Source organism: Indicator indicator, chromosome 27 (genome assembly GCF_027791375.1).
Source record: "Indicator indicator isolate 239-I01 chromosome 27, UM_Iind_1.1, whole genome shotgun sequence".
Classification (NCBI taxonomy): domain Eukaryota; kingdom Metazoa; phylum Chordata; class Aves; order Piciformes; family Indicatoridae; genus Indicator; species Indicator indicator.
In genome coordinates this window covers 10,384,292-10,671,103 of record NC_072036.1, presented here as the reverse complement: position 1 = coordinate 10,671,103, position 286,812 = coordinate 10,384,292, and the positions used below count along the sequence as shown (strand labels likewise).

Genomic DNA, 286,812 nt, shown 5'->3' with positions numbered 1-286,812 from the left:
TCTGGACCTGTTGGAAGACTGGCGATTTGATTTGTTCCCGTTGTGTTTGCTTTTTCTCTGAGAGAAGGATTTATTTTTGTTATTTTTTTTTTAACCGACCAGCCTCTGGGGTGGCTTTCTTCCAACCCCTGCTCCGTCGGCTGTGAGATTTTGGGGGGTTGCCTGCGTGTGGCTTGGGGGCACCGCAAAGTGACAGGCTTACGCTAGTATGCAGTTGGATGTACGCTGAGACTTCGGCGCCCTTTAGGGCGTTTTGAAGAAGGAAAAAGTCTTCGGCGCAATCTGAAGGACCCCGCTCCCTATCCTTCTGCTGAGGGAGGGGGCAAAGGACCATCGCCCCGCAAAAGGGAAGATATCTGCGGAAGCGACGAGCAGCGAGCTCGAGGGCGACAGAGGGGGGGTGGGGGGTGTCCTCTCCCGGCTGGATACAGCGCAGTTCCCGCTGGAGCGACTTCTGCATCCGCATGGAGTGAAACATAAACAAACGCACACACGCACCGCGGGAGCGGCAGCCTCTTCGCCGGTGCGGAGGGCAAGAGCCGCGGGCACCTCCGGCACCGCCCGGCCCCACGCTGCCCGCCCTGCGCTGACGGTCCGGCTCCTAATCTGATTTTTTTTTTTTTTTTTTTCCCCTACCCTCCCTCCCCTTCCCTCCCCCTTTCTCCCCCCCCCCTCCCTCCCCCCTGCTCCGGCGTGCGCATTGCCCGCGGGGAGCGGAGCTCGGAGTGCAGCGGAGAGCTTGCCAGTCCTTAGCGGAGAGAGGCATGCCCGCCCGGCGGCCCCCTGCCTGCTAGGCTCCCGTCGGCACCGAGGAGGCGACGGAGGAGGAGCGGGGTCGGCAGCCGCCCGCCCCGTCGCAGCGCCCCGCTGCCGCCGCAGCCGCCCGCGGGGGAGGCCAAGATGGCAGAGGCGTCGCCCCCCGCTCCGCTCTCGCCCCTGGACGTGGAGCTGGACCCCGAGTTCGAGCCGCAGAGCCGCCCCCGCTCCTGCACCTGGCCCCTGCAGAGGCCCGAGCTGCAGGCCAGCCCCGCCAAGCCCGCCGGCGAGCCGCCCGCCGATGCCGCCTCCATGATCCCCGAGGAGGAGGACGACGAGGAGGAGGGGGGGGGCTCGGCCATGGCCGTCGGCAGCGCGGCTCCCGCGAGCGGTGAAGCAACGGCAGCGGCGGCCACCTCCGTCCCGGAGGAGGCGGCGCGGCTGCTGGCCCCGCTGCCCGGAGGCGGCCCGGAGGGGCCGAGCCTCTCGCCCGGGGGAGCGGCGGCGGGCGGCGGGGGGCTGAGTGGGGGCCCGGCGGCGACGCCGAGGAAGTGCTCGTCGCGGCGCAACGCGTGGGGCAACCTCTCCTACGCCGACCTCATCACCCGCGCTATCGAGAGCTCCCCGGAGAAGCGCCTCACCCTGTCCCAAATTTACGACTGGATGGTCCGCTGCGTGCCCTACTTCAAGGACAAGGGCGACAGCAACAGCTCGGCCGGCTGGAAGGTGAGACGGGGTCCCGGGGCCGCGGCAAACCCACCGCGCCGCCCCGGCAGGCGGGCTGCCGGCGGGTGGGGTGCCGCCGCTTTCGCCGACGGCAGGCGGCCGGGCGCTGCTGCTGGTCGCGCTTTCGCCTTTGCTTTCTTTTTATTTTATTGTGTTTTATTGTTTTATTAATTCGGGGTGGGGGGGAGGTTAGGAAAACTTTTGGCGCGTTCCTGTTGCTGAGTGCAGGCGGTGAGGGTTCCTAACTCTGGAAGCAATGGAGGTACTGGAGCGGAGCTGGCTTCTCTGATGCACAAGCACATAAGCAGGGAAACAGAAAAAAAAAAAAAAGACGACAATAGTTTTAAGAGTGCATGTGGGGTTTTTGCTTTGCTTGATTTTTTTAAAGTTACACCTTTGGTGTAACGTGCTGGAAATACACAGTCAGGGTCAGTCCTAAGTCTGGAAGCTCAAGCACACAACGACTGTATTATTTTCATCAAGAAAAACCCAGGTGGTTTCCTACATGTTCCTCAAAGGCAGCAGAGGGAAATTCGGGTCTTGACATTTCTTCATAAAGTTAATCAAAGCGTGGAGTTGTTGGCTGCTCAGCCGGGGGAACGCTTGGTTTGCGTTTCCTGCGGTGACGGTGTGTGAGGGCACTGGCTGCGAATAAATCCCTTGTAGCCGAGCATTTTCAGCCCAGCCTTGTGACAGTTAGCAGCTACTATTACTATGGGCTTAATAAGTGAGGAAAAAAAAAAAAGAAACCTTTTTTTTGGTGGCTTGGTTACTCAGCGCATGCAAAAGCACGATGCAAGCGGGCAGCCTTTTGCTCTTGGGAGTCTAATAAGGCCTACCAGGAGCCGGTGCTGCATGTAAAGCACACTGAAAGTGATTTCCAGAACTGCCTTTTGTTTTTAAATTTTATTTTATTCCCCCCTCGCTTTCCATGCTCCTCGCTTAGTGCCTGCGGACGTTGAAATGTCGCCTACTTAAACGCAGGTGCTTCTTGATGTCGATACTGTTTGCAGAGGGAAATCCCAGTACGGTTCAGTTGCTGCGGAGGACCGATAACTGGCAGCATCCGAGACCGAGTTTTTGAGTGGATGGCTGAAGGCGAATTTGCTGGCAAGTTTTGTTCTGTTAACAGAGACGCTAAATTTCGCCTCAGAGTCGCTGTAGTTTTGGATCAGGGGCTAGCTTACAGTATACAAATGAGACAGAAATACTGTGTGCATGAAACACTGCTGGCAGTTTTTGTATTAGCAGCCCTGTCTCATATTTTGGTGCCTGAGTGGGACTTGCTGCTGGGAATTGAAGTGCAGCTGTGCGATTTTTACCTTCCAAATGGAGCACTGTAGAGGAAGCCTTTCACTGACAGACTTGTCTCAGGCTTGGGAAAAGGCGAAACACAAGTTTATCGGTGGCAGAGCTGCTAATTCAAGACAAGGCTTTTTAAAACCACAGATCTTTTCTACAGCTTTTGCATCTGTACTAGGTGTTGGATTTTGATTTGACTTTAGAAGTGTGACACCGAAGTGATAAAGGGTTACGTCTTCTGATGACAGCCCTGTGCCTTCATAAGTTTGGTTTCACACAGAAGCAGTGGCTTTAGATGTCAAGCTGCTATAACAAACCCAGCCTTTTTATGTGGTACTTTGAATTTTCAGTAAATTCTCACTACCTGACTCACACGGAGGTTTATCAAACAGTGGGGCTGCTGCTGCCTCGGCTGGATTTGGTGGCAAAACTCCCATTTGCTTCATCAGAAGCAGGATCATAACGTGAAGTGCTTAACATTGATTAGCATGCTTAATAGTCACAATTTTTCTGACAATTTATACTGTTAATTTGATATTGATTCCTTTGCTGAGCAGCATTAACTGGTACTTGGAGCTAATTAAAATGTTAAAAACTTGGATCCCTTGAGATTCCTCTGATATAATTTAGCTCAGAAGTTTCTCTGAAGCCTTTAAGATGACCTTTCTCAGGAGATGCAAGCACACTGGTAGCAGAAAAATCTGCCTCTTTTATAGCTGGCCCTGGAAGTGAGGGTCATGTTAACGGTGGGTGCAGTTGCATGTGGGTGCTGGGCCATACTGAAAGGGGCAAAGGAGAGGTCCAGAGCTAATAATTTGCCAGGCATCCAAAACTGCAAAGTGTAATTCCTTAGCAAGGCTTAGAGTTTCTTTTACTGTGTGCATATATGATCTGAAGAGCACTATTCCAGAAGAAAAGTGTTTCAGTTTCTTCACTGGAATGTAAGCTGAGTTTTTGCAGAGGCAACATTCTCAAACAGAGGCTGCGTCTTAGTCTCCCGATGCTAGAACACATTATATGTTATTATCATCTTTGTTTCCCTCACAGGTAATGAATACAACTCTGGAGGAACTAATGTCAGCTTTTCACATCAGACTTTTTTTCAGATTGCTAGTTACACTGAGGTTTTAAATGAACAGAAGATAGTTCTGTACCAGGAGGCTTTTATCTTAATTTAGAATATTTTTACACAGCTGAGTTCATCTTTGAAGGCAGAAAGCCCATTTAACAATATTCTGCTGTGGCACTGAGTGGGAAAATTGTCATTTTAAACAAAAGGAAGAAGAGAACTTGGGTTTTATTATCTTACGTGTTATTATATATGAAATATTAATGCCGTTTCCAGTGAGATGTGCTGAGCACCATAATCCGTAAACATAGCTGGGATTATACTTCTCCAAACAATTATTATAAGAGCTATAAATTAAAGTTACAACTATCACTTTTTTCCCCCCCTGCCTATGGCATTAAAGCAGAAGTGAATATTTCAGATGTGGTTAGCAAGGCATATATTACATTTCCTCTAATTCCGATAAGGTTTGCCCAATACCTACCCCCCCCCAACAATCTTCTCTGCTTCCGCCTCCCCCTGGCCCCGGTGGGATGTTAGCTAACCCAATAGTGCCTGAGAGCTAACTAGGGCAGTAGTGTGCAGTGCATCGCCGTGGAGCTGGCACGCTGCGGGCACTGTCGTGTGCCATGGGCAGCCTGCTTTGGTACGGTCCTGTACACTCCCAAATAACTGGGAGGGGTTTAGGTGCATGCCTCAGTATCCACTTACTGTCTTGAATACTTTGTGAGGGTTTGGTATTTATATTTATCATCACTGCAGGGGGAGAAAAGGTTTGAGGGTGAGCTGGTTTCGTTCACCCTTGTGAAATGCACTGTGCCGGGCAGCTGTTGCAGCTTCTTCCACAGAGCTGCTCCATGACTCCATCTACACATCTTTCCAAATTCAAGTATCTGTTGCCCTGTTGATGTCCTGCAGTCCCAACCCTAAGTTTTTCTCTGCAAGTATTTTATGATGCAGTAACTCCACTCAATAATCTCGAAGCAGAAAACTGAAACCCCTTTGTGTCTGGGTGTGTAGCAGAGGTGTCTGTTTTCACTTTAGCTGAAGTACTTCCATCTCTCTTCTTATAATGCTATTTTGTAATTTCTTGCAGCACTATCTTGTGAAAGAGTCCTTTCTACATGAAGAGCACACTAGGGGGACTAGTTTCCCCTTTGCTGAGCGGTATGGCAAGGCTGAATCTGGTCCTGTTATACACAGGCACCAGGAGCTCCCAAATTTAAATGCAACTGATCTGCTCTGATTTGTTTGGGTTTTTTTTTTTTTATATCAGAAGCCTATTTGTTTTACACCTGTTGTATTCACCTTCATCATGACAGGCAAATACTAGCCGCTGGGATGTTTGCTTTGAAGAGGAGGTTTTTGATGAACTTTGTGCACATAGATTGCATCATTCCTTGCCAGGTTTTGCTGCCCAGGAGGTACCGAAGGGCTGCAGTCCCTCCAGCAGACGCACGAATCTCTTCTCTGGTTATTGACACTTGAAAAGACTTGAGGAATTTGCCAGCACTGTAGACAGATGCCTAAATCTGTTAGCCAGATGCTGATACAGGAGATGTGTTGGACTTTTTTAATCATCTTCTTTTAAATTTTTTTTCTCCCCACAAAGGATGTGGGAGGGAAGCAACATCTCTTTCTGTTCTTCATCTTTCTCCTTCCTCGGAGCGGCACACGGCGTCTTTATCAGGGGCAGCACTGCAAAACTCACATCAGCTTCATTTTGTCTCTGCTGTCTTTTTGTTTTCCTTTTTTTTTTTAAAGACTGTATTAAGACTGCTGTAATGAATTTTTTTCCCAGCCCTTTATTTTTTAGTTTTTCTTTTATTCTTTAATAATTTTGAGCTTCTGGGTTGATCTGTACAGAAAGGTTTGGGTTACAAACTGCTGACTGATTATTTTGAGTTTTGATCCACCGAGGTGAGATCCATACACAGGGGTTTAAGCATGTGTATGGATCCTTGGGACTTGACTGGGATTACTTGTCTGCTTAAACTTACTGCTTAAGCATCTTACCTGATCAAAGCCTACTGTGTCGTGCTTGAACAAAATACTTGGGAACATTTGTAAGTGTGTTTTGTCCTGAGCAACGTAGAGAGATGTGATTCCAGCCCCAGAGCTGAAACTGCTGGATGAAGCTTCTTGCATCAAAGAGCAGTATGCTTCAGGATCAGTGACAAATGACTTTTTAAACTTTACAGTAGGAACCATACGTCGATGTTAGTGCACATAACTATTTTATATCCGTAACATACATCAGAGATCTCACTTCTCAGCAGCTCATGCAGGCAGGTGACAGCTATTGGAGGAGAGAAAGAAAGACTGAGTAGCTTTCCCAGAATCATTGGCATTGTTTGATTGACACGCTGACAGTGAGGAGCACATCCACTGAAGTACTTGTTAAATGCAGATATAGAAACACTGCCTTGGTGAACGTCGTCAGCTGCAGAGAGTCACAGGCTCTGGTAAACTTAACTTTTAAAGTGAATGGGAAGCCTCTGGTGAATGATGCTGGATAGTACCTCTGTAAGGTAGACCTGCATGATGAATACTGGAATTGGTGTTGCTCAGTTTTTTGGAGACAGGAGGTTACCTAAAGCAGTCGTGTAACATTCACATGGTCTGTAATAGGCTATTAGCGTCGACAGTTGAGCATATTTAACACAGGAGGCTTGAGAATCAGAGGTTGGCTCCTACACTTACCTGTGTGTTTAAAAGGACATGGTTAATGCTAATAACATCACCTTGGTGGTTTTCTATCTCCTGTATTGACTTGAACGAACACTGCCTGAGATTTTCAGGCTGGGGAAGAAAGTTGTCGTGGTGCTCCCACCCTGGGATGTCCTGCTTCTGCTTGGTGTTGCCCTGGTGAAGGGAGCGATGTCTTAGGCGTGAGGCCATTTTGTATGCGGGTCATTTTGGTGGTGCTACACCACTTTGCTGTAATCCTGGGAGATTAGGAGAGGCTGGGCACGTGCTGGTGCATTTAGAAAGGCAAGTGATTAGGGTTAGCCCAGTGGTTTTGTGAAAGCTCTTTGTGCTGACGTGGACAAAGTAGAAAGAGGGAGTTGGTGGCGTCCCTTGCAGAAGGCAGGCGGTGCTGGGACAGATCCAGCACCCCCCTCCTCAGCAGCTGGGCTGTTTTTAGCCACCTTGTGTGGGGTGGATGGGGAGAAAACAATAAAATCACCCCAGAAAATTATGGTGGGTGTGCTGGGTTCAAAGGGAGGCTGAAGAGATTGCCCTGGAGATAAGAGAAAACTGAAGTTAAACAGCCAAAGCGTTTCTCTAGGTGGCAGCCTCTGAAAGGTGCCCTGCAAGGTTTTGGCAGGCAGCTATTTTGCATGGAAGTATGGAAAATCTTTTGTGAGGATTGTTGCTTATTTGCAATGCAATTACAGTGGGTCTGAGCCTAGTGGTGACTTGCAAAGGGAGAAACTGAAAGTGTTCCCTAATGCAAGTTGCTACTTAGACTAAAATCTTTGCATGTTCTTGTTTCTCTCCACTTTTTTTTTTTTTAAGCCTTACTGCCATCTCTATCACAGAAAACGTGCCCAAGGGCAGGGTTGTAAAATGGCAGTGTTAGTTTCTTTTAAAGGCATAAGGCCCTCCACGTTTCAAGCAGGCTGTCTCTGGAGGAGGGTGAGCTCTAAGCAATCCTCCCCTCTGCTGGTTTTTTTCCCCCCATCATGAAAAGCTGTGGTTCCTAGGCTGGGGAATCACAGGGGCCCCATCCTCAACCAGATCCTGCAGCAGGAGGTGCACCCAGGTCCCACAGTACATCTCATAAAAGGTCTGCCTGATAACACAGTGCTCAGAGAGCTGCTGAGGTTTTTTTGATGTGGTTTTGCTTTGGGTTGACAATATGTGCAGAGTGCAGTGGTTCAGTAGCAAACTAAAATGTTGAAGTAATGTGCATAGTCACTCAGTTTTCAGTAGTGCTGGCTCAGCACACCGTGAGTTAAGTGAAGATTATGCTTAACCTTTTATTTGCTCTTTTTCTTGTGCTTCTACAAACTTTTCTGCTAGGATTTCCCAAGCATTGCCACACACTAAGCTTGGAAAATGAGGTGCATTTAGCCAATTTATGGCCTGACATATGTTAATTAACACTAATTACCTGCTTGAATAGTCCATTTAGCACTTATTATTAAAAAGTGGCTTGTCTACAGAAGGGAATTTTCCTTCAGAGTGAGATGCATTGTTCTGACTTGCTTCAGACCAAGTCAGGATGGGGTATCCTCTGCTTCTCTGCATGGCTATAGCAGTTCCCTGATGTTCCAGTTGTGTGTGTGGGATAGGGTTGCATCACTGGTGAGCATCAACATAACCATGAGTGTGTGACATTGATTTGACATTGGCTGAGCCTGCCCAATCAAACCAGTGTGTTTCCAAGCGGTTTTTGCTAGCTGTGGGTACAGCTCTTACTCCTCTGATTGAGGTAGCTGGAGAAGGAGCCATGCTTCTCAGCTTGCCAGGAACTGCAGGGAGATCTAAAGCCCTGTGGTGTTCTGACCATAGCACCTGCTTGGACTGGAGGAGAAGCAAAAACTCAGGTGTGTAAGGCTGGAGGAGGTGCCTAGAAGTTGGTGGGGTGCACAGTGGTGCCCTGCAGTAAGTGCCTTCAGCTCTACATGACTGAGGATGATGGATGTTGAGGCTCCCACAACCACTGGAAGCAGGCCAAGGCTGGAGTAGAGCATGGTCACCAAACCCAGCAGGTTTTATCTTGCAGTATTTGTCAGCTATGTTATCTAAATTATCTCCTGGGCAGTGCATTGGGCAAGGGTTGTCACAGACCATTCGTTGGTCTAAAACCTATGAGATGAGGAGAGTAGCAAGCAGAGACCCCTTCTTCAATTTCCAAATACCAATATTAGAAAAAGGAATTAATTCCATTCCTCCATTCCCCATCCTCCAGTTCTTCATTTCTGCCTTGGGATACTCCAGAGATGTTACGTCGTACTTCACCTAATCCATCATTCTTTTCATAACACCAGCCAGGTGTAGTGAGGTGAAGTGAAGGGTGGGTCCCCATGCACCCCATGCATTAGGCTATGAGACCAAGAGCAGCAATTTCAGGGCAATTTCAGGGACTGGTAACAAGCACATGATTGCTTTAGTGCTCTGCCTCATCGCTCTGCTGGAACAGCGTGGGAGCTGCCTTTCCATGGGGCTGAAGGAGGAGGACACTGCTGTGTTGCCATTGCCTTTTGCTAGAATGGTTCTTCCTGGTGCTGTGCCTGGCTGAGAGGTCCAGGAGGAGCCAGTCTTGCCCTGCAAGGCTAGAATGCTTTCTCTGGGCCACCCCCTTGGCATGTTTGCTCAAAGACTGACATGCAGGCAATTTGAGGCAGGTCAGGAGTTAACAGCACTGGTGTCTTGTTAGTAACTCTGTGTGTTCTGCCTGGACTTTGCTTATTGGGGCAATTTCCTTTATCTGTACACTGGTACATACTAAAAATAAAGGCTATTTAAATGCTTGCACTGATAGAAAACACCTTTGTAGGATTTCACTGAGAGAGAAATGCTTTTCTGGGGATTTGTGCTGATAAAGAAATGCCTTGTGAAAATCAGGCCTTGTAACAGGCTTGTGCTAACAAACTGAACAGATTACTTGCTCCATTGCAACATCCTATGTGCTTAAAAGCTGAAATATGCAATGCTGGGTTCTCACTTGAACAGTTGGCAAGGTATTCTTTTGCTTCTCTTTTTTGTCTTGTCCCTGCTGGTGAGTTTGCCACTCACCTACAAGAAAGCTGGAGAGGGACTTTTTAGGGTGTCAGGTAAGGATAGGACTAGGGGGATTGGAACAAAACCAGAAATGGGTAGATTTGGATTGGATATTTGGAAGAAATTCTCCACCATGAGGGTGGTGAGACACTGGAACAGGTTGCCTAGGGAGGTGGTGGAAGCCTCATCCCTGGAGGCTTTTAAGGCCAAGCTGGATGTGGCTGTGAGCAACCTGCTGTAGTGTGAGGTGTCCCTGCCCATGGCAGGGGGGTTGAAATTGGATGATCCTGGGGCCCCCTTCCAACCCTAACAATTCTATGATTCTAGAAGCGCAAGGAGGTGTGCACTGGGACAAGAGGGCAGAAGCAGCCTGTGGATCATTGCCAGAGGGCTGGAGGAAGGTCCAGTTGGAGCAAGGAGGGTAGTGCTGCAGCACCAATGACTCATCATCAGGTCCTTTGCAGCTTATGCCTCCAGGTCTGCCAAAGAGTGCTGTGTGCCACTTTCGGGAGTAGGAGGCTTCTCAGTGGGGGTGGGGTTCTGCCTGTGCAACCTCTGGCTGCTGGGCACCTGTCTGCTGCCAGTGAGCAGGTGCATTTCTGCTTTGGCATCCCTTCACATACTGCCCACACTGAGGTGAAGGGTGGGGCCCTGCGCACCCCGAGTTGCTGATGTCCCCATGCCAAAGTCCTTTTGTGAGCTCCAGAGTGCAGGAGGCAGGAGTGCTGCCCAAGGTGCCCTTTTTCTGACACCTACCTCTCATGTTGGTTTATTGGTCTGCCTGGAGACTGCTGTAACCCAGCCTGCTGGCCTGCAGTGCCTTCAGACCAGCCTCCCTCCTCATCCCTGCCTTTCCAAGACCTTAGTCTCTCCCTAGGGAGCAACAGAGGTTATGAGCACACCTGGGATTTTGAGCAGTGGGTGAGACAGAGTCCTAGGAAAAAGTTCACTAAGTTTGCTTTGTCACATGAGCGGAGAAGGGCAGGCCTGGGCTGCTTGCCAGCACTTGAACAGGGAGGTAACATCTGCTTATCACGACCCCAGAGGAGTGGGAAGCAGCAGATAAGTCCGAAGGCTGCTGAGGCCAGAGGGTGCTGGAGGAGGACAGATAGAGGAGCACCCAAACACGTGGCTTGACTCTGCCTCCCAGCTGCTGCAGCTGCCCAGCTCATCCAGGCAATGCAGAGAGGTTTGCGAGGATGCAGCCTGCTTTGTGATAGATAGATAAAGAGAGCAGAGCCTGGCTCTTGTCCCTGCCAAAGGCCACGTTAAAGCAGCAGCAGGGCTCTCCTGGGGTGCAGCGGCAGCATGCATTATCCTAAATAAGCAAGACTCAAGCCAGCAGTTCTTAAAATCCTGACTGCAGCTGAGCCTGGACTCCCTGTGAGGACTGAGAATGACCAGTGAGTGTCAGTAACAGTGCTGCACTCAGGTGAACAAAGCTGTGTTTAAAAAGTATTAATCACCTAATAATGTTCTAAGGCAAACTACTGTCCTAGGCTAGACAGCCAGCACCTCTGACACTGCAGATGGTTTGCCCTTGCAACTCGCTATGCTCTAAGGCTCTTCCAGTCTGTGACAGCCAACACCTCTGACACTGTAGACGGTTTGCCCTTGCAACTTGGTGGTTTCTCATGCTGTACCCTATTGGTTTCTACATCTTTCTCCAAACAGGATGCAGAATAAATGTGTTATTCTAAAGAAATCATTTTAGGACACGACTTCCAGGGCCTTATTTGTTTTATCTAGAGTGTAGCCTTAGTTATTTCAATATATGCTCCAGTTACCTGTCAGTGCTTTTAAAATCTACTGTACTTGTTTTTTTTTCTCTCCATGCTAGCTCTTCAAGCAGCTGTTTCAGCTCTCTGAAGACACATGGTGACCAGAGTTAGCTCTGCTTTCTCACATACCTAAACATACCTTTAAGTCTGAGACTTAAATCCAGATCAAAAAATTTTGCAGATGTTTGAGAAGTTAGGCTGTGGATCTCTATCTTGTGTAAATATAGTTGCTAGTATTTGATGGAGGATTTATCAGTTTCATATATAAAGTTCTAGATATGCTTAGTACATAAAATTTGGCGTCTGATAAGTGAGCACAGTGCTCAATAAAGAATGCCTTTGTGTGGGGCTCTCACAGGCTCCCAGATTATCACCTTTTTTGCTGATTGGTTTTGTGCTGAGAGCAGTGATGTGGTTTTCTGCAAGTGTATAACCTACTGTTTGTTCTGCAGAACTGCTCTGCACCTTAGCTAATTTTCAGAGAGTGGTTTCCCCCCCCCCAGGAATTCATAGGAGAAGGTTATGCCTGTTCAAGTCGTGTCCTGGGATGCTTGTAAACTGAGACGTATAGAGCTGCTGTCCCTGCTTTTGTGCAACACGATCTGTTGAGTTTAAAAGTTGCACTGCATGGGGGAACTCAAAACCATTTGTCTGAGATGTCAGGTTTCAGAGTGAATGGTGCTTCTTTAAGTATTCATCAGAACGTACAATGGGAGGCTGCTGGTCCTACAATGCCTTTGTAGGAGAACAGCCTTGGCACCAGGAATGATGCTGCCACTGAAGAGCTGTAAAAACCCTGAAGCGTTTTGTTCAAGCAGCTTCTGCTGTTTGCATAGCCTGAGCCATGGTCGTGGCCCAGACAAATGGGCAAATGGATTTCATGTCAGGTTTGCAAATGGAAGTCATGTCAGAGCTCTGCATGAATTGGGCCCAGAGGTTTCCAGCCTAGTTTGTGCAGCAGCCAAAAGCTCTGACCCTAGTAGTATTATTTTTGCTATGATGTTGACTGTGTGAATCTCACTTCCCGTAGCATGTTGAGATTTATTTCTTGCTCCATTGCTCTTACAGCCTGGTTCATGCACGGTGAAAATATGTCTGATTAAAATGTACAAGGAGATTTGCACACTTTGGGCAGGAGAGAAATCTCTGAAGAGGAGCTGGGTTCTATAAAGCTCTAGAGAAGGGAGCCATGTGCTTAAGAAAGTATTTGAAAATCAATAGTGAGGTCATTTTACATACAGAAGAAAAAAGAGGGAAAGTATGTAGGCCATAAAGCAGTGGCATACAGGGCTGGGAGGAGGAAGGATTCCATGATCTAGCAGTAGGGAGTAAATCAACCTGGTGTATGTTCATAGACATCTGATGTCTATGGGGCCTGGTCGGGTAGCTTGGAGCAGGTGGAAGCAGCATACTGTTTACCTAATTAGAAACATAAATAAAATCTTTCCAACATTTCTCTAAATTAACATGCATTTGAAGCATATGTCAGACTTCTCACATCTAGGAAAGATCTCTCAAACCCTGCCTTTCCCTGGGGAGGCTTTTTCTAGCCCACCTACTGCAGGGCTATGCCAGGTAACAAGTCCTCCTGCTTGGAGGGTGGAGTGGGATGTACATTAACAGTTGGAGATGTTGGGATTATAGAGGCAGAGAATCGTTTTGGCTGGAAAAGACCTTTAAGATCATGGAGTTCAAGCATTAAATTGGTGTGCTCAGGAAGATCCTGAAGAACTGTACTGCTTTTTAATCAGTGGGAAAAGGTCTGTCATTTGAGACAATAGACAAACCCAAAATTATCATGGTTGAAATCACTGAAGAAAGGATTTAATCTCGGTGTATTTGTTGAGGGCTCAGTGATGGTGGGGAGCAGGGCTTGGGCTGCGGTGCAGTCAGAGCAGCTTCTTATCTCCAGTGTATTTTAGACACTGAGGAGACAAAGATGCTGCTAATTGCAAGAGGAACTACTTAACTGCTTTGTATTATGTGTGAAATGAAGGGGGAATAATGCTGATTGTATGACCTATTTTGACTTTCTCAGTATAATACGGTTAACGTTTTAGTCTTTTTCTGGGTAGTGGATTGTAATTGTATCAGATCCTGTTGGAAATGAATGTGTTGCTGGGCAAAGTATTTTATCCTTGCAGCTTTAACTGCAGTTACCTCTTCCTGTTTGAGTTGGTGGCCAGAGTTTTCTCTTTTGGCTGGAAAGGGCTTTTGCTATGCACCATAGCCACAGCAGGGTTTTTTTGGTACAAAATAGGGACCTGTCAGGAAAAATATAAAATATGGCACTGAAGGAGTCTAATTTAGAAGGAGAAAGGGCATAAATCTCCACCTCTCTCTGATGACGGAAGGCTAAAGTACAGCAGAAACATTTTCCTGCTTGTAAAACGCTAAGCTGGATACCAGAGAAGTTGTTCTGTTAAAGGCACAGCTGTGTCTAACCTCCTTAAAAGTTGGTTGACTTTATTTTTGCTGTGTAACTGGATGTTACATTGAGGATTCTTAGACAACAAAGCACTTCTCTTAGGGTCTGCTCTCTTTACTGTGCTGTTACAGAAATTGTTTGCTGGTTTGGACCAATGTCAGGCAGAATAATACTGAATAAGTCCCAGATGAATGTGGGTGGTGAAAGGAGAAAAATAAATTCAAATAAAGAGGGTTATTATCAGCTGAGCAGTCAGTGTTGATCCTATGGTGCTGGAAAATGGAAGTAGGAAAAATAGTAAAATTTTTTTTCCTTCCTTTTTTTACTTTCAGGTTGGAAAATCTTCACTGAAAAATCTGTTTTGATCACAGTTTAGTACTCTACTTGATAAAATCTTCACTTAGAAAACCAAACCACTAAAGCCTTAAAATATAGAGGCAAAAAAAAAAAAAAAAGCTGGTGGGACACACTTCATAAAAAGCCTCACAGGGACCATGGATCCCTTCTCTGCTCACAGCAAATTGGCAGTGGTGCAGCAGTGCTGCAAAGTATTGAGAGGGAGAACACAAGTACAAACAAGCCTCCAAAACTTGAGAGGATCCTCAGTGCTTTTGTCCACTTAGGACAACATGACCTGTAGCATCACTTGCAGCTGCTGGATCCAAGTGCACAGTGAAAAGAACACTGATTTGGCCAGGATAAAATGTTCATTTGGGTTTTTTCCAACAGCTGTGTCGGGACTTAACCCTGGCAAAAGCTTCTCACGTGTCATTTTTTGTTCAGGCTCGTACTAAGCATGTGAAATCACAGTGTTCCCTTAACTGACAGAAAGGAAGTAAATTGAGAAGCAGTGTGGATTTGGTGTCCCCTCAGCCTGAAGGAAAAACAGTTTGCTTGAACAGTCTGATAGCAGTTGTTGGACAAATTAAGTATGGATTTCCTTTGATTGTAGTGGAATCATGACATCTTACTAGATTTATCCACTCTTGAGTGCCTGCTTTCAGATTTGATATTTTTGTTGGATGGTTGTTCATTTTGGTTTTGTTTCTTTTAGTTTGTTTGGTTTGGTTTGGTTTTGTGTTTAAAGGGTCTGCATGAGCTGAGAGGTGATAGTTTCCTTGTTTTCTGAAGGGAACTCTATCAGGTATCAAAGCACCAATTCATTCAGGTGGGTACAGGCAGATGGGGGCCAGCAGCTTTCTCCCTAGAATCACAGAATGGTGTAGGTTGGAAGGGACCTCAGGGATCATCTACTCCAACCCCCAAAGGACCATGTTGCAGTGGGTGGCTTTGAGCAATGCTGGTGAGGGGCCTTTCCCATTTTCCAGGAGCAGACAGAGAGTAAGAAAGTTGGATTTTGCATGACCTCACCACTAATGAGAGATTTCTGGAATATTTCTCTGGATTGTTTGCAGTGTTCAGTGCAGTGCTGAGCAGAAGTACCAAATCAGAGTGTACTCCATTTATACAAAAATCTACACCAAAGAAAGGCTTCAGTATAAAAGCCAAGTGCTCAGCAAGGGCAAAATGTCAGCAATAAAGATGCCTTTGACACTTGAGATTACTGCTTCTGCTGGCTATGACACCATGGTTAGTAATGAGCTCACACCCCCCAGTTACTTGTCAGGCTGGATGCTTCAGGGGGTGCTCAGGGTTTCAGCTTGTCCCCCATGATCTCTGCGTGGGCCCTGTGCCATGTTCATGGCATGCAGCCCTGGGCAGAGCTGTACACCCTTCCTGGTCTGCTCTGTGTCATTCACCTCCCCAGTCCCCATGGGCTTCCTTCCCTGACAAGCACTGTCCCAGCCCTGCATTCTCTTCCTTCTCCGAGCTCCTTTTCCCCTGTGGTCTCCTGTCCTAGCCTCCTTCCCAGTGATTCCCAGTCCTGCTCCATGTGATCTGCCACTCCTCTGCCCACCTGCTCTGATTTTCACATCTGCTCTGATTGTCCACCTTGCCTTTTTTTTTTTTCTCCCTCCAGCCCCCTGTTCCACATTTCTCCCCTGCTCCAGGATTCCCTGTTTCCTGTGTCTTGCCTATCCCAAGCCACTTACCCTCTTTCTGATCCCAGTTTCAGTTGAAGTTTGCAAAGCTATTAGCAACAGGGAACAGGATTTTATAGTAGGAAGTGTTGGACAATACAAGATGTAGGTGGGGCTCACAGCACCACTTATAATTTACAACATTGTTTATTTTAACTAATCCACCCTTAGGTAAGCAGTCCTGGTGCTGTCAGTGTGCAAATCCTTACTCATTTGGGTAGTCCTCTTCTCTCTGCTGATACTGTGTGCAGAGGGCTTGCTCATTTGTGTAGGAGATGGAGGATCCAGCATTAGAGAGACTTTAATCTCTATTGTTGTGTGGCCTGAATTAAACAGCAAACAATACCTGAGATGATACAGGTCATAGGGCTGCTGAGCTGTCTCTGAAGTGTTTACCATGACAGTGTAGAAATTCCTCTCATTTCCATGGCAAGGGGCTGTTCCTTTTTCCTTCCCTGTTGGTGAGAAGAGAGGAGATAGACAAGTTCTTCACTGATAATGTGTAAGACATGAAAGTGTACAGTCCATAGTCACACCATATCCTGCATCCTCTACTAGGTGTCCTCTGACTTGGTGTGTTTAGACTAGAAAATACAAAGTACTTTTCCTTGCATAGCTCCATGGTTTTCATGCAGTGTTTGCCTCTGCTGCTAATTCATGCCTGGGCTTCAGTGATTCTGGCAAATTCCTCCACACCCAGGTGGTAAACTGGTCACAGTTTTTGTGTTACCAGAAGCAGACTGAGAAACTCACACTGAATTGTTGCTTAAAACTGCAAGGTGATGCCTTGGAGTGTGGGAGAGTGGATGCCTTTGCTGCTTTCACAGGGCCCAGCTTAGCCTCTGCATAGAGGGTGGGTGGCTTCCAATGGACTTGGTGCTAGATCAAGTCATTTAATGGTGTGAATAACCTTATACTGACCTTTCAAAGAGCTCATGCAGAGAGTGTGCTGTTTGAGTCCCTTGTTCCTTCATGATCTAGTCCAAAACTTCACTCAGGTAGCAGGGTGGTCTGTCTTCCTCCCACCCAGGTCAAGAGTCTGCAGCAGGCAGTGCAAAGGCAAATGGGCAAGCCTTGCTTCCTCTACTGCAAGAGGAATCTCTGATTTATTCCCCATCACTGCTCCCCAAGCCCCTCTGTCAGCTGAGGGGTTCACTGGTGGTGGCTGCTGCCTTTCAGGTACCGTGCTTCAGTTTCCCAGGCTGTTGATAACAGCTGTTCAGCCCCAGCTCTCTGGGTCACCGTGTGTGAGGGCTTTCTGCTGGCTGTGATGACCTTGGGGGGGAATTAGACTGGATGTAATGTTTCCAAGAATTGGAGACGCCTGTGCCATTGAGCTGGTGCACATTGCTGGATCAATGACTGGCACTGGCAGGATTTTGCTTTGGGGGAATCTCAGAGCTGTATCACAGTCTTGCTATTAGTAGATTATTATTAATTGGGTTTAATGCAGAGGCAGATATTTGCAGGGAGGAGCAACCTTAAATAGTTGGTTGCTGAGAAGTATGTTCCCTGTACACAGCACTGTTGCAGGGCGTACCCTGGCACCGTATCTCATTTTGTTTGGGGGAAAATTCTACCAGCTCCTGAGTGGGAATAGACATTTGATGCAGAATTGTCTTCAGGTGCAGAATGCTTGTGTGGTGCCCCAACCTCCTCCAAAGCCAATGAGGATAACTGAAACTCTCCACAAGTGGATCTTGTAATGTTTTGTAATGTGCTGGATCATGGTAAAGGGGCTCAGTGCTTTCCAACTTGGGATGCTGTGGCTCTTAGATCTGCAGTGAGCATTTGCAGAGGGGCTTCCCGGCCAGCCCCTGCTTTAAATCCAGGTCACTGACCTCTCCTGCACCCAAGGTGGCATGGAGCAGCCGTGACTCAACCTGCTCAGGTGCTTTTAATTTATGACCTAAGAGATTGTGAATGTGCCTCTGTGCAGGTGAGGACGGAGCGTGCCGTGACCCCGCTGCACCAGCACAAGTGTTGAGCTGGCAGGACCGGGGTCAGGCACAGGGCTGCCTCCCTATGTCACCTTTCAGTTTTGTGCCAGTGCAGGACTGCTCAGCCAAAGCCTCACTTAGGTTAGCACTTCCTCACCTGGTCTCCAAACTCACCCAGAGCCCTTTGTGGAATTGCACACCCCTCACCCTCCCCCCTACCTCAGCCCCTCCTTTCTTTGCTGTGTTTGTAATCGGCTGTCGAAGCCTTGCATTTAACTCAAGTGCTGGTAGGGCTTTCCTCAAAATGCCTGTGTAGCTTTAAGCCAGTTAGGAGTTACAAGTGTAAATATGTTTACACAAAAATGAGGAATGCATGAAAGCTGGCATTGCTTAGGCAGCCAAAAGCAGCGGGATTGTATGCTAGAGGGACACTGAAAATGTAGGTTGCTGAAGTGTGCCTCCAGAAGTAAATCCCAACCAGAAGCACTCTCAGCGCCTGCCTTCTAAAGCACTGTGTGTCTGCTACAGCTGCTCAGGCAGCACAGGGAGAGGGCTCTGGAGCCCAGGGGCGTCCTCGTGGAGTTTTACAGGAAAGTTTGAAATGCCAAAGAGAAACATCAGCTCTATCTGAAACAAGTCCTGGCTGTAGGTTTTGCAGGCAGCAGCCCTAGAGCTGGCACCCCTGACGCTAGTGTTTCATAACTGAAAGTCAGGCATTTTTCACAGGCTGTCCTATTTCGGGTCGCACACCCCTCGCACACCCCCCGCCACCCCCCCAGCACATTGTTTACTTCCTCTGTAAGTTCTGGGACATTCAGTCCTGAGGAGCATGATACGCTTGCATAAACACCCCAGCCAGATTTATCTCTCAAGCCCATCTTTCCTTTCCCGTCTTGGAAAGTGATTAATCTGCAGCACACATTTTGTTCTTTGATTGCAGGGCATCATTCTGTAATCATTTACAGTTCTGCAGAGCCGTAGCACAGGCTTGGTGGAGTGTTCTCTCCTGGAGCTGGTGGAGTTGGCTGAGGCTTTAGCTGTGTAACGTGGAGGGAGCATTGCTGTTGCAGCTCTGTGTCGTGTTAAAGCTGTTTGCTTTTTGCATTATGTGCTTTCTGCACGTTCAAAACAAAACAAATCAGTTGTACGTATTTGAAGTGTAGGTAAGAGTCTGCAGCATGCTGGGGACTGTATGGAGGTTTTTAGAAACAGTGTCAGTGCCTCAGCATGCTGGCTGCCAGCTGAGGTTTTCCTACGTGTTCGTGAAAGGTGAAGGAGTTATCTTTTGTTTTCTGTGCTGCACATGGTGTATTGAAGCCTACACCAGTTAGAAATTGGCAACCTGTGTATATACAAAAACCTCTATGTACCACCTAGTGTCTGAGGAAGACAGAAAAGTGAAGAAATTGAAGGTGAATCAGAAAAATCTGTCCCATCTACTGCATTGAGGCTTTCCCATGTGCCCTCCGTGGTTCCTCTTTCATTTTCCAATGTGCAAGGAAGGGAGGTAGAAGAGAACAACCCTGAGTTAGCACACCATGGGTTGAGATAATGCTGTCAAGCAGACTTTTGTTTGATGCAGGTGTCCAAGCTATAATCTACTTCTTTTGGTAAAAAGATGTGAAAAGTAGGTAGGAAAAAAAATCAAAGCAAACCGTGGGACATTGGCTCCTGACCTGTTGGTAAGTTCAGTTTTGCAACTTAGGTGCACCTTTCTCTTCTGCCAAGAAAGGGCTTTTAATGGACCTGAAGTTGGTGGGTCTGGACCAGTCACCCACACCAAAGAGCATCTTGCTCCTGATTGTTACAGACCATGTTGGACAAAACACTTTTTTTGTCACCTTATAACAAACTCCATAGTTGAAAGACAGAATCCACAACACTGTGTGCAAAGACCAAGGAAAACTGAGGGCATTGCAGCAGTAGAGTGTCTGTTAAATGAGATGTCCAGAGGGTCCTGTGCCACAAGTCAGGACCAAAAATCTGCCAACAGCCTTCTCTGTCAGCCTCATCTTGAGGGCAGGGCAGGGCAAAGGAGAGAGGGTTTCCTCTGACTACAAATCCAACAGTTCTAAGTGGGCAGGTGTCAGAGAGTAGTACCCTGTTTTGCCTTGGGGACCTGAGAGCCCTGGGCAAGGAGCAGCACCAGCCTCATATCTCCAACAGTGGGCTTTGGAATGGGGAGAACAGGAAGCACTGACAAGTAGTGACCTGGTATTTTACTGATGTATAGGGTTATCAGAGCATCTGATAACAAATTTCACTTCTCCATCCTAGAAGTGTAAACTTCTGTAAAGTCCTCATGCAAATTCCTTAGTTATAAACAAAAGGAAACTTAAGGAGAAGGAAAGTGAAGGCTCTTGTGAAAGAACAGCAGTTCAGGAAAGCTGACAAAGTCTGTAAGGCTGTGACAGGTTGTGTGTTTATGGAGCTATCCAGCTGCCTGGTTGGGTTCAACATCGTGGAGGTGTTGTGCAGCTGCACAATTTTTGACTGTAATAGTTGCAGTTGGGTCAGATCTTTAGAGGGGACTTGTCCTGTGCAAGCCTCAGTAAGGTGTGTAATAAGCCCAGCAGAGACTGGAACCAACACTGGTGGTATCTGAGGCTACACCAACCCCCCCCTAGCCCATGGAATTGGCACTGGTGGTACCTGAGGCTGCACCAACCTCCCCTAGCCCATTGCTGACTCTTTATGCTTTCTTTCCCGAAGCTGTGAGGCTTCAGTGTGATGGAGAGGTTATTAATTATGATTTATGAAATTCATCAATGGAGTCTTGTTTATAGGTCATTCACCAGGGAAACTGGACATCAAATTCTAAACCTGTAACTAGGCTAACGTATTTCCTTTATTCCATGCTGGAGGTTGGTTCTGGGCACAGTCTTGAAAGCACCTCCTGTGCAGCGTAGAACGGGGCCGAGAGAGAGGAAATGAAATCAGGAATGGAGAAAAGTTATTTTAATTATAAATAGCTGTGGTAGGAAGGTAGATGTTTATACGTGCGCTAGTACAGTACCTACTGTGTGTATTTTAGGAGAACCTGAGAATAGCAGCTGCGCTGAAATACTTGACAGCAAAGTCAAATATAGTTTAGGTTAAAAAAAAAAAAAAAAATGGAAGTAGTGGCCAGGGAGGGTGGATTTGCAGCCTGAAGCCTGTCAGTGTTATCTCAGCCCCACGGCACGGAACAGCCTGTGACTCCCAGCGCTTGTTTGCGAACGCACAGTTCCCGTCATGGGATATGTCCAGCTCCTATCAACCTGGTGGTGTGCCCAGGGAGACACTCCCCTGCCTCCCCAATTTCCCCAAGACCTCCAGGAGGCTGGCAGCTTTACTTCTCCAAAGACAACCTTTCCTGAAATGTCAGTGAGTGGGTTTACAGCTAACGGACCTGTTGAGTTCTGAGATCTGTAGAGCCTGAGACGCAGTGAAGCTGCAGGCGCTGAAACCAGAGCTCTTGCTAACGCGCCCAGGTCAAAGGGATCAAAGCCTAAATTAAACTTGTCGCTGAAATTTGGCTCTCAATCACAAGTTCAGGAAGTTTTACTTAAAAAAAAAAAAAATTGGGTCTAGGCACTGTTTCTTCAGAGTTCTTTGGCTAAAAATAATGTCTTGCACTATAGTTATAAATAATACGGGCTGGCTTTTTTTTTTTTTCCTAACTTCTCCCATCTAATTAAATTGTTACTCTTGCCACAACGAAGGGAAAGGGAAAAGATAATAACATGAATCTGGTTGAACAAGTATGTAGCTTGCAGGTTTCAGCTAGAGTGTTTGCAGCTGCAGCCTGTGCTGAACCCCATGCCAATGCATTTGATTTTTCCAATGAAGAGAGATCAGCAGTAGTTTCTGTGTGTCCATCGTTTGGGAAACCCTCTTGAAAGCTCCCCCAAAGTGGGTTTCTTTCCCTGCTGACAAAATACAGAAGAAAGGGATTAAAAAAATGAAAATCATTTTTGCAATAAAACGCCACAGTATTTTTATAAAATTGTTTTTGAGCCAGGCTGGAAGATGTTTTGCTGGGCTCTGGTGTCTTACTAAAATGACAAATAATGGCCACAGATAGCTCTGCTGTTCTAAAGAGCAGCACTCAGCAGGTTTCCTGCAGGTGAACAGTGGATGAAGCTGGGAAAAGGAACTTTTCTGCTTGGTGATCACAGCACCAGGATGCTTTCTGAAAGCTGTGTGGGCAGCCTGGCCACGGCAGCCCATCTGCTGAACAGTATCGAAGGGCAGCAGCCTGGTGAGACAGCACTTAACCACCAGGCTTCTGTCTTAGCACCCAGAATCATAGAATTGTTAGGGTTGGAAGGACCTCAAGGATCATCTAGTTCCAACCCCCCTGCCATGGGCAGGGACACCTCACACCAGATCAGGATGCTCAGAGCCACATCCAGCCTGGCCTTAGAAACCTCCAGGGATGAGGCTTCTGCAACCTCCCTGGGCAACCTGTTCCAGTGTCTCACCACCCTCATGGGGAAGAATTTCTTCCTAATACCCAATCTGAATCTACCCATTTCTATTTTTGTCCCATTCCCCCTAGTCCTATCCTTACCTGACACCCTAAAAAGTCCCTCCCCATTTTCTTGTAGCCCCCTTCAGATGCTGGACGGCCACAAGAAGGTCTTCTTGGAGCCTTCTCTTCTCCAGACTGAACAGCCCAACTCTCTCAATCTGTCTTCACAGGAGAGGAGCTCCAGCCCTCTGCTCATCCTTGTGGCCCTTCTCTGGACACATTCCAGCATGTCCATATCCTTCTTGTAACAGAAAAGTTTGGTGTGTGTAGCTGCTGGGATTTGTCAGCTGTGCTGCAGCCTTTCAGCAATGCTGGGGGTTGCAGTGGCTTGCAGGGGCCATGGCAGAGGCCATTTAGCACGGCGTGGCTGCTGGGAGCCCACTGGTAATGGTCAGTGAAAGCAGTAATCCCCGAGGCCTGAGGGGATAATGACAGGCAATGACATGGCTGCCAATCTCCCAGCTTAATCATGACATCTTTCAGGTGGCAAGAGCTATTCTTCCCAAATGAGACCACGGTGAGGAGGAAAAAAAAAAAAAAGGGTCCTAAAAAGCAGGGGACAAGGGCAAAGCTGGCCTGTGTGTGGGCAGTGGAGCTTGGCACAGGCTCAGAGGCTGAAATTTGCTGTCACTTCCAAAAAAAAAAAAAAGAGAGGAGGCAGCTGCGTTATTCCAGTGGCAGTGATGCAATGCTGGTGACACAGCAGGACGGGAGGGCCCAGCACACTCTGTGACAGCCCAGCCGTGCCCCACCAGCCCGTGGCTCCAGCTACTGCTGCCACTTCTCTAGGGCTTCACTTGCCAGCCAGCATTTGTACACAGCAGCTGGCAGCCTGTGTTTGAAAGGAACACATAGCCAGGGTTGGTGTGCAACTACCCAAACACCCCCTTCACTCCTTTTATTTGCTGTGCTTTAAGGGGTTTAAGACTTTTTCTCTTTTTACTGCATGTTACTACAGTGCAGACAAAGCATTTGCTAATTTCTCATTCGCTTGTCAGCTGCTCTACAGGAGTGAGAATCTTGCAGGAGGGCACTGTGATACGGTTGTAAAAAGCAAGCAGATCACAGGATGCTAGGGGTTGGAAGGGACCTCTGAAGATCATAGAGTCCAACACCCCTGCCCCAGAGCAGGACCATAGAATTTAGCACAGGTCACACAGGAACACATCCAGATGGGTCTTGAAAGCCTCCAGAGAAGGAGATCCTCCAGAGATCCTACTGTTTGTTTTCATGGTTTAGTGTGCCATCCTGAAGTCATCCACTGTCCTCTGAAAGCTGGCGATGGCACAGGCAAAATGAATCCTCTAAGATTGAAATGAAAGACCTGAAAAGGAAAAAACGAAGCATTTTTTTAAAGGAATACATGCAAAAAAGGGGTGAGGGAGAAAGCTGGTGAGTAAGTATATGTGTGTTTGTTTAAAGAATTGAATGGGTAGCAAATACTCTTTCCATGTGTGTGGAAAATACGAGCTGGCTTTTGCAATAGCGTTTTATGGGAAGAAAGATCAAGGGTTCAGGAGCTGAAATACTTATTCATAAAACGTAGGGAGCAAAGACAAGCTCCTTGTTGTGCTTCTGCCTGTTTGCTCCAAGTCCAATCTAGCTGAATCATTTCTAGGAATGGAGTGGGTAACTGGATTTCCAGCCTCCTCTCTCTGTCCTTGGCTACTCTCCTGCATGGCTGCTGCTGCTTAGTACTGGTTGTACTGAGCTTTATGTGGAGGGTGTGTGTCCACTTGATTGCTAAAGCTTTTACCACCTTGGGATCTAAGCACAATCCACTTGAAAATGGATTAAAACAGCCAGCTCGTTTTGTGGAGGCTTTTTAACAGCTGTCAGGGAGCAAGCAGGAGCTCACCCAGGTGGGATTTCGATCTGATGCTGGGGAAATGAAAGCCCTTCCCCATCACCAGTCCCATCACCACTTTCTGTGTATGGTTTCTGACAAAACCAGCCCAAGCATTTCCCCTGATGTCTGAGGCTTGCTTGAAAGGCTGAAGGTGTGTGATCTGCTGCCTGAAGACAAGTTGTGCTGCAGGTGTGACATTCATTAGTTGGGTGAATGTGATCTATTATTTGTACCTCTGAAGAAATGTGGGGTTGGGATGCACAGGCTGCTCACCAGCAGGTTTTTGCCAGCTGCTTCTCCCACCCCACCCTAGTTGGATGATTTGAGCCCCACTTAGCTGCTGGGACATGAATATAGGTCAGTGCAGCAACCTGGGCTTGGCCACCACACCGTCCTGTGCCTGGCTTTGTTTGATCTGGCACCTTCCCAGCCCATCTTAAATAGTGCTGCATGCCTGAGCATACAGCATCAGCAAGGCTGAGCCATGGAGGGGCAGTTGGGTTTTTTTCCCCTTCTTTTCAGTAACTCAGAGTAGGGAGGGGGCAATTGAGTAAGGGAAAGGGAAATCAACTGTTCAGAATATTTCTGAGCCTTCAGAGTGCTTTCCACAGATTTCAGGCGGGATTGATGATATAGGAGAGGACCAAAAGTTTTTCCATCCAGCAGGAACAAGTTTTCTACCATGAGGGTAGTGGAACATTGGAACAGGTCGCCCAGGGAGGTGGTTGTGGCCCCATCCCTGGAGATAGTCAAGGTGAGGCTGGACAGGGCTCTAGGTAGCCTGATCTAGTGGAGGATGTCCCTGCTGACTGCAGAGGGGGGTTGGACCTTTGGGGAGGTCCCTTCCAACCCAGACCATTTTATGACTCTAGAGGGGCTGGTACCACACAGGCTGCATTTGGCTCAGTTTGGTTAAAAAAGTTATGAATCAAAACCCTTTTGTGTGTTAGCTAACAAGCCTTAGTATTTAGTGTTTTTGAAATTTGGTTCCAAAAGAGACACAGTTTGGAGCTTGCATCCTTCTTTTCTCCAAAAAGAGGGAAGTGTTTTTAATGGTGACCTTGTGTCCAAAGTGCAAACAGTTTTTAGACAGCAAGGGAAAGAGCTTTCTAGAGAAGAAAGGGTTTTTGGTGAAGCTGTCACCTCTGCGTTCTGCAGTTACCCTGCATTTAACAAATGGCTTGGGTGGGCTAATGAAGTTAATTTAAAGCAATTTATTTACCTAAACAAAGCCTGTGAGAAAATGTCATCAGTGAATGGACTCAGAACCCTCTCATGATTTTGTGTGGAGGAAATACAGCTTTTTTGTTGTTGCTTTAAATCCTTAAATGTGATGCCCCTTCTCCCCTGGCTTTTCTAGCTCTGTACCCATTTGTGTGTGTGTGCTTGTGTGGTTATCAGCCCGAATGTGGTTCCAGGTCCCTTGGGGCCCCAGCCTTGCCTTGCCTCATGGCTCAGAAAAGGCTCTGCACAGCCAAAAAGATCCTGGTGATTTACAGGTACCACCCTGTTACTGCCTGCCTCTCCAGGCTCCTCTGCTGAGGCGATGCTGCCCCAGATAAGAGACTTCCCTCCTGTTTTGGAGCAGCTGTTGCACCTCAGGGGTATTCCTGCTGCTGGGGGCTGTGGGGGAGGATGCTGGCAGGCTGGGCAGGGCAGCTTTAGCTGGGATGCTGACAGCTTTCCATCCCCTCTGCTGAGGTCTCCCTGCTTCTACAACCAAAGGGAAAGGGTCTGTACTCCCCAGTATGCTGCTGCAAACACAAATAGGGGCATACAGAAGGCCAATAGATGCTCACTCCTCTATGTATGGCTCTGTGGTGGTGGTGCACGAAATACCCACCCCATTAGCTGTTCCATGGGTGCTTCCCTCCTGGCTAGCCCTGCCTGATGAGTACTTTGGCAGCAAGGTTATGGGAGTGCTCACTGTCACTGCAGGGAGTGGCACTGTACAGGGGAGACAGTGACCAGCCTTTGGGGTGTGAGAACAGAGAGATCTTGGGCTGGTGTGTTCCCCATACAGTTGTTTGCAAGGCTGGGCTCCTTCTCCAGATGTTGGCTCTCCATGTTATCAGCTGAAGCCAAGGCAGTATTTCCCTTTGCCCTTACTGGTTACCTCAAGGTGAACTTGAGTCCTTCTCTATTTAAACCAGCATGAATTAATGTCGGAATTGGCCAAATCAATGCCAGAAGTTTTATGGTGGCAACATGATAATTAGTGGCTACTGCCTCTTTCCTTCTGACGGGCAAAGGCCTGTTCCCCAAGAGCTGCCAGGACAACCTGGTCTCGGTGTATAAAACACATCAGTGCTAGTGCACTGGAGTCAGGTTGGATGCTTAGGATGAGTGCTGTGCCCGCCAGAGCTGCTGCAGCCTTTTGGGAGACCTGATGGTGGTGACTTGCTGTCTTCTGCAGGATTCTCTTCATCCTGTGGGGAGGATGCTCAGGTCAAAGACTGGAGAGCTGTAAAGGGATGATTGTAAATGTGTGTGATGCTTCAAGCAGATAGCATGTCTGTGTTTAAATACCTTTTTTTGGCTGCAGGAACTAGTCTCTCTTACCTAATGCTGTCATTTAAAGGGATAAATAGCAGGAGATGGGATTGAATTGTTTTTTAAGTATTTTAAAGCTAGCCAAGATAGAGAGCCTCCCAAGATCTCTGGCAAGCAGAAATAATTTTTTTTTTTAATCTAGTGCATTAAGAGGATCACAGGCAACCTGTCTCCTAGGAATCTTCTGTCTCTTTCTCCCCAACCACCTGGGGAAAGCAAACCTCTTTCTTTTAGGAATAAAGAGTTCTTCATGGTGCTGGGGCACAACCATCCTGTCTTCCCACCTTTGCTGCAGTGAAGTCAGTACTTCACTGAGGGAGTTGTGTTTATTCTTTTCAGCCTGAGAGTTTGTTTCAAATTATTGCTGTGCTTCCACATAGAGTGAGCTGAGATCCTTTGTTTTAATCTCTAACATGTGAAGCAATTAAGATCATGCAGTATTCTGCAAGATGAGCAAAAGCCAAAGATGTTTCTCTTTCTCCTCCCAGTCTCTTCCACGTTGTGCAAGTGGTTTTGCTCAGGGGCCACGTTTCAGGAGCTTTCCTGGCTTCTTTGCATGTTGGGCCAGCAAAATTCAAATCCTAAAGGTTGAGAGGCAACTGCCTACGTGATCTTGCAAGCATTGCCAGGCATGGGGTGATCCTACCAGGCCATCTGAAGAGGCAGGATGTTGACATGGTCTCACAGGGTGTGATTTACAGTTATGCTTCCTCAGGCAAGAGGTGCTGAGGCCAACCAAAGCCAAGTGACCAAAAAGTTCCATTTGTTGCAGAGTCCAGGCAGGTAACTCAGAAACCTGAACCTTCCCTCTGCGAATTCACTGTGTCATTCTGTTGTGGGCAGTTGGGTGTATTCAGAAGCAGACATGAAACAGGCTGTGTATTTTGTGCATCATTTTCTTACAGCAGGTGTTAGCAGGTTGCTGTTATCGTTGGATCACCCTTTTGGTCAGGAACTACTTCTCTATACCAGAATGGAGATGTCTTAATAATTATATCAGTGCATAATGTGCTAGGTTGAAATGGCTCCTCCTCAGCAGAAATGGTTTCAGAATTCAGATTTAATGAGAGCAGCTTTGTAAATCCCTTGCTTATTTTAGATAGTTCTCAGTGGTTAGGTTTATTAGCCTTCCAGTAACCTCTCTCTTTTCTTTGTCTCCAGTGATTATTTTTATGGGGAGTTGTTTTGTTAGCCCTGTGCATGTGATGATTGTAGTTTGCTGCCCAATAGGAGTTACTTGGGTTCTAAGCAGGAAAAAGGGAAAATTGATTTGCAGTTGCATACTTGTTATACTGATTTTATCCAAATACAGATGCAGGATTATGCCAGAGGAGCCTTCCCTGTACCTAATCTTCCATTTATTTTTGGTGTAATGCAGGATGTTCTTCTGTGTCTTCTGACTCAGAAAGGAGGGAGTGAAAACTGAGTTCATGCCATAATGTGACACTAATTTTGGACTACAATTCTGGTTTTCTACAGACTCTTAAGGAATAGTGTGAACAACTTTCCCAGACAATAAAAGAATGGGTTGAGGGTATTATTTCCCACCTCCCACCCCCCCCAGTTCCCACATTTAGGCATCATTTTACAGCCCTGCTTTTTTAGCATGACAGTTGCTCCTTCAGAGTCCGCGTGGCTGGGGATGGGGAGAGGGTTTAGGCTCTGCTCAAGAAAGTTCTGTCCCACAAGTTGGGCACTTTCCCAGAAGCATCCTCTTCTTGAGACTGGAAATGACAAGACAAGAGGACATCACTCTGACTTGGGATGGTTCTGCAGTCAAGCAGGACATCTGTGTGCTTGGACAACAGTTGCATTACAGGCAGCACAAAAGCTGACTCCCGGGGTGTCAAAAGGCTCTGCTGCCTGCCTCTCCGTGGCAGCAGCCCTTGTGCTCCAGAGGAATGTCATTTGGGAGTTGGATTTTTATTATTATTGTTTTCAGTCTGGCTCAGTGGGCTGCTGGAAAGTGGTTCAGACCTTCAGTGTGTTAGGACAAGCTGGCAGAAATTAATACCATGTTGTTCATTGTTTCAGAGAGTGACCTCTCCTCATTTGGGAGGCATAAAGGAGCTCATCGTATTTCCATGGCTCTTCTTTCTAAATCTGTGTTCATTTTCCCTTGGTTGGGCTGAATTTATAACACTGGAAACAAAGCCAGATGCAGAAGATTTAAAAGAGCTGGTTCTTGAACTTTAAAGTTCTCTGGAATTGACTGGGCACTTCTAAATGTCTCCTTATTTACAGCTTTTTTTTTTTCTCTTTTCTTTTCTTCTCCTTTTTTCTTTTCCATTTTGGAATTCCTGAATCAGCTGAAGGGTATTTCCAGTATTGCTGTGGTTGAAATTCATCTGTGTGCTTTCCATAATACTTTAGCCAAAAAGAGCACAACCCCCACACACACCTTGACACCAAAGCTGTATTTCTTTCCTTTTGCATGGTTAATCTAATTATTTAAGTGTTAATTTTAAGGCACCTGACAATCAGGGAGTGCAAACTCTCAGTCATTCAGCACCTGAATGATGGACAAAAGGGCCAACTCCACAGAAGCTGCCTTCCATCTTCCTTCAATTAAAAGATGGGTGGCAGTTGTAACCTTCTCCCCTGATCCTTCTTCTCTAGGCACTTGTTCTGATGAATTTGCAAGGTGGTTGGGGTTTTTTTTGTGTGGGGTTTTTTTTTTTTTGTTTGTTTGTGTGTGTGTGGTTTGTTTTTTTTTTTTTTTAAGGAATTACAAGCAGTGAAGTAGAACTGAGTCTGAGATCTGGTCTGTTTTATCAGAGTGATTACCTGTGGATTTAAGTGTGTTCAGCAACAATGAAGGAGGTTCTTGTGTTCACCCTTCAGTTGCCTCTCTCAGAGCTTTGGTCAGAAGGGAGCAAGTTAGTAGGTTTTGCTTAGCAAAGCACTTTTTTGTTCACTTCTACGATTGAAGGACCTGATGGCTTCTCTCAGCAGCAGCTGTTCTCAGTTAGAACTTCTGATGGAGTCCTTGGATAATTACATTTTTGTCTCTAACAAAGCTGACACAGTTGAAGTTTGAGCTCCTTGGAGATTTTTCCCAGAGCAGTTTGAGGCTTTGGACCCAAATGGTCTTGGTACTCCTGCACTTTGTGGGAGGCAAGGCAGGGTCCTGCAGGACTTTCAGGATCCCTGACAACTACTGGAGACCTCAGCTGTCTTACTGATCTGCATGTCCCTCACAGTGTACTGCACACATATTTATGGGGGTGTAAGCACTGAACCCTGGCTCTGATGGACAGAAAGGTGAACCAATTTATGTGAGCCAGCTTTAGCTCTGGTCTTCAAGCAAAGTGTTCAGTGGAGAGCTGAGATCTTTGTGTAGTTAGTCTAGCAGTTTTCTGAACCTAGTCAGCATTTGTCTTTGTGAGCAGCAGGTGATTTTTGCTTTATGGTAGCTTCCAGATCATACTTTGTGATTTGTTTTCGGTGTGAGGATCTGTTAGGCACAGCCTGAGACTGCTGTTGTCTCACTATGCCATCCCCCAACCTGGACCACATGTTCCAAGACATCCCTTCTAGCTCCAGGGGCTTCCCAGAGTGCTTTGAGTGGCTGGACTTAATACTTACTAACCTTTTTCTGATGTTGTCAAGATTTCCCATCTTCCAGAGCTTTTAATTTCCCCCTTCTTTCACTAATTCACCCTAGAAGCAAGCAAGCAGTGGCTGCTGCAGGCTGTGGAGCCAGGTTGCTGGTCTCAGAAGAAACTTGAGGGGTAATCTCATTTTGCTAAACAAAAGCTGTGCTTCCCTTGCTGGCCAGGGAAATGGCTGAGCTGAGCAAATGGGCTCATTAGGTTTGGGACTTGCTTCATCTCCCTCCCATGCAATTATTCACGGAGAAAAACTCCCGTTGCGTATTTCCATTCCCGTCATCCAAGCTCGAGGAGTTAGTCTAGAAAGATTAAACTTGTGTTCTGTGTTTGCTGCCAAGATGCTGCAGTCCACCGCAGATAAAATTAATTCCTTTTTGCTGAGTGAGAATTTCAAGTGATTTATTAATAAGGAGAAAAAAGTGCCAGATCTTTCTCCTCCCTGACTTGGAGGTGTGGGCATGGGAAGGGTACACAGGTCCTGCTTTTGACTCTCCATCCCTGCTTTCCAAGGGACATTTCCTATAAATCAGCGTTAGAATTAGTAGGTTTCTGAAACCAAGTGTGACAGAAATGGCTTTAATTTAAATGCCTTTTAATTTAAAGTCATTCATGCTTTCCAGTGTTCCCATTTTGAACAGTAATGAGGAGACTTTCAGGTGTGCTTAGAAGAGTTTGTCTCTCAACTCCTTTTGGCTTTTACTGGGCTATGAAGGAAAAGCTATTGCTGCTGTCCTTGAAAAATCTCTCTGTAAATGATGAGTTGGTGTTTCTCTCCAAGAGCCTTTGAAGCCTGGTATTTTCCTGAACTTCTTACCAGAATTACCAAGCAAGGCTTTATATTCAAATATTTCAAAGATTGTAATTGCTTTAATTAAAACAACCCAACATGCACATACCTGTATTTGATTTATATTACAAATACCTGTATTATCAGGTTGTATTTGCCAGAGTAAATACCTGAAAGGTTTTAAGAAACTCATTGCATTGAAGCCCATGGACTGACCTGGCCTGTTTGTCAGGTTTCACAAGGTTTTGTCCTATCTTCCTGTGTGTCTGTATGGGTGTACGTGTGGCCTTGCATTTACCTTACCAAAAAGCCAGCAGACTGAAGAGCTGTAATCATCCTTGATTGGGTTAAATACACATTGTTGTGTTTTCTAGAGCTATGGCAAACACTGGTGAAATTGTCTTGAATTGCAAGAAAAGAGTTGGTTTGCTCCCACGCGGGCAGTCTGAGTCTCTCTCTCATGCAAACTAAAGCAGAGAGAAGAGAAGGCTCTGGAGAAACCTCATAGCGACCTTCTAGTACCTGAAGGGGGCTACAGGAAAGCTGGGGAGGGACTTTTTGCAAGGGCTTGTAGTGATAGGATGAGATTTAATGGGTTGAAGCTGGAAGAGGGGAGATTTACACTGGAGATTAGAAAGAAATTCTTTACCGTGACCATGAGGAGACATTGGAACAGGTTGCCCAAGGAGGTTGTGGATGTCCCCTCCCTGGAAGTGTTGAAGGCCAGGATGGATGAGACCTTGAGCAACCTGGGCTAGTGGGAGGTGTCCCTGCCCATGGCAGGGGGTATTGGAACAAGATGATTTTCAAGGTCCCTTCCAACCCAAACCATTCTATGATTCTGTGATGATGGAAGTGGAAAAGCTTCGCTGCAGGAGAGAGCTGGGCACGGAGTCACCAACCTTTTCTGCCCAGGGGTGTATTCCCCTCAGCAGTGTCACATACAGCCCTGTGAGAGTTGCTGGCATGAACCAGAGTTGCACAAGTGATCTGCTACCTTTGCACTTGAAAATACACATAGGCAGGAGACAGTGTTTCCTGACCTGTTCTGTAAGGGATTTAATGCACGTTATCAAGCAGTATTTTATCACTTAGGTACTTTAGTAGAACTTTGTGTGTATTCCTGCAGCCATATGTGAAGGGGCATCAAACCACCTCATACAGGGAGGAGGTTCAGTTCATGTCTCCAGATAAGTTTGGGACCAGTGTGAGCTAAGCTCCTTGGAGGAGCCAAGGTCAAGGCAGACATTCTTGCACTAGGCTAAACTTCAGAAAATCTCAGGAATTCAGAAGTCAAATTTCACTGAGAAGTAAGTAATGGAAAACAAATAAAGGGCAAATACTCCTTCCCCCAGAACACAGTAGACTGGCTTTATGTGCCTTAAACACAAAAACAGCAGGGCAGGCTCTACCTAACAAGGGTGATAAGTGAGAGTGGGAGGAGAGGGAAGGGAGCAGGAAGGTAGGAGCCTCTTGTTTCTCACCTTTGTCTGGGAAACCGAGCTGTAGTGAAGGGTCTCATTGGGTGGGGGATGGAGGGTGGAAGACACATGGAAAGTCTGGAAGGAGCTTGCAGTTTTGGGCACGAGAAAGCCATCTTTGTTTGACAGTGGTCTTGAGAAGGAGCAGAGCAAACAGCCCTATCATAATGCATCTTCTCTTCCTTGACGTGCAGTTGTCACGAGAGATTTGTAACTCTTTTCTTGGTTCATTGTTCCCTGGCTGGTGTGTACTCTCCATTCAGTAGTGCCAGAATTAAGATGAAGCCTGCCTGTTTCAATAAGGCAGCTTTGTTGTCCAAATGGCAGCACTTGTATAGAAGTTGGATTGACTCCAGCAGAGTTTGCACGATACACTGCAAAACTGTTGTCATATGATCCTTTTTATTGCTAAGAAAAAGCCTGTCCTCAAAAAAACCCCAAAAACCAAAACAGGCTAGTCCTTTTCTTTTCTTTCTTTCTTTTTTTTTTTTTCCTTTCTTAATTCTGTTACGGGAAAGAAAAAAAATTACCAGAAAATTCTTTCTATAACTAATTACCTGCCAATTTGAAAAGTATGCCTAATGATTGAGTATAATAAAGAGATCAGATTAAGTGGAATGACATTAATGTAGAAATATGATGGAGCCCCATCTACTTCATTTTATGTAGCAGCAGCCTTGATTAATCAACTCACAGGTGGAAGGAAGAACAGACTGTTCAACCTTAGCAAGAAGTGATGGGAGGTGATGACACAGAGGGGAAGGGAGAAATGATGGCGTGATGCAAAGTGCCACCGTGGTTTCTGAAAAGTAAGTTTCCCTCACCTACCTGCATCTCTCAAGATGTGGAAAAGAGACAGCTTGGTCTAAATAAGCTGTTGGAGAGGGCAAGCAGCTCTTGGTGCCCTGTCTTCTATAGTACCTAGCACTACAAGACCCTCAACCAGGCCAGGCACAAGGTGGAATGCATCCTTATGAGGAAAACATGAAGTGCTAATGTCTGCTAGTGCTAATAATGGAAATTGCTATTTCAACTCAAACTATTTTAGTCTCTAAGAATTTTTTTTTCCCCTTCAATTCTGGAATAAAGCTTCTATAAAAAGAGTACTTATCAACTGAAGTCCAGGTGTTGGAACTGAAAAGAGAATTCTTTTCCTTTTATTCTTTTTTAGTCAAGTGCAGAAAACAGGTGAACTTATTTTGTTAAAATTATCGATACTAATTTTTAAGCTAGGAATGTCACTAAAATTATGTCTTAACACTGGGGTAGTGTGAGGAAAACTTGGCTTAGGTCTGGAAGAGCTGTATAAAATATCTTTTGTTGTTAATTTATTAGTGCACTTTTGTCTTCAGGTGTGCTAAGAAGCCTCATTTTGCAATGCTTTGTGACTTACAAACTGTTTCTTTAGCTTTCCTTTTGTGGCAGTGTGATAATATTTGTATGGATTTTGGTAGCTACATAATGTAATTGAGTTCCTAGCACATAGAGAGAACAATTAATAGATTTTTAAAGCTGGAGGGACCCATTATGCTCATTGTCTGACATCTGACAGGACATTGAATTTAGTCTAATAATTCCTGCATCAGGCACGTAAATTCTGGCTGAGCTTGAGGGTACTTTAAAGGCATCCAGTCCTGATTTACAGACCTGGGATGATAAAGCTATTGGAATTTTTTCCAGCACTTTATTACCTTTATATATGTATAAAAAGGTAATATATCTATCTATCCAATAAATAAATAAATATCTAAACTTTGGTACTACTTTTCCCCTCTGAATTTGTCAAGCCACTGGGTTTTTGGTTTTTTGTTTTTTTTTTTATTCCATTTTCATGTGCCAACTTCAGTTGGTGTCTGCTATCAGAGATCTTCACTTAGTGAAGGTACTTATGGCTGGGTAACCCCTTGGTCTTCTCTCAGATAATCTGAATCAATTGGACTCCTCCAGTCCTTCCTCAAAGGTGTGGCTTTACTCTGGTAGTCCTTTAATATCATTTATGTAAGTGATACTGATTATGTCATGGGTTAGGGTTTTTTGTCACAGACGCTCAAAGCTTTTTGAAATAGTGGAATTCTCTAAACGTTTATTGTTCCATCAGGTACTGGTTCCACATCCATCTGTAAGGCACTACAAGATCTGATTTGTGTTTGACAGGTGTGGAAGTGACTATTTATGCACTGAATGACTGAGGAACTGTCTATTTTTAGCTGCTCAGAGAGTTGGGAGGGCTATATGCTAGTTAGCTGCCCCAGGTGATGTGGTGAGAGACAAATCTGTCACGTTTTACGGAAGTCTCTCTGAATCCCCTCCTCAGCACTTCCCTGGCTGAGGATGGTAATATGGAAATGGATACTTCAGCATAAATTGCAGGTCTAACAAATAATAGTTATGTACAGTGAAGGCCAGTCAGGCTGTTGTGTGTAGTGTCAAGTGTTGTGTACACCAGACCACGAATAAATTGCTTCTCACAGCCAGGGATTCAAGGTTTTTGAATTTGGTGGGATTGTGGAGCTGAAGGTACAAACATCCTTCCCTTTTGCTCAGTAGCCTGCACTGCTGCTGCTCCTACATGTTAGTGTCTGCTCCAAAGCATTTTTTGATGGGCAAAGAAGTTCTTATCTACAAATCAATTCTTTTTCATAATTGTGACTTTTTGTTTTTCCATTAAAGATTTTTGATAAGGATACTAATGCTGGGTTAGACAGTGGAATTCTATAGGCAAAGTTTAATGGGAGTGGGCTTGGTGGATGGGCTTCTTGCAACATGAAAATCTCACCTCTGCTGGAGAGAGTTGCTTGCATCCACTCATGGATACAGTGCTGTGTCCATGCAGGCAAAGGTGTAAAGGTCTTCTCTCACCAGCAGGTCACTGGAAGCTCCATGACAATTTCGATTTGCTTCTGTCTTAATCCAGATCCACAGCTTTCCAAGTAACGTGGCACAGGGGAGGTTACTGTGGGTCACTCAGTAGTTTCCAAGTTGGGTGAAGCTGCTGGGTAGTGTTTGTTAAGGGGATGGGAGTGTAACAGGTAAGCTGAGTAAATAGATTAGCTGTAAGCAGTCCTATTGTTGGCACTGCCTGGAGATGGGTTGTGGACCAAGCAGGCGTGTCCTGCAAGCCGTATCCTTTCATCCCACAATTACAGAAGAGTGGCAGAAATAGAGTGGCCTACATTGAGGTGATTCCTGGAGGAGAGAGGCATTTAAAGCCAGGGATGTTTGTGGGCACTGGGAGCAAAGTGTTCAACCACAATACCCTTTCCAAGAAGGAGGGGAGGGGAGAGGGGAAGAAGCATTAAGCCAAGTGTCTCTCTGTCCATCTCCGTCTGAATGCTTGAGATATCAGGGACAAATGATTCCTTCAAGGCATGCAGCACTGCTGTCTTCTTTGGGACCTTCATGGAGCAGCTTTTACCTTTAACTATTTTTAATGGCTGGCTACTGTTGGCTTGAGGGGGAGTTACATGAAGGACGCCTTTGTGCTTTATTAACAAGATTGGTTAAGGAGGGGTAGAAGCCTCACATGCATCTAATGGTGCATGGTGGCATGTTTAGAGAAAGCATCAGTCTGCAGCACAGGAATTGCTACTGAAAATCATGGCTTGTGCCTTTAATTCCTGTCCAAGAAGGACACTTATCCTCTGAGCCCTCTCTGCCCCAAACGTGGCTTGCCCACGCCAGCTGGGCAGATTGGACACCCACCAGCTGGGGATGGCAGGCAGGATGTGCATGGGACAGGAATGCTGGCCAGCTGGTGTTTGTGCCCTGGAGAGCCCCAGCTCTGGAGGGCAAGCTCTCCTTTCCCCTCCCCTCTCTGTGGCTTGCTGTTCAGCAGAGCAGCAGGCAGGGATGAGTTTTCACTAAGGTACAGCATGGTATGGTTGGTGGTGTGGTTTTAGTGCCTCCCTCCACCCGCCTGGCAAGGTCTGCAGCTTTGCAGGTGTTTGATGGTGTGGCCTGCTGGGATCAAAGTAGCTCAGGAGGCTTAGGGCTGGACATTTATGTATTTGTTTATTACCTACTGTTGTCACTCATGGTATCTGAGATGGCTGTATCTGAGAGTGCTCAGGTGAAATAATCGTGCTCACAGGTTTCCTCACTGTGTCCTCTGCACTCCAGGCCTCTTTCAGGGGAGGTAACAATACCTGGAGCTGCCTGCCTTCCAGCAGCTCTACTGGGTGCTACTGCATCCCTTGACGTGTGGGTACCCACCAAAGGTTGTATGTGCCCAAGGTGCTCTCTCTAGGTGAGGGAAGAGAGGGTCCTCCACAGCTCATATCTCTGCTGGATTGAATCATGTGCTCAAGGAAACTCCCTTCACTCCCTATCTTTCCCTTTATGGTACTCAGTATCACTTAACTACCTCAGGCATCTAAATCTGACCTCTCCAGGTCCTTCTGGGACTTGTCCTCCCTCCAGTGTAAACCCTGTTCTGCAAGGACTTGGGTGTGGATGTCTGTGAATCAGTTGAGGGAGCTATGGGGAAGTGCACATCCAGACAATGTCATATTTGGGATCAGCTCTTCCTCTCCTCTGCCCAGCTCTCTGTTCCTGTTCATTGTCAGGGACCTCAGAGAGATCCGAGTCTGTGGCATGTTTGTTTCCCCATGTAAATGGAACCCATTTGGCAATTCCTTCAAGTACATATCTATCTTTTGATGTTTCTCCCACGAGTAATAGGATTGCAAGTCACAGCAGCAACTGAAGCCTAGTTAGAAATAGATCTGGCTTCTGACACCTCTCTGTCCAAGACCTGGCACGATGGGCAGCCCATAGCATTGCCCTGACACTAAAAAGTGCCCACTGGTGCTTTGTTGGAGGATGTGTCCTACACAGCCACTGCTGTGGGTGGTAACAAGCTCCTTCAGCAGCTCATGATCATGGAACTTCCTAAGAAAGTGCTCTGGCAGTGCGAGGGAGGTGGGAACAGGCTGGATAGTTTCTACTTCAGCTGTTAGCACAGGCACTGTTTAGGATCAGAAAGAACCACGTGGCTGTGTACAGTATCAATTCATCCCAGACTTCCTGTATCAGATCAGAATTTGATGGAAACAGTGTATTTTTCAGAAGGACACTGACTTCAAACAATTGGTCTAACAGGATTACTCCTTTTCTGATGCTTTTGATTTTCAATCTCTGTAAATCTCCACGCGGCTCATTTCCCTCTCAAAATTATTACTTATTCCATGTGAAGTATTCTATAGTTCTACCAACAAGAACTCCTATTTAACATGGCATGGAAATAATGTAATTTGAGATGTCCAATTTTAATTTGAATTTTTTTTTGGTTTATTTAAAGGATTTCTATTCATGCAGATCTTCAAACACCATCCAGCATTGTCTGCCAGCACAGGCACCGCCATGCTGCTGAGCTCCCTGCAATTCTACAGCCAGGCTGAAGAGCTTGCTCAGTGCCTTGCAGCAGGTCAGAGGAGCTACTTCAAGCTGCATTCTTCTGCTGCCATTGGTGTGATTGTCCATTGCTTCCTGGGTGGGAATGATAAGGTGGTATTTCACATCAGCTTACTCCTTTGCCAGCTCTTCACAGAGAACTTGGCCAAGCTACAGCGATCTATTTGAACTCCACTTGAAGCGTCGAGCGTGTCGAAGAGTGGGTACATGCCACCACTTTTGGCCTCATTTTATGTGGAGAATGATGAGTTTCATTTCAGGAATGTTAATTGAGCCATTTGAGTTCAGGTATGAGCTCTTTGCATAACTACCTTTTGTCGAGGGAGTTCAATTCACGTGACCCTTGACTGCCCCTCCTCCCTTGGGTTGCTTCTCATTTTTTCACTGCAGCCTTGCTCCTGGTTTAGTTTATAATCTAGATTATGGCCGAAGGCAAGACCTACATAAGCATATGGTGCACATTGCATATTGCATTATCTGAACTCATGAGGGTGTGATTAATGGGCTTAGGGTTTTCATTTGGCCTGTCTTACTCTCGTGTCTCTCTCCAGTGAGGTTGCAAAGCCTGGCAAGTGACTGCAGGGTGCACACACCAAGTGGTGGAGGGACACTAATTTCCTTGAAGTGCTGGGCAGCTGCTGGAGGAAAACCTCAGCTGAGAGAGTAGGGAAGGGGAAGGTCCTTGCTTCAAACTTGCCAGCCTGTCTTAGATGGCATTGTTTTGTCAAATCTTGCTGTCTCAAAGCAGCTTGGACTCTGCCTTCTGAGCCACAGTGGCAGAGTGGGTGGTCACATCAAACAATGGTAGTTCCCTTTCAGATGACACTTGTTGGAGCAGGTGCTGCAGGTTTGTAGGAGGGAACTGCTTCCAGTGTACTTGCTGTGGTGAGGTTCAACAGATGTGCAGGTACTGTCAAGAACACATCAGTTGGACCAGGAAATAAAACCCTCCCTGCATTGGCAGCTTCATTAAGCCAGAAGTCCAGTCTGCCTTGCAGATTTGTCATCTGGAATTTGAAGGTTGTAGCTTCTTCATCTGACTTAGTGCCTGAAATGATTTATTAATTGAATAGATGGCTGTCCAGGAAAAAGACAGTAGACGTCTGTCCTGTGCACATAGCTGGTCTGGCAGCTCTCCATGTTGGAGAGGTGTGGGGGCTTTATCATGCTGGTTGGCACAGTGGGAGAAGATGAGTAGATCAAAGCAGCAGGTGCAAAAGGCTCCTGCATCTACACTTACATACAAGTAGCATTTTATTCCAGGCCAGATTTACTCTGCTTCTCTGGACCGAATGTCCCCAGTGCATATTCTGTCCAAGCAGCCACTTGTTTGAGATCCTTCAATTTCTGTTAAAAGACAGGAGGGAATTTGGTACATCCCCAACCTGAGCTTCCCATTTAGTTTTCTCAGGAAGGAATCTAGTTTAGGCCCATGAGAGCCACCTTGTCAATGAAGCCAGCTTGCAATGCCAGGGGTGGCCAGGGGTGTTGCTTCAAAACTGCTCCAGACCACCTGCTCATGTGGACACAGCCTGGAGTGATCTTAGCTGAGGTTTAGGAAGCCTGGGTTTCCTTTTCATCTTTGGCATCAGTGGGTCCAGTGTGGCTGGTGAGAAGCCACTGCACCTCAGACTGCCCCATCTGCTTCAAGTAGGATGGTGTGAGCTCTCTGAGTGAAACCTGTTCCATCACAGCTGAGTATCTCCTAGCTGCTGGAGTTCTCATAAATGCTTTGTGTGTTGTGGTGGGCGATGGGGACCTTGCACCCCATTCATCTTCCACGTTTGTTTTGCTGCTTTTACCACAAACCCCAGACTTCATTCATAAAATAATCTTGAACATGTAGCCCTGAGAATATGACATGCTTCTCAAGGTACTACTTGCTGTCAGCTGTGCTACCTTGATGATATTTCAACAGCAATAGAGAGATTTGTGTTTATTTGCAGTAACTCAGAAGGCAAAACATGAAGCTTCAGTTCTCAGCCAGCTTGCTTAAGGTAGGGAAATTTGCTTTAGAGATGCAGAAATTGTTGTATCTATTTTATCCACCATGCAACGTTCAAACAAACTAAATTAGAAGCTTTGTTTGTGGACTGATAGTCAGGATTGGAAGTTTTTATTTATCTTGGAAAGATCTAATGGTTTGTTTTCAGTAATAACAATTCTGCTAATTTTTGCATTAGGCAGCCAAATGTTGTTGGCTTAGATATCTCTGTCCCTCAGAACTGCTGCTTTTAATGTTTGGATTTGGAACAAACCCAGCAGCCTAAGTTAAAAGCAAAAACTTTTCTCAGCAGGTTGAGACAAAAGAGAAAGCAATTGTTTCCCCAAATGTGTGCACTTACCAGGCCAGGGGTTTTGATTCCATGGTTACAACAACAAACCAGCAAAGCCCCACACACGTGTAGCCAGTTGGTGATTTTACTGTTTGCATCAGATGGCCTTTCTTGAAGGCAGTTCTAATGGATCAAGCAAGCAAGAATGCTTTGCTGTACTTGTGCAACCCAAGTTTATGAAATAGGATTGGAAAAATACGCAGAATAATTGGGCACATCCTGTACTTAGTGAATCACCAAGCTCTAGTGTAATAAACATTGCTGTGTCTGGGAGTTTAGATCCGTACCCTGCTTCTGCCAGGAGGAGTGGGAATTGCATGGGATCGTGGATGATCGGTGACATGGGCTTACCTGTGTCCTACCCCATGCAAAGTTCTTTCTTATTTGTGTATTTCATGTTCTGAGCTAATTTTTGGCTGTGTGACACCTTGCATCTGCTCAGACTCACTTGGTGGATCCTAGGAGGCAAACCCAGGTGCTGCATGTAGCAGGACCTCAGCAGGCACTGCTGTGCTAAGGGAAAAAGATTGCTGGACACTGAAGTGCACATCCTAACCAACATCTCCCTTCAGAGAAACAAGACTTTTGTCTTCAAAAGTTGAGAGCTTGAATATTGTTTGCTAGATGAACTTCTGAAAATGTTTAAGAAATGAGTGACTTTCCAGAAAACAGGCTGTTGTTTAAGGGACATGAGAACCATTAGGAAGCCAGAGACAAACACAACATCCAAATCTGCTCTCAAATACGCACGTGGCTCTTGCAAATTTTGAGAGAGCTGCACATGCACAGGCTTAATGGGATCCTGATGGAAACCATCCAGGGCTGGAGTCTAGCTCCTGGTGAAACTAGGACTGCTGTCTGGCTAGGACTGACGTTCAGGTCTCAGGCAAACTGATGGAGATGTTTTCTTCCCTCAAGGAAATATGTGTTTATTCCTCAGCCAGAAAGACAGGATGGATTGTGTGCAAGGCTTTTGCAGTGTTGATTACTGTTAGCTCTTGGCTTCTTCCATCTTCTTTCCTTCCCCAAATAATGATAGTCCTTTTAAGGAGAAACTGTGCTGGTTTTTTTCCCTGTAGCAGAGGGAGTGAACCAAGTGTAAATTGAAGGCTGTGCTCCTGTTCTTTTCACCCCATGAGGAGACCATCACCCAGGAGATGCAGATGTCTTGCGTTTCTGGTACCACAAAACTGAATGGCAGAATTTAAGTTTTCAGTCAAAGCTACCAGTAGTTTCCTCAAGTGTCTGCAAACATGGATTGATAAATCCCCAGAGGGTCTTTTGGAGTTCTGATGCTTCTAGAGAACAAGAGCCAAGAAAGTAGGAATAGTTTGCAAAAGCCTCCCTAGCCCCAGAGAAGTGCTACTCTTTGGAGTAGCAGGACAGACAGACAGAAATGGTATCACAGAAATTTCTGTGGTAGCAGAATTTCTGAAGGTTAAACTTTTAAAGTGTAGCCTTTTTTTTGTTGCTGAAGATGTAGCCTCTCTTGGGGAAGGAGAAAAATGGATTCAACCAGCAGAAAGTGCCTGCTGGTCTTCTCACCCTCCTGGATAAAAGCCATAAAGGTTCAGGACGTTCCCGGCGAGGGGAAATCAATTTTCTGCGCTCCTCAGTTCAATGCAGATGCAACCGTGGCCATACATTAAGTGGCTCATTCTGTGGCCATCTTTTTAATGATGAAACTATTATGTGCTACATCGCCCATTCAAGCATTTTGTTTTCTAATTCTCTACCCCTGGTTCCCAGAAAGATGAATAATGAGGCTTTTAGCAGAGAGGTGGAAATGTTCCCTCAGACACACCGCCGGGGCTGGATGTGCTGTCGGTTGATGCTGTGGATAATATTAGGGATACAGGAGCATAATTGGCTTGAACTTTTGCTCACCCCTAAAAATGTAATCCAAAGCTTTTTTGTCAAGTTCAGATAAGGTGCCTGCTTCTGTCTGACTCAAATTAAAGCTCTTGTCCTTCTCTGTAACTTCTGGTGGTGTCTCTTTCCTCCTTCTTGGGGCTGCAGGTAGTGATGGCAGTGCATTGCAGATGCAATAGTCGAACCCCAGCCTCCGAAACCCAGCGAGCTCAGGCTGTTTATTACTCCAAGAGCTGCCTTTCCCACATCAAGTAGATTTGCATCAGGCAATTGCATGAATCACATCTTGATCTTCATTACTGCAAAATACAGGAAGGAAAATCCCATTTCTGAGAGTCTTTCTAGTGCACATAGATCCAGATGTAAAGCACCGCACTGTGTGCAACAAACAAGACTCGTATGTATTTTATTAATGTAAGTGTAATGTAATTATTCTCTTGTCCATCTGGCAGGTGGTGTTTTCATTAAGAAGTGAGTAATCTAAGCTATAGGCTCTGTAGAGGGGGATGAGTATGGAGGAGATTCAGGTCATCTGCTGTGGGACCATAAATAGAAGCTAACAAGGGAACCCTTGCTGTCCTTGTCTACTGAAACTGAAAATCTGTTGCTTTTATTTTTCCTTTAGCAGACTGCTCACAAGCTTAGAAGATAGTCTATTAATGAAATCTTTTCACCATCATGCAGTTTAACTCCTCATTTATGGTAGTGGCTGGAGGCACAGTGTGAAAAAAAAATACAAGTGTTATGTAAGAGAACCAAACCCAAGTCCTTATATAAACCACTATGCATGGGAAGATGAGGTTGAAATCATGCTTCCAGAGGTGCCCAGTACATTTTGGGGTGTGAAGAAACATGAATTACTTAAGGGTTTTTATTCCTGTAGAAGGTTCTGATGGAAAAAAGCAAAACAAAGCACAGGGAGAACAACAACAAGCCTGGACTGTCTCCCAAAAGTTTGGAGAAGGGTGGTGTGTGGAGCTTTCTAAAGGAAATGTGGTTGCTCTCCAGCCATCTGTGTGGCATCTTCTGTTTCCAGACAAAGTTTTCTGATGTCCACATGGAAACGGGAGCAATTTCCTCTTTCCATGTCCTAGCAAGACTTTTCTTGGCACAAGTGACAGCGCAAGGCCTAGTCTGAGTTTTGCCCTGGAAAGTTATAAATATCCTGGCCCTGTCCCAGGAACATTCAAGGGAGGATTAGGTTTTATTTTTTATCTAGTAACATTCAGGGAAACCTATCAGGGTGACCGAGCTGGGAGGGTTGTTCATTTAGTAAAGCTTGTAAGTCAAGAAGGAAACTGAGCTTTAAAAAAATTATTTTTATTACTATTACTTTTTATTCTGTCATTCTGAATTGAGGAGGAGATGCTGAAATGATGCTGAACGTCATTTCTTCTTGTGTGATGTAGGCATTGCCAGGCCAAAAGTTAAGAGATTGTTTTTACCCTTTAGTAAAGGCACAATTTGCCTTCACACAGGCTTGTTCTTTCCTAAAGGATCTTGTTTATTTTCCTCCCAGTAAAGCTCAGGTTCAGCTGCTGTTCAGACAGGGTGGAGAGTGCAGGGTGCAGCACCACCACTTCCAAGGAAACACCTCTGAGAGTGCTCATCAGCTTGGCTGCAGATAATAGAAAACTGAAACCCAACCTGAGCAACAGCCCCTTGAAAACAGCTTTAGAGGCTGGGTGCCAAACAGTTTAGTGCTGTCTGGAGCTGCTAGTGTGATCCCTTCTCATTAAGGATGCTGCTGGGCTTCTTTCTTTTGTGGATACTGAGAATACTTGAAAGGAGATATTTAACTACTGCCCAAGTTACTCAGTACAAGGAGCAGTGGGAGTAGGGACAGTAAATAGAGCATCCCAGGCAAATTATGAGCTAGAGCTTTGCCAGACTGTGATAAAGCATGGGTGACCCTTTGCCAGACATGTTCTTTCCTCTCTGTTTAAAGATGTTATTTATGCTCCAGACTTCATGAGATGTTATCTGGGAAGGCTGGCTGTGCAGAGCAGTCTTTACTCTAAGCCTCCTTTGATACACTTTGCTTAGGAAGAGTTCCTATGTTTCTGCAGGAGTCAATGATCTCAATGTTTAACAGTTTTATTGTTTCAAGCAAGAATCCACTTCCCTGAATGCATCAAGCCCCAGTCGTTTGTATGTATGTGTGAAGGTCAGTGGGCTTGTCAGATACCCTATTGTAAATCCTGTCACTAAATCAATTTCTTTTAATTAAAAAAAATGTGCTGCTCTTCAGAAGAAGCACACTCTTTCATCTGGACAAACCCCATTATATCCCAGCACAAATACCATAGCCTTGAGCTCTCTGCTGGTCTCACGTTGGCTGCCTGTCCCAGCTGGTATGTTTGTGGTTTGGAAATCTTGGTGGTCAAAGGGGACTGCATTTTCCCTTCCTCTGAAGGAATGGCTACTCTTGTTACTCTGTCATCATCTAACTTTAGGATGTCAGAAGCAGAAAAAGTTAATAGTGGAGAACCGGTAGCCAGCCCAACAGGTGAGAGATGTTCAGGCCCCCTCCTCCTTGCTCCCCTGCACCAGGAGCACGCAAAAGTCTGACACAGTGGCTAAGAGCAGGACAGGATTTTGCGTTCAGTTAGTAGTTCCCTTGGGGTTATGCTCTTAGATGACTTAATGACTTAGTGTATACCCTGTCTGGAAGATAAGCAGGCATAATTCATTGCAGGCAGGTCATTCATCCCTTGAGATAACCAGCAACAACATGCCATAGGCAGCGGGGAGATAAAGATACCATACATCAGCAGCAGTAGTTCAAGGTTTCAACCTCTCCGCCTCCCTCTATGACCCAGGAGTCATTTGCAGTTGATTATTCAGCTCTTTGCTTTCTTTAGACAGAAAGACACTGGCAGTGGTTGCCTGAAGTGAGTACGTTTTCCGTTCTGCCCATGCCTTTCCATGCAGCCACAGCGTGTCTCTACCTGGAAGTAGGTCTCCTCATGTCACTTAGGGGCATTACAGCTGCATTAAAAGCTGGCTTTGAGAACTTACTGTAAATAGATTCCAGTTTTTCTGGTGTCCTGCAGATCGTGACAGGTGTTCACCTGCTGCTTGGGATGCATGCATGTTGTTAATTTTCAGTTTCAGCCTGAGAGAAGCTTACAGGAGTCCAGTTTGTGTTCTAGCAGTGTATGTAGTCCCCAATGAGGCACTAAGAGAGAATGAGTGCGTGTATAAGAAGCTGGTATATTAGATTTCTTGATTTTCTTGTAAAAATAAAACTGCTTTCCATGTTGGCAGGTATATTTTCAAATAGAATAAATCATACAAATCCATGCTGGTCGTTAGCCAGCAAATACTAGGATTGAGCATACGACTTGACCTCTCTCTAGTGAATATTCCCTCCTCTGAAAATCTGCAGTCATAGAATCGTGGAATGTTAGGGGTTGGAAGGGTCCATCCCCCCCCTGCCAAAGTAGGATCACCTAAGGCAGGTCGCATAGGAACACATCCAGGTGGATTTTGAAACTCTCCAGAGAAAGAGACTCCACAACCTCTTTGGGCAACCTGCCACAGAGCTCCAGCACCCTCACCCTAAAGAAATGTCTCCTCATGTTGAGGTGGAACCTCCTGGGTTCCAGCTTATACCTGTTGTTTATTGTCCTGTTACTGGACAGCACCATCCTGACACCCACCCCTCAGGTATTTATAGACATTGATAAGATCCTCTCTCAGCCTTCTCTTCTCCAGACTAAGCAGCCCCAGCTCTCTCAGTCTTTCTTCATAGCAGAGATGTTCAAGTGCCTTGATATCCTTGTAGCTCTCTGTTGGACTCTTTCCAGTAGATCCCTGTCTCTCTTTTGAACTGAGGAGCCCCAAACTGGATCTAGTCCATAAACAGCAATCTACATCTTGAGATCCCCTGTGTTGCAGAGATAAATGATTGACTCAGCAGCTCCCTCATGATGACTAACTCTCAGTGAAACATTTTCCTCCTGTCTGCACGCACAGCAAAAGAAATGGCAAGTACGAGGTTTTTGCTGGGGACATATGTTGGCCACAGAGTGATTCACAGTCTGTGGTGTTGCTTTATTTGAGGAGGAGGGGAGGGAGAGAAAGAAAAGTCTATTTTTGTTTGTTTGTTTTCTAGTTACTTGAGCTATTCGTTTTCTTTGACTCGGCAGCTCCGAACAGTGTGTACTGTACAACTGTAACCGGCAGTCAGGGCTGGGAAGTCCCAGCGATGGTGATGATAAAAGCAAATATCCTGCATTCTCAGAGGGACTGGGAGGAGGTGGGAGAATTAGTCTCATGTTATGGTTTTGTGTGGTGTCACAACCCCTTGCTGCATCACTGCTATCTGGTGTGTAATCTTGAAACCTGTTTTTTCTCCGGTGAAGCACTAAAACTGAGCAAGAACTCAGAATTTTTATGTTCTTTCGTTTACGAAACTCATTTGCTCAGATGCTGCAAACATTCACCTGGCACAAGAAACCACACTGCAAAGAAAATGGTGGCTGTTGGTGGTGGTGGCTGATGTCCAACTTGGAGAGTGTCTTGTGTCTTGTGAGCAGAGTGGAGAATGATTTTGATTGGCATTCAGTTATTTGATAACTTGAAATAATAGGAAAAGATGCATATAAAATAAATATAAAATAATTATAATATGAATATATTATACGTATAAAATAATATGAAACACCCACCCAGATTTATATGACATACTCTGTACCTCATGGGTGCTTTCCTAGCATGCTCTACAGTCAGAGTTGTGCTCCTCAACTGCACACCTTCCCTTGGTTGTCTCATTCAAATCTGCTGATCCCTTACTACTTCTAAAGGTGTTGAGTTGCATTTGTGTTTTCACATAATGAAATACTCCAGCCTGTAATGGATTGTAAGGGATTTTGTCTGCAAGGGGGAGAACTGCAGACAGTGGTCTGCTTTATGCTCACTGATGCACTTGTCATAGTTTCTGTGCCAGTCTGCTTTGTTGATGCAAGACGTTCACATGTCAGCATATGTTTAATACAAGACTCCTTCCTTGCCTCACTCTAGCCAGAGCTCTTCATTGGAGTTAGTTGGGTGTAAATTTTAAGCAGGATATCCAGGCAAAAGAGTTGATCTCGATGATCACTGGGGAGCAGATTCCAAAGACCTTTTTTCAAAGACACATGGCCCCTCAACAACTGGGAATTGAAAACAGTTTCTTACTGCCTTTCAGACTAAAAGCCCTGCAAAGTGCATTCTTCCCCTTCCTATGTGCTCTTCTGGAAAGTTTCAAGTGATGAGGAGGCTTTGTGGAAAGACAGTGGGGTTCTTGTGAAGGGTGGGCTTCCCACCCAGGTCTTGCATGGGTAGCAGCTTCCATCTGGTTCCTTTCTAGAGGCTACTGTTACAGATTGTTTTAATGCTTTATTCCATGCTTTTGCTTCCAATGTCTATTACAGTGCTGGAAAACCTAAATGTCCTCATTCAGCCTTTAATTATGTGAGAAAAGCCATGTCCATTTTAGAGCCCTTTCTTTTTCCAGACAGGGTGACCTGTGGATATCATTGCCTTGTGAAGGAATAGGACTTCACATTTCCTCTCGCTGACTTTCCCTCTTCTCTGTTCCTTACCATCTTTTTTTTTTCAGTTCAGAATTGTTCTCTGTGATTGTAATTGCACTAAGTACATTCAGTAACGCAGAAGTGACCTATTTTGTGCCCAGTTTAGCTGATTCTGCAGTTGCCTGTAGGGTTTCCTAGCAATGTTCTTCAGCTGCTCCTTGGCTTACAAAAGCCCAGTAAGTTAAGCGTGGCCAGCACAAGATACTGGAGGCAAGGAAAGTTCAAGGTAATAGAGGAGGATGAGCCATGTAGGTGTGAATGGGCTGGACCAAGTGTTTGTAAGGCAAGTTTGGAGGTCTCTGGGAGTAGAACTCATGAAATGTATTTATTTAACTGATGGAGGTCCTTTGTAGAAGTTTGCCAACGTCCAGTGCCGTGACCAGATTTGTGCCCCTGCAGTTCTGATGCCTCTGACATCTGAGGTACGTACTCAACTATAAAGAAATAGATGAGCTGGGACCCATTACCATAAACTCTCTCTGCAGCACTGGCCCTGGTAACAGATTTATCTGTGCCTCATTAAAAAGAAGACAGCCCTGTCAGAGGAGTCAGTGCTCCATTTTGCTGTGTTTGCTACACAACCAGTTAATTTTGCTTAGCTGCAGATGTGCAGAGGGGCAGAGTCGTTTCACTTTCTGCAGAAAGCCTCTGCTCTGGTGCAGCTGCAATTGTAATGTGTTAGCAGGTGAGCTGACCTCAGCCACTGTCCCTGCCTTGCTCCTCTCCTGGATTCTCTGTGCTTGTGAGGATTCAAGGTACAAGTCCTTCAAACTAGAAGTTAGATTCAGGTGTGCATGAGGGTGGTCATTCAATGGCTGCTCCGCTTGTGCTCTTTTATAAAGAAAGCTTTTATAAGGCACTGCCAAGGACTTCCCCACATTTGGCTGCAAGTAGCTGTCTTCCATCTAAGCACTGCTTAGAATATGAAAGTGAGCATGAATGGTTTCTAATGTGATGAATCCAAGTATCATAGAATTGTAGAATGGCTTGAGTTGGAAGGGACCTTGAAGACCATCTAGTTCCAACCCCTTTGCCATGGGCAGGAACATCTCCTACTAGACCAGGTTGCTCAAAGCCTCATCCAGCCTGGTCTTAAACACTTCCCAGAGATGAGACATCCACAACTTCTCTGGGCAGCCTGTTCCATATGTCTACCTTAACGTGGATCTTTACATTTTAGTGCCCTTTGAGTGCAGCTTTTGGAAAGATTATTAACAAGTCGAGTATGGTAAAACAAAATCTGAGGAGAAGGTGAGTTTAGAGCCCTGTTCAGGGACAGATTATTAAAGATTACAGCTCAGGGATTTAGAACATCAGCATATTACACAGTAATATGGCATATCCAACAATTAGTGCTAATCCTATATTGCTGAACTTTATAGTGGAACGGGGTATGTGCAAATGGTTTCCTTCAGATGAAAAGGCATAGAATAAGCATATTCTGTACTCACATATCCTAGTCTGAGAGTGTTACAAGGTTGTGAAAATATCTGAGTTTATAAACTCTGCAGCACGGTGTGAACATCTTGTTTAAAAAAAGGAAAACCCAAACAAAACATGCAGAAAGTTAAGAGCAGATGTGTGGAGGGCCTCTGCTTAGACAAATAGGTAATCATGTAATGAAGTTCATCTTTCTTCAAAGAAGCAGGCAAGCACCTGCTTAAATCCAAATGTGCTTAAGTTGTGTTTACTTCAAGAAATACTTAAGTAAGCTTGAAGTTAATCATGCACACAGAAGACTCTCCTCAACAAAGACTTGTATGCACACAAGGGGAGAAAGATGCTTCAGGACCACAGTATGATTCTAGGTGTAAGCCATGGGTTTGCTTTTAGAAGAACCTGAAGGAGCTAAGTGCACAAATCTAACTGAAATTCAATGAGTTTGGAGCATCTAATTGTTTTGGGTCTCTCTGAAAGCCTCAAACTGCTTTTAAATACTAGCAGCTGAGAGAGATGCTGGCTCTTAGGAACTGATTTCACAGCAAGCACACCAAACCTTGCTGGATGTTTCTCCCCAGATGTTTGGTGTGAGAGCATAACCCTCTGTGTATGGCTTTTCCAGTGCTGCCAAATACTGCAGTCACTTTGAATAGTCAACCAAAAAGCACATCAAAATGCCAATGTGTTTGCAAACTTCAGTATTTAGTAGCTTCTAAAGGTGGAAAATGATACACAAAGAGAAAATGGAAGGTATTTTTATGTTGGACTGATTACCCATTCATGCAGCCAAGAAAATCCCAGAAGCCAGTGTAGGGGAGAGGCCTGGGCAGTAGGAGAAGAGACTCCCTTGAGGTAGTGTTGCTTCTGAAGGACATGTTCCTCAAAGCACAGATTTTGCCCTGCTTGGCTGGTGCGTGCCTCCCAGCTGTAGCAGCAGAGATGTGATGCTGCTGCAAACAGATACAGTGGGACATGGAGATGAATGCCTTTCAAGAGAGAGAGGAAGGTTTGGGGATGACTGATGTTAGCTCTTAGGACATTAGCACAGGAGTTTCGTTGGGGCACTGTGCCTGGAAAGGTCAGCCCTGCTGTTGGAGCTGTGTGGCCTGTGGGGTTCCTGACCATGCTGCTTCTAAATGCTCAAATCAAGAGCTTGTTTTATAATGGGATCTATGGGGTGCCATTTATTTAGTTAGTTATTTAGTTAGTTATTTTAAAATTGAGTGGTGGCACTATGGCCTTCTTAAGCTGGCATGCTTCTCCATTAGCTCTTCCACTTGCACGTAGACATGCACAGTCCAACTTGTGCAGCAGCCTGTCACATGCAACTTGTATTCTTTCTTTGAGGAGCAGCCTATAGACAAAAGCCATTTGCTTCTCCCTTCTGTCGTGTTAGCTGCTACTGAGGGGATTTTCAGAGGTGTGCATGGCTTAGGCACCTGATTTCTGCTGACTTGAGCAGGAATCGAGGCACCTGCTACTGCCTCTGGTGACTGAAATTCTCCCCACAAGTTTTGGCTTGCTGAAAGCTTCATTTTGTTTGGAAAAGGATGAAAAAGTCTTTAAAGAGTGTGTGTGTGTGTGCTCATTGGGGGTGAAGGCCTTGTCTTGTGGAAGCTCTTCATATGCAAGCCAAATAAAATCAAGCCTTAAATGCTAGCAGGGCAAGCAGCAGCTTCCTTACATCTTTCCTTTAGTCTTGAGTACTGGGTTCAGTTTTGGGGCCCTCACTACAAGAACAACATTGAGGTCTTGCAGCAGGTCCAGAGAAGGGCAGCAAAGCTGATGAAGGGTCTGGAGAACAGGGCTGGGGAGGAGCAGCTGAGGGACCTGGGTTTGTTTATTCTGGAGGAGAGGAGGCAGAGGGGAGACCACCTTGTTCTCCACAACTCCCTGAAAGGAGGTTGGAGTGAGGTTGGGGTTGGTCTCCTCAGCCTAGTAACAAGTGATAGGATGAAAGGAAATGGCCTCAAGTTGTGCCAGGGGACGTTTAGGTTGGATATTAGAAGAAACTTCTAAACTGAAAGGATTTTCAAATGCTGGAACAGGCTCCCCAGGGAAGTAAATCCTGTAGAGGTGTAAAAGACAGTGTGGGTGTGGTGCTGAGGGACATGGCTTAGCACCAGACTTGGTAGTTAGATAGTAGTTGGACTTGATGATCTTAAAGTTCTTTACCAGATGGAACAGTTCTGTGACTCTATCTATTTCACTGCAGAGAGTGAGGCAGACAGCCAGCACTTTCTGCTGCCCTGCCTGGTTCCTTCCTTTGTTCAATTCAGTGATGGTGGACCCTGTCTCCAGCAGACTGCCACCCCAGGCTGGCTTCTAGTGTGGGTAGCATTCACTGCAGCCTGGGGAGAAAGAGGCTTGCAGGCAGCAGTTTGCATGTGGGAGCTCTTCCAGCCCAGTAGTGCCAGTGCTCTGTGTGTGATAACTGTTCCTTGGGATCTCTTTATGAGCCTCACACCTTTTCCCAGATTGTCTCCTACGACACCAAAGTGCAATTTCTCAGTGATGTTTTGTTTTGATGATGAGAGTTAACCCTGGTTATTGTATTTCTCGAGAGGGCATGGACTGTTAGTTTGCAGGTGCTGGAGAAATGCCACCACACAGGTAACGGCAGGTTTTGTGTAGTTAGTAGGTTTCAAAAGCTCACACCAAAGTCTGTTTTTAAACTGGGAGCCACTCTGAAGGAAACTGAAAACATCTCACATAGTGCAATCTGCACTTTCTATCTCAGATCTTTTCCTGTCTCTTTCTAGTAGCCAGTCCTTAATATAGAATAAGCACCACAAAAACTTCATTTTCCCTGGGTGCTGCTATGCTTAAATCAGAGCAAGTTAAAACATTTAATAATTAAAAATTGTGCATGCAGGGTAATTGCATTTTTGTTGTGCTGTCTGTGGCTGTGTTTAACACCCAGGCATTTGCCAAAGTCCTCCACATTGTGGGACTTGTTCTGCTCTTGCTCAGCTTGCCCACCTCCTGCTGGCATCAGACAGAGGTCCTGTTAGAGCCAGAGGAGAAACCAGAATTAGAATTAGACCTTTTGGGGTTGGGTTGGGTTTTTTGTTGTTGTTTGTTTTATTTTGTTTTTTAATAGCTGCCTGCTTTCTGAGATGCAAGCTTGGATTTCCCAGTGCTGACAGAGATTGATGGCCATGATCCCAATGGGCACTGTGTGGCTGTTTCTGTGCCCACTGCCTGAGGTGCTGGGATGGGAACAGCAGGTTCTGCCCACTTTGCTCCTGCACAACACCTACAAAGTTAATCTGCTCTTAAGCTTGTTTGCACTCATTTCATGAACAATGTATGCTGTCTGCATTGTTTGGTTTTCAGGCTCTTACTCAAGCAGAAAGGCAACTTTTTGCACTTACCTTATGGCCAAAGTGATGGAAACATTTTTTTCATGTTCCTAGCTGGAGTCAGTAGTGAGCTTAACCATTTAGTACCTGTTGTGAAGTAAGCATGGAGGGAGGGGAAGACTTTAAGATTTATTCTAGGCTAGCCCTGCACTGAAATGGTGCTTCTGCTTTGTTAGGAGGTGCACAAGAACTCCATGCAGCAAGAAATACAGAGGAACTTGCAGGAAATCTTAATCATTTGTGTGGCTGATTTTTGATATGTAGCTAAATATACAACAAATAATACATGTTCTGGCTTTTGAGCCAAGGCTGTAATTCAGCTAAGAGGCTTGGTGTAGTACAAATAAAGGTAAGATAAAAACTGCCTCTCTTCTCCTTTATTCCTGCAAGTTTTCTAACCTTCCTTCCAGGTCTTTGTTGGGCTCTATAACAGCACCAGTGGAAACATATAAGAGGCTAGTGGGCATAACTTCTCATTTTCATGTAATTCTCCCTATTTCTGTGTGTTTTTCCCCAATTCTGTATGCCTTCAGCAGAAAGGAGCTAGCAGCACTACAGCGAGTCCCAGGAAAGGTGCTTCCATTTTCCAGTGGAGGGGGCAGTGCAGTAGCACAGAGTGTGTTACAGGCTTGGAGTAGCCTTTCCTACAGTCAGGAGTATTCAGACTCACATCATGTCATGTGAATTATTATTTTGCAGTGGCAGTCACTGCGAGCATCCCCCTGTTGCACTATGTGTAAGGAGCTGCATATTGGGTTGGGACAGTGGATTATCCGAGGTGGAAGAAACAAAAGCAGCCTGCAGTATTTCCCATAACATGCTGTTTATTTTCACCACTTACCCAGGCTGACTTTTTTTGGCAAGAGCCCAGCACCTACACCTGAGGACTCTTTGCTAAGCTTGGTAGGCCTGACAAAAACAGTAGAGCAACATTGATTTTTTTTTTTTTCCTTCGGTTTTCCACCCCCCCAGAGATTTCTTTCTGTAGGAAAGGGCAACACGAAGGCTCTTCCCCAGGATCACTAATGACAGGGTGCAAAAGCCTCACTGCTGCCTTATTAGTGCAGTGTTAATGAACGTGTTTCATGGAGCCTCCATCAATAGCATTGTCAGCTTTCAGTGTGGAGGAGCAAGGTCACCATCGGGACCTTGACTCATGGAGTGGTGAGGTGAAGCTTGCACCTTCTCCAGGCTGGGCTGGCAGCCATGCTGTGCCAGTGGAGGCTCACCCTGGAAGGAAGGCAGACTGTTTGTCCCACCAGCCCTACCCTAAGGGCTGTGTCAGGGACAGACAGCTTCATCTTGTGGATAAGGCAGGAGACATGGCCTGATCCCGTGGGTGGGGATTAGAGCCTCAGGCTGCCAGAGGAGCACACCAAATGAGTTTGTATCCTGGCTGTGCACCTTGCTGACCAGTGCTACTCTTTTGGGAAGCACTGCCATCCTAGCAGTCCCAGGCTACACTTGTGGGGTGCTGTCTGCCCCTCTCCACTGTCTTCTGCACCCAGCTGATGCTGCTGGACCTGGGGTCTCACCCCAGCCCAACTCCTTAGGCAAACATTGGCATGGCCTTTCCCCAGCGTCTCACAAGAGGGGCAAGTTTTGGCATCCTCCTCCTGCAGCCACAGCAGCCTGAGGGGAGCAGCCCTTTAGGGATTTGGGGTGCCAGCAAGTGCAGAGCCTGAGCCCTGGCTGCTCAGGCAGCCCCTGGCACAGCAGGAGCACTGCTGGGTGCCTGCACTTTGACTCGCCTGCCTGCTTGAGTCCCCTTGGGTCTGGGCTCTAATCCTGGCTTGAAATTTTAAATATTGACAGAGTTAATTCCTGACTGCTTCAGACTGCAGAAACTGGTCTCTGATAAGGCTGTTTAATAAGGATATTTGTGGTAAAGAGCTTTGTTGGCTAGACAGAGCTTTACCTTGCCCAGCTCTGCTCTGACAGGCAAGGAAGAGGAGGTCCCCTTGCAGCGTGCTCCCTTCTTGCAGCGTGCTCCCTTCTTGCAGCGTGCTCCCTTCTTGCAGCCTGGCAGTGTAGAGTAGGAGACACAGGGGACTGATACCTCTTTCTTCCCCCAAAAAAATAGCCATGAAATACCTTCATACAGTTGGCTGCAAGCAACATGAGAAGTCAGAGTAAATGTATGCCAAAAATAAAAGCAGCCTACCTTACTTTTTCCACCTTACATAGCAGTTTCCAACCACATCAAGTGAGAAGTCTAGGTGGGTGTATAGTGTTTATCATCACTGAGTAATGCACATTACATTAGCTGGGATGTTTGTTTTGTTCCTGACTACTGGTTTTAAAATGGTTTTAGTGAGGGCAGGAAAAATGATTCAAGTTTATATTATAGCCTAAGAGATAGGAGGGTGTTCCTGATTTGGGGAGGGTAGCTGGGAATGAAAGTAATACTTTTTTTTTTTTCTTCATTTTTATTCCTTTCACTACAACCACAAGTAGGTTGAAAGGCAGATGGTGGAAGTACAGAATCCATCAATGCAGGCTTGCTTTCTGTAAGAGATGGTGTCAGAGTGGTTTCTGTGCCTGCATTCATCTGCACCAGTTGTGTCCTCCAGTATTTGAAAATTGGTTACACAGGTGGCAGCAAAATTCTATATCCAAAGCAACAAAAACTTGGGAAAAAAGCTCCATACCCAAACCTGTATTTTTCCTCCCTCCTCTAGTATCTTCTGTATGAAATATTGTTAGCCTCTTTGCAGGGAGACTGGGCCCTGGATAAGTTGTGCCCTAAGGCAAGTGCAAAGCAGCGCATGGAGGAGGGCTTGTGGCAGGGCAGAAGGTGGTAGTGCAGCATCTCTGACCTGGGGGTGATAGTGAGGGGGTGGAGATCACTGAGGGAGCAGCAGACCTGGTACATGATGTAGTGATGCTTTCCAAGTGAAGAGGGCAAGGTCTGTCAGCTGTGCTTGGGCAAGGTCTGCACTAAAAGCTCTCAAACCAGCGAGGCAGCCCAAGTCGTGGTGCACTGAAGTGGCCGTGTGTGATCTGCAGATGGTGGTGGTGTAATGCTGGAGCTGAGTGGCCTGCAAGGGGTTGGTGGTGTTAGTTACATGAGGAGGGGTGGACCGAGGAGGTCCATTAAAAAGCAGAGTGAGAGACAAAGTGTGAGTCTACCAGTTTTTTACAGACTGCTAGGCTGAAAAAAGTCTGAAAGTCAGAAATGTACCAAATATAGACCCAGATGATGCATAAGAGCTAGCGGAAGGGGAATGCTGGTGCATCTGGAAGTGCTGGACAAAGAAAACCTTGTGGGGCTCTTAGGCTTTGATGCATTAACTTCAGTCACAGGATGTTCAGGTTTAGCCAGGAGTTGGCAGACAGATGGACCGCAAGGCAGTTCACAGAGTGACTCAGTCTGGGCGAGCGTGAAGAGTCATCCACATGAAGGTAACCTATTACAGCATTTGCACAGAAACTTCTTCTTTTTCCTTTCCTTTTCCTGTGGGCTTTCATGTTTTTGTGGCAATGCTCGGGATTTCGTTCACAGTAGTTTTCCAGTTGATTTGTTGGCACTTGCATCTCCACGCTGTGGAGGTGGATAGCAGTGGTTTGCCTGACCCATTGCCTGGCCACACAGCGTCACCTTTTCGAGGAGCTGTCAGGCAGAAGTCAGGTCAGGGTAAAAAATCATGGTAGTGTCCTTTTATTTCCTGCCAGCCTTTTTTGCTCTCCTTAGCCGGCTGCAGTGGTTGTGCCTTCCTTGTGTTAGCTTCATGAGGGACCAAGAAGCATCTGTGATGTGTGATTTAAGGCACTTGTCTGGCTGCTTGTGGCTTGATGTGACCCTGTTCCTTCAGTCAGGCAAAACTTTGGAGGAACTACTGTTTCACTTGGCCTTCTTTCTAGAGAGCTGTGGCCTTGAGGCTGTGTCACAGGGTAGTGATGATAGAGGGTAGGAAAGCACCATGTTTGTTTATGCTGGATTTTCTCAGGGGGAGCTAATGAGGAGAATTTCTGCTCTAATCAAGGGTAGAGAGATTTTGCCTTTGGATTGAGGTTTGTTGCATTGTTTTCTTGCAATTTGATACCTGTTTGTTGCTGGGGAAGCACCAGAGTGAGGAGCTAGTGATCTTTTCAGAAGTCAAAGAAATTAAAAACTGAAGGATTAATTAGTTTACTCTCTGAAGCTAAAATTACAGATATAAAGTGCTTTGTCTCTTTTATTTTTTGTTTGTTACAAGTTCTTTACTTGAGAAGGGCAAGAAGGTGGTCTTCAGTCCTTTTGCTTTGCATGAATTATCTGCTACCAGTTCTTCTTCCTTTACCTCCCTGCCTGCTTCCTTTCCTCCTCGTTTGGGGCATCAGTGTTGTGCTTCAGGTCACTTTAATGGAAGCATCATGGTCTTGAGACAAATTTCCTCTCTTTTATACACTGTTACTATGATTTGGTTTATTTCTCTGGGCATGCAAAGATGAGAACAGCTTGCACAGACCTTGCAATCTTAGTGATGAAAAGGGAGAAGCAGAAGGAAAAAATAACTTTGGGGAGAGAGGAGAAAATCGTCATAGTCTAACTTCAAGTGCCTCAGTGCCTTACATGAGAAGCAGGATGGTTTTCATCTCTGAAACAAGCCTCAAGTCTCAGGATGCCTCAGGATCCACAATTCCCAGCTTGGACATCTGAAATGCCTAAAGATTTGCGGTGGGACTTGTCCCACTCTTCCTTGCCCTCTGTCCCCGTTGTGGTGCCCATCTCCTGCCAGAACATTGTGATGTTTACTGTAGGGCCATGTGGGGTTGATTTAATATCCAACAACCAGGCAGGCAAGACAGTGGCTGCTGGTAAAGTGACTCTGGGAAGATGCCTCAGGGGGGATTAAGATACAATACCAAAGCTATTAATTGGGAAGCTCCTAGCATCTCAGCTCCAGTTTGTTTTTCCAGTGCTAAGAAGGAACAGATCAAAGAAACTATAAACAGTTAAATAAACCTCTCCAGGCAGAAAGGAGGCAATCATTCAGGAGCTGCTCACTAGGAGCAGATACCTGCTTGTGAGTTTGCAGGAGTCTGGGCTTCTCAGCAGCTCCCAAAGTGTGGTGACATGGGCCTGAGCTACAAGAGACATACATCCTCTTTTGTATCAGTTTTAGAAAACACTGTGCTGCCTGCCTTCTGTTAGCAGTAAACTCTTATTTTGATTTCAGAAAGCTGTTTTGTGGGGCTCCTGGCACCAGAAACCAAAGGGGGCCCAGGTCGCCCTGACTGTTGCCCTGCAGAGCTGTGGTCTCCAAGCCCCAGGGAGGGCTTTGGAAAGAGAGAATGGATGCAGCCCTGCCAAGGAGTGCAACGATCACTGCTCACAGCTCTGTTGTGCACTGAACCCTGCACACTCCAAGGAAAGCAATAAATCCTTGCTGGCTCTTGAGAGTGTGATGGGACTTGGGCAGGTAAGGTCAGGCACCTCCCAGCCCTCCAGCAGCAGTGCTACACGCTGTGTGAGGTAGTGATGGCCACGGGTAACAGCATAGCCTTCAGTGCAAGGTGTGCAGCTCCAGGAAGCCTGAGCTTTTTGATTAGTTTCCTTTTCAGGCTGTCCTGCCTTCTCTGAGGGTTTTAAAAATCTGCTTTTCCAACAAACCAGAGTCTTCAGTCTTTCCTCTTGTGCTTCCTCACCAATGCTACTGCAGGAAAAAATAGTTGCTTGACCTGGCTGGCAGACAGCCTCTCAAAAATGCTGGCTTGTAATTCATTGCCCACCTCCTCCACCAAATATTTTCAAATTCTTCATGTTACTTGCTGGCCTGCCTCTTGCTGTTTATTCCCCTCCCTCTTCCTCTTAGAGAGAAGCATTGTCTGAAGCCTTTTACACAGATAAAAATCTTCAATTTAGATCACAGAATTAACCAGGTTGGAAAAGACCTTCGAGATCATCCAGTCCAACTTTTCACCCAACACCATCTAATCAACTAAACCATGGCACTAAGTACCTCATCCAGTCTTCATTTTAAACACTTCTAAGGACAGTGACTCCACCACCTCCCTGGGCAGCCCATTCCAATGGCCAATCTCTGTGAAGAATTTCTTCCTAACATCCACCCTAAACCTCTCCTGGTGCACCTTGAGACTGTGTCCTCTTGTTCTGTTGCTGGTTGCCTGAGAGAAGAGACCAACCACCACCTGGCTACAACCACCTTTCAGGTAGCTGTAGACAGCAATGAGGTCTCCCCTGAGCCTCCTCTTCTCCAGGCTAAACACCCCCAACTCCCACAGCTGTTCCTCATAGGGCTTGTGCTCCAGACCCCTCCCCAGTTTTGTTGCCCTTCTCTGGACATGTTCAAGCAACTCAGCATCTTAGATGCATCAGTTTTGAAGCAGCCCATCCTCTCTGCTTTGGGTATGGTTTGTCCCTCTTGACTTTGCCTTTCCTTACTAGGAGCCTGTGTCTTGGAGGGATCTGTGGCTATTAGGCTGCCTCCCGCATCTGCTAGAGGCATTACTTCAGCAGCAACCTTTGAATTCAGAAAGCTTGAACCGTGTCCTTTTCCTGGATCTCTCCTGCCACATGTCACTTCTTGTCTGTGAGGCTGTTTATTTGGCTGGAGGATGGCAGTCTCTGGCTTTTGCTATCTCTGCAGACGCATATGGTCCTGCTGATAGAGAGTGCTGTGTGTCTGCCTCAGCCTCGCGGGTGACAGCGGCGTGTGCGACGCCAGCTGGGTGGAGCCGCGCGGCGCGCAGGGCCCTGCGGGGTCGCTCTCTGTGGGAACCGCTCCTCGGCTCTTATCGGGCACGTCCCGGCGCGCTCGGTGGTACAAATCAAATCAGCAGACGAGGCAATTGCTTGCGTCAGGCAGAAGTTTTGCACTGGGGATGCGGTGATAGTCCAGGGCCCCTTCCCTGCGTAGTGTTTCTGGGTTTGATTATGAGGGCTGTAACAAGATGAAAACCTGACGGTGCAGTTTTGTTCCTGTCTTGCTTTCCACCCCCCGCCCCCTTCTTTCTTGCTTAAAACATTTTTTTTTTTCTTGCTGTCATTTGGGGCAGGCAGAGCAGAGAATCTGTCCTTGCTGTAAAAGAGAAGGCTTTGCCTGGAGAAGAGGAGGCTCAGGGCAGACCTCATTGCTGTCTACAACTACCTGAAGGGAGGTTGCAGCCAGGTGGGGGTTGATCTCTTCTCCCAGGCAACCAGCAACAGAACAAGAGGACAGAGTCTCAAGCTGTGCATGGGGAAGTTTAGGCTTGATCTTAGAAAAAAGTTCTTCACAGAAAGAGAGATTGGCCATTGGGATGGGCTGCCCAGGGAAGTGGTGGGGTCAGCATCCCTGGAGGTGTTTAAGGCAAGCCTGGCTGAGGCACTTAGTGCCATGGTCTGGTTGATTAGCTAGGGTTGGGTGAGCGATTGGACTTGATGATCTTGGAGGTCTCCTCCAACCTGGTTGATTCTGTGATTGTTTTATAAAACAAGTTGTTGTGACATAGCACACGGTTCCTCACATCACTCTAGTTCATTAGTCTGTCACTGCACAAGCTTATTAAATGACAAGCTAAAAAAACACAAGGCAGTTCAACAGTCCATTAAAATTCATCAAGGATATCAAATATTCAAAGTAAAGGATGTAAAAAGAAGCCATTTGCTGTAAATACTAATACCTGTACTTGCCTAAACATAATGAAGAAGTGCAGCGGACTGCTGCTGACAAACCTGCAGCTGCTGGGAGTCCCTGCAGTTAGCTGTTCCCAGTGAGCTGCTGCCACCTTAGCAAAAGGTCTCCTTCAGAAGCTCCCCAGCCTGTCATGTGAACCTCTTCTCCTAAACAACCACCATGACTAACTTGAAATCGGAGGCAAGATCAATTGGCTTCAAGCTCTCAGTGGCATGGAGTAACAAGACCTGATGTTGTTAATTTCTCATGTCCAAGGCAAAAGCATTGGGTCTCTGGCTTGATCTTTTGGAGGGGTAATTTAATTTTTTTTTTCCTGTACTGCTTTCCCTAGGCTATTGAACATCATACAACATGATATCCTCTAGTGATTCCTCACTTTTCTTTGTAACTGCAAATGCCTGTGTTGGCAAAGCAAAACTGAACTCCATGTAAAGGCAGCCCAGAAACTTTTAAGGTTTTGAGAGCAGGCCTTCTGAATAAAAGCTTCAGAGCTCACATTAGTTCTTTCAGTGGCAAATCCCAAATTCAGTTTCAGCCTCATCCCACCTTTTGGAATAACATCAAGCCTTAAATTCAAACCCTGAAAGCAATAGAGAATCCACCCCACCTTGAAGTCTGTTTTTCAGAAGGTTATTTACTTCACTGCTAATACATACATGTTAATTTCTGCTGCAGTTTCAGTTTCCAAATATTTGGACCTTGTTAAGGCTTTGTCTGCTAGCAACACAGTCCCCAGCCTCTCCCCTACCCAAATCTGTAATAAATCAGTTATTTTTTTGATGGAGGCCATAGTGTCCGTAAGCAGCATCTACCACAAATAATTCCACCCTTAATTGGTAATCCACCCATTTGACAATTGGGGGGCAGGTGAACGGGCGGTGGAATAAATAATACAACTGACTGTTGTCCACCCCCGACCCCTCACGGTCCCCCCCCCCCTCGCACAGCTGCCAAATCTCCCGCTAGCGTGGCCTGCCCCAAAAACAAACTAGCCAACCAGATGCACGTGACCCCAAAGGGGGGGAAGGTAGGATATACACCCCAGCCCCTAACCACCATGGGGCCAGCTGGAAAGCCACTTTCCACCCCTATCCAGAGGGCCCCTGTCCCCAGCAGCCACCAGAGAGCTTGCATTTGAAGCCCCTTGGCCCTTCAAAGGCAAAGTCGAATACGCCTTCTAAAAACCCCTTTCCCCCCTGCATTTATTGGGAATTTAAGCCCCCCTTGGAAAGGAATGTGGGGGTTTTTGTGTCCCTGGGCAAGGATGCCATTTTTGAATTATACCCCCCCCTTCCCCAGGAAGAGGGAAACCCCGTTTTCAACCTTTCCCTTCGTACATAAACACAACAGCCTCCCAGGCCTGGGAGGAAACATGCTGTAGAAAAATCCATTTAAAAGCCGTGATAATACTGAGTCAATTCCACCATTTTTCCCCCCAACCTCATCACAGATCCTTATACCCCCAACATCCACTCCTGTCAATTCCCCACCCTAAACAATCCAAAACACCCTCCATCCCCAATCCATCATTAGTTCCAAAACCCACTAAAAAATTCATAACCCCCTACCTCCCCAACCTCACACTTTACTAACCCCTAAACACATTACTTTAAATTCCATACCACCCACTATCCCCCCACATAATACCTCTCTTCTTAATCATGCTTCCCAAGGATCCAGAAACCCTCAACCTCGAAATACCCTATCCAGGGCCTATTCGTTGCCATTTTGACCTAGGTCATTCTACGGGGCCTATCGGAACGTCCATCCAATTCCGTGCCCCCCATAATCCCTTTTTTTTTTTATTGTTCCACCCAGCCCGCAGGCAGGGTGAATGCAAAAGCCAAGTTTGGCTTTCCCTCTTTCCCTCTCTCCAGGTAAGAAGTCAAGTGTGGGGAACAGGGGAAACCCCCCCGCCCGCCCGGCCCAGCCCCCCCCCCCCCCCCGCGCGGCCCCCCACCCCCGCCCCCCCCCGGGCACCCAGATTGCCTCCCCCCCCGGGCCCCCCCCCCCCCTATTTGTGGGACTATTCTTTTCCCCATGCTCTCCTAGCAAAACATGCTGTTGAGGTGCCTCAGATCTGCTGCTGAGAGGACTTTATTAGCAATGTGTGCTCCTGAAAGGGTAGATGCCCCTCCTGACAAGCATGAAGTGCCTCTTAATCCTCACAGGAATTAGGCTCTGGTGCTGTTACTTCCTCTACAGGGCATAGCCCTGGGTTTGCAGAGACCTCTCCAGCCCACCCAGCATCAAGCTGACCTCTCGGTCTGTGCCTGGGACTGAGCAGACAGGTCTGGCCTTACTCCCCCTGTGCTGACTTGTCACCAAACGCTGTACCCTCCTGGCTCTGCTTCCTAGCAGGAGGGGAGCTGTAGGTGCAGGGTTCTCCTGTGCATGCCTGTGTCCCCAGATGACTTCCACCCTCCCAGGAATGAGGTTGGAAACCTAAGAGTGAAACAAATCAACTTTTATGAGGCCCCAGTTGGGGCCAGTACGTCTTGTCAGCCACTCCCTGTCCTGTCTGCATTTAGAAGAGATTGCTCACAGCTTTTGTCTTCTTTTTACTGCAGTTGTTATCTAAGTGTGCAAGGTCCAGCTTTGTGGTTTTGGCCAGCATAAAAGTCCTGGATTGCAACCCTGAAATACTGTCCTGGGTTTGTACAGGACTTCATTTCTTTAATTTAAAAGTGCATGGTTACCATCACCATTGTACCTGGTTCCTACAGTGCCCTAATTCTGGTGAGGGAGTGGGGGATGGAGAAGGGGCAGAAGAAAGCATTTTGTGTTCACTGACCAGTGTGCCAGGCTGATGGGGTAGGGTTGAGGCACCGAGGTGTTTTGTGGCATTATAATTCTCGGGGACTTTTTTTCCAAGCCTGTCTGCTGTCCCAGTATGTAACAGCAATCCAGGGCTAATCAACATCTAAGTGCCCATAAATGGGGGAGTAAAGTTATTTAAAGGTTTTTCTTGCCTTTCACCAAGTGACAAAAATGAAGGTACCTAGGTGGGAAAAAAAAGGAGAGGAGGAAAAAACTGGCAGGGCACCAGACTGTGAGTTTTTCAGAGTAGCTTGTGAAAGTATCTTGAAGTTGTCTGTCCTGAAAGTCTTTGAAATTCAAAGACTATGGACTCTTGCCTCTTGGCATACCAACCAATTCTTTCTCCTTGCACATTCTGCCTAACAGTTGCCCTTTTTTTTTTCCTCTTCTAAATACCCCTGGATCACTGAGTTTACTCATTCTGCTTTTTTTCATTCAGGTCTAAAAGCCTTTAGGACTGTGATGAAGTAGCAAAGAGGACAGCATGTACTGACAGCATGTACTGAGTTCTAGGGCCAAGGGACTGGGGGTGGGCAGAGGGAAGGGATGACCCTGGCTCCAGGCTTCAGTCCTAATCCTGCAAAGTTTCTGTCCCACGAAGAGTCCTGCAGAGGTCAGGCAGACTTCTTGCACAAAGGATGATTCCTTGCATTCAGCATCGTGCTCAGATTATACTTAATTATAATAAATGGCCAGAGTTTGTGCTAAAGTGTGGATGGGGTGCTTTAAGCCAGCTGAGTGGAGAGGCTGCTGAAGACATGCATGAGATTAATTAAATAGACATTTTGTTTGTTTGGCAGGCAGGACTGAGTTAGATCAAACTCTGGGACTCAGAGAAAGTAGCCTCCTAAAAAAGAAAATGTAAGTGCAGTGCCACCAGTGTCCAATACCACGTGGCAAGAGCCCCAAGGTGGAATGTTAGTCCAAGTGCATGTGATCTTTCCAGGAATTCCCTGCCCAGGTGGCCCAGTTCTCTGTGTGCTGGTATCTTGTGTACTCCTGTGTTTGGCACTGCTATCAAATCAGGAGGCAGATTCCATGTGCTCCCATTACATTTGTGATTATGTTGTTGGCTCTTGCAGTGCAAACTGCAAACTTGCAAGACCTGGGCAGGCTGGAGAGTGAGGCAGAGGTGAACCTCATGAAGTTCAGTAAGGGCAAGTGTAGAGTCCTGCCTCTGAGGAAGAATAACCCTCTGCAGCAGCACAGGTTAAGTTAGAGGCTCACCTGCTGGAAAGCAGCTTTGTGCAGAAGGACTTGGGAGTGCTGGTGGATAACAAGTTCTCCATCAGCCAGCAATGTGCCCTGGTGGCCAGGACGGCCAAGATCTCTGATGGAGTGCATGAAGAAGAGTGTGGCCAGCAGACCAAAGGAGCAGCAAGAGGGAGGTGAAATGAGCAAAAATGTCACCCTGTCGTGCCATGATACCTTCTGAGGGTAGGGGTTCCTGATACAGAAGGTCTGTCAGGTATCTGCAGCTGGTTTCCTGGAAAAGCAGTTTCAATCCTTACTGTTCTGCTGGACAGGTATTTTTCTGACATGTGCCTATATTAAGCTATTTCACTAAGATGCAACTTAATGAAATTTAACTTCCGAGCAATTTGGAGATCAAAGTGCTCAACGTTTCTGCAGCACTGGAAGAAAGGAGGCACCTGTGTGTATATAGCTTTAAGACTTCTTGCTGTCCTGACTGGAGTTGCTTTTGACACACTCATTTAAGGGCAGTGAGGTGGGGGTACAGCTCTTCAGTGTGAGTTAAGCAAGAGGAACCCAAGTGCTGCCTGTCCTGCCTGTGCAGGCAGAGTGCCATGGGGGCAGCAGCTGATAAAGAGGGCAGCTGCTGCAGATGTAGGAAGAGACAAGGGCCCATCTGCTCCTTCCTGCTGTCTGCCCCCTCTGTTGACAGCAGTGCTGTTTGTCCTGCTGAATCCTCATGTGGCTATCATTACTCAGCTCCCCAAAGGCCTAGAGTATGGTGAAAGTCTGGGCTGCCTCCTCATTTATGTGTCACAGGAGGAGACTGGTCGTCCAGGGTCATCTTCTTGTAGTTATGGTGATAGCAACAATTCAGAGTTGAAGTATTTGATTTGTTAACCTTATAAAAAGCTGCCATTAAATACTGTATTTAGCTCCTCAGGGGAAGCAGCCTAGTTTCTTTTTCATTTTCCTTTTCTCATCCCTGTTTTAACATGAGTGACTCAGCTGTCACTCCGCTTCAGAAGGGCCGCTGGGGTTATAGCTGTGATTGGATGGCACCAAGAACCCATTTCTGCTGAAAATAATTAATATGGTGCATTTTCACCTCAAAAAGAGCCTGATACAAAACTGCTGGAAGGTTTTCATTAACTTTTGCAAGCTTTGAAACTTGCCTGAGAATGAAATTGGAAATTTCTACGTGTCTTCTCCTCTTGTTTGTCCTTGTCAACAAGTCAAAGTCTGGCAAAGGCTGGGGCATGTCTACCCCTTGAGAGCATTCCTCTTGAAGCCCACAAAGCAGCTTGCAAGGGTATGCACTTAGATCCATGCAAAAGCCTTTGTGTGTGAGAATCTCACTTTGCAATAAGACACATGGTCCTCCAGCTCTGAAAAAAGTCTGTCTAGAGACAGGTGTGGGCTCTGCCTTCTCCTTATTTTTTTCATTCTCTGCTTTGCTAATCTTAACCAGGAAGAAGCCTGGTTAATATCTGTTCTTCCAGAGATCCCAGGAAACCATCTTGCTCAGGGTACTTGGTAGTGGATCCCTTCCCTTTCCCAGAAGGAGGGAAAACATCCCCTTATGCATATGCCAGTGCTGAATCTTTCTGCCCTTCTCTGTTCAGCTGTGCTTGTTTCTTGTGTACCTTTGTTATGAAAATGATACCTGGCATACTTAGGAGGCCTTGCATTCTTGAGTTGTGAATATGGTGACCAGCGTGACAGGAAAAAGATACAAAGGTACCAAGAAACCATCATGCTGCTGCCCTCTGACTGGAACATGGAGGTGTTGACAAAGGACTGACTTCAGGCAGTGCAGTTTCCTTAACATAGCTCAACACTTTTCCCCTAAAAGCAGGATGTGATGTGTCCACCCAAGCCATTTGGGGTCTGGGAAGAGCTTCTCTGAGAACCAAGAATTCACCTGTCCATCCAGACCAACTATCTGGAGGGATTGTGGGGTCATCTCAGCATCCACACAGCTACTGCAACCCCAAGACACATAGATTTTTATTCAGCAAGTCAATATTTAGAACTTTTCAGAGCAGGGGATGGTGTCTGTGAAGAAACATCTTCTCAGGGTACTGAGAGCCTCAATGCTAGTTCTTCAGGGCATGTAAGTTTGGATTTTGCAGGGAGATGAAACCAAAGCAAGCCTCTCAGTTTTCTATTCTGTAGCGTCTTTATTGGATTCAGGTTTCCTTGTCTGCCTGTTGAGGCTGTGAATTTTCAGGTGCAAGTCTCTTCTACTTGTGTAGTCCTTTCCACAATGGGAGCTCAACCAGTCTGGAACCTACAGGGTCGGTTAAGTCTTGTCCTAGTACCTGATGATGACCTTGGCTGTTGGCACAGTCAGGGTGCTAAAAGCCATAACCTTGTGGCTCCACAGCTACCTCTGAAAAATGTCCCAATCTATGTACTGAGTGTGCATGGCCCAAGTATTGACTTCAGGAGGGATTAGTCATGTGCACAGGTTCAAAACATGAAAGGGCTTCTCCACTCACCCTCCTGCTATTTGGGCTCCAGTGTCAAGGTGGGGCAGTAACAAAGCATCAGGAAATGCCCAAGCTTATTGACACAGCCTAGCTTTAGGCTCAACATTTAGCACTTGTGATTGTGCTTCTGTCAATGACAATGACCTTAGTTGCCTTGGCTTAGGTAAATAGCTTAAAACCCCCCAGATTTTTAAATAACTTTCATACCTGTGCATGTAGCTGGGTTGTGAGGTTTTTGGGATGGTGTTGCTACCGGTTGCATGTGAAACAGGAATGTCCTGCTTGCTGTGGCAAAGGGCTGATTCACTGGAAGCATAATAGGTGTCATCTTCCCTTTTGTCAGCTCCTCAGGTATATTTTACCCCTGCAGTGAACAGAAAATAAATGTTTAAAAAATCCAGTAAAACCAGTAACATGCAAGTCATTTGAGTGAGGTGAGGTTTGATGAAAACTAAAACACTTCTTCGTGTGTGGGGTTAGGTGAGGCTGGGATGAATCCAGAGGGATAGAGGGAGGGTTTGGTCTGAGTGAGGGCAAGCTCTCTGAAGCCACCATGCCCTGGGAGGTTCCTGGAGCGATGTCCCAAAGCCTCCCTGTGTGAAGGGTGAGTTCCACTCCAACAGTCAGGGTCTTGCAGAGAAAAACAGGCAGGCAGGCTCGTGGGGTCATTTGCTGAAGGCACCACAACTGCCAGGGGTGGCCAGTGTCACTAGTTGGGACATCAAGGTCTGATCTAGAGCTGCCCGGGCTGGGTAAGGAGAGTTAGGTTTTAAGGCTGTAAAAAAGCAGAGGGGAAACACAGGAAACAGTGAGAAACCATGAGGCTGGTGAGGGCCTTGCTGCTGCTGCTCTTGGGACGAAAGCAGAACGTGCATCAGAAGACATCCAGAGGAAAACTGATCGCTTTCCACTTTCAAAAGGCATTAATATTTTAAAGCAGCCATTGCAGGTAGTTATGGGTAGTGCCATAGGTACCCAGTCATGGAGGAGGAGATACCTGTTTTTCAAGTTAGGTTCACTCATCCCTGTCTCCTAAATCACACCCCATCCACACCAGCACTGCACTAACTGGCTGAATAACTGGAGTTGCACTCGTGCCCTCCCACAATGCCTGTCCTTCCCTTGAGGCTCCCAAAGGGCTTTTGTCCTTACAAACCAGCAGGTCAGACCCACTGGGAGTCATGCTGAGCTGTATCCCTGGCTTCCCTCTGGTGCTCAGCTCCCCAGAGCAGGACTGTTCCTGTCGCCACAATCAGCTGCTGCCTGAAGTGCCTCATATTTTAAAATGCAGTCTCAAAAAAAGAATAAAAGCAGATAGTATCTTCTGTTTAATAATAAACTAATGATGTGCTTAAAATAGCCCAGGAGAGGAGTCCTGTTTCGGATCAGTGTAGGTAGCAGAAGTGCCAGGGGCTGTTTCACAGGTGGCTGGAGGGCTTCCTGGTGCGGAGGTCTGGGCTGCCTGTCTGGCTTTTGAAGGGCTTGCTCGGGCCTAATCAAACTCAGTCAGGCGACAGCATATCAGATCTGTTCCTCTCATCAGTCACATGTCAGCTGTAACTGTCACCAGATTTGCAATTTAATGTGTGCAGCTCAACACTTCCAATTAATCCAGCCTGGATGTTTAACAATCTATCATTTCAGAGCCAGCACTTTACAGAGCCACGTGCGAGGTTGCCTTGCACTTCAGCAAGGTGGGAGCCCTGCAAGGCTTTCTTCATGGACACTGGGATTTACTTTTTCCCCCCCCTGCCACTGCCTGGTGGAGTTATTGCTGCTTTGGTTGCATTTCGCAAGGCTTAGGAAGTGTTAAAAAAAAATAAATCAACACAAGACCACAACAAATTATCGAAACATGAAGATTTATGATGGGTGATTCAGCAATGCAAGGCTTTTGTGATCTTCCATGGGAAGCTACTATTTTTAGTGAATTATTATAAGAAGTAGCATCACTCACATTTATTTAGAAAGGCCTTGAGAGGACGCCCATACATGTTTCTAAAGAGTTGTTGTGTAGTAACTGCCATATGCTGAGAATGGGTGAAAATAGAACTCAGGCACTGCTCTCCACGATGCTGCATGAGGGTTGTGCTGGGATCTTTGCATCTAAGAGATGAAAAACAGAGGGATTTTTTGTGTTTGTTTTTTTTTTTTTTTTTCCTTTTTTTCCTTCTTCTTTCTAGCAAAACAAATCCCAAAGCCTTCAGGGTGAAAGTCTGTCTCACAGTAAAATTGCATTGTTTTCATTGAGGTTTAACTGGGTGACCACTGAAGTTTGTGAGGACTCTTCTAGTAGCTTCAGCAGCTGGCAGATGGGGGCTGTGCTGACAGTGGTAGCTATTTTTGTGAGAGCTGCTGTATGTATAATATTTGGGTTGTTGAGTTGTGTGTGCCTGCACTTCTCTTGGGGTTCCATGGCATGGAGGAGGAGAAATGCTGAAGGGGTTCAGCCAATACAGTGTGGTGTCATTTCCAAAGCCCCAACCGTGGAAACACTTTAAATGCTGAGGTTTGCCATGGAGAAAAAAAGTAAAAACATTAAAATGTTAGCTGATGGTGACACCACTCCTGACCAGAAATTAGAACTGGTTTGGTCTGGCTCAGCAATGATTCATCCACATGCATCCAGAGCAGCTCTTTGTATGCAACTCCTTGGCTTTAAATTCAGCGAGGGGCAACATCTTTCTCTTGCTCTGTTCGTGTCCAAAGTGCCTCGGGTTTTCCATGAATTCAACACCTTGAGATAGCAATGCCTTAAAGTAAATTCCTACTCTTGCCTTAAGTAAATTCCTACTCTTAAGTAAGTAAAATCCTTTGAAATTAATTGTGATCTTGAGTCTTGGGCAGCTGTGATACAAACTGTGTGAAAGGGAGTGAAAAAGACAGCTCTTGACAAGGTGCCTTTAGCAGCATCCCAATGATGGTGCCTGCCTTCTGATTCCCAAATCCTGCTTTAACATGGAAAAGCATTGGCACAGCGTGCAGAGGTTAATGCTTTCATTTTCAGGGGCCTTCCCATAGCAGGGGCTGCTGGGGTACATGACTCCTGACAGTGGAAGGAGCTGCTGGACAGCCCAACCTTACTCTTGCTCCACAGCTGCATTAGTTCAAGTACCAGCATTTTCTTGGCTCTCTGTTTCCCGTCCCCCAACACTCAGTGGGGAAAAAAAAAAATCAAGGCCAACCAGCATGCTCTGCTCCAGCAAAACAAACGTTATTTATTAGAGTCACAGGACATCTGACTGTAAAATGACTGGAGGTTTTTTTGCTAACTGGAAGCGTGATGCTCTGAGACAATTTCCAGGCAGTCTGGATTTTTCGGCTGAATTCTATTTGCAGTATCACTGTTTGCAAAGAGTGAGGCAGCAGTTGGTGAAGAGAGAAGTCACTTTGCCATTTATGTTTGTGTGTGTGTGTATATGTATATATATTTTTTTTTTTTTAAAGAAAAATTTTTGGTTAAGTTGCGACTTCATTCCCATAGCTCCATGTGTGGATATGTTTCTTCTCAAAAGGGGGGGCAGAAGGCTCTCTGGTGGCAAGGAGCAGCTGGGGCAGTGGGGAGGGTTTGTTTTCTCCATGCTATCTCCTTCTCCTGTCGGAATTTGGCACGGCGTGGTGCCCTGCGTGCGGGATGGAGGCAGATCCCTGGCTGCTCTCTTCTCTGAGCCAGCACATTTAGGAAGACAAACCTCCGCTGGACTTAATGTTCTCCTCAGGAGTTTTAGTATTCCTGAAGGCTTTCTGCTCTTCCTGGGGGTGGGGGCTGATGGGCAGAGAGGCAGGCAGAGAGCTAATTACAGCGAGGGCCTCTTCTAGCTGTTCTCTTATTACCAAGGTCAGAAATAGTCCTTTGAAGAGAGGATGAGGAGGGGAGTCCACAGTCTTCAGATGCTGAGCTGACTTTCCCCCCCTAAAAAAAAATTGGCTTTTTTTCCCCCCTTTTCTTGTAGGAGAGCATGCTTGGCTAGGGTTGAGCCTGTGCCATCCCACTTACCCTCTCCAGGGCTGTGCCAGCTGGGTGCAAAGGGATATCCACTGTGGGACTCTGCTTCTGCTTCTTGCTTCTGCTGAACGTCTGGTGGAATTTGTGAGAGCTGCCTTAAGAACCTGCAGACCATATCAAACATTGAGCCCTGAAACATTTGGGTGTCAGAAGAGATTTCTTTGTGTAATCTGTTTGATGCCTCTTTTTTTTTCCCTGAAACTTCAATAGTTAGGGGAAAATATAACTGGAATACGTAATATTTGGATATATATGGAAAATTATGTGTACAATGTAGCTGGATAGATATTGTGGAAGGACTTTTTGTGTTTTAGTGCTTGCTTTATTCTGCATCTCTAGATCACCTTCACTACTTTATTAAGTGATACATGTTTTTCTGGTTTGCAAAAACTCACGGAAAGAGGACAAAATTCTGAGATCTCTTTGAGTTGGGGGGGTGGTTTCAAAGTTCTTTGAGAAGAGCAGCACTGTACCCTTACAGAGGTAGGCAGAAAACGTCAGTATGGAACCAACAGATTAGTACTTCCTAAAGATCTCCTCACCTAGCCTCGTAAATCCCCTTTCCCCAGAAATTCCTGCCTGCATGCACACAGTTGGCAACTTTAATTATTCATCATTTTGGAGTCACTGTATCTGTTCTCTTGTTTATTTGTAGTTGAATCTCATTAGGGACTTGAAAGCAAACAAAATGTAAAACTAGTAGTGAAAGCAAATTTTTCACGAGAAGGCACAGACACTGCTCTGGACAGGTGGGCAAAATGTGTTGGATTATTCACAACCTCCTCTTTCAGCAGCAACTGCATGCAAAGAAGGTGATTTGGTTTGGTTTGCATTCCTTAAAGAAGTAATTCTTGGTGGAGGCTTTCTGTAGGGATGTTCATCCTAAAGGAAGTTTGTGCTGCAGCATTTTGAGCAAGGTGACATAGGCTGGAAAGAGAAATTGAAGTCAGCAGGCAGAGCCATGGAGCCCATGGAGGCTGATAAAGTGGAGTTATTTTCATGGCTTCTTTTCAGTGATATTAGATCTGATTCCTTTCTCTACTGCATGGCTAGCAAACAACTTAATATGGTCAAGTTAGAACATTAATTATGTTAATGCAGTATAAAATAAAATGTAATTCTCCCCAGTGAGCATTAGCAGCATTTATGGGTCTGCAGGTAGCATTTGTTTTTCCCCCATCATGTCCTAGTATCCCACTTGTTAAAATAAACAACTGCTCTTGATTTGTTGCCATAACTTTACAGTTCAGGAGTCTGCATCTGAAATAATGAATTAGCCACTCATTGCAAAACACTGGAACAAAAACATACCAGTGTGTAACTTGGACTCTGCAGCCACCAGCTGCACCTCATCTTGCTAGTCTTTAGGCTTTTCTGTTTTGTTTTGTTTTGTTTTAAAAAGAGGGGCTTTTAAAGAGTTAAGTTACACAACTCTCTTTTTATTTTTAAAGTGAGCAGATTCCTTGTTGCGTTGTTGAGGGTGATAAATTGATACCACATGTTGCTTCCAGACAAAAAAGACTCTGTACTGCAGTGGAAGCACTTGCAGCTGGTGTCTGAGTTAATGGACAGGCTCCACAAGGTAAACACAGCTTGGAAGAGGCTGAAACAGGCGCAGGGAGGGGAAATTTTCTCCGTTTTAAAGGCTCAAGCATTTTGCTGCTGTTGCCTGACCAGGGCTGAGTGTTGAAATAATGTGCAGCCCCAGGCTCCCTGGGGGACTCATTCAGTATTTCATATCAAATCAGGTATACAGCACTTTGGAACTGTCTGAGTGTCCTCTCTGGGAGCTCACTCATGTGCAGTCTTACCAAAATATCAAGGGACACGTGTCATTAGGACATGGGAGCCAATTTCCTTTGCTTTTCTCTTTTTTCCTTTACTTTTTTTCTTTATTTGGTGAGAAAATCGTGGCTGGTTCCCTTGAGGAGTAGTAACTGAACAAAATGCTGTTCAGTGCATCTCTATCAATGAAAGCTGAGAGCATGGCTGTGAGTTTGGGGAAGGTGTTGTCACCCCTCATGTTGCTGCCCTGCCTACCACTGGGCAATCCAGCTGCAGCCCTCCTCCTGCTGCCTGTGCCCAGGCAGGGCAGCAGCACTGCTTGCCTGTGGCACTCTACCACCCTCTGCACACACCACATCTGCCCTGCTTCATGTGTTCCTCTGCTCTGGGTCTTCTTGTCTCCAAGGCTGGTCCTTGTTCCCTGCAGGATCATTTGCCTAGGGGACCAGGACCCAGCTAGGCTGGGCTCAATGCAGTATGGAATGCTCTTGATCTATCTGCAGGAATCTCAGTCTTCAGGCTCAGAGTGCACAGCGTTCTTCAAGTCCAGGACAAAACAGTGACACTACTAAAGGGAGGAGCTCATTGTGTTTCTCTTCTCCTCTGCCTTTGTACAGCCCATATGTTCCACCCATCAGTGGTATCTGAGCTCTTTCCAAGGTGTCTGCAGGCTGGCTAGCATCTGTCCCATCTACATCTGGTCTCCAGGGTCAGCTTTATGGAAGTTCCTTTATGGATCTTTTAAAGTTTCTCATTGCATTTTGGCATGGAAAAATGTGTAACGTTTCCATCATCTTGGCCTAATCCATCTCCCACATAAGTCAAAGACAAATCCCCTTTAATCTGGTCAGCAGCAGACTCAGTGATAAACTCTATTTTCTTTGCATCCCCACCTCCTTGGTGGTTTGTCCCTTGGTCATGTATTATTCTTGCACATAGCTGTGAGCAAAGATTGTCCCGTGATCCTTTCCTCAATTTTAAACTGATGGGAACAATTCTTTGATGGTTCAGAACCCAGGTAGAAAACACAAGTTGTTTCCATCCGGACTGCAGCACAGCACCACAGCCTTTACTGGTGTGAGTTGTCCATCCCAGTGACTTCTGTAGCAAAACTTGCATGGGAAAGGATAATAAGATCCAGCCCTAGTTTGAGTTGGCAGAGCATCCAACACGAGGAGAAACCAAGAAACTCAGATACTGCTGCTGGAGAGGTTAGTGGGGGAGGTTACGTGAAAGAAGTGGGTTTGAAGGCAGTGTTTGAACAGAGGGTGGAGATAGGGTACACAAAAATAAATTGGCCCATAATTACACTTGAGAAAACAGTCTTCCTACAGCAGAAAAGTAAAGGAAAACAGAAGCTGGAGTCTAAGTGGCATATTGCTTAATGTAAAGGAAAACAAACTGCTTGGATTTTTTTTTTTTATAACCACCAATTTTCAAAGCTAAAGTGTTATTATGTTCTTCTATTATTTGTGTGATACCCACACCGAGCAAAAAAGATGAAAATCACACATGTGCACACATAGCTACACGTGGAGGAGCCCTTGTCCTGAAAGGTGACTCAGTCAAATTTGACTGTTTGGGATTTTTTCATGGGTTCAGGCCAAACAGTTTCATACTGCAGCTACCACCAGCAGAAATAAGCCACTCTGTGAGAGTACTATAGGTTGAAAACTGTCAGCTGCTGGCACTTTGGCTGAGTGGGTTTGTATCTGAAGCTATGTGGCATGCTGCATATGCCACCCAGGGTGTTTCTTTTCTGTGTTTTCTAAGGTTTTCGATAGCAAGAGTCACACTGCTGTGTGTTCTTACACCTAGCTTTTCCAGATGGGCAACAGCATGGATTTTATGGCTCTTGTAGCCTAGCTTGGTGTGGTGGTCTGGCTCTGGTTGTCTTCATCCTGCTGTCAGCTGTGTGTGAGGAGAGACCCCCATGCCAGTGTTCTCATAAATGGTTGTCTGTGAAAGTCACAGGGGATGGACGTGAGAGCTACCTGCATTGATGCAGTATGAGCTGGAATAGCAACAAAGATTGTTTTCCAAAAAGTCTAGCAGTTTTCCAGACAGCTGGGAGAAACCTGAGGATGTAAGCAGTGGTGCCGAGTTACTAGAAGTTAAAAACAGACCATTGCCAGACTCAAAGTACTGTTAAAATGTCATTAGTTAAGTAATAAAAAGCTCTTCCCTTCCTTAGGCTGAAGAGCTGTTGTGCTGCAACTCCATCCACCATATTTTGATGGCATGATAGTCCCTTAGAAACAGACAAGGGTACAGCAGAGGCACTGACCCAAACTTCTCAGTCACAGAATGGTTTGGGTTGGCAGGGGCCTCCAAAGGTCATCCAGTCCAACGGTGAGCAGGGACATCCTCCATTAGATCAGGTTGCTCAGAGCCCTGCCCAGCCTGACCTTGAATATCTCCAGGGATGGGACCTCAACCATCTCCCTGGACGACCTGTAACCAGTGTTCCACCACCCTTGTGGTGCAGAACTTGTTCCTAACCTCCAATCTAAACCTGCTCTTCTCTCATTTCAAACCATTGTCCCTCATCCTGTCCCTGCAGGCCTTTGCAAACAGTCCCTCTGCAGCCTTCTTACAGCCCCCTTTCTGGAAGGCTGCTATTAGGTTTGCCTGGAGCCTTCTCTTCTCCACCCCCAGCTCCCTCAGCCTCACAGCAGAGGTGCTCCAGCCCAATGATCATTTTCGTGGCTCTCCTCTGGACCCTCTCTCTGAGCTCTATGTCCTTCCTGTGTTGAGGGCTCCAGAGCTGGACACAGCACTGCCAGTGAGGTCTCAGAGCAGAATCACCTCTCTCCATCTGCTGGCTGTGCTGCATTTGGGTCTGGTCTGCTGTTTTGTGCAAATTGTTTCAAACATAACAGTTGCTGTTTTGAACCCTGTTCCATATGATTTCTCTTTTCATTAAGTGATAATCACAACTGCATCTGCTGTCTGCCTGTGACAACTTCAGCCGTGATCTCCATTTCACTATCTGACAAAACCCACAGCACTTAACAAGGGGGGAAAAAGGCTTTTTTTTTTTTTTTGTACTGGGAAATTGTTTTTAAAAAGCTGGGTTGTATTTCTTCCTACATCAGATGTGTCTCCAGTTCACTTATGTCAAACATCCATTTATCCTAAGGATGTGAATGTCGAGATGCTTGTGAATGATTTGTTGATTGATTCAATTTTTTTGCCCATTTAAATCTGGAATTTCCTCCGTGCTTTGTAAATGAAGGACACTTATCCTGGATGGTTTGATTATGCTATGGTCCTGTTGACTTTGTGTTTTTTAAAGCATGCTGGTAGAATAAATATGATTTGATCCTCTTCAGGGATACAAACTGGTAATTGCTAAAATTCAAAACGAAAGAACTCCTGCAGCTTTTTTAACCTGACCGTCTTTAACCTGCAGGAGTAGCACAGCTGTTCTGTCAAAGGATTGTGGGATAGCTCCACAAAAAAAACCCCAAACCCAACCAACCAAAGGTGGAAGCATTCTCATGAGCACATACTACTTCCTTCCTTCTTTTTTTGAGCAGTATTTTAAGCCCAAGGTCAGCAGGATGAGTGGAGTGGGCTTTTCATCTGGTTTAAGTCTGTAGGCATCTCACTAGGGGTGCTGTGGGCTGCTTCTAAGGTGATTCTCATCAATTTGAGACAGTGGGTTTTGGACAGTAGATGTTGCTGACTAGCGCAGGGGGGTAATAAGCAGGAGCAGACAGGGCACAGTGCAAGTGCTGTGTCTTGCAGCATCCTGAGCTGTGAGCAGCAGCTTTACACAACTGCATCCCTAGCAGCTTACAGGGCCAGGGACACGGTCATGTACTTTCTCATACCATGTTTTAAAGACTGTGAGGGTACTACAGTGAGGGGACAGCTGGCCAGTTCCTGCAGTATGGGCATCATTCTGGTGCCTCTAATCAAGAAAGTACAGCTCAGTCATGCACGGTGCCTGTGGGAGAGCAGCCACAGCACTTGCAGTTTTCTCAAGAGCTGCTATAACAAATACACAACACACATGTCCGTGAAGAATTAAAAATACATTTGCAGATGCTGCTCTGAGTGTGACTACCCCTCCAGGCAGATTTTTGCAGTGCCTTTGCAGTTTTTATTCCAAGGAACTGATTGCAAGATTGCAGATAGTGTAGAGGGTTTGTCCTGGGTAAGAGAGAAACATCAAGCTGCTTGCTAGCAGAAATGGAGCTGTCAGGCTCCTTTCCTTAGGGTGCAGCTTTGGGGGATGCAGAGCTGGGTACCAGGAATGCACAACTAGTGCACTGGGGCTTGTTCTACTGCAGCCACACTCCAGCCCTCCCATACCCCCCACCTGAGAAACCTGTGGTGATGTCCAGGAGGGCCCAGGGCTTGCATTCACGCTGCTGTTGTCACGTGCGATGGTTGAGACTTGGGTAGGAGAAGTGAGAGGTGCTGGGCTTGACGTTCTGCTCTGCTTCCTTTCCTGCAGAATTCCATCCGGCACAACTTGTCCCTCCACAGTCGATTCGTCAGGGTGCAGAACGAAGGCACTGGGAAAAGCTCTTGGTGGATGATCAATCCAGACGGTGGGAAAGGCGGCAAGGCGCCGCGGAGGCGCGCGGTGTCCATGGACAACAGCAACAAGTACACCAAGAGCAGAGGGCGGGCGGCTAAGAAAAAGGCAGCCCTGCAGACTGCCCAGGAGGCCAGTGAGGACAGCCCCTCCCAGCTCTCCAAGTGGCCAGGGAGTCCTACCTCCCGCAGCAGCGACGAGCTGGATGCATGGACAGACTTCCGCTCCCGGACGAATTCCAACGCCAGCACCATCAGCGGCCGCCTGTCTCCCATTCTGGCCAGCACTGAGCTAGATGACGTTCAAGATGATGATGCTCCTCTCTCTCCCATGCTCTACAGTAGTCCATCGAGTTTGTCCCCCTCGGTAAACAAACCATGCACTGTGGAGTTGCCCAGGTTGACTGATATGGCCGGGACAATGAATCTGAATGATGGACTGACAGATAACCTCATGGATGATCTCTTGGACAACATAACACTCCCTCCCTCCCAGCAGTCGCCCACAGGAGGGATGATGCAGAGAAGCTCCAGCTTTCCTTACGGCTCCAAAGGGTCAGGGCTGGGCTCCCCGTCGAGTAGCTTCAACAACGCTGTGTTCGGGCCCTCGTCGCTGAATTCCCTCCGGCAGTCACCCATGCAGACCATCCAGGAGAACAAGCAGGCCACCTTCTCTTCCATCTCTCATTACAACAACCAGACGCTGCAGGATCTCCTGGCCTCTGATGCACTCAGCCACAGCGATGTCATGATGACACAGTCTGACCCACTCATGTCACAGGCCAGCACGGCTGTGTCCGCTCAGAATTCCCGCAGGAATATAATGCTCCGCAGTGACCCCATGATGTCCTTCGCCGCCCAGTCCAGCCAGGGGGGTCTGATCAGTCAGAGCCTGCCCCATCACCAGCACCAGTCCCACAACTCCTCTCTTAGTGGCAGCCGTGCCTTGTCCAGTTCCATCAGTAACATAGGCTTGAGTGAGTCCAGCAGCTTGGGATCCAGCAAACATCAGCAGTCAGCTGTCAGTCAGTCTATGCAAACGCTCTCTGACCCGCTCTCAGGCTCCTCTTTGTACTCCTCTAGTGTCTCGGTCATGGGACACGAGAAATTCCCAAGTGACTTGGACCTGGATATTTTCAATGGGAGCCTGGAGTGTGACATGGAGTCCATTATCCGCAGTGAACTCATGGATGCAGATGGGCTGGATTTTAACTTTGATTCCCTCATCTCAGCTCAGAACGTTGTCAGTCTGAATGTGGGGAACTTCACTGGTGCTAAACAGGCTTCATCACAGAGTTGGGTACCAGGCTGAAGGACCTTTGAGAACAGGGGAAAATGGGCAAACAGGTCAGTGCCCCATAGATGTGGTAAAATAATTGGTTCTTTAGGTGTTTGGGGTTATTTTTTTTTTGAAATTGCACCAAACCCTTACAGTCAGTGCACACTGCTAATGTTAATTTGCTTTGTGATGGCTTTGCTGTGTGCTGGTATGCAACAGGCACAACCAAGAAATATTTGGAGATGTGGAGGGAGATGAGGCTGGGCTATAAAAGCTGCTCAGCTGCAACGCTGTCAGCATGCATCTGATGCTTTGCATCCTTCTTAATTTAGGCTTGAGAAATGTTAATGACAGATCAGGCAAGCCAAGGTGGAATATTTGTGGGTTTTAGGAATCACAGAGCTCCAACTCGTCGGCTTTGAAGTTGCAACTGATGGATTCTTCTCTGCAGCCCATGCCTTATGTGGCCAGGCTGTGTTACATGGGGAGGGGGGCAAGGGGCTGTGCAGTCAGAGGAGCAGTGTCACTGCAGGGGAAGAGGATGAGCATCTTTCCAAGATCAGGTTGTATGGAACAGATCAGGGCTGAATCTAGTTGAGGATGCCCTTGCTTGCTGCAGAGGGGGTTGGACTAAATGGCCTTTGGAGGTCCCTTCCAACCCAGACCATTCTATGATTCTGAGTTAGAGTTGTGCTGCTGCTGCTGTGGTGCAGTAACCCCAGCAAAGCTGTTTGGGCTTTTTAACAAATTGTATTTCTTGGCAAAAAGTAGCAAATGGGGGAATTATATATTGGAATGACAAGGGTGATCCTGGTCCCTGGAATGTTCTGGGTTTAGCATTTTAAATATGCAAAAAATATTGGTGTGTTCCTCTCCCAGAGCTGGGGGTGGTATTGTTTCCTTTTGGACTCCAGCAAGAGAATATCTGTAAGGTTTGTGTTCTGACATAGGTGCTTCTCAGATGGTAGCCTCTTCAAATTATTCTTTTTTCTTCTGTATTTATGTGGGGGTTTTTTTCCCATTACTTATTTTACACAGCTAGGGGCATCTGAACTTGTAGACATTGTTTCTGTCATCCTTTTGTGATTGTGCAGGCTCCTGCCCATACCTCTGCCTGCTCACATGTCCATACTCACTGTGGCTCACGGAGCAGTAGCCACAAAAAGTTGCCCTTTCTCCTGTTTATTTATTAGTGTAAGGGAGCAGATTTCAAAATATATTAGGGGAAGAGGTTAGCTATAAATTATTGAAAGTGTTCTATAAACTAAAGAATAGTATGTAGGGTATCCCAGGAGTGAGGTTAAACAAAGAATTCATTCAGTTTGTAGCTTAACTTCCAACTTATTTTCTAGAGGAAGGATGGAAAGGAGGAGTCGGTGTCGTTTGACTTTACGGTGCATAATTTGCCCCTTTCATCTTTAACTGAGTTTTCATTCTCTGTTTCACAGTTAGATGTTCAAGGGGGAAGCCTTGTGGTAGGTGAGCATCAGTGGTGAGCCTCCTGAATGCCTTCCTGTGTGTATGGAGTAGCAGAGGAGATGTGTGCTGTGATCAGCTGCCTGTCCGGGAGAACAGGAGTGCACAGGAGTCCTCCCTCCAGCTCCCTTGCTCTGCTGGAGCAATTGGGTTTTGCACAGTCCTTTTGCTGTTGGTGGGAGGATTTCCTCTGGTTCTTTCATGGCTTCTCCCTCAAAGGGACAGCACTGCAGTGCACAGCCTGGAGACAGGCTGCAGAGGACACCATGTCCTACTGGCTGTGCACAAGACAGCAGCTTAGCAAGGCCAGGGCCATAGCTGGTTTTCTTCAGTTCTAGTGCTGGACAATTTAGGAAAGAGGAAAAAGAGGAATTGATTCACAAACCAGGAAGCAAAAACTTGCAGGAGGTCACACTTTCTGCAGGTGCATGAGCTGTTTGGATTTAGAACCCCTTTTTCCATGAGGTAAAAAAAAATAAAAAGCTGTAGGAACTTCATTGCTGCAAAGTGTCCAACAATACAATGGGGCCTAAAAAATAGATGTTCTTGGCAGCTTGACAAACAGGACAGCTTCCTACTTTTGTAGCTTTGTTTGCTGAGTATAGGTAAGGAGCTGCCCACAGGGTGACTTGCATGGAGGAGGTACACCCCAGCACACCACCTCCTCACCACTGCCTGCCGCTGTCTCTTTCCCCTAGCCTGTGCCATTGACAGCAAGTGCAGCTGCCGTGATCTCTTTCAGGCTGCTCCCTCCAAGTAAAGGAACTGACACATCTGTGTGAGCAGAGCCTCATTGCAGAGCAGAGATTTATTAACAAGACAGCTCTCCTCAGCAGATTACTGTCCAGTCATCTGTGGAAGCCTCTTTCCCTCTCTCTGACAAGTGGACCGGCTGCTGCGGGGTGCCTCCAGTATCAGGTGCAAGTGCAGATGATTTCTGCTGAGCTGCTTCATCATGCACCCTTCCTCAGCTGTTAAGCAGCTCTGCTTGAGAGTTTGCCTCCCTGTGAGCATCTCCTGTTTTGCTGGGATCACCTCATGTGACATCAGATGCAATCATTCTGAATTGCTTTCTCTGTTACTTCTCCGCTTCACAGTAGCAGTAGGGACCCTTGAATGAAGATCTTCCCTCGGCAGTGTTCGTGATCCCAGGAATGGATCTTTACAGGCTTGAGGGCTGGGGAATGCTTTCAGCAGAGCAGCCTGGAGCTCGCTCGTGCTGAATCTGCTTCACAAGGGTGGCCAGATGTGTTTGGTAGGCAGGCAGAAGCAGTTACAATGGATTGTTGGCATACCTGGGAATCGTGAGTGCTGTGTTTGCTTATGAAACAGAAGAGAAACGTTGGAGTCAGTTTTGGGGAAGAAAAGCAAGAAGTCAAATAGAGAGGTATTTATTTTATACATACTCTAGCTATGGAGAGGGGTTTACTTTGGCAGAAAATCAACTACAGTTTCTTCATAGGGGAAGTAAAAAACATGTGCAGGAGATGCCACCACCTCGAGTTTAGTGGCTCCCATTTGCTGTGCATGGTTGCTGCAGTGAGGCTGGTCCCACCATGCTGGCCCTGTGCCTGTGAAGCTGGCCATGCCCAGGCTTTCAAAGGGCCCTAATTGAGGCATATAAATGAAATTTGGGGTTGTTTCTTTCTTTTTTTTTTTTTTTTCTCCTTACAAGAAGGAAAAAAGAAAATCAATACAGTTTTTTCATGCTTTATTCACTCAGCCGTAATTTTCCCCTCTTAAGCTGGTTGGAGTCTCTGTTCCTCTATCTCTGCCTGCTTCCCCATGAGCACTGGATATGCTCTCCACCCACTCAGATAATCATCACCTTGGTTTTTCATCTTATGTATCAATAAATAAAGACATCACCATTCCCTTGCCTGTCTCTAGAATACGTTTCATTTGGAAATTGCTAGGTCTTCTCTCAGCCTGTGCTTGCCACGACTCTGCACTTTGTTCTGTGGTCTTTATCAGCTGGTGAGTCCCAAGGGACCTTGCATTCACCAAAGAGTAGTCCCAGACAGACTGGCAGGGCAGACTGTTTGGGAAGGTGAGGGGAGCTGGTGATCAATTACCAGTTGGGCAGACATTTCTTCTGGCATCAAAAGCTGTCCAAGTTGTTTCAGCGATTTGGTTCACAGCGGTGCTGCACAGGCAGGGGTGCTGGCAGGGCTTGGACAGGGATGGAGGATAGCTCAGCAGAAGCAAGGCAGAAACTTCTTGAGCTGGTTTCACATCTGAGAAATTCACCTACTCACATCTTCTAAGAGAGGTTTCAGTGTGATGTTTAGCAGGGTGCCACTGGGCTCTGTAGAGGAGTTGTGCTGGAGTCATGTAGACTTGTTCAAAAATGACAAATGAAGTGCTTCATAGATCAGTTGAAGTCACTCATTTTGCCTTAGCACCATACAGGTCCCACATCATCTTACTATAGCAGTGGAATGCACAACCTACTAGTAGCAATGTCACTTTTGTGTTCACCCAATGTGGTGATTAGTATCTCTGATAAAGCAACAGCCTAGGAAACATCACGACAGCCTGGTGGTATTTCCTTAGTCCATGTCACTTTGGACAAGTCACCTATTTGTTAAGTGGTGTTCAGCCTGTTTCTGGGGGAAATTCATACCAAAGACTCATCCATCGTTCTCAGGATGACTCATTCTTCACTACAACACCATCTTAAAAGCTGAAGTAGTTAGTGAAAAGATCTCCCTTTGGATGGAATTTCGAATCAGGGACCTCTGAACGATATGCCACAAGGAAGATGATTTTTATTCTTTACCAGAAACCTTGTTTTCTGATCATTAAAGCTGAAATGTGGAAAGTGAAATCAGTGGACCTGAGGACACTTGGGGTGCCTCAGGACCATAGCCATGCTTCCTCCTCTCTTCTTTTCAAGAGTGAGATCTTTGGGGTAGGGCTGGCAGGTTTCTTACAGGGAGCCAAGGTGGGGCTGACTGGCTTGAAAAATTCTAAAGGAAATTGAGGAGCAGCAAATTCTTCTGCTCCATTCTAACAGGTTTGTGGTTAAGGTGGTGGTGAGCTAACATTTGAGTGTTGTTTCAGCCAGCCCAAGTTTTGAAAGGTGGTTTTGTGACTAGCTAAACATCACACATGCCAGGTTTAGTCTTTGAACAAAAATACCTACGTAGAAAATGTATTTTACCAGGAACAGGCAGCCCATTAACTGCAAGGAGGACCTGCCCTGACCAGGCTCTTTGTTACCCAGGCACACATCAGGGGCACAGGAGCAAATTCAGTGCTTGTAGCTACTGGGGAGGATGGGATGGGAAAGCTGGGCAAACCCAGCTGGGGCTGCTGCTGCTGAGATCCCACTGGTCTCAGTGCCCCTCCAAGCCCCTTGCACACAGGAGGCAGTCCTGTGCTTGCAGAGCTGCTGTGGCTTTTGCTGCGTGGAGGCAGCAGGAGCTAACGCACAGACACAATGAATCACTCCTCCTGGGAGTAGGGCCTTTGGATTTTGGTGTTTTGGTTTGGTTTGTTGTTTTTGTTTTTTTTTAATCTGAGTTTACGTTTTGGGGTTTATTAACCCAGGAAAAAGATCTGTAAAGCCCAGGATTGCCTTGGCAGGCTGGTGCTGGGAACGTGGAGCAAGCTGAAGGCAGGCCAGTGGTGTGATCCTGCGGCTTGGGTGTTCTCCTGGCGGTGTTTTATATAGATCTGTTTTTTAGTACCTCATGCTTTGTCATGTGATTCAGCAGCAATAATTAGGCAGAAACTTGCTGTCCCTGCAGATGCCAAGATTACAGGATGACATACTCTCACCAGATGACAGCACAAACTGATATTTTTAGAACAGCCTGCATCAACTGGTCTCCCCAGTGCTTTCCTCCCTGGATCAGCAGCACAAAAGATTTTATTACAGAATGAGTCTTCACAAATCGTCTTTTTCATGTGAATGAGCTGTAATGATTGTTTAGAGCTGCAGATCAGTGCTGGTCCCCAGACGTGCTGTTGACTGATTGCTGGGATGGTTACAGGTGGTTTTCCTTTTGCCTTTTTCTTTCCCCCCACTTCTTTGAAGCCACACATTTAAATACCTTCACTACAAACATACTTGCTTGAAGGAGCATGTAGTAGGAGATCCTTTCTAGAAACAGAGCATCATGCAGCTGAGAAAAGGCTGAGATAAGGCTGAGATCTTTTCTCAGAGCAATCCAGCACTCAGCTGAGGTGAGGATCTGGCAGCCAGAGAGGTTTAAGCCCTGTGCTGCTGGCAGCCAAGCAGCAGCAGCAGCGCACGAGTCTGAGCAGCACCACATGGAAACAGCTGGCCTGAGCAGGGAGGATGATGAAGGACACTTGTGCAGTGCCACCTCACCAGAGTGTCTTCAGCAGGGTGCTCCCATCTAGTGTCGTGACCTAGCCCCACAGAGTGCATGGGGACACTGACCCCATTAAATGGGGCTGGGTGGTGGGAAGGCCCTGCTCTGGTGCTGCCTGTGGGGGCTGTTTAATCAGCTTTTCCACTCAGATTACTACAGAGGGTGGCAGTTGCTGCAGCCTGGTGGAGCAGGCATCTGCTGAGCAGCAGTGGGACAGGCATGCAGCTTGGCTAAGGGAGGCTGCTGCATAGCCACAGTCACCTGCAATGACTCCAGGCAAAAAGGCACTTTCCCAGGGGATGCCATGGGGCATGGCTTGCATTTATCCACTTCACAGCTCAGCTGAATACCTTGCCCACTGTACTCCTACTGCCTGCTTCTCCTGGCTTTCACAGGTAGTTCATTTCATACAAATGCAGGCAAAACCTGGGTGTGAGGAAGGATCTTCCCTCTTTTGCCTTCTCTGCCTCTTATGAGTCATGGCAGAGGATGTTCTGCCTTATATCAACATGGTGCAAATCCTTTTGTGTGCCCAGTTACTTTCAACTTGCTGCAGAGGAAAATGAGAAGGTTCCTTAGCAAGGAGGATGTTTTTAAAATAGGCTTGGTACCTGGCAGACAAAAAGAAACTCTCTATGAAGACGTTCAGACTAAAGAGTACATAGCATGTTTCCATAGCACTGTAAAGCCATAACTCAGGATCTTTCCAGCCATGCAGATACCTTTAACAACTGGCTCTTATTTTTCAGATTCAGAAGTGCCAGCAAATGCCTTCTCTGGTCATGCAGAGGTGCAGTAGTTATGCTTCTTTGTCTGATCTGCAGCAGAGGTCTCCTTCCCAGTGCTCCCTAGTGCCTAAAGAGAGCACCATTATTCCAGGCAATGTACTTTACCCCTAGCTGAAGATGTGTTTTGCAAGTGTTTGGGGCTTTCTTCCTCTAGTCCAGCAACCTCCTGCCTAAAAGGTGCTGTGTTGAACACCAGGCTGACACCTCTCAGCCAATGGCAGTGTCACCTGCACATGGCAGGATTTCCACCCTGCTCCTCATGCCACTGAACAAAAAAAAAAAAAAACAAGTATAAAATTTGCCAGCAGCTGTGCTGCTGATGGTGATGACAAAGCACGGGGCAGGGGCACCAGAAAGGGCACACATCTGTCACCAAGGGATGCAAGTTTTCCTTGAAAACATTTCCATCCCAAGTCTCTGGGCAGTACAAGTTACTTACTGGGATTTCTTCTCCCTGGGGAGCAGTGGTACCCTGGGAAAACACTTATTTTACAGACCTCTGCCTGGTGAGACTCTGCAAGATGTAATCCACTCCACAAGCCTTCCAGCCAAATCAAAGAGGTCCTTGGTAGGAAAAATGCATGTGGTGATTGTTATGTTTGCTTACTGGTAAACTCACTACCAGTGCATGTTACTGTGCCTCAGGGGAGCATCCCTGCATCACCTTTCTCTTCTTTCCCATGCTCCATAACTGGCACCATTGGGAATCAAAAGGCGAAAGCAACAGGCAGCACTTGATCCTTCAGAGCTGCTTGGACAGCTGGCGTGGGGCTGGGGAGACAGCCTTCCAGTTAGGTGGTGGAATGATGTGAGACAGAGGTGAGGAAATGTTGCTGGAGGGAAATCACAACCAGCAGCTTGGCCACAGAGTGAAGCAAGTGCAGCATTTGTAACTGGTCAGTAGCAAGGTAGAGGATGGGAGAGCAGAGAAAAAAGGGCACCTTGTCTCCAGGATGCAGCTGGAGATATTTGGGGGCAGGGAGAAAGGAACACTGGGGAGTTGTGGTTGAGGACCACTGATAATAAAACTGGAGTTCTTGCTTCCCGGCCTGAAGTAGTTTGCATTGCTGTGAAGCAGCAGGCTGCTAACTCAGGGATAACTCTGAGGCTTTTTGTGGCAAGGCAGAAAGGGAGAAATGTAGGTCTTAGGGGCTTCAGTGGGGTCATTTGAAGGTTAAGGCTTTTGTCTACTTTGTTTCAGTTTTAATCTATATGCAAAATCCATGTAAACAGAGCTGTGAAAGTGGAGCAGGGTTTGGGTCTGCTGTGAGCAAGCTCCACCTCAGCTGTGTGTCTGTCTCCTAAATATTGGCACTGTCTGAAGGATGGGTATCCTCAGGAGGAAAATACCAGGCAGTGCCACTTCCACAGGTGATGCTCATTGTCACTCACCCTCCACTCTCTTCTCTTGTCCCTTTGTTTCACACTGTAGTATTTTGCATGCACTTTTAATGTAAATGTTACATTCATGGGGAGTTTCTGTACTCATTTACTCTTTAGTATCTCCAAAGTGAGCAAGACTTCCCACATGTGCCAAAGTTAAGCCCCTGCTCAGTGCAAGTGGCAGCTGCACAAGAGCCCAGGCTGCCTTGATGGTGCTTTGGGGAGTGACCCCTTTCCAGCCCTCCCTCATGTCAAGGCTTTAAGGAGAAGCAGAGGAAAGTTTGAGCTGCATGCAAGCCACTAACCAGGTTTTACTGGGGGCTGTCAGCCTTGTCTCTGGGTATCTTCTGCTGACCTTGTTAGGGCCATCAGGCCCCAGCAAATGGAGTCATTGCCAGGCAGTCACAGTAACGAACTGCTAGTGGTAATTTGCCCTTTGAAAATGGAGAAATCAATATGTTGATCCAGTAGGAAATCCCTTTATGCACCAAACAGTCTACTCCCCCAAACCCCTCCACATAATTAAGGCTAAAGCCAAATTTTGTTTGGGTGAAACGTGCAATCTGTCTGCTCCCTAAGCCGTGCTGAATGAAGTTCTTCCCTAATGGCACGGGGAGCAGCTGTCATGCCATTGCTCTAATAACCAGGAGACAAAATGATTAAATTCCCATCAATCATTGAGCATTATCAGAATAGGGCATTTTAATAAAATGTTATCATAGGATCACTGCCTGGCACCTTAGAAAGGAGGCAGGGATAGTGATGGAGAGTTATCTTCGTGACAGCCTTTGAGTGATCTCCTTTGGTTCACATTAATCCAGCAGTCCCCCTAACCCACCAGTTTTCAAGCCTTGATAGCAAGGGTCTTTTGAGAGAAAGGACATTACTACAGTCAACTCATATGGCTTTTTGGGTTCAGCAAGTGTTCCTTTCTTCTTGCACTACATAAAAAAAAAGTAAAAAATCAGCAATCATGGAACCATAGAATAGTCCTGGGTTGGAAGGGACCTCCAAAGGTCATCATTCAGCTCAGAGAAAATCCTCAGCAAGTTGTTAGTGTGGTGTGGGGGACGAAGCCCTGGTTTCAGAAGCCATTTCAGAGCCAGAAGTTGAATGCCCAGCACCCCAGGTGGCTACCAACTGGGCTTTCTGAAGGTGTGAAAGATTTCATGGGAATGTTCAAATGTGCTTGCTTTCCAGACCCCTGTATCTTTAAACCACTGAGGATCTTAAAACGTGACCCCTGGCTGAACTGTTCATCTGGTTTAAGTGGTTTACCTACTTACTGTGTCCCTTAATAGTCACCTCCATGCTCCATCCAGTGTCTTTCCCTCTGCAGATAAGTTTCATGGCTACAGAACAAGCTGGACCCAAATTCCATTTTCAGAGCTGGGTGGACCCTGTCTGTGGACAGTGTGTGGTATGGGCAGGAAAATAGAATAGCTCTGAAGGCCAAACCAAAATTCTTGGCTCCTTGCTGCTTTTCTTGAGCAGCCTCCTTCAGCTGTCCTTCTAGGGCAGTGGTGGATGTCAAACACTGACAGAAGGTTTGTCCAGGCCTTTGGCGATGCTGAGAAAGGCTGATGATGAAAAATGGAGAAGGACACTTTTGTGCTTCACCTGGAAATACGAGCAACAAACAGACCATGTCCTGGGGTTCTGTAAATCACACCTGGCCTTTGCTTTGCTTTGGAGAGAAGGTTCTTTATTTCCTGCTTGGGAGCAGCTAAGCCAGCAAAGAAACACACTCAGTCCTTGGAAGGGAGAAGCATCTTCAGGCAGGGCCATGGTGCAACTTAATTACTCGCTCTAAGTTGGAAGTTTCTGAGGGCAAACCAAATTTCTTGTCAGCCGGGTTTGGAGGTTTGCTTGGTTGCCTTTTTTGTCCTGGTGAGGTGTTTTGTTTGTTTGTTTGTTTGTTTGTTTTTTACTACATGCAGCAGTTTCACTGTTTTTTCTTCTTCCTCCTCTGCAGGCCCTCAAACTGACACAAGATGTAGAGAGGAGAGAACCCTTTGCCAAATCTGCTGTCAGCAAGTGGACAGTGATACTGTTTACAGCTTACGACCTTCGTGAACCCTGCATTATTTTCCTAACGAAGCAGACTGTTAATAGGCCTCTTACTGGAGTGAAGATTCTCTTTTTTGCTTTCTTCTTATTCTTTTTTTTTTTTTCTGTTTTTTGTTGTTGTTGGGAATTGAACTGATTCTGAAGTATGCAAAATCTTTTCTGGGATGGTCAAGCACCTGCTGTGGAGACAATGTTCAGCACCATCCTGTTGAGAATGCACTGTGTAGCCTTTGCAGCAGTTACTTGTCAATGAGTATGTGGTGTTTCAATATATTCATGGTTTGTAGGATGTTTTAAGTTGGCTTTTCTTTTTGGAGGTTTTTTTCCCTGTCTGCCCACCTTCCTCTCTTAATAACCTCCAGTTTGATTTCATTAGATTATTTTTTTTTTTTTTGCTTTCTCTCCCTGGGAAATCTGAAGTACTGTGCATGTGTAAGGAAATGATCATAACCCAACACTGCTCAGACATCAGGGTTTTCTGAAAGGATCATAACAACACTGCTCAGACATCAGGGTTTTCTGAAACCATCATAACCCAACACTGCTCAGACATCAGGGTTTTCTGAAACCATCATAACCCAACACTGCTCAGACGTTAAGGATTTTCTGAAAGGATCATGACCCAACACTGCTCAGACATCAGGGTTTTCTGAACCCATCATAACACTGCTCAGACATCAGGGTTTTCTGAACCCTTCATAACACAACACTGCTCAGACATCAGGGTCTTCTGACTCCATGGCCGACTGACCGGCTGAATTCCAGAGAGAGGTGATGTGTGTGGTCTCTTTGTTTGTTGGGTTGGTTTGTTTCTTTCTTTAGAAGTCCTTTCCTTAAATTGAAAGGTACACCCCTGCTTTCCATGAGTGTCAAACCAGGGTTGGTTGCAAGAGAAGCCAAGGCCTCTTGGGCTGGTGAGGACAGCCTGACCGCAGGCGCTGCTGCCTGCACGTGCACCTAGGCTGAGGAGTTAGAAGCTGAGCTGCCAGACAAGGTGAACATAGCCACCTGTAAAGATGTGTTTGAAAAAGTGCAAAATAAGGGAAATATGCCAGTTGGCAGAAAAGCTACGTGTAGAGGCTGGCCATTGGCAGGTGACTCACAGTGGCAATGCTGTCTGCTGAGGCACAGGTCGTTGCAGGGTGTGATACTGCATCAGTGATCCTTTTTTTTTTGCTGTTGTTGTTGGTTTGGACATATCCTTGATTTTTTTTTTTCCCTTCTCATTATGTATAATCTGTTGTGGCAGAAGAAGCAGGAGAGGGAATGGCAAGGTATCATCCAAATGGCTTTTTCCTAGGAGCATAGGTTGTAAGAGGACAAATGACACTGAGCGACAAGGCAGTTTTATATATTTTGCTTCTAAGATTTATTTTTTTTCTTTTGTAAAATGAATAATAATAATAATAATAATGATGATAATAATAATGAATAAAAGGTATGGTGCTGTATAGATCCTCTCTATAATCTGGAAAGTTTGATTACTTTTTCTTAGTATCTGGGGAGAGGGTGGGATAACAAAAAAAGAAAAAAAGAGGGGAAAACACCAATGGTACGTAAGGAACTGGTGGTGAAGAGGACAAAGGTGTACAGAATTCTCCAAAGTGATAGATGAAGTTTGGTTTGGGTTCTTCTTTTTGTTCTCTGCATAAAAGCATTATGCATTATAAATATATAAATATATTTTATTATGTACAGAAATGGATCATTATGCATGGATGTTAGGGGGGGGGTGGGTAACCAACAACAAAACTAGCATTTTAACCCCAAGGTCTCAGTGCATGAGTTCCCACTGCCCTGTGTCCCATGCAACGTGGAGTAACTCCCTCTCGCCACTGCCTCTGCACAGGCACAGTCATGCACAGGCACAGTCATGCACACACACACACAGAGACAGACAGACAAACAAGAATTCATGGGCCCTTCCTTGCTCCTCACTTTCCAGGTGCCTGAGGTGATCCTGGTGAAACTGCAGCTCCTAGTGTGATGGCAGTTTTGTTCTGTCGCCGAGCCCCCATGCTGCTCTCTCGTAACAAAGTCCCTCTTGGTTTCTCCCTGCAGTTAGGACTCTGTGCAGTTGTGGTTAGTGTAGCCCTAGAGCACCTCGGCTCTTCCAAGCAGCCAAGGGTTTATCATTTGCCTTCCAAAACACCTCTTCTCCCTTCCCTTCCCTTCCCTTCCCTTCCCTTCCCTTCCCTTCCCTTCCCTTCCCTTCCCTTCCCTTCCCTTCCCTTCCCTTCCCTTCCCTTCCCTTCCCTTCCCTTCCCTTCCCTTCCCTTCCCTTCCCTTCCCTTCCCTTCCCTTCCCTTCCCTTCCCTTCCCTTCCCTTCCCTTCCCTTCCCTTCCCTTCCCTTCCCTTCCCTCTCCCTTCCCTCTCCCTCTCCCTCTCCCTCTCCCTCTCCCTCTCCCTCTCCCTCTCCCTCTCCCTCTCCCTCTCCCTCTCCCTCTCCCTCTCCCTCTCCCTCTCCCTCTCCCTCTCCCTCTCCCTCTCCCTCTCCCTCTCCCTCTCCCTCTCCCTCTCCCTCTCCCTCTCCCTCTCCCTCTCCCTCTCCCTCTCCCTCCCCTTCTCTTCTCACAGCCAGGTGCTGTGTTTGTCAGCATGGGGGCTCATTGATGATGATCTTGGAGTTAGCTGATGCTCGTTGCCGGTCTCTGTCAGTAGCCAGCTACCCAGGGTGCTGGTGTGTGGCACTGTGGTCACCTGGGCTAGAGGTCACTTTGCTGAGTCCAGCTGCAGGCACCTTTACCAAAACTGGTCGAGAGCTTTATCACCAACCTCCTCTGAGTGTATAACAGTAGCTCTCAGCTCCCTGGGACACCCTGAAATCTGAGTGCATGCCGAAGGCCTTCCCTCCGGTGCTCTTTTCCCTGAGGCTCCTTCAAGGCTGCTGCCCTGCAGCTGGGCTTGTCTCCCATCCCTGCAGGGCTGGCCAGCAGCAGAGCTCACTTGGTGGTCACCATGCTAGAATGTAGCATTTGGCTCCTGCACAGGTGAAGCACTGGTGATACCTGGAGTGCCTGCCCAAAGACCACCAAACAGGTCGCTGACAGCACCAGTGAGGCCTGACTCGATGCTACGGCCAAAATCCACCATTTTTTCTCTCAGTATGGTTGTAGTTCTTGACTAAAGGCATTAGCTTCAGGCAGATGGGGCCAGCTTCTGCTCTGCTACAGCAGCCTAGCCCCCTTGACAGAGAAAAGAGAGAAAACCATGGCTCATTTTGTTAAGAAAATGGAAAAAAACCCACTTGATTTAGGGACAGCCAACAGCAGAGGTTTAACAAAAATCAAAGCATTAGCTGCTGGAAGCAAGGCCCAGGAATGCATTCCCGTTGGCATGGCTGGGACACCTCGGGCCCCTGCTTTGGAGAGCAACCAAGCACTTGGTCAAGACAGGTGGACATGGCCAACCTCTTGGTTTGGTTTGGTTTCTCTTGCTCATTTTTGGGGCCAAAATTTTCAAACAGAAGTGCCTGGTGTCAGGCACCAGCAGTGTGGTTGTAGGGGGTGAGCTGCTCTGCCCTCATTGCTTCTTGAAGGAAGGAGAGATGGCAGGTCCCCCCAGGCCCAGGGGAAGGTCACCACCTTCTACACCTGCTGAGGTGCCCAGCAAATGCCCTTCTCTCCAGAGGTGCTAAATAAATCTTGTTGACTTCAAGGGCCACTTATTTAGGTATCAAAAATACAGACTTGAATGGCTAATTTTGGCAGCCTACCTTTTGGCAATTGGGCACTTTGAATATGTTTATGCCTGGAAGTTTTCCTTCTGAAACCTTGGACACCAGAGGAGGGTCCAGAACAATGATTTAAAACACTTGGTCTAAGCAAAAGGTCTAAAAAGGTGACATCTACACAGTTCGTAGTCAGGTTTGGGGCAAATTGATTAAATCATTTGATTGAACAATTTTGTACCAGAATTTTCTCTTGAGGATAATCAGAGAGTTGACCACTGCTTAACTCCAGAGATTTTCTGTGCCACCTCTTCAAAGAGCTACCTTTTGGGTGATGTATTTCTCTGAGCTGATGTCATTGCTTGGCAATCAGTGTCCTATCAGTGTTTCTAGCACACCATACACCTTCAGAATTGCCAAGAGATGCCAAGGGGGACCAGGTACATTTTGTTACTATGGGTTGGAAAAACAAACCCACAACACACCACCACCATGGATTGTACATTTGGCTTCACATGTTGAACTTATTTTTTTTTAAGGGGGTGGGGGAAAAAAAAAGTTGCATGATTGGGGGGAAAAAAATAATGTATACAGTATCTGTAAAACTGTTTTATCTGTTTTATTTTTGTTTCAAGCCATGTCAATTGGAAGAATATTAAATCCACAGCCTTATCGTGCATGGCCGAAGAGCTGAACAGTTTCTACTTTTCATTTTGGGCTATCTTGTACTTTCATTTGAAAGCAGACACTCTCATGTTGCAGTCTTAACTGAGGATTTTATATTTAAAAGAAAAAAAAAAAAGAGAGAGAGATAACTGCCCTGGAGGATTATACTACACAGAGGTTAGAAGGAAAGTTTGTTTTTGGAGCAAAACCTGCCCCTTTCCAAACGAAGTAGAGACGCAGTGCTTACTCCACTTGGTGTTAGTAGATATTGCCTTGTGTATTCCATTTTAAATTGTAATCTAGTTTGTAAAAGAGATGGTGACGCATGTAAATAAAGCATAATAGATCTCTACACTGCACATTTGCCTTTGCTCTGCTTTGGTTGTCTCCTAGACAAACATCTACACGCAGGGCCTGGAAGAGGGGTGGCTCCCAAGCAGCAGCAGCAGGTGAGACTGGCTGGGCTGGGGTTTGGGGCTGGGCAGGGGGAGTCTCATCTTGCATCCAGTAGAGTCTGCAAATGGGTATTTATGTGGCCCTCTGCACTGCAGCCCTTCAGCCAAGCCAGTGTGGGTTTGGTGGTCAGATAACCCCCAAGGGGATCATCTGAGGGAAGGAGCTGAGAGCTGGGTTTGTTCAGCCTTGAGAAAGTTTAGGGGAGACCTTACTACCACAGACCAGGATGTTAAAGAGTGGCTACCAGGATGGTGGAGACTCCCTTTTTACAAGGAGTCCCACAGAAAAGGGGTAATGGGTGCAAGTTACTGCTGGGGAGATTCCTATTGGACTCCAGAAGAAAATGTTCCCCCATGAGAACAGTTGGACATTGGAATCCTCTGCCAAGGGAAGTAGTGGATTCCCCTGTGACTGAGCTTGACAAGGTGGTGAGCCATTGTCTCATTTAAACTCTACTGTCACCTAGAAAGGTTGGATCAGATGTTCTTTGAGGTCCTTTCCAGCCTGGCATTCTGTGATTTACTGCTGCTAAAAATCAGAACATTCCAATGGTGGCTGCATCCTGCAGCTGTAGCCCAGCTTGTCCATCCAGGGAGACAACCAGCCCAAATTGGTCAGGAGAAGTTACATGCACACACACACACACCCCCCACCATCACCACGGGCTTGGCTGGGTTTCAAACTGTCTTTGAAAAATGCCTGGAGTGCTTGAAACCTTCCATTTGGGATTTGGGATAAGAAACCCAGTAGCCTGACTCAGCAGGAAGTTAAACCAAAGGCTCTGGCCAAGGCACAGGAGAGCGTGCTCAGAAACATGAGGCACTGACAAAAACCTCTTCTCCCACCCTGGTGGGAAGCCACAGATGTAGCTGTTGGGTTTTTTTGAGCAATTTTTCAAGAGTAAATTATGTTTTCAAGACCTTTTTGCACAGCAGGGAGGGGTTTCCCATGGCTCCCTGGGGATGACCACTGAGTCCTCAGTGCAAAGCCCAGGAGAGTGTTGTGCTGAAGTGCTGCAGTACCAAGAGCAGCTTGGGGCTATCCCTTGTTTAACACAGCAAGAGCTATTCAGGCTTTGTCCTGGCTAGAGACAGCCCTGAAATATGACAAGATCCAGCTGGAAAATCGCCTTTGGCCAGGATGAAGGTTGGGTTAGCCTTCCCTGGGTGAGAGCATGCTCATCCTGCAGCTTCTCCTTGGAAATGAAGTTTTTTGCTTGATTTCTCTGAAGGCTCCTCCAGCAGTGCTCTGGCAGGGAACGTGTCCTCTGCCAGGCTGGCATCGCCCCACTGGTATTTAGGACAAGTGATGAGAGCCTTTGGCCTGGTGAGGTGCCAGCTGGAAGGGCCTCAGCTCTGACCTGAATTTAGGCAGGAGCAGCAGCAGCAATGATCAGTTGGTCAACTCCTGTGCGAGTGTTGCGCTGCACTTAACTTGGTTGTGTTGTGCAATGCCTTAGCTGTGACCTTCAGCTCACCCAGCCTTGGAACAGATCTTTCTTATCTTTTCAGAGGACTTTCAAAATACATCCAAACGTTTTCAACTTCTCCCAACTTGTCCCAGAAGACAAAAGCAGCTTTTGGAGCTGCTGCTGAGACTGGTGAGGCAACCAAGAGTTATTCTGGGAGCTCCCCACCGCATCTGCTGAGTTGCAAGTTTGACCAGACCATGGAAAACAGCATTTTACAGCCCTCTTTTGGCTACTGCTGCCAAGGCAGTTAGGGGTGCTTTGAGATAAGCAAATCTGGGAGGCTACTTCTTTTTGTTCTGGTCTGGTGGAGTCATCGTGACTGGTATCTCCCTGTTCAAAAGGAGGACTTCTTGGGTGAAGCAAAGCCCAAGCCAGATGGAATAGATACCACTGGCATTGCAGGACAGATTCATCTCACTGCCAGGGACTTCTGCAGTGTCTCATCGCTTCTCTGCTTGCCCAACCCAGCCCACAGAGCTTTTTATTTCTTTTTCTTCCCACTGGCTCAGCTTGTGGAATTTTTATCATGTAAACACAAAACATAGAAGATTCCATTAGAACAAACCAAACCCAAACCAAACCCAAACCAAACAAAAAAGGTAAGTTTTGTTTTGTTTTTGGGTTTGGGTTTTTTTTGTTGGAGTTTTAGTTGGTTGGGTTTTGTTTGATTGTGGGTTGGGGGGGGGGTTGTTTGGTTTTTTTTTTTAACTACTGTTTAAATCTTTATAAAACTTTGGAATTGTCTGACAGAGTTCTGAAAGTCTGGCTTGGATTTTTCTTTACTTTTGCACTTGGCTTTTCTTTTCCTACCCATGACACCACTGGGTTTGCATGTGCCACAACATTTACTGCTCAGAACAGAGTGTCTCCTGCTTGCATTGTTGGATGCTTTGATGACACACACCAAGGAACTGATTTCATCTAGAGAATGAGATAAAATGTTTCGATTCAAGGAGGAACTATCGGCCTAAATGAGGGTAACTGCTGGAACTTTCTTTTAATGTTAGGTGATGCCATGCAGGTTTAAAGATCTATATCCCCTTTTCTTTTTTTTTTCCTTTTTTCCTTTTTCTTTTCTTTTTTCTTTTCTTTTTATTTTTTTTCTTTTCTTTTCTTTTCTTTTCTTTTCTTTTCTTTTCTTTTCTTTTCTTTTCTTTTCTTTTCTTTTCTTTTCTTTTCTCTTTTCTTTTCTTTTCTTTTCTTTTCTTTTCTTTTCTTTTCTTTTCTTTTCTTTTCTTTTTTCTCTTTTCTTTTCTTTTTTCTCTTTTCTTTTCTTTTCTTTTTTCTTTTCTTTTCTTTTTCTTTTCTTTTCTTTTCTTTTCTTTTCTTTTCTTTTCTTTTCTTTTCTTTTCTTTTCTTTTCTTTTCTTTTCTTTTCTTTTCTTTTCTTTTCTTTTCTTTTTCTCTTTTCTTTTCTTTTCTTTTCTTTTCTTTTCTTTTCTTTTCTTTTCTTTTCTTTTCTTTTCTTTTCTTTTCTTTTCTTTTCTTTTCCTTTCCTTTCCTTTCCTTTCCTTTCCTTTCCTTTCCTTTCCTTTCCTTTCCTTTCCTTTCCTTTCCTTTCCTTTCCTTTCCTTTTCCTTTCCTTTTCTTTTTTCTTCCCTTCCCTTCCCTTCCCTTCCCTTCCCTTCCCTTCCCTTCCCTTCCCTTCCCTTCCCTTCCCTTCCCTTCCCTTCCCTTCCCTTCCCTTCCCTTCCCTTCCCTTCCCTTCTCTTCCCTTCCCTTCCCTTTTCTTCTCCTCTGATTTTTTTTTACACTGTGTTTCCAGGGCCAGGTGTTAAAGCACTTGTGGGGTCAGTAATGTCAGTTATGGACATGATTGCCTTTAATGATATATTTATGCCAAGCAGCAGCCCAGGTACCACAGTTACATGGCCAGAGCTGGTTGCCAGCATGACTCACTCCATTCCAGCTGCACTGACAAGAAGCATTCTTTGGTTTTGCTGCTTCAAGCTCTGTCTGAGTCTGAGGGCTCAGTTTGCTGGCCTGGCTGTGTCAGCCACCCACCTTTTCCTAACATAGGCTAAACCTTAAACATTGCTTCACATGCAATAGCAGCTCTGCAGCCCATGTGAACTGCTGACTGTATTCCAAGGTCTGCTAAGGTCAGGAGACGTGGAGCTGGGAGTGAGTACCAATGGGCTGTGGACCATACCAGCTGTGACTGCTCAGAGGGACCTGAGCACACTGCTTCAGAGCAAACCACTGCAGCCAAAGGAGTGGGGAAAGAGATGAATGCTTTGCCCTTTTTCAAGGTGTCTTTGTTCATGCTGAGTCTGTGAGGAAGGGATATTGTGAAGAAGCTTCATGCAGCCTAGATGCAGCCTAGAACAACCATCTACAGAGCTGGTGGTGGTTCCCATCAGGGCTCTAACACTTGTGACCTCTAACACTTCCCTGGGCTGTAATCTGCAAAATAAAATTGAAAAACTCTGATCCTTTCTACTTCAGTGAGTCAAGAATCTGCTAACTTCTCCTCTTGAAGGTTAACAGAAGTTGAAGATTTTATGCTGATAACCTCATCCATAAGCTAACAAAAGGCTTATCTGTTTCTTTTCCACTGTAATTGACAGTCCTCTGTAGACACATGTTCAGCATTTCAAGACTAACTTAAAGGTCAAATTTATCATACAGGCAGACTGGATGAGCTCATGGTTGAGGAAAGACCTTCTAAAGGTGACTTGTCTAACATCTGTACACACACACAGGGCCTACACATTTCATTTTGGTCTAGTCTTGTCTCAGACATCATCCATGTGCCAAGAGACTCAGGATGAAGCTGTTCTAGAAATGTTACAAGTGGGTTGAATTTGGCACCTGGAATGTAAGGCAGTAAGGGGCTGAACAAAGGAGATGTGTTCAGAAATGGGCAGAGCAGAATTTCATTCTTCTGACCTCTCTAATCTGAATCTTCCTTGCAGCAAACTGTGTTTAAGCAGTTTACTCCCAAACTCTGTGTATCCAAGCATGGGTCTGTGCCCCACCAGAGAAAGTGCACAGAGTCCTGCATCTCCCTGCACGTCTCCATGTCCAGCACAGGGGCTGCAAGAGTCAACAGCAGTACCTGAAACAAACCCTGGGCAGCCTGGGAGTGTCATCCTCCAACCATGGTCTGTGACACCATGAACCCTGGCCATGTGCTAAGCCCTGCCCAGAGCACAGCTCCCAGTGAAGAACTGCATGTCCTTGGCTTCCTCACACAACTTTAATGTAAGAAACTCAAAGTATGATAAAACTGTAGGCACAGGAGGAAGTGGTACCCAGGTGTGGGAGGTGGATAACTTGCCCCAGTTAAAATCAGCATCTTCAGCAGCATCTCCCTCTAGCCTGTTGGCAGGGCACCACAGGATGCAGACTCTCCTGCTGGGCAGTGGTGGTCAGCTGAGAGTCCCTTTCCTCTGGGGGGTTTCTCTGGTGTGTCCCACAGACTTTCTGGCTGAGTGACAGTTTCAAGCCACTCTACCCTCCTCCTGGCAGAACTACAGGTGGTGATCACAGAAGAATCTGGAGATAGACACTGCTTTTTCACCAAGACACTTCAGCAACTATCAGCTCTCACACCTGCACGTCCAAAGCAGGACCTGCACTCTATCTCCCCTCCCACCTGTACCATCCTGCTTCTGTGAGCCTAATCTTGCACCACACTTGTCCCTCTGGTCCTTGTGCTGACCACCCCACCTAGTCTTGGCTGGATGCCCATGGCCATGGGGCTCTGGAAGCCCAAAAGCTGGCAGCAGCCCGTGAGTGCTGGTGTGCCAGCCAGCCCAGCAGCTGCAGGAGAGGTGCCCCACACCCTGAGCAAGGCCCTGGTGCAGAATGAGGAGTGCCACCATGTGTCACCACGGGGAACTGGGGGGAAGAAATCAATCAGATGAAATTCAGGAGACAAAGTGCACTAAGGAAGGAGAGATCAGCTGCATGGATCTCAAGTGGGGCACAAGCAGCAGCACTGGAAGGAAAGATTCTGTGGCAGTAATGAGGCAGAAACTGCCTGAGCTCCTGCTGTGGTGTTGTGGCACTGGGACAGTCCTGCATGCTGGAATCATCCTGAAGGAGAACAGTAAGAATGAGTGGGGGAGGAGACTGATTCTAGTTGTTAGAAGTGGTGGAAGGAGGACACAAGCTGCCCCTCACACATCAGATCACCAAACCCACCCCTCCTGCCCACTGAGGAGAGCACACAGCTGTGCTTCATCTGCAGCAGGTGTAGGCTGTGTTCTCTTAGCTAGGGGAGTAATTCAAACAATTTCCTGGAGGTGTGGATCTTCCTTCATTAAGGGTGTTTTTGGAGAACAAAATGTTCACCTGGATTTTCCTTGACCCTACCTCAGAGCATGAGGATAATTTCCTGAGGTCCCTTCTAACCTCATGCTCCTATGACTTGCCTTAAAGAGTTAAAACAGCTTTAAAACCAACCCAAAACAAAGGCTCCCAGGCTTCTACCCTGCCCTACTTGAGGCTCAGGTCTCTGTGTACAGTAGCAAATTGTTATCATTTCTCCCAGTTTGAGTGCAAGAGGCATTGGGCAATGTTGTCCCCGGGTGGTGACACATGGGCCAGGGTGTGCCCCAGACCCCACAGGAGCACTGATGCTGCTCAACTGCCTGCTCAGCGTCTGGTGTTTGCCTGCCTTCTGCTCTCCTGTGTCTCCCTTTGCCCTCAGAGAAACTGCACCTTGTCCTGGTCTGTCCTCCAGGCACGTCTCTCTGCAAGCAGAAGCTGCTCTGCCCTGTTCCTGGTGTGACTCCAAGCCCTGAGAAGATGCCCTGCCCTGTATGTTTCCTCTTCCTGACAAAAATCAGTGCAAAAAATGCTCAGGCATCTGTGGATCCTTCTTGTGCTTGGGTGCCTGCAAATCTGAAGGAGCAGAAGTATAAATACAAGTGCAAAGGCACCTGTCTGTTTCAGAGGACAGGATGTGCTGGCCCTCCCAGCAGGCAGGATGGGCTGGACCAGGAGAAGATGCAAGCAGCAAATCCTCACCAACCACGAGCAGCAGGGCTGGCATGGACAAGGTCTCACAGGAAGCATGGCATTGAGAGCCAGCTTTGGGTGAGTACTTGCTTACTAGAAAACCCAGGCCCTGGAGAAAGACACAGCCTGAAGCTCTTTGAGGTGTCTCCATCACTGCTGCCAGGCCACCAAGGCTGGTATCTGGGAGGGGCTCCCTCCTGGTCAGCAAGGAACCAGCCAGCCCATGCCAGCTCCTGTGGGCTGTGCCAGGTAGCAGCAGGGATGCTCCTGGTGGGATCAGCCTTCTCTCCTGCTGGCAAAGAAAAGTGGCTGCTGCCTCTCTGCCCAGCAGTGGGGTCACCTCCTCTGTCAGCAGGGTCCCAGCACAGCCAGCCAGGAACTTGTACCAGACTTGGGCTCCCGGACAGGAAAAACAAACCACTGCCTGCCTGCTGTTTACATTAGCTGTTTATTTTACAGTTCATTTCACAATCTCTTTCTCTTCTGCCTTTGCTCTGAGCTGATTTATGGTGCTGCAGATCCTATCTGCCTGCCCTGCCCAAAGCATGGACTTGGGGAAGAACCTGCCAGGGGTCTCCTTTTGTCCTTGCAATCTAGGAGTTAAACCAGAGCAGCTTCTTCCAAACAGCCACCAGTTCCTCTCCTGCTCCCTTGTGCTTGTCTTGGTGTTTTGAGAGGTGGGTGGCTCATGGTCTCTAAACAAAACAAGAGCAGGGTGCCAAGGGCTGCTCCAAGCTTCCCTCTGGCTGGACTGGTGTCAAAGACTCCTGGTATGCTGTGAGATCACAGATCCTGTGCCCCATCCACTGTGTTCCCTTGATGATGAGGTGTCCTAGCTGGCCATGGGTTGTTGGGTCAGTGACTGCAGGATGTGGCTGGTTCCTGCCCACCCTGCCAGGGGCTTCTGGGGTTAACCAGGATTAGTTGTTCCATGGCACCTTTAAATTTTGATTTTTATGTCTTAGTGGCACTTGGGGAGATGTTTTGGCTTCACTGGTTTCATCAAGGCCTGTCCTCCACAGCTGAACTTGCAGCTCATCCACAGCTGAAGATGTGATGCATTTCACTGAGGAAAGATCTGCTCTGAAGGTCTGGTGGGAAATCCTGGATCAAAACCTTATCCTTCCTTAGCTGGCTGTGTGCTTTGGAGGATTCACCACTTCCTTGTACAGAGCCAGGTGCTCCCCATGAATAATGACCCAACCTAAGAGCAGAAGGAAGTGTGTTTAAAAAAAACAGAGGTGGGGTAATGACAGCATGGTGCTGGAGGTGCTTGTGTAACCCCTGGGGTGTGCATGGCTCCCGAAGAGCCTCAGCCACAGCTCCATCACTCCTTGAAAACAACCACAGGCTCCTCGCAAGTGGAGTGGCTGGAAGGGTGATTTCCTCTTCCCCAGGAAAATGCTGCTCACCACAGGCAAATATGTCTCTGTGGACAGAAGGCTCCTGTGGCAGAGGCAGTGGCTTCTCCACATCCAAGCCAACAGTTCTGAAGGAAGTTTTCTTGCCCAGTTTTCTTTATCACCATTAATTGCCCTGATGATGATGATGATGATGATGTGAAGGGCTGGTGAGGGACAGAACAGTTTCACACAGAGGGCACTGAGAACCTATGATTACCTAAATTAACAGCTGAATAAGTGTCTCCCCACAGACTTGTTTAGCAATTTACACCTTTCAAACTGCAATTGTAGCATGGGGGTGGGGAGGGGTGAGATTGAGAAACTGCTGACCTGTTCAACTGGATGCAAAGATTCCAGAAGGGAATCCATTTGGCCATGCATGGCTCAAGCTCTCTGCTCCAAATTTAGCCCATTCCTGGACTGGTAAAAGTTCTTAAAGACAGTATGAAAATACCTGCTTTTTCCTCCTTTCCCACAGGAAAAAAGAAAAAAACAAAGCAGAGATACTTTTATTTAACCATGGAATGTTTCTTTCTTATCTGTAATAATTCTGCAGGCATTGGAGAAGGGTGTTGGAAACAGAGAAATGGTCAGGGAAGAATGAGCTTCACTGCTTTTGTGCCCATGAGGATTAAATATTCAAGGTCCAGCTTGAGAAGCTGCTGGGCCACCTCATTTAAACTATGTTCCCACCCTGAAAGGCTGGACTAAATAATCCTTGAGGTCTCTTCCAACCTGGTATGGTATTCTAAAAGGAAGGTCTACTACATTTCACCATTTTATATGTCAGCAACACTCCCAAACAATACAAATAGGAAAAAATAACCCAACAATAAAAAAAGAAAACCAACAACCCAACACTCCAAATACAAAAATTCACCCCAGATTAGCCACAATTATAGCTGATAAGCTCCAAATCAATCCTAAATCATTGGCATCAAGGCAGTGAAGCTAGGGTAGGGTTTGGGGATTTCTTTTCCTCTAACTGAAGCTGTGCATTTTAGGAAAGGCAGGAAGGCTAACACTGCTTGGCAGCCTGCTTTGGAGACATTCCTAAAAGCTTGTGAGAAAGTCAAAGGTAGAACTGAAAAGCTGGGGGGTGGCAGCAGCACCGAGGGCAGGGATGATCTCTGCAGGAGGTGCGTGTGGTAAGACAGCAACCTTCTCCCTGGATGATTTGTCACACCTACCAACCATGTCTTCCAGTTTCTGTCTTGTAACAGAAGTCCTGTGCGAAGATTTTGCCTCCCAGCCTGAGCTGTCCTCCCTGCATGAAGCTACAGGGAAAGCCCCAGCCCCTAGGGACTCCTGCTGACACCTCTTTGCCTGCCTCTTGTCCCCCACTGGCTGTGATTGATGGGGTTGCAGAAGGGAGGTGGCTCCAAGACAAGGTAACCAGAGGAATGGCAATAGGTCTCACCTGGGCTGGAGTCCCCCAGGTGTGGACTGGAGTCTCCAAGGCCTTGCTTCTGAGCTCAGCTGGTCACCCTGACATGGCAGAGATGCTGTGAGCACCCCAGCATTGCAGTATCACCAGAGCCAGCCCAGTGGTGCAGAGGTGCCCTGAGTACCTTCACATTGCAGAGGTGCTGTGAATGCCCCCAAACCTGCCTGCAGCCTCTCACACCTGATGTAAACCCTGCCCAAGAGGCATTTGCAGAACACAGGCTTCCTCACAAGCCTGCCTTCATCTGGAGCAAAAGTGGAGAGGTCATTCCCCTTACCTCTGGCCAGCCTTGCCTGCCTGACCCAACTCAAAATCCCAAGAGAAAAGATTTCACTGCTGTTGTGCAATATCCTTCCTCTCCCTGTTTTTGCAGACCCCATTTCTCAGCCTGCTGGCTGAAATCAAGTCTAATATCTCAATGACACCCTGATCCCATCTTCCTCTGTTGCTCAGGAGGGAGCAAGGGGAGAGCTGCAAATGGTTTGGAAAACATTTTGTTTACATTATTTTGAAATTTCTTGGGAATCTTAAATGAAGTACAGCAAGCCATGAACTGGAACTAACCCTGGGAAAGCAGTGAGTAAGGGATTGTCAATAGATGCAGGGAGGATGCAACATGGCAGTCATTGTTCTGCTAAAAAAGAAAGGAGATGTAGCTGCTGTGAGCTGGGTTCCTCTTGTTTGTAAGCCAAATTCAGCACCCTGTGAGGATGTCCAGCTGCCAGTTCCTGAGCAGTTGGACTCCTGAAGCCCTGACCCTTGCAGTAGGCTCTGTAGGTGTTGGTGTCTGTAGTTCTATCCTACCAAAACTTTGGCAGCTCATGAGGGATGGTTTGCCAACACTTCAATTCCACCCCATCTCCTGAGCATGCGGCTCAGGACTAAGGCAGTTGGAGGATGTCCCTTCAGAGCAGTCTGTACTCAGCAGAGCGATGTGTGTCAGGTTCACACAGGCAAACCTTCTCCTAGGTGTATCTGCTAAACACAGGGCAGAGCACAGAGCAGAGAGCACACCAACCTGGTGTGACTGTGACAGGACAGAGCCACGTCCCAGGGCAGGGCAGGACAGCTTCCTGCTGCATCAGCAGCCCAGGGCGCAAGCGGTGAGAGGCAAGGACCACAGGCATGCAGAGCAGAGGTGGTGACAGAGAGAACTGCTGGCATAAAAAGAGCTCCTGTCCTTTATTTGGCATCCAGAAATGGTCCATGGTGTCAGGAAGGGATGGATCAGAAATGTGAGTGCTACCTTCTCCTGGTGATTGCAAGGGGCTGCACTAATAGGGCTGCTGGATGTTGATAAGGGCTGCTATAGTGAGAGAAGCCAGCTGATATGAGAAGGCATGGATTTTCGTGTCACATTTCAAGCACATTTGATAGCATGGGGTGGGGTGAGCAGGAGCAAAAGTTGGGTTAAAAGATGTCCTTTATGGTGCAGGAACCTGGCTGAATTCACCCTCCTGTAGGAGGGAAAGTAGGTTAAATTAGTTCAGTAAAGCACTGACTGAGTGAACGATGCTCACAGGCAGGAAGAGTGCAAATTCCTATCCCAGTTCTGCCCATGCAGCCTGTTTGGTGTGGGGTGGGATTTTTATCACCCCTCACAGGAATGTTGCCAGGGCCTTTGGGAAAATAATGGCACCAGCTGTGAGAAGCTGTGTGAGGATTCTGCCCTCTGCAAACCTAGGGACAGGGATGCCAAAGGTGCTTTCATTGCCCACGATTTGATTAACCTCTTACTGAGGCCATGAAAGGCTCTTGAACCATCTTGGGCACCTTTTGTGTGTTTCAAAGACCTGAGGTGTTTTTTTTCATAGGATGACTCTCCTTTCCCTCAGAGCACAGAAAGCCTGCAATTAGGGGTGGCTTTCAGAGCTTCAGATCCCACTAACAGCCAGGGCTCCTTGGGATGCAGAGTGGAGGGGCTGAATCCCACCTGGACCAGAATGAAAGCCATTTCAAATGGTACCACTGGACCCCCTGGGGATGGGACCTCCCCTCATTTCTGCTCAGAAGCCAGGACTTGGCCTGGGAGCAGGTGTTGCCCACCATTCTGTTTGTAAGTAATCAGTTGCTCCTCCTCTGCCAGTGGGCAACAAATCCCCCTGCAGGTCCATGTCCTCTGCTGGCACTTCTGGTCCCTCTGGTCATGCCTCCCCGTGCAGAGCAGAAGTGCATGAGAGTTCACAGGGGCTGTTTCCAAAGCTCTGTAGTGACAGGACAAGGGGCAATGGTTTGAAATTAGAGAAGAGGAGGTTTAGGTTAGAGTTAGGAGCTCTTCACTGTGAGGGTGGTAGAACATTGGAACAGATTCCCCAGCAATGTAGTTGAAGCCCCATCCCTGGAGATATTCCAGGTCAGGCTTGATGGGGCTCTGGGCAGCCTGATTTAATGGAAGATGTCCCTGCTGACTGGGGGGGTGAGATGGGTTGGTCTAGGTGACCTTTGGAGTCCCTTCCAACCCAAACCATTCTATGATTATGGTGATCATGATGTCTTGCAATGCTTGACTAAAACTAGCTAAGGGTTTCAAGAGCTTCTGTACAGGGATTGTCTGACCTTATACAACTTGTTTCTGCAGAAAATCACTCCTGAGCTGACCTGAGTGCCTTTGCAGAAGATGAAATTTCTTCACTTGTCTCCTGTTCCCTCAAGGAGAGTCTGGATCTTTCCATGGTCTTTTCCAAGGCACCCCAGAAGCCTTACCTGAAGCACTTCAATATGCTTGCAAGCTGTGTTTTTCATCAAGAAGCTATGGTAGCATTAGCATGTGGCAACATCTAGGTGAAGAGCATACAAAGGACATTGCTGGAGGAAAGAGGAGAGGCATTATGAGCTCTGGTCTTCTTTGGGAGCCTCAGGGCCTTTCATCAGAAGATGGTGAGTTGTCCCTAAAATGTTACTGTGATGCAGTGGGTCCCTTTTGTAGGAGTCACCCCCCTGCTCTGATGTACCTGGGTCTGTGTTTAAAGCCGGGGGTCCTGCTGGGTGCCTCACGGTGTCGGCTTTGTCCCTGGAGGGAGCTGCCCCTGGCACGGCAGAGCACTGCCCCTGGCCCCTCCACCTGCAGTTCAGCTGAGTTTTACAAGACTGAAGCTTGTTTGTGGAGGGAGGGAGGAAGGGAGATCTTTCCATCTTGCCGAGGTGATTCTGGGGCTTTCTGCAGCAGGAGGGCTGGCAGCTTTTGGTCTTGGTTCACAAGGTCGTTAATGTCGTTAAGGGTCATAAAACCATTGCAGCCTTTCCTAATATCAGTTGACTTTGAACCTTTTACACTTCAGCCTTTCACTAAGACTGGAAATGCTGGCAGAGAGAGCTGGGTATGAGCTAATCTGGGCAGCAAGTTACAGCATTGCTTCACTTAAGCTTTTCCACGTGTTGACTTCAGGAGCAGAGCTCCTGCATGAAGCTCTGGAGGCTGTATTTAAATGTGAGTGCAGGATGTATGCAAATGTGAGAAGTAATTTTTTTTTTCTTCCCCTGTCCCTGCACTTGTTCTGTCTGAGCTTGAAAAATTAGTTCCTCTGGAAGGCATCCTATTGTAGGGGTTGCTGAAATGTACTTTTCTCTCCAGACAAGTTGGAGTACTGGGCTGAGATTAAACTTTGGTCCTTCAGCTTGCAGCCACTTCTCTCCCTTGGCTCAAAGCTGAAGTGACACGAGGTAAAGACCATTTGCCTTCAAAGAAAAGGCAAAAGGCTCTTCTACAAAGACCTGAAGTACTCATAGCCTGAAAGCTCCTTCAGGAATGCAGCTTTACGGTACATGTTTTGGGAGGAGAATACCAGGAAGATGGATCCCATGCAGTTTTATCTGCACAACAAATGTCTGTGATCCTTCAACCAGCATCATATTTTAATATTACAACTGGAGGCATCTATTTAATTGTGCTGGTGCTTATAAGAAACTGAAACTGTGAATATTTCACAATGTATGAAGAAGTAATTTGCATTGAGAATCAATATGTTAATTATTGTGTCAACACTTCTTGTTTTGGCATCTCTCTTGGCTTCTTGTCCCAGGGGATGCATGCAGCCACGTATGGTCCCAGTTTGCCTGCAAGATGTGAGATGTGTTTTGGGTCTGCAGCAGTCACAAGGCTTGTTGAAAGAGATGCAAAGCAAAGATGAAGAAGGCAGGCACAGTTGGTGCTCTCTTATCTAGCCTAGCTTCGTTCTGTCAGGAAACATTAATTAAATCAGGTGAAGAAATGAGGGTTGTGCTTTTTTGTTTGGTTGGTTTGGTTTGGTTTTTTTGTTTGTTTTTTTTTGTTTTGTTTTGTTGTTGTTTTGTTTTGTTTTGGTCTAGCTGGTGAAGTTAAATAAATATTGATTAAAATAAAATGATTGCTAAAACAGATGAGTCAAAATAACCACCACACCAGTCCCTATGGTTTATATAATGTCAAGTGGTGTTGGAATACAAGTGTCAAATACGGGCCCAAAGATGCTCTCCTTCCTCATTTTATTTATCTGGAAGATGGCTGTGCTCTGAGTCAGGGACCAGGAATAGCCATGCCAGGCACTGTGCTGCCTCAGAACAAAGAGAGGAGCTTTGCCTCTTGGCTTCTCCTGCAGTCTGAAGGCTCTTTGGGACACCAGGGTGATGCAGATGGGGAGGATCATGAGTACAGCTTTTACCATCATGGCTCCCAGCATGAACCAGTATAAACACAGAGCACATGCAAAGTCTGGCTGCAGAATAGTTGGCTGCAGAGTTTCTGCTGTCTCATACTCTGTGATGGGGCTGAGCCATCCAGGAGAGCAGCTGCAATGGGCCTGGGAGCTCCAAGAAAGCAACCAGGAAACACCAGGCTGGCTCTGCTAGACCTGTTAGTTCTTAATTGCTCCGTGTTAACTAATGCCCAAAGAGCACAGGAAGGATTATAATGCAAAGCCAGGTGGTGCTCCCAGGCTTTCAGTGCCTGCTTTAGGGGCTATGTATACGTGTGAGGCATGGGGAAGGCCAGGGCAGTGGAAAGGTGCTGTGGGTCAAGGTAAGTAGTTGCATGAGGAGAATGTCTCTCTTTACCCAGAGCAGGCAAAAAGGATGAGCACACGAGTGAGAGCTCCTCCCTTTCCAGAGGCTGACAGCACAGATGAGAGTGCCTGGAGCTCCTGCAGCTGCCCGGAGAGTCGCTGAAAACTTCCTGGCAGATCACTTGGTGTGTCCCCCTGGGAGAAAGGATGCTGGATCAGCACTTTTCCAGCCACTGCTCACCCAGTAGCTCACAACCAAGCCTGACACCCCACTGGGCTTACCAGTTCCTGTTACTTGTCTCCACAGCAACAAAATTAAACCCACCCTGAGAGCCCTGGATCTGCTGGGGATCCCAGTCATGGGTGGCCAGGGGCTGGTGGTGGGAGATGTTGGTCCCTCTCCAGGTTTACTCCCCACCTGCAGCAGGAGTCAAACAGCTGCTTGCTCTCTCTGATGCAAAGATAAAATACAACAGCTAGGAAGGGACTATGATCTGTTTATATTTGCAAATAATTTTCAGCTGTAGTTTTTGTAAGCCTCAGTGATCAGGAGCTAGGACAAACAATCTCTGCCACTGGTGCTGTTCCTCACCTCAACCAACCATCAAAGCCTTGATTATTTTTTTTTTCCCCACAGTACCTCTAGTTTTACTTTATCAAGTATGCCAAGGACCTTCAGAGCCTGATGACAAGCCTCTTCATTGGAGCAAGCACGTTCTTGGGTGGATTTTCTTCCCAAAGGTGAGAGACAATACACATGCAGGGGGAAGCTAACCTTAGAGATGATCTGCCCTGCAGCTGGCTCATTGCTTCTCTTTTTCTTCTGCTTTGTTTTGGATTTGTTTAACTGGTAAATTTCTGGGCTTCATTGGTTGTGTTTACCTTCTAACATCTGACCTAATATTTTTGTTTTGCCTGCTTGTTGTTTTCAAGTTGCTAACTACTCTCAGTTAACTGAAGGTTTGGGGGTTATGTTTGTTTGGGGTTTGTTTGTTTTGGTTGGGTGGGTGGGTGGAGATTTTGTGTTTGGTTGGTTGGTTGGGGTTTTTTTTGGAGGGTGTTTTGTTGTTGTTGTTGCTGTTATTTCCTGGTTGGTAGGGTTTTTTTGAGGGGGGTTGGTTGGGGTTTTTGTTTGTTTGATGTTTTTTGTTGGGTTTTTCAGCTTATTTTTTAAATCAGAGAATCACTAAGCAAAAGACCTCTGAGGTCATCAACCCAACACAGATTCCCAGATTGCACTGGGTTGGAAGAGACCCTCAAAGGTCATCTTGCCCAACCTCCCTGCAGTGAGCAGGGACACCTCCAGCTAGATCAGGCTGCCCAGGGCCACATCAAGTCTAATCTTCAGTGTCTCCAGGGGTGGGGCCACCAACTTGTTCCAGTATTTTACCACTCTTGTTGTGAGGAACTTCCTCCTTATGTCCAACCTAAATCTACCCTGCTCCAGTTTCAAACACCACCATGTCCACCAAACCATGCCCTGTAGTTCCATGTCTACATGTCTTTTGGACACCTCCAGGAGTGGTGACAAAAGCTTCTTTCGTTATCTGTAACTTGGCAGAGAAAGAGCACTTTACTGAACTCCAGGCACTCGTGACAAGTCCCACTCATCATTTCCCTGGGTCCTTTCACTCATTCCCTGCAGTAATTAACCTTTCCTCCCCCAGCCCTTGGTGAGCAGCTCTGCCAGGGGGTCACCCCCAGCAGCCACTCTCCCAGGTGAGCTGGGAGGCTCACAAAGCAGAAATGCCTGCAGGCCCCTGGGGTGTCAGAGGTCTGCTCAGCTATGCTGGGTTTAGTCATGCATTTTAAGCTTCTTCCTGCACCGGGGTCTTAATTTTTGTGCCACTTTCCTGGAACAAAGAGGTCAGAGTATTTATAGGTCAGGCTCCTTTGTGTGCGTGCAGCCAGCAATGCCTTCAGTGCCCCAGTTCCTAGCACTCTTTTCCCCTCTGGCTCTTAAGTCTCAGCTCTTCTCTCCTAATGCAATAACAGTAATTACCCTATCGCTGCCCACCGCTGCACCCTCCCTCAGCGCCTGCCTCACCTCGCGCCCGGCGCAGGCTGGCAGCCAGCCACAGCCCCTGGCATTCAGAGCTCAGCAGAGAAGCCAACCAGCCCACGGGCTTCCTGTTTTGTAGAGGTGGACTTCCCACCTTGCCACTGCTGCCATGGGTGCCATGGGCGTGCTGGAAAGGCAGGAAGATAAAAGTAGTGCAGAAGCAAAGCTCCGGCCCCGTCTCTGTTTGTCTCCTCTGCTGTTTCATCCAGGCATGCATTCAGGCAGAAGCTTCATGGCTCCATGCAACCAGGAGACAATATTGATGTGTTTTAAGCTCCCCAGCAGACCCACAGTATTTCACAATGTAATTGTTGTTTTGCATCCTGGCTGCTGAGCACAGAATGAGAGACAGGGAGCTGGCTCTGCTAAGGTTTCTCTGCCAGGGCCAGGATTCAGCACCACGGCAACCTCTTACTTGGCTTTGCTGTCCTACCACATCCTATAGGGCATGCTGCAGGGGGCACAGCCTGACTTCACTGCTTCTTCAGTCCTTGTGCATTTGCAAGGTGCATCTGTGGCTTCTTTAGGCTGAAATCCACAATCCATCAGTCCTCTGACGTGTGGCTTGATCTCAGAATTGCAGAAAAGGGGCTGAGTGAGAAGGAAAAACACCTTTGAAGGGACAGGGATGCTTGGCTCCTGCCTGTCCTCCTACCACCAAACCACTTGGCCTGAGGCACCTTGGGGCTACCCAAGTAGTCTGAAGTAGTTTTCAGTCTGTCTGAAAACAACACTCTGCTTCTGTTGTTGCCTCAAAACCTGCTCTTTCTATAGCCAAACTCTTTCTCTCACTCTCCTCACCCCACAAAGTGCTGCACTGGGTAGAGAGCTGCCTGTAGCAGGGTTTTGTGCATCTCCCCAAACTGCACAGGAAAGATCTGTCAAGTTGTTGGTGACCCAAACCATCAATAGCCAACCTAATGGCCCAGCTTCCCATCTCAGGCACCAATAACTGCTGTCACTGTCAAAACTATTTTCAAAAGTGTAACCAACTAGAAAGCAAACTATAAATTCTCCTTCGTGACAGCACTTGTGGTGCCTCTGCTCTTGGGAGGAGAAATTCTTTTTCTTTAAGTGCTAAGCTGACACGTCCAGGAGGATTTGTAGGGCAGAGGTAATTGATGAGGTTAGGCAAAATGAAAAGCAGATCTTGAAAGAATCACTCCTGACACTGATGCCAGCCTCATCCAGGCAAGGCCAGACAGTCCTTTGTGCAAAGGGTGCACCATGCACTCATCCGCCCTGGAGAGATCGCTCAAGCAAAATCTGCTGACACCGCATGGACTTGGCCTGCTTCTGTCCTCCAGGCAGTGAGGAGCATTTCCCCCTGTGCCTTAGGACACCTCACTGATAACTACATGCTTCCCAGCATAAAACTTTCTGGCCATGTTTTGCTGAGAAGCTTTTGCACTTCTGATGGCCACACGTCCTCTGAAACTCAGCAGGAGCAAAGCTGCGGGGTCAGAAACCTGCTTTGGTCTTTGTTCCTTTAGCTGCTGCTCGTGGTTTGGGCTGTGATAAAAGCTCTTTTTGGAAATGGTTCTTATCTTCACGCAGTGCTTTGGCAATCTGAGGAGACTGCATTACTCAATGATGCTTCCAGTAGGGCCCAGATATTCTTGGATTTGACAACCAGCAGACATCTTCATCAGCAAACTCCTACAAGGTGATGTTGCTTTGATGTACAATTAAGTTACTAGGGATCTAGTCACAGAGCAGGGCTTTGAACTGAGTAACTTTCACTGTGTGAAGCAAATGGGGGAGTAAACACAGATGCTTACACATCTGAGACTTGGTTTGCCAAGAGGCAAGCTGCTGATGTGGGGTGATGTTCCTCAGCACAGCTGGCTTGAGTGGAGAAGGTGGAGGCTTGAGTGCAAGTGAGGCACAGAGGTGAGGGATCCCACACCCTCCCTGCTCATTCCACACCTCCATGGCACTCAGTTCTTTGTCTAGTCCTGCCTGAGGAGCCCCTGAATGCTGTTGGGAACACAGAAGGGTTTACAGGCTGCAGGAAAAGGACCAGTTCAAGAAAGATGTTGAGTTGCTCCAACATGTCCAGAGAAGGGCAGCGAGGCTGGTGAGGGGTCTGGAGCACAGCCCTGTCAGGAGTGCCTGAGGGAGCTGGGAGTGTTTAGCCTGGAGAAGAGGAGGCTCAGGGCAGACCTCATTGCTCTCTACAGCTACCTGAAGGGAGGTTGCAGCCAGGTGGGGGTTGGTCTCTTCTCCCAGGCAACCAGCACCAGAACAAGAGGACAGAGTCTTAAGCTGTGCAGGGGGAAGTTTAGGCTTGATCTTAGAAAGAAGTTCTTCCCTGAAAGAGAGATTGGCCATTGGGATGTGTTGCCCAGGGAGGTGGTGGGGTCAGCATTCCTGGAGGTGTTTAAGACAAGCCTGGCTGAGGCACTTAGTGCCATGGTCTGGTTGATTGGATAAGGTTGGGTGATTGGTTGGACTTGATGATCTTGGAGGTCTCTTCCAGCCTGGTTGATTCTGTGATTCTGTGACCTGATCATTTAGAGATCAAGAAATCCCAGGATAACTGTCAAAAACAAACCTGAGCTGAAACTTGTATTCCAGGAAAAAAAAATAGGAAAATTTCTTCAAATCTCAATGTAATAGAGGAAGAAAAGCAGAGCTGGGCTGCTGTGAAGTAAATGAGATTAAAGATAATCTAGGCATGGCCTAAAATCAAAGGAGTGTTTTACCTCCGTTCTTGTTCAAGGAAGACAAATCCTAGACGCAAAAGCAGGAGAGTTAATGGGAACTGGGATATGGAGATGGAATCACTGCTGTGGGGAAGCAAAGCTCAAAGAGCAGGCTGTGTTCCTGCTGGGGGGTGAAGGGGGGCAGGTCACGTTTCTCCAGGAGTTCTAGAAAGACCAGCATGTGAGGTGGCACATCTAAGAGCAAGTGGTTTCATACATGTCTCAAGCCAGTGAGGGACTCTGTGACTGCAGAATATCCATTGCAATGCCTTTGGTTGTGCAAGGTTAAACAATAATCCAGCCAGCCATTGTCCCTGTGCCTCTGACCTCACTGGTATGTGGTGGGGCTTTGGAACATGCCTGGAAGGTTAATTAAAAATGCAAAGGCACATCAAAAAACGGGATGAAATGCAGCTAGAGGTACATCCTCCCAGACTAACCTGATGGCTCACTTTGATAAAACAATTATTTTTTCAGACAGGTGATATCTGCCAGATTTCCTTTATCTAGACAGTTGAATGTATTTGCTATGATGTCAGGTATGAAACAACTGAGGGTGCTCGAGACAAAGCAGATTAGCAGAGGAGCTGCATCGTTGGTAAGAGGAGACAGTGAGTGCTGAGGATGGAGGTCTCAGGCCAGGAGGAGTTATCTGGGAGAATCCTTCAAACAGGAGCTCACAGAATGTCAGGTTGGAAGGGACCCCAAGGGTCATCTGGTCCAACCTTTCTAGGTGATGGTGTTGGTGAAATGAGCTGGCCCAGCACCCTGTCAAGCTGAGGCTTAAAACTGACAGATACAAGGGAATCCACTGCTCCTCTTGGGAATTTTGGGACTGATTTTGCTTTGATGTTTGCATTAATGGCACACTCCTGGCCCATGCAAGCATTGTGCTGATAATGTGTGCTGCATAAAGCTGTGATGCATTGCTGGCAAGGAGATGGTTTGGAGGCCAGGCAGGATGAGCAGGGCAGCTCAAGAACAGCTGTAATAAAAGGAAGATGACATTCAAGTAAAAGACAAAGAGTCAGGCAGGTGAAAAACAGTGTCAGAGGTGGCTTTTGCTATTAACAGGGAGTGAATCATTTGGGAAAATAACTAAAGAAAAAGAAAATTCAGCACTAGATAGCCACAGAATTACAGAACCACAGAATGGTAGTGGTTGGAAGGGACCTCTGGAGATCACTGAGTCATAGAAGAGTTGTGTGCTGCCAGCTTGGTCCTTATGTTGCCTCTATTTCCAGTTGAGATGAGGAAGTATTAGTGTCAGATACACAGCCCAAATTGAGTCTCTTCCCTTCCCACCCCTCCTTTAGGGAAAGATGCATCAACAGCAGAGCAGCTGCAGAGAAGAGCTGAAAAGGAGTCTTAGGGGACTGGACACCCTCTCTCCCCAGAAGCCATGGGAAAGTCTTGGATCATATCCAAGTGTTGTGGAGAAGGAAATTTGCAGGAGGGCTTCAGAAGAAACCTAAACAAGAAGGTAAGAGCAGAGCCTGACCCTTTGGCCGTGCCTCAAGCCAGTCACACGTGTAGCAACCTGAGTTTGGAAGCTGCTTTGCTGCCCCTTTGGAGAGGGGCTGTTCCTGGGAGCTGTCAGATAAGGCCCAGCAAGCTGCTGAGAAGTGGCTTCCAGTCCAGATTTGTGCCCAAATACTGACTTTGGGAAGGGAAGCAGAGGTGTTTGAGGCTGTCAAGACTTCACTCCAGGGCTGTGCCCTTACAGAGAGACAGCATGGGTACATTGGGGCTCAGAGCAACCTGATCCACTGTGAGGTGTTCCTGCCCATGGCATGGGGTTTGGAACTAGATGATCCTTGAGGTCCCTTCCAACCCTGACAATTCTGTGATTCTACATTTCTGAATTCCTTTAGCTTCCCTAAGAGCCAGCACTGTCTCCAGTGTTGATGCCTTTCTAAAGGGAGGGGAGAGAGGGAAAGGCAGAGTGTGAGAGAAGAGTAAATACGAAAGAGGAAAGCTGGATGCCCATGAAAAACCACCAGAATTAAAATTGGGGGCTCTAAAAGCTTGTGTGTAAGCATTTGCAGGTCTGGCAAAGCAGCCACGAGGGCTCCTGCTCCTCTGGTGAGAGCAGCCGGGAGCAGAGCAGGACTCTGCCAGGGGAGAACCCTGGCTGCCCGTTGGTAAAGACGTTGGCGTTGAGTCAAACACAACCATTCCACTGATTATTCATATTTCACTCCGTTCACTGTGGGGAAGATACTCCTTTTGGGGTTAGGTTTATGGGCAATACAGATTGTCAGAGTGAATCTAATTAGCAAGAGAAATCCGAATGGAACAATGCCTGGTAATTGCTGTTAACGATGTGAGCTTATTAACGCGGCGCTAATGAAAGCCGGAGTCGGGAGCGGCGCCCAGAGGCAAACCAACCTTAACAGTTGTACCTTCAAATGCTACAGCTCCCTCCCTTACCTCACTGCTCTCAGGGCTGCCTAAGGTGAGCTCCCACCTCTCAAACAGCCAGGGCTTGCCCAACGCTTCCCAACGGCCACTGGAGCAAAATGCTGCAAGAAATGAAGGAGCTGCAGAGCTCTGGTAGGAGAGGTGGCTCTGGAACTGGTGTACAAGCTGGAAGCTCTCCCCTGCTTTGCTGTCACTGAGGCAAACCTCACAGAATCACAGAATTGCCTAGGAAAAGACATTTAAGATTTACAGATTCAAAGAATGGTTTGGGTTGGAAGGAACCTTAAAGATTGTTTAGTTCCAAGCCTCCTGCCATGGGCAGGGACACCTTCCACTAGCGCAGGTTGCTCAAGCCCTCACCCAACCTGGCCTTGAACACCTCCAGGCAGAGCATCCAGAACCTCCCTGGGCAACCTGTTCCAGTGTCTCCCCCACCTGTAAAGAACTTCTTTCTAATATCCAGCCTAAAGATCACTCAGTCAACTCAAACCTCAGCTGCTTCCAAAGCTGGTTTAAAAACCAGAACCCTTTTTACTTGCAGTCTCTGGACTGTGCCTCTGTGTAGGTGCAGGGCCTCCAGCCTGGGAATTGGACCATCCCAGGCTCCCCAGCTGTGGCTGCTGCTCTTGGCACACCTCTCCAGCTCCACCAAGCAAGCGTAGGATGGGCCACCTCCCAAATATTTGGGATTAAATTTGGGTTGTGAATGATGCAAGAGACAAACAAACTTTATTCTGTTGCTTCTGCCACTGGAGGTGGGCACACAGACCTTGTTTGACCATACAGCAAAGCTGTGCATCTGAATGAGTTGGAAAGATCTGCTCCAGAGCCTGCATTATGGTTAGCAGTCCCCAAACCAGAGTGCTCAACACTGGTGCTCCCAGTCTGTGGAAACTGTCATCAGTGGAGCTGGGACAACTCAGAGCAGTCGTGGATTTGATCCAGAACTGAGCTTCAGCTCTTACATGGGACAGCCCTGAACCCATGCCTTGTTTCTTTTCTTTCTAGTCTTCAAAACATTTCAGGCTGGTCTTCAATTCAAGACCTACCTGTACCTCTGCAGGTCAGTTGGGTAGAAAAGTTGCTGGGAAAGGTGCTTCAAGCTGCATGATATAATTTCGTTTTTCAGAGGTTAAATGCAAGTTAGATGTTGGTGGTGGGGTTTTTTTGGTTTGGTGTTTTGTTGTTTTGTTTTGTTTTGTTTGGCTAGACTATAAATGTAAATGTGATGGGAAGCTTGGACAGGTGAAACATTTTTCACTTCTTCAATCTTCCAAACGTGTGTGGGCAAGACAATGTGGTACAGTCAACAATGCAGACTCTCCCTTACCTTACTTTTACTTTACATTTTTAGTGGCATAAAAGATGAGAGTTATAATGGCCAAGGGTGGGAAGGAAAGCAGAAAGGATGAATATTAGAGTGAGAGTTTTGAGACCATGGCATCACATAAGACCTCCATGCCTGCAGGCCACTGTGTCCTTGATCGGAACATGCAAAGCTGGTTGTTAAATATCACTTCATTGATGTGATGTTGGAGTGTTGGTGATGGAGCTAAAACAAACAAAAAATATTTTTAATTGAAAAAGAAACAGAGATTTATAAAATAACTGTAGAAATTGAATGAGAGCAAACACAAGGGCTGACAAATACTAACACAGACACTGCTGTTTGCAATAGCGTTTGAGAGAGGTCTCAGATAGTGAGCTTCTTGTAAAAACCCTTCAAACATCAACAAAGATTTTCAGTGTGGGTGTTTTGTTAATAAGTTTGTCCATTAAAAAAAAAACAAACAACAAAACAACAGAGAGAAAAGAAATGGTTCTTCTGTGTTTAATCTTCCTCTTACTGATACAGGTTTCTTCTGTGTTTCCTCTACATCCTCTTACTGATGCAGGGCTGTGTTTCTTCTTCTTCTTCTTACTGATGCAGTTTTCTTCTGTGTTTCTTCTTCCTCCTCTTCCTGATGCAGGGTTCTGTGTTTCTTCTTCCTCCTCTTCCTGATGCAGGGTTCTGTGTTTCTTCTTCCTCCTCTTCCTGATGCAGGGTTCTGTGTTTCTTCTTCCTCCTCTTCCTGATGCAGGGCTCTGTGTTTCTTCTTCCTCCTCTTCCTGATGCAGGGCTCTGTGTTTCTTCTTCCTCCTCTTCCTGATGCAGGGTTCTGTGTTTCTTCTTCCTCCTCTTCCTGATGCAGGGTTCTGTGTTTCTTCTTCCTCCTCTTCCTGATGCAGGGCTCTGTGTTTCTTCTTCCTCCTCTTCCTGATGCAGGGCTCTGTGTTTCTTCTTCCTCTTCTTATTGATGCAGTTTTCTTCTGTGTTTCTTCTTCCTCCTCTTCCTGATGCAGTTTTGATTCCTTACCCTGAGACTATTGATAGGCACTGAGTTTTGCCAAGGATGTGTAAGGTTAAGAATTAAGAAGCTGTGAAGGCACTCAGTATGTTTAATATATTTTAAGGATTGTTGAGTTTTTCCAATGACTGTCATAGAAGTTTTTTTCCCCCAGATCCAAATTCATACCTTGAAAGGTGTTTTTCTCAGCTGAGTCTCATCATCACTTCATTTTTGTCTGTTAAAAATGATGATGACATTTGATTATTTTTTTCTCTGCTTCTATTTCCACACAAGTATAAATGGTGATTTTTAAAATTATTATTATTTTTATTTCTCTTTTCTATCCAGATGTGTCAAGGAATTTCAAAGGAAGATAAAAATGTGGCATTGAAAACAAAGTTCCTATGCTGTCAGGCAAGCCTTGTTTTAAACACCAGGAGTGAATTGTTTCTCTGCAAATTGTTTGAATAAGAGAATGCATGGAAACAAAAGCTCCATTTTTGGAGATATTCCAAACTCAGTTAAACAAGGTGCTGAGGAGCCTGAAACTAGTGTGGAAGCAGATCCACCTCTGCTTCTTACAATTGTTCTGTATGAGCTCCACAGGTCCCTTCCAATCCAAACTGTTCCATGATACTAAAATCAAATTTTCTTACTTTACAATTTTTAGTATATTTCTTCTATTCTTACTGAAATCCGGAGTTCTTCCAGATATTTTTTTTAATCAAAGCCTTGGTCAAAGTGAGACTCCACCTTGAGGTCTGTGTCCAGTTCTGGAGCCTCTATTACAGGAAAGATCTGGATGTGCTGGAAGATGTCCAGAGAAGGGCCACAAGGACGATCAGAGGGCTGGAACTCTGCTATAAGGACAGACTGAGAGAGTTGGGGCTGTTCAGTCTGGAGAACAGAAGGCTCTGAGAAGATCTTCTTGTGGCCTGCCAGTATCTGAAGGAGACTACAAGAAAGCTGGGGAGGGACTTTTTAGGATGTCAGGTAGTGATAGGACTGGAGGCAGTGGAGCAAAACTAGAAGTGGGTAGATTCAGATTGGATGTGAGGAAGAAGTTTTTCCCCATGAGGGTGGTGAGACACTGGCACAGGTTGCCCAGGGAGGTGGTAGAAGCTCCATCCCTGGAGGTTTTTGCAGCCAAGCTGGATGTGGCTCTGAGCAACCTGACCTAGTGTGAGGTGTCCCTGCCCATGGCAGAGGGTTGGAACTGGATGATCCTTGGGGTCCCTTCCAACCCTGACCATTCTATGATTCTCTGATTCATTATTAGCAGTTACAATAAAAAAAAACATTACCTTCAACTGGAAGGCTAGGAAATTATTAAAAATTACAGAGAGACCTCTTGGTATTTCTTCAACAAGAATGAACAAATGCACAAGAGGAATCTTCACAAAGCATTTTGCTAATTCATTTGCAAATGTTGTGTGAGAAGGCATAACAGAACCAGCAAGATACCTCTGATGGTTTCATAACCAAGCTTCATTCCCTTACAGCCTCAATAGTCTAACAAAACCCTTCTGTCTTTATTACCAAAACTCACCACACTGTAGCTAACTTAAATTGCCTGGTGGTTTAAAGGTGCTTTTACAGACAAATCTCTCTAGTGCAAGTTTCCCACATACTTGCCTTGAAATTAACAATCAATGGAGCATTTAAGAATGCAAAAATGAGTGAAGTCTGGCAGTATGGGTCACGATGGGCTTCCCAGTATGGAGCTGCACTCCCTTTGTTGCAGTAACTTAGGAAATATGAAACACCTCACATGAAGCCCCCCCAAAGGATGTTACTGTTATTTATTGCAGAGGTGGAAACAGTTTAGTTTGTTAAGCCACAGATTAATTTTCCAAGCCTCTTAGCGTGGCTGCTGTGGGTTTGCAGGAACTGGAACTATTCCACCCATGAGATGGTGACTTCACAGAGAGAGTGGTTGGCCATTGGAATGTGCTGCCCAGGGAGGTGGTGGAGTCACCATCCCTGGAGGTGTTCAAGAGGGGATTGGACGTGGCACTTGGTGCCATGGTTTAGATAGTCATGAGGTTTAGGGTGACAGGTTGGACTCGATGATCTTTGAGGTGTCTTCCAGCCTGCTTGATTCTATGATTCTATGATTCTAGTGACTGAGAGTGGCTGTCAGCAGCACAAAGCCCTGTTCTCAGAGCCTGAAAGGACAAAAACTGCAATCACAGTTACTGATTTAAATGCCACCATCACTTTTTTCCTCTCAATGCTATCCCAAGTTGTTGTTCAATGTCAGTGTCCACTGCTTTTTGTGCACATGACTTCTCCATCCATTTCCTTTCCCAGGGTTGCTCTGAACTGAGTGTTTGGCAAACCTGCAGAGTAAAGAAACACCTTCCAAGCCACCTGCAGCCTGCCTCAGAATGCCTTCCCCCACAAATGGCTGTGGGATACTCCCATGGAGGATGATGGTGAGCAAGACAGTGCTGGGCAGTGGAAAATGGTCTGCTGCTGGTTATAGAATCAGAGAAACATATGGCTGGAAAAGACCTTAAGATCATCAAATTTAATCTTAGTATCTTCCTGTACACAACTGTTAGACCATGTCTCTAAGTACCTCATCCAAACATCTTTTAAGCACCTCCAGGGATGATGATGACTCCATCACTTCCCTGGGCAGCCTGTTCCAGTGTCTGATGACCCTTGGAACAGGCTGCCCAGGGAAGTGGTGAGTGGTGAAAGAAGCCTTCAGATGCTTTGCTTCTTATTCCCACCTCCTGGAGATGAAGCTGCAGCTGACAAACTTCTGCCTGGAGCAGAAGTCTCCCCACCCTTTTTGTTAAGCAGAACATAACTTTACTCTAGTCTGGGGATAAGTCACAAGCTGTAATTTGAGGACAGCTAAACTGGCTGTGCAGTTCCCTTCTGCTCAGCCCAGTCTTTGTGTTTCCTATCATGAATTAGGTAGGGCAAATGCAGCCAGACAAAACAAGGGCTGAAACCTGCCACCAGAGCTCGGCCCCATCACACAACCAGTGCCCGAGGCTGGAATTCGATCATGGGGGAGCTAATAATAACAACACACAGCAGAGAGCGGAGTACTTTGCTGCTGCTGCTGCTGCTGCTGCTGCTGAAAGCAGGAAAAATACCATCTTAATTTAGAGACTTATTATGGCAGGACATGCCAACAAACACTGTGTTCTGCTCTGGTATGCACTCTTATTGCAATCATTTAAAAAAAAAAAAAAAAAACCAAACCCAAAAAAATCACCTTCTTGAAAATAGTTTCCAAAACCCAAAAGCTGCTCTGCTCCTTATTCAACAACAACACCAAAAAAAAAGAAAAAAAAAGAAAAAAAAACAAAAAAAAAAAAAAGCTTTGACATCCACAAAATACTCTAAGTGGGCAAAAATAAGCTAAAATGAACCAAGTAACTTTTCTGCCCCTGGAAACCTGTTACTTGCCTCTGAGGGCTGCAGAATATTCCATGAAAATGCTTTGTATTATTATTATTTTTTTTTTTGTATTAGATTTGTTTTTCATCATCCTTAATATGCTCATTTTATCAAAGTTTATTCTTAAAGATGCCCAAACTTGCAGCCAAAGATGCACAGGCACTTCGGAGGCCTCATCCCTGGAGATATTCAAGGTCAAACTTGATGGAGCTCTGAGCAACCTGATTTAGTTAAAGATCTCTCTGCTGCCTGTGTGTATGTGGGGGAGTTGGACAAGATGACCCTCAAGGGCCCATTCCAACCCATTGCATTCTGTGATTCTATGAAAAGCCTGCTGGCACTCCATGGCTTTCATTTTCCCTGGATGTGAGAAAAAAGCTCCAAGCCTTTCAGAGACTGCAGTGAGATGGATTGGGATGCTGCTTGCCTGTGGGTGCCAGGGGCCACCAGTCAGCTCTTTGCCTCTGGTATTACTCCAGCAGGGAAAGCAGAGGTGGGCTTCAGACCTGCTGGTTGAATGAGCATCTCACCTTCAGGACTGAAATCCTTTGCTCCATCCTGCCCTCCTGGCAGACCAGGAATGGGAGAGGTGGAGAAACTTAGATGTACCATGAGGTTGTGGAAGACTGACATAGCTCAGAGTCAGCATTGGTCCTCTGTGGTGCCAAGGCTCCCCAGGGCCAACCTGGATTCAGGCTACCTGACACCTTATCAGAGACCTTTTCACTTTCTACAACTACCTGAAAGAAGGTTGTAGAGGGCTGGGGGTTGGTCTGTTCAACCAAGTAACAAGGGATAGGACAAGAGGAAATGGCCTCAAGTTGCACCAAGGGAAGGTTAAATTGAATATTAAGAAAAAGGTCTTTACTGAAAGAGTGGTCAGGCATTGGAACAGGCTGCCCAGGGAGGTGGTGGAGTCCCCATCCCTGGAGGCATTTAAGAGTCCTGTAGATGTAGTGCTTAGGTTTATGGTTTAGTTGAGGACTTGTCAGTCCTTCAGGCTAATGATTGGATGATCTTAAAGGTCTTTTCCAATCTAGGCAATTCAGAGCTTCTGTGACATTCTTTACTCTTTCAGTGTCTCCTGTAGCACAGTGGACAAAGCCACCATGGTAGAGGAGCACAGCCAGAGCTTTCCACATGCACCCTGGGAAGTGATCTGCATTTCATTTAACAGCAGTTCATCATTATTATCCAGTAATTGTAAGAAGGCTTCTTAGTAAAAAAAAAAAAAACCTAGAGGAATCCTAAATATGGTTGGAAAATGTGGTTGGAAAATGTGGTTGGAAAACAATCAACCTTCTCTGTTTGCTGGAGAGATTATTCTCAGGAGTTGCAAACCATTCTCCAGCAAGGAAGGAGTGCTTGGGATTTCCCAGTTTTAGTGCTGGTAAGAAATCATTTGGCTGTCACTAACGTTATGTAAATACAGGGTTGGTGTTTATACCCTACAAAATGCACTTACAAGAAAAAGGTTGACTAATTCAGAGGTCAGCTTCTAATTCAAGGTTAGTGCTCAACAGTTGTGTTGGCTTTTTTTCTTCTCCCTGCCAAATAAAACCACCAAAGGCTAAATTAAAAGCAGGTGCTCTAACCTACTCTTATCTAGAATCTGATCTGAAGAAGGTGGGAGTAGTTTTGCTATTAAATTTAATGCCACTGTCAAATGAGTGAAGTAAAACAATCTGCAGAAGCTTTTACACAAGGATGTGCACCAAGACTGCCAGACTTAGAAGGTGTGAAGAGCTTGAGTCCCTGAAATCCACCTTTTGGTGGCCTGTCACTGTTATGATCCTAGAGGCTTGATTTCCCAGGAATAGGATTAAATAAATAGCAATCAAATCAACAAATCATCCCCCTCATTAGGAAGAGCAATTGACTACAGGAAAAAAAAGCCCAGGTGATCAGCATGATGACATTTGGTCACCTGTTAGGTGTTTGGCTAGCCCAGTCCTGGTGAAAGAGGTTAGGTCCATTAACTCCTTTAAAACCACCCTAGATGGGAGCAGTGCAGATGGCTGCCAAACCTGTGAACTATCAGCTGTCCAAATCTCCACCAGCATTGCATTCTCCCTTCTGGCTACTTGTTTATCACTGCTTGAAAACCATCAGGCCTTTAAAGTGTCACTTAAAACTGAATTGACAACTAAAGTCCACTGGCATGTATTAGCTTCTCAGGTGTAAGAGTTGGAATTCCCCCACCAGCTTCTGAAGATGTTTTGCCTGGAGACAGCAGAAGCATTCACCTGAAGACTCCAGCAGAAGGTCGGTAATGCTACTCAACTTCTGCCAGGCTAGAAGTAGGTTGCAATGTTTCTGTTCCATCTCAGGAGCAGGCTCCCAAGCGTCTGAGGACTGTCTGGCCCCATCTCTCAATTCCCTTCTGTCTCTGTCCCCTCCCCAGAGGTGTCGAGGCCAGGCTGGATGATGCCTCGAGCAACCTGGTCTAGTAGAAGGTGTCCCTGCCCAGGGTGTTGGGGGTGGAACTAGGTGATCTTTAAGATCCCTTCCAACCTGTTCCATGATTCTATGAAGTGTTTGGCCCAGGTCTGTGAATATGTGTCAGGGTAATAAGTGCCCAAGAAGATGCAGTGATTGGCATAGTGGTGGGATTGTGGTGTGCTGGCAACCAGCTCCCATGGGGAGTCAGCCTGGTCAGGAGCTTCCCAACTCCCTGGCCACTGAGCTATGGACTTTTCTGGGGTCAGGTAGGCTCTCCATAGATGCAAAGCACCATTTGTAGTACTTAGGGTGGCAGAAGAAGAGAAGTTTATGAATAGAGAATTCAGTTGTGCAGCACTGATTTGTAGAGCCAGCTAGCTCACAGAGGAGATTTCTTTCTGGCAAAATCGTCGTGGTTCTCTAAAGTAATCTGCTAATTCTGGAGCACAAAATAGAAGCTGAATTATGAAACATCAGGTCAGTACTGCCTGTAGGTCTAGCACAGTGTATCCAGGGGTGCACTGACCCAGCAGAGAGAGTAATCAGAGTGATTAAAGCCTAAAACTGAGTCTGTGTAACTTCAGTCAGTCACGCTGCATCTGTACCTGCGTCCTGATCGTGACTGCAGAGCCTTCCACGAGACAAAATATGCAGCCTGAAGAGAAAGAGCTTTAGGGTTTTTGGATTAAGTGGAGAAATGGTTTTGAATGGATCAGCCAAGATAGCAATAATTGCCATGAGGCTTAATGCAGCTTGTGCAGAAAATGTTTCTCAATTGCTTATGGTGGATTGTCAGATGTAAGAGCAGACAAATAGAGCAGATTGTGAAAACAATCCTAGCACAGCTTCCAACAACAGAAGTTCAACTTTTTTCTTTCTGTGTTTTTTGTTGTTGTTGTTGTTGCTAAGAAATGAGAAATTACCAAAAAAAAAAAAGGGGGGGGGGGGGGGGGAAGAGTAATACCAGTTGCTGCAGAACCAACTAAAAGCATCAAATACTGTTAGCTGCAATCATTCATTACATGTCACCTGATGAAAAGAACTTGCTAAGTGGCACTTTCCAAGAGTTGCCCTTAGCTAAAATGATACAATTTGGCAGGAAAGGTCTTCTGTATTGACATCCACATAATGAAGCTCTTTGCAAATTGAGAGAAGAGTTTTTAAAACCTGAGGAAAAAAAAAATATATATTTTTCTTGCTGTTCACTGAAGACTCAAACCATATTAAAACACTTCCAAAGACTTTCATTTTTTTTCATTAGCTAAAAGAGAACTAATCAGTTGTTTGAGTGTTTTCAAGGCAGCAATACAGCAATGTCAGGAATTTTTTGGGAAACAAACAAACAAAAAATACCCCTCCCAACACTCAAAAACTAGCTTGTAACCAAATTATGTGAATTCCAATACTCTCTTTATTTGGAGATGCCAGAATTAACTTTGGGAAATGCTACTTTCTAAAAATTTAATGAAAATAATAAGAGTTGAGTGAGTGATTGCTGCCAAGCAGCTTCTGAAATCATATATATTGCATACATCTATAATAGATGATCATTTAATCTTAAGGCTTCTGCATAGTTTTCAATCATTTAGAAGCTTTAATCATCTCTCCAGATGTCAGAATTACCAACCTTTGTTCAAACTTCAGCTCATGGGAACGATAAGGCATGCCCTTAACATCAGAGTTTATCTCTAAACCCTAAAGTGAAAAGATCTTAGAATAGCATCATAGAATCAGTCAGGGTTGGAAGGGACCACAAGGATCATCCAGTTCCAACCCTCCTGCCATGGGCAGGGACACCTCACACTACATCAGGCTGGCCAGAGCCTCATCCAGCCTGGCCTTAAACACCTCCAGGGATGGGGCCCCAACCACCTCCCTGGACAACCCATTCCAGGCTCTCACCACTCTCATGGGGAAGAACTTCTTCCTCACATCCAGTCTGAATCTCCCCACTTCCAGCTTTGTTCCATTCCCCCCAGTCCTGTCACTACCTGATAGCCTAAAAAGTCCCTCCCCAATGCTTTTCCTGCTAACAGAAGTGATTTTTGTCCACTGCTTTAAGAATAGCAATTTTAAAATTCCTTAAGAATGAGAAAGAGGATGATGAAGGAGATGGCCTCAGGTTGTGCCAGCAAAGGTTTGAGTTGGACACGAGGAGCAATTTCTTCTCTGGGGGGTTGTCAGGCTCTGGACCAGGCAGTGGCAGTGTCCCAGTCCCTGGAGGGACTTAAGAGCTGTGTAGATGTGGTGCTGAGGCACCTGGTTTGGCAGCAGATTTGGTAGTGTTGGGTTGGTGGTTGGACTTGGCAATCTTGAAGGTCTCTTCCAAGCAAAGTGATTCTATGAGTCTATGTTTTCAGTGGCTCAGTAGTCCTTATCTTCACCTTATGCTACGCAGGAAGTTTGACTGCTCTAATTTTCAATCTGCCTGATCTTTTCTGTGGCAAAGCATATGAAACCATGCACTATCAGAAGTACAAACTACAAGAAGGGTTCATTTGTTTGGTGTTATACATATAACCTTTCTCTAAAATGCATTATGTGGTTAAAAAAGAAAAAAAAAATCATTTAGTAATATTCATGAAGCCTCCAACTTCCCCTTCAGAGAACACAATTGCTTCAGCTCAATTGAGATATTCTATCTGGAGGGGGGAAAAACAAAGAGTCAAGTTTTTACAAGTTTATAAGCACCAGTGGAAGTTTTGATGCTTGATAGTGAATTGGATGTGAAACCTGTGCAGCAAGGATGCTTTTTACTGGGGGAGATGCATACAAGTGGGTGTACAGATGTTGGGAGTCTCACACTGGGAAGCAGTCACATATCCTCTCTGGAGAAATGTGAGTTCACTTCCATTTCTTAGAGCATGTGGAATGTGTTACATTCATTTCACTGTTGCATTTGAGGCATGTATGAATATTTTCTTTGTATGCACATGGCTGGAAAGACTGCAGAAACCTACCAAAGGCAAACTGCTTAAGGCTTGAGCTTGTACTGTAAAGTGATTTTAATTATAGAAGGAGGGATTTTTTTCAACTGACTTTTTTTTTTTTTTTTTAAGATGTGCTTAAATGTACTCCTGAAGTGATGCTTATCAGTTTACCAATAAACTGAAGCTTATCAGAGAGGAATGCCACACTTGAGAGCAGTGGAAATTTCCATCCTGGAGAAAATCAGGTGATACTTGAACAGCATTTCCTGAAATGTCACTTAAAATAATGTTCCTAATGCCTACCCCAAAATGTGCCCAACCTGCCCAGGAATGCTGCTTTCAGGACAGATGATTTCTTCTACTCAGAGCAAGTCTGCAGCTATGCTTTCAGTTCAGCCCTGGGACTTGGGGGGGTTGGTTTTGGGGTTTTTTTTGTTTTGTTTTCAAGTGTCACTAAATCTTTCTCCCTGCCCCTCTGCTGCTAGATTAATTCTTTTCTGTGTGAGAGCCCTTCTTTTAAAGTCCTCCATTATTCCTTTTTGACCATACTGGGGAACTTATCCAAGCCAACAAAAAGGCAGCCTTTATCCCAGAGAGGCTGCTCATGAAGTGGATGGTTTCATGCATTACTGGGGGAGAATTGCCTTAACATAGCCTATTCAGGCTGATGTGCCAGGTGCATCCACTTACATGGCTCAAAAACACTGCTACCACCACAGCCTCTGCTGCCAAGACCATTATGTACTCTGAGTGATGGAGCAAGAGGCAGGACTTAGATCTTCTCTGCTGGGAAGTGGAGGGAGAGAGAGAGACTGATCTTTGTGTCTCAAATTAAAAAAAAAAAAAATCTGCTGTAGGGAACCTTTTAACTCTCTGCAGCTCTGTGACTGTGAGAGCTTCGGAAGAAGATGAGGAGGAAAGCAGCATGAGTTGAGAGCAAGGCTCTGCTCTGCATCACTGCCCTGAGATACTGTAAAGAGGACAAAGGCAAACTGGGATATAAATAGAGAATGACATTTTCCTTGCATTGTCCACAATGAATACATTTGTACAGGCACAAAATCGTTGGAACGAGACAACATGCATGCCTGATGCCGAAGAAAAGCCTGTTTGTGCTGAGCACATTGGAGACATTGTTGGAAAATAGTTCATCCTTTTGTAAATATTGCCTGGGCATTGGTGCCAGGGTCACTGCTGCCTTGCACTAGCAGCTGAGTAAGTATCAGTCATGCATGTGCTGCTGGGAGAAATTTTAATATGGGCTCCAGATTTGAGAGGAGAAAAATTATCCTCCTAAGGACTGTCCTGTTCATCAGGAGTTAATACTCCCTGGTTTCCTCTTCTGTCTTCCATACTTACTCTGGGTTTTTGTACTTAAAGGGTCTTTCATGTGTCCCCAGGACATAAAACCTACCTCAGCCCTCAGGTGCTACTACTATGTGGAAAAAAAGGAGGACATCCTCTGTGGACAAAAGCTTGGGTGGTGGAAGACTTGCTTTTGTTTTTCATCTGTGGTGATAGAGCAGGTCCAGGCTATGCTCCCTCCTGGAGCAAAGTGGCTGCTGTCAGCTGGATGGTGCCAGGTTAGAGATGTTGGCTTTGTCAGGTGGACAGTGCCAAGCTGCAGATTTTTGGCTTTGTCAGGTGGGCAGTGCCAGGCTGGAGATTTTTGGCTTTATCTGCTGGGCAGTGCCAGGCTGGAGATTTTTTGCTTTTCAATTTGTTTGCTTGTTTTCTGGAAAGGCATCTATGTGAACACATTTCTTTTTTTCTTTTTTTTTTTTTTCTCCAGAAGTTTAGAAAACTCAGCAAAACAAACATTTGTATCACATGCAACCCAAAAATCTATGAAATGAATAAAATCTGTTCTGCACCCAGTGAAAGCCTCCTTGGATCCCCAAGCAGAAGGCAAATCTGATGAACAAGATACTTTTGTATTTGTCCCCATACCCAGCTCTTTTTTGGTGTGAAATACAGACTGTGGTTAGTCTGGGAGGTAATTCTTACTGCTAGGAGATCCATCTAAAAAAGCATTGAAACCATTGTGTTTGGTCTGGCAATCAGGATATCAGGTAGTGACAGGACTGGGGGGAATGGAACAAAGCTGGAAGTGGGGAGATTCAGGCTGGAAGTGAGGAAGAAGTTCTTCCCCATGAGAGTGGTGAGAGCCTGGAATGGGTTGTCCAGGGAGGTGGTTGAGGCCCCATCCCTGGAGGTGTTTAAGGCCAGGCTGGATGAGGCTCTGGCCAGCCTGATGTAGTGTGAGGTGTCCCTGCCCATGGCAGGGGGGTTGGAACTGGCTGATCCTTGTGGTCCCTTCCAACCCTGACTGATTCTATGATCCAGGAATCGTGCAGGTGTGGTGGAGCACAAAGGATGGCAGAGTTAGTCTGGTCCCTGGCTGTGCTGGCTGAGACCTGGTTTCAGTAAAGGTCATTAAAAATGGAGAGGTTTTAACTAAATTGTCTCAGAGTGACCCCCACCAGAGGAATCCTGGCCTTGGCATCTTCTTCAATCCCAGCTATCCATGCTCAGTGGGGCTGGTTTAGCTCTAACACTAAATAAAATGTTATCTAAGTTGAGTCAAACAACATTTGCTTTTTTTGGATGACAAGGGAATATGACAAAGGATGAGTCCCCATCATTACATCTGCATCTCATATTAAAAATTGCATATTCTTGGTCTCATTTTGGATATACCACCCTGCCCTCATTTCCTTGTCTGATTAGGAATGGGCTTTTATTTCCTGAAAACCTCCTGCTCCAGGAAGGGAATTAATGTATTTGTAATCTGAGGATACTGCTCCCCATCAAGATAAACTGCAACCTGAAACTACAGAAATTGCAGGACCCTCCAGTATTTCATGCCAGCAGGCAAATGCAGTTATCCCTATGACACTGACAAATAAATCAGGGGGAAAGTGAACTCCTGGCTTGCCCTAAAAGTAGTGGATGGAAGAGCTGCAAATTACACCTTTAAAAAATGCTGTGATGTTCAGGCAATTTTGAAAATGTTTGTGCCCTAAAGAAGGTGTAGTTAAAGTTCAAACAAGATGCAGTAGGAACTATTGTACCAGGCTCATACAGCAGCTGAGGATAATGAGGCCACACATCCTGAAGATTACTGTACTCTGCCACCCTCTGCTTTTATCTCTATGGCCACAGAATCATAGATTCTATGTTTTGGTTGGAAGAGACTGTTAGGATCACTAAGTGTGAACTGTTAACCCAGGGCTACCAAGTCTCCACTTACCCATGCCCCTCAGCACCACATCTATCTCTATTTTAAATCTCTCCAGGGATGGTGACTCTACCTCTGCCCTGGGCAGCCTGTTCCAGTGCTTGACAGCCCTTTCAGGCAAGAATTTTTTTCTAATGTAGAACCCAAACTTCCCCTGGTGCAACTTGAGGACCTCTTGTCCTGTCACTTATTACTTGGGAGGAAAGACCAACATCCACCTTGCTTACAGCCTCCAGAGAAGAGCAGTGATGCTGGTGAAGGGTTGGAGAGCAGGGCTTGTGAGGAGGGGTTGGGGGAACTGGGGTTGTTCAGTCTGGAGCAAGGGAGGCTGAGGAGAGACCTTCTTGCTCTCTACAGCTCCCTGAAAGGAGGTTGTAGCAAGGGGTTGCTGGTCTCTTCTCCCAAGTAACAAGTGCTAGGACAAGAGCAAATGGCCTCAGGTTGTGCCAGGGGAAGTTTGGGTTGGCTATTAGGAAAAATACCTTCACTGAAAGGATTGTCAAGCAGTTAACTTACACCAAAGTTCATCTGCTGTTTTGCTGCTCTGTTATTCAGCTTCACAGTATCTTCTCTCATCCTGTCTTTGTGCTGGCAGTAATCTCTGCAATGTTTATTCATGCCCCTTCCCAAAAGATTTCTGAGCACGCTGTATAATGCTGGTGGAGGGCTCTCTATTTGTCTCCCATCACCATGAGAAGTGAGCATTCACTTCTGTGCTTTGCTTCCCCTCTTTTCAGGTGTTTGGCCATGTGAGAAGCTGCCCACACAGCTGATTGACTTTGAGAGCCTTTGGTAAAAGCTGTCAAACAAAATCCTTTATCAATGTGTTGTAGGTGTGCTGGCCAGCTTTCCTCTCCCCATACAGAGGAACTTGCAAGGCATGGCTACTCCTCACAGAAGCTGCCTGTTTCTCTCCTGAAGTCACATTTACTTACTCATTTGGTCACCAATTCTTTTCTTTAACTAGCTCACCTGGCTTGCTCATCAGGCCTAATTCTCTGTTAGTTACCTGGATCTTTCTCTGGAGCCACTAAGAGTTAAGATTCTTCTCTGGAGCTAGGAATTAGTGCCATGTGAGCCAGTGAATTTTACCTTGAACTCATTTTTGGATACAGTTCATAGTGGTTTTGGAGACATAACCTGACAGAGAGATAAAACTCCAGTTTTTTTACAGGATGCCTTTTAACTTGCAGCAACCTTAACCAAGTGGTTTAGCTATGCTCACTTTTTAAGACTTTATAAAACCTCCAAGATAGGGCCAGCCCTTGGCTGGACTAGAAGTGAAGTGTGAAAGCACAACTTTTGTGCAACCTGCTCTCTGCTCAATCTCCCAGGCTGGAAGTTAACCTATGGGATCAATAGAAACAACATAACCTGACCCTAACTCCACCTCCTCTGCTGAGCCTGGAAAAAATAGTTCAGAATTTGGTCTCTTGCTCCCAGAGCTGTCAAATGAAGGCAGAGCAGGACAGCAAGTCAGGAGTAGTGTGTGATATTCTAAAGGCTTACCTGAAATAACACACCATGGTGTGCCCCAGGTAATGTAATACCAGAGACAACTCAGTTTCATAAGCCAGGCTGCCTCACCTGTACAGCCCTGTGCCCTATCAGGTGCATGTCCCAGCTCACGTCCATAGCTGTGCAAAGTGTGGAGATTCCTGAGCAAATCTGGACATGCCAGAAAATCCAGGGGAAGCCCATGGCTTGGATTAAATTGATCACACCCTTCTTATAAAAAGAAAAAGCCTTTTGACACCCTTGTCATGCAACACCAGTGTCAGAGTGCAAAAGGCAAGGCCATAAACCAGGAATTAACAGCAAGAGCTTTTGCTATCAGCATCCATTAAAAAAAGAAAAGGTTAAGTTGAGTGCTTCAGTCAGTCCTCAAAACTTGTGAGATGGTGATAGCAGGGAGCTCTGAATATAAAAATTTAAAAAAAAAAATCAAAATATTAGTTGCTGTTTATCTTGCAGGGATAGGAAGGTATTCATGTCACCATGAGAGGCCCTGGTGATATATTATCTAGAGTACAGCATCTACTCCCAGCCCTGCAAGTTAAAAGAGATTTCCTGAAAGTGGAAAAGGTGCAAAGGAAGGTTAGAAGTAACGGTCAGGAAAAAGCATCCTTGTCTACCACAGGTATGGCACAGCTGTTTTGGCTGAGCAGATTTTTGGCAGTAGCCTATGAAAGCTGAAGTGGTGACAGATGAGAAGGGACACTGCACAGGGAGGGAGAAGGAAATGCTCTTTAAAATGAAGTCAGAGACCACACAGAACACAAGAGGCTGAGCTGGACACGAGGCACATCATGCAGAGAACGAGGAGCAACCTCATGACAAGGGTAGCTTCAAGATGGAGCCTGGCATTGCTGCAAGGAAACTGAACAGTGCAATATGGCTGCCTGCCATAGCTGGGCTCAGGCCTGATGGCTGAGGAGGTCTTCTCCAGTCTTGCCTATGCCAAGGTCAGAGCTGACTAGCGAAGCTGATTTTTCAAAACTCCTATCAAATGTCCACATTTGTCACCAGCCAGTGTATCACCACCTGCTATCTTGTACTCAGAACAGTGTTGCACAAGAGTGTGAATTAAGGTGGAGTGCAACAACCCTCCTAATTATTACAGCTGGGGAACAACTGGGGCCGTGCACATGCAAGTATCTAATTAGTCACACCGTGGTTGCACGTATGTGGAAATGCCATGCCTGCCTGTGAAATCACACTGCCTGCTCTGGCTTATACAATGATGTGTGTTGCTGTGACTCTTGCATAAGGAGAATTAGGCCTTCTGTTTTAATAATACTGCACCATTCTGCTCAATTCTGAGCCCTTAATCTTGCATCACAGTAAAACACTGTAGCAGCAACACGTAATTGTATATTTTGCCAATTTCCCACGTTGTTAAATGCTAGTTTCTGACCTCTGCTGAAAGTGTATAGTGACCTACCTCGACACAGTATTAACTGAGAATTCTGAGACCCAGTGTAGCTGTGATAGTAAAAAGAAGATGACTTTACCTACTCATGAATTTCTGCTTGCAGCCCTTCTCAGAAGAGCTACGATCGTCTTAGTACATCTCGGGTGCAGCTTCACAAGCTCTGTTTGTTTTAGGCTGAGATGACTTGGCCTTCTTAGCTCCTTCTATCTCCTCCAGTTTTGGTGGGGTCCCAAGTGCCTCCTTAGTGGTATTGCAAAAGGAAATTCCCCACAAAGTGCAGAAAGCCTTCAAAAAGCTGAGGGCAAATCAAAGCTGCTCTCTGCTCTCCCAGGCAGCGTCCTCCCCTTGCACAGCGCTGCCACCGTGTCAACGGCAACTGCAAAGAGACAGAGGACTGCAGCCCACAGGTTCTGCTGGCTCTTCGTGTCTGAGAGGACAGCCTCATCAGGAGCACCTTTCCTGTGTGTTGCTCGATGTCTGCAGGAGCCTATTGCTGGGATTTCCAGGGCAGAGCATCGTTGTCGTCGTAGCACTTCTGAAGTGTGCAGATAATGAGCAATGAAACAGAAAATGAGCAATGAAACAGAAATGTGGTCTGGAGGATTTGGCACAGTGCAGGGTTGTGGTCTCTAAGGCTGTTGAGATTCTTGCCTTTCTCCTCAATCCGGAGGGGCACCTGCTCATTTCTCCATTATCACTGCTTCATTTAGACAAGCATCAGCAAAGGATGGATTAAAAGAATGGTGTGTGTGGTTTTAACAATACCTGGATCTTTCCCGCAGAATATGATCACTCCTTTTGCTTCTGTGTAGCAATTTTAGGGTTAGCTTTACCTCCTTCCCCTTTTCCCAACATCAAGACGTGTATGTACTGAGGTACATGCACCCAGGCATACTCCATCAAAATTATTTCAGCATCAGTATCAACAGCATTGAAGCAAAAGTTTGGCATCCCTACTAGAGTGAAAGCTGACTGCCACCTATGGGTAAGAGTTCATCTTAACATATTTAGATAAAATTTTAATAGTATTTTTTGTAATTAATTCGATTTCTAATTATCTAGCAGGGCAGACTTTCCATTCACTTGCTATGTATTTTTGTCCACAACAATCACTGCTCATCCTCTGAAAGCTGGGTATTAAAACTAACTCCCTCACAAAGCTTTGGGATGAGTTTAAAAAAAAAAGAGGTTCTTATTTTTCGTATTCTGAATATAAAATGCAGAAAACTTCCTTAATTCCCCTTGCAAAGAAAAAAGACTCAATGCTACACAGCTAGGTACATATTAGAGAGCATTGTATTTAATGATTATTACCATTTTCAGGTTTAGCCATCTGAAGGTTCTAACATTTTTGCTTACTGCTTCCTTTTCCTAAATACATACTAAATGGCTTAGCTATGCAGTCTCATGAAAATGTGGATGCAATCAGCATGTCACAGGAATTGTATACCCAACATTTTCCCTTTTTTTCAGAGTAAAATGAAAGCTAAATGGGGGAAGGGAGGCAACAGAAAAATGTATGGCTTGATTATGTAAGCCTCAGTTTTTCTGATAATCAGTCTATGAACCCTTTACTTCCAAAACTCCAAAGGAAGTAAAGACTAAAAAGCCAAGCATTAAAATCTAATTTTTAATTTTTTTTTTTTAATTTTCCCAATTCACCTTTCAGGTACTTAAAAGCAAACAGGCTGACAACTCTGCCTTTCTGACAATGAAAAACACTGGATTACAGCTGCTGTACTGCAGTAAGCTGTGTTAAAATGGACACCACTACCTATTTTCTCAGAAATTCCCTAAGTTAAACTCGCTGGAAGTCTAGGAAATGAAAGCATGGATTTCTGTTTGGGGAAAAAAATAATTTTGCTCCAGTAAACAGAAGCTAATTGTAGCCATTTATTTCTCCCTTTTTGGAGCAGTGGCATAGTATTTCTGAAAGAAGTGAGACAGAAAGGAGCTTACAAAAAGGAGAAATGTATCAAAAGAAATATCAACCAACACAAACTAAGGACAAGTCTGGTATTTATTTATTTTTAAATCTCCTTTTAAAAAAATCATCTTAGTCCTGGGCCTTCTCCTTCACATTCTACTTTATTAAATATGATAATCAGTCTACCTAAAAAAAAAAGGTGAAATAAATATTACACTAAGGCTTACCTCATGCATTTTCACTAAGCTTTATTACTAAACTTAAGTTACAAACTCACAAAGTAAGTGTCCAAGCAGTCAGTAAATGCCAGGTAAGTACCAGAGGTTGCCACATCCACACTTCATGCTTGCTCTCCGACGGCATCGGTACCCTTTATAATAAACATAATCCAGACCTTTATGGTCAAAATTCTGTGCTCCATAGGGAGAAAAAAAAAAGGCATTTTGTAGCTGAAGTAACTCTGCTCCACAGTAATATATTTATGATGTATTTTCCTTTTTACTTATGAACTGACAAGATTTTTTGAACGCTGCAGAAGCAGCATTCTCCGATTTACTTCCTTGAGCCGACTTTGGGTACCGAATCAAAGCTGTCGACTGCCCGGTAACGTTTCCCCTGTATTTTCAAACCACAGTTTAAACTTAACCCACTTAGACTCCATAGTAACTTCATAGCAGACAGAAACTATACCTTATCACGTTTGATGAATCCAGCTTCAAACAAAACAACAGAACTGCACGAACATCTGTGACAAATGACTTGTCTCAGTCATTCTGCTCTTGCTTATTTAATCTCCCGCTGGAGTACAATTTTGTAGGTACACTATTTTACACTGCAGACCTCCTCCTACCAACCTACTGCTTTGCAAAAGGAATTTAAAAAAAAGAAAGTATTTTCCATGTGTCATACCAAAAAACAAAAAGAGCTGAATACAGATGAACTTTTAAAAATAATTAGGAGTAGGAAAAGGAAAAGAAACAAGCTAGGGCTCCAGATTTACAGAGGCTACAAAAACGTCAAAAAGCAATAGTCCAACTATCTGAGCTATTAACAGAATATGAAACAAACTCTTCCTTTCCTGGTGACACATGACTGAGTTACTAATTGTATGCTTCTACAAGTATGAACTAAATTTTTTCCTTATATAGTCACTATTATTGATTTTGAGGTATTCCCATTTCAGTACCTCTCAACCCGAGGCCTTGTTAAAGCACAGGATACCCAGAATGATCTCCGTGATACTGCAAAATCCAGACAGGTTTCTCCTGATTTATTTTTTTTTCCCCACCAATGATCTCTACGTTTGATAAAGGTAAAAAAAAAACCAAACAAACACCAAACCACAAACCAGGCAGTGCAGCTAATTGTCTGAAGTGCTGCTTGTTAATTTCATGCCTTTGTGAGAGGACAAGAAAAATTCCACTCCCTGAGTCAAGCAATACAGCACTTCGTCGTAGTTTTCAAACAGGATTCCTTCTGTTTTATATAGATGTCTCACCAATTTCACCTGAATGCTGCTCATGCTTGTATAACACAGATTTTACTTTAAATAATAGTCCTTAATGCTTATATGGATTTTTTTTTCTTGTTGTTACCTAATAGCTTTGCTGCACTGGTCATGGATTTTTAACTACGCTACAGATTTCTTTTTCTCAGTGCTTCATTATGTGCCTGTGTTTTCCAACAGACATTTAAAATGTTACTGCATTCTGGGCTGTCCCACTGTGTTCTGCCACTGCAGAAGTGCATCCAGACACTCATAATATGCTCATAGACACAACTAAATGAAAAAAAAAAAAAACACCAAACAGTGTACTTTGTGATATACTGGAATGAATGGGACTTCCTTCTAATGGGGGAAAAACTGTTCACAATAATTTGTTTATAGTTGAGAAAGGGAGGGATGCACCTGGAACTGACTCACTGTACATGCCAGAAATGCAAGGAGCTTCACAAAGAAAGTCTGCAGTTACCTTGTTTTTTAAGTAACCACGCAGAGCTGACAGCTATTAACAGTAGCAAGGACTTGCATAACGAGGACTTGAAGGAAGGCTTAGCACTATCCGTGCCAGAGTGATTTAAAGAGAACGAAAGCACGTATTTCTTTATGATGCATTATGTAACAACACAGAGGGCAATCTGAGGCATTCACAAAAATAGGGGACCCACATCTGATCTTCTACTTGCTATTTATCAGGCAAATATTGGAGTGGTTATAGCTTAAGGCTGATGAAACACCTAAGTTAGGGATGTTACCTGGTACAAGTGAGTTTGAAATGTTTTAAGTGACGTATTTCATATTTTGTATATATTTAGGAAAATGTAATAGGTCCTGTAATTCATTTTCCTCAAACTTCTGCAACGCATGCAATCTCAGATAAAATTGTCAAAATCACTGATAGCTGGACCTTCTGGTTCACATTAGTGTGAAGAGAAAACTGCTGTTGAGCTGACACATTGATAGATTACAAGTTCTGCTGAAGAATAGCTAAAAATGGTGATTCAATCTTGTCACTACTATATAAGAAAAATAACAAAAGTGGAGATGTTACTCATGATATCATGTCTTACGTCAAAACCCTAAAAGGTTCTGGTGCACCAAACATTCTTTTTCTGAGAGCTTCTGGAACTAAAAATTACCAGAGTAAGGAAATGAAACCAAATTGGCCTATAAAAAAAAAAAAATCAGAGGAGCTTGTGCCCTAAATTTATTTAAAGATGAAAATATAGATCAGATTTTTTTTAAAGACTATCTTTTAAGGGGAGGTTTTCTTCTTCTTTTCTTTTTTTTTTTTTAATTTTCTCCCTCCCCCCCCTGTAGAAATGCTGGTCTTGTAATGGTGAAATGGAGAGCTAGGAGGATTATGAAACACAAGTAACATGAAGGGCAAACCTGACTGAGAGGGTGAGTATTATTCCTATGATTTAAAACTTAGCTGGGTTAGTTCCTTAACTAACTTAAATCAATACAGCTCCCCTGAAACCAAAAGGTGATGCAGATTCAGCTGAGAGGTACTAGCATGTAAGGTAACACGGATCATCACTTTCTGTTAGGACAGTAAACATCCCCATGCTTTCTAAATTGCTCCTTCATCTTTAGATGCTCAAACCAGAACTTTTAAAGGAAGCATCTTAAGTACTTCTGCTATTCTATCCCTGCTCCTCTGCTGATCTGAATCTTGCATGGTCATTTAGGGCGAAGCGAAGTCAGATTTAAACACTGACTTCATTCCCTCAGTGCTTCATACTTCCCTGTGCTGCTGCAAATCACCATGGAAGGCTCAAGATGGAGGGAACGGGGCCTTGGTGGCTTGTGCCTTCCTCCCACGGACATCATCAAATGCTCCCAGCGCTTACTTCTGATTCATCCAAGGAATTCTGCAACAACAAGGGGAAACAAGGCTTCATCGTCCTCATCCTTCATCGAGACATAACAGGTAAGGAAAAGGAGGAAACAGAAACCTAAAGGGGGTAGGGGGGGGAAGGATTTCTTGTTCCAGGCTGCCCTCTCCCAAAAAGGGAAACACACCTTGACACAAACTTCATCACATCACACATATACACAGACAGGCACCTCATATTTCTGGTAACTTGGCTGCTTGTTCCAGGGAAAGATATAGTAATCCTTGGATTTTTATTTTCACTTTCACCAAGGCCTCTACAGTAAGTATTTGCAGCTTCTCCTACAATAATTTATGTTTCATTTTGCATAGGAATCTTTTAATCTTAAAAATCTGCCCAGCAAAACGGTGATTTAAGTTTTGTTCTTAATTTGAGGATGAATGAGGAAGAGGGGAAGAAAAGCAGCAAGGCAGAAAGTTCATCACCTTGCTCTAAAATGCAGGCAGAGGTAGACACTGAGACCAAATCCAAGGAATGTCTCAGCCCTTTTCTGTGTTTTGCCTCCAGTTCTTGCACACACGTTTGCCTTTTGGAGGGTGCACACCGACATCTTTATTTTCATGCAACATATTAACACATTGTGGGTCAGGGAAAGAAACAAATCAGAAATGTTTGGAGGATGTGAAGCAGTAAACAGCAACCACGTAGAAACGTTTTGAAAGCAACGTTATTAGGGCTTGGCAGCAAAGTAAGATTTACACCTTCTCCTTTCAAGCTTTTAAACTTGGTAACCAGTGAAACAAGTTCAATTTTGAGTTTGGACTGTAACTGATTTTTTGTTTGCTCCACAACGCTATGCAGCTCTTGCATAGGAGAGCTCCGACAGATGAAAAGTCTGCTTTTAGGACAGGCCCCGCAGTGCCAGGCTGCGGCATGGCAGGGCAAGAGCCAGAGCCAGGTAATTCTGGCGGGGCAGAGCCTGGCGATGCACGGCCCAGCAGGTGCCCAGCCTGCCTTACGTAAGGATTTCATCTGCGCCAGGCTACATCTCGCCACCGCACAAGGCACAGGAGAAGAGGCTCTTACATCTCCCCGTGCAGCGCCAGTCCCTGTGCCAAGCCCAACATCCGCATCCTCTTTTTTTTTTTAATTTTATTTTTTTTCTCCTCTCCAAACAGCACATCTACACAGTGGTGTTTACCTATTTGCTCGAGCAGTGGCTGCCACGCAACCTATCTGGGCGGCCGGCTGCAGAGCCTACGTTGACCGGAGCGTTGCAAGAGGAAACCCCCCGGACCCTCTTCGGCGCCGGGCAAAGGGCGCGCTGCGGGCCGGCTCCTGGCGAGCAGCTCTCCCTCGGCGGCGGCGGCGCGGCGGCGGTGGCGGGGCGGCTCCGCTCTGCGGCCAGCGGCGGGCAGCGTCCATTGCAGCTCGGCGGGGAGCCCGAACATCCAGCGGCTCCGGCAACCCGCGGGGGCAGCCGGCCCCTCTCCATCTCCTTCCCCCCACCTCTCCTCTAACACCGCTGCCAGGTGCGTTTATTTCTCATCCCGTCCTCTTCCCACCAATCCGCTGTCTGTGGCCGCCGAGCCCCAACAGCCTGGCAACCCCCCAGGTCGCCACCGACATATCCCTCTCTCTGTCTCTTGTGTCTCAGCTCTCCCCGAGCAAGCAGCTCGGCGGAGCTGCTCTCTGCCCGATGCTCGTCCAGCATTTCACCGCCCCAAGGACGCTGCAGCCCTTAAAACAAAGGCGAAAACTGCCACTTTGCACATTCCCTTCCTCCCCGCTCCGGCACCGCGGCCGGCCACAGCGACTTGCCTAAGCTGGGATAAAAGCCGAGGGGGCGTTAAGGAAAGCAAACCCAGCCCGCCAGCCCCACAGCCGAGCCCCTTCCCCGGCCGGTGGGGCGCAGCGCAGCCCGGCGCACCTGACAGCCCGCCTCACCGCGCTGTATTTCCCTCCCTTAGCGACAGGGGAGGCGCACGGCGGCGGCAGCCCCGCCATTGGCGAAGGAGAGCGGCGCAGCGCGGCGATAGGCTGGCGCCGCCGCCAATGGGGCGCGCTGTATCCGGGAGGCAGGGGGCTGTGGAGCTATTTAAATCCAGCTCGGTGATGTCAGCGGGGGTGGCGGTTGGCGCTGAGGCGGGCGGGGGGGCAGAGGGGAGGTTGGTACTGAGGCGAGCGCTGTGGCCGCGCCTGTCAGGCCGCATTAGTCACAGGGCGGTCGTTGCTACCGAGGGAAAGGGGAGCAGGAGTGGCCCGGCGCACCTGCGTGTCCTGCCGACACATCCCTGGGGTCCGGCAGCCCCGCTAACTCGGAGCAGGACGCTTGTCCTGGCGGTGGTGCAGGAATCCGTGAGTTCATTCGAGGCGTTGGCATGGCGTACGCTGAGGCGGAGCGTTATCAGAGAGGCTCGCTACTTGTGCCGAGTTTTCTGCTAAGCCGTCTCTCACAGAGAAGGCAAAAGGGTTACTGTGCGCATTAAGAATACTTCTGCAACTGTTGAGGGGGAGGAGTTACCTCGCAGTTCTTCTGTGCGCTGCTCTGATTCTCTTCCAGTGCCTCCTCCTGGCCTCACAGATGCTGCAGAGGCAGCGAGTGCGTTGAATGTCATCAGCAGCGCCCCTCGTACCCCTTGGTGGGCCAGGCTCGCCTGGGTGGGATTCTGTGGGGCCGCTACAGCGGGAAATCTCCGCCTGCTGATGCAAAGGTGCATGCCTGGGCCGTGGAGCATGCCAACAGCAGGTGCAGCTGCCTGGCCAGCCCTCCTTTTGCGTTTTGGATTCTGGTTATGGCAGGTCCTGTTCTGTACACCACAGGGAGGACTTAGAGATGCTGAAACTCGATAATACGCTCCTGGCCACAAGTGGTGCGTTTGCTATTGTCTTCCCAGCACAGCAGTCGCAGATGGAGTTGAAATAGTGTAAGTGTTGCAACAAAATAAGCAAAGCCAAGCTCCAAGTGCGGCGGTCTGTCTCGGCAGATTATGTCTTGTAATTTGTGCTGTGCTTCAAGGTGCTGGAGACCTGTCTCCAGAGAGCTCATCTTGTTTAGTGTAATAAAAGCTGGAAAGTGGGATTCAAGTAGATGTGTTTGACGTGAGACGTCCTGCCTGCAGCATGATGCCCAATACCCTGATGCTTGCACAGCTCCTTCCCTGTTACGTGACCCAAACTGACCCACAGGGCAACCAAAACACAGGCATCTGTCATCATGCAGTGGTGTGTCACTTCTGATGGGAGCACACATCAACACCAGGTAACAGACTGCAAGCTGTTCTCAGTTTGCTGATGGATGTGTGCTGTGACACAGCTTTTGGCCTGTAACTACAGGCATTTGGGTTGCCTAAAGATGTGCTTAGCTGTGTGGCTGCAGAAAGATGTGGTGTGGTCATCTGTGGAAGGGGTTCCCTAAAAGCAGTGCTAAGGGGTGGTAGACTGAACGTTGTTGGTACCAGAGAAGATTGATCATGAGGAAATTGAGGCTGCAAACCAGGAGGGAGGAGGTTGCTGATAACCAGGGAACTGGGGGTCTGAACTGGCCTCCCAAACAGGACAGTGGGAGCAAACAGCCTGCAGTGTTTCATGGTACAGCTTCATAAAGTCATGGTCACAATTACCATGTTTGACCCAGGACTTAGCAACTAAAGCCATAATGGGGAATTGACACCCCCAAGGAAGGATGAAAAGCCCTTACTGTAAAGTGTGAAGGAGCTGTTGTTGATGTTTCTTCAGTGTGGTGGGATATGGCGACAGAGACAAAGACAGCAGGGGAAGGCTGACCATGGGGGTGGCTTGTGTGACAGGAGGTCTGTCATAATGTGAGCTTCTCAAAGTGAGTCTGATTTTCTTTTAAACACATTCTTTCACTGACAGATGGAAGGACGTGAGAATCCCTGTCAGGAACTGACTCTATATGCCCTTTCAGTCCCCTTGTCATTTGCTGGCTTTTCCCTATTTGGAAAACTGCTTGGAGTAAAGATTAACTCACTACAGTGAGTATTTGTCCATCCTCCACTCCAGATTCTCTGTGAGTTGCCTGCAAGGCTCAGGACGTAACATTTTTTGTTGCTGTGATTTGATGGAAGTTTCTTCCCATGGTCTCTGGCTGTGTTACATTTAGGGTGACTTGGGGGAGTGTCACCTCTCTGAAATATCAGAGAAGCACCAGTAAGGAATGAAAAGCTGGGCAGAGGTGTTTGTGGTGGTCCTGCTCCTGACGCATGCATCTTGCTCATATGCTTGGAACTAATCTTATGATCAGAGCTGAGTGGAGAATAAATTATTCTCTAAATTGGGAGATGGCATTTTGGGCAAACAAGGAAAGAGGGAGGCATTAACCCTTCTCTGGCACATGGTTTGCTTTGTTAAACGAACTTGGGTATTTTGGGGGCAGTGACAGCTGGAATGAACAGAACCCTTGGCCTGGAGTAGTATAAACCTTAAATTTGGATTGTATCAACACCATCCAACGAGAAGGGAAGATGATTGGATCTTTCTGGACTTCATAGCTATGGCGTAAACTTACTGGGACAGAAAGGAACGGGAAGAGTTCACCTGCTCCTTCATGTGGTTTTACTGCTATAAAGCCTTAAATCCAGTCTCCCCTCTTTCCTGAGAAATATCCAAATTATGTAAAGGTCTTCAAGGATGGAACTTTATAACCTCCCCAGGCATCTCTTGCAGTGCTCCACTTTCCTTTAGCTTAGGGATAGTTTTCTGTTGCCTCCAATCAGAAACTCTTTAGGTTCAGTTTAACCCTATTACTCCTTGCCTTGTCCATGTAGAGAACAAGTTGTTCCTTTCCCTTTTACCATAGAATTTATATGTTTTGAAGACTGTCATCATGTGTACCTTCAGGTTTTTGGTTTTGTTTTGATTTGGCTAACCAGAATCTCAGTCTGTTCCATTTTTGATCATCACTAAGTTCTTCTAGTTCTCTTCCTGTGACCCTGGAAGACTGCAATCCCTGACCCTTCCTATATAACTGTTTAAGAAAAGTCTGGTGAAAGAAGGTAAATAGGAATAGCAACATTTCCTCTTTCCTTTTTCTTTTTTCTTTTTTTTCCTAAACAGCCGTGCTGAATGAACAAAATTAATGGCAGACGAAATTTGCAGCCCCTAGGAAAGGAGCACACACTGCAGGGGAAGATGGATGGATGGTGAAATGGTGACATCAGCTCAAAAGAGGAACACAGCTGGTTGATAAACTGATGTCTGCAGCTCCACTGAAGAAGAAAAAACCCAAACCCAACAAACCTCAAATTTTAGGACACTTAAGGAAAGGGGATGCTGAATGGTGAGCAATAAAATGTTACAATAGATTACACTCACTGGAAATTACTGTGTTGCAGCACCTCAGCTACAAAGATTGCTGCTAAGGCTGAGAAGGCATGAAAGTAACTGACTTTTGGACAAAGCAGAACTGGAAGTCACCTCCCAGTCTTGATACTGCTTCTTCCTGGCCAGTCTTTAGAAACCATTCCTACTTCAGTCCAGCAATATGTGGTACTGTATTTTTTTTTCCTGTTAACACATTTGCAAAAGGGTCAATAATACTGTGTAGAATTATGCTAAATTCAGGCTGCAAGATGGGGTAAGTTGCAGTCTTCTGCTTTCATATATCATTGATAAAAATCTGTTTGAAATGTTTTGGTCAGAACTAGTGAAGCTCTTAAATTTTTTAGTGTGTTTTGTGTGGAAAATCCCTCTGTTAAATAATTAGCAAGTGCTCTAAGCATTGCTGCATATTTTATATTTCATCTGCTTGGAAGAAATGGACAGTTCTGTTGCTACAGATTAACCACAGTTTACTTTGTGATGCTCTGACTACTGGAAGAAAGACTTCATAGTTTATTTCTTTTGCATCTGATTAGTCAAGGAATGGGGCTGGAGAGAAGAAGGGTTTAACCACAACTTTTCTTCTACTCCCAGTCCCAGCAGACATTTGAGTTTACAAAGAAAAAAATCTGCACAGGCTGAAAATATAAAAACCAGACAGAGAGTGATTCAACAGTACAAAGGATTGCAGTGCTGGATCTTATTTTCTTGGCCAGCATTGGCTATGATAGTTTGTTTATTTTACCTTTGACACAGCCTTATTCCACATTTCAGTGTAGATTTTTCTCAGGCAGCAAAAAAAAAAAATTGTTGCTGCAGCTGTTGTTGCATGAATTAGTCTTGGGTACCAATGGATACTAATTGTGTTTACAATGAAGCATTTGACACAAAAAGCTGGTTAGATTTAACCTTTTTCTCACAGCCATGGAGTTACTAATGATTTTTTTTTTTTTTTTTAGTGGAATGAAGCATAACATCACCTTTTAATTCATTTTGATGGTCAGGTCTTTGTTACTGAGACTTTTTGAACAGTAGGTTGTGTCAGAAGCATGGCCCTGACTGCTGTGGGCAGTTCCAGGAGGCCTTGGAAATCCACATGGAATGATCACTGTCACATCTGTTTTCCTGGAAAGCTGTTTTGTCCTGTCTTTGAGACAACCTTTGGATTGCGAAATGGTTTTGAGTTCCTATCATTGCAATTGGCAGCACCATTCCTGAAGGAATGAAATGCTTCAATCTTCCTGTGCATTGGACCTAATAGCCCTCCTGGCAATCAGCAGGAGGCTTCAATATGCCAAAAAATGCAGACGTGGGTTCCTCAGCCTGGAGAAATTGGCCTAGATTAGAGAGTACAGACAAATGTTGATTAACCAAATGTGCTTACAACACACAAAAGTTCTCTTAGATTAGAAGCTAACTTCCAAGTTTTCTTCTGTGGTGCAGCACCTGTAGCTTGGAGCTTTAAGCAGTCCTCTCCTTAATTTCACAGGCACTGCTCATGTAGCAGATCCAGTTTGTTTTCTAAGCTATTGGACAGAAGACCATAACCTGTGCACACTATCTCTGTGCATTGGGACTCAGTTGCTTACATCAGCTGCTTCCACGATGGTGCCTGGTTAGCACTTGCAATAAGCATCTTGTGAAGCCTATAGAAAAGTCTCTTCCAGTTTGCTAGAGACAAATGGAGGGTGCTGGGGTTATAAAGAAGATGGTTGCAGCTGTACTCAGTGGTCTGTTAAGGGGCAGAACCCTAGCCAAGCCAAGAAGGATTGCAGGGAAAAGGTCAAGGACTTGAGTGAAGCTAATTCTCCATGCTGGCAATCAGATGGGGAAATGTGTGTTTCCTTGCAGCCCCACTGAGGCTTGCAAAAACTCTTCCATGTCCAAAACGTTGCTGAGCCTGATGCCAATGAAAATAACACACAGAAACATTTTAATGTTTTTGCTTCTCATTTGCAATTTGAGGATGGTGAACTCTTGTGTGCTAAGTGCAGGGAGCAGAAGAGAACAGACCAATCTGTCTACAAAGACTTGAGGGACTATTTAGTATCACTGGGATTTATAAGATTTTTTTTTTTTTTTATGTTACTGATCAGAATTTCTAAAATGATGTTGAATTGTAGCTTCATTGCTGTGATAAAGCTGCATGGCTAAGATTTGGATGTTTTGTTTCTTAGTAGCTCAGGACCACAAGGGACACCAAAAAGGCTAGTAGCCTTCTGAAAGGACACCAAAAGAAGGCAAATAGGAGGGATTTTCTGTAGTATTTCCTGGCTGCAATGTTCCTAAGGCTATGTAAAGTTTTACTGTTTTTTTTTTTTCCCCCCCATTAAACTTACCTATACATATGTAACAAAGTCTGGTTTAAAAGTATAAGCCTGTTTGGGCAATTAATCCTAGATTTGGTGAAGTACAGTGTGATGTGTTGTCATGTCAGTAGGCAGTGTTAATCTCTGCATAATTTTCCATAAAGGGCAGGGAGCTTGAGAGGAATGTCCTTTTAAAACCCATATAATAAGAGGGAAGCTCACCAGCTGAATTTCCCAGTAGGTGGATTTTTTTGTTGTTGTTCTTAGAAGTTAGCTCTCACATTTCAGTGTCTTCCTTCTCCCCACAGTCCTGAAGAACAGCCTATTCAATAGCTAGCATAAAATTTAAGTCTGGAGATGAATGTTACAGTAAATACCAGCATGACATTTAATATAAATTCTTGCCCAAAATATCTGTGGTAAAAGACTAGATCCTATTGGTGTGCATATGTATGCATTGGTATTAAAGTATGAGCTAGGTGGGGTTTAAGCACCATGGCCCAAAAAAGCAAATCCTTGTAAACCACTCATCACCTCTTCATCATCTGAGCATATGCAGACTCCTACCATCTTTGTGACACTGTTTTAATCCTGTGTCTAATGGCTTCATGAAGACAGCTCCATCTTTAGCATGCATGGAGCTTTCTGAGTTCAGCATAGAGCTGCAAACCAGCAGAGGTGGGGATTGTCCACCTCTTGCCTGATGGCCAGCCATTAGAAGAATTGCTGAGGAAATCAGAGTTTCATTGCCCTCACTTACTAGATGAGAGATGTCACCGTAGTGTCATAAGAGGACTCATGACACAGCCTCTTTCATAGTGCTCAGAGCTGATTTTTATATTCTCTGCCATGCTTGCAGGGGACTGTTTTTCTTTCTGTAACCACTTTAAATGCTATATTCCTCTGGTTTCAGTGGAACTCCTGGTTTGGAGTAAGGAAAGTGATTTTAACACAAGAACAGAATTGATATCTGACTCCTGAGTAGATAGGAAAATGTCTCTAGTGCTTTTTCCTTAGGTCTTTAATTTCTGACATAAAAAAGGTGCATCTTTGCTCTGGTACACACGTTCTGTACCTCAACTTCTCTTCCATCCTCTGAATAATTATTCTGTTAGGAGTCGTAAGTCATGCAGTGCTCTTCAATTTATACAGTTCAACATGCAGGAGAAGTGCATATCAAATTTATGGGCTGAAATGGAATCATCAGCCATTCAGGAGGCAACACCTGCAAGAAGGAGCACTCACAGCATCTTGTCCTGAGCAGTACAGAACACTGTTAACACAGTACAGGGTTAACTTGTCCTAACGGAGAGCAAAAGCCCCTGGAGTGAATCTAGCATTGCTTCTCTGTTTAAGAGCTGTGTCCAGGTGTTTGACTGGTGTCTTGGCTTGGTTTTGTTTTTCCAAGGGAATCATACATAACTCATTTGCACACACAAAAAAATCCCTAGCCCATAATGAATGCACACACTAGGATTTATAACAGATAAGCTAAAGAAGATGTGCTCATGAGACAGCAAAGCAGGCAGTAGTAGAAAGGATAAGTACCCTTCTCATGCTGTCTGATAAGAATGATCACTTAGAGAATATAGTTTTAATTTCTAAGTTATCCAAACACCAGCATCAAAAAAGGAAAACAGAGGAAAGAGGTCTTTATGGGCACACTGGTGTCACGAGAGCTTTGGTAGCCTGCTTTTGTGCATTCAGTACCTGATAGGTAACATGGCACCACAGCACACAGCACTTATAAAGATGTCTTTAGAGAATGTGACAGCCTAGGCTGCAGGAGACAATAAGAAAAAATGTGGTCCCACTTCATCATTTGTCTGAATCTTGTGTGACCTTTTTCAGGGTAAGAAACACAAGGAGTGTTAAGCAGAAACTTTGTCTGGTGGCAAGTCAGCTGCTGCTCAGAAAACGGGGTGAAATTCTTTATGGCATCCTCAAAAAAAAAAAAAAAACCAAGAAGAAGTTGTGTTGTGCTGCAGGGGACTGAGAGTGCATGTTACTCTTTATTAATTTAGGTGAATTCAATTTACCAGTAAATCAGCTATAATAAGATGCTGGAGAGAGATAACCATGTTGTAGGTGTGTGTGGAAATAACATGCACAGCAGAACAAGCTGGTTGGGTGTGTGGAGATGCATGCTGCTGGAGAATCTTGTGAGACACTTCCTACTAGCTGCAGTATTGCATATTAACTTGTGTCACATGCTGTTGATCAGGCAGAATTCAAATGCTGAAGAGACTGAGCTGTGGCAGAGTCTCTGACTTTGTCTGATTACCAAAGAGGGCAGCGTGGAACACTCAGCATCACCTTCATTTCTGCTTCCTGCTTGTTATGACTGTGTAATGCTGGTTTATAGCAATTTTGAGTTATTTGGAGGACTCTGGGGAAAGGAGTCTGAATGGCACGCAGAATGGTCACAGCAACAGCTGGAAGATGGAGGAGGATTCATGGGGAAGGGGAAGTGCAGAGGGCAGTGGAGATAAGCAGAAGTGGACAAGCATGGAGTGCAAAGATGGAACAGAGGTGTGCCATTATGATATAGTTTAAGTTTCTAGGGATGCTAGAACCTGTGGGAAGCTGAAGAGCGTATCAGTGCTGTTTGTTTAGCCTGGCAGACTTATTTTATAATTATTTTATCTGTAGTATTTCTAGAATACAAGAAGTGTGCAAGGTTGGTACTGCAGCGTGGAGACAAGCACTAATGGCAGTTCAGCTGCTGGGATCTGCAGGTGCTGGTGCCTGTGGTCCCTCATCACCTAGTATGTGGCTGGCAGAAGGGAAGGAAGCTTAGTAAAGAAGAGGAGAGCCACAGTACAGTTGGTTCTGTGGTTCAAACAGTTCTAGCTGTCAAACTATAGTGTTTCTTGTTTGGGAGCACGCTTGGGTTAGAGCTCTTCAGACCTACTTGCCTGGGGCAAGCCTCCAGGCTGGAATGCTGTTAGGCATTTGCAGTTTAAAGCTTCTTGGCAACAGTTGCCATTTTTCAGCTTTTGTGGCATCTGAGCAGGTTCTTGGGAGTGGAAAGGGAGATCTCAGAGGGTATTTGTGAGACACATGTAGAGATGGGGAGGGAATCTGGGAAAAGCCAGCAGGGTGTCGTGGGTCTGTGCCAAACCTGGTGAAGAGAGGGAGTCTGTACTTGGTCTCTTTCCCTTCTCTCAACCTGCTCCCATCTCTTCTTCTCCAGGGGTGGCTCATTGTGTTTTTGGAGTTTCCAGCTTATTTCCAAAGCTCCCAGCTGTCTCCTTCTCAACTTATAGTTGTCTTCCTCTGTCACCTCAATTCTGCCTAGAAAAAAAAAAAAAAAGCTTCCTCATGGCTTTGTTGTAGCCTCTCATTATTCTGTGATGAAAAGAAAAGGATACTGATGTGACTCCTGCTACAAAGCAATAAAGGGTGCAGATGTGGGTGCAGAAGGATTATTTAGGCTGGAACAGCAGGTCCTGTTTCCCAAAGACACAAGCAAAGTCCTTTGCAGTGTTCAGCTGCCCCTACCTTGTCTTGGCCTGCTGAGCTGATGTCACTCTGGCTGATGTCAGAGGCTCACAGTTGCTGTGTCGTTGTCTGGGATGAACATTTTCTTAGGTCAACCACCATCAAGCAAGTGTTAGAAAGAACCCATAACTGGTAGAAGTAGCAGAACTAACCTAATACAGGACTACTTGCCCAGTGATTTGCTGCACCCACCAGCGAGCAGCACTTGAGAGCAGACTGCCAACCAGGATGGTGCTGTCCATCTCATAAAATTCATCTACCTCCACCTGAAGGGCAGTGACACAGCCCTACATTCAGGGACACCTGTCCATGGAGGACCTTCAGAAACATCTGGAACCAAGCTTACACAGCTGGAACTGGTGCACTTTAATACTACTCCTCTGGATGACTGGCAACCACCAGTCTTGTCAGCAAGGAAAGGGGAAGTAGAGCTAACCACTCTTCAGAAACTTTGTGGTGTTCTTTGCATTATTAATCACTCCTTCACAGAAGTAATAAATATCCATGGTCCTTCACACATACCCAAATATTGCACAATAATTAAAGTGTGCATTTAGTCCTTCCTGGCCTGAACCACAAGATGTTGAAGTCTCTTGAGTCAGCTCAAGCCTGCCTTGTAGGCTTCTGAACCAAGATCAATTAATGGTAGGTATTTCCTGCACACTCTTTCTCTGCCTTTTCTCTTTGAACTCTGGTTCCTAGGGTAGTGGCAGTCAGAAAGGGGTGACTGTTGGACACATTGAGACTGTAGCTCAGTGGCAGGAGACTTGATGGGCACAAGTCTCTTCTGCCTCTACACCTTTGGGTCCATCTAGAGGTTATATGTACAGAGCTTTGTGTCGAGCTTAAATGAGCAACTGGGTTAATGCTAACATGGATGGAGTCAAACATTTTCCTCTTCATTCCAGATCTGGTTCCCATGCAAACTAAAATCTTGGTCAGTTGACCTGTCCACATCATTGATAACATCCTCTATCTCCTGGCATCAATAAACCCCAGCTCTGTTTCTTGCAAGGTATCAGCTCTTCATTCAGCCTCATTGTCTTGATATCCATGAAATGTGTAGAGCTGGCTGAATCTTCCTCTAAGTTATCTCTAAATTAGTTCAGTCTTCTTGAAATATTGAAACTTACCTGGACTTTCTTCATCTTGTAGCTTTATTAATGAAAGATTCAGTGGTTTGAGAAGCCCTTTGTTGTTTCTTCTGGTTTTCAAGGAAGCTGTTGCCTGTCTTTGCTCAGCTAGTGATTCCATAATACTTTGCTGAGTTCCAGCTCTTCAAAATGCTTTCTTCCTCACTATCATGAAGTTTGAGTAGTCCTTTACAAACATGTATGATACACCATTTAAAATGGTATCCTTCTTCCAGTCACTCTCCAAAACTGCCTTACCACCACAGGCACCAAAACACAGCCAGAAATTAGTTGCAGACATGCTGGGATTTACACTCACCATCGTAGCTGTGCCTTCATAAATCCTATCCCTCTCTACATCCACCTCTCTCTTTCCTAATAATTGGCTTGCAAAGTCTTTGTGACCAAGAATGTCATCGTTTTGCTCTGTAGTTAGAGAAACACCATGATGATTAGCTTACCATTCATGACTGGAGTTCCTAGGTATTACACAAATACAGATAGTCTTAATATTTTTAGTCACGTATTCTTTTAAAAATAGCATGTGATTGTAGGGAGTATTTTTAGGAGATTTTGGTGGAATATTTCTGAGAGCAATACTAACTGTCAGTGACTCACTCCAATTGCCATGGAGTCCTCCTTCTAACGTTGTAAAACCAGCATTCAACACTTGTTTGTCTGGACTCTCACCACAAGACCATAAACTGGATCAACTTCACTGCACAAATGTTGTGATATTAGGACAGAGCAGTTTCAAAACCTCAGCAACTGTGTATTCTTTTAGATACTTAAAGCAATAGCTTTTCTAAGCTGTATAATCTCACCAGCTCTTAGGACACCATCTGGCTGTGCCATCACAGAAGTTCATGCCCTCCCCCTCCCAAAAAATGCAAGATCTTTTGAAGCATGATTGCTGAATTTATTCTTACAATTAAAGAAATTTAGCAGTGTGTTTGAAGATAAAAGAGCATCAACAAAACTAAGAAAGCAGATTGAGGGACTTTCGTCCCTAGAAATAGTTGAAAATACCAGACTTGATGGGAATATGGATTTTGAGCAATGTTTTGTCTTTGTTGCCCCAGCTCAGAACACTGTTCTTCCTGCACTGCTGATAAAAATCATAATACATCTCTGGATGTACCATGGGAATAACAGGATAGGATACAGAAACCAAGTATTTACTTCTGACCAAGTCCCCCTCTGTTTAGTACTTTCCCAAACTAAGACTTATTAGCAGTAGATCTGATGATAAAGATGAACTTTCTCATCAAGCCTCAGACTACTAACTATGGCTTTCAGTATCCTGCAAGGCCACAAGCCACAGGCCAAGTTCTAGCTGTGCTGCACCAGGGGCCTGACTTGGGTTAACAGCTGTAACAGATGAGTTGGTAGTTGGCTGGGGCAGAGTTCTCACTGTTCCCAGTTGCTGGATGATTCTTTTGTGCCTGTAAGAGCAAAGGGAAGTGTCTTTTGCATGTGGTGATGCTGCTCAGAGAGGCTTCCTGCCCTCTCAAAAGACCATCACTCTATTTCCTTTCTCAACAGCATCTTTAAATCTTCTGCTGGCATGGGTTTCTGTGGAAATCCCTCGTGCACATAGATGAGTAAAACCATAATGACAGTAAAGTGCCTCAAGCTGAAGTATCAAGATGCAGTTCCACAATTAGCCTAGGCTGCTCCCAGGCCGTTTTGCTGTATCCTTCCTTTGTGTCCCACACCTGCCAGCAGCACAAGTGGTCCTATGGTTACATAATCATGGATCAGCTGCCAGATTTGGCAAAACCAGCTGCTTTTGGAGAGGGAGTAGGGATTCCTTTCCACTTAGGTCCCTTCCCTAACTGTGCAACCCCATGAGAGCCAGTACCAACCCCCAGCAAAGGGGCAGGGGCAGGATAAAAGAACGTGTTGTGTGGGGAGGGATGTAAGGTTGTCCCTATCTTTAGCAGCAATGCAGGTGACTTAAGATGTAAAATCTATCACTGAAAAAGATCTTGATTAAAAAAAGATTGTGATTGATACAAATGAGTTGTGCAAATTGCCAGGACTTGACAGTATCTATTCCTGAATTCCAGCTTAGCTAAAATGTGGAATTCCTGTGTGGTTTCCTGTGGTGTGCCACTTGAATTGACCTGAGAAACAGAAGAATCACAGGTGGAGAGTTTGGAATTTCCTTTAAGGCTCTGCCTTGTGTTTGGTAAGCATAAGCCAGAATGTCTGATTTCTGTAGCAAGAAAATGAAGTAAAACTGTAACCAAAGCTAGAATTAGTGTATACAGTAAGTGGATAGAGAAAGAGGAGTCAGTCTGGCTTTGCCTGAGAAGAGCACTACTCCAAAAATCTCTTAGAGTTGGTTACGATGAGTGCATGAACATGCACACAGAAGGAGCTGGGAGGGATCCAGTTACACCCCTGAAAGGCTTTGGACAAGGTCCCTCAGTAAAGGCTTGTTAAAAACTGTGTTTCTGATGAGGTAAGAGACAAAATACTCTATGGGCCAGTAACTGTTTAAAAGCTGGGTGGGAAGGGATAAAAAACACAAGGGTTTTCACAAGAGATTTGTTACAATTTCACTGGTGCTAGTCTTTTATTACTAAATAATATTGAAAAGGTGAAGAACACAGTGATGAGGTTTCCTGAGGATGCTAAGTTCTTTAGGATACTCAAAAGCCAGTCATAATGTGTTGTAGGACCCCACAAATAGCTGAATTTTCTGAAGAGCTGAAAAAAATCAGGTTAATTGAAGAAAATCCTAACTTTCTAACACAGATTAATAATTTCTAAACTAACATTGCTACCATTCAAGAAAGAGGCAATGGAATCATTTTGAGCAGTTTGATAAAAATGATAAAAAGGCAAACCCTAAGGAAAGAAACTGAGAATAAATGGAAAACATTGGTGTAGCACTCCCCTCTTTTTTCTTTCTTTCTCCAGGTTATAAGGAAGATAAAGAGGAATGATCAAAGGTGTGAGACCTTTCCATATGCGAAGGTAGGAAATGAAAAGTAATCAGGCTAAGATGTTTCTGCTTGGAGAAAGAGTGATTGAGGGGGATACTATAAAAGAAATCTGTGAAAATGGTGACTGGGCTTAGGGATTGTTAGCAGCAATCTTGTATGGCTTCTCACAGTAAGAGAGCTGAATGGGAGTCTATAAAATTCCCATTTGGCAAACTCAGAACACAGGAAGCAGTTTTCCCTGAACATAGAACACACAAACTGTTGTGGTAACACAAATTGGTTAGAAAGGAGTCGGAGCAATCTGAGAGACAGACCTATTGAAGACCATTACACAGAAATCTAGAGAGAAATCTCCAGCTTGGAGTTACTGGGAGCTACAGGATATGCCCTAGAAAGGATCAATTTCTGTGGCTAATGAGCTTTTCTTAAGGACCCACAATTGGCTGCAGTGCAGAAAAGGGAACAGAACTACTAAGACCTTTGGTCTGCCCAAGTACAGACATTTTAACTTCTACTTTCCAAACAGAATAAATAACTTTAATGAGGCTTCTGCTATCAACCACACAGTGTGAGGTTAGCACAGGTAAAGGATATTTCAGCTATTACATTCAGCTCTGTATTGCCTTGATAACAGCAACCAAACAGGGCATCATTCAAGTGGCATTGATCACATGCCATGAATGCACCAAGCCTATATACAAGACCAGAGCTCTTTCTCCTGGCAAACACCAAGCCATATGTTTTGATCAGGCACTAATTTAGGGGAAAATTAATCTTTATAAAGTTACTACACTGGAGTGTCCTAGTTATGTCAAAGTATAGAGCTGGGGGCTTCTTCATTTATACAAATATTCCTGAGCATTTAATTGCAGATTCTCAGTCTGGTGGATAATAAAAAATGACTCCTCACCAAACTTGTAGCATTAACTGGAGACTGGATTTTTGGCAGTTGGAGAGGGATCCATATTACTAGAATTGCTTTATTTCTCAGCAGTGCCTCCTTAAAACCAGCTTCCTCTGGACATATATTTCTATTTTACTGAGAAAAGGAAATATGGTATTAGAAATCAATGTTTTTAAAGGGTAATTTAAAGAAATCTAATCTTGGCAGATGCTGAAATATTTTCAATTTAGAACAAATAGTATTTCTGTCATCCAGTCAGCTTTTTAAAATTAGACCATTACTCCTTGATAAGTTAATTACAAAACAGAAGGAGACTCAACCAGTTCAAAAAAGCATCTTAATGAAAGTATAGAGCACACATTTAAAGGCTGCTTTTACTGATTTATTGGTGAAATTTTACTTTTTATATGAAAAACCTTGTCTCCAATGTCTTCAATCATAGGAAAAAATGCTCCATTTTTCACCCAATCACAACTCATTTCTTCCATTGGTACACTGATGGACTATTGTTTTTCTGTGCTACCATTCATTACAAAAAGTGATGGCATCATAATTGAAATTATTTAGAATATGTTGCATTCATATAATTCTTCACTGTGGTATAAACAGGACTAAATAAGAAATGCTGTTACTGGAGATTACTAGGATGAGCTACTGAAATGGAATTAGTGCTCAGCAGGCCCTATTCCTCTGGGGATAGGAAATGAAAAATATCAGCTATTCCTTTGAAATGCAAAAGAAAAACCAGAAATGGGTAGAACATTGTCATTGTATCTGAGGTCTGGTCACCTTTAGTCAGAGGTTGATGCTTGCAGGGCAGATAACCCAGAGTCTGTGCTGCAGCAGTTTCACATCACACAGGCTCCTTGCAGACCTGGGAAGCATGGCATGTTGCAGCCATGGAATGAAGTGTCTCCAAATCCATCAGCTGAATCCTGGTCTCACTGAAATCCCAAGCAAGTCTTTCTGCTCAGTGAAGTCACAATTTCACCCTAAGGATCTGAGGTAAAAGCAAGCAAAACTCACACACACACACAAAAAGTTCATTAGATGATTATCTTTGTCATATCTGCCTATGGATGTCTCTGTGCTGCATGGCTGTGTTTCGTGCTTCTTACAGCAAGAACCTGCTGAAGTGCCCAGTGGGAATCCTTTCTGCTTAATGGAATCATGGAATGGTTTGGGTTGGAAGGGACCTTTCAAGGTCACCTAGTCCAACCCCCTACAGCAGGGACATCTGCAACTAGAGCAGGTTGCTCAGAGCCCCAAACAACCTGACCTGGTTCTAGGGATGGGGCATCTCCCACCTCTCTGGGCAACCTGGGCCAGGGTCTCACCACCCTCAGCATCAAAAATCTCTTTATTTTCTCTAGTAGGAATCTCCCTCTTTTAGTTTAAACCATCACCCCTTGTCCTGTCAGAACAGGCCCTGCTCAAAAGCTTTCTGATGGGCTCCTGTGCCTGAGCCCAAGTCTAACAGTTTAACAGTATGAATAGTGCAAGCCAGAATCCAGACTAAATGCCTTGCCCTTGATTACTTTACCAGTATGTAAATTCTCCCAAGTGTGAAGTGCTGTGCTAGAAGGAGCTAAAAGAAATACTGGGGGGGGGGGGGGGGGGGTGTTAACCCCTCCCACCTAGCAGTGTTGGTTTCATCTGCTTCCTACCAAATATGCCTACTTTTCAGAACTACCCCAGCTTTGGAATGAAGGTGTCAGCAGCTGCAAGACTCCGTGGGGTGTGATCATTTTACTTCCTGCCTGAGGACGATGTTTAAACATCTGCCAAATGAGAAAGGTTAATTCTTCTAGCATTACTCTGGAGTACACTTAATGGTAGTCTTGTTACTGACTGACCTCCTGTACCTACAGAGATTAAACATCTTGGACACATTTTCATTGCTTGAATCTGTGCCAAATCCTTTTAATGTGTGAAGGACTTGATCACTTTTAAACCAGTGATGTAGAGCAAACAAATCTTGGTCATTTGATGCCAAAGGGACTGCTTGATTTTTTGCAGTAAAGAAACAGAAATTCCTAACTACCACAGGGAGAGCTAAAGAAAATATATCTGCACAGATCTTTGTCAATAGTCTAATCTGATTGCTAGGTACATCCTGCCTGGACCAGGCTGAATGATTCTGCAGCAGCCAGCAGCACTGCAGCCATGCTGCCTTACAGGATGGAAACACAATTAGCTGTGTCCAGGGCTTCCCATCAGAAGCATAACCTCAGCTCTCAGAATAAGAGATATACTTTTAAAGTATTTATATTGTGGAAATTAAAATAAATTAGATGTTGTAGCATTGGTTTTAGCAACTTGCACTTACTCCCATCATATTTAGATTTAAGGGTTGCTGAAAAATCTTATTAAATCTATAATGGGGCTATTTTTAGAGCTTTTTAAATGCAACATTGACTATTAACATTTCACAGCATCTGGCAGTCCTGGCTTTGCCGATAATATTGAACCTTGCTGAATGGGAATCTTTGCATCATTTAAGAGCAATTCTTTGCACTGCCTGTATCCTCTGTCTTCTCCTCACAAGTAGTGATGATGACGGGTGATGTCTCAAAAGATAAGTAAATCTTCCACTACATACCCTCTGTCTACAGTAAGGTCTCTAGATGTTGTACATGAGGTTCACCAGGAAAATTCATCATGGCATGTTACCTACTTCATTTACTCATTGCACTTGATACAGCTACTAAAAATAGCTGTTCTTAGATGAGTGAGTCTTCTCTCACTTGTGTCAGTTGGCTGTTTCTAATCCTGTAACTCATTTTGCAAACCTAAAGACTCCTAAAATGAATGGACTGCACTAACCTACTAACCAAATGTGAAATTGTGTCCTCTAGGAATATTTTGATGATTGAAAAAAAAAAAAATCCTTAGGGTGGTTGTCAGCTAAAAGGAAAAAGAAAAGGGGGGGGGGGGGGGTCCATCTATCTTCAGATAAGCTTTCTGTCACCAAATCAATTTTGCCATTTTGTATGTCTGTTTCCTCTTCTTTTTGCATGTTCTAGGTTACACTACCACTGTGTGAGAGAATATTTCTACTTATTTCAAAGCATTTTTTGTATTTTTATCATTAATGCAAATGAGATTGGAACCAAGTTAAGCATCTGCTGATGGCTGATTAGTGGCCTTAGTATTTGTGATACAAATGAGCAGGTAACAGTTGGATTTTGAAGGAGAGGGTGACTCTGACAACATTTTGTTAATAATCTAGGTTTTTATTGATACTTTCAGTAGGAAAAAATCCCCAGATGACTAAATGTAACTTAGCTTCTCACCACAAGAATGGTTTTCCTTAAATCATGACTGAAGACTGCACTGACAAGAGACCTGTTTGGTCCATATGTGGGACTACTAACTCTAGGAGGAGCTCTATCACCCCATGATCCCTCCCCAGCAGGGAAGGGGGATCAGGAAGAGAAGAAAAGACCCACAGGTTGAAATGAAAATGGATTTAATGAAATAGCAGAATTAATACCAATGTCAATACAAAGCATATAAAGTTATACTTAGCCCAGCAAAGCTGGAGCAGTCACACTAAACAGGAAGACTCTCCTTGAGAGCAGGAGAAGAAAGAGCAGGAGAAGAAAAAGGAACAGGAGAAGTTCTAGCAGAAGGTCCCCCTCTCCTCAGCAAACTTCTGCCTTCATCTTGAGTGTGATGTTCATGGTCTGGGGCACACCTGTAGCCAACTCCAGTCAGGTGCCCTGGATGACTCAGAGCTGCTGATGGCCTGCAGCCTATGACTGGCCTGGGATTCTGGCCCAGCAAAACCAGGGCAGGACCACAGAAAAGCTTGCAAAACCTGAGCTTGTTGTTTAACACTAACAATGACTCTCCTGTGCACTAGACAGAAACAATAGTCCAGGTGGTAGTTGTGCTGGGCAAATATGCACATGGACAAGGACAGAAGGAAAATGTTTCTTTCATCCAACCCTTTCTTTCTGTGCTCAGGGGCAGAATACAAGAAGTGATGAAAAACAGCAACCTCAGAAATAGAGAGTAGCCCAACCTTTCTTCAGAGCAGGCCAGCAGGGCTGCTAAAGGAGTCGGGCTGGGCACAGGTAGGAAGACAGCTGCAAGGTCATGCAAGTGGCACTCAGATGTCTATGAGTACAAACATCTATAGAAACAAATATAAACAAAAAGCTGCTGTCAGAAATTGTTGGTTTTTTTTCCCCAAAGGTAGAATTGTATTTTTATACATGGGATAGTATCACTCCCCACATGGAAGTTCTTGTTCCAAAATAAGAAGGAATGCCTTTTTCCTTAGCTTATTTATCATGATAGCTAAATCACAGAATCATAGAATTGTTAGGGTTGGAAGGGACCTCAAAGATCATCTAGTTCCAAGCCCCCTGCCAGAGGCAGGAACACTTCCCACTAGATCAGGTTGCCCACAGAGCTTTACATTCATAAACATATTGCTACATTTTACTTGATTAAAAACAAACAAATCGAAACCAAAAACAAAGCCAACAACAACAAACTTGAGGAAGAACAGGAATAATACTGATGCTGAGATGTCCTGAGGATGTTACCCTGGTATGCAGAATCCATTCCTGACTCAGGACAAATCCAGACCACGACACCAACCACTACTGGCTCTGAAGGCATCGTGTTTAGAAGTTTAGGAAAGATATGGGAGGCACTAGAAAGGAATCTAACAAAGCAAAAAAGATGGCAGACACATGGTTGTATGTTTCACAAGCACTGAGCTCTCTTAAAATAACATGGAAGGAAGAAAGAAAAGCCAGAAAATTACACATCAGCAGCACTATTTCTAAAAATAATGGTTTTCAAACTTTTCCATGAGGCATTAACAGCTCTTTAAGGGATAATCTTTATTGCTTTGTAATGTACAAAGCAATAAACAGCTGCTGAGATTGATTAATAGCCAAAGCAAAGTTGAGGCATGTAATCAATCTAAAAAGCCATTTATTGTGAGTATACTACAAAGCAATAGAGATTATTGCTGTTGCACAACAACCCATAACAGGGAAAACACAACAGACACACACACACAGAGTGAAAACAGTTGCTTGCTCTTCAAGGCTTGCAGTGCAGTGCTCTTTTTTCCTGAGCTTTCAAATGGCAATTTGACTAAGGCAGGTGATTGGCCTTACAGCAAGTGATCTGCTGAAAAAAAGTAGTGCTTTAAGAACTCCAGTGTTCCCTGAGGGAGACATAAAATTTTTGGTTTTTTTTTAGTTCTGTAACTAGAAATACAAAATTCCACATGTATTCATCTTCTCCTCAGAGTTGGTACTGCTGTTCATGTTACCAAGAAAAACAAAGAATTGGCTCACCAATTGAAAAACTACCTCAGTTAGAAATGAAGGCTGTTTATTTTTGCTTCTCCACCCTCCCCCCCCCCCCCTTTTTTTTTTTAATGGCTACTAAATTACTTTAAAGTTTTCCACAGGAATACTGAATAGGACAACTGAGTCTCAGCTCCCATGGCTTTGGATAACTACCTCACCCCATTCTTTTTATGCAACTTTAATATGCTTTGGGTTTTGAGAGACTGGTTCAGAATCTTACCTCTTCAGTGGTTTTCAACGCTTTTAACCATTTGCTTTCTGAATTCCCCAGGTCCTATAACACCCATTTGTTCCTGAATTGACATAAGCTTTTAGCATAAATTGCTCTTTATCTTCTTTCAAAGAGATGATATGGAGAGAGTCTCTTACTCTTCACTTTGGCTAAATAAACAAGCCATGCTGCTGCAGCCTCATGCCATGACAGGCTTGTCCTTTGATCAATCTCACCACACTTCTCTGCACCCCTCCCTATCTCAGTCCCTTTCTTCTCTGCACCCCTCCCTATCTCAGTCCCTTTCTTCTCTTCACCCCTCCCTATCTCAGTCCCTTTCTTCTCTTTACCCCTCCCTATCTCAATCCCTTTCTTCTCTGCACCTCTCCCTATCTCAGTCCCTTTCTTCTCTTCACCTCTCCCTATCTCAATCCCTTTCTTCTCTGCACCTCTCCCTATCTCAGTCCCTTTCTTCTCCTTACCTCTCCCTATCTCAATCCCTTTCTTCTCTGCACCTCTCCCTATCTCAGTCCCTTTCTTCTCTTCACCTCTCCCCTTCTCAGTCCCTTTCTCCTGAACACAGATGCTCTGGAAGGCACCAAGCTCCAGAGGGGCACTCAGCACCACCTCATCCAGCCACACTTGCTCACACTGTCTGCTGGAAATGTCTCACCCACTAACCCAAGGATCAAATTCACCTTTTTCACATCCCCTTAACATTTGAAGCCAGCAGCTAACTTGCACTTCCAGGCACAATGTGCATATTTCTGTTTCTGAACTGGTGACCTTGTAACTTAGGAAATTTGTATGAGTTCACATGGGCACAAGCTTGCAATCTGCACGATTAAATTTCATTCCATTTCTATTACTCTACTTCTCAAGGTTATTCAGGTCTTCCTGTATCATATTGCCATCCCCTTCCATATTAATGATGTCTCCCACTTTCATGTCATCAGCAAATTTCATTAACAAACTCCATCTTCCTATTTTAAGGTAATGAATAAAAATATGACTCAAGATGTATCCTTGAGGAACTCTGTTAGTAAAATACCACTCAAAGCCAAGCCTCACAATTTCACATTTGCAGGAAATGCAGTTTCAGCTCAGGGAAAATGAAATTTCAGATTCTAGTGGATGTGAAACTTCCAAGCTCTTGTCCTTGCACATCTGAACTATTTCATACCTGAAGTTACCTAAAATTTTTTAAAACTTACTTAAAATATAATAAGGATTTTCCTAATTCCATGTCCATTCCTCTTTACAGCTATAAAGATTTGAAGTGTAAGAGATGTACTCATGGTATAGTGGTCACTTTTGTTTCCAAGCATTTGACTCTGGTGGTTAAAATTTTGTTTTTTAAGTTATTTTTTATCCTAGCAGTCATTTTTACCCTGTAGCCAGTCTTACATTTAATTTCTTTTCACTTTCATACTATTCCAGCAAATCACAGCTTCCCTGGAGAATATGTTCCCCACACTTGAGATCCCATTCTCTGTGATTTCCTGTTCTCTGTGGGTCTGAAAGTTCAAGCTGCCTCACTTTCTCGCTTGGGGCAGCCATCACATTCTTCTTGCAGGAAACACAGGAATTAGATTCACAACCTTCATACCTTTCCCTACTTTTTATCTTTTCTTCCAGTGTTATCAAAATAAATTAAAATATTTAATAATTATCAGTGATCTTTCTTTCTTTCTTTCTTTCCCATTAGTGTTTTATTTGCAAACTGATTGTCACTGCAGGACATGATCTTTTGTCCAGAATTTAAAAGAGAAGTTCTGCTATCAGCAGCCAGACTGAAGCTCATGCCTGTCTCAGCTGCCTCTAAAGCTACATTTGTGTTGCAGATCAGTCCAAGAGTGAAAGAGGTTACTGGTGAACAGAGGATGGGCTGCTGGAAGCTGGGTGTGCTGCAGAGAGGGGACTGAGAGTGGTAAGGTGAAGATAAGTAGAGCAAGATGGACAGATGCACTGCAGCCTAGTCAGAAGTGCTGCATGACACCAACGTAACTGGACCTGTGAAGAAGCCCTCTGCAGATCAATCACTGCATGTCAAGAGTTCCTGCCAGCAGAACTGCTGCCAGTAACACTGCCTTGTTCAGGCAAGGCCAGCAGCAAAGGTGTACAATAGGTACAGGGTGCAGTAGTGCTTCTGGCCTGGTAAGGATGAGCAATCTGACCTGACATTGGTGCCTGATTGGTGTGATCCTGGGCACTGACACACCATGCCCTAATCCCCTGCTTTTGTTTTACTGTGGAAAACTTGAAATGTCTCTGTTACCAATCTGTAAAGCTGACCTCAGAGAGAATGTATTGTAAAAGGTCACATGCAGCATTTCCAAACAGAATAAATTGTATCAACCCTAACCTGGGCTTTTGTCACCTGCTATTATGCCCTAAAAAGAGGGTCCAGACAGGCCAGAGGAAGTGTGCTCCACTAGAATCACAGAATGGTAAGGGTTGGAATGGATCTCTGAAGATCATCTAGTCCAACCGCCCTGCCTAGAGCAGGAGCATCCAGAGTAAATCACACAGAACACATCCACGTGGGTTTGGAATCTGGGAGACAGAGACTCCACAGCGTCTCTGGGAAGCCTGGTCCAGTGCTCTGCCACCCTTAAAATGAGGAAGTTCTTTCCTTATGTTTATGTGGAACTTCCTGTGTTACACTTTGTGTCCACTGCCCCATGCCCTGTCACTGGACAGCACTGAGAAGAGTCTGGCTCCATCCTCCTGACACTCAGCCTTTAGGTATTTGCAAGTGTTAGTGAGATCCCCCCCGAATCTTCTCCAAGCTGAACACCCCGGGTCTCTCAGTCACTCCTCATAAGGTAGATGTTCAGTCCTCTCAGCACCTTAGTGGCTATTCCACTGGATTACTCTCAGTCGTTTCTTGTCCCTCTTGAACTGGGGAGCCCAGAACTGGACAGAGTATTTCAGGTAAGACCTTGCTAGGGCAGAGTACAGCTAGAGGAGAACCTCCCATCGACCTTCTTGGCCATGGGGGCACATTGCTGTCTTATGATCAGTCTTGTCCACCAGCACCCCCGGGTCCTTTTCCCCAGAGTTACTCTCCAGCAGGTCAGCCCCCAGCCTGTACCGATACGGAGGGTTGCTCTTCCCCAGAAAACCACCATCCAAGGGACCAGCGCTGCAGCAGGAGCTCTGCCTCTGGGGTGCGGGGTCGCCAACCTGCTCAGGGAGTGGCTGTGACCCCCACAGCACTACTCCAGTACCCCCAAACCCCCGGCAGCTCCTCGCCGTGGCCACTTCGGTCAGGCTGCGCATGCGTTGCCGGTGCTGCAGGGCGCTGTGGCATCCTCCGGGCTCCTGGACCCCCAGCGCCACAGCTACGGCCGGGACGAGCGCTCCAGGCGTTAAAGGTTCTGCTGCGGCGGCGGCACCGCGCTCTGCCTCGCGGAGGTGAGTGAGGGTCCCGCCCGACCCCCAGGCGCTGCAAGGGCGGCAGCACATCGCGCGCGGCCCGGCGGCCATGCTGTGTAGGGTTGCCATAGCAACAGAGGGCGCCGGTTCCGTCGGGTACGGGGCTCTCCTGCAGCAGAAAAAGAGGAGGGAATCGGGACCAGAGACCGGTGGAGGTGGTGGCAGGCCCTCAGCCTTCATCCCTGTGGAGAAAGGCTCCACGGTGCTTTTGGGTAGGCAGAGCACCGCGGCCAGTGGCCGGTGCCCCGCCGGTCGTAACGCTCGCCGTCGGGGACTGGGCTGTGCGGTGAGTCGGGCGGGAGGCTTTGCAGACGTGGCCGGAGAGAGAGCCCTCTCTCCGTTTCCTGACAGCTTGCTGCCCGCTGTGCTCTCCGGGGAGCGGCCGGGTTTGGGCGGGTCAGGACTTTGCTCCACAGGTACTGCTTGTCTGGAGAGTACCTCAGGGCCACGGTGCCTGATGGCTGCAGTGAGAGCCGTGCTCGGTTTGCGTGGGTCAGGCTTTTGCTCCACAGGTGCTGCTCGTCTGGAAAGTACCTTGAGGCCACGGTGCCTGATGGCTGCAGTGAGAGCCGTGCTCGGTTTGCGTGGGTCAGGCTTTTGCTCCACAGGTGTTGCTTGTTTGAAAGTACTTTTGGGGCCATGGTGCCTGATGGCTGCAGTGAGAGCCGTGCTCGATTTGGGTGGGTCAGGCTTTTGCTCCACAGGTGCTGCTCGTCTGGAAAGTACCTTGAGGCCACGGTGCCTGATGGCTGCAGTGAGAGCCGTGCTCGGTTTGCGTGGGTCAGGCTTTTGCTCCACAGGTGTTGCTTGTTTGAAAGTACTTTTGGAGCCATGGTGTCTGATGGCTGCAGTGAGGGTCGTGCTCGATTTGGGCGGGTCAGGCTTTTGCTCCACAGGTGTTGCTTGTTTGAAAGTACTTTTGGGGCCATGGTGCCTGATGGCTGCAGTGAGAGCCGTGCTCGATTTGGGTGGGTCAGGCTTTTGCTCCACAGGTGTTGCTTGTTTGAAAGTACTTTTGGAGCCATGGTGTCTGATGGCTGCAGTGAGGGCCGTGCTCGATTTGGGTGGGTCAGGCTTTTGCTCCACAGGTGTTGCTTGTTTGAAAGTACTTTTGGGGCCATGGTGCCTGATGGCTGCAGTGAGAGCCGTGCTCGATTTGGGTGGGTCAGGCTTTTGCTCCACAGGTGTTGCTTGTTTGAAAGTACTTTTGGAGCCATGGTGTCTGATGGCTGCAGTGAGGGTCGTGCTCGATTTGGGTGGGTCAGGCTTTTGCTCCACAGGTGTTGCTTGTTTGAAAGTACTTTTGGAGCCATGGTGTCTGATGGCTGCAGTGAGGGCCGTGCTCGATTTGGGCGGGTCAGGCTTTTGCTCCACAGGTGTTGCTTGTTTGAAAGTACTTTTGGAGCCATGGTGTCTGATGGCTGCAGTGAGGGCCGTGCTCGGCTGCGGGCTCCGTTTCTCCGAACTTTGTTCTCCTTTCTTTTTCACTGCGATTATTTCTCTTTCAGAATTTCACCAAGTTGAAGGCGTATCGGCTGTGACTGGTAAGTTGCTGGTGTTTAAAGCTGTGTCCAATAATGCAAAATATTAGTTGACTCCTGCCAAACCTGTTTGGAAGTTTGGGTTGGTAATTTATAGTCTCATGTATTAGTGTTAGCTTTGTTTGCATGTGCTGGGAGATGGGTTGGAGAGGCATTTCTCTCAGATGAAGAAAGGGATGGTTTGTTCTTTCTTATTTCTACTGATAACTGTGCTTAGGTTCCTGATAATAATACCACTTGGGCTTATCAAGAAGCTGCCCTTGGTAAAACTGATAGGTGTTTCCCAAGTTCATGGGAAAGAAAGCATTTATTGGCAACACATTATTGAATTCCTGTTTGGGCTGTGATGTTTTATAACTAACGGGGTGTTAAGAAACAGATTTTCTGTAGTGTTGGAGGGCATCACGTTTGGGCCAGAAAGCATTGTGATGATGAGTGTGGTGTATTTTAGCTCCCTCTAAGAGATTAAAGGGCTTTCAGATCAGATGCTTTTTGCTTGTCAGTGTTTTCATATAGAACTGAGAAATTAGTGAGGGAAATGCAGCATCAATGAGCCTTGTTTGCCACTACCTCACCACTGTCTGGGATTTTGTTATCCCTTTTAACTACATTGTGGTAGCATAACCATTGATGATTTAATAGTTAGCAGTTTAAAACTAGACATAGCAGTTTAAAACTAGTCTATGCCTTCTGTATCTATTCCACAGTGTTCTTCTGTGGAGTACCCTGCAGCACAATGCGAGCTTCAAAGCATAAAAACACAGAAAAGGCAGAACCATTCTACTGGCTTTCAGAGCTAAGGCAGAAGACCAGTTCTGAGATTGTAAATGAAGCCAGAAATGCTCTACAAACAGTAAGAACTCAGAGACCACTTACACCTGCAGAGGATCAAAGGAAACTTTTTGGATCCGGGTCCTCACGAACTCCTCAAAACAGACCCCCTTCAGTTTTCAGGTACTGTGGCTTTAAGTTGGTGGTGGGGTTTTTTTTGTTTGCTTTGTGGTTTGTTTGGGGTTTTTTTTTTGTGTGTGGTTTTTTGTTTTTTGGGGTTTTTTTTGTGGTTTTTTGTTTGTTTGTTGTTGTTTTTAGATATCCTTTAGCAACAAATGATTTGATTCTATAATTATAGTTCTGGTGATTTCTCCAACCCCAGTGTTAATCTTTATTCCTAATCACATCAGCTGCCTTCTTCTAATGATCCTTGTTGGTGTTAATCTACATGTCCAGGAAGTTCCCATGGATTAGAGCTACCAGAAGCAATCATTACAGTAGTGGAGAATAGCATAGGAAAATGATGTGTAACTCACCTTTTCCTTAAGACAATGGTATGCTTTTAATTCAGTTAGTCTTTAGCTTCTCCCTAGAAACTCTGAAAGCTTCCTTGTTTCCACATGAACTCTGTGATAGATCTTTCTTTTTTTTTTTTTTTCCCCAGAGTTTTCTGAGGTATTTTTTAATATTATAGGTCTTAAAGTTTGAAATTCTCATTTTTAAATGAAACAGTGTTTCTGTGTGGAATTTTGTTACAAATCATAACTCACTGAGCTCAAGAGAGCTGTCTATTGGGACAAAATGGAGGGGGAGAGGATGATGTATATTGGGCTTTTTTAATCCATTTTCCCAGTTTTTTTTTTTTTTTTTTTTTTTTAGCTCTCCTTGCATTCCATGTCTGTAATGACTGTAGGGAGGAGATATGAGCTGTATTTATCATATTAGGTGTCAAGCACGCCAGAGGGGATGCTAAAGCATGGTTGAATGGCCCTGTAAGTTGGTGTCCTTGCTGGCTTCATGGCAGCATGACCTGAGGCAGTCAATGTATCCAGTATTCCTGTTGTGCCCTTACAGAGGGTGAGAGCTTGAGAGTGCCTTTGCTGTTTGTTGGTGACCAGGTGGCTGATGTCCACACTTGTCCTGTCTGTGTGGGAAGGAGCATGCTCATGCCTGCACAGACTTCTGCCCTGCAGTGTTCTGCATCTTGTGCTTGAGCACTAACCACAGCTGGATGCATGAATTTAAGTTTACATTTGAGAATTTTTATAGATGTGTATGAAAAATAAACGGTGTCATGGCAGGTGATGTTGTCATTCATCTCCCTGGATGCTGCTGGAGTCCCAGATACCACAGTCAAATAGCATTTATGTAAGAAGAGGAGTGGTGTAAAAGTGCTGTCACTCTTCTTTCTCCTTTTCCCCATCTTCGTTGGCAGAGGGGAAAAAGCATGCAATCAAAACACCACAACCACTGTGTCTGCTTTATTCATGTTGTGTTTGATTTCTTTGTGCAAGTCTTCATGCATCCAGTTTTGATTTGGCTGAATCAAGACCAGTGTCTGGTGTTCGTCTTAGCCCATTGGACCATGTGAGTACTCTGGAAACCTGTGCATCACTGAGATAAAAATGAATGTGTTAGTAGTGTTAGGAAAGGATATGGTTTGCATTGCCTGGGGAGAAGTGGAAGCCTGTTGTCGTTTTACTCTGAAATTCACAAAGTCAGTTTTGTCTTTTTTTTTTTTTTTTTTACAACCACCCCCCCAAAAAAAACCCAACCAACTGAAAATAATTTAAACTCTTTTCAATATTGCTCTATTGCATGGCACTTCTAAGTGACATTAACAAGAACCAGAAGATGGATGCCTGGGGTCAAGGTTCCTGTGTAAGGCTACTAAAATAGGAAAAGCTCATGAGCATCATGAGCCAGCAGCATGCCCTTGCTGCTCAGAAGGTGGCCAATGGTATATCCTGGGCTGCTTTGGGAGTGTTTCAGCAGGTTGAGGGAAGTGATCCTTCTCCACCTGCTCAGTATTGCTGAGGTCACAGCTTGAGGTACTGTGTCCAGTTCTGAGCTCCCCAGTGCAAGAGAGACACGAGCAACTGGAGAGAACCCAGTGAAGTGCCACAAAGGTGGTGATGGGACTGGAGCAAGGCTGAGAGAGCTGGGACCATTCAGGCTGGAGAAGAGAAGGCTCAGGGGGGATCTTACCAGTGTCTAAGGGGGGTATATTGACTGTACCCCCACCTGAAGGGGAGGTGCGAAGAGCATGGGGCCAGGCTCTTTGTGCAGTGACAGAATCAGAGGCAATGGACACCAACTGAAACACAGGAGGTTCCCTCTGAGCATCAGGAAGCACTCCTGTGAGGGTGATGAAGTCCTGGCACAGGCTGCCCAGAGATTTTCAGAAGCTTCTTTCAGTGCTGACAGTGGTATAGATGTCTGGCTTGTTGAGTGGAATGCTGTGATGAGATTCTAGAAATGAAAATGAAAATTCCTTAATGAGCAAACCTATGTAACCCTTACCAGTTCTCTTCTGGACTTAACCCTTTGCAGAAATCATTTGAGTTTCTAGTTGCATTTTTGCTTATATGAAAATGAAATTAACTGTGCTTTTATTAAAACATCTTCTTTATCTTTGTCACAGAAACCAATGCTGCCTGCTTTTGCTCAAGATGGAGATTCTTCCAGTCCCATTCCCAAACCTCCTGCTGGTGCTGCAGAGGTTAGGAAAGTCAGCAGAGCTCGAGCACACTTTTTTAGAAGACCTCACCAAAGTTTCCTTTCTGCTGGAATGGTTCCTCCTGCTCAGAGTAAGAATGAGACCTATTTCCTACAAAAACAACTGCATGGTGGGTTTTAATATCATTATATGAATTATTTTATTAAAAGGACCTGCATGTGCTTTCAGAGTGAATTTAAAACAAATATTTAAATGGCTTTAGGGCAATTTTGAAGATGTGATTTCCAAAAATTATGCAGGCTTTCAGTCCTGAAAGTGAGTTGAAAGCTACTTAAATGCCTTTTCCCCGCCCTCTAGGTTTCCTTTTTTTTTTGTTTGTTTGTTGGTTTCCCCCTCTAGGTTTCCTTTTTTTGTTTGTTTGTTTGTTGGTTTCCCCCTCTAGGTTTCCTTTTTTTTTTGTTTGTTTGTTGGTTTCCCCTTCTAGGTTTCCTTTTTTTTTTTTTTTTTTGTTTGTTGGTTTCCCCCTCTAGGTTTCCTTTTTTTTTTTTTGTTTGTTGGTTTCCCCCTCTAGGTTTCCTTTTTTTTTGTGTTTCTAACTAATGCAATTTTTACAGGAAGTTTTCTTCAATGGCTAAAATTCACACAAAATGCTGAAATGCTTAAAGAGATAATGAGATGACATCATCTAGGGAGATTCCCTGGTGGATTGTTGAGCACAAAAGGAGGAGTGCAAAGGAGTGATGTGTCTTGACAGCCCTCCAACTACATTGTATTTATTGTAAAGAGTTTCATTAGTGGTGACTTAATAGAGGTCGCTAAATGTGGGATTTAAAAGCAATTTTCTTGCAGATGGGAAATGAGTTGACACTTTGTTTTCCTGCACATTGGCTTAGAGTTCCAGCACGTTTTCTTGTGTCTTTAATGGAGATTCACTTGCAGTAATGACAACTCTTAACCATTGTCTGGGATTGTTACTTCACAAATTATCCATTATTAAACAGAATTATCCCACTTTTTACCTTACTGCAAAAGAAATTGCACACACAAAAAGTACTAAACTTCATTATTAGGTACAGATTCTAGAAATATTTCTGTCATGTACCCCTATATGTGGTTTAATCCATTAGCTTTAATAAGTTGGGTTTACTAATTGGAGAAGGTGAGAACCTAAGTTAGTTATAGCCTGGGTTTGCCTCTTCTCCCCTTTGGGGATCCTGCAGATGTTTATGTAAGGCTTTTTTGTGCAGGTTCTTACCATGTTTACATAGCAAGGTACAAGACTAGCAGCTACCTTTTGCTTGAATTCCTTCATAATATTCAGATCCTGAAATACAATCACTTCTTTCACAAGGTACAATCCACCTGTCTGTTTAAAAAAAAAAAAAAGTAGTAAAAATAAAATACTTTTTAATGAAGGATTTAAAATGTGAAAACACAGAACTGAAAGACTTTAAGAAATGATCTTGGTAAGAACTTTACTTTGCTCTAAATAGTCATAAGCTTTCTCACCTCCTAAATTGATGCAAGCAAATTTTTGATGATAGAAGCAAATGCTGACAATGTAAGATGACAGACTAATTAATTTTGAGCTTTGTTGGGTGCGCTGTGTCAGAACACTTGTACAAAATGTCTTATTTTTGGCTATTTCAGATAAAGAGAAGCTAGATTCTGAAGAGCCAACTGTGATGAGTAATCCTTGCAGAAGTCATAATAATTGCTTAGCAGAGCAAAGGTCACCCACAGCATTTAATGATAGAAGTAGACAATTAATTTGTAATGAGCATATCAGCAGATCAGAGAAGGAAGACTTTCTGCAAGTGGCAGCAGGAAAATGTTTATTTCAGCTGAGAGGAGAAAGGTTGGTATTGCTTGAGTGTGATCATGTGTGCCTTCCACACAACCTTCTTCCTAGTTAGTAAATGGTGTAAGGATCCAATTGGTTCAAATGGAAGAGATTTGAAGAGAATGCTTTAAAACAAGGAAGATTATGCATTAAAACAAAACTATTAGGGGGGAAAAAAAAAATTACACTTATGTTCTTAGGAAGTTTCTACTCTCAGAAGAGTAACCTGTCCAAAAATTGTTGGTAAGAAATTGTTTAATATTGAAGACCTTAATTTTTTTTTTTTTTGATCATTAACATTTCAAACCTTCCAGTACTTGCCCTGTAGCATACTCAAGTTGAAATTCCCTCTACTTGTTTTTACAGTTCCAAGCCTGTTTTAAGGTTGCTGCACATTCTTCTCTTAGCTCCACAGATAAGCAGAGCTGTGTTTTCAGTTCTGGTGCTGGGGAAATAGTGGAAGTGCTTCAGTGCACAATGACTTCCATCCTGTTTGCAGAAAAGTGCAGCAAAATGCAGAAGCAGCAGCAGAAGCCAGTGGCCTCCCCTTACCCCCTGACCTACAGCCAGCCCAGCAGAAGAGAGACCAACACCCCAAAAGACAGAATCTGGAAGCAGCACCAAGAACAGGAAGCTTCTCATGTTCCAATCTGAACTTCAAGCCCCATGATGCTCTTTTTGTTTTCAAGCTGGCATGACACAGCCTGGTACTGAATATCAGCAGCAGATTCAACTCCACCCATAACAGAAATATAAATGTTTGCCAGTTGATATCTTCTCTCTAGTATAAAAGTTTCATGAACATAGAGGGAAGGAAAAACAAGAAAATAAGCCCAGTGCTAAAAAAATGTGTGCAAAGGAAAATAAAGCACCAAGGAGAATGCTTCAGTGCAAAATAATTTTCTCCCATTAAATCAGTGATCCAAAAGACTTTTTCAAGTATGGATTATCGCCCTACAGAAGTGCTGCTTGCACCAAGGATCACCAACAACATTTAGGTGCTCGTATGGCTTAAGAGTCCCAGACATAGCTGCAATGCTGCAGTATGCACAAAAATAATACAAAATGCTTTGTATATACAAAGATTCCCTCACCTATTATCAGCCCAAGCAATTTGTGCTGTGGTCTGATGGAATGGCTTTAGGTAATCTCAGCTGGTCTGAGGCATTCTAACTCATTGCTAATACTTGTGCCAATGAGCAGGTTGGTTCAGAATTCACAGATGATGATACTACGTGAGTCAGGCAGACCTTGATCTATGTCCTTCTCTGAGTTCAGAGATGTCATTCTTCATGTGACAAGGCAGTTGAAAGTTAGCACAAACCTGTCCTTCAGTATAGTTTGTTGAATTTGGTCTTGATAGGAGCTGTACATAAAAGATTCCAGTGCCATGGAGGGGTCACTGCACTGACAGAGTTTTGCCATTCTTTCTCAACAGAACATGTTTGCAGGCACTAGGTGATTGCTTTGATTAGGTTGTGTCATAAATACTTACATGAGGTAAAAAGATCCTTTCTATTTAAAGTACATTGTGTTCAGGAATAATAGGATAAAGGCATACAGGAATGTGAAAACATTTACTAGCTGGACTCCTGTCATTCACTATGTGAAGCAGTTGTGCCAGCCTCTGTTCTTTATCCAAGTGGTTGAAGATCCTTGCAATAATTAAGCAGAAAGATGACAGAAACAGTAAAGGAGAAGGTGTCTGAGACTCCTTACTCCCCTTTCCCCACAGTTCCTGTACAGGTACCAAAATAACTTTTCCAATTAATCTGTTTCTGTGTTAATGGTGACATGCCAAAGGAGCATGGCAAACTCCTGCCATTAATGCTATTACACTGCCTTCAAAGAGAGCAGAAGGGAAGTATTTTATTCCAGTACAAGGCTTGCTTATTTTCCATCTTAGGTTCGTTTGTTATCCCAAGGACTGCTGAAAAGAGTGAATGAAATCACTGCTGCTTTATAAGGATACTGGGAGCAAAAAGAGAAGATGACCTTTTGGGGGGAGAAAAAAAAAAAAAAAAAGAGAAGACTTATTTGCCATTTTGTTTGCAATTGTGTTTCTCAAATCACCATCTAGTTAGAATAAAACAGGTGTATTAATTGAGCAGACTTGAACTGACTGATGTGCTGCCTGAGGAAAGCAAGGAGCAGTGCCTGACAGTTACCAGGAAGCTGAGTTTTGTTTACATCTTCTGCCAGCCATTCTGCCTTGCCATCTATTGTGACTGCTATAGAAATGAAACTTCTGAAATGTTTTCTGCATTCATATATTTCAACAGGAGTGTCAACAGGGATGGCAGATTTGCTGATGAGGAGCCACAGTTTCCCTGGTGAGAAAAAGATGAATTATTTTTATTCTCCTCTTCCAATGTCTCAATATTCTGAAAGCTTTGATGTCATTCTAGGACTCCTTAGGAACTTAGGTGCCCTCAGTGAGGAAAAGCTTGGTGGCAAACAGTTGATCCCCATGTAGCCTGCTCTAGACTTTTAACAAGTGATTTCTATAAATAGCTACAAAGGGAGTAGAAGATGCTGTAAAGAAGGTATCCTGTGCCCTGGTTTCTCTCACCATTGCTGCCTTTGTTAAATGCCTTTTTGAGAGTACCTTGAGAGGTATTCCTCAGCTGCTTCCATAAGCCTGACTTCTCAGAGTTTTGGAATGCTTCAATAGAAAATGATAAAAAGGACAAGTGAATATTTGGAATCACTTCTGTCTGCTTAAACTCTTTGGTGCCCATAATATTAATTCCATTTCTCCTCAGAGAAAAAGGGTTCCTACAGAGGACATAGTTTTCTTGTTTTTCCCACAGGGAACAACCATTCTAGTTTGCTCTGGATGAATTTCTGACATGAATGCCATGGTGTAGGTATCAATTTGTTGTATGGTTTAGCTGATACTGCTGCAGGTTCTCCAGACTTCTTTCAGGATTTGTCTTTTTTTATATGTATATAGTTTTTCACAACTTCTGGAGCTCTCCTATAGACATGGACAGAGGAAATTAATCCACTCCTAACTAATCTTTCTCTGGGTTTCCAGTAGGTATTGATCCCATTAATTTAAGAAAGAAGCAATCCAGTGGTGGGGAAGCTTTTGATTCCATTAATTTAAGAAGGAAGCAATCCAGTGGTGGGGAAGCTTTTGATTCCATTAATTTAAGAAGGAAGCAATCCAGTGGTGGGGAAGCTTTCTCAGGCAGAGCTTTCTACAGTGCTTCCCAAAGAAAGGAGGACAGCTGCCCTTCCAGGAAGGTGCCTCTCTTTCCTGTAAGGTTAGGGAATACTGAGAGTAAATTGGAAATTTCCACTGAAGTGGAAATCTGGGAGATCTGGGCCCTGAGAGTCCTTATTACCATTTTCATGGTAGTTGTAGGATGGAGATAGTGCCATGAAAGGGGTAAAGAAGAAAGGCAAATTCAGTTGAGCTAGGACCAGAGTAATGATGGATTTAGACTGAGTTTTTGTTTAGAATGAGAATGCTTATGAAAGAGTCAAGATAGGAAGATGATGATGTGGCTTGCAAACTCAAATATATTTAGATTGGTATTTCAGGTGTTTATGGTTAGAATTAGGCTGTCAGTTGTCTGCTTGCTTAAAGATAACCTGCCACAAATAGATATCACTAATATTTTCAGGGTGAGGCAGAAAATGCAAGGGCTGTGAAGGATAAAAAAAGGATATAGAAGTTTTTCATCAACCTCTACCACTCTTTTAAGCCATGCTATTTAACATGTGCATGAAGCTCTTTATCAACAGCCTGCATAAATACAGGGCTACATTCTTTTTGTCACTGGAGCTGTCATAAGTAATGGACTATGCCCATGATTGTGCTTAGAGAGGGATTGTTATTTGCTCATCTTTAGGATGAGTCAGAGAGTAGTTGGCCTATTTGTCAATGTATTTTTGCAAATGATGTGCCATTCCACTACTGCTCCTTTCTCATCTCATTGGTATCAATTATAGTTATAGTCTCACTTACAGTTTTCACTCCCTTGTTGCTATGCACTGTCTGAGTAGCCTTTGTGAGAGTCCACAGATTCAGTTTATTTGGGTGCAAAAGAATAGGCTCACAATCTCTGGAGGAGCAAAGACAAGTGAGATCTTGGCACTGGCAGATAGTATGCCCACTGCCCTTTTTTTTGTTTGTTTGGTTTTTTTTTTTATCCCCTGTTATTCCTGCACCTTAAACTCATATTCTTCATGCTTGATTGGACTACCTCAGTTACTGTGCTCCTCTGGTTTTCTCTTACTTTCATATTTTCTAGGTTTGCCTTCCAAAGTTGTAAGAATATGGAGGTGTTACATGAGCTTTAATATGAGGGGAGAAGAGGGGCAGCATCTAGAGGGAATACCTTTGAGTCTGGCAATTCAGAAGAGATGATCATGCTCCTTTTTTTTTTTTTTTCCTTCTAGTTAAGCTTTACTGCCTCACTGATCAAAGGTGCTGGTTGGAGGCAATTCTGTAGGGAAGCATTAACTTGCCAGTATTGGGCTCTGTCTCCCTCTTAACTGGTAACTAAATAACTGATGGGGCACCAGGGCTGTGTCTGTACTAATAATTAATAAAAATTAAATGAAGGAGTTAGTCTCTGGCTTGGTGACCAGCTGCTGGTCATGGATTATATTGATGCAATGAAAGTATCTTCAACCTCCTCCCTGCCACACACAAAGTGCTGGTTGGGAATGACCTTACCTTTGCTTGTCTGTGCTCTGTGCCCAAGCATTTGTTCAGGAAGGTACTACCTTCCTTGGACCAAAACCATAGCAGGGACCATGCTGAAGGTCTAGCTGTATGGAAGGGTGTGACCCAAAATTCAGGCCCATTACTAGACTCTTTTACAAGTCAGGTTCTAAGTTTAAGGTTCTGCAGCTGGAGGAAGGAGCGTGAGGAAGGTTCTGCAGCGGGGGGAAAGGAGCGCGCGGAAGGTTCTGCAGCGGGGGGGGAAGGAGCGCGCGGAAGGTTCTGCAGCGGGGGGGGAAGGAGCGCGCGGAAGGTTCTGCAGCGGGGGGGAAGGAGCGCGCGGAAGGTTCTGCGGCGGGGGGGGAAGGAGCGCGCGGAAGGTTCTGCGGCGGGGGGGGAAGGAGCGCGCGGAAGGTTCAGCAGCGGGGGGGAAGGAGCGCGCGGAAGGTTCAGCAGCGGGGGGGGAAGGAGCGCGCGGAAGGTTCAGCAGCGGGGGGGAAGGAGCGCGCGGAAGGTTCAGCAGCGGGGGGGAAGGAGCGCGCGGAAGGTTCAGCAGCGGGGGGGAAGGAGCGCGCGGAAGGTTCTGCAGCGGGGGGGGAAGGAGCGCGCGGAAGGTTCTGCAGCGGGGGGGAAGGAGCGCGCGGAAGGTTCTGCAGCGGGGGGGAAGGAGCGCGCGGAAGGTTCTGCAGCGGGGGGGGAAGGAGCGCGCGGAAGGTTCTGCAGCGGGGGGGGAAGGAGCGCGCGGAAGGTTCTGCAGCGGGGGGGAGGAGCGCGCGGAAGGTTCTGCAGCGGGGGGGAGGAGCGCGCGGAAGGTTCTGCAGCGGGGGGGGAAGGAGCGCGCGGAAGGTTCTGCAGCGGGGGGGAAGGAGCGCGCGGAAGGTTCTGCAGCGGGGGGGAGGAGCGCGCGGAAGGTTCTGCAGCGGGGGGGAAGGAGCGCGCGGAAGGTTCTGCAGCGGGGGGGGAAGGAGCGCGCGGAAGGTTCTGCAGCGGGGGGGGAAGGAGCGCGCGGAAGGTTCTGCAGCGGGGGGGGAAGGAGCGCGCGGAAGGTTCTGCAGCGGGGGGGGAAGGAGCGCGCGGAAGGTTCTGCAGCGGGGGGGGAAGGAGCGCGCGGAAGGTTCTGCAGCGGGGGGGGAAGGAGCGCGCGGAAGGTTCTGCAGCGGGGGGGGAAGGAGCGCGCGGAAGGTTCTGCAGCGGGGGGGAAGGAGCGCGCGGAAGGTTCTGCAGCGGGGGGGGAAGGAGCGCGCGGAAGGTTCTGCAGCGGGGGGGGAAGGAGCGCGCGGAAGGTTCTGCAGCGGGGGGGGAAGGAGCGCGCGGAAGGTTCTGCAGCGGGGGGGAAGGAGCGCGCGGAAGGTTCTGCAGCGGGGGGGGAAGGAGCGCGCGGAAGGTTCTGCAGCGGGGGGGAAGGAGCGCGCGGAAGGTTCTGCAGCGGGGGGAAGGAGCGCGCGGAAGGTTCTGCAGCGGGGGGGAAGGAGCGCGCGGAAGGTTCTGCAGCGGGGGGGAAGGAGCGCGCGGAAGGTTCTGCAGCGGGGGGGAAGGAGCGCGCGGAAGGTTCTGCAGCGGGGGGGGAAGGAGCGCGCGGAAGGTTCTGCAGCGGGGGGGAAGGAGCGCGCGGAAGGTTCTGCAGCGGGGGGGGGAAGGAGCGCGCGGAAGGTTCTGCAGCGGGGGGGAAGGAGCGCGCGGAAGGTTCTGCAGCGGGGGGGAAGGAGCGCGCGGAAGGTTCTGCAGCGGGGGGGAAGGAGCGCGCGGAAGGTTCTGCAGCGGGGGGGAAGGAGCGCGCGGAAGGTTCTGCAGCGGGGGGGAAGGAGCGCGCGGAAGGTTCTGCAGCGGGGGGGAAGGAGCGCGCGGAAGGTTCTGCAGCGGGAGGGGAAGGAGCGCGCGGAAGGTTCTGCAGCGGGGGGGAAGGAGCGCGCGGAAGGTTCTGCAGCGGGGGGGAAGGAGCGCGCGGAAGGTTCTGCAGCGGGGGGGAAGGAGCGCGCGGAAGGTTCTGCAGCGGGAGGGGAGGGAGCGCGCGGAAGGTTCTGCTGGGGGAAGGAGCGCGCGGAAGGTTCTGCAGCGGGAGGGGAAGGAGCGCGCGGAAGGTTCTGCAGCGGGAGGGGAAGGAGCGCGCGGAAGGTTCTGCAGCGGGAGGGGAGGGAGCGCGCGGAAGGTTCTGCAGCGGGAGGGGAAGGAGCGCGCGGAAGGTTCTGCAGCGGGAGGGGAAGGAGCGCTGTTCCTGTACTGAGATTTTACACATTTGTGGATCAGACCTTGCTGTTGTGTGCACCTTCTTTGGAGAGAACTAGCCTAACTCTCTATCTCTGGGATGCAGTTCTTAGAAATGTAGTTTTGCCCTGGAATGCCCCTGAAGGGGGAGAGTTAGCATGTTTGCCATCTTCATGGCAAGGACAAGCAAGCAAACAGCTAAACATGCAAGAGTTTCTGAATAAATGAAGCTTTCGCTTGGTTATGCGTTCTTTCTCCAAGGAAAAATACTGAACGCAGTACTGCAGTGCTGACTCACCTTACTTTTGGAAGTCTTCACAGTCTGTGTACAGTCAAGAAAGCATAGAGGCTACTATGATCTCCCTTATGTGAGAAAGATAGAGGTGATCCAGTTCCCAGATTTTTTTCCTCTCTAAATCATCAGAGCCTCTATCAGTTGATTTCTTGATGAGTCCCTTATCAGATGATCAGTTTTCTGCCAATTGACTTTGTTTCCAAGGCAACCACTCTCTTGACAAGCCAGTTCCCTTCAATAGTAGGTAACTCTCTTTTTTTTAGAGTAGGTTGATTACATTTTAACTGTGTAGTTCTTAACAAGATATTGCTGCTTAAGTTTCAGCCCTAGATGAAAATGAAAAGATAACCAAAAAAAAAAAGGCATAAGTTTCTGTAACTGGAATGGAGTTGGCAGCATGGTAAAGATGGGTAAAGAGATTTTATAATCTCTCACAAAATTCATCAGTTGTACATATTCTTTGAAGAGAAGTCATTTATGTGCCTGGTCAGTGCTTTCTTTTTCTGAGAAGCAGGAGAGTTCTAGTGAAGCTGTTTAACTTAAGAGGATGTTTCCCCAAAGTGCAGATAGTTCTGTGAACACCAGCAGTACAACAATCTGCTTCCCTGCCCACCAGTCTCTCAACTGGTGGTACTGGTGGTGTAGAAATCATCTTCCAACCAAGCTTTTTTTTTTTTTTTTTTAATGCAGTTCAGACTTTGATGTGGCTTTACCCTTTATGTCCCGTGTGGTGTTTCTATCTGATTCGTGTTCAGTTCCATATCCTTTGCTTCAGTGTCTTTTCTATTCTGTTGCTTTTGTTTCTTACAAAGCTTGTGGGCTGCAAGAGGTTGGGGCTGTTCAGCCTGGAGAAAGGAAGGCTCTGAGGAGACCTTACAGCAGTTTTCCAGTACCTGAAGGACCCTACAGGAAATCTGGGGAAGGACTTTTTATGAGGGTTTGTAGTGATAGGACATGAGGGTACAACTTTAAGCTTGAGGAGGGCAAATTTTGACTGGATATTAGGAGGAAATTCTGTACAGTGAGGGTAGGGAGACACTGGAACAGGTTGCCTTTCCAACTCCTGGCATCTGTGATCCTATCTAATAGCCAAAAGAGTCTCTATCTTGTGCCCTTGTTCTAGATCAGTGCTGCTGGAGTGTGTAGCTAGCCAAACAGAACAGATTTCTCACAGGTGTGTCCAGCAGTCCCCCTTGCCAGAGAAAGATTCATGTCACAGTCAGCAGGAGTAATGGCATTACTCACTGGTACCTCACAAAGCCATTACAGCAGAGGTGTTTTTTGCACTGACAGAAGTGGTGACCACTGCACAGCTCACAATAGTTCCCAGGCAGCCCTGGAAATTCTAACACTCACTTTAAAGGTTACCACTCAGTGCTTGGTTCTTTGGAAATTCTTCTCGTCACATCTTTTAATTCTTTGAGGGAGAAAAAAGGAAAAATCCCAGTCCTTGTGAACAGATATTTTAAGCTGAGTTTAAAATTCAGGGAATGAAACTGACGACGAAGTAAGAATCGGCTCTTGCCGAGCGCTGCTTGGTTCAGCTTTCGGTTTTAGCCTGCGAGTGGAAATGCTTTTGCGTTCCATAACGGTGACCTCTTGTGGTGCCTTGGCAGTATTTCTGCAGCAGCTTTCTCTAACCCAAGCAGTCCTTTCCAACGACCAGGTGACCTACTGACTTAGTAAAATAACTTCCAGTCTCTTCCAGGCAGCTGTTAACGTGCAGCTCTCATCCTGAGTGCGTGTGAAGGAAGAAGCTTGGAAGGCTGAGTCCTGATCTGTGTTTGTCTGTGCTGTGTCTTGCAGTGACCCAGTGACAAAGCCTGCCACAAATCCATCATGGCCAAGCAGGACAGGCTGGAAGGGACTAGAAACAGGTACCTTGGAAGGTATTTATTTCACCCAGGAAACGCAGTCAAAGAGAAACAATCAAACTGTTGTGATCCAAGTTCTTTATTCGCTTTTTCTTTATTCTAGATGTTTGGATTTTTTATTTTACTGTTGTGGGTAAAGAGAGATAATATTCCAGACATCCACATTCTAAAAAGCCTGTTGCTGTTCTCTCTTGTTTTTCCCCTGTGTAGGCTTAGGAATTTACCAATCCATTAACACCTTGTTTGCCCACCCCTTTCTGTAAGCAGGCAGAGTTGCACAGAAACTAAAGAATTTATACCAAGTATGCTTTATGCTGAAGGTAACAGATTCTGGATTGCCCTGTAGGGATGCATCTTCTTCATTTTACCTAACAGGTCTTAATTAATATTTCCTCATAGCTGGCATGTGTCATACATGGCAAGTGCATGCTGAAGAGTCTGGTATAGAAACCTAAAGTTTCTACTCTGCCATTATTATGCTTTATCTCTTTTTTTCTGGAACTGAGAAGCTGCATTGTTCTGGATCCTTCTGTAATGGGGTCTGCTTGTATTTTCCTTCAGAGGAGGAAGGAAATATTTACCATGTCACGGGAGTTAGAATCCTGTGGGGCTGTGTTTTCTCTGCTCTAATTTGTACGTGCTATTAAAAAAAAAGTTACTAGGATTGTTCCTTTTTGTATCTACTTCTTTAAACATTATGTAGCTTCCTCACTTTGAGCATACTTCATCTTTAATCCAAGACCAAACAATGGGATAGCAGTAGGAATTCCCAATCATTTCTTCTCTGTAGTGCAGTCCTTAGGGGGGGGGAGTGTTCATTTACAGATGATATCTATTTTCTGATATGATTTGTGTTTATGCTTTCACATTTTCCTAGAGAGGAGGTAGTGTTTTAATATTGATCTATTCCTAGCCACTCAGTATTCTGTGAAAAGGCTCCACGTGGTAAGTCAGGCAATACCCAGCTTTTGAAAGCTCAGTGTTGCTAAGGCTCTTGTATTTACATGCTAAAAACAGCAACCAATAAATGGAGACTGATTAGTGATTTTTTTTTTTTTTTGACCAGAATGCAAAGCTGTGGTTAAGACCTATGAAACACTGAGAACTTCAACTTGCTGAATTCTTTTGCTTTGAGTGTGTTTGAATTGTGATTCACTCAATCAGAATGTTGAGGACAGTTTCTGTAATATTTTAAACACAGTTAGTGCCATAACTTTTCATCATTGGTGGGGGGGGAATTTCAGCTCACACTGACACAACACCTTAGAAATCTATCAGGAGTGAAACACAACTTTAATATTTAATGTTGCTTTTTCTTTAAAATCATCTATTTCCTCTTCATTCTTATTGCTAGGACTAATGCTGATTATATTTTTTTTCCCCTAGTTTCAGGAGAATGATATTTTTTCTCTTTTAAATTATACCATAATGACTTCTAGGTTGCTCTGTTTTTTTCTGATGAATATGATACCAGTGCAGGAGAGTGGTATCAAAAAAAAAAAAAATCAGTTCTTTTTGTTCTGAATGGCTTTGCTAATTTTTCTTCTACTTGGAAGTTTGTTCATGCTTGCAAATGTATCCATGAACTAATCTATTTCTTGCTTAATGTTTCTTGCTTCCAGTACCTGAAAGGGGCCTGCGAAAAAGCCAAGAAGGAACTTTTGGCAAGGGCTTATAGTGATAGGATGAGAGGGAAAGGTTTGAAGCTTGAGGAGAACAGATTTAGACTTGAGATGAGGAAGAAATTCTTTACAGTGAGGGTGGTGAGACACTGGAACAGGTTGGCCATGTTGGTCATGGATTCCCCCTTCTTGAGGTGTTCAAGGCCAGGCTGAATGAGGGCTTGAGCAACCTGGGCTGGTGAAAGGTGTCCCTGCCCATGGCAGGTGGTTGGGACTGGATGATCTTTAAGGTCCCTTTCAACCTAAAGCATTCTATAAGTCTGTGAATAATAAAGTTAAGCACATGCATAGTTAGAAATCTCTCAGTTTAAGTAGCTACAAATTAGAAAGAAAATAATTGAGTCAATATGTGGCTTTTGTGGTGGGAAGGAACAGTGCAAACTATTTTAGTGTTCATTTCAGCTGTGCTCTTACATTGTCTGGAGCAGAACTTCAACTCAATTGCAAGTGCTATATAGTGGTGTAGTAATTAAGCTATTTGATCTATAAAGGTTATTAGTTGATCTAGGAAACAAAAAAGAGCTGTGCAAAGTAAGTAATAACAATTGTATTACCTGTTAAGATGTACTTACACTAATATGTAGACATGAACACACCAAGTGTAGTAACAGCACAGTGGAAGAGCAGCATTTGTGTGTGATCTGTTGAAGTAGAGAGAATTGAGTAATTCTGTATGAAATGTAGGTAAGGAGTTAAAGTTAACACAAATTAGAGTCTGCATTTTTTAAGAGTAAGCTTTTGAAATAGTCAGGAAGTGTGGTGGTTTTTTTTTTTTTTTATTGTTTCACTGTTCCAAGTAATGCTCAGGAGACCTTCTTTAAGGTCTAAGATGCTGTTCTCATGGTGCAAGCCTCTCAGTGTGTTCATGTTGTGCATTTCTGTGTTTGATAATGAGGCTGTGAAGAATTTGCTTTGCAGTTTAAATTCACAAGCTAGTGATGAACAGTAGGAGACACTTTCTGACTGATGAGTAAAGGATTTGTAGCTGTTTATTTGAGCAGAAGGTGAAACCTTCACTGAATGTGTGCTTTTGTTTTCAATGTACCTTGAAGGTTTGGAGGATGAAACAGGAGTAAATGAACTGGAAGAGGAAGCAATCTTTTGGCATATGAAGATTCTACCAATTCTGCATGAACTGGACAATGGTGGGTAACACTGTTCTTGGAAGGGTGCATTTTGTGTACTGTTCCCTGCTGGAAAAAATGAGACTCTCATATGTTTTACTGTAAAAGAATCACAGTAGTTGGACTAAGAAGCCTTCAATGCTTTCAGTGAGTCTGCAGTGTAAAGGTGGCCCTGGCAGTTCTCTCTAGGTGGCCCCACTTGAGCAGGGGACCAAATGACCTCCTGAAGTCCCTTCTAACCTTCTGCAATTGTATAAAAAAAAGTAAATACTGGTTTAGAGAAGATCTTGTCTGATTAAATCACCTTATTTTAGGCAACATAGCTTTGCCAGCTTAGAGTCATAGAATTATCAGGGCTGGAAGGGATCTCAAGGATCATCCAGTTCCAACTCCTCTGCCATGGGCAGGGACACCTCACACTAGATCAGGTTGCTCAGAGCCACATCCAGGTTGGCCTGCAAAAACCTCCAGGGGTGAGGCCTCCACCACCTGCCTGGGCAACCTGTTCCAGTGTCTCACCACCCTCATGGGGAAGAATTTCTTCCTAACATCCAATCTGAATCTACCCATTTCTGGTTTTGCTCCATTCCCCCTAGTCTTATCACTACCTGACACCCTAAAAAGTCCCTCCTCAGATTTCCTGTAGGCCCCCTTAAGATACTGGAAGGTTAATCAGTGATGAGGGGATGATCTTGGAGGTCTTTTCCAAGCTGGTTGATGCTGTGCTAACTTTAAGGTGCTTCACTATTTTAAGCATTTTGAAGGACTCAATTAATTTTAGAAAACTGCGGGAACCTTAATGAAAAGTTCAATTTGGGTTTGAAGTGTTAGATGTCTCTGAAAAGTAAGTAATGAGTGAAGCACAGTTGAGTAAATTATGCCTTGAAAGACTGAGCTCTGAAATCCATTGGAACGTTTTGTTCAACAGGTTATTTAATTGCTTTCTATAGACTTTGTATATTTGCTGGAGTGGTGGGAGTATAGAGAGTAGATTGGGTCTTACAAGTGGTGAATAGTGAGTGTCAAATGAGGGGATTGATTCTGTTTTACAGGATCTGTGGCAGTGTTCATTGCAGCATGGTGCAGATTAGATCAGTCTGTTGAGGTGCTCTGGAGATGGTGACACCAGTAGTTGTTTTTTCTTTTTTTTCTCCCCTCCCTTTCCACCTCCTTCAAGTAGAAGACAACATAGAAAATCTTTGTCTGGCTTGCACCAAGCTGTATCAAGCCTTGAATGAAGGAAATCTGCTTGGAAAAAGGTTTGAAGGGAGAAGTATTCTTCTGAAGACATTATATCAACTGGTAGACGTTGACTCGGATCCACTTCGCCTGAAGCTGGCAAAGATTATCCTGGCTGTAAGTGGTGTAAAATTCTGGGTTGTAGGATGTGAGGCTCAAGATCATGAATTACAACCTGCACTTCAATTTTTCATTTCATACTTTCAAACTGTGTCTAAACTAATCCTTTCCTAAGCACAGTTTCTTGCCATACAGATACCATTTATCCAGACCGGTCCTTGTTAGAGCCTTTTTTTCTTTTTTTAGGGAAGTTATGCCTGAGGGAGGAAGGAAGGACACAAAATAGGAGAGTTGGTGGCAGGAATATTGCTTAGGCATGGAAAAGAGACAGTGTCTTAGGATGGGATTTAATCAAAGTAGCAATTAAAAGTTCCACATGCAAATGAAGTTGATTTTTTTTGGACTAGTATCTTGCTATTATTATCTGAAATATTTTTTTATTTCTGAATATTTTCTTTATTTTTTTATTACCTGAAATAATTTTTACTATCCTGACATATTTGTCAGGTAATAGTATCTGCAGTTTGCATTTGAACCAAACAATAGTTAAAGTAATAATTAAAAGTTCCACATGGAAATCAAGCTTAGTTTTTGGAATAATATCTTGAAATTATTATCTGAAATATATATTTTTTAAATTTCTGAATATTTTTCTGATTTTTTTTAAATTATCTGAAATTTTATTATCTGACGTATTTGTCAGGTAATACTAACTATCTGTAGTTTTGATTTAAACACATCAATAATGAAAATAATAACTAAAAATTCCACATGGAAATGAAGCTTAGGTTTTGATTGACATCTTGATATTTTTAGCTGAAATAACTTTTTATTTCTGAGTATTTTTTCTGATTTTTTTTTTATTACCTGAAATATTAATCCGACATATTTATTTTCAGGTAATATTACTAAATTATTATTAGTTTTGAGTCGGATCTTGATATTTTTTATCTTAAAACTCCAAACCTTTTTATTTTTTTGAAAGCAAGTTGAATTATCTTTTTCTGCAGTACTTCTGACTAAAACTCTTAAGTTAGTGCTTTTAAACCTATTAGTTCAGCTTCTAGGTAGTATGTATGGACAGTCACTGGTGAAAGGGTAGCACAGTTTGCTAAGCAGAGCTTAAGCAAACTTGGGTTTTTGAGAGTCCTTTAATTCTGCAAACAGTTTGGCTCAGTGGACTGTGAGGGTTTCGGCTGGAATTTATTAGGACAGCAAGCCCTGCTGGTGGACAGCAAGTTCTCCATGGAACCCCAATGTCCTCTTGTGACCAAGAGAGCCAGTGGGATCCTGGGATGGATCAAGAAAGGTGTCCAGCAGGGCTGGGGAAGTTCTACTACCTCTCTTCTCTGCCCTGCTGAGACCACAGCTGCAATCCTGTGTCCAGTTTGGGGCTCCCCAGTTCAAGAGAGACAGAGACCTACTGGAGAGAGTCCAAGGGAGAGCCATGAGGAGGAGTTGGAGACTTGAGCATCTCCCTGTGAAGAGACACTGAGAGCCCTGGGGCTGTTTAGTCTGGAGAAGAGAAGACTGAGAGAGGATCTGATCAATATCTATAAATACGAGGGGTGGGTGTCAGGAGGAGGGGGCCAGGCTCTTTTGGGTGGTTCACAGTGATAAGACAAGGAACAATGGATTCAAACTAGAACATAGAAGATTTCAGCTCAACATGAGGAGAAACATCTTTACAGTGAGGGTGACAGAGCCCTGGAACAGGCTGCCCAGGGGGGTTGTGGAGTCTCCTTCTCTGGAGACTTTCCAAACCCACCTGGATGCATTCCTGTGCAAACTACCCTAAGTGATGCTGCTCTGGCAGGGGGGTTGGACCTGATGATCTCTTGAGGTCCCTTCCAGCCTCTGATATACTGTGAGACTGTGAGAAGACAAAGTTGCCATGCTGTCTGCACTTCGTAAAATGTTAAGGTGCATTTTGATATCTAGGTTTCAGTTGTGATTTTTGTCTTTTTCCCCTCCCCCGCTTTCTTTCTTTGCAGATGAAAGTGGCTGGGAAAAATCTTCTCAGTGTTTGCAAGCTTGCATTCAACGTTTGCAGGAACGACAGAAACGATTCCATCCTTCAGAGAGAGAGATTCTTGGGTGTGTAGCCTGTTCCTGTGCACAAGTTAGGTGTGGGAATTCACTGGGGAGATGGAGCACCTTTCAAGAAACATTCTCCGAGTTAGTTTAGTTGTGCACTAAAAATTGCCTCCCAGGTCAACCTAACAGTTCATCTAGTCCAGTGTCTGATGGCAGTAGGGGATGCTGTTCAGGGACGTTTTCTGTGATCTATTTCCCCTCTACTTACCCCAGCATCCAGAATTTAAGTACTTTTTTTGTGCTCTGTTTCAGATGCTTTAAGACATTTGATTTTTAATTTTTTTTTTTTTTGTTTAAGGAAGTAGTGAGAATGAACCTCTTTAGAATATCTCAGGTTCAGTACACAAAATTCCAGGCACACACAGGTCAGGTCCATTTTCTTATTCAGCAATAATTGTTTCTTGGTTTCAATCCAGATATAATTTTTTTTTTTTTTCCCAGCCCACTTTTCAGAAATCATAGAATCACAGAATGGCTTAGGTTGGAAAGGACCTCAGAGCTCATCTACTCCAACCTCTGTGCCATGGGCAGGGACACCTCTCAACTAGACTCAGCTGCGCAAGGTCTCATCCAGCCTGACCTTGAACACCCCCAGGGAGGAGGCATCCACAACCTCCCTGGGCAGCCTATTCCAGAGTCTCACCACCCTTGTCCTGAAGAACTTCTTCCTAAGATCCAGTCCAACCCTACTCTCCCTCAGTTTCAGACCATTCCCCTTGTCCTATTGCCAGACACCCTTATGGAAAGTCCCTCTGCAGCCTTCCTGTAGGATCCCTTCAGGCATTGGAAGGCAGCTCTAAGGTCCTCCCAGAGTTCATTCTGAGTATTTTTTCCTTGTTGATGTCTTTAATGACAGGATTATATCAAATCTAAACATTAATATTAAACTTTCTGAGTAATGATTTGTTTTTTTTTTCCTTCTAGACTGTTTGTTGGAGGTCCTGAGAACTGAAGATCTACAGAAAAACAATGAAGCCCTCCTGTATTGCATGGGAGCTATAAAATTCATGTCTGGAAATGCAACACTCCTTAATGAAATGGTCAACAAAGGAGCTGTTGAAATGTTGCTGCAATTAATGAAGCAGATTAACAATATAAAAGACAATGACACACACTTCTCTTCCTTGGGCCACCTTTTAGTCCAGGTTAGCATTTACTTTGATTTCTAAAGTGCAGATTTCAAGAGTAAATTAAAAGTCTGTTAGAAGAGGTAAGCTAAACCTGTGTGCCACTGACAGATCTGTGCCTGTGTTTGAAGAGACTTTAAAAAAAAAGTTTACATGAGGTGGGTCAGGACCTGCTTTTAGTTGTTATAGATATTTCTGAGTAGACAATTTTTAACAGATTTAGAAATTCTGAAATTAACAAATATTTTAGTTACCTAATAAACCCAGTTCCTTCTTACTGATTTATGGTGCTGATAATGTTCTGGCTGTTGTTATTATCTAAGAAGCAGACAAAAACCATGTTACCTAAATTCTTGACACTGAAATAATGACTACAAAGCACTTCTGCAATACTTTAGGAGAGCACAAAAAAAGCTTTTTATTGCAATAATGCATTTTTAAAGATGCATAGGAAAGTATAGCTAAGTTAGTTTTCACAAAGTGGGTTTTTTCTTTTTTAAGAACTGTAAGGTAAAGGTAGTTCTAAAAGCTAAGGCTGAATCTTTCTGAAGGTTTATCTTTTCACATAGGAGGTACCTTGATGAGTGGTGGTTATGGAAAATAATCCTTTGAGATAAAACTCTTTAGAACTTAGTGGTTTAGGGGGGAAAAAAGGTTCTGTAGCTGAAGCTTAAGTTATGCATAGGTTGTGATATTTTTTTTTCTCAAGGATTTGCCAGGTAGATCCCTGGTGTTTGTCTTGGGATTTATTGATGTAAAGAATAGTGTGACTGTAAGCTTTTGGGGATGTTGCAGGAAAATATATAGGATAATTTTCTGAGGTAAAGTTAATGCTAAAATTTCTCTCCTATACCAGATTTCTTTAATTCTCTCCTAACTTTCAAGCAAGGGAGGTTATGCCACTTGAAATTACCTGAGAAAACAGAGAGCTTGCATCATCTTTAGGGCTTTCCAACCCAATCCATTCTGCCATCATGTTACTATTACTGATGTTGTCTATTTTAGTGGAGCTCTGAGGTATATATCTCTCTGGAATAATCTCTATGTTCTTACTAAAAACACAAACAGACTGAGAGGTGCTACCAAGCACTTAATGAAGTGAGGTGGCTTAATAATATTTGGCTAAGGAAGTCCCCAAGTGGCAAATTGGTCAAGACTGGGAGACTATAGAGTGAAACTGGTTGCTGTTTCACTTCTTTGTATTCTCTTCTATAGTAGTACAGATACTTCATTTTTCTTCTTCTTGTGAGAAAGGTTATGCTGCCTGCTGCTATCAAATTCCTGTGCAGTTTCTTCACCAAACCTTCATTCATGTGCACCATTTCTTCCATGGGAGTTAACTGTTCAGTCATCACAGGGAGATACAGAAATCATTCTTTTTTTTTTTTTTTTTCAGGGATATCATATTGAGAATAGTTTCTCCCTATGATTCATGTCTGCAGAATAAAGAAAGGCTTTGTGCCATACTTTAACTTGCAGTGAAAAACAAAGAAAAATCAATGTCCAGTGACATAAAGAAATAATGGATAAACACAGGTTTTCAGGAATAGAGAGCAAATTCTGCTGGAGGACAAAAACACCTTAAGTAGTCACAGTGGGCTCTGAGGGAGGCTCTGCCATCTCTCCACCCTGATAGCTGAAGTGTCTCAGGTGGCTGGGCCCAGCTCTTCATTCTTTAGCTGTGTAATTGCAGGATCAGCAGATGGCAGTGCTAGACATCCTCTTGCCAGGACCTTTCTGTGGGAATAAAGTTCCTCTCTGATTTCTTCCCTGTTACACAATGGATTTTATGCTAAATTCCCACAAGACTAAAAATGCTTGTAATAATAATAATAATTTTCCCTTAACAGGAGACATGAAACCAAGGTCATATTTGACTCATGTTGCTTCACCTTGCAGTCTGATTATTTTTATATGAAATATGGCAATGCTTTTTCAAAAGCCAAGGCTTTTGAAGTGTTACTAACAAGACTTTACAAGTACTCCATGTTCTTTAATTGAAAAGCTCTTAAATGTCTTCTCCTTCAAAAATAGCATTTGTCTGCTGTTGCATTTGTTTTGTTTGGGTGAATTTGATCTTTCACATGGCAACATAAGGATTAGGGCTGGTGAGGACTGCTAAAGCCCAGTTGTGATGCATAAGGGAGGTGGTGGAAGCTCCATCCTTGGAGGTTTTTAAGGCTAGGCTGTCAATGGTGGCTCCGAGCAACCTGATCTGGTGTGAGGTGTCCCTGCCCATGGAGCAGGGTTGGAACTAGATGATCCTTGAGGTCCCTTCCAACCCTAACAATTCTATGATTCTATGTACCAGGGGAGGTTCTGTGCTGGAAGGGTTCTCAAACACTGGAACAGGCTCCTGAACGAGGTGGTTGAATCCCTCTCCCTGGAGGAGTTTAAAAGAGGCAGAGATATGATGCTGAGGAACATGGTTTAGCACCAGCCTTGGCATGCTTCAACTGGATGATCTTTAAGATCTTTCCAACTGAAAAGATTCTATGATCCTATGAATTTTGTTGCCTGCACCTTTCCTGTTACAATTTATTGGTAGGCAGATACCTGCAGAACATTAACAGAGCATTCAGACTGCCTTGGACGTTATAAACGAGACCTGAGCTTTATTAAATTTCCAAGGCAGTGTGGATCCTGCCGCAAGTGGCTGTGATTACTAAACCTTTACGTGTCCTATGCGCAGCTGACGGCGACTCTGCGCAACTTGGCCGACTGCCCTGCGGGCAGGCAGCGGCTGCTGGGCGGTGCTGCAGCCTCTGAGCTCAGCGTGGCGCTGGAGCTGCGTGTGGAGGACAGGGATGTCTGTGCCTACGTCCTCAGGACCTTCAGGTAGGTACAGGACACGACGCTACTGCTGCCTGCAGCCAGGTCGGTCTCACTGCTTCAAGTGACCTCAGAGAGGGCAGCTTCAAGCACTGAAACTGGAAGCTTTTGTGAGTTAATAAACTGCAAGTGAACTGGGTGCTGCTTCCACCAAAGGTAGCTGCACAACCTGGTAACTCAGCCATGAGTTCTGTTTGGAGCTGGGGATGTTTAGCCTGGAGAAGAGGAGGCTCAGGGGAGACCTTATTGCTGTCTACAACTACCTGCAGGGAGGTTGTAGCCAGGAGGGGGTTGGTCTCTTCTCCCAGGCAACCAGGAAGAGAAGGAGGGTACACAGACTCAGGCTGTGCAGGGGGAAGTTTAGACTGATGGTAGGAAGAAATTCTTCCCAGAAAGAGATTGGCCATTGGAATAGGCTGCTTAGGGAGGTGGTGGAGTCACCATGCCTGAAGCGTTTAAAATAAGCCTGGATGAGGCACTTAGTGCCGTGGTTTAGTTGATTAGATGGTGTTGGGTGATAGGTTGGACTTGATGATCTTGAAGGTCTTTTCCCACCTGGTTAATTCTGTGATAGCAATGGGAAGGAGCTTTAAAACTGCTAAAAATGTTTGAGAGGTTTCCTTGTCTTGACTTTGCTGCTGGTTACAGTATCTTGAAGATTTGGAGGGCTTCTCTTTCTTAAAGACGGGTAAACTGTCTCTTTAGTCCCAAGACCACTTGTTCTACAAAATGTTAGAACTGTTTGATTTTTCAAAACTAGAGAAGGTAAACCTTGGTTTAGGAGTGAACTTTGTAGAGTAAGGGTTATCAGTTGGACCTGGTGATCTCCAGGGTCTTTTCCAACCTAAATGTTTCTGTGATTTACATTGAATTATTTTGGTCTGTTTGGTGGGTTGGTTTGTTTGTTTTTAAAGCTCCATGTAGTTTTGAATGAAGACAATGATCATACAAAAATCATTAATACTAATAGGGTTGTTTAATTTTTGCCATACAAACCCAGAGTTCTTGTCCCTGTGAAAAATGTTTTGTTTCCTTGTCGTTCCTTGAGCACACAGGTCCTGACTGGGATTTTTTGAAGTACCATTGCTTAAATTTCCCCAAATGACAGAATGGTAGGGGCTGGAAGGGACCTCTGGAGATATCTAGTCAAACCCCACTGCTAGAGCAGGATCACCCAGAGCAGTGTACATAGGAACATGTCCAGGAAGGTTTTGAATGCCTCCAGAGATAGGCTCCACAACCTCTCTGGGCAGTCTGCTCCAGTGCTCTGCCACACTCAAAGTGAAGAAGTTTTTCTTTATGTTTATGTGGATTCTTCTGCTGTTAAGATGATTGTTACTAGTTCCAAATGGTTGCTGTAGTTTTATGTTGTTGATAGTTCCCTATGGTTGTGTTAGTTGTTCTGGTTATGTTAGAGAGACACAGGTGGTAGTTTAAAATGATTGTTATGGTTGTCCAGTTAATGCATCTCTCTGAGAATCCTTCACACTTTCATTACATGCTATTAGTTCCTTTTCTTTCTTCAACTGGGGAGCCCAGAACTGGATGCAGTACTCCAGATGAGGCCTCAACAGGGCAGAGTAAAAGGAGAGGACAACCTCCTTGGACCTGCTGACCACACTCTTCTCAATGCACCCCAGGGTGCCATCGACCTTCTTGGCTTCATTGCTGGTTCCTGGGTGACCTGTTGTCCACCAGCACTCCCAGGTCCTTTTCCCCAGAGCTGCCCTCCAGCAGGTCAGCCCCCAACCTGTACTAATACATGGGGTTGTTCTTCCCCAGATGCAGTGCTGCTGCATTTCAGAGCTGCAGAAATTAAGTATATATTAATCCATGCTTTAGAAAGATAGAGACATTGCACAAGCTTCAATTGTATCAGGGACCATATATTGTAAAATAAAGTAGAGGAAAGAAAATGTGATCAGTGTGCATTGTTTGGAGCTGTCAGAGAGTGTTTGAGGAGATCCATCTGTGGGATCAGGGCTGGAGCGTGCAGATGGAAGCACTGAAAGGATGTCAGTTTTATGAGCAGCTCAGTGGTGGCTTCCCAAGATAGACTTTCTAGAGGGAGATCAGTAGGAGTGAATCACCCAAAAAGATCCTTTTGTAGTCTGAATAGTTTCTCAGACAAAAATCTTCCACTTACCAAGCACCATCTTGCAACATCCAGTGCTAAATGGACTTGCAGGCAATTTAAGGATTTTGAAGAAGCTGTGGAATTAGTTGTTGATAATTCCAGGAGGAGTTGGGTAATAAGCACCATCTATGAATGTCATTCTGAATGAAGTGTTTCCATTGCTGCTTTGTTACTGGATTGAGTCATGTTGAGTCTGTGGCTCCATGTTCATTGAGATTCTAACATGGACTTCTGTTGGATGAGATCTCCTTGCTGGATGAGATCAGGTTGTGCTTTGAAGAGCAGCTGCTGTTGTTCCTTCCTCTCCACAGCTCAGAACAGACAGATCTGGTCCTTTGCTGCTTGTGCTACCTGTAAAGCTTATGAACTTGCTTCCCCAGTTCCATGCTGCCTTGCCCACATCTGTTTCTCTACTTTTGTTTTTGAAAATGAGTTGAATTTTTGCCATAATTGCAGCACTTATGAGTGTATTTTCTTCTCCTAAGGGGAGAGCATTTCTTTTGCTTGGGAGATGCCATGAAAAGTGGGGTAACGGGTTTGTAATTAAATGTAATTGATACTCAGACTGTAGTTCTGACAAGGACATTTACTTGGTCTAGAATTCAATATGGAGCAGAAGTAATTTGTTGTATCTCAAGTTTCCTACTGCTTCAATATTTATTTATTTAAGTTTGGGGAACTGCATGGTCTGAGGATATAAATTAGCCATAAAATCAATTTAATTAGCTTCCTGGAAATTGCAGTCATGGGGGAAAATATATATATATATATATATATATACACACTGTGCAGTGGAGAGCACAGAGCTTTATTTTAGCTTCTATTGATAGAGAAGGATTATTAGTTTCTCTCAATCAGTAACTTTAGGCAGTTTCTTTGTGAAGAATGTGCTCAAACTATTGGGATTTATTAATTTCTCTCTCTAGGTCTTGCTGTAAATGATTGTAATTGAACATCAGCACAGATGTTTGCTGGGTGACTACATGAGATGAGGCTGTCCTGCTTTGTTCTGTGATTGCAGCATTTCTGCTATGACCAAAGCAAGCCCATTTCTCTTTTTGTGATGGTCAAGGTGAGCAGTGTAGGACCAAAGCAGCTGTTAGGGAGCACTCCACTCAGAGATAAAATCCTGACCACCAGAAGGTGTGCTCTGTATTTGCTGGGGAGAGATGTGCTCTGCCAGTGCTGTTGCTAGGCTCCACTGGCTGTGCATTAGGAAGGAACTCTTTATTTCCTCTCCTCTCTGGCTTCCCATGTCATCTTGAAATTGCAGTTCTCCCATTTAGCACTGACAAGTGCTAGTGTTGGCATACTGTGCCCATATGGCAGGCAGGTTGGGAAGCTCCTTATGCTCACTTCTTCCTGTAATTCACTGTGGCAAGGGTAGGCAAACTTCTGCTGGGCTCTTGTGTAACTCTACCAGAAGTCCAGCTCTTGGCATCCATTTTGTTCCTTGGAAAACATGGCACAGAGCCACAAGCAGGGGCTTTAAAGGAAAAGAAAAACATCTTCTGTGCAAAAAAAAAAAAAAGTACTTTTGTTCAGTGATGTTTTATTTTTGTACTTTTGTAGCAAACTTTCCTCCTACGATGACTTCTGTGCAGCTTTAGCAGACTGCTCCAGATGTTACAACTTATTTTTAGCCCTACTAAACAAACACCAGAAGCAGCAGGTCAGTTATTTCATCTCTTGATTTATTTTTTTTAATATATTAATCCTCTGATGTGTCCATGTATTATTGTGTGTTAAGCTTGTTTCCAGTGACCTACATTTATGTGTTTTCCAAAGAAAAATGTTAAATAGTTGACAGCATTTCTAAGTAGTAAGCAAATGAAATAATTTGGATGAAAAACTCAACAGTAATACAGAGGACTGATAGTTGATTAACTTGGTTGTCATTTGCATGTGTAGAAACAGCCCTTTACTTGATAATTTTTTTTCTTAGTTTAAAAAAAATGCTTTTTAAAGCAAAGAGTTAATTTGAATCTTTCATAGAAAATACTTTTTCAAGCAAAGAGTTTGTCTCTTTCATAGACAATACTTTTTTAAAGCAGTTTATTGGAATATTCAATAGAAAATACTTTTTAAAGCAAAGAGTTTATTTGAATCTTTTATAGAAAATACTTTCTAAATCAAAGACCTTATTTGAATCTTTCATAGAAAATACTTTTAAAGCAGTTTATTTGAATATTCAATAGAAAATATTTTTTAGAGCAAAGAGTTTATCTGAATATTTCATAGAAAATAATTTTTAAACCAAAGAGTTTATCTGAATATTTCATAGTTGGAAGATGTTGGGATTTCTCTTAGCCTCCTCCCCTACAAAGAAAAAAAAACACAATAAAAAGTGTGAATTTTCTGGAGTGAAGCCTTTTGAAGGGAAACTTTGCTCCTTGATAACTGCATCAGGTATCAGAATGCAGCTCTCCTGTACCAGAGAGAACCAAATGCCTAGGACAGCATGTTTGGGACATTCACCTAGAGGTAAATTAAGGGTGTAGGGTTTGTCAAAATGCCTACAAAATAAAATGCTAAGAGTGTGCTTGCTACCAACTTCATCAGAACTTCAAGGGTCACACATTGCTGTTTTGTCATGCCACCTCAGAGTCATCTTTCCCCATGCTTGCTGGAGCACCAGGCTCTGGGAGCTTGGTGTGCAGGATCACAATTTTTAAAGATTGCCAAGCTGGTAAGAGTGGAGTGCCCCATGTATGGCAAATTCCTTGGCTTTATTGCCAGGCATGATTTAAGAAGAGAATAATTATGTAAAGCATAAAATCATAGAATGTTAGAGGTTGGAAGGGACTTCCAGAGATCGTAGAGTCCAACCCCCCTGCCAAAGCAGGATCACCCAGGGTAGGCTGCACAGGGATGCATCCAGCTGGGTCCTGAAGCCTCCAGAGAAGGAGACTTTCAGCATAGAAGAGAAGACTGAGAGGGGATTTAATCAATGTTTATAAGTATCTGAGGGCAGGGGACCGGGGGGGTGGAACAGGCTCTGCTCAGTTGTACCCCAGGCAAGGACAAGGGGCGATGGATATAAACTCCAGCACAGGAGGTTCCACCTCAACATGAGGAGGAACTTCTTCACTGGGAGGGTCACAGAGTACTGGAACAGGCTGCCCAGAGGGGTTGTGGAGTCTCCTTCTCTGGAGACTTTCCAGACCCATCTGGATGTGCTCCTGTGTGACCTGTGCTGGATTCTATGGTCCTGCTCTGGCAGGGGGGTTGGACTCCATGGTCTTCTAAGGTCCCTTCCAACCCTAACATCCTGTGAGCCTGTGATAGATGTTCAAAGGTGGAACAGGATTTCAAAAGAGAGACTGTTAAACCACACTGAGATTGTTTTTCCAAGTAAGGCATTTCTTGGCTGCTCCAGCATCTAAACTGGTTTAAGGATACCTACTTAGCCTATGCAGTTTACCTTGGGGTTAGTAATTCCTGGAGAACAGCTGGGAGGAGATCCTTTGTGCTAATGTTGTTAAAAGCAATCAATGAAGATAAACCAAATCAACTGCACCGAACAATTTATACTTTCTCTTTACAAAAAAAAAAAAAAAGAAAAAAATATAATTTCTCCCTTTCCTGTTTACCTGCAGCCCTGTTCTCTGTGACAACACACAGAGAAGAGGAACAAAGATTAAGTTGTTTCTCTTCTTCTAAATGTTCTTCTGTTGCTTAACATTTCTGCAGCATATCTGAGGTTTCTCTAGATTCAGGTTGCTCTTGCACTGTGTAGTCTTCAAAAACACAAGTAAAACTCAGTGTAAAAGCTATGTAAATAGTATAAGAAACAGCATTGTAGTTGATTAGCTTTAAAGTGATTTTTTTTTTTTTTCTTCTACTGAGAACTCAGCAAATGACGGGATTGGGAATAAGGAGTTGGAATTGAGTTAACATTTTGCTCTCAATCTTCATCTGGAGTTTTAAGAGGAGCTATTCTAAGCTTTGTGTCATAATGAACTGCAGGCTCATCTATGAATTGCAAGTGTTTGTTGTCAGGTAGTGTGGAGACTTTAAGCTTCTAGTTAGTGGTCCTAAAAAAAAAAAAAACCCTCTTTCCTCCCCATATTAGCATTGCTTTTTGTGTTGAGCTGGCAGCTGTTTTATCAAAACACAAATTAGGCAAGAAACAGCTAGTGTATTAAAAAAAAACCACCACCAAACCCCAACCTTTATTCCAGAGAAGGGCAATGAGGCTGGTGGGAGGTCTGGAGCACAGCCCTATGAGGAGAGAGGCTGAGGGAGCTGGGACTGTTTAGCCTGGAGAAGAGGAGGCTCAGGGGTGACCTCATTGCTGTCTACAACTACCTGAAGGGAGGTTGTAGCCAGGAGGGGGTTGGTCTCTTCTCCCAGGCAAGCAGCACCAGAACAAGAGGACACAGTCTCAAGCTGTGCCAGGGGAAGTTTAGGCTGTAGGTGAGGAGCAAGTTCCTCACAGAGTGATCTGCCATTGGAATGTGCTGCCCAGGGAGGTGGTGGAGTCAGCATCCCTGGAGGTGTTCAGAAAGGATTGGATGTGGCACTTGGAGCCATGGTTTAGTTAGTCATGAGGTGCTGGGTGATAGGTTGGACTTGATGATCTCTGAGGTCTTTTCCAGCCTTGTTGATTCTATGATTATGTTGTGATGATTAGATCTGCAGTGTCTTTAGAGTCATTAATTCTTAGTGCAGCTTTTAAGCAAGCACCCAGCTGTCACTTGTCAGCTTAGTGAAGCCCTGCAGAAGGGAGAAGAGGGACACAGATAATGGCATGCAACTGTGGTGTTGGGGTTTTTTTGTGGGTGCTGTAGTATATATAATAAACACTTGAGCTGTGAGGAGTGCAAATGTTTTTCCTGAGGTGTAGTTGGCACTGCTAATCTTTTTCTTTTCAAGTGCTGACAGCTAGTGCGTTCCAGCCCGAGCTGGTATGTGTTGAAAGGAAAACAAGGAACCAGCAGCGTTGAGTGAAGTTGTCTGCTGTGGGAAGTAGCAAAGAGGGAGGATAAATCAGTATGATTAACTCAAAGCAGTCAAAAAGCCTCAGGATTAAAAACTGAGATGTTAAGAAAGGACAAGTGTGTATGTGTGTTTGTCTCTTCTGAGTTTTCAGGTTGCGAGTTTGTGGGGTCAGGGCTTTTATATTGGAAATTGTGGTAACTACAAACATACTGGGGAAGAAACTAAAACTAGCAGTCAGACTTTCCCAAGTGCTTTCTTAATTGTGAATTTTAAAATAAGCATTAAATAGGATGAAAATGAAGCCTGGAAATGGGATTGATGACCACCTGCTAATGGCCTCTTCTCCTGCAGGACATTCATATGTGTGGGGGAAGGATGTTCTCTCTTTCCTGACAAATGCTCTCTGCTGTTAGTCTGGCAAAGCTTCTTTCTGTTCTTTATTTCAAGTCCCTCAGTCAAGAACTTCTTCATTTGCTTTTGATGCTTCCAGGGCATTCTACACACAGATGTCCTTTTTTTTTTTTTTTCTTCTTTAAATCGAGTTTCATTTAGGGTCAGTTGTTATTTCTGGGTTTGACCAGGAATTTTCACAGCCAGAATGTCACTTCAAGATGAATCACACAGTCTCACAGTATATCAGAGGCTGGAAGGGACCTCAAGAGAACACCAGGTCCAACCCGCCCTGCCAGAGCAGCATCACTTAGGGTTGTCTGCACAGGAATGCATCCAGCTGGGTTTGGAAAGTCTCCAGAGCAGGAGACTCCACAACCCCCCTGGGCAGCCTGTTCCAGGGCTCTGTCACCCTCACTGTAAAGAAGTTTCTCTTCATGTTGAGCTGAAATCTTCTCTGTTCAAGCTTGTACCTGTTGTCCTTGTCTTATTGCACACCACCCAAAAAAGAGCCTGGCCCCCTCCTCCTGACACCCACCCCTCACCTATTGATAGACATTGATCAGATCCCCTCTCAGTCTTCTCCTCTCCAGACTAAACAGCCCCAGGGCTCTCAGTCTCTCTTCACAGGGGAGATGCTCAAGTCCCCTAAGCATCCTCATGGCTCTCCCTTGGATTCTCTCCAGCAGGTCTCTGTCTCTCTTGAACTGGGGAGCCCCAAACTGGACACCTTCCTGTGTTTGAAAGAGATTAGCTCCAGGATGGCAAAACTGCTGTTCTTTTGCCTGTGAGTAGAAGATCAGACCCTGCAAAGAAAACTCTCAATTGTCTGCCAAAGGAACATAATAAAGCAGAAATACAAATTTAGAAATGAAGTGTAAATCAGATTTGAATGCACAGCTGTTCAGACTGCTGGGCAGGGGGTTGAATTTTGACTCCCTGCACTGAAGTTTGAGCCATGGAAAGCACATTTCATTTACAGCTGTAGATTCAGTCAGAAGTCAGCTGCTGGGATCTGAATTTTTGTTTCATACTACCCTTCCCCTTTGAGATCTAGAGACCAAGCAGACTCACAACAGGTACTTGGCCAATGTGTACAAACTCTAGAATGGACTCTCCTCCCTTTTTTAGATCTAGTTTTGGTTAGCAATTACTGACCTGACTGTCTTTCCTCTCCTCCTGATAAGTAAACCTGTACAATTTGTACATCATGTAGGTAGTGTAGGTACATTTAATCACCAAGATAAAATTCTGTCATGTCCTGTGACTCAGCAAGTACCCTGCTCTGAGTACCTTTGCTACTCAGGCAGTGCAATGGAATGGGTTTTTAGAAGGAGATATGCAAAGAATCTTCCATGTCAGCAATCAAATGTCTATGTTCCAGTTGTCAGACAAATAGAGTTAGATGCTTGTGGAGTATGTGATGCCATTGCCACCTTAAAAATCAGAAATCTCACAGTTTCTTCACAGATGGAAGCAAAGGGGGAAAAAATTCATTTCTCCTTCTCAAGCTTTTTGTTGATGTTTCATCAAATTTGTGTAAGTGAAGCTGTGTGGTCTCATATATAACCTTCCAGGCAGGTTTGGGTGCACTCTCTGGACAGCAAGCTTCACATGAATGGTTTCTTGGGGGGGGAATATTAAGTGACTGAATGTGATTCTTAAAAGCTCTATATTATGTAAATTAAGCTGATAAATGTTAATTCTTCTGTAAGCCTGTAAGAAATTCTATATGCAGTTAATACTCCAAACATTTGGACATGCATCATCATCTCATTTATTAGACTTTTTTTTTCTTTCATGGGCCTTGTGCAGGTTTGTTCTTGCAAGCAGTTTCAGAATGCCATTGATGTGTTTCTTTGCACAGCAATGCTAAGCTGCTCCTGCTTACTTGGGCAGCACTTACTCTGTAAGTGTTCCAGTTTAAAGGGGGAACTTTAGCCTAGTCCCTGACTGCAAAGACTGAAAGTAAAAATAAATTACCATTGGGTGCAAAAGGAAAATAATGCTAAGGTCTATAGAATTCATTGGATTGTTAATGGAAATACAGAGCAGAGGCATAAACAATTTTTTTTCTCTCTCTCCTGTTGCTTCTGCTAGCAGCTTTCCCCTCTCTCTTCTGTGGCCTTGCCAGGGGTATCTCTGTTTTAACTACTGTGTGAGGTAATAGGAAGGAGGAAGGGAGGGAGTAGGGGGAGGAGGTGAACAGGTCCCCTGGATCCATCCAGGGAGGGCCTGAGGAGTTTGTGTTGTTTATAAATTGTAAACATATATCTATATTGCACATCTATTGTATGTTTTGTACATATTCATTGCATTTCATATTTCTAGATTTCACTGTGCCCGTGAATAGAGCTACATTTGCTTCCATCCCAACCTGAGCTAAGTCTGGCAGTTTACTTTTTGGGGGTAGGGTCTCCAAATTAGTTGAGGGGTAATTTCAACCCACCACAGTAAGCATTAAATGTATATGTATAGCCCAAAATAATACAAACCCTTGAGTATTGCACTACCCACCAGAAGCTGTACCAGCTCTCCTCTTTGCCCCTGCTAGTTCCATTTTCCCTGGCAGATAAAGAGACTTCAGTGATGTGCTATTAAAACCGGATGTGCTCGGCTTAAGAAGTAGTTTGGGGTTGGTGGTTTTTTTTTTTCTAAGTTTGTTTTTGCCAGGCTGTAGGTGGAAAGCACAGCTGAGATCACACTTCTCAAAATATCAGTTGATTGCTGTATGGTACCTGTTTGTCTGTGTGCTGATTGGGCAGAGCTGTTGCTGGGCTGATAGTGTTTTGACCAAAATTAGAAAGTCGATATAAAGGAGTCAAACTAGCCTGCCTGCTTTTTCTTTCCCCCCCTTCTCCCCAGTTCTCTCTTCTGATTCATCAGTTGTTTGTTACAAATTCTGACAGCCTTTGTGAATTGAGGGTTGTGCCAGCAAAAGGTGAAAGCACTTAGTGGTTAGTCTAGTAAGAACGCTCATAAAAGTTTGTCTCGATGACCTTTTAGATGCTAGCAGAAACACAATGCCTGGATAAAAACCAAAAGAGATGGAAGTGTGTCCTCCAGAATGGTTGTGTTAAATGCATGGATGCAGGAACCTGCTCCTTGCTTTGGAGAATGCCTGCTTCTCATATTGAGGGATAGCATTCATCCCCCTCACCCTAGGAGGATGTTACTGCCAATGTCTTGTGACCCTTAGTCTCCTCTTCTCCATCCCTGCCTTTCTTACTGAGCAGGCATCTTGTTCAGGCTTGTGAGGATGTGCAGGGCAGTGCTGGGAGGACAAAGCCAGGCTCTGCTCAGTGATGTCCAATGAATAGGACAAGGGGCAATGGGGGTGAGCTGGAGCAGAGGAGGTTCCATGTGAACATAAGGAAAAAACTTTTTTACTGTGAGGGTGCCAGAGTCCTGGAACAGGCTGCCCAGAGAGGTTGTGGAGTCTCCCTCTCTGGAGACATTCAAAACCTACCTGGATGCATTCCTGTGTGATGTGCTCTAAGTGATCCTACTCTGGCAGGGGGATTGGACTGGATGATTTTCTGAGGTCCCTTCCAACCCCTAATATTCTGTGATTACTTCTTACATATCTGTTTCCCTTTAATATGTGTAGTTGATGAAGCTGGACTGTGCCTGGGTAACTGCCTTGTTGATTTATTTTATTGCAGGGTTTGGTTGTCCGTATCCTCTTCGTCCTTGGTAATTTAACAGCAAAGAATAACCAGGCCCGTGAGCAGCTGTTTAAAGAAAAAGGAAGCCTTAACACCTTGGTATCATTATTCCAAACCTACCATGAACTTGATCTGAATGCACAGAAATGGGGCCATAAAAGAGAAGGGGAAAGAAAAAGCCACCCAAAGCATCCTTCGGAAGCAGAAGATGTGCTGATAAAACTGATAAGAGTTGTGGCCAACCTCTCTGTTCATCCCAGCGTAGGAGCAGCTCTGGCAGCTGCCCAGAGTGTGGTAGAGTTACTTGTAACAGTGCTAGGTAATAAAATTTGTTGTCTGTGTTCAGTCTGTAAGGAGAGTTTAGGATTTTTCTCCTTGACCACTTCCCCTAGGCTGAGCCATAACTAAATCGGTTCCATTGCTGGTGGTCATAAACTGGTTTAGGTAGAAAGCCTGTTGGAGGCAGGTGAAGCATTGCTGCTTTGGTGCTGACTGGGGAAAGGTGTTGCAGAGCTGTTTAATTCAGGGGTCAGATTTGCAGGAGTGCAGACAGATTTCATTTCAAATACATTTGCCTGAGAGTCCCCCCATAAGGGAAGTCTGTTCTCACCAGGTGCTACCTGGATGTGTTTCCTGTAAGGTTTGCAGGTTTTGTGGCTGTCCTGGATCAAGTATTCCTTTTGTTCCCAGCACCCATAACTTTCAGATTCCTTGAAAAATAACCTTTTTGTTTTTCTTCCCTCCTTCTTTTCAGATTTCCAACCTTTCTCTCTTGCAGGTGGAAGAGAGTGCCCCAGTCCCTCCAAAGGGAGGCTTTAGGATTGCAGTTCCTTGACCACTTACTGATCCTTTTGTAAATCTAATCATGGGCTACAACTGGGCAGTCTGTTCTCCTGTAAGAAAGTTTAGCAGTGCCAAGACACCTCTCAAAGCACTCAGTCTGTGATGAGAACATCAAATATTTATGTGAGGGCTATCAAGAAGATTATCTGCAACAGTCTGAGCCACCAGCCACAGGGCATCAGACAAGGCAAACTCAGGACTTTGTCCCATCTCACTTCAGCCCTGGAGGAGCTTCCTGGGTTGGAACTGCCTCAATAATTGGATGAGCACTTCGAGCCTCAGAGCTTCTCTCTGCCACCCTCCCATCTTCTTGAGCACTGTGTCAGTTATTTACTACATGTTCTCTCTGCCTGTGAACTTACCCCTCTGTTGTTTCCTTCACTCTTCTGAGGCCAGAAATCTCAGATGGTAGTGGGACACACAACTTCCAAGGTGTGCTGGTGTAATTTTACACTGCTCAACATTCTGTCAGGAGCCCTAAAAGGGAAAACCTTTCAAGTACTTTAAAGAGGTTTGGGGTTTTCAATTTTTCATGGCATCTGACATATCCAGTCCTTAGTATTTCCCTGTCCGTCACTCTGGCATGTGAATTCTACTCAATTCCCTCTTAAAACAGCAAATATCTGTAAAATGTCTTTGCTGACCAGGTTTTAAACCCTGTTGCCTGGGTCACAATGGTGGAGAGCTGGAAAAGGTAACTTTGTGTTGCCACGTTTGGATCAGTCAGCTTCAGCCACGGGATTGAGAACCAGAATGGTTGTCTGTGGCCATGCAATCTGTGATTCAGTCTGGTCCTGAGACAGAACGCAGTGCTGAGTGACTTACCTGCATCTCCACATGGGTTTTGTTGTTTGTTTGTTTATTTTTTTGCTATCAGAATACAAGTCAATAGATGACTGTGAGGAATTGGTCATCAGCGCTGCAACAGCCATCAACAATTTGTCCTACTACAAAGTGAAGAGTTCTACTGTCCAAGAGAAGCAGCTACACATTGCTCAAAGTAAGGGCTTCTAAACTCTTTTTTTTTTTTTTGTACATCTTTTTGAAAGTGGAAGCTGTCCTTGCTGTGTTCTGATACTACAGAAAAGACACTGCTGGTGTTTTATGGTATCATATTGCAGGAATATAAAGTTCGGGGGGGGGGGGGCTAAATTGTTCCCACAATGGTTTCTCATTTTTCCAGAGTATAGTTCAATGCTTTGTGTGAAAATAGTCAGGTCAAAACTCCTTCTTTTCCTCCCCAAAGGCATTTGCCATATTTTCTGTTTAGCAGTTTTCCGTAGACCTGTTCAAAATCCATAAGCCTGAGCCTAAAGAAATTGTTGCCTTTTGCTTCTAAGCAGAGTCTGGTCAGAAAGCAGTGGAGTTTTCTTTTTCTTAATATCTTCTACTTTCTATAGAAAGTACTTTCTACTGCAAAATCTGATTTATGTCTGTTTCTAGCAGTGGAAAAGTTTCTGTGGTTGTCTCCCCTCTGACAGTATGGGCAGTAGTCCTGTTTTAGTGATGTGTAGGAACTGCATCTGAGTTGTGGGACTCATTGTGTTAATGCTCTACAAAATCTGGGAGAGAGTCTCTGCCTTGCAAACCTTTCTAAAGGGAAAACACATGGGGGGAGAGGTGGTGCCTGAAGTTGCACAAGGAGAGTGAGGAGTAAGAAAAAATATTCTGGCAGCCATCAGATTCCTCTCTAGGCAACATTTCTGCTCTCTGTCACGAGTCTTTTTGTCACCCATAAGCCATAATCCCTAATTGCTAGTTGGATAAATGTGGAAACAAATTACTTCTGCCTGCCCCCTTTGCTCTCCCTCTCCTGTTTTTATTGTTGGTGTGTGAAACCAATTCCAGCACCTTTCCTCTGCCTGCACTGAGGAGAGGGAAAACTTGCTGATGGAAGACCAGCAGGGTTCCTCCTCCAGGAGACACTTGCAGAATGCTTGCTGTTTGGTACAAGACAAAAACTAATCACTTTAGATGCCTCTTTAAGACAAGTTCAGGGCATGTTCAGTATTGAAAGATGGAAGTAATAGGAATGAAGCCAACCTTTTTCTAGATATATTTTTTTCCCTGTTACTTTTTTTTTATGTGGTAGAAAGGTTAAGGATGGGCTGGTTTGAGTCCCTGCCCCTGGTGGGGGGGTGGTGCTGGTTTGAGTCCCTGCCCCTGGTGGGGGGGTGCTGGTTTGAGTCCCTGCCCCTGGGAGGGGGGGGGAGGGGCTGGTTTGAGTGGTTCAGTAAGACTGAAAACACAATTTCTGTAAGGTGTCTCCTTTGCCATGCACTGACAACCTACCTGATGGCAGCACTTCCCAGGAGCTGCAGGAGGTTTTGTTCTGTCTGCTGAAGTCTTGTGCTAATCATATGTCCAACTGCTAAGGAGGGGAGCAGCAAGCAAGCAAATGCTTCAGCCCAGGGCCAATATTAAGTAGCTGTTCAGGGAAAATGTGTTTGCTTGTTGTAGCAGCACTGAGAGAAAATAGAGCTAATGTCAAAATAGTTTGAGTTTCAGGAGACATCCCACCTTAAGACCATCTGCTCAGGATCTAAATCAATTCTCCCCTATATTACAACATATTTTTTTTCTTTGTCTTCCTGGATTTTCACATCAGCCCACTCAAAACTGTATAGCAAAACTCACTTGGTCCCTTGCATTTAGCCCCATTTTGGAGCTCTGTGTCTCGTCTTCAAAGCCCTTACACAATTTAGCTGTTGTCCTACCCATCAGCTCACCCCTTCACTACAACCAGACAGACAGAGAGCTGTTCCCAATTATTCAATGGCTTGCTGTTGCTGCTTGCATTCTGACTGACACTGAGTGATTGACTGATTAAAAAGCCAAGCACATGTTTGGGATACACAAGCAATTGCTTTTCATTTCATTTCTCTGCAAACAAGCAGTGCTCTTAAAGCTGTTGATGAGCAACAATCTGGATGGAGCTGTGGAGGCTGTCAGAGTCTTTGGCAATCTGTCCCAGCATCACGAGATCTGTGACTTCATCCTGCAGAAAAAGGGTGAGTTACTTTTGTAGGAGTTCTGGGCTTGAATGTCCATGGTTCTGAAAAAGCAAGGTGGGTAACAAGCTGCCTCAGTTAAAGGGCAGAAGGAATTGTCTCCCATGTTCTGCCAATCAGCAAATGCTGGACTCCAGCAGCAGTCATAAACACAGCAAGGACACAGAGCTGCTGGAGGAGTCCAGAGTGGGGCCACAAAGATGATCCAAGGGCTGGAGCACCTCTGCTACGAGGACAGGCTGAGGGAGCTGGGGTTGTTCAGCCTGGAGAAGACTCCAGGGGGACCTTAGAGCTGCCTTCCAATACCTGAAGGGATCCTGCAGGAAGGCTGCAGAGGGACTTTTCATAAGGCTGTCTAGAAACAGGACAAAGGGGAATGGTTTGAAGCTGAGGGAAAGTAGGGATAGACTGGATCTGAGGAAGGAGTTCTTCAGTATGAGGGTGGTGAGATTCTGGAATAGGTTGCCCAGGGAGGTTGTGGATGCCTCCTCCTGGGGGTGTTCGAGGCCAGGTTGGGTGAGGCTTTGAGCAACCAAGTCTAGCTGAGAGGTGTCTCTGCCTATGGCAGTGAGGTTGGAGTAGATCATCTCTAAGGTCCCCTCCAAATGAAGCCATTCTGTAATTTCAGTTTCATTAAAACAGAAATACCAGAGTAGAAAAAATATGCCATGGTGCCTTCACCAAGGCACATACTACAAAAACTTTGGTTTTCCTAAAGATTATAGTTTTGCAAGTCCTCTTCACTCCTTCAGCTTTTCAAATCCTGCAGGTTAGCAGTGCTGTGATACCAAAAGAAAACCCATCTGGATTCTTACTCAGGATCATGGTCAAAGATTTTTGCTTCCCATCTTTGACAGCAAGTTAGTACTTTTGTAACAGGGCTTAAAGATGTTTGACTGCCTCAACAAAGAGAACTCCTCTTTGCCTCTGGGTGAAGCAGGATGCAAGTCTTCTCAAGTCCTTTTGTTCTGGGTGTCTAAGGAGCTTTGAGAAACTGCAACTCCTTGCTATCCACAGAAGGTGTGTCCTTAGTTTAATTAAACACCAGTTCACTCTGATTTTTTTTTTTTTTTTTTTTTTTTTGTATCTACCTGTCAGTGCTGAAAGTGGGTGATAGACAATGTACAGCCTCCTCTTCCAAGGGTCAACACGCCACTGCTTTTGGAGGAGAAGCTATCTGCAAAGGGCAGCTGATGAGCTGTCTCAAAGGACTGAAATTTCCACCTAGAGAGATTCTGTGGGGTTGTTGTGCCAAGCTCAGAAAGAGCTGGGAAGGTGCAGGACTGGCTCCCTCCCTGGGGTTGCTTTCCACTGCCTCCTGAGCTCAGCATCAGCTAGTGCTGGGAGATGCTGCACCTTCAGCATCTGCTTCTTGCCTGTCTCCTGCAGGAGCTCCAGGCTGCAGCAGTTCCAGCTGGACTTGGTGCAGTCTAGGGTAACCCTGCCACTCATGGAGGTAGGAACTTCCCTCTCTGAGTGCCAAATGCCAAGTCCTGGCAGTTTCTGCTGACTGTGAGATGCAAAGGAGGGCTGTAGTCAGGAGAGAGGCTGTAATTCTGGTTGGATTTTCACCTTGCTCTTGGGTATTTTTATAACTAGAATTTGGTGTCTGTTGTTTTGAAGAACACTGGTGTCCAGCATGGTCTAAGAATGGTTCTGACCCTGGGCCATGCACTTACTCTGCAGATGCCACAGTAATATGCTACCAGCTCTGGGGGTGGGTGTCCTACATTTGCCTGCTTTCTAAGTGCATATGTTTATGAAGTCTGTGTAATGCCACTCTGTGTTCAGTCCATCTTGCCAGTCACACTCCTTCCCTTTTCACAATCCAGCACACAAGTTCCTGATTGCTTTGCTTGATTCCAAGAACCAAGATGTCTGCTTTTCTGCCTGTGGAGTTCTGCTCAATCTCACAGCAAATAAGAACCAAGGAGCTCTTCTGAGGGAAGAAGGAGGAATTGGGAAGTAAGTTCCTGATTATGCTTACCAGAAATAAAAGAAAAGAAAGAAAAGGGGGAAAAAAGGGCAGTTTTGAGTGGTTTGGCCAAAAAGTTTCCATCAGGCTGTTTTGCACTGGGGTGAATAACTTGTAATAAGGACACATTCTTCATAGGTATGTTTTTATTCTTCATAGGTGTGTTTTTATTCGTCATAGGTGTGTTTTTATTCGTCATAGGCTGGACTTGATTGTCTCAGAGGTCTATTCCAGCCTCAATAATTCTGTGATTCAGCTTCTCCTGTTCTTCAAGAGCCTCCCATATGCTTCAGTGGTTGGGTTTGGCTTTTCCTTCTGCAAAAGCATTAGGGTGGTTTACTACTGCAGTGCCAAAACCCACAGAGTGATCTTCCAAAGGTCCTCCTGGTGGAGGACCAGCAGAGGAAAGTGCCATACAGCAAAGCAACTAAGAGCTGGCTTTGCAGTAGCTGCTTGTGCTTGCCTTGATTGGATCCTGACTGGACTGCACTTAGTGGGCACCATTGATGTCTCTGTGTGAACTTCATGAGTTAGGATTGCAATTTTTTGACCTGATGTATCCATGCTCAGCAGAGTCTTCTCTCCCCATAGCTCAGGTTTAAGGCAGTTAGATGTGTAAGTGGTGATAGATGTTGACAAACCACTGTGGGTGCAACCCCTGTGACTTTGATGTTCAGATAAGAGCAGATCCAGCTTTAATGGGAGCAACATGAGTGATCATGTTCCTGGGCTTGTAAAGCTGTTGGTACAACCCACATGTATCAAACAATATGCTTTCCTGTTCCTAACATCATGTAATTACTTCTGTATGGCATAAACAATGCATTGTCTGCTCATCCTTCCTTCCTTCCCTCCTTCGACTTGACTCCCAAAACGTACAGCTGGGAAAGAAGAATAAAAATAAGTTTCCAGGCAACTTGAATGGGAGAAATGTCTGTGATATCAGTCAGTCTGTGGATTGTGACTCATCTAGAGTGTAGAATTTTCTATACAGTGGCTAAAAAATTGAGAAAAGCAGGAAAACCAGTAAGAGTATGGCATCAATCTAGAGAATTTGGAAGCGATGGAGGAGATCATCCTGGCTGTGCCAAACTGTCACAGGTTGTCGTGACATTTGTCTTCAGTTCACAGAATCACAGAATGCTTCAGGCTGGAGGGAACCCTCAAAGGTCATCTTGTCCAACCGCCTGCAGTGAGCAGGGACACCTCCAGCTAGAGCAGGCTGGGGATTTGGTGGGATTTCAGTGTCTTGGAGATGGTTCCATCTGTGATGTGTGATTGAAATTGGGTCAGTTGGGTTGCAAACTTGCAGGGGATAGATAGAGGCAGACACAGGCACATCTGAGTAGGCAAAAGGCAAGTTCATGGCCTTGGGGAACTGGGCTGAATGAAAAGGGGGAGGTTACTGAGGAACAAGACAGCATCTTTATTACCATAAAATTCTCCGGCAGGCGTTTCTAGACTGCCAGATTTTGAAGGGCTCAGGAGAAAACTCCATGGAGCAAACCACTGTTTCTGTTTGATACTGACAGGTTAGTTGAGTGTCTACAAGACTTCGGGCCTGCAGACTGGCAGCTGGCTTGTTTGATATGCAAAACCCTGTGGAACTACAGTGAAAACAGCACACGTGCAGCCTCATGCTTTGGAGAAGAGACCAACACGTTGGTGGTGCTGCTGACATCACTCCTAGGTGAGATTCATCATCTTGCTCTCTTTTCCTTAGTCAAAGTAATAGAAGGAGCAAAGTCAAAGCAATATTAGTTTGGGTGGGAAGTCTGTCATGTGGCTTTAGGACTATCCAGCAGCACAGTAGTCTGCTGCCACACAGCACATTCCTTCAGGTCTCAGAGTCTGCCACAGTGGAGCTGGCTGCTGTCACCCCCCACTCTGGTTTGTCTACTTAGGTGTTGCTTTTCTCAGCTGCCTTTTTGCCTGCTTGAGCCAAACTACCCTGCAAAACATCCTTTCCACTGGACCAGGGCACTTCTGGCCTCAGAGGTCACTGCAGGAGTTGACAGCAGCAGGGCTCCAGCTGTGGTTCACCTGGTCCCTGCCCAGCACACTCCTGCAGGCAGGGGACTGTGGCTCTTCTGCTCTGCTGGAGGCTTGTGTGGTGCAGGGGGCTGAGTGTGCTGCTTGTCACAAGAGTCTCCTGGCTGCCCCTCTTTTCTCATCATGATCTCCTTGTGGGCAAGGACAACATCCTGACAATTTCTCATCTGCTCCCTAAAGCTAGGCGGGGAGTGCAGCTCCACAAATGCAGCCTGGAAGGTGCCTACAAGTGAATCTTAGAGTGGTCTGGGTTGGAAGAGACCTCCAAAGGTCATCCAGTCCAACCCCCTCTGCAGTCAGCAGGGACATCCTCAATAGATCAGGGTGCCCAAAGCCCTGAGCATCCTCAGCAAGCTCAGGCTGAGCACCACTTTGAGTATCTCCAGGGATGGGCCCCAACCCCCTCCCTGGCAACCTGTTCCAGTGTACCCCTCCCATGGTGCAGAACTTGTTCCTAACATCCAATCTAAGTCTGCTCTTCTCTAGTTTGAAGCCATTGCCCCTCATCTATCACTGCAGGCCTTTGTAAACAGTCTCCATCCTCATCTCCAAGTCGAGACCCTGATCTGGTTACCCAGTTGGATCTCCTCATCTGCACGTCTGTGTTAGCTGCAAACCACCCAGAGCTTCATTGCTGTGTAATAGTCCTGCAGTCACTCTGTGTAATTTTCCTCCTGTGTTTTATGAGCACTGCTCTGGTTGTGATTTTATTTTGGATAGGTCGTTTCCAGTTGTCTTAAACAAACCTTTCCAGTGTGCATGAAATCGAAGCAAACGTTAACCCATGTCGATTTCGGTTTGAGTGGAAATTTACTGAAGGTGAATGCTTGCTGCGAGTTAGATCCCGGCAGAAAGTGAAGTCCCCGTGGCCTCTTTTGTTTTCAGACAATCAGAAGAGTGGGTGATTAGCGAGGAATTCTCTCCAGTTAGGGCAGAATGACTGTTGCTGATGGCTGGAATCATTCCTTTTGTTGCAGTCCTTGATGTGACAGAGCAAATCTTCAAGTGAGCCCTGACTCCAGCTAGCTCTGTCAGACTGCTCAGGCTTGCAGGATCCTTGGTGCTCGCTCTTTAAACATTTTGCAACAGAACTGCAAACTTCCCAGCCACAGTCAGGCCTGAGTTGTCTGCCATGCTGCAAGGGTTGGAGAATTCTGAACTTATTTTTTTCCCTCTGCATTTAGCACTGCTTAGCCCAGCAATTAATTAATTTGACTGCAGGTTCCAGGCTGGGCAGTAATTGGAACTCTCATTAGCTGATACAGCTCTTGTGAGCTGGAAGTTCGTGTACAATTGCAGCTACAATTGGGATTGCAACACAGCTGTAATGGCAGTTAATTAAAATTGGGTCAGAATTAAATCAGGAGGTTAGACTTTCTTCACACTAGGCAGAGGAGGAGCTGTAGCAAAGGCACATTTGATCTGGTTCCTCTGTGTGTTCAGAGCCAACAAATTTTAGTCATAGCAGCTGGTTAATATTGTCCCACATCTTCCTCCTCCCATTGTATGCAGTAACAGCCTTGAACCGTCTGTTGCTCTGATCCTATCATGCAGGAAGCAGGAGGCAATTGCTGACAGCCACTGGGCTGTGCTTAAGCATCAGCACACCCTGGGGGAGCAGGAACAGGGGAGCATGGCACAGCAGATACCTCACTTCACCTGCTGTGCTTGGCCTCCTCCCCTCAATTTTTCTTTCCCCTACCTGGCACAAGATGGTGAAAGGTATGAGGGAGCCAGGAGGGAGTGGAAATAGCCTGACAAGACACTGTGCCCCAGAGAGGCTGGGCAAAGGCACCATTTGACTTTCTTTCTCTCTGCCTGGTGCCAGCAGCCTGAGCAGCAGTGCCCTGCCTTCCAGTGGCACTGTCAGTGACCTTCCTGGAGCTGCTCTTGAGTTTCAGGTCACTTTATTGGCTCACAGCTTCTGGGGGTTGGTGTTTCCAGGCCCTTGGTCACGGCTTTGCCTTCTCCTGGTCCCTCAGGAGAGGCAATGGAGATGAGACTCTGCCTTGAGAGCATTTTCCTGTTTGGGCATGCAGTGAAATCTCCTTTCTCCTTCTCTTTCCAGACTTTTTTTCTTTCCCTGCACTATGAATTTGAGGAAGCTGTTTTGGCATCTCAGTACAGGTGACCTCTTCCATGGCATGCCACTGGCTTCCAGGGCTGCTGGCCCCTCTCTTACAGGGGTGAGCAGCCCTTGCAGACTCGAGTCTGTGCTCTAGTTTCCAGCTTCCCCCCAGCATGCAGACCAGGCAGTGTGCTCCTGGGCTTGCAGCCAGTTCATGTGCTGCTTGGCCACGACCCAACTGTGCTAGTTTTGAGGAGGGCTGTGGGAAAATTGAATTATCTGAGGATGCACAGCTTGGATGTGGGACAATGATCCTTGCTGATCCCCAGTGGTGCTCACAATCTGCTTTGGGAAATTTCCTGGTTTGGTTCAACACTTCTGCTTTTGGACTGGTTCTGAGCCTCTTTCTTGAAGGCTGGAGTTCTCCACCTCAGTTTCATGAACATTCAACCAACTTCTGGGGGGCACAGCTGTCTAATAGAAGGGAGAAATGTCTCTTGCTCTGTTAGAAGATAGTTAATTTGGGTAGAAGAATCATTTCAAGAGCAGGCAAAGCAATTCTCACTGAAAACAAACCCCAGAGTCTGTTACTTTCCCCAGGCTGGTGTCTCACTTACCTGCTGCTGAGATCCACTCTGGCTGTGTTGGGCTCCTGTGCCACTGACAGGACAAGGTCTAATGGGCACAAGTTGCAATCAGAAAAACTCCAATTAAATATTTGGAAGAAAAGTTTCCACCATGGCAGGGGTCAAGCACCTTTTCATTTTATTACAGAAATGCTTTAAATAGTATCTCCACCATCCCTGGAGGTGTTCAAGAGGGGACTGGACGTGGCACTTGGTGACATGGTTTAGTGGTCATGAGGTCTTGGGTGACAGGTTGGACTTTGATGATGCTTGAGGTCTTTTCCAACCTTGTTGATTCTGTGATTCCTCCTTATGCAGGGCCCCTTGTGGAACCTACCTCCCAGTCACCATGTTCAACTGGGGGTACTTCAGCACCACTGCAGTACCAGCAGTCCAGTGTGGTCTGCATTGCTGGTACCTTCCTGTGGCATTGAGCCCACCTCCATGTGACAGTGATGTCCCTTCAGAGCTGTCACAGCTCAGGCCACCTGCTCTGCAGAGGTGCCTTGGCCTCCTTTTCAGCTGTGAAGAATTGCTTTTTGGGTGTCTTTTACTTTTCTGCACAAAGTTTGACTCAAAGTGTGGGTAACTGAGGTTTGTCCTCAGCTCCAAGTTGCCATTTACCTGCTGTGAATGTGCAGCAAAGGCATTGTGCAGCTGCTGCTCTTCCATGGTCTGTGTTGATGGCTTGAAAGATGCCACACTGCCCCTTGGGTGCAGGACTGTGTCTGCATTTGAGGTCTGTTTGTGGCCTAAAGGCTGTCAAACATCTGTTAATCTGCATGCAAACATGAATTCAGCATTATCAGTTGTGTTTGTAGGTTCCTGATGCTCCTGGCTGCAGACCCTTCCTCCTGGAAGGGTTTGCTGCTTTGCCACATCCCTGGCTGGGGGAATGTGGAGTGATGACTTCCTTTCACTCCTGCCATTGCCTGTCTCTGTAAGAGGGTCTTCTTATTTTATTTAGGAAGTTTGTGAGGAAGGGAGGGCACCAGTGACACAGCAACTAGTGTGGCTGAAGCTCTCAGTGTGAGAGTAGACATTTTGACACAGTCTCCATGAACCAGCTCAGCAGGGCAGTTGGTGACAGAAGAAGCAGAGCTGTAGTTAATTGATCACTCAGCATTGCCCACAGCAGTTTTGCTAGTGTCAGCCCCAAGTAGGTTCCATGCTGGCAGCCACAGTGAGTGCTTGATTTGGAGGCAGTTTAGCTACACCCATGAGGTGTGAGAAGCAAAAAAAACCCCAACCCTGCAGTGCCCTTTTTACTGTGTAACCAACCTTACCATCCTTTATTTTCCATTGCATCTAAGCCCCTCAGACAGTGATGCTTAGTTTGTCTTACACAGAGTTGTTTGTAAGGCACCAACATACACAGCTGCCAAGTTGTGTGTGCTGTGGTCAGAGAATACAGAGCTGGGGTCATTCTATTCAGGACTGATTATGATGATTTCATTTTATTTAGGACTGATAATGATGAGGATTATTTCATTTTATTCAGGACTGATGATGATTTCATTTTACGTAGGACTGATGATGATGATTTCATTTTATTTAGGACTGATGATGATGATTTCATTTTATTTAGGACTGATGATGATTTCATTTTATTTAGGACTGATGATGATGATTTCATTTTACGTAGGACTGATGATGATGATTTCATTTTATTTAGGACTGATGATGATTTCATTTTACATAGGACTGATGATGATTTCATTTTATTTAGGACTGATAATGATGAGGATTATTTCATTTTATTTAGGACTGATAATGATGAGGATTATTTCATTTTACTTAGGACTGATGATGATGATTTCATTTTATTTAGGACTGATGATGATGATTTCATTTTACATAGGACTGATGATGATGATTTCATTTTACGTAGGACTGATGATGATGATTTCATTTTATTTAGGACTGATGATGATTTCATTTTACATAGGACTGGTGATGATGATTTCATTTTACATAGGACTGGTGATGATGATTTCATTTTACATAGGACTGGTGATGATGATTTCATTTTACGTAGGACTGGTGATGATGATTTCATTTTACGTAGGACTGGTGATGATGATTTCATTTTACGTAGGACTGGTGATGATGATTTCATTTTACGTAGGACTGGTGATGATGATTTCATGTTATTCAGGACTGATGCTGCTGTTCTCCTTGATTACAGATGCAGAGCTAGTGTGGGATTGCAGCCTCGGCAGAGATTTAAGGGACTACCCCAGACTGTATTGGGAAAGAGAGTTCAAACCTGTGGCAGAAAAGCTTCTTCACAGAATTCAAAGCCATCACTCCTGACTGTGACTATGACTCCATTTTAATCTTTTTCTGGGGGGCTGTTGGTGTAGGTGGTACAGATTTACATTTCCAATGTACCTGTACATTGCCATTGGGGAGCATGGCAGTTTAGTTGTCAGTCATTTGTGTGCTGGATCTGGTCTTTTGAGAAGCTGGCATGATGTGGGATGCATTAAGAGTGTGTCCAGCAGAGCAAGGGAGGTTCTGCTCCCCTCTGCTCTGCCCTAGTTAGACCTCACCTGGGATATTGCATCCAGTGCTGGGCTCCCCAGTTCAAGAGGGACAGGGATCTGCTGGGGAGAGTCCAAGGGAGGGCTACAAGGATGCTGAAGAGAGCACTGCCTGGTGAGGAGAGGCTGAGAGCCCTGGGGGTGGTTAGTCTGGAGAGGAGAAAGCCTGGGAGGGGATTTAATCAATGTTTATAAATATCTGAGGGCTGGGGGTCAAGAGGGAGGGCACAGGCTCTGCTCAGTTGCACCCTGGGATAGGACAAGGGGCAATGGATAGAAACTCCAGCACAAGAGGTTCCACCTCAACATGAGGAAGAACTTCTGCACTGTGAGGGTCACAGAGCACTGGCACAGGCTGCCCAGAGGGGCTGTGGAGTCTCTTCCTCTGGAGACTTTCCAGACCCATCTGGATGTGTTCCTGTGTGACCTGTGCTGGATTCTATGGCCCTGCTCTGGCAGGGGGGTTGGATTCCATCTCCAGAGGTCCCTTCCAACCCCTAACATCTGTGATCCTGTGATTTTTGCATCTGTTAATTCCTTTCTTGAAAGATGTTTGAGCTGATCAAGCAGCTCCTCAGTGACATTTGTCCATTAATTATGTGGTTTCTTGCCTGGGAAAATGAAACCAAAGCTATTTGCTGAACTATTGATTTTTAAAGGATAAATTACCACCTGGACCCCTGTGGTAGCAAAAGAGGTTGTGGCACTAGAAAAGGATGTGGTACAACTGGAGCCACATCTTACCTACAGACTTTGATACACTTGTACTTCCTAGGTCTGTGGCAGAATGCTGCAGGGGCATTCTGCTGTCTTACATCATAACCCTGACTCCTCAGGTTGAATGCTGTCAGTGGCTGGGGGGAGTCACTCCTCTTTGCTTTGGAGATTCCCTTTCCTTTACAGGATGCTCTGCAGGTAGGGTATCCCAACTCCTGCCTTGGTGCTTGTGGGTATAGGTCCAGCTGTGCTAGAAAGAGGATTTTCTGAACTGGGACTTCACATCTGAAGGCAAAAACACTCAAATCCTTGCTGTCAGAGAAGATTTTAGCTGGTCTGGTGTGTTCTGCTATCAAATGCTCCCAGGAGCTGCCTGTGTGCTGGTACTTCTCAGTCTCCCTATGGCTCATCTCCATTCATGGGGAAAAAAAACCCCAAAACCTCTACATCCTTCACCTTCCTTCTGCCTGCTGCTTGTTTATTGCTGTGTTCATCCCCTCAGTGTGCAGAAGTCCCTGCTTGTCACCCCTGGATTAGCTCAGCAGCTGCATCACTGGCCTCAAGCACTAACAACCCAATTGGCTGCAGAAAGCTTTCCAGCCTTGACCCATTTGTCTCTTTTCTGACCTCAGATTACTAAGAATAAACCTCTGCACAGGGGCTGCTGAGCTGCTGGCTCTGATCCTGAGGGTCAGCAGCCTCACCCTGTGCTGTGTGTGCCAGAGACAAATCTGCATCCTGGCAAGCCCTGCAGAGAGAGGCTGGAGCAATGTGTTTTTGGGAGGCAGCAAGTCAGGGCTCCCTCAGTGGTGCTGCTCTGCGTTTGGCAGGACCTGGACCTCTGCTTCCCAGTGAGGAGCCTGGGAAGCAAAGCAGTAGCAGAAGGGCAGGGAAAGGTTTGTCCTAGCCCATGTCACTGCTTCTGCATTCTTGGGGACATCTTTGTTGTTGATGGGGCAGGGAAGGGGAGACTTCAGGTTTTGGGTGGGGTGAGGAGGAAACTTAAATGACAATAATGAAGTGTGCAAGGTTCCTTTTGTCCCTTGGGTTTTGTTGTGACCAGCTGGACAGCAGCCCTGCTGGAAGAGTTCATGTGGCAGCCCACACCACTGCACTCCAAGGAGAGAAACTCAGTATGGTTTGGCTCCAACAACAGCTCTGCTGTGCTCAAAAAAGCTCAATTATCATTCCTCCTTTTGCCATTTTACTGTTAGCTGAAACGGAGGGGGAAGATAAATGGCTTCAATGCCCCATTTATTTCTTGGAGTTAAAGAATGCATTTGCTTTCTGGGGTCATTAAAGAGAGGCTGCTGGGTGAGTGCTCCCTGCTGGGGAAGGGAGCTGGAGGCCTTGTTCTTGCTATTTGCATCCAGGCAAAAGGCAGCAGTGGCCATGGCTGTGCAGTGCAGGGTGGGGATGGAGTGGAAAAGGTCCTGTGGCCAAGGCCGTTCAGCAGGTCTGGTCAGAATTGCCAAGTGCTGGGTCTCTGCCAGGCAGCAGCCTGAGGCTGGTGTTTTGTTCAGGTCAAGGTGGGTGTGCAGGCAGTTAAGATTTGTTCATGTCAGTCATTACTGATCAAATGAATGAGCTATGGCATTGCTGTGTTGGCACAGGGCAGAGTTGGGGGTCCCAGAGCAGAGCACAGCTGGGGCTGATGCTGTGTGTGAGCTCTGGCATTGCTGTGTTGGCACAGGGCAGAGTTGGGGGTCCCAGAGCAGAGCACAGCTGGGGCTGATGCTGTGTGTGAGCTCTGGCATTGCTTTGTGTTGGCACAGGGCAGAGTTGGGGGTCCCAGAGCAGAGCACAGCTGGGGCTGATGCTGTGTGTGAGCTCTGGCATTGCTGTGTTGGCACAGGGCAGAGTTGGGGGTCCCAGAGCAGAGCACAGCTGGGGCTGATGCTGTGTGTGAGCTCTGGCATTGCTGTGTTGGCACAGGGCAGAGTTGGGGGTCCCACAGCAGAGCACAGCTGAGGCTGATGCTGTGTGTGAGCTCTGGCCTCATGTTCACAGTCTGGCTATGCCTGCTTCAGGAAGATGTGCACTCAGTGCTGGGAGGAGCAGCAAAAGCCTCAGAGCATCTAGAAGCAGAACCCAGTGGTGGCTCCAGTGGTGCTGCATGGCCCCTTCTCTGCAAAAACCCCACCTTGTAGGTAAGAAGCTCCAAAATGCTGAATTTCTGATGTGTTTTTATGGCATCTTCTACCACTCGGGTGTCTTTGTTCTCTTGTGACTTCAGGTGTCCTGTTTAGCAACTGAGTATTTGACCCCTGTAACACTGCCCCTTTTTTACCTGAGGTGGAGTGTGTGTCTTTTCAGCTGAACCTGGAAGATGGAGAGGAAAGGGCTGCGGGGGAGGGCTGTAAACTGCAGGTGGCTCTGCCATGTGCCTCCTGAGCACAGACTCCAAACAAAATCCTGAGTAGTTCATTTGTTTGTTGTTTCTTTTGCAGTAGCATCCTCTTGGCCCCACGCAGCTGCCACCCCTTTAGTTCCCTTCAGTGGTGCTGCTGCATGCTGTCTCCTCCCACACCCTGCCTGGCCTTTTAGAGGCTCCCCCACTGCCATCTTTTGGGGTGAGTTGCCAGTTCTAGCAGTGGCTGCAACATCTGCGGTGTGTGAGAGGCTGCTGCTGTGCAGAAGTTGCTGCACTTTGCAGCCACAGCTCTGCAGGAGCTACCTGAGAGCTGTCAGGAACTTGCAGCCTGCAGCAAAGGAGGGCAGCTCACACCTACCAGTGTTTGTTCCTTCAGCCCTGGCATCAGACAGCTGCTGCTCTCTGCAGCAGTCACCACCCTGCTGGAGCAGCTGGCAGCTTAACCCTTTGCTTGTTGTTAAAGACTCTCTTCCTAGGACCACAAACACCTCAGCATTTGAATGGGAAATCCCCAGATGGTTTTGGGCCCTTTCTCCAAGGTGAGAGCTTTGTGTGGAGTTAGGATTATCTGCATGGTGTGGTCAAGTGCTCTGCTTGAAGATGTGGCTGGATGAAGACACTAAAGCCCACCCTGAGCTGTTTACTGGATGAAAAGGTCTCTCCATGCAAGGTACCTGCCTGTGTCTGTAGAGAGTGGGAGGGGAAGGGCCAGCTTAGGCTTCTCAGAAATGTCACCTCTACCTTTGACCCCCCAAAAAGCAGCAGGAGACTCAGGGGCTGCAGAAACTCCACTTGCAGATGGGGAAGTCTTGTGTGTCCTTAGGCACAGCTTAGCTTTATAATGTGCCCTTAGACAGGAAAGTTTTGCTCTGGTTTTGGAACATTAAAAATCCTGTATTTTTAGTTAAAAGGAAACAGCAGATGCATCCTGTTAGTCACATTTTTGACAGTTTATTAATCATTTTACCCTAGATCTTTTTAAAATATTTTAGCCTGTGGGACTGTGTACTTCAAAATGTTCTCAGAATGTGCTGCAGTAAGAAAGAGAAACCAGGCGGAGCTGAGAACCAGGTGTGGGGGCAAGAATCTTTATTCAATTCTACCTTTAGGCTGGAGAAAAGCTGTTTGGTGGTGGTTGTTTTTTTTTCTCTGCTTTGCAAGCAAGGCTCCTACTTTCCTGTAAGCAGGCAGGAGTCTCTAGCCTGGAGTGCTCCATAACCCCCTGCCAGCCAGATGTAGGAGTGTGGAGGTAAGAGTTGAGTTTGTCACTTCCTTGTAGAGCAAATCCTCCTCCTGCTGCCTGTTACTTCTTGCCCTGAAACCATTGAGCATCCCTCTGATGCCAGGTATCCTTTTGGCACTGGCCTGTGACTTTTAGCAGCTGAAGCTCAACTAGTTCACTGCTGGGGAAATTTAAAAATCAGTTTAAAACAATAGAGTTAGTTATTGAAACTGATCCTGGATAATGAATATTGAAACTGCTGGCACCTGTGAGGGAAGAGGAAAGAACACAGCAGAAGGGGGAGGAGAACATAAGGAACAGGAGAGGTGTTCCTACTATAGTTATAGTATAGATCTTCAGCTTTTTTTTTTTTTAACTTTGGGGGGGTTTCCCCATCATTTTATGCTCATGGTTGTAATTTAAAGTCTATGTTCTCAATTGCTGTCTCAATGTTTTAAAGTTGTCTTTGAACAAGTCAGCCAGGAAGAATAGGAGCACATTCTCTGGACTGTGTCCAGAGAAGGGCCACAAGGATGAACACAAGGCTGGAGCTCCTCTGAGGCTGAAGGAGTTGAGGTCGATCAGGTTGGAGAAGAGAAGGTCTCTGAGGAGACCTTCTTGTGGCCTTCCAGTATCTGAAGGGGGTTACAAGAAAGCTGGGAGGGAGATTTTAGGGTGTCATGTAGTGGTAGGACTGAGGGGAATGGATCCAAGCTAGAGGAGGGGAGCTTTAGATTAGAGATTAGGAAGAAGTTCTTCCCCATGAGGGTGGTGAGAGACTGGAATAGCAGGTTGCACAGGGAGGTGATGGAAGCCTCATCCCTGGATGTTTTCAGGGCCAGGCTGGATGTGAGGTGTCCCTGCCCATGGCAGGGGGGTTGGAACTGGATGATCCCTTCCAACCCTACCACTTCTGATTCTAGAAAGGTAAACCACACAAAAAACAACCAAGAGAAAAAGTTGTTACCTTTATTTTAAAAATACCAGTAATACTGACAAATTTAAAAAGCAATTCACACTCATACAAAAGTATTCATGTGTTCTCCAACCCCACTGGATATTAAACATCAGCATTTGTAATCACGGTTTGATTTACTAAAAATAGGTTTTTTTGGTTTTTTTTTTTTTTAGCCTAGTTACTTAAGCAACTGCAAAAAAACCAAAGAAAAAAATTAAAAAAAAAAATCAGTAAGACCAGCATTGGGCATGTAATACAGTAGGACTGTTTGGCAGTCTAGAACAACATTCCCACACCTTGTCCCAGCTCCTCCTTGCTTCAGCCTTTAAAAAAAAAAAACAAAAAACAACAACAACCAAAAAACAGGACAAGAAGCAATGGGAGACTTGGCCAAGTTAGATTTCTAAAAGCTCTGAGGCCTTGAGGCCCCTTCCTTTCCAGAGGAAGACCCCCATTGCACTTTGGAGCTCACCAAATAGTGCTGAACACAAAGAGAGCATTTTAAGGCTAAACTATCTGAGAAAATTGACTGCTGTCTTGTCAAGTGATCAGTGTGGACAGAAGAGGTTTAGTTCTGATGACAAAAGAAATCTAAAGAACAAGGCTTTTTTTTTTTTTAAAATTTGATTTTTGAACCCCACACACAATATAGGCTCAGACAACAGCAGTGCTCACTTCCACGTGTAGCTTAACTGGAACAGGCTCTGTCTGTTTGCTCCACCAGCACGAAATAGCAGCATCAAGATTTTCTACAATTATTCTGGGAGGGAAAGCAAATGTCATCAAGTCCCACTTCTTCTCATGCTCCAGCTCCCCTTGGTATTTGCCTTAACACAAGAGCTATGTATCTATCATTTGCTATTATTGCCACAAGGTCACAGAGGGTCCTGGGTGCTGTCTAAAGCCAAACCCCCAGGAGCAGGGCAGCACTTCTGCACGGCCCCTGCCTGCTCAACTGCCAAGCGCTGTTCCCAACACGGAAAGAGCTGAAACTAAAGGAGTTATGGCACAATGGGCATCTTAACGTAGAGCTACCGTTGGTCCTGAGGCTTCCTCTCTTCCTCTGCCATGCTGCAGCTGCAGCACCTTGCAAGGTCTCCAGGCAGCTGCAGCCATCAGGTCATGTAGCGAGTAATAGCTCTCAGAGCATAAAGTAGTTCGGCTTGCATCCGAGCTTCTACCAGAAGCAAATTTACATGGACCTGGGGAGGAGAGAAGTGACACCTTCACAGCCTGCTCCCAGGAACCTGCTCCAGGGCATGGAAGGCTGTGGGGCTGGGGGTCTCTATCACTGCTTGCAGTAGCAGTGGGAGTGCTCTTCTCCTGCCAGCCACCCAGCTAATGAGGTCTCTCTAAAGCTTGCTGAGGAAGGAGAGGTTGACCCAGTGCACAGCTACAGGGCCAGGTTCAGAGGAAGAGGCAATCAACCCTTCAGCAGACCAGCTGGTTGAGCTGGACAAAAACAAGCTTTCAAGCAGGTAAGGCCTTCTTCAGCAGCAGATTAGGTACAGCTCTCAAAGAATTGTTCAAATTTAGCTTAAGTGGATCAAGTAAAGGCCAAAGGGTGGTTGGCACCCACAGAGCAGAGGAAGTTAGAGGCAGAGGAAGAGGTGATGAGGTCGCTGTTAACACAGCCAAGCCTTTAACATGAAGTAACTGCTTGGAGGTTATTTGCCCTGAAATGACCATAGGACTGCCATGACCTTGGGGCCAGCAATCAGCCTGCTTGGGGCTGAGGCCATGGGATGGATTTCCCCATCAGTGCCCTGCCCCTCTGGGACACAGGTAATGCTGACAGTGGAGGAGATGCTGCAGCAGAGTTGAAGCTGTACCACATGCATGTCCAACCTCCCTAAGACAGTCCAGAGCTTGCCCAGTCCACATCAGCTGTTAGCTACCGAACATGCAGTAGGAAATGAAAAATTACTTCAGCCTGGCAAGTCCCAATGAATTCACTGCCTGGGAGCAGAATCCTGGTAACATCAGCTAAAGCTTAAATGGCAGCTGGGTAATAACTGTGGCTTACAGCATGGCAAACAGATCTACAGCCCCTGTCCCTCAGCTCACATGCAAACCATACCTTCTCAGAGTGTTCAAACTGCCTCCAGAAGCTATCATACATTCTTTTTGTGGTCTTTTCAGGAGTGCAAACCACTGTCTTGATATAAACTTTAAAGCTGCGGTCCAACAACTGATTAATTTCACCATAGTCATAATCATCGTATCTGTTGGGGGAGGAAAAGAGAAACACTTTCATTTTCAAGCAGCACTTCTCTCACTTCCATTGCTTCTGAGTTCCTGTGGCAAAATAAATTCTTGTGTGATTTGTACCACAGCTGGTCCCTCACCACCTAAACAAAACTGTGCTTTAAAATATGCAGATTTGCTTAATAAATAGAATCCTAGAAGTGTTAGGGGTTGGAAGGGACCTCCAGGATCACCCACTCCCACCCCACCTGCCATGGGCAGGGACACTATCCACTAGATCAGGCTGCCCAGAGTCACATCCAGCCTGGCCTTAAAAACCTCCAGGGATGGGGCTTCCAGCACCTCTTTGGGCAACCTGTTCCAGTGTCTCACCACCCTTACGGTGAAGAACAACTTCCTAAGATCTCATCTAAATCTCCCCTCCTCTAGCTTTGCTTCAATCTGAGAAAAGAAAAGAAACTAAATCCAGAGCTAGCAGCTCTGCTGTGTTCAGAACAGAAGTGGCACAAACTGACCTTATCCCAAACATACAGTGAATGTAGTTCCAAATAGCTCGTCGCAGCATTGAGGTATCCACATCTTTGTGCATGGCCATGGTGTTGTAAGTCAGGTTATAAGCAATATGAAACTTCTCATCCAGGAGCTGGCCCACGTCCGGGTAAAGGCGATTAACCAAGGAATAGCCATGGTCTTCCCAGGAATAATCCTTAGAAGAAGGGAAAAAGCAGAGTGAAGCATTTCAGATATGAATTTGTGAGGACTCAGTGCTTCATTCTAACTTATCTCAGGGGGAGGAGGACTGTTTCACAGAATCACAGGATGTTAGGGGTTGGAAGGGACCTTGGAAGATCATCCAGTCCAACCCCCCTGCCAGAGCAGGATCACCTAGGGCAGATCACACAGGAACACGTCCAGACAGGTTTTGTGTATTTCCAGAGAGGGAGACTCCACAACCCCCCTGGGGAGCCTGTTCCAGTGTTCTGTCACCCCCCCAGTGAAAAAAAAATGTCCTCATGTTTCCACAGAACTTCCTATGCCTCAACTTCCACCCATTGCCCCTTGTCCTGTCATAGGGCATCACTGAGCAGAGCCTGGCTCTATCCTCATGGCACATAAACATCAGTGAAATCATCTCTCAGTCTCCTCCAAGCTAAAGAGCCCCAGCTCCCTCAAGTCTCTCCTCGTCAGGAAGCTGTTCCACCCCCTTAATCATTTTTGTGGCTCTGCACTGGATTCTTTCAAGCAGTTCCCTGCACCTCAGGGGGCAGAAAGTTACACAGCAGTTTCCAGTTTGCCATTTGGCACAAGAAAGAGATTGTGAGAGCAGCCCCCAGCCTCATTACCTGGACACGAAAAGTGGGCACATGCATTCCATGCCTGGAGAAGTCCTTGTACCCATAGCTGGTATCCTCAAAGTGACGAGACACGTCTCTTGCTGGAGCTGATTCTTCATCTTCTGGGAATTCCAAACAGAATTGCACACCATTTCAGTAAGAACAAACTGGAGGTGTTCTAGCAGAAAGCTTGCAGGAGGGTGGGAGTCTCTGTGCTTTTGACATCAACACAGTTGCACTGGACTACCTGTTCTAAAATGCTTTGATAGAGCTCACTGTGGCTAAAGCTATGGTTTTTAGAAGCAACTTGATAAAAAACACTCAAGAGTCTTACAGATAAATGTCTTTTTCTTACTTCTTTTGTCTATGAGTTTTCACCCTGTTCCCTAAGGCTAAGGGATACTCTGCTCCCAACTCAGGGGGTCTACCAAGATGTCAAAGGAGATTTTAGAACAGAGAACTTAATAAAATAGAGACCTTTATGATTTCCATGCCAAGTTTATTTCATAGGGGCCCACAAACTCCAATCTCTTATGACACTTCAGCCTCTCAAGAGAGATTCCATTCCTGTGGGAAATTTCTATTAAACATAATGGTGGTAAGGCAGTATTAAGGTGGGCTTGAGAGAAGCCACAATCTGCACTACTCTGCTTTTAACTGGTTCTGGAAGACTACCAGGCACCCGTGATCTTCATCCCTTCTAAGAAATGGTGAGGATTTAACACATCTAATAAAACTGTTGTTTTTTTTTTTCCCTTTTGCAGTAATATTTCAAGTGATTAGGAAAAATGTACATAAATGTATATAAACTATATCTGTCCTACCTGAGGAACACACAAACATGCTTTCTCTCTTCTCTCTTTCAAAACGGGTAGCCATCTCTTCTTGGCTGGCTTCTTCTTCATCCCTACACTCCTGCAGCTGCTTCATTTTCTCCATAAGAGCTTCAACTTCACAGACAGACTCTGTGGACTTGAAAAGGAGAGAAAGGAAAAAACACATTTCATGTCCACCTAACAAGAACTGACAGCAATGGTAGAAACTGTCAAGCCAACAAATTTAAATGCAATTCCCTGTCCTTCATTTACATCTTTAAACAGCAATGCTTTGAGGAAAAGAGTTCATGAAAGATCTGTATCTACCCAACAGCTCCCATTTAATCATCATTTTTCCTTAGTTAAATGCCTGGTATCTGTAGCATATTTTAAGAATCAAAGCTTTCTGGAACAAGTGGTTCTCACACTACAAGTAATTTCTCTTACTTAATCTAAATGTTTAACAACTGAAAAAACCAAGGAGGTGTAACAGAAATTCTGCCAGAGGAAGTAACCACAATTTACTACCCAACTGTATTTTTCCCCTTCTCTGCTTGCGGAGAAGAAACATATTGAAGGAAAAAAAGGAAGAGTGAGTATAAATGCAGATTTAATGCAGCCTCAAAGGAAAGCCAGTGCTTGTTTCACAAGAGCTGTTTTAACACCACAGCACATTATTCATGCAGGATCTGGTCTAGTAAAAATCCATCAGTGCAAGGCAAAATAAAAGTTACCTTCAACTGATACAGTTCTTGCCCCTTTCCTCTCTGCCTTTTGCAGTTTGCTCCTTCAGAGAGCCAGCAAGCTCCACCAAACAGAATTTAAATGCCAGCCACACTATTGCAGTAAAGTCTCATATGCAAGGGACTTGCACTGGAAATACCCTGTGAGCACTGTTGTTAAACCAACACCTGGCTCACAGTGTACTCTTCACTAAGTGGAAGCAAGTACAGATCAGTGAGCAGAAGTGCTGCAGGCAGGAAGTACTGGGTTAGCAACAAAGTCAGAAAATGGTCCATGATCTCTTCTGTGAAGGATCACAAACACCTCAAGGCAACCAAGTCAAATACTGGCATCAAAGGAAGAGCCAAGTTTCCTCTGCACCCATGCAAAAAAGCTTTCCTGGCCACTGCTGCTCAGGACATGTATCAAACTAGCTGAGGCCAGGAGTCATCTCAGTTTGCCTCTATGAATGACAAGAGACCCCAAGAAATAGACAACTGAGAGACTGTATCTTTGTTTTCCTTCAGTAACCTCCCCCAGTCAACCAGTGTCATTTCAGCTTCTCCTACACCCATCTGCTCCACTGGTTAGCCCCCATCTGGATTAGGCTGCTCAATCCCATAGAGGGGGCACACTCCACATAAGAACTTCTACTGCTATTGGAAGAGATTGTCCAGGCAGGTACTTACTGGAATAGTTGCAACTGGGCTGGCCTGAATTTCCTCCACCCCGTGGTAACCATTTGTGATGTCACATATGCAGTAGTTACTGACAGAGGGGGGCCTGAAGGTGTGACCCCCTTCACAGTCGATCTCCGGGCTGATGCCACAGCCAAAGGTGAAGGAAGCAAGGGAGTGGTAGTGAGTCAGGAGAACAACTGCGTGGATCAGCTCTGCCAGGGACCAGCTGTTCTCTTCAGTCTTTAGAAGTTGCTTTCAAAAGAACAGAGAAGTGTTAGCTGTGTTCAGATGGTCCCACCTTATTTCAGTTTATCAGCACATTTCTTCACCAGATGAAATTATTCTTCCAACATCCTAACTCTCTGCTGCCACCAACGTGCTCAGTGTGCTGTTTCCAGGTGACCTGCCAGCCACAGACTCGTGTGGCTAAGGCACACAGGAGATGACTTTTCTCCCCTCTCTGGCCCTCAGCTGGGGTTTCTATTTTGCTCCACATGGTTTGTGTGGAGGCCAGACCGACTGGCACTGAAATTTCACACCTCTGATGAAGATGCAACCACAACAGTCACATGCTTCTCCAGCTGCTCTTTGCAGTCTCAGGAAACCCTGGCAACCCCTTGCTGATCAGCTCAGTAAAAACCTGGCATCAAGGCCAGGCTCCCTCCATCTTGTCCCTGTGGGTGGAATGCTCTACATTCAACAAGAAGCTTCAACCCCCAACTTCCCCTTTGGGCAGGAAAGTGTGGGAGGTTTGGGGCCTTCTGGCAGAGCTTGTGCCCTCCCCCATAGCCCAGCACCCTGTGCCCCAGCAGGACCTGCTGCTGCCTCTCCACCTAGCAGACAGCCCAGAGAAAGTTCCAGCATTCACTTCCTCCTGACAAAGGGTAAAGAGCAGAGGAGTTGCTCCAATAAGCATGGCCAGGCCCAGGGTGAGCATGCCCCTGCTGTGAGAGCTGCCACTGCTGCACACACTCTTGGAGCTGGCTGATCAGGGTAGGCCTCAGAGGAGGGGGCAGCAGCAGCTGCTTGGTGGCTTGTTGGTGCTGCAGTCCTGGCTAGCTTGGGCCAGCTCACCCTGGGCTGTTCTGCCAGCCTGCTCCTTCCAACCCCGCCTGAAAACTAAGCATCTGCAGCAGCTGAGACAACCCTCTGGCAGCATCTCAGAGATGCTCAGGGGATGCTGGTCCTCAAAGCACGAGGCTTAAGGAAAAGCCTATCTGAACACACGGTCACAGCACCAACAGAATTCTGAGATGACAGCTGGGAGGTGTCACTGTGCTGGGGATGGAATCTGTTCATCATTTGTGAGCAGTTAATACCATGTCAGCTTTACAAGGGCACAAGCAATATGATATCATCAGTGTCAGAGTGACAGAACACTGACAGGGAGGTCAGCAAGGCAGAACATCCTTCACCCTAAGAATCTGTGAGAGCATTACTGAAAAATCAGGGCACATTCCTATCACTCCATGAAGGATTTACCTCAATATGTTCCTTGGTGATGAGCCAGGGTCGGTGAGCCAGCATTTTATTCAGTTCTCCTAAATTTTGCAGTTTTTGAGGTGCATTTTCCAGACCATTCAACCATTTAGGGTCTCCACCGACATGAAGGAAGTCATTCACGTGGAGGTTAACAAGATAAGAGCACTGATGGCGTGCTGCAGCCTGGAAAACACAATTGTGATACAGAAAACAATGACAGTAAGTCAGAGCTTCAGGAAAAATATCCTAAGTCATCATTTCCTCAAAATATTCAAGAGTAAGGCTTGCAGTAATCAAAGGCTGAAGCTGAAAAAATGAAGAGGGGAACACATGAGCCTGTTTTGATTCTTGTTCTCACAAGAAAAATGCTCCTCAGTCATGCACGCTGTAACTATGCTGGCTACAGGTGCAACATGCTTGTGTCCAAGGAGAAGAGCAGGCATGGACTCATTGTTTGTCCTGAAGCAAATAATCCATGCTGTGCTGTCCCCTGGGGAAGAAGCAAGGCTACAGTGAGGTCAACCTCCACCAGCAAAAACAAAAGGAGGTTTCAGAACACACACAGCAGGAGAGACTAAGGGCAGCTTTTCAGCAAAGCACAGACCCAGTGTCATTTATTCAGTGACACCTTCCCCATCAAATTACAACACAGCCCCAAACTTGAATTAAACTCCAGCAAGCAAAGATCATTGACCTGGCAGACCAGAAATGATGAAATCAGCCACTCCTGGCAGAAAACCTGCTTGGAATTCAGACATTCAGAAAGGGATGATGGGACAGACTGAGTAGGAGGGAGGTGTGTTTGAGAGGACACACACAAACCCAAAGTTTCTGAGATGCTAAGGAAACTGAGCATAAACAATTGTCTTGTTTTACAACAGACCTTTCCCCACCACTTTTTCACCAAAACTATGAAGCAGCAGCCTCAGGAAACAATTTGTAAAGCAGACAAGCAAGCCCACTCTGCTTTCCCCCTGATGAAATGCCCTTCCAACTAGAAACTGCAACCCAGAGCATTAACTGCTACTAAAGAAGCCCAGAGACTGCTGCCCAAGTGCCTGCTGCTGCTGGCAGCTCCTCACTCCAGCATTACCATGATCCCGATGTAGTGCCGGTAGTGGAGCGGGAGTGGACCGTCCATCTGCAGCAGATAGTGCTGAGTCTTGAGAAAGCTTTCAAGATACTGTGGGTGGAAAACCATCACCAAGGTGACGTTGTCCAGTCGGCCCAGCGCAGCAAAGGAGTCAGCAAACAGAGTGTGCATCACGGCGTCCTCGTTTCCCACCTGAATGGTCTGGTTGAACAGAGGGAGCAGTGAGCAGTGTGGTCTGAGAAGTGCCAGGGAAAGAGTAAATAAATCTATCAGCACAGCACTGATAAATCTATTCATGGCATTGCACATAAAATCCCTTCAGCAGCCCTCATTTAGAAGATCACAAATGGTTACCATCAGCAAAAGGAGATTTTTTTTTTTTTTGTTTATGCTATCTCATTGACTTCTCATTTTTACCTGTCTTACCTTCACTTTCTTGAATGCCCCAAACTGATCTTAGCTTATTGTAAGAACACAAAGCTAACTGAATCATCATCTTTACTGAGGGAAAAAGAGAGAATTAAGTAAAAAGCCATCTATGATGATGAGAGAAAACTAGAAGGAAATTGAAATTTAAGGCTCTAAAATTCCTAGAAAACCACAGGCATATTACTAACCTCTCCTCTGCTCCAAATCCTCTTACTAGACAGTCAGGAGAGAAATGTTCATCAGGAGAGAACCAGAAATGTTCATCCACAGCACTCTGAGGCTTCTCAGATTGTTCAGAGCAGTAGAAGCAGCTCAAGAAAAAGCAACCCCAGAGCAGGGGGCAGGTGCCTTGTGGACCAGTAGGAAATTACATCCGGATGTTCACAAGGAAACAGACACTCTTAGAGCAAACAGGATTGGGTTTCTCTTATGCTAGACAGCAGTACAGGAGGAGTCAGAATTCTTCCAAAGCTTCCCAGAGCCCTCCCTGCTTTGGTACACTAGAACAGTAGCCAAAGCCTCCCCAAGACTGAATGTGATCATGACTGAAAATGTTTTGCAGCTCAGCAGCTGTCCTGAAACCAAAGAGTGTTCCTTAAAAGCATAAAGTTCACTGTGTACTGGAAAAACATTACCACACCTCCTTCTCGGGGATGAATCTGCTTGGTCCGTGTCCCAGTGGTCTAGGAATTCTTATTCCGAGTTCCTAGAAAAGAAAATTACACCCCGCTCAGCATTTAGTTAGGAGCAGCTTTTTAGCTGTGGTTGCAGGAAACAGTTCTCCCTTCAGAGAGAGCTGGGCTTATTTGGGTACTCATTGTACTCTCACCCCAGCTACTTCTACTCGGACCATTTGTACAAATGCAAATCGTTTTTCGTAGAATGCTTTATAATTAGCCACACTTGTTTACAGCCTCACACCCGGCTCCAGCCACCAGAAGTTCAACAACAAAGGCCCTGCCAGCCACCCAGAGCACACACAAACATATGTGCACACAGACACACACACACACTCTGCAACCTGCTTCACAGAAACTCCTGCATAAAGCATATTTTGGCAGGGTGTCCAGGACAAGGAGTTCAGTACAGGGCTGGCTGCTGTGTGGTTGTGCCACTGATACAAACCGAGACTGCTCTGCCTGTGCACATCCGCAGCGCTCTGTGCATCTGTCAGGAAGTGAAACAGCTGTAACCCTAATCAGATTGCTTTTCCCCAGCCTCAAAGAGCTCTTAAACTGCTGAAAGTACCTGATCTACACTGGCATTTGCTTGCTTTTTGAGATAGGATAAAAAGCTACTCAGGTTGGGAGGGAGGGGAACACTGCTCAGTCATTGCCTTGCAGGTGAGAAGGAGGCTGGATCCCCCTCCAGCAGCTGCCTGCTTGCCCTCTGCCCCTTGCACCTTTCTGCCAGGCCTATGGCACCCTTCGTGCAGACAAGGAGCAAAAGGCTCTCGTGCACTTGTGTCCTGCCTGTTAAACCATTCCCTTTGGAAGGGCAGGAGCCATGGCTCAGCATGTGGTGTGGAGCAGCCCTCCGAGAAGGCACAGCAAGGTCCACAGGGCATGTACCAAAGACAGACATCTCTTCACACAGTCACGTCTGCCCACCCCCAATTGCTACAGAGCCCCACTCCATCTGCACAGCACTCTAAATACTACAAAGAAATTCTTTACACTAAGAGTGGTGAGACACTGGGAACAGGTTGCCCAGGGAGGTCATGGGTGCCCCCTCCCTGGAGGTGTTCAAGGCCAGGTTGGATGAGGCCTTGAGCAGCCTGAGCTAGTGGAAGGTGTCCCTGCTTACAGCAGAGTGCTTGGAACTTGATCTTCAAGGTCTCTTCCAACCCAAACCATTCTATGAGTCTATGATTGCTCCCAGGCCAGTGGCATGGCTTCCCCAGGAAAGACAGGAGCCTTAGCACCTGAAGCAGTTCCAAAGGGGCAGCTGATGGCATGGTGCTCCTACTGATGAAGGGAGACCTGGGACTGATGCTGTGGCTGGAGCCAAGTGCTGAACACTAGGTTACAACCAGTGGGCCTTTACCTGTTCCCTCTCATCTTCTAAAGCACATCCATTGCCTCTCTTCCATGGCCCAAACCACTCATTTTCTGATGATACCAACCCCATCCAGGTTCTCAGCTGAGTTCAGAGGAACACAAACCTTTCAGGCCACACAGAGCAGAGGGGTGCCTTCAGCTGTTTCAGGCCTCACAAGCAAACAAAGCCCCTAAAAGCTACCTGCCAAGTGCAGTTTTTAACTTTGCTCCATTCCCCCCACCTAGATAAAGGCTGTAACAAACAAGCAGGACTGGCTACCCTCACTACTGCACTGTTTCTGCCTTCAGCTGAGGTTTCTATTTGCAGGAGTTCATCGGACGAGAAGCAGTTTTATTAATCAGTTACCCTTCCCTGAACTTTCCCCGAAGACTGAAAACCAGCTTCAGAGAGCCAGGAACAATCAGCACAGGTCTAAGTCAGAACTACCAAGCCAGACTCTGACAGTCTCCTGAAACCCCAAGTCATTTCTCAAGTGTTACTTGGATAAATTGAGATCAAAGGGCAACTCTTCCCACCCTCTGCTCACATTTTCCCTAGGACAGTGAAGTTTGTGATCTACCTTTTTCCTGCTGAGGATCCAAACATTCACCAACAGATTTTGCCTGTCAGCCAAGTCTCTGGCAATGCCACTTTAAGAATTAAATTTGTATCTTAAAAACTTCCTCTCTCCTCCAAGCTCCAGCACAGCTTCTTATCTCAGCTACAACTACACCAGCAAATTAGAAAAGCATCTTACATCCAAGTGACAGCAAGGAAAAGCAGCCTGCATGCATCATTTAACTGAGCAGATGTCTGCAGTTGTCAGCCAGCTCAGGCACTCCAAGAGAAATACCTTCAAGTTTAATTCTTGAACAACTATGTTTCAGAACAGTTACAGAAAGGAAAAAAAAAAACCAACCAAGATTTAAGAAACTGAGATCAGCAGGCTGCCAACAAATTTTGCCTCACAATCTGGAATACATCACTATAATACACCACAGTTTTTAGAGCATGCAGAGATCAACCTGCTCTCATTACAGTGCATGTACCAGGCTACATTAGCTAAGTAACCAAGCCCTCTACAAAGTGACTTAGAGGGTTTTTGGGGGGATTGAGTAAATCAGGAGAGAAAGCATTCCCCTGAAATCATAGCACCAGCCCATGCTCTGAGCAGCCTGGGTTCAAGTCCCTTAACAGAGATGTTGTAAAGGATTTGTCAAGATGAGTCTCAGTTTCCCACCTGTAAAATGGGGGCAAATGTGTTTCTTCCAGAGGGTGCTGAAAACAGAAATATGCTCAAGGTGCATGATTACCACAGTTATGAGAGCTGTATAAATTCTGACACATCAAATTTTCTGAGAATTGTGATTCTTTAGTCACAAGCTATGGGAGACCTTCTAAAAAACTGTTTTCCCTTCCTTTTCAGCAGCAGCATTTAATCAAGTTCTTGAGTACTTGAGAACTTGCAGACAGCTCTGGGTGCTCCTAGTATCCCAACATTCCAAATCCTATATAGACAACACACTGATTCTCAGAACAGTCCCAGAATATCTTCCCTTCCTTTTGAACATATTTCTGTGCTCCATGATACCCTTCACTAAGCCTCCACCTTCCAAATACACTCAAGCAGCACTGCTCTCCAGCTTTCCCTCTCAAAGGCAAGACCTCCATCCTGACCAGCCACATAGCTCTTCTCCTGCACCTTCCTCTCCAAGCACCTCACCTGAAGCACTGACAAGCACTTGGCAAAGCAGCCAGGGCTAGGATGAGCAGCAGTTGCAAGCAACCAATATTTATTTTGGTTATTACAAAAGTATAAGCAACTTTCATGTGATTCCAGACCATTAAGTTGCACACCAAAGCGACCTACCTAGCACCTTATTTTCTGCATCCAACTTCTCCTGTCTTCTCTCCTCCTCTTCATTAACCTTGCCACACCACTTCCATTCAGTCTAGAAACTCTGCAGCCAAATACAGCTCCAAGCTCAGCAGAAAGCCAACCACAACTGAGACTTTAGGTGCAAATAATACATAACAACAACAATAATAATGATACATCTGAGGCACCCTGTCTTCAAAGCCAGAGCATAAAACACAGATGGACTGCAAAGCTAAACACTGAGGATGGAATAGATTTCACTGTCAGCACTCAGGAGCTCACAGCTGATGGAGGGAGGTGAGCCTCACCAGAAAGCAATCCACTCCAGTGCTCACCTTCCAGTTGCACCTTGATACAGAGGCAAGACTTTAGCCACATAAATGCTGCATTGCTATGCTGTGCTTCAGAAAGCACAGAAAACCCTCCTGTTGCTCCTGTACAGCCACAATTGTTATTTCCATGGAAATATGGTCACCAGATACCTACCATTTCTGAATCTGCATGTCCCTCATCACTGCTATACTGTGAGCACCTCACCCCATGTATTTCATTCATGCACTACTCTTGTGAGGCAGGGCAAGGGTATTCTCTCCCACTCAGGAAAGTAACTGAGGAAGAGAAGCACTGCATAGCTAAGAGAGGCTGCTATAGAAGACTGGCAGCCTGACCTGAGATCTCTCCTGTCACAGCTGAATGCCTTAGCCATCAGACTATGTGCCTTTTAAGAGGCTTTTCAGCCAGGAGATACATTTTATGCAAATTTACACCAAGAAACAGCTGAGACAGAAGAGTTAATGAGACCAGTTTGCAGACTTAATTATATCCTTCCCAGTTAGCATTCTCTCACACCAGTCTGGCCCACTTAGGACATCCAACTGCACAACAAAAATCTGTACTGCATGCACGTAGGTGTTCAGAGAAGACCACTCTAAAATCTCAGACACAAACTCACTCTGCTTAAGGCTTTTTCTGTATTTTGGGACTGCCAATCAAGCTCATCTTTAAAGTATCTCGACAAGAACAGCATTCCTATTATGTAAAAGCTTAAGTTGGAAAATTGAGCTGCAAATAAAGTACAACACTCATCATCTCTGCTAGTAGCAGAGCATCATCTGCTTTGGTTCTGAACCTCTTTAAAATAAGTGAAAAAATAAAGTAATTTCTAAACAGACACCCAGTATCAGAAATGCTACCTAGAAACACTAACACAGAGTTAAGTTACAAGCCAAGATACAGGGTCTCTAGAACAGGAGTAGCTACCTAACCTTAGCTACAACTCTTGCTCCATAGCATGCTTAAAATGCATTTTCAGATCCCTGTTCCTCCCCACTACTGACTCCTGGCAGCTACAGCTCCTGCCTCTTATCACAAAACCTCTCCCAAAACTCAATTATAGTTTTGCCAGATGACTATAGGGACTGTTGCTAAACTGTTCCTCTTCAGTCATTGGAGATTCATGAGTTGAGCACTAGGTCTGAACCACAATCTTCAGACTGCTTTCCCTGGTGTTAGCACTGAGTCATTTTGCTCCCCTCAAGTACAGTCAGTCCCAATATCAAGTGTTGTATCTCCCAGAGAGATTTATTTACACACTACTCAAGCCTTCTCTAAATGACTAAAAGAACACTGTATCATAGACAGGCAACATGAAAATGTCATTACCTGTTTGTTTCACTAAGCCACATTTGGACTCATGTCTTCACCTGAATCACCTGTGTGCTGGTTAAGCACTAAACACTGCTAGATTCAAATAGAACTATATGAAAATGACACCTGACAATGCAATATAAAACAATCTAAAGGAAGGAACCAGAGAAGGGAAATGAGTTTGAGGTGACCTTTTTGGGCAATGACATTTTCCTAGCTAACCAGTGATCATCTGAAGTGAATTCCTATCCACGCTTAGGGTGAAGAAAGACACAATGAGCTGTGGCTTAAAAACTCTTCAACACAATCTCCTAGCAAAGTGAACCCCCACACAGCGTGCCAGGCTGAAAATCCAGCTTCGTATAGCATGGTATGCATTTGAAGTTGACATTAAAAATACTTTATATATTCGTAGGACGCCACAACGCAGCCAAACGTCCAAGAAACTTGCCCTGCACTTCCAAAAGAGACTTGGCAGTATAAGAGCCTTGTGCTGCTGCAGCTTCAGTCACTATCTGTGATTCCTACTTCCCCTTCAAGGCCAGGAACAGCACAATCTCACTGGTGGTGACACTGCCAGGCTAGAAATTTGGACTTTCCTTGTTTAGGATCTTAATGACAATGACTGTCACAACTGGCCTCACAGAACAAGTTATTTATCACCAAGCTGATACAGACGCAGCTTAAAACCAGTATCTTCAGTTCTGCTAAATGCAGTGGCTACTGGAAGATTTCTTATCAGATAAGTAGCTGTTGGGAAAATGGTTTAAGGAACAAAGAATGGTGATTAAACATGACTCTTTTCCTACAAACATTTAAAGAAGAAAGCCCACGAATCCTACACCTTTTCTAAATGCGGGGCTAAGCAGAACTGGCAGGTGTTCCCAATTTATTAATTTACCTAACTTAGAAGCAGCTGCAGTTGTTGTGGCTTTCTCAAACAAACTATGATTCCCATTAAAATGGCAGAGAAATTCTCTCAAAGCCCCTCATGTACTCTACATTTTTTGCACCGGTTCCATTTTCTGGGCACCTCAGACTGCCACTCAGCTGAAGCACCAGACATGTCTGCACTTGCCTGGATTTAAAGAACTGAGAACATGTCCTTCCCCTCTGCTACAAAGCACTTTGTTCACAGGCCTGCTGCTCTTCAGTGGGATTAGAGCACAGCAAACATTGAGCTGTCCCTACTTCACAGAGCACTCCATTATTCTCATGTGCATTTAAATCCTGTCATTATTTTTCATCATCAGTTAAGTGCACTGTCTCTGAATGTCTCAAAGTCCTTTGAAATATCAGATTCCTAAAACATCTCCAACTAATTTATGTGATTTGATTCAAGACAAAAATCGAGGCAAGGGTTTGCTCAGGGTCACACACCCTGTTCACAAAGCTCAGACAACTCAGACTCAAGCACTAACACTTCTTCACTGGACCAAACAGTAAGAGCAGATCCAACTGGAGTAGTCTCAAGGCACCTAAGTGCTACTCATTCTTCCTCGGCAGTAATAGCTCTTCCTGAAGTGGTTTTGTGACACAACTGCCTAGCGACCACAACCCAATTTACTTTTGATATGAGCTCACTGAAACCCAGAGGCTGAATTTCAATGATCAGCACCTGGCTTCTCAATATGCCACTTCTCTCACCTGTGCAAAGACACAAAAACTATCGGAGGGCAGAGGATCTGGAAGGAACATCTGCTATTTCCATGCTGTAAACACTGTTTAAGGACCAATAAATCAGAAGGAAGCAAGTTTAAATGTGACAGTTACCGTTTGCATTATGGAGACTGCACTGCTGGGTTATGTCAAAGCAAAGCCATTTGTATCCAAGAGGTATTAGATCTGTGCAAACCAAGAAAGAAAAAAAAAAATACAAAATAGTTTCTGTGGCAACTTGTAGCAGTCCGAGGATTTAAAATTCCCTTTAAAAGAAAAATCTTAATGCACTGACACTAAAAAACTTACAGAAGAGATCCAAAGCAGCGTTTTAATTCCTCTCCAATGGAATGCCTTTGGCTTGTTTACCTCCAGGCTCTTTCTCTATCAGACACACAAGACCAGCCTCCCTCTTTCAAAAGGACTGTTCAAGTCTGTGCAAACCCCGAAGAAATACTGGGCAACCGGGAGGTAGGAACTACTTGGATGAGCATAACGTCCAGCAGAGACACCCCACGGCACACACACCAACGCGACCAGGGAGTGACCAGGTGGCAAGAGGGAGGCTGAAGACAGCATCTGCAGTGCCGCTGTCGGCAGGGACTGGATATCCCCTAGAAGGGAGCCAAGAGGGACCTGCAAAATCCGCCAAAGTTCCCCTCCAGCAGCTCTGAACGACGTCTTTAAGGGTCGAGCGAGCAACCCGCAAGCCCCGGCCTCCCAGGCCCCCTCCCCACCTTCCCGCAGGTTTGTACTGCTCGCCGGGGAGGCTCCCACCCGCCCGTCGCGGTACCTGCTGCTGGGGGCCCGGCCTCGCCACCCTCACGCCAGCGCTGCGGGGCTGGGGCCGCTGCCGCCGCTCTCCCTGTGCAGCCCCGGCGCGGCTCTGCGCACCGCCCCCGCCGCCGGGCGGGGCCCCTCCGCGGCCCGCCCTCCCTACGGCCCTCCCCGAGGGCGGAGCGATGAGCAGGGCCGCAGAACAGCCGCTCGCCGCCGCTCCTCTCCCTCTGCCCCGCGCCTGCCGCCGTCCGGGAACGCCGAGAGATGCCCCCAACAGGGGGAGAGGCGGCAGCAGCCTCTGCCGCGGGCAAGCCTCGGGGCAAGCGTTCCCCCAGGCCCCCCAGATCCACCCCGCTCCTCCCGACCCGGCTGAGGGGCAAGAACCCCTCTGCCCCCGATCGCGGGGGGCTGTGCTGCTCCGCTTCTCCCCAGCACAGAGCATCTCTTCGCACATCACTTGTTGCTTTCTTATTACACTCTCCCCCCGCCTTTCCCCGTTCCTTCTGCAAGAGTGTCTACCTTTTCTTTAAGCAACAAACTAATTATGGCTTTTAAAGTAAGAAATCGCAAGAGGTTAACATTTTGTAGGTATTTGTGTGACTAAGTATGCTGCTGCAGAAATCTGGCCTCCTGCCTATTCCCAAGATCGTAACAGTCCTGGGCAAACATATGTTTTGCAATCACATCAGCAAAACACTCAGCCTTTGTTTGCAGCAGGCTGTACTGCTCTCCTCGACCCCCCAGGGCTAGAAACGCTGCCAGATGCCTTCCTTACATCTCCCACCTCTTTTGGTCTGGGATTTTATGGCATCAATTATTTCAAAAGAAACAAGTCTCTGGGCTGGCCAACCATAATTTTATGATTAGTTTTCTTTTGTCTTCCACAGCAACCTAGGATTTGTAAAGTTAAACGCTGTCGAGATTGTTTTCCTTTAAATATTTTGGGATTAAAATAAAATATGACAGACCCCAAGAAGTAAACTTCTACTGCAATTTTGATGGGAGGAGGCCAGGCCAGGCCAGCTCTGAATCCCCCAACATACTCATTTTGGGAAGGAAGGTTTCTGTTTACAATCCAGACTGCTTGTTTTGAGTCCTACCAAGCTATCTACCAACCAAGCAGGGGAATTCCACAACACTGAACTTTACACTTCTGTTAAATGTAAAACTGAATACTGAAAGCTGTGCCCAGGCTGCTCTTGCTGTGGGTGTGCAAATCTTGCAGTAAAGTGCAGGAGACAAACGTAGGAGACACTGAGGACAGTGCTGTCTGGGGAACACAGCAACACAGCTCAGGGCAGCAGTTCTGCACATTTATAATGCTAAAGCTTTAAGGCTTCCTTTCCTCTCCACTTCCCAAATACCACCACCACCTCTGAGCAATGCAGATGACTATGGAAAGCCAAGGGATACTCCTTTTCTGAAGGTTTAATAGCAGTTGTAAGGTTAAATTATCGAGAGATACCCAGGTAGGAGACCTGGGGCCATGGCTTTAAGCTGGCTAAGTTTCTCCCAAAGTGTGCTTCCCACCTACTTGCACTTCATAAAATGCTCAACAGAAGCATGGAAAAAGAATGCAATACTGGCAAGACAGGTTGCATTTTGTGAGCTAATAAAATAAACTAATGAACAACACTATTTAGTTCACTGGCTATTTCCTTACTTCAGGCCAAAACATAATAAAAAGAGAAGGAATGGGCCTCTCTTGCAACATAGGCAAAGAACTGGCTTGTGCTGAGAAAAAACTCTTGCAAGAGAGTAATTAGCTGAAAAGCTGAAATGCAGGAAAGTGCCTCACTATCAAAAGTCTTCGTGGATGTCAGATGAAAGGTCATCCCCCCCATCAGTGAAACTGGTAACACCCCTTGAAGAAAAGGGGGAAGGGGAGAAAAGAAAAAAAAAACAACAAGGAGAACAAAAAAATAAAGAAAAAAAAAAGGAGGTGGGGGGCAGCAGTCCCACAGTTCCCTGAAGAGTTTTCACCCCCTGTAGTTGATTGCCCTGCTGGGATACTTGTGGGGAAGCCTGCTGATGGTGACTTTTGTTCCTATACAAAGAAACTTGGCAGACAGATTTTATCTTTTTTTTTCCTGATACTGTCCAAGAGAAATTCTCTCTCACTAAAGAACCAACTCAACAACAGAAGGTAGGAAATTATACCATGTTCTTTGCTTTCTGCATCAGGATAGATGAAGGCAGTGACAGCATGTCAGAAAAAAGCATGTACAAAGGGGAAGAGGAAGTAGCAGAGCCATAGCAAACAAATAATAATGGTCTTAAAAGCTCTCCCATATGGCCTGAGTACACAAGCTCTGCTCAGGCGCCAGGTATGGCTTTGCCTTAGCAGCATCTCATCACCTCAGTCTGCTGCAAGCGCTTTCTCCAGCCCAGCCCTCACACAAGTATTTCCAAAGCACAGCTCTTCCAAGTGAAAGAACACACAAAAACTGAGCCACGTGCTCATCTAGAGATCAGGGCACAACAGGAGACCAAAGTGATTTCCATTTGGAGGCCAGTAAGGCAAGCTACAAGAGCAGCTTTACCAGGGAATGTGGAGCACAGCACGAAGCTGATTTGGGTACTAAGGAGCACAGAAGCCAGTGGAGCCTGGGGACAGAGGGACAGATCTATGGTCCAGTTTGCATAACTTGAGCATTCCCCTTGGGGCAACACAACAGCATGTTTGACAACATGTAAGCAAACAGAGATCAAGTGAAATGCTCCTAAGAGAAAACAACAACAACAACAACAACAACTGCGTAACACGAAAATATCAAGAGATAGCAGGTTTCCTTTCACCTAGAAAGAGTGTATGACAGACACACATGAAGTCACCTAAAGCATGAAGACAGCACTCTTGCACAGCAAGCACTTCCCTAAAAGCTGCTTGCAAAGGAGGGCAGCATTCAGCATCTGTGCACCCGGGGTTAAGTCATCAGAAACGCAACAGTTCCTTATTGCTACAGTTAAGTCAGTGTCCTGATGAAGCTGAAAGGAGACCAATCAGTGTCATTGCGAAAAGCCTGATCCTGCAAATCCATGTGTCAGCACTTTGCTGCTGTAACTTGGAACAGCTCCACTGCAGTCCAATGGGGCAACTTTTTTTTTTTTTTAGTCAAGTTCAGCACAAACAGATGACTCTGAAGAACTGGCAAACCAAGATCTTAAATTCTTTCCACAGAAAAGCTATCCAAGCAGCAGCACTCCAAGGGCCTGTTACTGCAATGCCCTCACATCAAATTAATATCTCAGAGGATGACCAAACAATTCTTTCCCAGGAACACTTACAAGGAAAACCAGATAATTCTCCAAGGCCCTGAGACACTTGGTGTTGTATTAGTTTTTAGGAGTGGATTTCTCTTTCTTGCAGTTTCACAAGGTAGCACCAGCTGTGACAAGACCTAGCAAACTTAGCAGAATGGCTGTGAATACCAGCATTCACCTTCCAGTGTCTTTAACCCAGCTGAGAGAGCTCACAGCTGCATGGTGTCTCCCACCTGCAGCTACACCAGCTGAGGAGGTCCCTGCACTACCCTGGGTGTCACTGCTCTCTGAGGGGGACAGGTCTCTCTCCTAAAACCTGCCCACTCAGCTGCTGCAAACAGAACTCAGTACTGCCTACAGCCAAAGCCACTGGAGGACTCTTTTGGGGTGAGGGTTGACTGTTTTGTTTGTTCCTGTTTTAGCTCATTTTGACAAAGGCATGACACACAATGGCCAGATCTCAGGTGGGGCAACTCCTAGTGAAGCAGCAGCAGCAGCAATAAAAGCACAGGGGCAAGAATCTCTTCAACCAGAACAGCTCAAGCAGCTCCACCTAATCTGGAGCCGTAACGAAGTCACCAGGTACTTCGGCAATGACTAAGCAGCCCCACACTGGCCACTTCCCTATGGATTCCCCTCATTCCTTGTTGTCCACAACCATTACCTTTTTCGTAACAAATTTCAAATCTCTTCCATTCCTTTACCACAGGTTTGTTGTTTCTAAAATAAGCAACAATCTTTGTCATGAGTACACAATGGGAGGCACAGCAATGGAACCATTCATTAGCGATGAAAGAATTTATATTAAACAGAGGAATGTATCACCCTAGCATGCAAGTCAAGAAAAAGGGTCAGTATTTCAGAGCATTCTTCCTGATCTAACCTTACCAATCTGATCTGTCAGTCTCCACAAAGCTCACTCTGGTACTACAATGAGTACAGCATTCTAGGGAGGGGGGTAAACTCCATTCTTTGTACAACCAAATTCTTGCTATATGCGTCAGAGGACTGGCCCTTCAGAATGGCATTGCACCTGATACCTTTATAATAAATAAAAACAAATAAAATGTTTAGAAGAATGGAGGGCTGACAACTGGCCACATCAGGAAACAAGTTTAGAACAACATACAGAAGCTTTCCTTTTGTACTCTTTAGGATTGCAAGGCTGGGTATGACTACACGTTTAAAAAATATTCTGAGATATTTATTGTCTGTTCTTCAAATCTTATCCATTCTTGAAATGTTACTTTTCTAGTTCTTTCTTACACATTGCTGTCTTAGTGGCTACATATTCAGCTTTTATAGGACTTGCAAGTAATCAAGGGCTTTTGCTAACCCACTGTAGCCCCAAAAATCTCCTTTCTTAAAGCTACAGGGGCTGTGAGATTCAGTTGTTATACCTGAGCTGTTCTCACAGCTGACTGACTTAAATTCACCTTATCTGGCTCTATCTTCCCACAAACTATCTGCTTTGTCATTCAGAACTCTTACTCCCCCCAAACAGTCATTCTTCTGGTTAACTTCTGCTTTCCCCCCACCTCTAAACCACAAGTTGGTTTGGTTTATTCATTCCCCAAAGCTTGTTCCAGTTTGACATTCCCTTCTGCACTTAGAAGCAGCAGTACAAAGTTTCATTCAGGGAGCTAAAAGAAGTTGAGATCTTGAGATTATTCATGCCTTGGCAGGGACACAACAGATTTATGGTTTCTAGGACTACTACAAATAGGTAGATTAAAGATGCATATCTAGAGCTTAGTAGATTGAAAGAATGTCTTAACAGATCATTCTTTCCCCTTTTTATGAGGGCACACAGCTCCTCCTGGGTTAATAAGCAGCAGCTGAACCATAGAGGCTGTTTGGCTGGCTTGCTGTCAATACCCAGCATTAGAGAAGTGCTTTCTTCTGATACTGTTCTGAGGTGGCTCCAAGCTCATGCTCTATGCAAGAATACTCTGGTCAACAATTCCCCCAGACCCAGCTCTCCCAGGATGAAAGTTTATGTTACCCAGTTTCTAAACTGACCTTGTTAACATCTGAACTTTTGGTGGCTAGAGAGTGTATGGAGAGGAGATCAGTTGTCCAGCTTCAGATTGACACTCTCTAGGGAATGGGAAATCTACAAGCTGCCAGTCACTCTGATGTCTGCCTCAGTACTAAATATTAAGGTTAAAAACCCACATAATTTAACCTTAATAAGAGAGGGCATTTGGAGTACAATCAAAAATAAAACTGAACACAGCTCATAGCTGTCTAGAAACGGTTTGGCCTAAAGAAGTCTCCCCCTCTTGCCTTCAGTTAGCAAACCCTGCAATGGTGACATCCAAACAGCTGATTCCTTGTCCCATTTACTTTCTCAAATGCCTATCTGCTAGGGTACCTAAGTCAAAACAGACTTGAAACCAATTCTAGCACTTTCCGTTCAAATACTGCTAAGTGTCTTCATTTCTTTGTTGTGTGGTTTTTGTTTTACTTTGGTTTTGGGTTTTTTTGAAGTTAACTGCAATACTGGAACTTAGCTTTAAATCCACTGGTTTGTAGAAAGGCCACCCTTGTCAGATCATCCTGACTACTTCCAAAGTCCTGGGAAAAGCCAGCCCTGCATTTGTATCCCCTCAGAGGAGTCAAGTGTGGTGAAACCACAGAGGAAATGCACAGCAGAGGTGCTGCAGGAGACACAATGCTTTCACATTTCCACAGCAGGAGCAATCAAGCTAACACTTGAGCCTGATTGGTAGTAGTTTTCAAATGTAAATGAAGAAGAAGCAAATAAACCATACTAAACACACAAATTTTACTAAGTGTTAAAATAGAGGTAATGTCCTTCAATAAGGGCTTTGCTGTGTACAGTTCACATTTATAAATCTGTTTTACTGGATACAAAGCTACAGCATTCAAAAACCTTCCCATTTTGTCAGTAAAGACACAAATCTATACCTGTCCCAGTGTGCCAACTGCTCTCTACCTGCTCACAGCAGGGATTCCAAATCAGCAAATAAAAATGTGGGCAGAACTGGATCATATTTTCACTCCTGATGAAGATGTGACAACAATCACTGAAGCCTATACACTAAAGTAGCAACAAACTGTGGTTCTTTTTTTTGCTGACTGCTTGTGTTACTGACAACAACAGAGAGGATAATCTCTCTTTAGCAGGATGTGTTTGTCATCTTCCTGAGAAGTCCCCCCCCTTGAGAGAGACTACCACAAAAATCATTTATTCTGTTGTTTTTGTAAATGTAAAAATAAATTTCCTAGGAGTAATGAATGATTTATAACTTCATGTGAAATGTGACTTGAAAGAAATTCATACCTACCATCACAGCTCTTCTGGGCTGGTAAAGTTGAGGCTAAACCAACTTCAACTTTGGCTTGTAGCCAACAAGGACCAGAGACCAAACTCTAGAACTGTAGCAAATGAGGAATTAAGGATCACTGCACAAGGGCTCAACCAAACAAGACTGGGATGAGTCCAGGAGAAATCATTTTGGTGAGCTTAGACCCAGGGCTCACTGACAAACCAGGATCTGCATTTGGATTTGAACTAGGGAAGGCTGGCAGGGCAGAATTTGGGCATTGGTCTAAGGAAAGAGAGAGGACCCCTGAGGATCACCTATCTGGATCCAAGCCTTGTGGGAGTAACTTCATTAAGGCAAGGTGTTTGCATGTCCACAGCTAGCAGGTGAAGTTTAGAGCTTGCACTGAGATCAGGACCCAGAAAGGGAAGTTCAGCTGTGGCAAACGAGAGGGTTCCATGGGCCCCGCTGCTTGTTTCCAAGAATAAATTAAACCCCTCTATCCCTGAATTCATATTGCAAGGGTCACATTTTGTACAGTGAATTCATTCTCAGGGCTATAGATGAATGCAGCACTACACACACAGGCAGGCACCTTCTTCACAGCTGTCCTGTACTCGTTCTTTTGTTGAAGTACAATCGAGACATTGCTAGGAGGGAATCTTTTAGACTGGGACCACTTGAGCCTTAAGGTTGTCTCTGGCAGGACATTGCAATCAGAATTCATTGTCTGACCACGGCTAAGCTGACCCAAACAGGAAAAAAAGACAGCCTCCATAGAAACTTCTACAGCAAATGTCAGGAGTGCAGGACTTTGCCCTGCTTTACAGGAGAGAAACAACTGCACAAACCCTCCCAACGGCTCCAAACCCTTCCCAAAGCTAACTGCTCTGAACCCAACAGCAGCTAGAGGCGAGCTGGGGAGCAAGGGAGAGACTTGATAAATCCCATTTGTGGATGGGAATGTGGACACACAGCCCAGGTGCCCAGCACACATGGTGTTAAATTAACAAATCTGGGAAAAAAAAACATGAAAAGTAACCACAGAGCATCCAGATCACATCGAGCTTGCTGAGCACTGCCTGTGACCTCCCAAGCACTGACTGCCCCAAACATCAGGCACCTGGGTGTATGCACACAGCAGCTGTTTTACAGGGACTATAACCAGTTACCAGAAGCCCCAAATGACCAAATTCCCTTTTCCCCGCCCCCCGTCTATGCAGTCTTGCAGGAGGGCAGGGCAGGGGTGGAATGGACAAGAATGTGTGTGGGTAATGACAGGACTATTTATAGGGTCCTAAAAACAAACCAAGCCTCTGCTTGGGTGCTCACTGATGGAAAAAAACCACCATCAAACAGCACAACTGCCTGCTCTGTCTCATAACAAGACACATTCACATAAACCAAACCATACCTCAATATTCTTGCCTCTCAATTGTTGCTCTACATAACAACAAATGATCCTTTGTTTTAAGAAAGTCTTACTGGCCACAAGTTTCCCCAGAGAGGGACGCTCCATCCTCAAGCACTGACAAGCCCGCCTGGTAATAAGCAGCCAGCATATATGGGATAGATGGCACAAATCCAGGGCTGAGCACAGAGGAATTGCAAGAATACTCTCTAAGGGAGAGAGTAAATTAAGAGGGCATCTGGATACAAGAATGACAGAAAGGTACTGCCCATAGTTACCCTACAACTCTGCTAAGCTGCCTTGTGTGCCAGCTCGTTGACATTTACATGGCTATTAAAAAAAAAAAAAAAAAAAAAAAGAGAACAACCACAAAAGTCACTGTGCAAAACTTTTTTCTCAAAGTACAATGCTAAGGAACATTGGCCACAGAGGTGTCCAAACCACACTTGAAGCACAATCAGCTTCACACTGAGACTTACTGGCTAACAATTCCCAATCCCAAGCACCTAGGACCATGGGAAGGATTGCAGCCTATTTAAAAGTCAGGACTATCAGCAAGAGCTGCATTAGAAACAGAAGCCTGGACTTGGCAAATAAATGCCTTTTCCACTCCTTTTTAGACAGTTTCCATCAAGAGACTTTCTTCTATTTTAAAGTAATTGAATTGTGCATTTGCTTATCCTACTAAATTCTTCACTGAGCCATGCATGGCTAAAACATTTTCTTTAACAAAATACAAGAATATCATAGTAACTGGGTGGGTTTTTATGAACAGTTTGTTGACAGAATAGAGCAACAACACTTTGTAGTTTTCAAGTAGTAAATAAACCCTCTGATAACAAATTCAGTTCATGTTTTCTCTGTCAGCTAGCAAAGGATCAAGTAAGCGTTAATGGCATTCATCCTGCTATTTTGGTTCCCATCAGATTTGAAGGAATACAGCTGCATCCATTTTTCCTAAATGCTTTGTACAAGCCTCTTTCTAAATAATGTTTTGCTCCTCTCCTCACACAAAAACTTCCATCAGCCGTGGAGAAGCTATGCAACTGCACTTGACACTCATGTGAACTTCCTGATCAGACCATCCACAACCTTTAGCCCCTGCTCTCAGTTGTCTCAGGGGGCAAAGGGAGTAGCTGCTCAGAAAGTTTGTAACTGAACAACACGTTGTGAAAGTTGGGAACTAGAGTCAACAAAATGAGATTTGAAGTTTCAAGCTAACTGCAGAGAGCAACAGCAACAACCTGGACCATTACATAAGTGTTTTGTGTACATTACCCTGGGAGGCACACAGGTCCTGGGGTGGAAGGGTGCTTTATCTCCACAGCTTGTCTGATTTACATAAAGCAGAGGATCTCATCTTGGCTGCCCTTAAAGCAATTTGAAAACTTTTTAAAGAAGTGCTGAAATTATGTGCATAATGGGTGGGGAAAGACCCAGCAAGAAAGCCTCCAAGGTTTTCAATTAACTTCCAAGTGACTCTTCTAAGAACCACCAAGTCCTGTTCCAGACTGTGGTATTATTTTCCCACTATATCCTTTGCCCAGTACTTTTGCAAACAGACTAGGTCAGCCCAATGCAGATAGGAGACTCAGAACTCTGCACACTGAAAGACATTTCAGCAGGTCCCTGGTTTCATGACCTATTTCATGTAATGGAACTCTGCTAAAATACGAATCAAATGCAGACACTGAAACTCTTTGCATTTAGATGCTGTCACCTACATGTGCATCCCTTAACACAAATGCACCAGCAAGGTTTGTACACCAAGCCCCTTCAACAAATACAGTCATGAAGTTTACAACACAAAAGTCAGTGAATGACAACACCACCTAGAAGAGATGAATATGTACAGAGAACAGCTGGGCTTTTAGATTCAGATCAGTGCACACTAATCACTATTCAGTCACAAGCTGACTTCCCTCTGTACAGCCTGGGTTCCCCTCCTCCCTACATCATCCCTCCCTCCTTCATTCCCCTCACTGTGGCACCTTCCCCACATTACTTCTTACTTCAAAGAATCAGAAATTACAGTTCTTAGAACTGAATTTGCAAGTTTCATTGTTAAGCAAAGCTGCCAGCAAACAGAAACCTACACATTGGATGTGAAAATTAAAATGGTAGCCTCTCTGCCCCTTCCACTGCAGCTACTGTATTTGTTTTTTCTCTTTGGACAAACACTCACCCAAGCTTGGGAACAAGCAGTTCCTACAGCAGCTGTTACCAAAACCTAGTCTTCAGTGTAACTACCAACTTCATTGCATTTTCCTTCTAAAAATCAGCAGCATTACTTAAGAGATGACCTTTGATATGATTAAATCTATAGCATCTGAGGAAGAAAATCCAGATGCTTTCTGTCTCCTCTTCAGAACAAACACAATAAATCACTGTTCCAAAGAGCATCTAAACATCACAGAGATTTTCAGAGACATCAAATTATCATCACCACTGCAGTTAACACTACAGGCCAGTGACAGAAGATGTAGGAGTACTTGATAACACAATTTAACAAAAACAGTGAAGTCCCAAAGTGAAGAGGGACTCAAACTCTTTCAAGCAGACAAGAAATCGTGGCCAGCTGGCAATGCTGAGAGGCTTAATGAATACAGCAGCGTTCAGAAGAAACCTGAAAACTGTCTGCTTGGGTAAGGATGAGTTATTAAACAACAACAACAATAAATATTAAAAAAAAAAAAATCTCAATTTCTAAAGAGTGGTGATGGGATTTAAGCAGCCTGTGTAAGAAGGATTAAAAGTCAATTGAAAAGTCTGTAGAGATAAGAAAGCCAGAAGACACTGTGCCCTTGAATTCTGTACACACTGTTTAGCCTTATCTCTGTTCCAGCCTCCTGGCACACAGCAGGGGTCAAGCAGGCTGCCTTATGCATAGCTACTGAGGTAGGCACTGAGTTAGGGCTATTTAATGCTTGTACAGTGCTCTGAGCTATCCCTTCTCCTTCTCTGTCAAAGCTGTGTACTACAAGACACCATTTACCAACCCTTTACTACAGCTAGCAGGTGCCAAAGAGACATAAGCTGTAAGAGTCTGCCCAGGCATGCAGTAAGGCTTAGGTGTTTTCCCTCCTTTATGTAAGTGATGATCCTGCTACTCTCTGTTAGACTTTTATAGCTGTATGCCTTCACTATAACCAGTGTAAATATTGACAACAGGGAGGCAAGTGGGGATTTCTGGGAGGAAGAAGAGTGGGCAGGAGATGAAAAGCAGGCTTTAAGGGGGTTTTCCCTCATGCCTCCAAAGTATTCTGTAACATTCGGCTTCACCAAAAAAAGAAGTTATTATGGCTTTTAATTTATGTATCACTCCTTAGACTAAGAAGAAGGAGGACAGGAACACAGAATTAGCTCTTTTCATTCATTAATCCCTCCCCTATCCTTTCTCATCTTCTCAACCCATCCAAAATCCAGCCTACTCTGGTAACCTAAGTTGCCTATTTCTGATGTGCCTTTTGTAAGACAGCCAAAGCTAAAGAGCATCCAAGGTGAAAATGCACAATACCATGGCTTGTCTTGGTTTTCTGAGCCTGTAACATAGCCTAACATTTGATTGGCTTCCTTTGGTCTCATCCAGGATACAATAAGAGCTTTATGAGAAAGCTCTGCAAGATCTGGGGCATTGATTTGAACAAGGCCTATTTAACCATGACACACAGCACCAAAGAGAAACGCTCAGCAAGCCAGCTCTGGAAGCAGGATTGCCATTGCAGTGCAGGCAGCAGAGCTGGGTAGCTTCTGGGACCTGAGGTTATCTCTTGGCACAGCCCTTGGCTGCACCGTACCACCCTGTCACAGCCACTGCAGGTCTGTCCAGCCCCACAAAACAGGTTGGCAACAAATTCTGACTGCTTATCCATGACATTTATCAGTCTGTATTTGGGATTTTTCCCAAGGAATTGTACAAACCATTACAGCAACAAACGCAGACTACCACTGGCAGCAGGGCACAGCTATTCCACTGGGAAGTGGAGTTGCATTTAAGAAACAAACAAGCAAGCAAGCCACAGATATTGAGGAGCACATTGCCTCAGTGCAAATTCAGGGTGGAAACAACAAACTTCCGTAGCCCTAGGGAGATTCAGGCAGCTGATCTATTTACTTGCTGCATTTGGATAAACCACACAAATTCTGTCGGAGATAAACTCAACTGCACTAACTCTATGGCCGCAAAGTTAATCTTTTAAATGCCCTTTTACTGTAAGCCAACATAACCTCATCTCCACCTGCCTGCTAGAGCATGAAACTACCATGACAGCAGCAATCTTCTCACTCTCCCTTACCTTCAGGTAGGCGAGGAAGATAAAGCCCTAGTACAAATATTGTTTGATGACTGCCTCCTTAAACAGATTGCATCACCCAGTTCTTATCAGGTCACTGTGCACTCTGTGTATCCATGAATATTGCTCCCTGCATTTTGTAGGTATGGTTTTATGTCCTGCAGAGTAAGGAGGGAGGACATTGGCATTCCAAATGCATTTGTGACTGTTTTGCAACAGAGTGTTCATGGTCCAGTCCTCGCTCTGGATGATACACACAGGGAATCCACATCAGGAGGATGGAAACAAACATTTCAAACCCAATCCCTCCTTAAAGCCCACTACTCTTTGATGCACTTCCTACTGCAGAACAGGAGGGTTTCTTGGTACTGTTTTCTGTTTGAGCAGCAAAGTCAGCTTTGATAACACAGCTAGGTCTATTTAGTAGACTCCATACCTCTTCATATGACAAGAAGGACTGCACTACTGTTCTGTAAGGGCTATGAGAAATGAGGTGGACATTGAAAATTGAAAAACCACCTTGCACCAGCCAGCTACCTCACTCGAACTCCTTCAGAGCACTCATCACAGGTCCCCTGCTTCAGTGCACGTAGTTAGAGACCTGTGAGCTAAAAAAAGTGCAGTTTGACTCCCTCACTGTAACCTCACAGTGCTATTTGGGATTTATGAATAGCCAGATCTCCATGCAGCAGGGCTGCTAATAGCATGGCATGTACCAATCACACTGCAAAGCAAGTGATCTCACCTAGGCAGCTTGGGTAAACAGCACAGCCACACAAGCACCACAAGCTTCAGAGCATACTTAAGGTTATTCTATGAAGAACAGTTACTGTGTTGCCTGAAAACACAGAAATAGGGCTTTGGACTTGGGTTTTCCCTCCTCTCCCCCTCAATTTTCCATAAACAAGATTTATGGAAAGAATAAAGACTCCTTCAAATGCAGGTGGCACTTGTGATAATTTAGTTTATCATGTGATACTCTGAAGAGTAACTTTTCTAAACAGCAGTTCCAAACCCACCAGCCTTCTCTTCTGAGCACCTCTTTCCATTAGGAAGGATTCTGATGCCATAGGCAAGAAGTGGAGGCACTTCAGAGTGCCCTACTTAACAAACATACACTGCTGGAACAGGACAGATTCTCCCCAGGAATGCATCTTGGAGATGCATTCAGATAACAAGTGGCACTGTTTAATTAAATAACCTGAAATAAGCATTCAGATGATAAGCACTATTTAAAGCTCCCTGGATAGGCCAGGGAAACAATTTAAATTCTGAAAGAAAAAGATGGTCAAACCCTTTGAAGTCATTATTAAGACTTGTGTACTTTCTTCCCTAACCCCATACTTGTTACTTACTTGTTGGCTGACTGACAGGAAAATTGTCTTTGGTTATTCACAAGGTCTAGCAGAAAGTCACTGAAAACCAAGAATGGGTAGATCCATCTGTCCAGTGGTCTCACAGAGAAACAGCTAGACCCCAGTTCTGCCCAAATTAGAAGAGAGCAAATCCTATTTACCTACATTTAGTCTCCCCTATACTAGATCTTCCATTAATAGTACTCAGAGCAGAAATCTGTTGAGCAGGGTTGCAGAACAGAAATCCCAGAGGAGACATGGAAAATATGAAGATTGCTGAATATTACTTTTCTGGTTTGCAAAGTGTTTACCAAAGAATCCTGCAAGACAAGAAGGTTTATTTTTAAATAATGTATTTCATGAGATAACTAACACAGCTGGAAAACTACAGGGGGCAAGCTCTACTGCAGATCAGGCTTAAAAGCTTATCTACTTTTATCAATTGTATGAGCTCATCTAAGAAAAGCCACTACCCTCTCCCCTCAAGTCTGATTTCCTGTTATCAGAGCCACACCACTACTTTTATTCAAAAAAGGAAGAACAAGCCTCAAACATTTGCTAAAAGCTTTTAGTCATTTGGTGTTTCCCTCCCCTCCATCAAAACAGCAATTCTTTTCTTAAAGGTTCCACTGCCACAAACAGCAGAACTGAAAAGAAATACTGATCAGACAACTTATTTTAGAGATACATGCTCTGGATTAAGTGGGATTTCAGAGAAAAACTCTGTGCTAGCCAAGTGATAAAGAGGTTTAGCCAACAGCTTTGCTATTTTTGAGGTAACTTTGTAAAGTGAGCAGCTGTTTACTTTCAATATATAGTTCCTGAACTCTGCCTGCCTTACCTGATACAGAAAGGTTTAATGTAAAGGGACAGAAAATTACTACATATTCTTCAATCAATTCAATCTCTGTGACCACTAAGAAATACCTCTGCAGAATTTTCCTATCATACCATGCAGAATACTTGGAAAGCAGTCACAAGGAAATGACAACATCATCCCAGCTGCAGAAAAAAAGGACAGATGGGAGCCTTGAAAGCCTATTCAAGACTAACCTCCTGCTTCAGTAGAATCAACTAGAGCTTTATCATCCTGACAGATGTTTGCCTAACCTTTTTGAAGGCCTCTAATGACAAACACGTCATGACTCCCTAGGTAAAGAGTGCTCCAGTATCCTTGCTATTTAAGACCTACATTTTACCTGGTACCATTATTAATCTGTGAATAAAGAATAACTCTTCAGTGTTAGCCCCAAAAACCCCCAAAGAAAGAAACAAAAAAACACCAAACAAACAAAATTCCCTCAAACACCCCCCCAAATGAGCAAACAAACAAAACCCCAAACAAAATCAAACCAAAAAACCCAACCCCCAAAATCCTTTTTTTCTAACTGCTGATGAATTTAACACACCACTAGTTCTCACAGAAAAAAAAAATACACACGCACGTGTTGTCATGTTGTTGCTGTGTGTCTACAAATATCTTTTCCTCTAGATATAAAGTGAAACAAATGCAAGTCTAGGAGCAAACAGCACCAAATTTAATGCACCACAGAGTACCACTGACAGAAGGTATTTCAGCTGAAGCATGGCTCAAAGCATTGCTGTTCTCAGTTCCTTTACAGCCATGGTGGATTTGTGACTGAGAAGCAGGGGACAAAGACTAAAAAAAGGGGAAAAAAGAAAAAGAAAAAAGAAGGGGTAGTTAAAGATTTCTAAAGAACAAGCTGCTCTTCAGAGCAGGGTAATGAAGCCGTTAGATGCCATCTCTATTCACTCCCACTTTAGAACCACCTCTTGCTAATTTTTAAGCATTTCTTGTTCTTCTCCAGCACTCCACTATTAGATACTCTAGCAGGGAGAGAGGTTAATTCTTTAGAGACAGGCAGGTAATGGCCTTGGACAGGAAGTTACTCCCTTCACCTTTGTTTCAGAAGATGGAGACAGAATGTTCTACAAAACCCTCTGCTACCAAGAGAGGAACAAGTAGAGCTAATGTACAGCTACAAACAACTGCTGCAGTGAACACTCTTGAAGAGGGAGGAATTACATGTGACCCTCACCCTGGAGGCAGAAAGTCTTCAATTATTTTTTTTCTGGCTGTCCAGTTCTAGCTGCTCCAACAAATCCACAGATTTTCCTACTGGAGACTCAGCTCCTAACCTTTCATGTTTTATTCTTCATTCTCAAACCAGAGACTAGACCTTTCTATACCGAAGAGCAGCAGTAAGAAAAGTCTAGTGAGAGGTCCATCACTGTGCTTCCTTAAGAGCAGCTGACGTTCAGCAAGAGCTTTTCTCACCTATGCTCTCTGCCATTGTTTCTTTAGCTGGCAGTTCACTCCCATTGTATCTCTACTCCCTGCTCACACCAACTCTGCAAACAGAGAGCAATCCTGTCCTACATCCTGGCAGAGCCTTTTCTTCTTCTCTTGCACAGCAGTAGTAGCCCTGTCATGGCATCAAAGAACAGAGATGATTATCAACAAGCCCCTCAAAAGGAACAAAGGGCAACAAAAATACACAGCTGTCTTGTTGGGGACCCTCAATACACTTAGGCAAACAGCAGGACCAATGAATCTCCAAGCAAGACTCCACCAAAGCACATGATGTTCACCTCTCAAAAGACTTGTCACATTTGATTAAGGGAAGAAATGCCTGGAAACTCTTTTCAAGTTTTCATGAGCAGAGGTGAATCAGAAGTGTGGAAGTACAGATCCCTGGTAGGGGGATCTGTAGGTGATGGAAGAGTAACAGCAGGTTTTTGCAGGAGTCTTACAGAGCCAATGGGGAAGGGTATTTCTAGCTAATTTTATTACAGAGCAAATGCAGGGTAGAAGGGAAACAGCTTTCATTGAACCTGTATGGATAGGAAAAGAAAAAGGATCAGCTTCTAGATGAAAAGACAGAGGAGGATGTGAAGAAGGAGGAAAACCAAAATAAATTTGATAGTTCAAGTCAGATGGTTAGAGGTAAGCCCCTATAAAAAATTCCAAGGACTTGATTTTATAAAAGCCAAGATAGGCACAAAGGGAGAGAGACAAGACAGCCAGCTAAGGGAAGGAAACTGAAGGGGATTCAACCTGACAGAAGGAACACTTCTTGTCAACCAAGACAGCCAATGCTGCCTTAAAAAGAGCCAACTTTGGCACAGTCTGATCCAAAGGAAAACAGGAGATGCACACCTAGTTCCCAGAAAGGCCATGAGCTCGCTCTCTCCTGCAGTCTGTTTCAACATGTGGCCCTACAGAATGTTCTGCTGGGACATTAAGGAAAGAGCTTTTTAAAAATCCCATGAAAAATTCAATTTCTTTTTGCTGTGCATAGATTCCATTTCTTTTTGTTGTTACCTCCAGCCTATTCCCAAGGAAGGAACACTGATTGGCAGAAACTTGATAGACACCATAGTGAGTATGATCATTTAATTGGATCTTCCAAAAAGCCACAGATTGCATTGGGTTGGAAGGGATCCTCAAAGGTCATCTTTTCCAAGCTTGCTGCTGTCAGCAGGGACACCTCCAACAAGCAGGATACCATTCAGCACATCCAGCCATATACCTTGTAGGCTCTCCACCTGCCTCCAGTGGCTCAAGGACATGGATGGAGAAAGAAGATTGTCAGAAAGCTGGAGATCTCTTAACACCTTGTGTGTCTCCAGCCCTTCCTGCTCATCCTACAAGTAACTTCGGACTCCTTGACTCCTTTCAGGAATTCCAAATAGGAGCATCATGCCTGTGCTGCTGTAGTCACACACATAAGCCCTGTTCCTACCTTTATGGATCAATCAGTGCAAGGTTTTCCCCTCTGTTAAAATGGCTGCTTGTTCATCATTATGGCTCATTTTGAGGCAATGATCAGGTACTTCAGCCTACATGGAATAATTTCCCATGCAGACAAAGTCTTAGACACTTCTTGTCCTACTTGCAAGTTTACAATCTCACAGGAGAGCAGCAGAAACAAACTATCACACTAGAGCAGTTACCACAGTGGGAATCCAGTCAATGACTATGACTTCTAAGAGCTGCCATACCATAATAACAAATAAATTAGCATCTAGGGGAAAAGACTGAAATCTGTTGTTTGCCAAATTGTAATCTGAATTAGGATACTAATCCATGAAAAAAAAAAAAAAGCCTAAATATGTAACCAAGTCCAACCTGAAATCCCAGGCTAAAAACATGTGATAGAGATTTCTTATTATTGTCCTCTTTAAATATGTTGATCTTATTTATCCAAGCACTGCACTTACCTAAAATTGAAAGCTTACTTTATCAGCAAGAGAGGCAATTCTTTGTCTGGAAGAGTTTTTACACCTGCTTCAAAGCATAGCTGTGTTCAAGCAGCACTATTTGCTTGCCCTTGCACTACATGGGATTCCACAGGAAATGTACTTAGCCCATAAACAAAAGCTGTTCCAAAGGTTTCATTCAGTGGTACAGCTGGGCTTGCAAATTCAGCTGCTTCCAGAAGTCTGAAGTGCACACCTACAGAATGCAGTCCTGCACTTAGAGTGCCAAGGAGGTTTCACAGATTCATAGAACGGTGTCTGAACGGAAGGCAGCATCAGTGCAGGAACTGTACAACCCTCGCACTGTTTTCACCATTTGAGAGCTAATAAACTTTGCCTCTTAATGTGAGAAACAGAGCTACAGCTCCTGGAAAACACTCAACCATAATGAAGGTCAAGTTACATCCCAGATAACAGGCTTGCAATCTCACTTCCCTCTGATCTGTGACAACCCTCCCCGTATCGGATTTCAAAGTAGCTGAAAGGGCTTTGCTGATGCTGCTCAAAGCTGACGACCACGGCCGTTCTTCCTCTGCTGGAGAGTTCACCAAACTAACAGGAGTCAAAAGCAGTGAGCATTCATGCAAGTTGCTATGCTCAGCAGATCCCTGCATTGTGAGAGGAGACAAGATGTGTTGAGAAAGCAGTCTTTTTATAGCCCTGGCTACATGCAGGATTTGTAGTTAAACTGCTACCAATTATTAAAATGGCTTCAGTTAAACTGTCACAGACTCCCTGGGTGCCTTTTAAACAGTGTTTACAAATGGCTTAAACAAGGAAAAAAAAAAGATAAAACCAAATCAATAAGAAGCTTTTATAAGGCAGTGGAGGTTTATGTACACCAGGGCTCAACCAGCTTACACTTCCCTGATGAGCTGGGAGCTGGATGGAACAACATTTGCAAAACTAACTACTGACAGAGCTATGCAAACCCATGCTTGTCCCTCTCAGTAATGTCAAATCAGCTTGGGAACTGCTACTGTTGTGGTTTCCTTCTGAAAGTGTAAGCACTTTAACATCTGATAAGAGGCACTGTAGGAGTGTATTATAATAAAGGCAGAAATTTAGTTTCAATTCTTTATCCTCATAAATTGACTAGGACCACAAAGGCTCTGTGACATACCTGCAAGTACTTCTGGGCTTTGAACACAAATTGCAAGTCTGAAGCATAGGTATTTGAACTTGACACTGCCTAGCAGTACTGCCAGGGCCAAAGGAGAGTCCAAATTTTGTCCTTTTTCAGCTTCAGCCAAGATATTTATGAAAAGCTTTACCTTCCAAATTAGCAAATTTAAATATTCAGAATCCAAACATCTGCATGTTTGTTTACTCCTCGTTCAGAATTAGCATATAGTTCTCTGCCCCTGCACTCAAAAAAAAAAAAAAAATCAGCTGGATTACTGGTGTCAATCTATTGTTGAAATGCTAACTTCATACAGTGAATATAAATGGGGGAGGACAGAAAAGAAACTCAGCCATTACCTGGGCACTCACAAAGTCAGCATGCTGAAGGAATAGCCTCCTTCATTTCTCAAACATGGTAATGCACCCTCCCAGAACAAACCCCACATTACCTGAGCTATAATTATATGGGCTCAGAGATGCACGAGCAAAGCATGCAGAGAAAATAGCTGTGTGATATACTCCTCTTCCTCCAAAAAAAAAAAAATTGGGAGAAGTAAAGGAAGTTTTATTTGGTAAACTGGGAAATTCAGGTCTTGTTTACTTGAGACACTAGAGAACTAGAACAGCTACACTGCAATTTGCAGCAAGCAAAGCTCTGGTCATAAATTACAGCGTATAGGCAAGCTGGGTGTGACTCATTCATTTTGCAAATCTGCATTAATATCTAAAAGGCTCTGCCAAGCAGCCTGTTTTCAGGAATACTCTTTTTTTTTTTTGCACATGATTTCCAAGTAGAGTTTCAGGATTTTTTTTTTTTTTTCCAATGAGGGAAGCCCAAGCTCTAGCACAGGTCCTGTCTCCTGAGCCCAGCTCTGACCGGCTGGGACAGGCAGACAAATGTGAACATCCCTGAGGTTAAGTGGCAGCCTTCTAACAAGGAACTTCCCTCCAGACTCTTTGGTCCTCTGCTCCAGTCTTAGGCCACATGACTTGACTGCTAGAGAATAATATTCATCTGGGTAAGCAGGAGGAGAAAACTGCAAAAATGTGTGGCCATGAAAGGATTTCATTTGGAATGAAAAGGGGATTTACAGAAAATGAAGGAGGAAAGGCTCAGTGAGAGGCTGGGCTCATTTTCTGTTAAGTAAAGATACTTTTAAGATATCACAGAAATTAAAGAAAAAAATACAGTGATACCTCAAAAATTAAATGTATTTACAGCTTTGTTGAGAGTTTAAATGAGCCTGATGCAACCATGTTTTATAAAGGAGTTTTTACAGGCAGTTTTCACAGGACGTTTGTCTCCTCATTATCAATTTAAACCAGACAAAAATTGTCCAAGTTTATTACCAAGAAAGCCTTTTTTTTTTTTTCCAGATTCTGAAATTCACTTCTACAAATATGCCTATGTAAACAAAGATCTAGATATTTCAATAGCTTGAAAGAGTCCTATAATTAATCTGGCTGTAAATTACTGGGACTTTGGTAAACAATTCACAGCTATTTGACAAACACAGGGATTACTGCACCTACAGATTGAGAGAACCTTCTTCCATGAAGGTGGCTAAAAAACCTTTAAATTTTTAAAAGGCTCTAAACCTTCTTGTGTTAGCCATAACGTGTCAGCATGTGTGTATACAGAATGCATTTTTTTTAAGTAAAAGCATTTTCCAGACAAGGAAATTGGTCTCAGCTACAAAAGCCATAGCTGACTTCCTGCTCTTTCATTAGACCTAAATAATAACTCAAAGCAAATAAAAGAAAAAAAAAAAGGAAAAAAGTGCTATAAGTCATCTAACATTCAAAGAGTTCAAGTATCAAGGCTAAGCTAAGTGATGTTATCAAAATAAAAATCCTTGTCTGGATTTTCTGTCTGTATTCCAATCAGAAATGTCGTTATCCTTGCTTGCTTACTGCGTCTTGGTCTAGCTTGTTAATGGTCAAAAATAACCTAAATTAGTTGGCAGAGCTGCTGTTCTCACTAATGTATGTAACTGGGACCTAAGAAGATGTTGTGACATAGGTAGCACATGGCTGTATCATGGAACACTACAGCCCTGAAAGGTGAAAAGACTGCCAAAACCTCAGAAATTCAGAAGGCCAAATATGTCTGCACCTATTTTCCTCCTAACCTGTAAGGGTAAAAAAAAAAAAAAAGGAATTTTAAGAGGAGATACTATGTGGAACAGAAAACAAAAAGTAACATTACTCATACAAACCCATCTGAATTTCCTTTTTTTAACCCTTAGAGCCCAACACAAATTGTCAGCCTAGAAAACAGAAAACCAGGCTAAAAAGAATTGACTGAAGTTTTCAAATTAGCTGGGCTTCTTTAATTTCACTTTAAATGCATAAAGAATTGACTGAAATGGCTAATGTCAGGTTTAAGAATTTATGGAAGATGGGTAAAGTAGCAAACAGAGAAACAAGAAACAGTGCTTTTATTTAAAGAAGGGAATGAAAGAAGGAACAAGTTCAGCCAGCTGAATTTCAATTCCTGGGGGGGGGGGGGGGGAAGGAACAGAAGAAAAAGAAAACAACCCAAAACCCCAAAAAAGCCAACCAAACACACTTGGCAACACAGGCTGCAAGTGCCTGTGCAAGATGATAATATGGGACTGAGTGAAAGCCCAAAATCAGTTTGATACAAACATCTTTTTAACTTGCCTTCCACAACAGCATAGCAAGTTTGAAAAAGGGAGGATGTTATACATGTTATAATTATGACTTGAAGCTAAGGAAACCCTTTCTTCAGTAAGACTACAGCAATATGGACACAAAAACCATCTCATAGAATCATTAAAGTTAGAAGTGTGATGGTTTGAAACTGTCTTTTGAATTTCCATCCCAGAAAGGACAATGGCTCACTGTCAGCATGAAAAAAGAACAGTGTGTGAGATTCCATAGCAAGTGTCCCCTAAACCTGACCTGAATTATTGGCACTGAAAGAATGCTTAAAGTAATGACTTGATAAGACAAAGCTTGTAAGGACTGAGGGAAACTGGGAGGACAAACTTGAACTTCTAAATGTTCTGGACAAACTGGAGAAATGTTCTGGAATCACCTAGAGAGGGAATACAGTTCTTAGGGAAGGGATTTAAATTAATGCTCTCCAACAGAAATTATCAACTGTACAAAGACAGGAAAGGGAAACAAGATGCTAGAGACACTCTGTGTGAAAAGAGTTAAGGTTACCATAAAGGATTATGGCATCATGAGGTCAACACGAGAAAAGGCAACAAAACCCTAATGTGATTCATGGGCAGTAATTCAGCTTAAAACAGAGGAAGCAAACCTCTCTGTTCTCCTCGGCAGGAATATCCCGTTGTTTTGGTCAGCACATATCAAAGATGGGAACTGAATGCTGTCCTCTGTGTTCTCACCAACACAAGTGATCAAATGTCTAGAAGAGATGACTGGGAACAGGGAGTAAAGCCAAAGCACCACAAAGATGTTTGACCTGAGGAGGAGGAGACTGAAAAGAAAAAGGATATTCTGTAGAGTCTTGGCTGCTAGAAGTCTTTAAAGCAGGCAGATAAACTTCTCATGCACATCCTAGCTGTATTAATTGGTTCTTCCCTAGGGCATCTTGATAGATCTAACAGATCTCTTCAGGTCCTTCCCCACCTTCCCTATTCTGTGGTTCTCTGAAAACACATTTTAATACAGCTAGCTATCCCACACATGAAGACAAAGAAAATAATCACCACGTACACATGGGAAAGTAATTTGGAAAGCAGCGTCTCCGAAAAGAACATTGGGTACTGCAGATCAGGCTCTACTGTGCCTTCATAGTGTGGTTCAGCTGCCTAGCAGCAAGAAAAACTGAACTCTGAGAGCTTTTACTATAGGAAATGGACACCACTGCTTCAATTTTTAAGCATGACTAGAGATCTTTCAGAAGGACATACTTATTATATTCAGCTTCTGGGAGAAAGGCAGAACTCCATGACCTACAAGTACAAGAGAATGGATCAGATTATCACAATTCTCTAACCTGACCTAGCAGCCTAAAGATTTCTTTCTTTCAGCTTTTCCATCATGTGCTTCTTAGACCATGCCTTTTGCAGCAGAAGCTGAAGGGAACTGAAAACAAAACCAAACTGAGTCAGAATTAGGCAGAAAGAGTACTGCTCCAGGTACTCCAAAGACAACAGCCATACAAAAGTAATTCCTTAAATTACACAAAGTAAGAAAGGAGCTTTATCATTTGTCAAGTAGAAAATTCAAAAAGTCATAGGGAGAGAAAAATGCAGGGAGAAAAATGAACATAGCAGGAGGAAGATGCTTGCTATCCATCAGGGAAGAAATGGTGAGTTGCCTGTTGAAAAGGCTGTGGGCATGGAATATCTGCAGGGAGAAATGAAACTCATCTGCTCTGAAGACTGAGAAGGAAAGGAAAAAAAAAAAGAAAACATTCCACTTTCCCTAAAAGTTGCCTGGCATGGTTCACATTAATTGGATCTGAGGCTTTCTGTTGTCCCTCCATAGGCTCAGACTTGCCTGACAAAGCACTTCAAAGTCACTTTGCTTTCAGGGACATCACAAAATGCAAGCAAACACTTCATGGTTATTGCTGCACTGATTAATCCATGCCTAAACCAACCCTCCACATTACATACAGTCAGAGCTTACATTTTAATCACCATATGACCTGTTCCAAAGGAATCTTTCCCTTCCCTATAGCAACAACAAGGAAGAAAAAAATTCCAGTCATGGATTACATTTCCAAGTGTGGTTATTGTCATAACAATTTAACCTTCAGCCCATCCTGACAACTACTGCTAGGACAAATTCTCCCTTTGGCCAGCAATGCATCAAATCGCATTCCAAAACACTGTCAGGGCTGCTACTGGATGCTCAGCAGAAGACTCAGCAATGTAACTGATTTATGCTACCTGCCTGCTGCAGCAAATGCAAGATTGCTGATACACCTGGGTCTTGGCTGTCATCATTCCTAATTGTCAGTGTGTGGAGAAAGAAACACTATTGACAAGCCTCTATTTTAATTGCTGGTCCCAAGCTGCTCAGCCTACTACTTATTGATTCATAATGCTCTGACAGTCTTAGGAAAGCTTGTAACATCTTTATATTTATGATTTGCATATGTAAACCATATAGTAAAATAGGGCTTAATTACAGCTTCGATTTTCCCCTCCTCCCCTCATGATGAAGAGATACAGTGCAGAGCTTTCACTTTAGGATGAAGCTGATGAAAGTGATTAAAATAGAACTTGCTGTACAGTTGCTCAGAACCACACTCCTGTTTTCTGCAGTTTCAGCATTTCCAGAACTTGCAGGAAGGCATAAATAGACTCCGACAATGAAAGAGAGCTCCACCAGAGAGCTGAGACAATGTATGCAAACACAGGAACTTCCCTTTTTCAGCTCTTGTCAGGCCCCTGGCTCCCTAGACTATCCTACATCAAAAAGCTCAGAAGATAGAAGCTGGACATAGGCAAACGCTCAGCTTGCCCTTGACTATAATTTTAATTGATATTCTCAGAATTTAATTGGACAGTGACTGTGGTGAGGATCACATCTCTCTGTATTTGATGAGACTGTCAGCACTCAAGGGGATAGAATTTAGATTGCATGAATGATTTCAAACACAAGCAGCATCTTGCATCAGCTCCCACTAAGCTTCAATCCTGGAAACTTGGGCACTGTGGCACAACACTGCTGCTGGTGCCCTGAGGTACAGGGATAACTTTATTCACAAGCAGAAATTTTGTTCTACAAGCCAACCAACCCACCCACGTTATTGAATCATGCACTTCTTCCTCCCTAATCAGTGTTTTCTTCAGCTCTGCTTTAGTGACCTCAAAGATTAGTCACCTGTAATCTATTTCTTTGTTGCAAGACTTTCTTCACTCATAAGTACATTTCCTTTGGGGGATTTAATTGTTTTCCTTCTGTTTTTCAATATGGAGAGATTATAGAGACTAGTCTGCATAGCCAGAGGGGAGTTAAACTCCAGTCTCTGGAGCTTTTACAGTGACTGAAGAACCTGTTTACACATTTTTTGCCTTAGTTTCCACTTGGAGCAGAACAGTGTAACTCAGACCAATCCCTCTGCGTAGGAGGCAATTATTTATCAGTTTCCTCTTGGCAAAGATTTCTTTCACCTCTTCTTTTAAGGCACTGAGGGTACCAAGGTGTTTCCTGCTCAGCCATTTATCACAGGAGGCTTAGGATTTATTTTAACAAGAAAGAAGATAAAAAGGTTATCACAGAAAGCAGAATGCCCCCCAGTATGGGGAATATAATTCTAATAACCTATGAGACTATTGGAGAGTGTACTTGAAGCCAAACATTTCCCACAGTCAAGGTTCAGATTTTGCCCTCTGTCTTCTAAGAAGAAATCCAAACTTTTAAAAAAATTTTTTTCACCTTTTCCTTGAAGATTTAAAAGTTTAACACTGTGAACTTCACACTTCTCTTAAATTTATCTTTATTATTTGTAAGCCATTGCATCCTCCCAGCATAAGGAATTAATCAGTTGTTCTGAGCTACCCAACCAACTCAGTTTCCACTTTCCCAGCCAAACATCTGTACTTGCCCTCCCCCATCTGCTGTTCTGTTCTTCAGTTTACCATCTCAATCACAGCAACTTCCTTCTCAGTTTCACTAGACAATACATTGGTGCTTTCCTGAATGAGGATGCCTTCCGCCTTTTCTATCACTCCATCTTTTCCCCTTCATCTTGTCACCTCAGTTTAGTGAAACAACAGGCAGAGTATGTCTCCTTCCCTTAAAAAAAAAAAAAGTAATCTCTTTTATTTAATTCTGGGTAGCTCACACATGCTAGTTTTTTGAAGATTAAAGTCAGCATAGTTAAAGAGAAATGCAAGAACAAGCCAAAAGTAAGGACTCTCTCCCTATAGATATTTTACACATACACACATATATAAATAATTTATTTAAAATTAAGATTTTCTCTAAAGCAGCCTGGTGAGGAGAGCATTTAGAAGCAACAAATGTATCCTATCATAAGAAGGACACAGAGCTGTTGGAGCAAGCCCAGAGGAGGACCACAAAGATGATCCAAGGGCTCAAACAACTCTGCTATGAGGATAGGCTGAGGGAGCTGGGGGTGTTCAGCTTAGAGAAGGCTCCAGGGGAACCTCAGAGCTGCTTTCCAATACCTGGAGCCTACAGGAAGGACTTTTCATAAGGGTGTCTAGCAACAGGACAAAGGGGAATGGTTTTATGCTGAGGGAGAGCAGGGTTAGACTGGATCTTAGGAAGAAGTTCTTCAGTATGAGGGTGGTGAGACTCTGGAATGGGTTGCCCAGGGAGGCTGTGGATGACCCCTCCCTGGAGGCATTTAAGGCAAGACTGAAGGACTGAATGAGGCTGTGGGCAACCAAGCCTAGTTGAGAGGCATCCCTGCCCATGGCTCAGGAGTTGGAGTAGATGATGTCTGAGGTGCCTTCCAACCTAAGCCATTCTGTGATTCCTACAGAGCACTGTAACCATTGCTGAACATTTACTTGTTTTCTTTTGGATTTTTCATTATTATTTGAATGGTGTGGATGCAAACAGAGCTACAAAATTCATACCCACGGTTAATTCCAGACTGACCTGACTCAGACAAGGGTGTTAAACCATTTCTACACAGACTTTCAGTTCTCCTCAAGTACAAGATCCTCTTTTGCCATTAGTAGGATGAGTGCCTTACAGCAGTATACAAAGTGTCATGAAATTTAGCAGCTAGTAGTCCACATTCCCCCTAATTGTTCTCTCAGGAAGAGGACTGTATGTGTAATATTTTCTCCTCCTATAACTTGTGATTTGTTTCTTAAATTAGAAGCAACAAGCTTAATGTGCTCTTTTTTTTTTTTTTTTAACACATACCAGGGAAAAAGAACAAGTGGAAATGTCCTTGAACATATTTTTTCCCCCATGGGCATTTAATTCATAATCTAGAAACACTCACCTGCACAATGAATAACCCTGTGCTTCCAAAGTCCTCCCAGGCCTCAAGAACACAGTTTTCAACCAGCCTTGGGGTTGGAGCCTTTTGCAGCCTAAGGACTCCTTTTACAACGCTAAACCTCCTGCGTCTTTTAAGCACTGGAAACAACTGGAGAGGAAACAACTACAGGGCTGCTCCACAAACCAAGAAGGAAAGAATTATGAAGTTTAGATGTTACAAAGAAGACAGATGTTACACTGTTTAGGCCAAATGTAAGGTGACAGCCTCCTTGAGTGGGGGAAAAAAAAAAAAAAAAAAAAAAAAGAACAACAAAGAGCCAAGCAAATCAACACTAAGCTCTTTCCTATCAGCAGCTCTAGGTACCCAGCACCCACAATTACTAAAGCCAACCTTTTCTTTTACAATTTTTGGAAGAATTGGAATTTCTGCTTGTTACACTGCTTATAACTAACAAAACAAACTAGGAATCTATCATACCATTCCCATTCTACTCCTACATTTTTTAATTCCAGGGAAGGCTTTTCTCAGTCACTTTCCTGGGTTAAGAATTTAAACAAAAAGAGTTGTGCATCAAAGTTTTCAAATCTCTTTTGCCTGTAGTTCTCCCATAAATGTGGCTGTTATTTCCTCATCACTTCACTCCAAAGAGCAAGGAATTTTAATGGGATAATGTGAAAGCTTATAAAACCATCACTGAGGGTGCAAAGATCTAAGAAAGGAATGTTTAATATTGCTTAAGCAACACCCATAATGGAGCAAGGATAATTTTTTGTAATGTTAATTCTTGCAATGTTAACCTATATAGGTAAGGAAAATACAGGTGCCTATGCAAAAGCTGATTGACAACTTCAATATTACCAAGCACTACCTTTACCCATATTTAAATGTAACAGAAGCAAAACCAATTATGGGGAGGGGAAACTGAATGGGGGTTTAAAGAGCTTTTGGGCAGTCAGCTTCTCTTGCCTTTAATCTTCCCTCTGATCCATTTCCATTCTCCTTCTCCTCTGTATTTTTGCCTCTACAGTCAATATTCCTGCATTTAGTGCTTGTTCAAACCCTTGTTACTTGATAAAACCCAAATTTCTCCTTTACCAACTCGTTTTTCACAGCCTTCTGGCTCTCTATGCATCTCACTACAGCCAATCACATCTCTCATTCAGTTATGATCTGAAGTTATTTTAGGTAGGACATTACAATGCTTTAAATCCTTAACTTAAAATAAAAATCTATTAAAATGTTTAAATTCTATTGAAAAACCCTAAAGAATCCATATCTTTATTAAAATGCAATCAGGAATAGTCACTTGACAGTGACAGACATTATTTCAAATGGAAATGAAATTTGCAGAGCAGACATAAAAACAGTTTTCAAAGAACAACTGCTTTCAGTAGAAGCTGAAGCCAGGACATAATAAAAATCTGAAAAACAGCTTTCAGCTCTGGTGAAGATACGGCAAAGTCTTCAATATCATAGACACCCACCCACAAAAATATGAACAACAGCTCTAGACAACTCACACAGGACTCATTGTACTCAGCAGGGGAAAAAAAAAAGCCAACACAACACCACCACCATCACCACACCAACCCTGAACTCATTCTGCGCATTTAGCTGAGGCTCAGCTCTTCCAAAGAGGTTAACTGTGCTTGCTGGGGTTTATCTGGATATTCAATGCGAGATAAAAGAGCTCTAGATGAAATGTAAAAGATGGTATCTTGTTTTTAGGGAATGAACAGCTTCCAGTGGTGTGCTCCTGCCCAGCCAATCCCAAGGCTGTCGTGCAGCTCTGCCACCTCTGCGAGCCCAATCGCAGCTCCCAAGGGAAACTCTTTGCCATTTGTCTGCGCGGCGCTGCTGGTGAATGGCTGCTGCAGGGGATGAGCTCAAGCTGGGTGGTAAATCTTTATTTGTTCCATCTGCTTTTCTGTTGCAGACAGCTGCAGTGATCAGCCTGGCACCCTACATTAAGTACATGTGAATTTCATAGGAGCATACATTTATATAAGTGAAAACACGGCTTAGATTTGGCCTCCCATTCTCCAGCTGAACCCTGGAACAGCTCAGCAAGCAGCTGAGGAAGTTTACAATTATTTTGTATCTACCTTCCAGAACAGGTATAGAATAACATAGTTTGATTTTACAGCTTTTAGAAGGCCAGCTTTGCAGTCATAGCTGATTTCAAGTTGATGGCATTTCTTCCTTCCTTCCTGTTCCTAGTCCCACTTTGCAGTAGCACTTTTAGAGACAGCAGAATCACAGAATGCACTGGGTTGGAAGAGAACCTCTAAGGTCATCTTGTCCAACACCCCTGCAGTCAGAAGGGACACCTCCAACTAGAGAAGATTGCTGAAGGCTGCAAAGTAATATGCAAGAAGCAATATACAGGTGGAGTATGTTTATTAGAACATGTCCTTAAATATACCAAAGCCTAATGCACAAAGCTCACCTAACTCACTTGTGCTGAGGTTGTGCCAGGGTAAGGCATGCCCAGTGGTTCCAACAGTCATGATCTTAAAACATTCCTTGTAACAAAGCCCATTATCAATTTCTAAGCTGAAAAGATTACCAAATATACTGAGACAAGCAATGGAGACTATTTGTTTTGTTTTCAAACACTACTCTTGACTTTAAGATAAGCCCAAGCTTTCTGGCTACATCCCAGTTGGGCCAAATCCTGCTTTCCTTCACACATTCAATATGACTTTGGGTATGTTGTTCCTTGTATCCTGAGACACTGTGCAGCATCACTGTGCTCTGCTGAACAGCTTCCTCACTTCTCAAAGCTAGCTACATTTCAATGGCCAGCAAAAAAAGCTCAGTGTCTTGATGAGACTATCTACCCTCCTCCCAGATTCAAATATTTCAAGACTCTAAGGAAGGAAAACCTGTGCACATGTGGGTGCAAAGGCTTTAAAATGTTTATTTTCACCTCCTCCTATTACTCATGCTCTATTTCTCTCCCTCAATTTAAATTCAGTTGCTTTGGAAGTTTGAACATGTTTAGCCACTTCTAAATTAAAGCAAATTAAAAGTGAAATGGCAAGAAAATTAAATGTAAAGGCAACTAACAGCACTGTAGGTTGCCTGTCCACAGTATCAGAAATTATTGCATCTCTTTGAGAATTTCCCCCATATTCCATCTACATATAATTTTCTTCATATTAATATGTTATGCTATAGGAGTTTTCTGAAGCACAGAACATATAAAAGTTAACTGGAAGTATTGCAGCTTCAACTAACTACATCTCTAGGACTTCATCCTAGCAGCTTTTCACAGAACTTAGAATTACTGTAAAGTTCCATGAGCGTTATTTCCATTTTACAGCTAAGCAAACTGAAACGGGGCTACAACTCATCCAAGATCACACAGCAAACCTGAGAGTTGCAGGGTCAGGAACAGACCTCATTCATACTCCCAGGCCAGCCCCAGAACTGTCATGCTCATTTCACCACTGCAAAGGAAGCAGAAGGTACATTTGAGGGAAAAATGCCAGAGGAAGATTTCTTAGTAAGGAGTCTTAAGAAGTCAGAACACTCATGTGCAGAACACTCACGTGCCAAGTCCTTGAGAGATCAAAGCCTCGGTTATACTTCCATCATCTCCTTACAACAATCCAACACAAAGTACCTCTCAACAGAAGGACACACGACTGTGGATCTAGCACCAAGTTGGCAAAGGCTTCAGAAGTTAAGATATGATCTTAAAGGCTAAGTACAATAGATCTGATCAGCAGAATTTGAAGCTGTCAAATTCACAGATGCACTGCAAAACCTTGCAAATACTATCACTGAACAACAAAATAACTACAGTCCCAATGTTAACCTCGTAAGAAGAAATCAGAATTACCTTAGTAGAGAATTATCTATTTGTACAGTTTATATTACCTCTTACATTTCATTTTAGATAAGATGTTAATCTTTAAATCAATTTCAAGATTGTTAGAGAAACTCAGCACCTTTAAGAAGTCTACAACAGAGATTGTCATCTTCTGTGTCTGGATAGACCCAAGCTGGAAGTTCTGCGTAACATTCTAATGGTAACATAATACACAGTTAAGTTGTGCTACCAAGGGTTTTCCTTTGGTTCTCCAGCAAGCACTGGAAAAATATTGCTTAAGTGCAAAAGTCTCTGCACAAGGATCTCAAAAGAGACATGTCAAAGTAACCCAGAAGGAAAAAAAAAAAAAAAACCCAACAAAATCCATAGACATAGTACTACACTTACCTGCTTTTAGCTCTTAGAGCTGGAGCTTTGGTTCATGCAGGTGCTACTGAGTTGTCATGCTCTGTGAAGCAGCTGCAACACTACATCGTGACTTCCCACGGGCTGACAGTTTTTCTTTCATTTGGGATTTCAGACAGTTGAACATTGTTTGCTTTATCTCCTCACACCACCCACCCCTCCACGTCCTGCCCCAGCAGTACTTCTGTTCTGCTCCTGTGCGTCAGAGGGCTGCGTTACTGCAGCCCCACATTGATGCAAAGGTGTGCAAACTGGGAGAGCTGCTCTTGAGACAGGCCTACTAAGGTATGTGCTTTATAGGTACACATATAGGTACACAGTCCTCTCTGTGAGGTCAATACAGAAATCAATAGCTTCATGTAGTAAAGATCAGTGGAACTGAACAGGTGTTTAAATAAACAGTTTGTTGACTTTCATGACGCATGGGCAGGCAGTGCGAGATACTGCAGGGAAACTAAATGACAAAGCAAGAACAGTGAGAGGACTTGGTGAGAAATGCAGGAAGGGAAAGGCTGAGAGGAGTTCAGCTTGGGATATGCTAACTATGGCAGTCAAGTGCAGACATCAGTTTGATCTATGTGTGGACAGCTGAGATGGAAAATGGAATCTGCCAATCAGACACCAGAGGTGGTCTACCTCGAGGAAAATTAATAGGGAAGCCATCAAAAAATTGGATAGCATAAAAACACTACAATATTCTGCAAGTTTAATTATCTGGCCAAAGAATTTGCAGGAAAAACAAAATAGGGTTAAAAATCTGTAGTTAGCCCTGGCATAAAGATATTTATTGAATGGCTTTTGCCATTCATGTTGCTTTCATTTCCAGATTCTGCCAGTCTAACTTCCGCAGGTTTCACTCTTCCCTTTTGATCACCGGTTGTAGAATCTAGTGAATTGATTGAATGACCTAAGAGTAGTGATCTTGATGAGTGACCAAGTATTCTTGTGCCTCAGCAGGATATATGCTGCTTCATTCCAATGATATGATCTTTTTTTGGCAGTTGGTACAAAACAGGTATTAAGGTTATGACTCATTACTTGGTAGTCTCAGGAATCTAACACTGAATGAACTTCTCTCCCTGCCATTTGGTAATCAGACTATTAAAAGACTGCAAGAGGCAAAAAGGTTTCAAAAACTGTCTACAGAAGCCTGAGTACTCCATGGGGTGCTTTTCAAGGACAAGAACACCAAGCAATCAGTCAGAAATGCCTACATTCTAAAGCAGTATTTATTGTGCTATTAGCAAAACTTTTTCCTTGTACCTTCCTTCGCTGCTCCATATAAACACAGAGTTCTAACTCTGAAAAATACCACTTAGGTTTGAATGTATTCTCAAAGCTGTCTGTTCTCACAGCCTTTATGGAGTAAGGAACTTTCCCTCAGTGTACCAGCAAAGGGGACATAACACTGAACAACCTTCAGAAAAGCCTTCCTAACTTCACAAACAACTTTGTTGATCCCCCTTCACCTACCTATGCTTCTCTCTTTCCCACTGCAGAGGCAGTAACTGGAGTTCATCTCTTCCTTCAGCTCTGTCTCCAGAGAAGAAGGCAAGTAGCCTGCATTACAGCCCCTGCTCAGTTCTGGGCACAGCTCCACCAGCACTGTTGGACAAGGCTCTGTCTGACTGATTCCAAACTCACCCAAAACAGCCAGCCCAAAACCCTCTGTCCTCCAAGAGGCTGGATCTTGAGCCAGAAGTGAAAACTTGCTACACTGTCATTAACTGAAAACCACATCTCAAATTCTACTCTAAGAAGGAAAAGAAATTGCTAGAAGCAAGTTTGAGCTTGGGCCATCTCCTCATTCCATCAAAGCCTCATGCCAGAGTTAAGTGTTTTCCTCTTCGGCTTACAGTTCTTCTAAAAGTTAAAGCTCACAAACCAGCACTTGGACAACGTAAACTGTAGGAGCCCAAAGAACTTCCTACTCTTTCTTTACATCTCTGCCACCCCTGGCCTCTGGTCCAGACACAGGTCTAGCTACACTCACTTCAGTCCCTATAACTCACCCCTCTCCCAACCAGCTGGGTCTAGGAACCCAGAAGGCTTGGCTGAGTCACATCTTGTGCCCACAATGGATTGTGTCACTGTGGGATAGATTAACTCAATAACCATACATCATTTAGGCTGGGGAGATTCCCAAATTTCCAGCAGGGAGAAATCAAGCACTAGCAGTGGATCATTGCACAAGCACAGTCTCAAACAGATTCCACCCTGCACAAGCTGCTCTTTTCCCTGGTCCACAATACAGGACTGGATGGAGTCTGTCCCTCCTTTCAAGGACATTTCACTTCATCTTAAAAAGAAAGCTACTGGGTTTTGGTTTCTTTTGTTGGTTTTGTTTGGTTTAGGGTTTTGCTTTTGTTTGGTTGGTTGGTTTTTGGGGTTGGTTTGTTTCGTTTGGGGGTTTTTGTTTGTTGGGGTTTTTTTGTTGTTGTTGCACATTTCTTCACTTCATATCTGAAGATTAAAACTTCACAGAAGAGGGAAAGAATCACTGCAAAGGAAGCCTGTTAACCTGACAACAGACCAACCTTCACTTTTATGCTAGCTATTTCCAGAAACAAAACCCACCCGAACAAACAGAAGCCCCACCACAGCATTTTGAAGTCTCCTATTTAGAACTCCAGGCTTCTGACATTCATAAAAGCTTTTACAAACACTAAACAGTCACCCCAGGAATTGTGTAACTAATTCATGTCACTTGAGGGAGGTGGGGGGAAAAACTATTAGCCCAGTCTTGTGGGAAAACAGAAAAAGAAGGCCATCATCTCACACCTTCTTTAATCTACTGCCAATAGATTAAACCAATAATTGTCTACAGAGCCACTTGGATGTTTGGCATTTGCTACATTTCCTTCCTTTCCAGAATCTTTTAAGGAGAAGTTTTGAAGCTGATGGAATATATGCCCTAGCATGCAGGCATGATTTAACTCTAACACAGAAGGCAAAGCAAACATTACAAAGCACTGTCACCAGAAGAGGGTCACACCACTGCCCACGATCCATTTACCACACACAAGGCAGTTTTTACAGGTCAGCCACTCAGAATTTCATGGTGGTTTAGTTCAGCCATGGGAAGTTCACAAAAAATCAGAAGGCCTGAGTGTGAATGGAAGTGTGGCAGCATACCCTGTGAGTTCAGTCACAGAGGAAGACTTCGATGCTCTTCAGGTTGTCCAAAGAAGGGCCATGAGGATGATCGGGGGCTGGAGCACCTCTCCTATGGAGACAGACTGAGAGAGTTGGGGCTGTTCAGTGTGGAGAAGAGAAGGCTCTGAGGAGACCTTCTTGTGGCCTTCCAGTATCTTAAGGAAGCCTACAGGAAAGCTGGGGAGGGACTTTTTAGGGTGTCAGGTAGTGATAGGACTGAGGGGAATGGAGCAAATCTAGACGTGGGTAGATTCAGATTGCATGCTAGGAAAAAAATCCTTCAGCATGAGGGTGGTGAGACACTGGAACAGGTTGCCCAGGGAGGTGGTGGAAGCCTCATCCCTGGAAGTTTTAAGGCCAGGCTGGATGTGGCTCTGAGCAACCTGATCTAGTGTGAGGTGTCCCTGCACATGGCATGGGGGTTGGAACTGGATGATCCTTGAGGTCCCTTCCAACCCTAACAATTCTATGATTCTATAGGTTGCAGATTTTCACAGAACTGTTCACAGAACCCCTGCCATTTCAGAGTACTCATCCACTATGAACAAGGTTCAGCTGCACACAGATCTGTGACTGAATGAAGTTCTATCAAACAGAGTCGAAGCACACTGTCACTAAAAGAGGTGTGTATTTCATCTCCTATTGTTTGATATAATTAGAGGATGGGGAAACAAAAAGGCCTCTGCACATTTAATATATGCTATTATGTCATCTAGTTGCATGTTTGCTAGAGGCTTACTTCATTTGGCCTGAATATAAACTTGGAAGAACTTCAGGTTCTTTTAATGGTAATGATCTAGTTCCTGTATAGTACAGTCAAGTGAAAAAGCTTGGCATGGGAAAACCTAAATAGCAACAAGAGCACACATTTCTCTTCAAGAATGCTTGTATTCAACTCAGCACAGCATACAGCACTTAGTGACACCATTTTACTCTCCCTCCAGGCTGTCCTGCTGGGTCTGTAACCCTATTTCACCCACTTAGCTGCAGTACTGCAGGTCGCACACATCTTGTTGCACTTGTGTTTGGAAAGAAGGTGGCAAGTCTACTTGAGACCAATTTTTCCCTTTCCAGGTGCCAAACTCTGCTATGAAGTCTTATACAAGCAACACTGGTATCTCAAAGAAGTGTTCTTCTTTGATGGAAGCTTCTAGATTAGAACACTTTTCTACAAAACTAAACACACCCCCAGTTCTTGTTCAAAGCTGCACCAAGAACTTGTAGAGCCACTCAAGTATAAAGCAAGAATGAACCTACAGTGCCCTCAAGTGTGAGGGGATGTGAAGTAGAAGTCTAGAGCTCTAAGTGGAAGAGAAAAGCTCTCAAGCCCTCGAAAAGGACATTCACTGAAGAAAAACATGCTTATTTGTAATGGGGGTGGGGAGCAGGACTGCCCTTAACACATTATGGACAGACTACAGATTATAAACAGGTGAAAAATGACGAAGTATCAACATTTCCTCACTGCCTGGATCTCTATGCAAAGATCCTACTTCAGTCTAGCATCCACAAAAACCTGCAAGTCAAGTTGCAAGCCACCTAAATAAGCCAACAGGAAGCACCAAAGACAAGATTGCATCTTCAATCTCACCTCCCACTGTGCTAGAGCTTACTGTCCATCACCAAAAGGCATCTGCTTCTACTCCAGAACACAACCTCAAGCCCAGAGACTGGCTCTCTCACCTCTGTGGTCAGATCACTGAAAGATAGAGGCCAAGCACAAGTCATTAATAAGCCTGAGGTGATTTCAGCTTCTCCTCCCTAAACAAAGTTAAGCTATTTAATGATGGCAACGCTGTCAGCGCTTCCAACTGCACCAGTCCTGCTTCACGTGCAATCCCTAAGGTGTTCACTGGCCCAGAAATGACTGCAAAAGCCAGGCCAATTCTCTCACCTTGGGAGCCTAGGCATATAAGAAGCAAGACTCAATCACCTCAGGCAAAAAAGGTGCTGAACCTAGAGTCCTCACTCTTTGGGAATGCTCTAACCACTAAGCCATTACTCAGCAGTGGGAGGGGTAGCTCTGGTTTGTTTTGTGCAGAGCCCATCTGATAGGTCTTCAATAAACATGCTCTGAGAACACCACGTTCTGTGAGTTCTGAGAGGAGATAGAGAGGGAAACATTTAATCTCTGGATCCAGGGTGAGCCTGAGCACAGCCGTGGAACTATTGCCCACTTTCAAAACTGAAAAACACTCACACATGACTGAGCATCTGATGAGGTTCTGCCTAGCTGCTCACTGACTTTTCCTGCAGGGTTAGAAGGATCCTGAGTTTTGAAGCTCTGATTTGGGGCATAAACACAAGCTTTCTGAAATCAGCTACATCCTTTGAGCTGCAGAATTGTCTTTCAATGACTTGGTGAAATCCAGGACCTTTTGTCTTGCTTAAGAATTATCATACAGGACAAAGGAATGCCCACTGTGCTGACCAGAGTACCACAAATCTTGAGGGGTTGGTTTGGTTTTCCTTGGGGGTTTTTGTTTGAGGTTTTGCTGCTGTTGTTTTGTTTGGGGCTTTTGTTTTGGGGTTTTTTTTAAAAAAAAACAAGCAAAACAGACATCAAAAAACCCCAAACTACCAGCAATAAAAAATGCACACAAACAACAACAACAACAACTAAATGTGCTATAAAAACATCAAGTTTGCAAAGCAGTGGTCCGATGCTTTGGAACTACCAGAAGTTGAGTCTACCTAGATGATCCCAACTGTTAACTTTCAAGCTTACATTCTACTATAGGTAGCTCTGACAGAAGAAATTTTCCCTCTTTCTACCACCTGTTGCAGACCCTCACCTCTTATTGTTACTCCAAGTTACATGATGACAAACAAAGCAGGGTCAAACTGGTCAGTGAAAATACTGCACAGCAAGCTCTGTCACAGTCGTGATCTAAACGTGCACCAAGGGTCTGGATTGTCATTCAGGTGATCTACAGGAGGCTATCCAATGCATCCTCAGAACTGTAAGAAGTAGTCTAATACTGCATGTGAAAACATCTCAAAGGTACAAGCAGTGTAATTCTTTCAGTTGCCTGCATGTAGTAAGGGAGCTCAAACAACTTGAAGAGCATTTTCATCCAAGAGGCCACGAGCTCCAACAATTTTCCCCCTCTCTTTAATTAAAAATACTACCTATTTTCTGATGCATTAAAGCCTGGTAGTTAAAACTTAGGGGATACATGGAGCCTGTTGAGTCACTGCTAAAGCCAGGGGTGAACTAAGTAGAGCACCCTTCCAGATAGAGGAAAGCTCAGCATCAAGTCACACTGCAGAAGCTAAAACACACCACAGAAGCCAGGAGTTTCACCATGCAAGGTCCCTTTGAGCACACCAAAGTCTTTTGTAATGGACCACAGACACAGAGCAAATATTCTAGTTTCTTCTAGCAAGTATGGACTGCCAGTGACAGAGAATTACTCTTTCCACTCTTTCTTTATAATACAGGATGATTAACAGTATTTAAATAGATATTTTTTCCCCCCAAGCTCAGCATGGACAATGCAGTAGGTTTACTTTGCTTGTAAGGCTAAGCAAATGTAGGAAACACCACCACTACAACACAACATGTGATTTTACTACACAGATAATGTAGTTCAGCAAGTAAAGGGCAAAAGCTTCATTTTTCAAGAGTTTAAGGCAGTAGATCTCAATTCACAGCGAGTTACTCCAAACAAATCAAAACCTGGCAACTAAACATGAGACCTGAAGTCTCCCCCAAGTGTTCCTTCAAATTCATTACATCCTTCCACAGCAGGTGCAGCATCAGCCTCAGTTCATTTCAGTTACCTACACCTGAAAACAAACCTGTGTATGAGATAAAGACTATGGATGCTATCCCAAGGAAATAGTTTGCTCCAGTACAGCTAAGAACTATTAAGCTGATATTCCTGTCTCCAAGAAGTCTGGCAGAGCTGAACTCTAGGAGGTTATCATCTCAAGACAGCTACCTGCTATCAAATCCATTTCATGTGGAATTCTGTGAAGCATTCTCAAGCCAACAAGAGTTTGCTCACACTAATTTAACTGTAAGCATTGGCATGAACCTTATCTATTTACCAGTGTGACAAGTGGCACACCTGGTAGCCTACAGTTAGTGAGCCAGTTTGGTCCTGAAAACACTCAAATGGCATTTATATTGCCAGTACATTTAACCTCCTGCACAGATACCGTGCTTCCAGGCTCAATGTGGCACATCCAAAACCTCCTTCCTCCACCTCTCTACTCACACTGCTAACTTCTCAGATTAAGGGACAGCTGTAACTGTCAACTTGGCACAGTGATCACAAACCTTACTGCCAGGAACTGCCCAGGGAACCTGAAACCTGCAGAAGGAAACAGACGACTGCTCATAACAAAAGGAAGCACACTTTGAAACGAATCCTGCAGCAAGGTACCAAGATGCTTTTGAACAGCTCAACCAGCACAAAGCCTCAAACCTGCAAGCACATGGCTGCTTCACTTTATCACACATCAGCAGTGCTGCTAATTCAGGGCTGCTCCCAATAACAACATTAAGCAGTTGCGAGTTTTTTTTCAAGATAAAGTCAAAACTGTCTTTTGTACAACAATGTTTTTAATGAAGGACCTGCTGGTTTATTTTTCATCCATAATCCTTTGATCATCAGATAGGAATAATGTAACTACCCTCAGTAAATAGTCCCCAGTGCAAATGTGACAGCAGGTGGCCAAAATACTGCTGCTAAGACAACAAATACTTCAGTTCAAAATTTAAATCTTCAAGAAAAAAAAAGGGAAAAAAGGCTATCTACAATAATCTTCTAACTAAACAGATTTATCTAACATCATAGTAAGGGACATAGGATTTTTCATCTTCACAAACTGCTCCAGCATGGGTCCCCCTGTGGGTCACAAGCCCTGACAGCAAATCTGATCCAGCCTGGGTTTCTCTTTTCACAGGGCCCCAGGTCCTGCCAGAAGCCTGCTCCAGCATTAAGGTTCTCTTCTTCAGAAGCTCCCACAGCCTCCTTCAGGTCACAGAATGGTTTGGGTTGGAAGGGACCTCTGATGGTCACCTAGTCCAACCACTCCTGCAGCAAAAGCAGGGACATCCTCAATTAGATCAGGTTGCCCAGAGATGCATCCACCTGCTCCAGCATGAGGTCCTCCATGGGCTGCAGGTGGATATCTGTTCCACCATTAATGCTGCAGGGGGAGAGCCTGCCTCACCATGGTCTTCACCATGCTGCAGGGGAATCTCTGCTCCAGTGCCTCCACTTCCTTTATCTCCTTGGTGTCTGCAGAGTTGTTTGTCTCACATTCTCAACTCCTCCCTCCAGCTCCATGAGACATGGGGGAAGCTTCTAGCAGCTTCTCACGGAAGCCAGCACTGCAGCCTCCCTGCTACCAAAAACCTTACCACACAAACCCAATGAAACACAGAGCCAAAGGGGTAATTAAAAAAAAAAAAAAATCCATTCTTTATCAAGTAACACAACTCACACATTCCCCTAGACTTAGTTCCACTACAGGAGAGACATTTTTAAAAGACATTTCCAGAGTTTTATAATTTGCTTTAATAATGACAGTATCCCCTTCAGGATACTCTCCTGCAGATGACTCTGCATTGCCAACTGAGGGCATACTCTGTGAAAAGTCATTATCCTATCTAATTAAGTGAAGGAAAACAACTGCCAGAAGAACATAATTGCTGTTTCTCTTACAATAAGCTGTTTGCTTACAATAACCAGATTGTTGCAGCAGAATATTATACAGCATGCTGGTGCAATTCTTCATTTATTTAACCTTCAGAATTGCTAAGGACTCCAGTAACTTCTCTTCGAACAAGCTTCCCTTTGCCATCTCAGTCTCAGGGTTCAAATACTTCCCAAACAGAGCTCAATGCTCTGCATAAGAACTCACTTATTTTGAAGAGAAGGCAGTTCATAGATTTTATTACCCACATTAAAATTTTCTTAATCTCTAGATGGAGTGCTTGATTTCAGTCATCATCAGAATCTGCTGTTACACCAGATACAGGAATTGTGTCTCAAAGGAAGCTATTAAATTGTATTATCCCTGGCTTCTGGTACTTAGAGGAGAAGGTATTTCACATCCCTAGTAAAATCCCTTGATGCCATTTTAAAATTGAATAACTAATGTTTGCCTTCAGAATTCAGAGTTAGTTCTTTGTTAAGATTGCTTGCCTCTTAACATATTTTATATGCTTAACTTAAAGCACATTTTCACTTTGCAATTTTATTTGCAGTTGTGTTCCTTGGAGGTTTTGAAGCTTTTTACAAGTCCTTCCAAGTTGGATTCTCTACTCTGTTATTTGTAACCAAACATTTAAGTATTATATAGAGGAAATATTTGAAGATGAGCATTAATTTTTTTGCGGAAGCTGTGAAAACAGTCAGATTTGTGTGTTTGTTTCTGTTACAGAATCAAGAAGGCATCTCCTTATAACTACCTAAGAAAATGCATTCAGAACCACCTTCAGCAACAGCAAATGACAGAAGATCTGTCTCAGTTCTACATTTGCCCAGCTCTGGAGTGCAAGGTGGAGCAAAGACCACTATGACATCCTGTGTTCAACCCTGGATGGCATAGTTCAGCTCAGGACTAGTGCAACCAAGGTGAGACCAGTACTTTCAAGGGGCTAACTCAGACCATATTTACTTGCAAAATCTAGAAAAAAAGTGATTTAACGTCCTAAAAAGAACTCCAGAAAACGTCACCTGCATGATAGCTGCCAATGATTTCGTCCTGTTAAAGGGATGTAAGTTTGCACTCAGCAGTGATTTGAAATTCAGAGGCACTGAGAGAGAAAATTGAAATTGAAAATATTTTTCTGCTGTTCAGTCTTTTTTACACTGAAATCAGAGCAAATCTAGATCAGAACTAAAAATTATAGAAATGGAAAAATCCAAACAAACAGTTGAAACCTGAGGGGAATTTGCTGCTGGCAAACAGGCTGCCTTTTAAGGCTGAAAGTTTTGTTGCACTACACCACCAGGCACAGTGGAAACTCAACAATAAGCTGCAATAGAAAAAAAAAAAACAAACTTGAAGAAAAGAGGTTTCTCTCCTCATTAAAATCAGTTAAAAGGCTCATATGTAAATAAGTTTCAGAGATGTAAATAAGTTTCCATTTTCAGGTTTGTTCCTCCTTTGAATAAATCATATTATTCCACGCTTACTCTCTAGGAGTTAAGGAATCCCTCAGCAAAATACTTATTTGGGAAGAACAAGTGTTTGAAGACAATGCAACAGCAAGCAGAAATATCCCAGGGCAGAAAATATCACTAGGAGGTTACTATACCCTCAGTCTCAAAATTTAATCTCACAGAGCCAGTCAGATATTTCGGTAGGCAATGAACTTGTCAGAAAGGACCTGCAACTGAGCAATGCTTATCACTGACTCCAGAAAGCACAGAAGAGTGAAGTTACAATTTCAATTAATTTACAGTTAAAAAAAAAAAAAAAACAACCCCATGCTTTCAGAAGCACTGTGCCTTTCTTTAGCACAGTGCCTGGACTGAAAATTAGGTTGTTGGAGTTGAAGAGAGGGCAGATGTGTATCAGATTGCATGACATCAGCAGCAGTAGGTGTTCTAGCATCAGCTCTATTTTTAAAATACCAGCCCAGTGAATTTGGGGCATTAGTACCCAACACTGAGATACACTTTTGGTTCAAAATGACTTGAAACAATAAGTGTGGTTTCTGCATAAAGCAGGAAATGGTGAACTGTTTACTTGGTGTAAGTTGAACTAAACCAGTTCACCTTCCCAACCCGATTTCTGGCAGCGATCTAACCTAAGCATTCCAGAAGAAAACACAAAGAATAAAGTCAGAGTCGCTGGAAACATCAAGAAACTGGTAAAGAAAAGGAAAAACACTACTTAACTTTTTGGATTTAAGTCATGTAGGTCTGGTCCAAGTGAACCCTACACGTTTCACTCGAGTTCTGGAGACAGCTAAGCTTCCCTCCCCCCCTTCCCCTTAAAGCATAAACAACTTACTGGAATAGAAAACCATACTGACAGCAAGCCATATTTTTGGAAATTTAAACACTCAGTATCCACAGGAAAATATACTCAAGCTTTCAAAATGATTTTTTTTCTCTCCCACAATGGTATATTCAGTACTTTTCCATTGTGTTTATTTTAAAAGCAGAAACCCTGACCTGAAGAAAAAGTCAAGAGTGAGATGACAAAACAGGGAGTATTTCTTCAGTGCTCCCTTTGCACTTGCAACAGTGAGACAAGGTAATTTTCTGTTAAACAATCAGCTTTGGGGGTCAAGCTAATGGAAGATCTAGAATTTTACAGAACCTGAAAGCCCAAGCTTCTGTTTTTTAACTTAATACTTTGCATACCATATGCTGATTTCTAAACCTCCCAAATTCTTTAAGCTTTTCACTTTGAAATCTCCTCAAGATGCAGAAAAGTTCTCCATATGTGAGCAAAAAGCATCCCAATGCATGCCAGCAGCCCAAAATAAAAGACAGTTATTTACATACCAAATGAGGAAAACAAATTCTGAATGCAATAAATAAATAAATTGGCTTTTGGGCCACTTAAAGCAAAGCCAAACTTCTAGCAAAATCAATTCAGAGAGGGGAAGGATCCCTGCTAACCATACACCATAAGAGTGAGAACAGTGAGACAAAGGACTAAATTGACACTAGAATACATGAGTGTAGGCTGGAAAGGATCATCTAAAACTATGAATTTAAAAGAGCAGCCAGCATCTAGAATTGCCTCTAGAAAAAGCAGCAGAAGCAAAGAAAACATAAATCATCTAAACCAGAGCATGTGTGAGTTAGCAAGTGCTAAATCAGGAGAACAGATGCTGTTATTTACAAAATGCATTCAAGCTGAAGTATTTCTGGTCCCTGCAGATCTCAAGATATTAGCTCCTATTAAAAACAGTAATAATAATTTTCAAAAATCAAGAAACAAAATATATATATGTATATCTCTAAGCCACCAATACACACCCTGTGGTTACTTACCTCATTCATAAATGATAAGAGGTGAAGAAATGTTTCTGTTAAGATTTCATCAGTTTAAAGCATTTCACGGTATCACAGAGTTGTCAGGGTTGGAAGGGACCTCAAGGACCATCTAGTTCCAACCCCCCTGCCATCAGCAGGGACACTTTCCACTGTATCAGGTTGCAATGCAGTCAATGAAAATCAACCAAACCAATATTACAAGATGTGGGCTTCACCTCACTTCTTTTGAGAATTAGCAAGTAGTTGGGATGTCCTGGAAAAGTCACATCAGCAGAATCACATAAATCCCTACACATTTACAGATCCACCTTATCCCAAACAATTGTAAGAAAAAGCTGACTAAGCAAAGCTCATTTCCATGCAAGAAGAATGGCACACAGGTAGCATGGAAAAATTATGGAAAGGCTCCAAACACCAAATCAGCTTTAGAAGTGACCCAGATACCCTGCATCACTCCACTCTTTTCAAGCAGCTCTTTACTCCAACCAAAGACATCCCCAGGATCAGGCAATTCTGCAGCTGACAAGCTCACCAAAAGAGAATTTGCCTTCATCTGTCAGACTGAAGCCTTCAAAAGGAGGCAAGTAGGCTGGGGGAGGGAGAAGGCAAATAAGGCAATCTAAGGACTGTTGACAATTTAAGGTTTTTAAACCTTTTATGTTCACACCCCTGCTCAGAACATTCCCTGACACATCAAGATTAAGACTTCTCCCTTAACTTCTCCAGCCAGCCCTGCCACACACAACTCAGACCCATCATCAGAACATATTTACAATAAACACTGCAGAGGTACAGTTCCTCTGTAGGCTACCAGAAGCTGTAAATAAGACTAAGCATTTCAATGCATCATTACTTCAGTATTTCTCCCATTACTGAAAAAAAAAAAAAAAAGGCAAGAGTATCTGAACACCACAAAAACACCCAAATCCCTAACAGCCAAATGTTTTCTAACCCAGCAATCTGGCAGAGTGACACGTGGCTTCTGAAAGGAGCACCCTACAATACATAATTAAACCCATTCCACCTAAAGGCTGAAAGAGACAACAACATATTTTTCCTCTGAAGTGAACTCATCAAAAAAAAAAAAACAAAAAACACCCAAAAAACAACCAAGGGGTTTTCATTCACTTTTTATGTAAGAGTACTATGGGAAACAGAAAGCTGTTTGGGTACTGGCATTGTGCAAGGAGACTAGGCAACTTCCAGATGGATCAGATTCACTACCACCACTGAAGATGCTATATTTAAATGCATGGGCTTGGACAGACTACAGATTTCATCCAAGGCACCTTTCCATGGCCAGCAGTGAGCATCACAGGGGAATACCACTGCCATACACTAGGGACTAGTTAAAGGAACTCAGACAAACCAAAAAACAATCCCACCACCCAACAGACCTGCCCAGCTGCAGATTTCAATGGTCACTGAAGAAATTCACTTCTGTTGTGCAGGAAGGCAAAACAAACTGAAAACAACAAAGACTGATGACAAAGCTATGAAGTCATTTACCAAAGATTACACCACAAGCAGATTAAAGATTTGGAAGGTTGGCCATTCTGCAATACCAGAGTCACCAGGACAAACCATTTGAGAACAAAGAGCATATTTGAGTTTCACTCATCACAAGCATGTGCCAGGAGAGATAGTGAAACCTACTGTGAGGAAAGTATCTCCTAGTTTTTCCTTAATGGACAGACACAGGGGAACTTCTACCTCCTCTTCTGGTAGAGGCTTTATTTGTCCTACACAGTGGTGGAGGTAAAAAGGCAAGACTTCTGCTCTGGCTGCAACCAGAAATCTTTTTAGATGCTCATTTTGTTTAAAACCATACAAGTATTTTGTCAATTTTGGAAAAGTAAGAGTATTCCATTCTATGTCCTCTGCCACGTAGGCCTAGGTCCCAGGCAGTGTGTAAGGGTTGTAATACAAGATGATGATGATGATGATATATATTTGGCTGCTGACATGACTCTTCTCTTCTGTGGCATACAGCCCTCTGCAGACTAGGGCTCTCTGTTACATTTATCAGAGCAGCAGGGGGAAGAGAACAAGAAGGTACTCACTCATCACAAGCCCACCCACTGCTTCTCAGTAAGGGACAAGAGATTCCAGACCACAATTCCAGTGCTATGGTTCTGGAAATTATGGTCTTGGAGACCGAAGGAAAAGCACTTGGGGGGTGCCTCCCTCCAAGCAGCTATCAACACAAAATAAAATTCATCCAGTCAGCAATATTCTGCCTTTTCCAGGGAGAGATCAAACAAGCATATCAGCCCTGCAGGAGATTTTTGAACAGTTTAGACAAATGATGAACATGACTGGATAGTCCAGGCCATTGCATTGCTATTCTAACTCATGAGATTCTTTTCCCCACAGATGTCTAACCCAAGACTTGCTGGAAATTAGATCAAGTGATCATCCATTCTAGCTCATGCTGCCTTTCTTTCTGCAGCAGGTTTTTTTTTTTTTTCCCCTCATTCCCTTCATCCCCATTTATCTGGGAGCCCATTGTCTTCACCTCCTTTTTAGCTGACCATAGCACCACTGATTTCTTCAAACCTTCTTTACAAAAAAAAAAACCAAAACACAACAAACCAACAAACAGAGATCTAGAAGATAAGGTCCAACCTCCCATTAACTATTAACATAATGTTAAATTCCATGGCTGCTCTCCAGTACTCTTACTCTCCCCTCCTATCTTGTAATCTACAATTCAGCAAGCACAAAAATGTTAATCCAGACCACACTGGACAGGACTTTGCAGAATCTGTACCAACTACTTACAGCTTGCTTCATGCCTGGGCATGGGTTTTCCAGTTAATTTTACTCACTGCAAAGTAGTTTCCAGCTCACAAGTCAGATGGCAGGTGAATATTGAGGACTCCAATATATCAACATATTAACATTCTAACATCTCTGAGCCACAAGGCCTGGTACTTCCTGGTAGCCGCAGAAATGCTGAATATAAAATAACCTCTCTTGGATAAATCTGTTTTGGCTGTTGCTTGACTTTTTTTTTTCCCTAGGCACTGAAAATGTGTTTCACCATTGCTCCAGTATTTTTTCTTTAAGGCCAAGTTAAAAACCACCCATTTCTTCTTCATCCCATCCCACCCAGCCCTACTGAAGAGGTATGCACCATTATTCTTTTTGACTCTATTAGTTCACTGTCTTGAGATTGCTATTCACTATTGGAGATTGCTTCAACTAGCTTGAGGTTTCTTTCAAGCACCTCAGAATGAATTTCTTTTTTCCCTCCTTCCATTTTTCCCTCCCCCCCCATTCCAGGTTTATTTTTTTCCCCATTCCATTTCCCCCCCCCATTCCAAAGCTTTTTTCCCCCCATTTTGGAGGGGGAGTTCGGGAAGCGTCTCCATTCCAGGTTTTTGTTTCTCTTCATTCCAAACTTGTTTTTTTAATCCCCAAAAGGATTTAAGGCCCTACCAGACTGAAAAATCTGTTGCTTATTCCCCCCCCCCAGTCTGTGCTTTTATCATGGCTATTAACTACACAGGCTGGATTAACCATTTCAGAGAACGTCTCAATCACCTCAGCATTAGCTGCTAAGCCTTTAATCTCTGGATCTTTTATTTCTTCCTTTCTTCCACTATCCCTTTTAGCTGCACCTCATGATGCATTCAGCTGTCCCAGTTTTGTTCATGCATCTTCATGCACTCTGTGTTCATCTTCTCCAACAGTTCTCCGTTTTCTGTGTGTTTGTGTTTACACCAATGAAGAGATCAACACAGAGCAAAGTTCTTCATGATTAATGTTTCCCTTCAGTGAAAGTGTTTAGCACTGCTACTTCTCGAAGAGGTTGAGAGCAGTATCTTTCTTCCCAGCATTTGCCCCCAGTCAAGCTTTACATGCCAAATTCTACACTTTGTGACATTTGTGGGGTTTGTTTCTGCTGTTCTGTCATCTTTCAGCCTATGCAGGATAACATCTTGACACTCCTGTAGAACCTGCCTCCCATTGATGCATTCTCTTTCTTAATCTGAAAGACTGTTTTTATAAATTCACCTACTTCATACTTCAGTGTGTTCTGCTCAGTCTTTTCCAGAAGAGACTGGAACCAGCAAATCTCATACTTTGAATGATCCTTCCTCAGCTACTGATGTACCCCTTGTATTTACAGTCCAGTGACTTGAGGCTGGACAGAGTACTTTTCATCATCACTTACTATGACCTTCCACTGCTGTTCACTCCCTGTATACTTGTGTTGGTGTGCAGACACCTAGCATACAAGGGAGAACAACCTGCTCTTCTGCAAGGCCATAAGCAGTATGTTACAAAGAGGTGTAGAACACCAAAAATGCAAGAAGTTACCAAAAAGTTGTGATCTATTTGGAGTTTACCTCAAAAAAAAAAAACAACCCACAAAAAACCCAGTCATCATATATCTGCATACACAAACACTCAAACTCTTTTCACTTGGTTAAAGCACTGCAGTTGAAACATATGTAAAATATATATTTGGTCAGAGTGACTTGACCAACTTTATTTTTATTAATAAAAGCAAGGAAGTCTTGATTAGAAAAAAAAAAAAGTCCAATTTGCTGAGGTTGTCTTTGTAACAATTCAAACTAAACCAGCTTGGTTTAGTTTGAATTATTTAATGAGAAATTAGATCCTGTTTAAATGAGAAATTATTAAATTATTTTATGAGAAATTAGATTTAAACAAGACATGATCATTTAAATGAGAAGTTAGATCTATATTTAGGCTAAAACATATTATTACACATATAAAAAAATAGAGAGAGAATCTACAAAAAAAAAACTCATTAGCCTGAATATATGTCAAATCAACAGGACTTTACCTTAGGCAATTATTTGTTGTTATAGATTCTGATACAGGCAATACTATTGATAAAAATAACAGCAGTAATATCATTTATTGTTATTTATTAATAGCAAAGAAGAAAGTTGCACATTTAGGATGCCAACATATTTCAGAGGAATTTTTCTACAGAAAAAAAAATGACCATAACAAAAGCAGGCTTAGAGGGATGCCATGCTGACACAGGCTGCTGCCAAGCCTGCAGCTTACCCCAGCCACATAATGCATTCCACCAACTAGCTCCAGACACAAAGCTACAAAACCACCAGCAGCACACTTGTTCATGCCTAAATATTTGTTGATTATCCCAACAGGCAAGAGGGCACTAGTCCCAGAAATAAATAGCTATCAGACCACATGGAAAATTCAAATCTTTGATTTCCTCATTGACCTATCTTGGCTGCAGGGCAGAAAGAAAGCACATTTTACAATTCTCCACTTTGTGGGAGAAAAAAAAAAATATTTAAAAAGAAAAAAAAAAAAAGAAAAAAATCAGTCCAGGCTCAGACAGCTAGCCTGAGTTCATCCCACAGGAGAGAAAAGGAGGGCAGCACCAGTTCCCAGAATGACCTTTGGGCTCAAATTTGCCTCTCCTGCCCTGGGTTCTATGTCCTTTAATAACATGGCAGAGGATAAGGTTTGGACAGCACAGTGGTACATCCTGCTGCTCACAAAGATTGTTTCATGTCCCAAAGCAGGGAGGTAAGGTAACACAAGTGAGCCCTGGAAGTACTGACACTTTGCTGAGCAGGATTTCACATTTTTATGATGTTACTAAGCTATTCGCCTTCAGAATCACTGCTGAAAGCCGTGAGTTCTAGGGGATAATTGTATTTTATTTAATACAATTTATCTGCCATTTTTATTGCAGAGATTTGAGTCCAATTCCTCCTGGGCATGAAATCAATAGAAAACCATTTCATGCCTGACAATTGTCCACAGCATCCAAAATGGAATTCTTAGATTGGATTATATCTCCCACAAATTCAAATATCACTATGAAAATTTCAATTTATGAGCACAACTGTAAGAACTAAGACTTGACACTCTATATTCACAGAATATAGAATATTTCCTTCTTAGATCTACTCCTTAAGAAGGTATAAAAGCAGCTCTGAAAGATTTTCTTCACGTTGTATTGGATCGACTTGTTTTACTGCAACTTGTGTACACACAACTGGTTTCATATCCACTTCACCTTTCACATCTATTTTTATTAATCAAGCCAACTATGACCATAGGATTTAAACTTTCAGTAACAAGATGGACTTATTTTCTGCCAGAACTTTCTGATATTTTTAAAGAGTTAGTAACAAAGACTAACTGTTGAACATGCCAGGAAGTTCATATATTAAAAATCTATGAGGGAGTTATCAAACTCCCTCAAACACGATGGACTTATTTTCTGCCAGAACTTTCTGATCTATTTTTAAAGAGTTAGTAACAAGACTAACCATTGAACATGCCAGGAAGTTCATATATTAAAAAAATCTATGAGGGAGTTATCAAACTATGTATTTTGACCTCCTCCAAGACACAGGTGAGAGATCACCACCTGTTTGGCCTTTGAATAGATTCTGCTAACTTGTGCCTGACAAAACCAACCAAGCCTTCCCTTAACAGTCTGTTCATCATTCTCACTCTTCATTTGAATCTTTAACAGGGAAGGTGTTGATGCAAAGGTCCTAGATAAAGTTTTCCAACGGGGTTGTTTCATTTGTTTGGGTTTTAAAGAAAAGCAGTATAGAAGTTAAGCCCTTCACACAGACCATATGTTGTATATGTAGCTTCTACTGACAAAATCTGCTTTGGGAAAATTGCCCCATGCAGCCTGAACTGTATAGAATTTTACTGTATTTATCACATTGCATGCTATTGAAAGTTAGACAAAATAAACAGAGACTTTCTCAGCTTCAATAATCCAGAATGTCTCTGACCACTTCCCAGTAGGACAGGGCAAGAATGGATCTGTAACCAAGTTCCTTGAAAATACTAACATAAATGTATTTCTAATACATAGTACAAGTGACTATTCTATATATTATGGTATATGGAACATGCTTGGGTTGGAGGGTTGATTTGGGGTTTTGTTTGTTTTGTTAGGGTCTTTTTACCCCCTAGATTCCTCTACATTAAACCTGTCAATGTTCAGGGATAAAAACCACAATCGTGGGAATCAGGCAGCTAACTCCAAGCACAGCTCAATATATTCACTTGTGATTAAAAGAAATACCTAAATTTCCTTTTCCTACTCTGCAGCAAGCAGTATTTTTAGCGGTGCTGCTGAACCAGTTTATGCAAGCCCTGCCTGTGAATTTCATGACATGCGCAAAAACTTTAGGTGAGCAAGAGAACTGCAGTGCCAGTAACTATAATTAGACTGTAACAGTGGAAGAGTACAAAGCAACATTTATTTCTGTTAACATAAAAGGTCAGTAAATTTCATCCTCTACTGGCCAGGCTGCCTATAAACTATAAAACCATAATTTTAATCTTACCGATTCCAGTGGAGAAACTATTGACCCATAAACAACAAAAAGGTAATTTTGACAAGCTCTGCTGTATTAGTGATGAGCTTAAATCTCATAGAGCTTTTACAAGCTCAAAAGCTTCCCATACCGATTCATATTTTTAATTGGCAGCTCTGAATGTTTATACCCAAGGCTTTCCTGCTTTTGTATTAAAGCCAACTGGTAATACCACAGCTCTGGTCATGCAAACCAAAACTAGAGCATTAAAGTTGTCGTTTTAGCACTTCCTTCGGGATGCCCCAGCGCCCAGCTACTTCCCAGCCATTCATCGCTGAATTCTCAGCCGGATTGCACCCAAAAAACTTGACGCTTTCCCCCCTGCTTTCTAATAAGGCTCTCCCAAACGTTTCCTCGCGAGGAGCAGGAGTGGGACTGGTAGCATGTATTGCTGCATGAATACATCTGACCTGCCTGGAGTCAAACGCCCTCTCCGCTGCACAGCTCAAAGTCCAGGGCGCTCTGCGAGCGACGGGACCGGGAGAGCCCCGAAGGCCGCCGCGGGGCTCTCCCAGCCCCGTCCCACGGCGGAGGCGGGGGCTGCCGCGCTTACCTGCACCTCGCTGAGGATCGCCTCGCTCTTCGCTCTCACGTCGGGGAAAGGGCAGCGCTTGGAGAGCATCAGCAGACGGGCCAGCACCTCGCTCAGCCCGTCGCGGGCGGCAGGAACCAGGAGCCCGTCGGCAGCGCGGGTAGGCGGCATGGCCGCCACGGGAGCAATGGTCTCGCTCCGGCGGAGAACGGCTTGTCCGATGGAGTCCAAGGCGGCGGCGCGGGTGGCAGCGTCGCGGCTGCACAGCCCGTCCCAGCGCAGCTCGCCTTCCCGCTCCTCCATGGGGCCGTCCAGCTGCTTCCCCAACGCCGCCTCAACAGCTCCGGTGCGGCCGCCCCATGGCGGGCTCTCGGCAGCCGCCAACCCGCCCACAAAGACGACAAACGCGGCGGCGAGCGGAGAGCCCGCTGCCTGCGCCGCATGGAGGGCAGGGGCGGGCGCGAGCTCCTTCAGCCCCGACGGGCGCCTCCGCCAACAGCTGCCCACCGAGGCCGAGCGAGCAATGCCGCTGGGGCTTCGCCTCTCCCGGGGGGGAGCGGGACAGCCACCACCCCGCGGCGCCGACGACTCCTCCTCTCTGCCCCAGGCATGGATAAAAGGGGACGGCCCCTGGCCCTGCCTCTCCGCCACGGCGCGGGGCGGCCCTTCACCCCTGCATGCCCAGGTCGGTCAGCCACAGACCCCCACCCAAACCCCTCACCGGGGCGGGGTGGGGACAGGGAGGGCCAGGAGCGAGCCCCGCCCAACACGGCGACTCTACATGACTGACTACCTATTTGCCAATCACCTTTTAGCAGCTACTACCAGCAGCCCAATGGCGACCCA

At 44.9% G+C, this 286,812-nt stretch overlaps 3 protein-coding genes across 5 annotated transcripts; 2 read left to right on the top strand and 1 right to left on the bottom strand.

Annotated features, from left to right (window-relative positions):
* The first annotated feature begins 900 nt into the window (after nucleotides 1-900).
* Nucleotides 901-88,786, top strand: FOXO3 (forkhead box O3). 2 transcript variants are annotated; one of them, XM_054393145.1, is made up of 3 exons: nucleotides 901-1,482; nucleotides 76,975-78,404; nucleotides 88,305-88,341. In XM_054393145.1, exons 1-2 carry the CDS (start codon nucleotides 901-903, stop codon nucleotides 78,367-78,369), a joined length of 1,977 nt encoding a protein of 658 aa, XP_054249120.1. In that variant the 3' UTR covers nucleotides 78,370-78,404; nucleotides 88,305-88,341. The 2 variants fall into 2 exon arrangements, with proteins under 2 accessions (XP_054249120.1, XP_054249121.1); XM_054393146.1 differs by lacking the exon at nucleotides 76,975-78,404 and having other exon boundaries at nucleotides 88,305-88,786.
* Nucleotides 88,787-164,644: 75,858 nt separating this feature from the next.
* Nucleotides 164,645-212,445, top strand: ARMC2 (armadillo repeat containing 2). The gene is made up of 17 exons (XM_054393115.1): nucleotides 164,645-164,862; nucleotides 166,194-166,266; nucleotides 167,324-167,489; nucleotides 169,010-169,217; nucleotides 178,187-178,257; nucleotides 180,989-181,081; nucleotides 182,238-182,416; nucleotides 184,354-184,456; nucleotides 185,381-185,601; nucleotides 188,276-188,421; nucleotides 192,125-192,224; nucleotides 199,552-199,873; nucleotides 201,275-201,397; nucleotides 203,295-203,408; nucleotides 205,241-205,373; nucleotides 206,916-207,073; nucleotides 212,318-212,445. The coding sequence occupies exons 1-17, from the start codon at nucleotides 164,645-164,647 to the stop codon at nucleotides 212,443-212,445; spliced, it is 2,556 nt and encodes an 851-aa protein (XP_054249090.1).
* A 5,668-nt stretch (nucleotides 212,446-218,113) lies between these two features.
* SESN1 (sestrin 1) lies at nucleotides 218,114-286,269 on the bottom strand. 2 transcript variants are annotated; one of them, XM_054393186.1, is made up of 10 exons: nucleotides 285,988-286,269; nucleotides 227,351-227,416; nucleotides 226,282-226,482; nucleotides 225,189-225,371; nucleotides 223,716-223,958; nucleotides 222,313-222,460; nucleotides 221,498-221,610; nucleotides 220,670-220,860; nucleotides 220,027-220,171; nucleotides 218,114-219,148 (listed from the first exon to the last, which is right to left on the bottom strand). In XM_054393186.1, the coding sequence occupies exons 1-10, from the start codon at nucleotides 286,267-286,269 to the stop codon at nucleotides 219,062-219,064; spliced, it is 1,659 nt and encodes a 552-aa protein (XP_054249161.1). In that variant the 3' UTR covers nucleotides 218,114-219,061. The 2 variants fall into 2 exon arrangements, with proteins under 2 accessions (XP_054249161.1, XP_054249162.1); XM_054393187.1 differs by lacking the exon at nucleotides 285,988-286,269 and adding an exon at nucleotides 234,729-234,760.
* Nucleotides 286,270-286,812: the final 543 nt, after the last annotated feature.

Excerpts from the sequence above, each read along its gene's own strand:
- FOXO3 (XM_054393145.1), top strand. The coding sequence starts at position 901 with ATGGCAGAGGCGTCGCCCCCCGCTCCGCTCTCGCCCCTGGACGTGGAG. Across the intron at positions 1,483-76,974 it reads ACAGCTCGGCCGGCTGGAAG|AATTCCATCCGGCACAACTT; the intron begins GTGAGACGGGGT and ends CCTTTCCTGCAG.
- ARMC2 (XM_054393115.1), top strand. The coding sequence starts at position 164,645 with ATGCGAGCTTCAAAGCATAAAAACACAGAAAAGGCAGAACCATTCTAC. Across the intron at positions 166,267-167,323 it reads GTCTTAGCCCATTGGACCAT|AAACCAATGCTGCCTGCTTT; the intron begins GTGAGTACTCTG and ends TCTTTGTCACAG. Across the intron at positions 192,225-199,551 it reads ACAAACACCAGAAGCAGCAG|GGTTTGGTTGTCCGTATCCT; the intron begins GTCAGTTATTTC and ends ATTTTATTGCAG.
- SESN1 (XM_054393186.1), bottom strand. The coding sequence starts at position 286,269 with ATGGAGGAGCGGGAAGGCGAGCTGCGCTGGGACGGGCTGTGCAGCCGC. Across the intron at positions 227,417-285,987 it reads CGATCCTCAGCGAGGTGCAG|GAACTCGGAATAAGAATTCC; the intron begins GTAAGCGCGGCA and ends TTTCTTTTCTAG. Across the intron at positions 223,959-225,188 it reads TCACCAAGGAACATATTGAG|CAACTTCTAAAGACTGAAGA; the intron begins GTAAATCCTTCA and ends TTCTTTTGAAAG.